The sequence below is a fragment of the Brassica napus genome, chromosome A7 (genome assembly GCF_020379485.1).
Source record: "Brassica napus cultivar Da-Ae chromosome A7, Da-Ae, whole genome shotgun sequence".
Taxonomy (NCBI): domain Eukaryota; kingdom Viridiplantae; phylum Streptophyta; class Magnoliopsida; order Brassicales; family Brassicaceae; genus Brassica; species Brassica napus.
This window is the reverse complement of record NC_063440.1, coordinates 20,979,298-21,201,164: the sequence shown is the minus strand read 5'-3', so window position 1 is coordinate 21,201,164 and position 221,867 is coordinate 20,979,298. Positions and strand designations below refer to the sequence as shown.

The window sequence follows — 221,867 nt, the reverse complement described above, 5'->3', positions numbered from 1 at the left end:
CTTAATTTGGTTTGTGGGCTTCATTTGTTGCTTAATCAACTTAGCCGATCGCGAGAAACCTAAGCCTCTCAATCCGGGTCGCATCAAATTTTAGGGGTTCACTGTATTCTTTCTTCTTCGTTATCTAAACCGCCATTGGAGTACCCAGGAGATTTCTGCGAAATGAATCTTTATGGCGACTCTCTGGATCGAGCAGATTTTGTGACGTTTAGTATGAGTTTCTTCTTCTCTAACCCGTTACGAACTTCAAAAGGGTTAATGGTCCGTAATAAACATTGCTTCATTCGTTTATTTTGTTTGAGGTGGCCTCCTTCACTAACCATCAATCTATAGTTGTAAACCCTATCTTTTCGCCAACTACCTACGGCCTTCGTCTACCTCTAACTTCTCGGTGTTGCTACCGATTCCGATTCTCTTATGCGTCAACTACTTCCCACCTCTAAAGAGTCATAAAGTTTATCTATTTACTGCAACAATCCAACGACATGAATTTATTTCAATGACATCACCTCCACCCTATATATATCAATCATTCATTGTTGCTTCTCACCTTACCGAATCACGCTAAGCAAATTATCAGAGGAAACGATGGAAACCAGATCGGCAAAATCTCCCGGAAATGTACTTAAACCTCTGTTCTTCAGTGATGTTATGCTGGTTTGGGACCGTCTGAGCTACGCTTTTGATTGAAATATGTTCTGGGAAGCAAGGAAAACAACAAAAGGTGGCTTCCTAATAGAACTGGATCTGCTTCTTATTGATGAACAAATATTCGATTTTCTCTGTAACGAGAATTGTGTTCGTTAATATTCAATTTCGCTTAAACTATTCTACTACAGGTTGTGTTGTCCAGCGTTTCATTTCTTCAAACCGTGTAGCCCGTTACGAAGATCACTTAAAGCGTGGAAATACCTACAGTCGTTGCTTCAGGGTGTATCAAGAAAGTTGTCTGGTGATATTTATATGATCGACGGTGAAGAGTTTTGGCTTGGATGATTTCTGCCCAGGTTTGACTCGGAACGAGTTTGATCTCTATATGAAGGAATAAGACAAATTTTATATCAATTTGAGTGGTGTTAATTATCTATAATATTAAAATATATTGGTGGGCTTGAATCAGCTGTTGAGATAACGCACTGAGACGAACTAGACACGAGGCTACGAAGGAGAAGGAGATGGCGGTTAAAAGGTGGGGTGGTGTGAGTTGTTCTACCGAGTCATGAGTCATCCCGATTGGAATTTGAGTTCAAGACTGTAATCTGTAAATGTAAATAAGGAGAAGAACATTTTGTCTGATGAAAAGAAAGATAATGTGAGCTGACTTTTTGACTCAAGAAAAAATGAAATTCATGGAATAATATAACTCATAATATATATATATATATATTTTTTCTATAAATAGTTAAAAATAATAAGCAGAAAAATAGTGATATCTGCTTATGATTTTTTAACGTATAACAAAGTCAACGAAAAAAACAAGGTCAATGAAAACTATGATACGCTTTGTTAAATATATAATTAATTAATCAAATATAAGAAAACTAATGTTAAATATATATATTAACAATCCCTACTATTTAAAATCTTTAATGGGTTATTCGGATAACATGATTATCAATACAATTAAAACAGCAGCCCTTTTTTTGACATCTCCTTGGACTTTGTAAATATTTACAGCAGATTGCCACTACATATTAATTATCAAATATAATAAAGATATTATTATGTTCCACATTTTATGGGTTATATATATAAACTTATTTTGTCCACTTCTAATTATTTCTAATCGGTTATCTAAAATCTATCAACACAATAACAATTCAAAAATTTCTAAGCATATTCTCTCAGACACTGACGCAACATACGTCATTAATTCATTAATTAGTTGGCTTAATATCTTGCATTGTTCTCGCCAATATATCTTCACACAATAACAATCAAGTTAATATTCTCAAAGTATATTCTCAAAAGACAATCCTAAAATATTGGCAGGATCCAAAGATAATATATTTTGAATTTATAAAAAACCCTAATTCCCAAGGCATTCTATATTCCATTCATTTCCTATATATACCTAAATACTCGACATAAGAGTGTACATATAAAATCTTAAATAAACTAATTCATGATTATAATTTTTGTAGGAAAATTGTCAAAAATACAATATTCATCGTATCACTTTCATATTTACACTAACTACTTTTACTCTCACATTTAATGAATGCTAAAAGACATTTATAACCCTAAGGTTAACTAATCTATACTTAGGGTTTAGAGTCGAATGGTGGGGTTTAGAGTTTTTGAAATGTGAAATTTAGGATTCTAATAAATACTTAAAAAATTTTAAAAATAGTTTCAAAAATAATTTTCGATTCTCAAAAAGAAATTTAAAAAAAAAAACAAAATAGCAAAAAAACAATTTTCGAAAAAAAATTCAAACTTTTCTTTATAAGAACTTCAAATTTTAAAAAGTATAATTGAAAAGCATAAAAATTATTTTTTATTTTCTTTTTATTTATTTATTATATATATATAAAATTAAGAGTATAAAAGTTTTTTGCTACTTAATAAAGAATGTATTTTTGAAAATGTTTGTTTTGTGGTGGTAAACATGAATAGTGATACCAAGAAAGTGACAAAACATAAAATTCTCCATTTTTGTATGAAACTTTTTAACGTAATTCATATTTATAACTCAAAGAAACTCGCGCTTTCAAAGCGCGGGTCAAAATCTAGTTTAGTATTAAATGTTATAACATATAAAATATTTAGTGGTGTACGTTTTAAATGATAACAGCAAAAGAAAAGTACCACTCAATATTAGGTTTTTGTGGTGTTTACTTAATTTAGATATTTTTCTATTTCACAAAAACGAATAATAGTACTTTTAGTTTTAAAATAAATTCATTTACACAGTATCTAAACTACTATTTTCGGAAAAATAAACTAGGGCTGTTATATATGGTAAAACCGAACCGTACCGAACCAAACCGAACCGAAATAGATAATATGGTTTGGTTTTGGTATATACCATATAAACCAAATGGATATAATTTTATAACAACCATAGGATTTGGATATGGTTTGGTATATAACCGATTAAACCGAATAAACCGAACTAAACCGATTAAAAGAAGAAACATGTAAATATGTATCTATTTTATAACAATACATGAAAATCTATTTGTTACATAAGTTAAATTTTTTTTTTTTTTTTGGTCTAATACATAAGTTAAATTTGTGTTAATAACTATTACCATAATTTTATAGTAATAAAGAACCTTAATTTGTAAAACACTTGAACTATAATTAAATAACAATACACTGCAATTTAGACATCTTATTTTCGAAGTCTTTTTTGATCTTTTTGCTTTATTTTAGTCTTCACTAAATTAATATGATGATTATAAATTTGATGGACAATAAATAATGGAAAATTTTCACAATTTTTTTCTTATCTGTAAACAAACAGATTTTCGTGTTCAATTGAAAAAGCATAACTTTAATGAACACTAAATATGGAAGAGTAGAAAAACTTTTCTTTGATGTTTCTGTTTTGTTTCATATTTTTATTTTCAAATTTTCAAGTATTCATTTTAGTTATAGATTTGATTATTTTATTTGATGGTAGAAGCATTTTTACTTTTTTGTTCATTTATTTGAACATGTAATATTTTTTTAATAAATGAATGTGTTGACAATATGACTCTAAAATTCATAATATGATCTCAAACTAAATAATTATGTTTTTTGGTATAAAACTGAATAAACCAAAAACCTGAATAAACCAAAAAACGACAGTATATAAACCGAACCGAACCGAAGTAAATATAGATTTAAAATGGTAGTTATATTTTACTAACCGAAATACCAAAAACCGAAAAAACCGAACCGATATCCGGATTGAACACCCCTAAAATAAACAACATAAAAATAAAAGTACTACGAATCTTGAAAACATTCAAGAAATAATATACATGTTTTGCAACTCAATCAACAATAATACATGGTTTGTGTGCTACACCCAATCACCATCAGTCTACCTAATATCATAATCAATATAAAACAAATTTTGAATACATGTAAAACAATTAAACAACTAAATTCACTTGAACAAGATAACTAATTAACTATGAAAGATCTACAAAAAGATTTTTTAGAAGAAAAAAACACAAACCAATCCTTCAAGGCCAAAATCATATAAACAACAAGTAATTCCTCCAATTATGAGTAAAAAATAACTTTTTTTTAAAACGAACATTATAGTATAGATACAACCACCATGAATAAAGTTAATAAGTCATCCTACATACAATCCATCTTCCAATCAAACCATCGATCTCTAGCATACTTCAAAATATAAATCGTTTTCGTAGAGATACCCCTCCTACTCACCATCTTCACACACGCACAACAACAAGATCAAATAACAATTATACAAACCAAAATAACAAAAAAAAACAAAGAAAAAAAATCCCGCCCGTAGGGCGGACCAGCCCTAGTATTTTCATATTTGTAATATATTGATATTGTGATGTGTCAGCCTTACAATTATTTAAACATTAGACTGCTGACGTGATGTTTGCAGAAAACTTTTTTAACCAAGTTTACATTTAATGTAAAAACATTTATTACAGTTTTTACTATCTATCTAACGTGTTATTACCTTGCGATTGAAACTCTAAAATATTTATTATCATCAACATAAACTCGATAAAACAACATCATCGAAAAAGTTTAAACATGAACTCGATAAAACATGATCATCAAAATATTTATATCGAAAGAGCTCCATGAAACATCATCATCAAAAAAGACTTCTACAACTGAAAAGAAGTCGTAAAAACTTCTACTACATTATCACTCACTAAAATATAACTAATTCGTTAATTCATATGTTTGTTATTTTTATAACGTGTGTTGTAATTTATATATATCTATATATAATAATAATAAAATACATTACTGTTGGTAAAATAGTATAAATTAAATTAAAGTATATTTTTATAAGCTAAAAACCGATAATATATAAATAGAACAAAAAAGTAAATATAATTTTAATAAGGTAAAAAGTTTGTATTAACCGAAAAACGGAAAATTGAATCGAAACATTTAATTTACCCAAGTATTTCTTCCTGCCCACATCACGGAATACTACTAGCTAGTGTGGTTGATAAATCTGGTAAACGGTCGTTATCGAAGTTGAGCAACATGAGGCGGCGTTAGAGAAAGAGCATAACGTGTCATGCGTTGGACCATTGCTCTGATCCTTGCTGCTTTAAGGTTCCACCGATACAAATCTGCCCATTTTAAACTTGAGAAGTTGCACGTTTCTTCTATTTTAGAAAAATATTTTACAAATCTTAGAAACCTCGTCTCTGTGGAATAATACTTTATATTATATTATTTCAGAGTACGAAGCAAGAAGTTCGAGGAGAGTTGTACCAAAACTCATCTTTTAGTTGCGCTAGTGATATTTCTGAGATACACGCAACATCTAACATGGTTAAATTGCACTCTCGCGACAGCTTTGCTTTGATTTGTGGCATATACCTAAATACATCTTTGTGTAAGGACTTGGTTATATAAGTGATCAGAATATAACAGAACCTTGTTAATTAAAAACTTAATTAATTTGGGTTAGTCGAATCTAAAATATTTCCGGACAAACACATTAACTAGGAACGGCGGAAGATATACTCTATAAAGATGTTGAATCCTTTGCATCAATAGATACAATCTATAAAGATATCGAATCCTTTGCATCAATATCTTATACTATGAAAAGTACAATCAATTTTCTCATAGTATTGTTAAACTATATGTGTAGGTAAATGGAATAAATATGAAATCAGAATCAAGTGCAGAGAGCATCATATGGGCCATGATCTTGAATGGTGCAGAGCCAAGCTAAATGTTAGAGAGAGCACATGACGGATAGAACCAAAACCAACGAAGCACAGATACAGATGTCGTAAGTTTCAGACAGCTATCAATCTCATCTCCATGCACTATGATCTCTTGATCTATATCACCTCTTATCATCATCATATCTTCCATGTCTTATCCTGAGCCGCTCAGTGTCCCACTAAATTTGTCCGGTAAATTAACATCTTGTATGATTTATCGTGTAGCTATGTGTCCCAATTATAACGTGTTAGTATCCTCGAAATAAAAGAAGTAATTCCTGATCCAGTTCTGAATTCAATGATAGAACCGTATTATATAAACTACGGAGAGCTAAATATTGTAAAGAATAAAATTGATAAAAGTATACCAAAGATTAAGAAAAGGATGATATAACTGCAGAGGCGAGATATTATCTCTTTCCTTAACTCAAAATACGTCCCGTAGTGCGACGGTTTGATAACGTAATGAGTCCCAAGATACAACTGCAAAAATCTTCTGATTTGCGTCACTCTATCAGAAGCCTGGCGAAACTAGTTTTGTGTATACTCTCAGACTCAAAGAAAATATCAAAGAGAAAGAAGAGAGAAAAAAAAATAATGTGAGGGATTTGTTTTTTCTATTCGTGTCAGAATGAGCCTTACACGTTTGATATTTAACTTCAAAAGTTAAAGCTACGTTACATATTATGGAGTCAACCAACGTTTATATTGTAGTGCAGTAATGGAAATTGATTCTCCATGACTCACTTACGTTGACAAAGTAATTATTGCTTTTTTGACCAAATCAATTCAAAGCCAATGAATTACTTTTGTGGGTTTGCATTTTTATGCTTTAATAAAACATAAAAGATTATCACTAATAAATTTGAAAGAATAAGTTAATTGATATATTGTTCAATCAACAAATTCAAATCCAAATTCAAACCCAAATATCCAAAATAAAACATATGCTAAATTTAGCCAAATAAAATGCTTTATAAGCTTTTTATATATTTATTTTTGGACCTCCATTTCTCATTCAAAATAACTTGGATTTTAACAATCAAATACACTAACTCATAGTGTTCATGGTGGCGATTACATCGTGCCCAAATTCCAGTCTTTCCGACAGACGTCTCCGTCGAAAAACCCATCGGAAAATGGTCCACACCACTTTGTCAAAAAACGAGTTCCAACAATCCCCCACATGAATAGAAATGACTCTAATTAATCCACGGTGAAAATACAATCCACGGTTTTATGGGCATATCCGATGAAAATACAATCCACGGTTTTAGGTCCGATTGAAACCTTCTTGGGAGGTGGTACTGCTACTTTTGCAAGGCACCCCCACACTTTCAAGTATTTGTACGAAGGTACAACACCTTTCCAAAGTTCATATGGTGTTTTACCAGTGACTTTGTTTGGTATTTTGTTGAGGATATAATTTGTAGAAAGCAAAGCTTCCCCCCACATGTTCTGGGCTAACCCAGATTCCTGCAACATTGCATTCATCATCTCTTTAAGAGTTCGGTTTTTACGCTCCGCAACTCCGTTAGATTGAGGTGAATAGGGAGCGGTGGTTTGATGAATAATGCCATGCTCTTTACAGAACACATCAAATGGTCCATCATATTCACCTCCTCTATCACTTCGAACTATCTTTATAGTTCTACCGAGTTGGTTTTCAACCTCGAGTTTATATTCCTTGAATTTTTCCAAGGCTTCATCTTTGCTTCTTAGCAAATAGACATAACAATATTTTGTACAATCATCTATGAAAGTCACAAAATATTTTTTTCCATTTCGAGTTTGAACAAATTTTAAATCACACAAATCTGTATGAATTAAACCAAGAGGCTCAGTTGTTCTCTCAACATGAGGGAATGGAGTTTTTGTGAGTTTTGCTTGTACGCATACTTCACATTTCTCTTTGCTCAATTTGCATTTCGGAATTAGGTTTAAATTAATCAATCTTTGAACAGATTTATAATTTACATGCCCCAATCTTTCATGCCAAACTTTGAACGGTTCAACCAAATAAGCATTTGGTTCATCTGCGAATAAGACTGTCTTAATACACATTTTGACCAGTCCATCCTCAACAAATCCTTTGCCCAAGAAAATATCATTTTTCTTTAGGACAAGTTTATCAGACTCGAAAGTTACTACAAATCCAGCTTTGCTTAATAGCGAACCGGAAATAAGATTCTTTCGCATATCTCGGACATATTTCACATTTTTGAGAATTATCTCTTGTCCAAAAGTTAGCGCAAGTTTCACTTCGCCACAACCTTCAATAATAGACGAGTCGGTGTTATTCATTAACAACCGCTCCTCATCATTGCATTTTTGATAAGTACAAAACATGTTCTTATCAATGCATATGTGAGTGGTGGCACCTGTGTCATACCACCAGTCTTTTGAATTATTTTCAAACGTATTGACTTCTGTGACCATAGCACACATGTCATTTTCAATCTGAATACTCTGATTAATTTCAGCAGACATCTCAGTTTTCATAGCAAATGGAATCATAAATGGCAGACCACTCTCAAACTTAATTTGAGGCGTCAACTCATTCAATCCATTGCCGATCACACCATTTGATCTATCAAAGATCGATAAATTTGTGTTATAAGACATACTTGAATTTTGAATCTGCTCACAAAATCCAACAAAAGATTAGTATATTTCAAATACCCAACACAAATAATGATCTAATAAACAAAAATCAGAAAATATAAAATCTGAATCTTTAACGGTGCGACTCTATGAAACGCAATGTCAAAGAATTATACCGGATTAATTTCTAAAGCAAACGTCAGGACAGAAAGTATCAGCTGGTCAAATGATAAAATAATCAATCTTACGTTACCACAAGTAACCAAATGAAATGAAAATATTAATAACCAAAGAAACGATTGATTGCTGGTTGGAAATTAAATTAAACCAGGAACATAAACCAAATAATTGAACCACTACAGAAATCAACCTTTGACAAATAAAAGACGGCAATATATATATTTTTTTTTATCCTTTTACTCTTGACGTTAAAACAAAAGAAAGCGACGAGGTTGAAAACAACGATTTATATATTTTTTAAAGACTTTTAACCAAATCTGAATGAAATCCCGTTTAGAAATATCAATGCAGAAGCGTAAATTGCAGAAATATATAAAAATAATCCAATAGATCCTGTAAAATAAAAAAAAAAAAACGTTAGAGCAAGAATATGACTTTAACGCTGACACCAAGAGCAATCGGAGCCCAATTCCGATTCCAACACTTTTTTAAGAAATATCAATCAACCTGTTCTTAAACAAAAAACTTATACAATAATCAGTCCGGTTAGTGCAAAGCAATAAACGGATATTTTGAGTTAAGACTGATAGAACCGTATTATATAAACTACGGAGAGCTAAATATTGTAAAGAATAAAATTGATAAAAGTATACCAAAGATTAAGAAAAGGATGATACAACTGCAGAGGCGAGATATTATCTCTTTCCTTAACTCAAAATACGTCCCGTAGTGCGACGGTTTGATAACGTAATGAGTCCCAAGATACAACTGCAAAAATCTTCTGATTTGCGTCACTCTATCAGAAGCCTGGCGAAACTAGTTTTGTGTATACTCTCAGACTCAAAGAAAATATCAAAGAGAAAGAAGAGAGAAAAAAAAAATAATGTGAGGGATTTGTTTTTTCTATTCGTGTCAGAATGAGCCTTACACGTTTGATATTTAACTTCAAAAGTTAAAGCTACGTTACATATTATGGAGTCAACCAACGTTTATATTGTAGTGCAGTAATGGAAATTGATTCTCCATGACTCACTTACGTTGACAAAGTAATTATTGCTTTTTTGACCAAATCAATTCAAAGCCAATGAATTACTTTTGTGGGTTTGCATTTTTATGCTTTAATAAAACATAAAAGATTATCACTAATAAATTTGAAAGAATAAGTTAATTGATATATTGTTCAATCAACAAATTCAAATCCAAATTCAAACCCAAATATCCAAAATAAAACATATGCTAAATTTAGCCAAATAAAATGCTTTATAAGCTTTTTATATATTTATTTTTGGACCTCCATTTCTCATTCAAAATAACTTGGATTTTAACAATCAAATACACTAACTCATAGTGTTCATGGTGGCGATTACATCGTGCCCAAATTCCAGTCTTTCCGACAGACGTCTCCGTCGAAAAACCCATCGGAAAATGGTCCACACCACTTTGTCAAAAAACGAGTTCCAACATTCAAGTACCGTCGTGAAAAAGAAGCAAAATCTTGATTACCTCGAGAAAGATATTTTTGATATGTCATATATATATGTGCGTGTGTTGTGTTAGTATATAACCGATAAACAGTTCACAAATTTATTTTGATTTATTTATATATATATATATATATCCATCTTTTTGATTCAGCAGTCTTTGTTGAATTTAATACAGTTTACCATGCCCACAATGAATGATCTTTACTCATATCATTCATATCAAACTCATTTTTGTTATGCTAATATTTATTCTGTAGACAAGATAACATTTTATAAAGACCCTGCTAACTTTTTCTTTTGTAACACAAAGACCCTGCTAACTAAACCGACAATTTAGTGCTTATATTAATGATATATGACGGTAATAAACTCAAGTTTCAAGTGTTTGTTGATTTGATATACTTTTCAAATTTTCTGTTTTTGTTTTCTAGTTTGTCCATTGTAACATTTTTAGTTGATAAAAGTGGTTTTATATATGCATCTAAACTAGCAACTGGATGCAAGATTTATACACTTATAAGTAAATTCATGTTAGTTATATCTTTTGTGGGTTATGAAAATATTTTTGTTTCATTACAATATTATACAATCACTTTCACCAAAAAAAAAAGAAAACAAAAGATCTACATTTAATACATGGTAGGAGTAGATGGCGAAGTAGCTCAAAATCTTCCATGTCATTCCTAATTTACCTGGAGTCCAACCTCCTATATGAAAGCTATGATAGTGGCCTTGTGACCATTATATTAGAGCCTTGATGACCAGAAAAAAAAAACTACATGTAAGTTAAAAATAAATTGTACGTTAATAGATATTTAAACATCATACACGAAGAAACGGCCAACTTTTAGATTTACTTTAAGTCAAAGACAAGGAGTGGGCATATAGTATATTCCTTTATATGACTAAACAGCTGGTCATTTAGAGATTGAAGAGCTAATTCGAAGTTAATATCATCCATAGAAAATAATAATATATAATGTGACAGCTTATGATATTAATTTCAGACGTACGATTAGGAAGAATACAACAAAACGAAATAAAATTGGAAACGGCTTCTCTTTAATTATTGTCCAGCCACTCTGTCTGTTCAATTAGTCACTAGCCAGATTCCCCCAAGTTCATCATGTCCACTGATTTCAATCATACGCCAACCCCAACTCTTCTAGATTCAAAGTTACGTAAGTCCATTCGTTTCAACATGCCACACGTTATTTTTGTCATATTAGACTATATCGTACCATTCCTCTACATAATACTATACAATATCTTATATACAAAAATGTCAGTCGCATATCTAAGATTCGCTTATAGGTATTATCAGTTCACAGAAAAATAATAATAACAATCCTGGGTTTCCAGTCGTTCTCAATTATTTATAATTTGTTTTTAATATATAGTACGATAAAAACACATGAAACACACCAATCTGAAAGTTTATAACAAAGTGACTTGTACTAATTTAGCCACATACAATAACTCATATGTAAATTTGAAATATATAAAGAAGTTGTTGACTAGACCTCAGCATTCGAATATTCCGATTAGGTTAAACATCGGTTATTTCTGGTATTGAATAATTCTAATAGAATTGATATATTATGAATTTATAAGAACCATAAAACTCATTTGGTTTGATTCGAGTAGTTCTTAATTCATTATTTCTTTTTTTTAGTTTGGTTCTTAGCTTTTAGTCAAAATATCGCAAGCAATAGTTTCTGGTTAAAAATGTAAATCAATAGAAAATATAGGGACTAAAACATAAAACAAAAAAAATATGAAGAAGGAAGGATACGTCATGTGTGAGAAATGCGAAGGAAGGAAGAATCCTAAAGAAAGCAAAGGAGCAGCGATGAAATCGGTCATCCGAAAACAACGGATGGATCTGTCGATATTGTTTTTGGAAGTCCTCATCGAATCAACGTCGATGTTTCTTGTAAAACTCTCTTATCTTTCTAGCAACAACGTCCAGTTTTATAAATTATATCAAATCCAGGTTAGGGTTTGTGTCCTTCTTCAATATCTCATGTGGGTCTCGCTTGATTTGAAAAAAAAAAGATTTAAACCTTTTTGTTTGTTTCTGGGTGGAATATGCAGCAATGGAGGATAAACAGCTAGGGGTTATGAGAGTTCATGTGAAAAGAGGGATTAATCTCGCGATTCGTGATTCCACGACCAGTGATCCTTATGTTGTTGTCACATTGGCTAATCAGGTTTGTTTTGTTTTGGGGTTCATTTGTTTTTGGGTTTGATTCTTTACTGAACAAAGCTTATTGCTTTTGTAGTAAATGTGAAACCTTGACATATTTTTTTGCATTGGATAAAATCTCTTAAGCTATCTAAAGATTATAGCAAATTGTGTTAACCTTAGCAAATCTTATTGCTTTAGAGTAAATTTGAAAGAGTTATAGATCATATAGACTTGTTAGACACATGGAGGAGACACAATGTGACGGACTGATTCACCATGTGATGGTTATGGTTCCTGCCATGTGACAAAGATCTCATTTTGATGTTTGTTTTATGTCATCTTTGCTACGCAACAAACTACATTTACTTTTGAGGTACACAATCTGGGTGAAGGGTCAATCTTGTTAGACTAATAACATTAGTTTAAAAAAAAAATTGAAACCGGTACATGTCTAGTCGACTATCTTGTTGAAGGGTCAAATCTCTCAAAACTAATAGCATTGGTTTTCTTGGAAATGGTAGATGTCTACGCTCATGCATAATCTTTTTGAAGGACCATATCATCTCCCAACGCTAAAAAACATTGGTCTTAATTAATTATTGTAAATGGCACATGAACATTTTTATTACATATAATGCTGTTGAAGGGTCATCTCTCCAAGTCATCTGAGAGTTTTAAGATAGTTGAAAACGGACATGATTGACTTCGTTCAGATGATTTTGTCTTTATGTTTTGCTTTTTCTGTCTCCATTTTTACCGTGTAAGTCATTTTATTTAAATCCTTTTTTATGTCATTTCTTCAGAAAGTGAAGACGCGTGTGATCAATAGTAACTGTAATCCAGTGTGGGACGAACAACTGGCCCTTACCATCAAAGATGTGACTGATCCAATTCGTATGGTAAGCTCTCATGTTTTTCTTTTGGAAATCTTTCACCACAAGAGCAGATTGCCCTTGCCTTTCGGCTCATATAATGCTTCTGTTTACGCAGACGGTGTATGATAAAGACAGATTCTCTGGAGATGACAAGATGGGTGATGCGGAAATAGACATGAGGCCGTTCCTAGAAGCGCACCAGATGGAGTTGGACTTCCAAAAGCTCCCCAATGGTTGTGCAATCAAGAGGATCCGTCCAGGGAGGACCAACTGTTTGGCTGAAGAGAGCAGCATCACTTGGAGCAATGGGAAGATCATACAAGACATGATTCTTAGATTAAGGAATGTGGAGTGTGGTGAATTGGAGATAATGCTTGAGTTGGCTGATGGTCCAGGCTGCAAGGGTCTTGGACGAGAAGGTATGTTAATAATAACAATCCTTTGTTTTTTTTAAGTTGTTTTTTCTTTGTGATTTAAATGCGAGCATTTTGTTCTCTTAGGATCGAAGAAGACATCATGGATGCAAACAAAACAATTGGACTAAGATGCAGAAATGATGAACAGAGACATTGAAGATGTGGTTGTTGTTTTTTTTCCTTCTGTTCATGCAAAGACTAGTTCGTCTTTGTCTCATCAGATTTTTTTTTTGGTTTTGTAAAAAGTCTCTGCTTCGGTCTTTAGTTGTACATGTTGAATATAACCATAAACCCTTACTATATATTTGCATATGTTTTTACTATTGAAGAAATAAAGCAAACCCTGAATTTCTAGAACCTCTTCAAGTTTCTTCTTTTGTTCAAGTAACATGAATTTATATTTGTAGTATCTACCCAAATATATATGCAGGGTTGCTTTGTTGAAATGTAATGAAAATGTATAGCGTTTCACCAACACACACCTGCAAGTTCCACCATCTTATGAGAATTCGAGTGAAGGGATCAATCTCGCTAGACGAGACTCGCTTAGCTATGATGTCATTATATTTATAACCATGGAAATGCAAGTCTCATTCTCTCTCTGATTCTCATCCGTTTTGGTCTTTCTTGGTTTCTTGATTTTGATCTGTTGAATGTTCATGTCTATAGTTCTTGATATATATCGCTGTTTATACTCTTCGTATAAGGATCCAAGAATCCCTTAAGAAACATGATCGATATCAATTTATAATCATTTTAAGATATTTAAATTTTAGCCTATAGAGATGAAAAAATAAATAGCTTTAGTATATGAATTCTTTTTTCATTTTAGGGTTTATATCTTGCATGCCTTCTTATCGATGTTTAAATTCGTGAAACTTCACAAGAAGCTGAAGAGTCGTAATGTGGAAAAGACGGTAACCCAGAGTGGAACCAGGAACTGACACTTGCGAGCAGAATCGTCTACTATAATGGAAAGATCGTTCAGTACATGATTCTTGTGTTGAGTAATGTTGAATGCGGTGAAGTCGAGATTCAGCTTGGACGGATTGAGATTCCAGGTGGTGGGAGACTTTGAATAAGCATGTTAATGGTTCTCTATGTAGTATGTGTGCAATAATAGCTTCGTTACGTAAGCCACAAGTTACGATATAATCAAAACAGAATACTCCTCTGCTTTTGTAATGGAAATGTTTATTCTTTTATAGATTTCAACCGATACCGTTTCTTTCCCGCGAGAAAACCAAACCATATAAAATTAGAAAAGATAGCAAAATCATTTAATTATGACATCTATATAAACATGACTTATTCTTGGGTTCACTCCCTAGGGTGAACCTCTAGGTTCACCAACCAATAGGATTGTTTTATTTTATATTAAAAATCTTTTAAAAAAGGAAACAAAATATTTTCTCAAGCTATAGTTATATTATATTTTTAAAATAAAAAGGTTAAAATAAATAAATTAAAAAGTAGTAATTAAAAAAATATATTTTTAACATTCTCAGCAAAATACTAAACCCTAAATCCTAATCCCTAATCCCTAAACCCTAAATCCTAAACCATTGGGTAAACCTTAAATCCTTGGATAAATCCTAAACTTCAAATCAAAAACACTAAACACTCAGGGGTTTAGGGTTTTAAGATTCAGTGTTTTTGATTTAGAGTGTGAATTATCCAAGGGTTTGGAGTTTGCCCAAGGGTTTATAGGGTTTATGATTTAGGGTTTAGGGATTAGGATTTAGGGTATAGTGTTTTGCTGCCAACGGTAAATTTTTTTTTTTAATTCGTTTTTCTCTAACTATTATTTTTTTCTAATTTTTTTAACCTTTTTATTTTAAAAACATAATATATCTTGACAATATTTTGTTTCCTTTTCTAAAAGATATCGAATTTGAAATAATGAAATCCTATTGGTTGGTGAACCTATCTATGGGGTGGACCCAAGAATAACTCTATAAAGATAGATAAATTTAAATTTTGCAAGGAAAATTGCATATACAACTGTAAACATGTTGGTTTGAGAAGCACGAGCCGCTTCCCTTCCATTTCAGCTTACACAGATTGGCACATGCGCCATCATTACAGTTTGATTTCATTCCAAGAGCATGACACATTTGTCCTTGAGTTTCTTGAATCACCATTCCTATAAAAATATTAATCCAAATTTTAAAATTATAAATATAATTAGATAAATAGGTACATAGTGGAAATTATGAGTAGTGATTATTTTCAAAATAAATATATTTTTAATATGCTTAGAAAATGGTAAAGGTAAACAAACCTAAAACGAAGATGATCATGAAGAAAGCAAAAATAGAGACTTTAGTCATTTTTGGCGTTACAGTTTGGAGAGAATTTCTGAAAGAACAAAGCAACGTTTATAATGGTAGTGTACATAAATATTATATTTATAGAGTTAGATGCATACATATATATACATATATATTTACAATAATGGTATATGGTATGCAATAAGGAAATAGATAAAAAAAATCAGTTAGTAGTCAATATATATTATGGATCTTTTTGAAAAAAATCTATTCTATTAAAATAGAGTCACTATTTTTATCTACCATTGAGAAGTCATAATAGGATCATTGAATTAATTACTTAATATGATATATATTTGATTATTTGTATTAATCAATCAAATATATAACATCTCTAGGAAATCTTAATAATCAATAAATATATTAATAATAAATTAATTTTAACAATATATTTGAATGTTATCATTAGTTATAACAAAATCTGTTAAGATAAAATATAAAAAAATCCTACTGAATTTTTTTATATATTTGTATTAAATAATACACTAATTAATTTTGCAATTAGTAATATAGTATTATTATAAATTAATGGTAATTAAAATTTTATTATAAAACTAAAATAAATAAAACTTATATAGTATTTTTTTTATTAATTTATATTTATAGTCTTTATTATTATTTTAAATAGAAATATTATAAGAATCAAATACGAAAAGATTATATTAAATTAATAAATTAACCTATTTTATTTTTGAAAAATACTTTCATTTAAATAATTTTAATTCATTGTTAAAACGGTTTAAACTTTGTAAACTATGTAATATTCTTATACAAAAATAAAATTATTAACATATGATAAACTTTTATATATACAAATATATATTTATCTTTTTATTTATTTGAAACTCACAGCAATATATTATTTTGAAAAATATTTTCTATTTGATTATTTCAGATTATGAATTTATTGTATCGAACTCAAAAATATAATAACAATTAATAAAACAGTAAAATGTATAAAAAATTATTATATTTTAATAATGTCAAATAATAAACATAAACAATAAGATTAAAGAATTACATAATATAGAACCCTGAAATATAAATCATGTTTTTAAAACTGTTATGATAATATCAAAGTTATACATTTATAAAATGAAAAGTACCTATGCGAACGTGCATGTCAAACTCTAGTATATATATTATGGATACTGGAAATAAATCAATTAGTATCAAAATTTAGTCAGAGTTGCAGCTCAAAAATTTGATACTTTGGATAGTTGTAGCAAAAAAATTTAAGGATCACAAGGAACTAATTGGTGTAAATAAAGTTTAACATATGTTAATAACGACAATTAATTTGAAAAATATATTTTGGATAGTTGTAGCACATACAAAGTATAAAAATATAGATCACAAGGAACTTGGTGTCGAATTGGATTTGACGGATAAGCCTACGGCCTGCATGATGATTTTCATTACAAATAAAATGGGATGGCTTATAGAGAAAATTACTCATATTCATCCAAGAGATTATAGGGTAACAAGCTCCTTGTAGATATCATTCATACTTTCATATACAAAACCGTTACCAAAAATAGTTCTGTGAGACTGATTGATTTACCATGTGACAGTTTTGGCGTCCACTAAGTGACAAAGATATCAGTTTGATCTTCGTTTTGATGTCTTCTTTGTTAAATGACAAACTATATTTACTTTTACGGTATACAATCTGGATGTCGGGTCAATCTTGTTAAACTGATCGCATTTGTTTTTTTTTATTACATTGAAATCCGTAACAACGTTTAGTCGACTATCTTGTTGAAGGGTCAGGTCAATCTCCCAAAACTAATACCATTGGTTTTTGGAAATGACTGATGTCTAGGCTCATGCATACTCTTGTTGAAGGGCCATAATCTCCCAAAGCTAATAAACATTAGTCTTATCGTAATTGGTGCATGAGGATTTCTATTACGTAGTCCTGTTGAAGGGTCATCTAGTGGCGAGTGAGCTAGTTAACGGTATCAAATAGATAAATGTCATCTGAGTTTTAAGAAATTTGAAAAGGGGCATGATTGACTTGGCTCAGATGATTGTGTCTTTGTGTTTGCTTCTCTCTATCACCATTTCTACCATGTAATTCATTTGGTTAAATCCATTTTATGTCATTTCTTCAGAAACTGAAGACTCGTGTGATAAATAGTAATGTAATCCAGTGTGGGACGAACAACTGGCCCTTACCATCAAAGATGTGACTGATCCAATCCGTATGGTAATGCTATTACAACGGTTTTATAATTTACAGGCAATATGTTTCTGTGGGTTGACTCCATTGCTAGCCTAAGCTACTAGCGTCACATTGTTGATGCATTTCTTTTAGAATTTTTCCCCACAAAAGGAATGTTCCATGACCTTTGGCTCATATCATGCTTCTGTTTATGCAGACGGTGTATGATAAAGACAGATTCTCGGGAGATGACAAAATGGGTAATGCGGAAATAGACCTGAGGCCGTTCGTGGAAGCGCATCAGATGGAGTTGGACTTGCAGAAGCTCCCCAATGGTTGTGCAATCAAGAGGATCCGTCCAGGGAGGACCAACTGTTTGGCTGAAGAGAGCAGCATCACTTGGAGCAATGGGAAGATCATACAAGACATGATTCTTAGGTCAAGGAATATGGAGTGTGGGGAAATAGAGATCATGCTTAAGTTGACTACTGGTCCACGCTTCAGTGGTCTTGGACGCAAACAAAACAATTGGACTAAGATGCAGACATGATAAAGAGAGACGTTAAAGATGTGGTGGTCTTTTTCTTCTTATGTTTATGGAAAGACGAGTTTGTATTTGTCTCATCAGATTTTTTTTTTTTTTTAAAAGAAGCTGCTTTGGTAGTTGTACACGTTGAATATGACCCTAAATCCTTAATATATATATATATGTATATATATATATATATATATCTTTTTTTACTCTTAAAGAAATAAAACAAATCCTTAATTTAAAGATTTGATTGGCAGAGAGTGTAGCTTCAAATTTTTTACTTTAAACTCTAAACAGTAGATTTTATCGCTGCAACTTTCGATTTTACTGATGTAGAATTATTTCAAAGTTTTAAAATCAATAAATATAGGGTGATTGGAAAGAGCCGTAAAAATTGTGTAAAAATATTTTGTGAAACAGTTATGATTTATTTTTTCTAAAACTTGTATTTAGTGCTTAATGTCTTTGAAAATAAATCACCGCAAAAAACATATAAAGTCACAGTCAAAGTATCTACCGCCTAAATTCTAAAGAAAGAACTAAGACCACGGCACCAACTAATCAAGCCCATAAAGCTATAAAACTTTGATTTCTAGAGCCAATATTTTTTTTAAAAAAAGTTAGGCTATAGCTTTAGATTTTTGTACTAAAACTTGATTGTTTTGCTATTATTGTCGTAGAGAACTCAGACTGTGTAGAACACTCGCAACCATCACATAAAGCTACAGTTTTAGCGCTTTTTAGTTATACTACTTGATTCATTTGATTTTATTTATTGATTTGAATATCTTTGGAAATAAATATCAACAAGAAAAAATTAAAATCACTTCCAAAATCTACAACCGAAACACTAAAGCAAAAAACTTAAAGCTATAACACCAACCAATTAAGTCCTAAGAGTAGGTGTGCCATTTTACTAAGAGCTTAATCAAAACAAAATAACTGAAACCAGAACTGGATTGAAAATTTTAAATATACAAGAGATTCATATGTTTATTTATCCGAAATATCTATACCAAATTGAAACTGAACCATAACCCGAACAAATTTATATCTATATAATTTGAAATCTACTAAATCGAAAAATATTTGAAAGAAAAATTTATCCGAACTATCTAAAATGATTCAAAAGTATCAAGGTAATTTTAATTAAAATAATCTGAATTATCCGATATTTTATCTGAATAATCTGGATTACGCGATATTTTACTCAAAATATCCAATATTATATCCTAATTACCCGAAATAACCGAGCCAGAACCTAAGGATATCTGATTTTTTTCCAGGTATTAGCCGGTTCCTAGTTTTATTATCCGAACTGACGATAATCCAAAAATATCCAAACCGAAATACTCGAAATAACCGACTCTAACTGAAATATTACCCAAAATACCTAAGCCTACATGAGAGTTAGCTCGTGATCCACATCGAATTTCAAAATATATGGATCTTGATAGATGAATTTGTATTTGTATATCTACACAAACTTTTTGCAGGATTGCTTTTTTGAAGTGTAATGAAAATGCATAGCGTTCTTTTTTATTTTGGTAAAAATGTACAGATATTATTATCAATTTTTCAGTTTTGGACAGCAATATAATGGGAACAAGAAACAGAGAAATACAATGGCAACAACAAGAAATGCATAGCGTTGCACCAACAAACGCAAAGATAGGTCAACGATGTTAGCTTTTCTACATTGTCAGAAAAAATAACCAAGATCCATCTCAAGTTCCAAGGTATTATACTGTCTAACAGTGTTTCTAAATGATTTATTATGAGTGCAGATAGTGTATGGTAAAGATACATTTACATCGCACGATAAGATGGGAGATGCGCAGATCATTATCAAGCCGTTCCTAGAGGTTCATAAACTAGAGGTTTGCAAGAACTTCAAGGTGGAACAGAGATCAAGAGAGTCCTGCCCACCAGAGAAACTGCTTGTCTGAAGAGAGCAGAAACTTCCATCATAATGGCAAGATCGTTCAGGACATGATTCTTGTGTTGAGTGAGGAATGTCGAGTGCGGTGAAGTCGAGATTCAGCTTGAATGGATTAAGATTCCAGGTGGTAGGCGACTTTGAATAAGCATCTTAATGGTTCTATGTGGTAGTATGTATGTAATAATAGCTTCGTTATGTAAGCTAAAAGTTATAATATAAGCAAAACAGAGTGCGCTTACTCATGCTTTTGTAATGGAATTATTTGTCTTTTTATTTAATTGATTTCAACAGAAACCCTTTTCGTTCCCGCTAGAAAACGGAACCATATAAAATTAAATAAACGCCAAAATAAAATATTATTACTCTTAACTATAAATTTAAATAGATAAATTATAAATTGCAACATGTAGGTAAAAATAAATAAATTTAAAATTTGCAAATAAAATTGCATAAACAACTGAAAACTTGTTGGTTTTGAAAGCACGAGCCGCTTCCATTCCATTTCAGCTTACACAGATTGGTACATGCGCCATCATTACAGTTCGATTTTATTGCAAGATCGTGACACATTTGCTGTCCTTGAGTTTCCTGCATTGATATTCCTATACAAAGATTATAAACATCAGTTCAAATTTTAGTTATAAATATAATAAGATAAATAAGTAAATGGTTGAAAATATGAATAGTTACTATTTTCAAAATACAGAATTTTTTATATGATTAGAAGATGGTAAATGTAAACAAACCTAGAAGGAAGATGATCATGAAGAAAGCAACAATAGAGGCTTTAGTCATTTTTGACGATACAGTTTGGAGAGAATTTTCTTAAAGAATAAAGCAATATAATGGGTAATGGTAGTGTACACACATATTATATTTATAGAGTTAGGTATATATATATATATATATTTACAAAAATGGTATATGGAATGAAATAAAATAGGGAAACAAATCAGTTAGTAGTTAATATTTTGGATACACGGAAACAAATGAATAAGTAGTAATAGATACTTCGGATTAAGGGAAAGGGTCCCTAAGGGAAACGAATAAACTAGTAGTTAATATATATTTTGGATACATGGAAAGAAATATATTTTGAAATAGGGAAACAGACCAGTTAGTAGTTAATATATATTTAAATACAGGGAAAGAAATATATTTGGAATAAGGGAAACAAATCAATTAGTAGTTAATATAAATAGAGTTTTTTTTGGGATTAAAAAGGATTAAAATCAAATAGAGTTTCTTGCATCACCATTCCTATACAAATATTGAAAACATTAGATCAAAATTTAGCTATAATTTTCAAAAAAAAAACTCCAAATGAAAACTGAAAGGACAGCAGGCTCCAGTCTATATTTACTTTCCAAAATTAATCATTTGTTTAGCATCAGCCAGTTTCCTCGAACGAGAGTATGCAACGTACGTTTATTGTGTTCCAAGTAAACTCATCTTTCTCATGCATTTTATTTAACATTCGAGTGAAGCATCGTTCGATCAGCACAGCTGTGAATGTAATTATGAAACTATGTCAAAGTAAGACTACAGTTTCTGAAATTCAATATGCGCACCAGTCATCACTCTACCCATCCAATTTCAAGTTATACTTGATAACAACAAAAAGAGCTTTCATACTTTTTATTTTAAAACCTCGAATCCAAAATATAAATAAAAAACTGTCAAGCATGAATTAATTACTCGTAAGTTCTTAAAAGGCATTTATTTTTATAAAGTGAATTCAGGGCAACCGCTGAGTTTTAAAGAAAAAGAATACATTCACTATGAACAAGAAAGGGAGAGGTTTTGGAATGATTGGCCTTTGTTGGTATAAAGAGGTCTTGAAAGGTTCGCTTTGTGATTTAGTTTCAGATACATTCACTAATTGAGGCGTATGTTACTTTTATAAGAATCAGCATAAGACATTAATAACGCATTTTCTGGGATTAATGTAGACAAGTAGGAGGAAGACATGTATTTGCTATGCTTAACCAATAATGATGAAAAACTAAAGTGTTTTCCGTAAAAAAGAAAAAGGAACGTCAGGGAAAACCGATTTACCAAACAAAAAAATTACCAGTTACGGTCTGTATGATGATTTTTATTAAAATTTAAAAGGGACTGACTATGGAGAAAATTACTCAGATCCATCCAAAAGACTATAGGGTAGCAAGCTCCTTGTAGATATCATTCATACTTTCAAGCGCAAGACCATTACCAAAAATAGTTCTATGAGAAAATCCATCTCCAAATTGTTTTTGGGACTGATAAGATGTTCCATGGGACTGAGACGATGTCACAATTTCACCACTTACAGTTAGAAAAGGTGAATTATGTTTCTTTGCGTCATTACAAATATTGTTTTCGTAGAATGTGCTTATTACAACTCCATACTGTGCAATACAAATCTAGAGTTCTTAAATCGTAACTCTATATATGAAAACAAAAACCATGATATGTAGCTTAGTTGTTTGTGCTAGTTCATCACGATGTTATTACCAAAATTCAAACCAGGATATTTATTTGTTACTGTTAAAAGATTATATGAAAGTAGAAAAATGAGGCTTATTGATCCAAACATATATCACATGCTTTATAGTTTTATTAAAGACAAAAATAACACACTTAAACAAACAAGAAAGTAGAATACATATATGTATAATACATCACTTCCATTTCATATGTCACTCAATATATTCTACAATCATTATTTATTGAATTTTTAATTACTGAAACCAACATGCTTCAACCATGCACACACACACAAGTACTGATAGGATATACGTCACATGAGGAGTACTCTCCTCTATTCCTCAGACAAGAGATGTTCGTCGATCTCTTTAGAGACTTCAACACAGAACTGGAGGAGAGTCTCGGGATGAGCAACCTCGTCGCTAATCTTCTCATACTCAAGGTGCCAGTGCACAATACTCCCTGGCCCCCCATGCTTAGGGGTCACCTGGATCGTGATCAAGAAGCTTTTGTACTCTTTCATCAGATCACCTTCTATAACCCTGAACGTGATCAAGTTCTTTTCCGGCTCCACTGCCTCGATCCTCTCCTTTGCCACCTTTGCCTCTCCATCTGCATCAAATTATTTAATAATGTATATATTATATAGGTTTAACTTTGAGAATAACTTGAATGTTAGTTAAAAAAATTATTATTAGGACATATATTCAAGTGGTAGTATTAATTATATTGGTCATCGCCGTTTAGGCTAATTAGAGAACTCTTTAATATTGCCACTGAAGGACCTAGACGACGGTGGCATACCTCATATTATTAGACCTAATTAATCTTGGTTGAATTAGAGTCCAATGATTAGAAGAGCAAAAAGTGTATGAATTAAGTATACTTGCCATGAACGTAGTTCCAGTAGACGATAGAACCGACTTTTCCCCAGTCACCTTCATGAAGATCACAAGCTTTAATTTTGCCTGGAGATGCCTTGGAGACATGGTGTGGTCTCCCGGCGAACATGTGATGAAACTTTCCAGCGGAAGCTTTGATCTCCACGTCTGTCTCAAGCTTCCCGACCAAAGTAGACGCCTTGGTTGTTGCCGCCTCAGCCATTTTTTATACCTCTGATATTGCTTATCTTGAGAAAAAAGTTGGGATATGAGAGAGGAGTGAGCTCTCTAGTGACCTCTTTAGTCCATATTTGTAGTGGGATAGTTGAGTAACTGTTGATGAGGAAATCATTAAAATAATCTCATGATTTGTTGTGAACCTCATCCCCATCATTATGATTTTACACCTGCCGTATTGTTTTATATTACTTTTTGTATTGTTTATAAACTGATCTATTCAACAATCACATAATGCACGTCGTTACTTTCATTTTCGCAGTTGTTAAATCTCTGCTCAGATATACTTACTTATTGGCAGCAGGTAGCTCTGATATTCTAACTTTGCTCTCTTTTCTCCTCTGCTTTTTTTTTTCTTGAACTTTCGCTTCCTTTTGGTTTTATAACTAAAATTAATTTTATTTTGATTATTGGTTTTTGAAAATTCTGTAGTTTTAAAATTTTAACTAAAACGAGCATCTTTAGAACAACGTCGTCGAACAACGGATTTGGGCTTTATCGCCCAAAGAACAATTTGATATTTTAAAATCAACTCAAATGGGCTGGATAGCTTAATACACGCAACTTGATTCCGATTGGGAATTTGAAAAGCTAGCCATTTCTGTTCTATCAAACCTGAAATGAAATATTCACAATAGGATCCTTAATATAATATGAGTTATGAACACTTAAATTCTTTTCACTGGCAAAGTATATTAGGTACAGTTATATTACAGTTTCTTTAACGTACTTTTATGAGATCTTACAGTTTCTGGCTGGGAGAACTCAATAAACGAACCACGTACACTGACTCGGGACTGGCTAGACACTAAGATATGTCATTGGCCCATTCCCTATTCTTTCATTTATTTTCTAAAATATATTATATAAAAAAAAATCTTTTTTTTTGTAACTGGTATTCGTTATTATATAAAAGTTTGTATTGAAAGATATATGAAGAAGTTATTCCCACATTTAGAATGGGAGCAAATTTTGAAATAAGAATACGTATGCAATATCCAAAGTTTGTTTTCTGAGACAACTCAGAGTGACTGACAGAGGAATGTGTGTTCGCATTAGGAAGATTGCCCATGTTGAGTCTCGCGTGCTTTCATTATGGACAATGGAATTGACGCCACTTTTACTCTGTTTTCTGACAACGTCCATGTGGACTCGTCTCATTGGTCAGAGATTATACTTGTTGCATTGCTGATGAAGAACAAGAATAACAAAAAAAAGTTAGATGCGTCAAATAGTGTACTGTGTAGTAAGTAGAACTAAAGGACCTCACTGCATTACATAGATGAACGTATCATTTGTTTTGTTTTTAACTTCATTGATTTCTATGAAAATTCATGGAATTAATAATTTGTTTTGTGATTTGTATTTAAATGCTAAATCATTAATTGTGTTTATTTCATACGAATTGCTTATTTGTGTGTCTATTTATGTTTTTGTAAATTGTCTTCGAATTACGTTTTGTTTTTAAGAATTCTCACATTATTAGAATTTCTCTTTTTTTTTCTTTTTTGTTAATACAATATCATCTTCCCAAGAGGACTATATCAATTATCCTCCTTACAGAAGTATAGTTGGTAAAATTCAAAACAAAAAAAAAAAGTTAAGTTGGTATTACTACATTGAACATTTAAAACGAAAATATCTACGAAAAATACTTCTATACCGATTTTTTTATAATACTAAGAAAATAATTATGTTACTTTTTTGCAAAAATGCAAAACACGACTTGCAACTGAAGTAGTCTAATTAAGGAGTTGAACACCGGTAGTAAGCATCAACTAAGCTCGGTTTGGATTGTTTATCATTGCATTCGTTTGATTGTCCAACATTTAGGTCGTCAAGTCCATCATTTAGTCAATACTCCAAACATATCATCAAATCTTAATTTAAATATGATCGCTATATCTCCACCAACACCGTTCTTTTTTCCCCCTAATCTGTGTAGTTGATCGTGTGTCCTTCTTTTTGACCTATAACAGTTGATAAGTACTCAAAGATATTTGGAAGCGTAAAGTCTTATATTAGTTTAAATTTCGTTATCGTTCCCGCAATTCCGTATATCAAGGACGAACACTATGTTAAAGTTTGACTTGTAATTTAACCTGATTGTAGATACACACGTGTGATACATTTCTTTTAGAGTTTTGAGAGAAGTCATAGACGCTATTTTCACCATATCTGGAATCGTTCTTGGACTTACTGAGTTACTCGTGCAGCTCTACTGGTAGCCGAAAAATTGCTTCTAGTAATATATAGTAGGTACTATGCCATTTTCCGTAATTATATATTTGATACTACCGTGTTTCCCGTAGATATTCTTGTACTAACTAGAGAGACTGAATAAATTTCTTGTTAAAGAAAATGGTTACGCTGACCTATGAAGTGCTTCCAAAAGTTCCCTAATCTTATGCCCATATTTAGGATTTATATATTTGGTTTACTGAAGCCATTTACTCTTTATTAATATATGTATTATTTGATTCGCGATGAGAAGAAAAAACTGTAATAATTAACGCAAGGACGACAGATTTTTTATATATCTAATTCGCAATTAATCGTGTTTGGACTTATTCGTGGAAGTTGTGTCCAGTGATGAGTTATGCAGGCAGAAAGATACAGACACACTAAAGTCACAAGAAGGTCACGACATTCTCTGTCTCTCAACCATTTATTCATAAGAAAACTTACTTTGTTCTTAAAACTTAAAAGGTAGTTTTACCCGTACATAAAAAAGTTCACTGGAATAGAAAGTTAACATAATATATTTTCTTCATATAATAGAAAGTAATATAACATGCACGGTAATCTTTATACTAAGTAAATTGAGATTTGAATTTATCTGAACAAATAATTGAGAAGCAACGTATATCATGAAGCCTAGCAAAAGACATTAGCTTAATGATGAGACTAGACTAAAGTATATGCTCCTCTAAGGAGTAATTGATTGTTGCCTACTTCACGGGACAAATGAGTAAACCTAACAATAACATATAGAGACACTCGACGCCATTAGCCAAATTCCATTTGAGCCATCCAACTCCTTGGTGGATCTTCTTTGTCTCCAGCCCATCTTGTCTCCACAAATTTTGAGCGATTACTTTGTTAGCTTTTTCCTTTTTATATGAAAAATTTGGGATCTTATTTTCGATATTGAATTATTATTTTTATTATTGTCTAGGGCACTTATATATATACTGAAATTCGTTATTTAATCATTATATGAAAATGGATTAGTTAGAGAATGTGAAAGAAAGGTGATGTGAAACTTATACCAAAGCAAAGAGGAGGGGACAGAAGAGAAAAAGGTGTCTGCGATGCCACATGTAGACCTTCTTCTAAAGATCTAACTTAGAATGCTATTTTTGCACATGTAAAACTGTTGCAGACTACAACTTCTATTCTACACAAGTGTTCTCCAAATACATTTTCATCGACAAGTTTATTTTGATGCTAAATTATTATTGTATAATAAATTACAAGAATACACTAAAAATATTCCATTTATTTACAAATTAACCATTGGGCAATTTAACCAAATAATTTTGAACACTATAGTTACTTAGCAAATTGACCCAATACACTGTATGGTTATTCTACGAGAGGAACAATTATGTTAAAAACGATAATAAATTTTCAAAAGTAAGAAAATAAATAAGTAAAAAGAAACTTTGGGTTGTCAAGTATTTGCTGTATAAAAAGAGGTGTAAAGTGGCTATCACTCCTTAAATTATATCCTCAGAGCCAAAGTTGCTCACTCCTTCCACACATGCTCCAAGTCCCCACCTTCTTCTTCTTCTTCAGTCTCCTTTCATACCTCCACACCATTGCTTAACGTTTTTCTCTCTAATCAACCAGAAAGAATATGATCTCCTGGCACGACCTCTACACGGTCCTCACGGCCGTGATACCTCTCTACGTCGCTATGATCCTCGCCTACGGCTCTGTAAGGTGGTGGAAAATCTTCTCTCCCGATCAATGCTCCGGAATCAACCGCTTCGTGGCCATATTCGCCGTCCCTCTCCTCTCCTTCCACTTCATCTCCACCAACAATCCATACGCCATGAACCTCCGTTTCATCGCAGCCGATACTCTCCAGAAAATCCTCATGCTCGCCCTCTTAGTCCTCTGGGCTAACTTCACCCGCTCCGGTAGCCTCGAGTGGAGCATCACAATCTTCTCCCTCTCCACACTTCCCAACACACTCGTCATGGGGATCCCTCTCTTGATCGCCATGTACGGCGAATACGCTGGTTCGCTCATGGTCCAAGTCGTCGTCCTCCAGTGTATCATCTGGTACACGCTTCTCCTCTTCCTCTTCGAGTTTCGCGGCGCCAAGATGCTCATCATGGAGCAGTTCCCTGAGACGGCTGCTTCTATCGTTTCGTTCAAGGTTGAATCCGACGTGGTTTCCCTCGACGGCCATGACTTTCTTGAGACGGACGCGGAGATCGGTAACGACGGGAAGCTTCACGTCACCGTGAGGAAATCAAACGCTTCCCGTCGTTCGTTCTGCGGGCCGAACATGACTCCGCGGCCGTCTAATCTCACTGGAGCTGAGATTTACAGCTTAAGCACCACTCCTAGAGGCTCAAACTTCAACCAGTCAGACTTCTATTCGATGATGGGCTTCCCTGGCGGCCGTCTCTCCAACTTCGGTCCGGCGGACATGTACTCCATGCAGTCTTCAAGGGGCCCCACTCCAAGACCTTCAAATTTCGAGGAGAACTGCGCCATGGCATCCTCCCCGAAATTTGGGTATCACCCAGGAGGAGGAGGCGGGTCTTACCCGGCTCCAAATCCTGAGTTCTCTTCAACATCTACAGCCAACAAAGTCGTCAATAAAACTCCTAAAGAGACCAACACAAATCAGCACACGAATCTTCACACGGACGGTAAGTCAAACAATCATGACGCTAGCTCCAAGGAACTACACATGTTCGTGTGGAGCTCCAACGGGTCACCAGTTTCAGACCGAGCGGGTCTTAACGCCCCTGATTCGGGATCAAACAATGAACAGGGTGGAAGATCTGACCAAGGTGCCAAAGAGATCCGGATGTTAGTCCCCGACCAATCTCAGAACAGCGAAAACAAAGGTAAGAAAAATCCTTCTCGACTTTCCGACAAGTTTCACTTTGAAATGTTCTGAAGTTCGTTAACGGTTTTTGTGTGGTGGTGTTTATAGCTCTGGCTCGTCCGGCGAGTGGTGACTTCGGAGGTGAACCACTTAGTATCGCCGGAAGAGAAGAAGGAGAGCGAGCAAAAGACGCTGAGAATGGACTGAACAAACCTATACCTAATGCGCTGCTACAGTCGAAGACAGGACTCGGAGCCGTCCCTGGAGGTGAAGCAAGTCAAGGGAAACATATGCCGCCTGCGAGCGTGATGACGAGGCTGATACTGATCATGGTGTGGAGGAAGCTAATCAGAAACCCAAACACTTACTCTAGCCTCATTGGCCTCATCTGGGCTCTGGTTGCTTTCCGGTTAGTAACTAAATCAAAATTCAAATTATGTATTCTTGAGCTTGAACCGACCGGTTATCGGGAAATTGATTCCGGTTATCAATATGAAGGTGGCATGTGGCAATGCCCAAAATTATACAGCAATCTATCTCCATTCTATCTGATGCTGGTCTTGGAATGGCAATGTTCAGTTTGGGTTAGTCATCTTCATACTCTCTGTTTTATTCCTTCTTTTAATTTTGTTTTTAAAGCTATTTAAAATGATTAAATCAGATTATATCCTAGGACATTCCTTATTTTTGCATATTTTCGTTAACGTATTAACCCGTTTACACGTTTCGTAAAAGAACTAAAATTTTAGTCAATAAATTTATATGAGTTGAAATAAAAAATTAGATTAAAAAATTAGGGATGGACCATCCGACAGGTGGGGCAATGGTGTGAGTGTCGTATTAGATAAATGGTAATGGTGGACGACATGGTCTCGTGTTGTTGATAGTCCTCATGGTCCCCCTTTATATGGGAGTTGATTGGATTTTCTTAAAAATATATACATATATATTTATAGTTTATTGTATGCACAAAAAATATATATTTAATTTATTTATCGACTGATTTTGAAATTATAAACTGTATGTGAAAAAATCGTGAAGGGTTGTTCATGGCGTTGCAACCCAAATTAATCGCTTGTGGGAACTCAGTGGCAACATTTGCGATGGCGGTTAGGTTCCTCACAGGTCCGGCCGTGATGGCAGTTGCCTCTATAGCTATTGGATTGCGTGGTGATTTACTGCGTGTCGCCATTGTTCAGGTAAAATATATCTACGTTTTAATAACGCAATATTGAGAACGTTAAAATGTGATTTGCTACTAAATGTTGTGCGTCGTTACCAAAAGATCATCTAAATGTTTTTGTACGACTTTTTAGGCCGCATTGCCTCAAGGGATTGTACCGTTTGTGTTTGCAAAAGAGTACAATGTTCATCCTGCTATTTTAAGTACAGGGTAAGTCATGGATTATTATGGTTAATATTCATACGATTACTAATGCTATTTGAAAAAAAAATTATTATAATATAACCGAATGATTTTGCAGGGTAATATTCGGAATGCTTATAGCGCTTCCTATCACGCTGGTTTACTATATTCTGCTCGGGTTATAAGCTTTTGATTACGTGAACGCTTAAAATGGATCAATTGTAGCGAGAACGAAGTAAATAACACAAGAGAGTGTTTCAACTTGTGGGTGGAACAAACTAAAAGCTTAGAGCATATAAGTAAAACTAGAGAGTAGCATGATTTAAGGATGATGATGCGTACATCACAAACCAAGAAACCCTTTCTTCTCCATATTTAACATATAGAATATTGGGGAATAGAATAAGAGTGAGACAGTGGGACGCATATAAGGAGGAGCAAAACATGGGGCAACGAGACAACAAAGATGAATAAAAAATCGAGAAAGAAGACAACTTATTATTTTTGTAATTTTTTGTGACGAGCAAAATCCTGTTTTGATGTGTTCTTTGATTAGATTTTGGGTAACTTATGAATTGATTGATTACTGTGAGTTTTTTTTTAATTAGCGAAGAAAAGTGTGGTTTTGAATCTTTCTAGTTCAAGTTTTCAGGTAAGCAAATTAAATAACGCTTTTAAAGCAGTATTTATTCGTCTTAAATTGCTGAGATTTTAATAAGTTTTGTAACAAAGTAAATGGATTTACTGATCCTTGTCTGCTGTGATAATGAGAATGGTAGTGGAAGAAATGAATTGTACGCTTTGGCACTGAAAGCAATTCGTGTTATCATTAGTTTAAGCTGATGGTGATATAATTATTGTCCATGTAGTGTGTAGGGATGATGAAAAATTATTGAAAATGTAAAGCAATTGAAGAAAGATCACTAAAAGTCAAAAGCTTATGCAAAAGTTTAATAAAAGCTGCCTTCTCTTTTCTTTATTTATTTTTGTTCCTTTTTCTTTTGATTTTTTATTTTATTTTAATAACATCGACTATATTTTCTTTTTAATAAAATATGTGTTCTCTAATTTTAAAATATATATGACGTTTGCACTTTGGATTTTGGATGATATATTGAAACACCATCTAAAACCTAAAAAGATTAGTCTACCATCACGATTATAAAGCAACTTACAAACTTGCAACTTGCAATACTTAAGAATGGAAATACAGTTTAAGTACTTTCAGATAAGACAATGGTATATGATTTAAAATAATATCTACAGTGTTAAGATTGACCTTCAAGAAATTTTTTTGCTTGTATTTAGGCTTCATTGGTAACATAATTTACAATTGATTTAGTTTGAGTTATGTGCATTAATCAAAATTGTTACAATTATTTTTAACTTTTTGAATTTGTTTTTTGTTATAATGTGTTAGAAATGAATTATAATTTTGATTTGTCTTCTTTGTGAATTAATAAATCAAATAATAAACCAACATCAAAAAATTGCATGTTAAAATTTGAGTTAACTTGAACTAATATTTTATTGTTTGTACTAGGCAAAGAGCCCGTGCGATATCGCACGGGAACTCATTTTATAAAGAATATATTATAATCTATAATTTTATATGCCTGATAAAAAAATTAAATCATATAAATAATTAAATTTAATTTTGATGATTAAAATATGATTTACAAAGTATTCAAATATATATATATATATATATATATATATATATATATATACATTTTATAAACCTTAATGTTCTCTTTAATTTTTTATCAAAACACATATTGCATACAATTGTGTCTTCATCCTTTTTAAGTTTTTTCATACATTTTTCACATGATAGTTATCTTCAACCACTTTTTGAACAAAATGCAATTTTTTTGCATGATATATAATTTTTTTTCCTATTTAAGACATAATATTAAAATTATTAGTTTATAATTTTAAACAATTATAATTTATATGTTGGTAATTGTTATTTTGTATATTTATCTACCTGCTTTATTTATTGAAAATAAATATTCAGAAAATTGAATATTGTAATAAATATATATTGATTTACGTTAATATGACCGTCTCATTTATAATATTTTTTTTTAATTTTTGGGAGAGTTCTTATAAAATACCAACACTTATTATATAAACTAACACATTACTTAAATAAAACCAATATTTTTTAAAGCAATCCCACTTTGAGATGAAAAACACTTTGTTTAGATGAAAAGTTACAACTTTGACATTATTTTTTTCACCATTTTATTATTAGTAGATTAGTGAAAATTTGATTTGAAAAATGCATGGGAGAGACTATTTATAGATTTTTTAAAGCCTATTTGAAAGTCACAACCCTTCAATATGAATAGTCGCATTCTTCTAATACTCACAACTTCTCATTTTTTAAAAGATACTAGTGAATAGTCACAACTTTTAGACTATTTTTAAAAGGACACAACCTTACAACATATAACTTTTAGAAAAGACACAACCCTCTACACATATTTTTCAAAAGACACAACTTTTCAACATAATTGAAGTTCACAACCTTATGAATTAATTAGAAAAGACACAATCTTACAACATAGAACTTTTAGAAAAGACACAACCCTTTACACTACTTTTTCAAAAGACACAACTCTTTACACTTCTTTTTCAAAAGACACAACCTTTCAACATAAGTGGATTCACAACCTTAGAAATTAATTGGAAAAGACACAACCTTCCAACATAGAACTTTTAGAAAAGACACAACCCTTGACACTTCTTTTTCAAATGACACAACCTTTCAACATAAGTGGACTCACAACCTTTGGAATTAATTGGGATTGCTATTATTAGTAGATTAGTTTTCCACGTTTGCTTTTGTAATTTTTAAACAATTTTTGAAATATGATAGTTGTCAAATGTTTACTTTTGTTAATTAATAAAATATTCTCAGCAATTTTATAGCTGTTAGACAACTTCGAACACTACACATGTTAATTTTTTTTTCAAAAAAAAAAAACACTACATGTTAATTCATCGGCCTTGATTTTTTATTTTTTTTTTAATATGTTTGATAACGAAACTGGCAAAAAATACATCAATTAATATTTTTTTTGAAATGTGTGAAACCACAACCCAATATAAAGCTATATGTTAATAGTAGATTTTTATTATCATTATACATATATATCTTTAAGTATCTTTCAATTCATTAAATTTTAATTTATTAAATTTTAGTTTTTCTCAAATTTGCTTATTATTTTTGTAGGAAATGTTATATTTATTGATATTTACAGTTTATGTTAAATGTTATATATTATAAGTTATAAAAAATTACTAATCAATTATTAAAAAAAAAATCATTTTACAGCAAATTCACTATATAAATTATATTTTCCACATATTTTTTTTACTGCAGACTATATGTCATCAATCGAAATTCTAATCCTACATGCACTAATGGAAATTCTAGTATTATTATATGTCACTAATCGAAACTTCAAATTTAATAATTTTCAACTTGCATTTCATTCAAAAACCTAATACTATAAGTGTTTCATAATCAATGGTGTTCATGCACTTTACACTTAATCCAAACGTGAACACGATGTCAGTAATCACTAGACATGGATTAATATGTGATTAAGTAAATAATTAGTGGGAAAAACGTTGATTGGATTCCGAGTATAGTTAAATGTGTTGTCGCATGGGATGGGAACATAAGGGACGCAAATCGAAAGACGTCTATGAGCAGTTAATCCACCGTCACGGCTTATAAAATTAGTCGGCCAATGTAAACTTAAATTGATTACTATTACCCATTCAATAGTCTAACTAGACAAACATGCGTCGCTCAAAAGCTGTAATGGACTCGGGCACCCCCATTTCAATAAATTTGTACAATATTAAATCCTTCACTTTTAGCCTATAGTATTTCTTGATATTATAGAAAATTTGCCACGGGACTAGAAACATTTATCGGTAAATGCATACAGAATCACTAGAATCCCTTTTTCACATATCACAATTTAAATATGCTAACATTAAATATATAACGAATGGAAAATATGAATAAAATAAAATACCAGGAAACATATAACATTTTTACAACATTCCATAATTATCGTGGTGGTATAATCTCCTCTACAATTATATCTAACGCATCTCCGGCCGGTAAAGCTAACCTTTGATCAGTAACTCTCCTATAATTAATGCGATTATATGGCCATGCCACCATCACAAAATGCGCCCAGCCTACTCAAATATACGTATTTTGTGCATCCACATACGTTCACCTGCAGACAAGTCTCGGAGACTCGGACATGTCAACAACAAATGTCATCAACCATAGTCTACAACGGCCAATTCGATTCAAGGATCTGGAGACCTATCACAGGAACCCACACGTCAAATAATTTCTCCGATCCGAAGACTTTTATGTTACACCCAGGGAAAAGATATATACAAATATATCTGATATATACACACAAGTGCAGGATGCAACCGAAATTAAGTAATGTAGAAAATAAATCGTGAGACTAAACAAGCAAACACCTATGTTTTATTAGAAATCGTTTTAAATATTTATTACAAAATCTACTTAATGATTTTTTACACGTGTTAACATCATAACACACACTACTAAAAAGCTTATAATCTACCCTATCTTGTCTCTATTACGTCACATATTTTAGCGTCTGCTTCAACACGGTCAAAAACACTTTTAAGATATTTTATCTCTCTCTATAAAATCAGCCTATGTGTCTATGTCAAATACATACGACTCATAGCTATTTTATAGCTATCTTTACCTTTCCAAAACCCTTTGTCCAAAGAACCTATCATTATAGACATTTTTCATAGCAATAAATGTAGCTTTTATTTTCTTGTAATTGCATTTATGATTTTTTTCTTAAGACATAAATTTTTTTTCCAAGTTTATTCCTCTTGTTTTTTTTCTCAAAATACACGCCTACTCTCCAAATCTATACTACTCTAATTCAATATTTTGATTTCACATGGTCTTCACCACTTCACACGTTTTCTACGTCAGTGACTACGTCACCGTATACTTTGAAGCATACTATTAACATTTACAAGCTCTTGCTTGCATCTACACACTATATTTAAATAGTATTCTGATTTAAAAAAAAGTATTCTGATCAATTTCTTCACTCTAAACATCTCAAAGGTTTCAAATACTCTTTCTACTTTTGTTCACAGCTTCTTACATTTGAATCACTCCTAGATTTATAGCTAAATGTGAATGTTTTGTTGAATGACTAGGAAATTCTAGATCCGTAGATCTATATATTTCCCTAAGGCGCTTAAACAATTTTAAATTCACTTTTCTTTTTAAAAAAAACCTTCCAACCAGAGTTAATTGAACATATGACCTCTTACACACCTATTAGATAATCTAAGAGTTTTGAAAAATACACCAACGAAAGTAGATCATTTTCATTTTGGTTCAAAGCTTAACCCGTAACATTATGTTTCATTTTCGTATTTTCCAACCAGTCATTAGTTTTAGTTCCGACTTACACATGTTGGAGTATCCTCGTAAAGACAACTTGCCGATTTTTAAAATGTTCTTGATCATCTTCGTTCTTGCGAATGTTCCGGTTTGCTCCCCACTGGCCTTTTAAATGTCAAGGTTGTCTAACAGCCTCGTCGCAGTCTGTAATTGTGCAGAGATTCAAAATTCGCCTAATATAATAATGCTATCTTGTATATCCAAACTTGAACTTAAAATCATATATATATATATATATATATATATATATATATATATTCTTACTTATCTAAATGTAATCAAAGATAAACAAAAATCAATCTGTTTATTTTAATCTATAAATTTATTTTTGGAAAATTTTAAACCAATCATTTATTCTCTTAATTTTGGTAATAAAAAAATATATAACTGTAAATCAATCAAGTTAATAAAATTATGTAGTAAAGCCATATTTGAAGTTAAACATATATCTATATTTGTGTGTTTAACTTATTCTAATTTACCTAAATGTAGTCAAAGGTAGATAAAATTGTATTTGCTTATTATAAATACTTTGTTTATTTTAATATTTATATGTATTTATAAGTTAATCTTTTGTTTGAAATTACAAAATAAATCATCTCTGCTCTTGATTTTTCTCTTCTAAATATATTTCATGCGTTAGATAAAAAAAACTTTATAATGTCTTTTTAAATATATTGTTTTCGATAATGCGCTAATGTGCACACATATGCTCAGTAATCATGGTTAGTGGTTTTAAAATGGAAAAAAATAATTAGTGTACATTTCGACAAAAGTGAATCGATCACTTCTTAAAATATGTATGCTTCTTCCTTGTTTGCTTTCTCTTCTATTCGCCTGGGCTGTCTCTATACTATTATTAACTATGCCCACTCCTCTCATGTGCTCACGAATTCCCCTCATTGGCACCTTCTGTTACGTTTATATCCATTGGAGTTTTCTCGTTATAACATTGCTTTCAATGATTTGATCAAATTATGCCATGTCAAAGGGTTTTGCGGACCATCCGGCCTACAACACGATGGACAAAGCGTAAGGTAGGGACGTGAAACACGAACGCACGACTCGTTCATTGAACGAGCAAACCTTTGAAGATGATTAATGAAACTAGAGTGAAACATGGACGTGGAACAGATAAGGGTCTGTGTACTATCCAATTGAATGCAAAGACATTTGAATTGAAGTAACAAGGGAATGGACCCAATAGAAGAAGGAAAAGAACAACTGTGACTTAGTTGTCCCAGTTATGTTGAAGATAATGGTTCGAGTCACATTATACCTGTCGAAGAAAAATATGTGGATCACAATTTGCGAACGGAGAGCCAAATCGTTTCTCTGTCCCTACACTTTTGGAACTAACCATCCCAACTCCCTTACCATAAATGTGCAGTTTCGTTTTAGATCAAATGTGCATACTAATTATTTATTGTTAGAATAATATGATATATGTTGATGGATCGGAAGGGATAATAAACTGTTAGTCTGGACCCTAGACGCTTGAGTACTAGAGAAAAGATTTGATGTCACTTTTTTGAATCTTTATTTAACAAAATCATCAAAACCTGAATAAAGCCATACACAAAATCTGTTCGTTCGCTGCTTGTTAACGATCGCAACAATAAATCCATTTTTGTTTAACCATCGCTAAACCAGCGACTGAATCCAGCGATCAGTGATTATAATTTATGGTTGCCAAATTTTGAGCGTTTTAAGGCTATGACCAACATTACAAAGGTCACCTGTTATTCTGGAAGAAGAAAAACAGTAGGTTACAAAGAAAAAAACAGTAAAAAGGGTCCACGTTATTTTTTCTTATTAATTTATAATATAATATATATTTTATTTTCCCTTAAAGTATATAAAACGTATAAATAAAAGTATGTGGATTCTGTGATTCTTATATCTTTGTTATTTTATTATAACTCTTGACAAATTTTTATTTTAAAAAATCTAAGTTATTGCTGTAACTTTTATTTTAAATCTAAGTAGAGCTTGATCCGCACGGTCGTGCGGGTATCTATTTTTTACTTTACTATTTAAATTTTTATTGGTTAATATTTTAAAGATTTAGCATATTTTAAAAAGTTTGTAAACATAAAAATTAAATAGTTTACATGGTGTAAAAAAATATTGATCCATGGACACGTACTAAACCTTCGATAAATATTGACGCATTGATATGTTCGAATAATACTTCTTTTAACACGAAATCGTTTCTCAAGTGTAATAATATTGAAAATATTTTGATTAGGTATGATGAGATTTAGATACATCATAAAGGGAATACCCTGGTTTTAAACATTAACTAGATTTTGACCCGCACGCCCGTGCGGATGTATTTTTTTTAAAAAAATATAATGCTATTTGCTTTTTATGTCACTATTTAGGGTTGGACAAAAAACTCGAATTCAAAGAATCAAACCGAACCCAATCCGAATAAGTAGTACTAAATCCAAACCAGAATTGATTAAATATATGAAGTATTCAAAATTTTGGTATTTGAAGAACTGAAACCTAATCCAATCTGAACCGAAGTATTTTGGGTATCCAAAATAGATTTATATATTTATATATATATTAATTATTTTTAGATTTAATATATATAAATTGAAACATCCAGAATATATATGATACTTTAAGTTCGCATAAATGCTTGAAAATAAATACAAATAATTAAACGTAAATATCTTAAATAATTAAAAATACTCAAAACTCCAAAAATACTTAAATAATTAATAATTCTCTATCCAAATATTTAAACCAAACCTATTTAAATTGGTTATCCAAATCCGAACCAAATCCTCAAAGATCTGAACACGAAATCCAAAAAGACTCGAAAACGAACCCGAACTCCCACACCTAATCATTATTTTATATATATCCTATATGTGTCATCATAGGTCACAAGATATGTGTTATCATATAATTAATCATATTTTATACGCACCATCAAATAAGTTTTTTTATAATTAATAATATTTTATACGTACAATCATATAAATAATCACATATATTATATTTTAAAATTTAATGTGAAATATAAAAGCCATAATTTAAGTTGGTGTTTGAAATTGGGCTTTGTATTGTATTTTTATTATATATATTGAAAATATTTTTATAATAGTTATTGGAAAATATGTTAGTAAAAATCAAATTTTGAATATATGTATATTTTTGAATAAATTTTTGATATAAATCAATTTTAAATTATTATTTGGATTTGAATATATATATCAAGTAACATAGACCCATTACTTGTGTAATACAATGTAATGGACTTTTAATTTTTTTAGTAGCATGAACCCATTATTTTTTTTCTAACTTACTGCTATCAATGTTTACAAACAGAACTATTTTTTTAACTACTATCTATATTGCCAAACAATCCCAATTTGTACTTCAATTTTAATAATATAGATATATCATTGAGAATTGTTTTGTTGAAAAGGTGAGGATAAATAAATTATAGTATAAATTTATGTGGTGTCCATTAATTACATTAATCTCTTTACTAATGAAATTATGTATAGTTACCAAAATGTTAGGAAAAAATAAAAGTGAGGATATTATGTTAGTTTTGTTGGCAAACAATTTTTGTCAGTTATAATTATTTTAGGAAATGATGTAAAATTGGAAATGACATGAATTAATTAAAGTTAAGATTATTTATTATTTCAGTGGCATTGCTTTGTAAATAAGTTAGAAATTTTAGGGATATTTCTTATTTGTACTTCTATTTTAATAAGATAAGATAGATACTTGCATTACATGTTCAAAGGACAAAATAATTTGATAGCTATCGCTATTGACAAACGAACAACAATAATAATAAAATATTGTTTGCTATTTCTGGTCTATCACTAATAAACTTATTTGTAAAAAAACTCAAAGCTTAAAACTCTAACATCGTATGAAAATATACATTTTACTTTTCAAAGAGGAAAAACAACTAACAATAGAATAAAAGAATATGAATCTCAACCCTATCATCAAAAGCAAAAAATTACCTATGATATTTATATTAGATTCAAAAAAAATTATTACAAAAGTATTGGATTATATCTTTTACATTTTATTGTGATATGTGGATTTAAGTTTAAATATGAAAATTGATAATTTAATATCAAAAGATGATTTGATTTATGTTTTATAAATTATATTTTTTTAACCAAAATAGAACAAAACTAAAAACTAATTCCATTGACCTGAACACAAATCAAACCAGCCACAAACCAAACCAAACCAATTTTAATTGATTTTGGTTAAAGTATTCTTAGACCAAAATAAACCAAACCGAACCAAATTCAAAATGAACCCAAATTTCAACTGAAATGTTGACCCCTAGTATCTAGGGCAGAATACTCTACGGTCATAAATCTTTATTGTAATTCGTTAACTTTTTCAAAATTTTGGTTAGATTATTAGATTATCTCAAATTTGTGTGATATAATAGTCATATGATGTCAAAAAAGGAAAAATTGGCTAAATGGGTCATATTGAGAAATGATTTGTCTTTTTATACCTTTGAGTTGTTGTTTTTCCCAACATACATTTGCTTTTCTAAATACGAAAGTAACCTATAATTAACAAATAACGTAATTTCATTAAATAACCGGAAATATTAATAATATTTCTGTTCATGGTTTACTCAATTCTAAAGTGAGTAATCTGCCTCGTTTCTCATTATCAAAAATGAATCTCCACTCATTCTTCACATTCCGTCATCAAAAACTTCATATTACATAGATATAAACCATTTGATTTGATGGAAAAGAGATATGGAAGAGGTAAAAGGAAGACGATCGTTAAATAAAATAAATTCAACATGATTCAGTGTAACTCAATGTCAATAACAAGATAAGTTGGATTGCTTCATATATTTTCTCAGATTTAAAAACATAGAATATACGAAAATATAGAACGCATATTATAAAAACAATATAACGTAGATAAAATGTTAGAATATAGTAAATTATACTTTGTTTAGAACACAACATACAGATAAGAACTCATTATTTTATCTACGGTATATAATAGAGTAAAAGATAGAACACAGTTTAATGTTTTCTAAAATTTTGACAATGAATTAAAAAGCGTACAATATATATTGTACTTTATAAATAACAAAAATATTTGGTTTATTATTTTTTAAAACATATAAGATAAGCTAGAATATCTTTTTTATTCTTGTAAAAAAGTTATAATATATACTCTAACAAATTTAGATCAATATACCCAAAATATTTCTGAAATTCAATTTTTGTATATCAAAATATGTAAAATATTCTCATGATGGTATTGTTTTTTCATATTTTCCTGATTTATATTTAATTTTTAATAATTATTTTGGTTATTATAAGGCTAATTATGTCTAAAACTGACCAATTAATACATTCTCAGTATGGCATATTTTGCCAATTTTCCCAAAAAAAGTATTGTACATCTACAGTTTACGGTAGAAAGATATATTACTCCCTCTGTTTCTTAATGTTATATATTCAAGTTTTTTCACACATTTTAATAAAACACATTAAATTTGCATATTTTTTTGTGTTTATCTTTGTTCCATAATTTTAAGCCAATAGAAATTCAGTAAGTGCAATTAAATTTTTTGAAATTTACAATTAGTTAATAAAATATGTCTTGAAAATGTAAAAAATAGATATTTTTAAAACAATTTTTTTTTCTAGAATTGTAATATTAAGGAACAGGGGGAGGATATATTAAGGTTCATACGTCGACATCGTATTTCATTTTGTTTAACTAAATCTTCATACAGATTCGGCGAGTAACTATCAGTTTCTACTTCCGACAAGTGTTTTTACGTGAATAAGGTAAAATGAGAGACTGAAAGATCATCATGATCGGGAAAGTTATGAGAGGATATGGTGGCGTCCTCGTGTGCGTGACTGCGCGCATTCTCGTGGGCATACCACCACATTACTAATAATTGCATTCCAATGTATTTATAAATTATTAAGAAGGCAAAAAGAGAATAAAAAAAGAAAAGAAACGTGAATAGATTGAGAGAGAGAAGGACAGATGAAGATGGGTGTCGGCCGAACCACGGACACCGGTCGGAGTCTAAAGAAAAAAAGTAAGCTTTGCGGCTGGGGACCATTCATACTCTCTCTACACGCCCATGCCAGCTCCAACTCTTATTTTCGTTAACCACAAATAATATAGGAGTTTTAGCTTAAGTGTTTTTTTTTCCTTTTCTTTTGATGATGAAATATAGAGAAAAAGACTAGGATAGCACCAAACCAAGTTTTTGTTCCCAAAGTAGCACTCAAGGTTCAAAGTCACAAAAATATGTTTCATTAAAGAGGTAAATATACATTTATACCCCTTGGGTTAATTAATCCAAACCTTAGGGTTTAGAGTTAAGGGGGTGGGGTTTTGGCATTAGAGTTTAAAATTTTATAAAAAATAAATACTAAAATAAAAAATAAAAATTTTTAAAACAGTTTCAAAAATTATTTTTAAACTATAAAAAGAAAATTTGAAAAAAAAAATAAAAAAAAATTTCAAAAAAAAATTTTTTAAAAAAAATTATAAAAATTTCGAATCTGAAAACATATAATCTGAAACTATAAAAAAAAATTTTTTTTTTATTTTTATTTTTATTTTTATTTTTTATTTTTTTTATTTATTTTTATTTATTTTTGTTTGTTTATTTAATTTTAAACCAAGGGTATTAGGGATATTTTACCCTTTAATGAATGTCATTTTTGTGACTTTCTCCTTCTAGTGCTATTTTTGAGACATAAACTTCAAAATGTGCTATTATTGACAATTGCCCTGAAATATATCTAATTACCTTATGGTTCTTTTAGCATCGGTGATGACTTTTATCGTTTTTTTGGTGTCTCGACACACTTTCAAAAATATCGAAATTCGAAAATACAAGTTGTCATATTGCTCTTGTCACAATAAAATGTATATTTTTTTAGAGAAATTGCACCCAATAACTAAGACAAAAACCAAAATTCACTATCTAACTAAAATCCCATCCTCTCTCCTCTTTTCTCTTCCTATCTCTCTCTTCTCTCTCTCTAAAAATCTAATTTCTCTTTTTTTTTTGGTTATTCCCTAAATAAGCCCTATTTTTTAATGGTCGGCTGTTATATGATTAATTGTTGTCAAAATAAAGGAGTGTACGATTTCTGGTATTTAAAAAGAGAATTAGAAAGGAATAAGAAAGAAGTGGAAAGTTTAAAAGGAAAAATAAAAGGCATGTAAAGGCAAATACAAGTGTATCCCGGCATTGGTTTGGTTTGATGTGCTTTCTTGTTTGATTTCATGTTCTTTGGCTATTTTTTTCCTCGCGTTATCTTTGGTTCCCTTCACTTATTTTCAAGATAGTCATCCATTGGATATCTCTATCATCCATAATATACATTTCGACCAAAAATGAAAATCATCCCTTTGATATCCCTATCATCCATTATTTACATTTCGACCAAAACAAAAAATCATCCATTTGATATAAATATATTTGAGTTGATTTTAGCAATTCACACCAAACACTTAATGTCATTTCGTACGGATGTGAAACTTGCATGGAAGAAACTACGATTGAAGAATTTTATATGCCAGACCATGGTAGACACGTCAACATAAGCTATCAAATATGTGCTTCACGTCATGCAAACCCAACCCGATAAAGTATTTTTTTAATACGTTAGAGCAACCTCAACGGTGTGGATACCTTGAGATTTTGGGTGCTAAGATATCATTATGTTTTATAAATATTTTAAAATTTTAATATATATTTTAAATTTTAAAATTTTACTCAAAATTTATTTAAAAAGAAATATTTTAAATTTTATTTAAATTTTACTTTTTTCCTATATATAAACTGCCCAATCAAAAACATACATCCATGTTCACAGGTTCGGATAGATTTCGTTAAAGTTCTGTTTTTTTTTTTTTTTTTTTTTTTTTGTCATCAAAATACAGACTCATACTGACTCTGTGAACCAAACTGGGTGATCTGCATCCATGTGAACGACGAAAGACGATTGATTTCGAGCACTGCGTGCTAGACTATCCGCCTTTGAATTGTGCGTCCGTGGTACATAGATGAGCTCTGATCGGGTGAAGCTCTCCCTCAGGATCTTGATATCTTCCAAATAATTTGCAAAAGCTGGCCATTCCTCTGGTTCCGAAACCATCTTCACCAGTTGAGAACAATCCGTTGCAAACGTCACTTGAGATTGACGCAAGTTCTTCATACATTCCATTGCCCATAATAATGCTTCCATTTCTGCATGGAGAGGCGAGAGAGTAGCCCTCACATTTCGAGCCCCCAACAAACCATCAAAACCTTCCAGAGTACTGAACCAACCTTGTCCTGAAAAATTAAAACCCTCCTTCCACGAGCCATCCGTAAAACACCATCTTCCTGGGATCGCCGGCAGTACCGTAGCTGCTGATGGTAATGGTATCCTCTGATCATTCTTTACTTGTGCCTCAGCCCACAATGTGGATTCTGTTTCAGCCAATTTTAGCGTGTCCATAGGATCCATGTCCAAATTACTGAAAACCTTATTATTTCTACCTTTCCAAATGTACCAAAGTATCCATGCAAACTGATGATCTTCCATCTGCGGAAAAACTCTCCAGAATAGATGATCGATGTTTGTAAAGAGGGCGCTCGTTGGAAAAACATCTGGATTTGATGGTATTTTCGAAAGGGCCCAAACTTGAACAGCTGGAGGGCATTCAAAAAACACATGGTTTATAGATTCCTCGGGAGCTCCACATCGTACACAACCAATATCCCCTTGCATTCCTCTTGCATGTAAATTTTTCCGAACCGCTATGCACCCTGTCACCAATTGCCATAAGAAATGTTTTAGCTTTGGTGGACACCTTATTTTCCAGCAGTAAGCCTTCAAGACATCAACCGTTGGCCCAATCAGTAAAGGTGGCCTTTCTCTGTCAGGATAAATCCGTTCCACTTGATATCCTGATTTAACCGAATATTTACCATTTTTCGTAAAGTGCCATCCATCTTTATCCACCTGTTGAATCCTACTTAGTGGGATACTTTCTATTAGTTTTGCATCCTGAGGATCCACCAAAGTCCGAATTGCCCCTAAATTCCATGTTCGCGAGGTAGAGTCAATGAGAGACTCTACTGTAAGGTCCGGGTATAAATTGTGTTGATTTTTATTTGCTGGTCTCGGGCGAGTGGTTGGGAGCCATGGATCATTCCATACAGATATGGAAGACCCTGATCCCACCCTTTTGATTAGTCCTTTGCTAACCAGAGATCTAGCAGAAACAATACTCCGCCAGCCGTATGACGGGGCATATGAACGAATCGGTTCCAAGGGTGAAGCATTCCTAAAATACCGACCTTTGAAAACTCGAGAAAATAAGGTATTTGGCTTCTCTATCAGACGCCATAACTGTTTACCAAGCATTGCCGTGTTGAAATCAGTGATATCTTTAAAACCCAACCCTCCTTCTTCCTTATCAAGACATACCTTGTCCCATGATTTCCAGTGCATACCTCTCGTACTTCCCCCTGGACTCCACCAAAATTGTGATACCGCACTTGTCAGCTTTTTCACCGTTGCTTTAGGCAAACGATAACATGACATCGTATGATTTGGTAATGCCGTAACCACCGACTTAATAACCACTTCTTTCCCCCCTTTTGTGAAAAACTTGAAAGTCCACCCATTGACTCTATTATTTAAACGCTCTTGTACAAAACTGAAAACCTGGATCTTGGATCCGCCTAGATTTTCTGGTAAGCCAAGATATGATCCCATTCCTCCAAGATTCTGAATACCCAAGATATCCCTTAACTCCTGTCTAACAGATTCTTCAATCTTATATCCAAATTGGATAGAAGACTTATCAAAATTTATGAGTTGCCCTGAAACTGCCTCATATTCCTTTAGAATCCTAAGAATTGTTTGACACTCTTCTTTTTGGGCTCTACAAAAGAAAAGACTATCATCCGCAAAAAGCAGATGAGAAATCGATGGACAAGCCCGAGCTACCTTCATTCCTGTAATTTGTTGTTCTCTCTCCGCCTTTTTTATATTTGCAATTAAAGCCTCAGTGCAAAGAATAAATAAATAAGGTGATAATGGATCTCCTTGACGTAAGCCCCTATGTGGCACAATAAGGCCACGTGGTTGACCATTGATAAGAACCCTATATTGAACCGAAGAAATACATTCCATCATCAACTTAATCCAGTGAAGGTCAAACCCCATTTTTTCCAATAAAACCTCAATAAAACCCCATTCCACCCTATCATATGCTTTACTCATATCCGTTTTAATTGCCATATACTTTCCTTTACAAGCCTTGTTGGTTCTCAATCCGTGAAACATTTCCTGTGCAATAAGAATATTATCAGATATCAATCTTCCCGCCACAAATGCCGATTGAGTTTCGGAAATAAGTGAAGGAAGACAGCTTTTTAAGCGCTGACACAAGACTTTTGAGATGATTTTATATCCAACATTACAAAGACTGATTGGCCTCAATTCCGTCATCCGTGTAGGTCTCTCCGTTTTTGGTATCATACAAATATTGGTAATATTTAAACGTGCATCCAAAGTCCCCGAAACCAAGAAATGGTTAACCATTTCTACCAAATCATTCTTTATAAGATGCCAAGAATGTTGAAAAAAAAGTGCTGTCATGCCATCCGGCCCTGGTGCCTTTTCTGGATGCATCATAAACAAAGCCTCTTTAACCTCTTCCTCCGTCGCTAACCTCACCAGACGTTGATTCATCTGGGAAGTAATGCTCGGTGTAATCTCTGCCAAAAAACTGTCAAACTCCGCTGGGGAAGTAGTAGTAAATAAATCCTCAAAATAGTCCACGGCCACCTTCTCCACACCATTATCATCTGTAATCCAATTCCCATTAGCATCGTGTAATCCAACAATTCTATTGCGAACTCTCCGCTGCCTAGTTAAAGCATGATAAAATTTCGTATTAAGATCCCCAGATGAATACCACATGTTCCTGCTTTTTTGGTGCCAATAATCTTCTTCATCCTTATATGCTTCTTGTAACTTCCTCGACACTTCCAGAATATCCTCTTGTGACCTAGAGTTATCTGTTTGCACCTCTTCAAGTGCCTGTTGCAGTTCATTTATTTTTTCCTTTCCATAAGGTGGATTATTTTTCCGCCATCTAGCAATTTCATGTCGACAATTACTAATTTTTGCCACTATACCTGCGGCGCCCCCTCCTGCCCGCTCCTCATTAGAATCTATCCAACCCATGGAGATTGATTCTAAGAGACCTTCTTGCCCAATCCACCTTTTATCAAACCGAAACTGTCCTCTCCGTTTGGGAACTTTATCTTCCATATAAGCTACCACAGGACGGTGATCAGAGGCCACCATCCCAAGATACTCTGTAAAAGAACACGGGAATAGGGTATGCCATTCTTCATTTGCTAGCGCACGGTCCAACCGACATCGAACCAACACAGCCCCTTTCCCTTTTCCTCTTCTCCCTTGCCATGACATTTTATTTCCCCTAGCTGGAAATTCTAGCAGACCACTATTTCTTATCATATTATTGAAAGGAATAAAAGAATCTGCACTCCTAATAGCCCCACCATCTTTTTCATGATTACCAGTAATCTCATTAAGATCTCCAATAATAAACCAGGGATCGGATCTCGCCAGTCCATACCTAGTTAACCGTTCCCATACCTGTTCTCGCAATTTTTGAACTGGATCCCCATATACAAAGGTAAGATAGACCGTTTTACCCAGGGCTTCCGCTTCCACATCTATCATTCGATTACTAGAGAATAATACCTTAACTTGATACTCATTATTATAGAAAAGCGCTAATCCTCCACTTCTCCCCACCGGGTCTATAGTAACGATATTATCAAACCCCAAATGAGCTTGCCATTTTTGGACAAACTCTGAATCTTGCTTTGTCTCTGATAAAAACAAAAAATCCGGTTTATGTTTATACCTTATCTCCTTTAAATAGCTTAGCGTCCACTTACTTCCCATTCCTCGACAATTCCAACTTAAAACCCGCATTTAAAAAACATTTTAAATTGCTCTTGAGAGCTGAGTCTATGGGTGTAATGATACCCGATTTCCACACTCCAATTGTTAACCGTTCGTTGTGGTCTGGACCATTCCATAATGATCGGGAAAGAGACCGCTAACATAATCCAAATTCTACCACGTAGCCTCCATAATGATATAACTCTGCTTCCATAAATAAAATAAAAACTATAACTTTTCGATCCACCAAAGACATGCAATATATATGCAAAGCCATCTACCCCCACGTGAAAAATTTTCCTTTCACCAAAAAAACCAAACCCGCTTTCTTCTTGGTTTGAAAAAGAACCATCAATTCGCTTGACATGTGCTTCATAATACGATCCTCTCCATCCAACTTGTACCTGATTCAAAATTTCCAATGCCAAAGAAACGCAATCTAAAATCCCTAACTTCAAGCGCCACCATTGACAAACTAACAACCTCACCAGCCATTTCCGATTATTTGATAGACTTATTAAACACCATTCACCCATAAAACTACTACTTAACTGCTTCCATTCCAACCCAACGAACTCTATTCTAATCCAATATCCATCAAAATAGCCAATACGATTACAAAGCCAATAACAAAAGACTGTTGTATTAAATCGTTGCTTCTCCCCCAAGGAAACCACAAATAAAACCAGTCTCTTACAACACTTCGAAACAGAGAAAACGCACTTGCTCATAGAGCTTATTAAAACCAGAAAACAAAGTAAAACATAAGACAAGCCCAGCCTGCTTGAGAAACCTTTAGAACATCTACTAACCATAAATCAAATCTTCTGTGTCCCAAGTTTCAGGTTTGAAGCACCCTTACTCTCCGCTTGCTTGATGGTATCTCCCGGACGCACTCCTGGCTTCGCTGCAGCTCGCTTGCGTGGGGACGCAAGCGCATTAAATGCTCTCAATTTACTACTACCCGCAGTACCGGTCGATGCCTTGAACAGCCTCTTACGTAGTCCTGGTTTCTTCTCCGCATTTCCAGCAACCGGGCCTTGCTCCTCTTCCACAGTCCCCCCATCTGTAACATGAGCATTGTTATCTTCTGCCTGTTCCTTGATCACTTCCTCAGTTTCTTCCTCTGCTGTCTCTTCTAAAAAATCCTCTGCATCCATATCAATCCCATTCTCAAGTAGATGAGCCTTAATCTCATCCATGTCCATCACATCCTCATCTTCTAAGTCAACTTGATCCTCCTGCATACCATGTACCTCTGCCAATCCACGGTCCACGTCAGTAGGATCCGAGATGACTGTTGTTCCCTCAGCCTGAGTATTGGCCAGTTCCACTTGAAACGCCTGAGAGGGTGGCATTATGCGAGCCTCCGCAACGGACCTAATCTCACCCTCCTCTCGAACTTCCTCACGAACCTCTTGTTGAAACGGTTGCTTAGTCTGTTCTGAAGAGTGTCGAAGATGCCCACTCTGAACACCAGACCTTGAGTCCTCTCGCCTGGCAGGTCTGTATCGAGAAGCCTCCCCATCTCCTCTATAAGTTCCACGGTTGTTGTTGGCTCTCTTATTTCCTCTCTCTGGCACCTTCATCCATTTTGAATCGGTTTCTTCCCCCATTTTGCCTTTACCTTTGCCATAATACTCACGGCCCTCTCTTTCTTTTTGCTGTTGATTCGCATTTCCATTAATGACTACACCTTTATAACTCCTTGCACGATCATCGTACTTCGCTCCATCATGCCAAACCCCATTACCTTCTCTTCCCTCACGTTTCTTTTCTGGACTCTTCTTAGTGTTCTTCACATCTAGGGGACAGACGTCGTCCTTGTGGCAAAGACTCCCGCACACTTGACAATATCCAAACAGCTTCTCATACCGCAGTGATACCGGAGCTTCCTCACCATCATAGAACTCCCCACCATTGAAATCTATCGTGGTTTCAAAGCACAATTCTTTAAACGCATCAACCACCACTTGCACTCGAGAGTGATCCAAATCTACGGTCACCGTTCTTCCTATGGCGTCTCCAATGCTCTCAAAAGTGGCTTCCGTTTTGAACTCCACCGGGACTCCAATGATTCGAACCCAAAAAGGTATTTCCGATGGATAGAGCAGGGACTTTTTTGGTTGCCACCGCGCCAAAGCCAACATCCAGTAATCAAAATGAAAAGGTTGATTCTTGAGAACCCCTTCCATATCTTCCACCGTTTCGAAATCAAACTGGAACTTCCCAAACCCCAAATCCGTACCAACAACCCTCTCTTCCAGTTTCCATATCTTCGGGAGATTCGAAATTAGAGCCGGCATCTCCTGCTTCTCCGGATTCATACATCTCCCGAGAAGGGTCTTGGAAAAGTTCTTGATGAGAGCCGAATTATCAAAGTGGGCCACTGATATCTTCAGACGTTTGCGAACTCCTTCTCCGTTCTTCACCTCCCCCCCATTTCCCAAAAGTTGACTCTGTGACATAGCGAAAAGAAGAAAAATAAAGCTGTGAACTTTATCAATTGCAAGAGAGAAAGTTGCAAGGTCTATGATCCAAGGAAAGAACCCTTTCGTCCATTTATACTGAACCAAAATCCCAATAATTTCCTTAATTTCCCTAATTCTGATTTGATTCGTGATAACAAAATCAAATGCCCATAATAATCCCATTAACCACAAACTTATTCGGTAATCCCGCTTGTCTTGTACAAATATCATCGAACTTTCCATATGAAACCCTTTGCAGAATTTCTCCATATCTCCACATCTCTGAAAAAACCAGCGAAAGGAAAGAAAGGATATACCTCTTCCTTGATTCAATTTCGTCTTAAAGATGATCGAAATAAAAATCAAGGACCCAAACTTCATACTTCCTTGTTTTCGCCAGATCCAAATCTCAATCATTGTTTCACCCTCGATCAAGCCAGCCGTTCTAAAATCAGAAGGAAAATCCAATCTTCCATCTGCAACATTCCGATCATGGAGAATCCCATCTCCAAATCGACTCTCTGAATCCCAATGATCCGATAATACCTCTCCAATCCCCGGATCCCAATCCCTTTGAAGCATCGAAACCCTAGATCACTGAATCGCCTTTTGCATCGCCGTTTTTACTTTCTAGAAGTTAATACTTAACGGGAAATATTTTTTAAATTGTATCATCAATTATAATGTTTTTTTTTTTTTCGTTAAAGTTCTGTTTAAGAAACTCTTATGTTTCTATTTCCTATATTTACAATATTTTTTAAAAAATATGTTACACAGCCCACTAGAAACCCTTGTTGGAAGTGGCCTTATATAGTTTAAACTGGTCGACCCTGTGAAAAATACCCTTAATATTATGGAATGAATTGAATTGGTTACTATATTACTTGATCCGAGTTAGAAATATTTTCTGACTGATATCAAAAGGCAGTCATTCATCTGTTGCCAGACTACTATGTACACAACATAGATAGATGCCCAAATCTAAACATTCCACGTAATTGTCATTTTGCTTTAAAAGAGATTTGGATCTAAAAGAAGTGGTGCATTACATTTTCAAATTTCGACTACCACTTAACCACAACCATGCAAGAGAAATAACTATATGGTATCTTAATTCATATCATAAAAAGTTCTATTAAACCTTCTTAAGTGAGATAACATCTCCGCACAAAAAAAATAAGATGGAACGAGAACATATTTGTTGTGAGTAAACGCAATCAAATTAGAAAAAAGCAAAGCAAGCAAAACATATTGAGGCAAATACCTTTTTGAAATTTGCATATTATTATGTGATGAATAACTTTATAATTTTTTAGATCTATATTTACAACAGTCTCAACATTTGATTTCTTTTTTCCTTTACAAATGAGAAAACAGCCATTAAAACCTTGAACTTTCAAATTAAAGCCAAAAAAACCTTCAACTTATGTTTGAACCAAAAAAATCATCAAGTTTCAAATATTGGTCATTTTAAACTTCATATTTTGTTGACTCGGCCGTTTAAGAAACCCGAATAGTCAACTGTTAAAATCAATTAAAACTAAACGTCTATCATCTATCTAAACAATATTATTTTTATAAAACTGATTAAAACATTGATTAAATGACGTCTTTTTGCTTCTGGAAACACTCAAATCACCTCTTTTGCAAAACTAGAGCCCCAAATCAACTTCATCTTCTTCACTTTGGTCTCGCGAAAGAGATGTTTTAAGTGTTTCAGAAGAAAACAAAACCTCGGTTAATCAATGTTTTAATCGATTTTTAAAATGATGTCGTTTAGAGAGTTAACATGCATTTATTTTTAATCAAATTTAATGGTTGACTATTCGGAGCTCTTAAATGACCGAGTCAACAAAATATAAAGTTTAAAATGACCAATATTTGAAAGTTGGTGATTATTTTGGCTTAAACATGAATTGAAGGTTTTTTTGGCTTTAATTTGAAAGTTCGGGATTTTAATGGCTGTTTTCTCCTTTACAAATACATATTTATTTAGATTTACAGTCCAGCGAATGCTAAAATTTAATTGGTGCACTGAAATTTAAGATACATATCTAGATGTCACAACACTTTACTGCAAATCCTTTTGGTGAACAATAACTTCAACCATGCATCCATTTTTAAGAGTAATACCCACTAGGTTACCAAGGAAAGAACACTTCATTTTTTTATCCAAATTTGACATCAAATTATACGGCCCAGACCCAGAGTAAGTATATTCAAATCAAAACCCTCATAAAATGCATAATCTGGCCCATACTTGGGAATCTGATTTTCGAACGTACTTTATGAACTCGAGAAGATTTTTTTTTTTTTTTCGTCAACGAGAATAATTCTTACTTACTTGGATCTCATAACCATCTCACCAATATTTATATTCCTTTTGCTTTTAGTATAAAACTAGGTGTTTTACCCGCGACGCGAACTTAAACATTTTCATAAAATTTTGAAAAGTTCTTTGTATACTATTCTAGTTATATTGTGTTTTCCAAAAAGAATTCTTGCGATCAATTTAGTATCATCTATGCATTGTCTACTCTCGAATATATAAATATATATATTTCTGAACAATTAAATATTAAAATATTTTAGTGGTATATTTTAAAATTGGGTCTCTAGTCAAAAAACAAAACTTGTTTCCAATTTATGTAAAGAATATTATTTTTTTGAATGAGCAAAGATTTAAGGATGGTTATTGTTTTAAGAACATTAACTTGTTATTTCTGAACAATTAAATATTAAAATATTTTAGTGTTATAATTTAAACTTGGGTCTCTAGTTAAAAAATAAAACTTGTTTCCAATTTATGTAAAGAATATTTTTTTTTTTGTGAATGAGCAAATATTTAAGGATGGCTATTAGCAAATAAAAGTTTGAGAACTTTAATTTTTTTTTTGAGATTCCACTGCTATAATAGTTTAAGGGTTTTTGAAATATTACTAATTAATTGTTATTGATTCGAAGATTTTCAAATTTCATCAAAATTCTTTATTTATTTATGATAATAGTTTTTCATTCTATTTTAACAAAATTTAACGTTATTAAAATATAATTTCCCTTTTTTATTCATAAGATACAACTTTTAAAATATTTTGACAATTAAAATAATGGATGTAAGATTTAAAATCCGCTATGTAATTTGTTATTTGAATATAACAACAACTTACATAGCGGTAGAGTTTAGGTCTTTTTAGCTTTAAGTTTTGAGATTATTTTTTAGTGTTTAGGGTTGGTAGAGTTTTAGCGTTAGATGGGATTTATGGTTAGGTTTATGTAGGGTTTTAGGGTTAGGTTTAGGCAGGGTTTAGGGTTAGCATGGTTTAGGGTTAGGTAGGGTTTAGGGTTAGAACGGGTTTAGGGTTAGGTACGGTTTTAGGGTTAGGCAGGATTTAGGGTTAGGAAGGGTTTAGGGTTAGAAAGAGTTTAGGGTTAGGTAGGGTTTAGGGTTAAAAAGGGTTTAGGATAGGTAGGGTTTAGGGTTAGTAGGGTTTTGGGTTAAGTAGGGTTTAGGGTTGGTAGGGTTTAGGGTTAGGTAGGGTTTAGGGTTCAGTAGGGTTTAGGGTTAGGTAGGTTTTAGGGTTACATGGGGTTTAGGGTTAGGTAGGGTTTAGAATTGGGTAGGTTTTAGGGTTAGTAGGGTTTAGGGTTATGTCGGGTTTAGGGTTAATAGGGTTTAGGGTTAGTAGGGTTTAGAGTTAGTAGGGTTTAGGGTTAGAAAGGGTTTAGGGTTAGAATGGTTTAGGGTTAGAAAGGGTTTAGGGTTAGAATGGTTTTAGGGTTAGGTAGCGTTTCGGTTAGGTAGGGTTTAGGGTTAGTAGGGTTTAGGGTTATGTAGGGTTAGGGTTAGGTAGGGTTTAGAATTAGGTAGGGTTTAGGGTTAGCATGGTTTAGGGTTAGAAGGGTTTAGGGTTAGTAGGAATTAGGGCTAGAAAGGGTTTAGGGTTAGGTAGGGTTTAGGGTTAGAAGAGGTTTAGGGTTAGGTAGGGTTTAGGGTTAGAAAGGGTTTAGGGTAGGTAGGGTTTAGGGTTAGGTAGGGTTTAGGGTTAGTAGGGTTTAAGGTTAGTAGGGTTTAGGGTTAGTAGGGTTTAGGGTTAGAAAGGTTTTAGGTTAGGTAGGGTTTAGGTTATGTAGGGTTAGTAGGGTTTAGAGTTATGTAGGGTTAGGGTTAGGTAGGGTTTAGGGTTAGTAGGGTTTAGGGTTAGGTAGGGTTTTAGGGTTAGGAAGGGTTTTAGGGTTAGGAAGGGTTTAGGGTTAGTAGGGTTTAGGGTTAAATAGGGTTTAGGGTTAGGTAGGGTTTACGTTTAGGGTTAGTTTACGATTTGATAGGTTTAGGGTTTAGGTAGTATGAAGGGTTTAGTGATTATGGTTTTGTTTATGTAGGGTTTAGGGTTAGATAGGGTTAAGGTCTAGGTTTAGGTATGATTTAGGGTCAGGTAGGATTTAGGGTTTATGTAGTAGGAAAGGTTAGTGTTTGGTTTAGATTGGGTTTAAGGTTTGGTTTATAATAATGCTTAGGATTATAGGGTTTAGGGTTTGTTTGTTTTTTTGTTTATGCATTTAGTGTTGAGTTTTTCGAATAAAATTTTATATTAATATTATTGATTCATAATTTTTCTTAAAATGTTAAAATTTTTAAAGTGATTTTTAATGTTCTTAAAACAAAGTATGTATTTTTTATTAAGTTTTTTGTGACAATAAGTTGAATATATCTTAGAGCACAAATCATAAATATTCTTAGTATTATACAATTTGTTCTTTAAGTTATTGTTACTTTTATTTCATTTTATATATTTCTCTTAATATTTATGTATGCATGCATAATATTTTTTTAAAAGGATTTTTCATTAACTAATGTATTTATTGTAGTTTTAAATATATTATAGTTTTCGTGCTCTTGATTAATTTTTTTTTGGCATTGATAGTATTTGAAGTGGTTGAGAACCTGAATGAATATTTACTTTCATTAAGTTTTTGGTGTATGTTTATAAATAAAATTTTTTAAAGGTTTTTAAATCATATGAATATAATATTCAACACATTACTGTTGACTGTTTATATATTTAAAATTCTGAAGTAGGCAATTGCAAATTTGCTGAACTTATAGATTCGTTGCTACTTTATAAATTATCACACGATGAGGTACATATGGTAAAGTTAAACTCAAATCTGTGTTTTTTTTGTTTTATCTACTATGTATTAAGAAATAATTAACACATTCAATAATATTAAAGAGTAAAAAAGTCCTTTCAATTGTTCATAGTATAAGCCTAAAGTTAAACTCAAATCTAGCCAAAGAAATAAAATTCACATACACGTGTCGGTTTGTCAGAGAGTAACTTTCCACATGGATAGCTTAGGATAGAGGCAAACATATATATATATATATATATATATATATATATATATATATATATATATATATATATATATATACATATATATATATTCATTACTAAAATAGATCTTAAAATAACTCAATATTATATTTTTAATTATATAATTAAAAAAATTATTTGATTAATATTTAATTATATAATTTACGTTTTTAAAGTTTTACTAAAATACTTTTTTCATATAATAATACAATATATATATATATATAAATTACCTTTTTTATTATAATTTTTAGATTTTGGATAATTCAATATTCTATTTTTAATTATATAATTAATATTTAGTTATAGAATTTATGTTTTTAACTTTTTACTTAAAGATTTTTTCAGATAACAATACAATATATACAAAAGTTATCTTTTTAAAAAAAATTATATTTTCAGATTTTGGATAATTCTTACTATTCTTAATATTGATCAATTATCTAATCAAAATCAATTAAAATTTCGTTCTTATTTTTTAATTTATTTATACATTTTATTCATTAAGGGTTAAACGATATTAACCACTCTAACTTTCAATGTAAGAACTCTATTGCGAAAATTTACTTCGCAAATAATAGTTTTAAATTATATAATTAAAAAAATTGTTTGATTGATATTTAATTAGATAATTTATGTTTTTAACGTTTTACTAAAATACTTTTTCAGATAACAATACAATATATATATAGAAATTATTTTTTAAAATTATATTTTTAGATTTTGGATAATTCAACATTTCTTTTTTTAATTATATAATTAATAATTTTATTTAATTAATATTTAGTTATAGAATTTATGTTTTTAACTTTTTACTTAAAGACTTTTTTGAGATAACAATACAATATATACATAAGTTATCTCTTTTTTAAATTATATTTTCAGATTTTGGATAATTCTTACTATTCTTCATAATAATCAATTATCTAATCAAAATCAATTAAAATTTCGTTTTTATTTTTTAATTTATTTATACTTTATTCATTCAAGGTATAAACGATATTAACCACTCTAACTTTCAACGTGAGAGCTTCATTGCAAAAGTTTACTTCGCAAATAATAGTATATATAGCTTTTTTAACGTCCAATTAATTATGAAATATTACGATAAGTAAATGATTCTTCAGTTGATTGTTGCCATACCGAGCTGCCCTATGAAATTTATGTTCGAATGGTATGTTCTGCACCATGTCGAAGATTTCTTGTAACTATTTTTTTTTTCCAGAATATGTGTAATTTGCATTTTTGATCCCAAAATTTTTTAGGAGTGTTATTCAATTACTGATTTAAAGTTAATTATTAATGTTTTGTAATATATCAAATTTTAATATTTTGAAATAATTTAAGTTGATGAATTTTAAAATCTATGCAGTATGCATTAGATTTTGAGATCAATCATTTATTCACGAGACTCCATAAAAAATGATTTGCAATCAATCCAAAATACAAAGAATTTTAAAATCTTTAAAAATTGAATAACACTATATTTTAAAAACTGGATTTAAATTATTCATTGAATAATACTAGATTTTAAAATAAAATTTTTAATCATCATTCGAATAACAGTAGATTTTGTTTAGATTTAAACTCTATTAAAATACATGAGTGAATAACACCACGTAAGTGTAGAAATATCAATGAAACTTTAGTCAAATAAGTGAAAATTATTATTATATTTTAATGTAATTTTTTATCTTTATTGAATATTAGTGGCTACTTTTTATAATTTATTGAATTTTAATTAATATCTGTAATATCCGTTGTTCTATAAATCTGTAATATCCGTTTTTAAAAATAAAATAAAAATAATTTTTCGACAAAAACAAAATATATTATGAAAAAGGAGAGGTAGTAAATAAACTTTTGGCAGAAAACATGGAGTGGGGATGACGTGGTTTAACCCTGCCACATTTAAAATGTTCGATCCACATATACTGTACAGTCAGAAGAAACGGTTGAATGATCATCTAGGCACATCCTATGTGTTGAAATATCATCATATGAAAATATTATCAGTTTTTTATATAGTTTGATTTCCATTTATAGTTGGGTCTTATATTCTTCCGGATCTAGTTGGAACAGAGGCCGAGTGGAACATAATGATAGTAGCAGTAGTCTGGAAGTCATAAACTCAAATATGAGAAGTGAGAACCTCTATGCAAAGATGATGGATCAATACATGAAACAGTAGATTCACAAAAAAAAAACGGGACTATTAGAAACTCACCAAGTAAAAAAGTTTTACGGAACTGTAATTATACAGTGCATATGATCAAACAACACTTTTGATTTGTAACCGTGAAATCTTTAGCCTCTTACCATTTCACAAGACCAGTGTGATCTTAGTACACTTAGAATCTCATTAGCACTTGGTCTCTAGAACTACTTACTAGAAAACCTGAAACCCTTTGCTGAAAACTCTCGGTGATAAAATTAGACAGAAACTCAAAACTATGAAGATTTTGAGATCGACCAATGACCATGAACTATAGTCTAGTGGTTTGTATGCTACGTCATTATTAAAGTTCAGTTCACATAATGATTAATGTAAACTTTCCCCTGTTCCTCGAAATTAATATTTTCTAGAATTTTCACGTTTATTAAAAATATAATAAATATTTACAAATCATGTGCTGCTAGTGGTCGGATGGTAGCATGACGTTCCAGCGTCGTTAAATGAGCTGAATTTGAATCCGACTACACTTATATATTCCTAACACGTGGCCACCGGTGATTTAACATTCTTTCACCGGAGAGCGGTTTACCGTCTTTTTAAAATAAATATTTACAATTTATTTTTCAATACACTTTTTAATAGCTATCCACCAATAAAATTTAATCAATCAAATATTTACAAGTAATATTTCTTAAAAGTATATAAAAGTACCTTAAAAATTTAGAAAATCTATTTGTATAAAACAAGAATAAACTCTAGCAAATCTTACTTTCGGAACGGATGGAGTATTTTTCAAAAGATTTTTTTTTCTTTTGTAAACCTACACATGACATAATTGTAAGTTGGGTGTTTCTCAGCCTATCCATCATATCTTCACAGCCGAATCCGCCACTTTATATTCCCGGCCTTCATCGGGTATGGCTTGTTTAAGAGCTAAACATATGAGTGAACTGGTGTTTTGATACCCACATTTAACATCTCGTTGAAAATACTCACAAGCCTTGTCTGGTTTGTCCTCATGGCACAGAACTGGTATCGAACTTGAGAACATGTGGATTCCTTAAAGAACAATTTTTTCGTTTATCTAAACCCAATTTTGATTGCCATATCCAACTCTCTCTTTTTTTTTTCTGAATAACTAAGAAGTTTTAGGCCCGAAGACCCAATTCTATTATTTGATGACACGAACATCCTCACCATGATCACATAAGTTCTAGCATTTGGCCCAGTCCCTTCTAATTTAATCTCTTCCAGGACCTTGAATGCGTCTTCCATTCTCTATGACCAGCAACAAGCTCCTACTAGTACAAGAACAAAAGTTCATCGAATAGTGAAACCGTGGTTCTGTCAGGAATTACAAAATTTGGGAGAAGAGAAAAAAAAAACGATATCTCCTTTTCTCTTCTCCTCGTATAAAAACAGCGCCACTATTGCCCAAAGAATGAACCTTACAGACAGAACACAAATGTAAATCTCGTGTCATGTCCCGTGTATATAATGCTTCCCACCCTTCTACTTCACTTGCATTGATTAGTTTGCGAATTCAAATCATCAAGAAAATTCACTATCGTCTCATCAAGCTTCTTAGCCTGAGGTCCAGCTTTCACCACGTTAACATCACCCCACTCCGAGCAAGGATCGTTCCACCAGCTACCACGGCTCGCGCACCAAGCTCCAGGAGTGACCCTGTACCGCCCCCGTTTCAGAATCTCTCTATCAACCATGTCAAGAACCGGATCATCTTTCTTGAACTGCCTGGCGAAAGCTGCTCCGCTCTGAGCCATCTGTCCGAAGTCGGATACGGTAAGGAAGTGCGGCTCCATCTTCGGCGGACTGTCCCATATCATGTAACGCAAGTCTCCGTTAACCGTCGTGTTACTGAACTCAGGGGCGTTGCAGATCACCGTGTGGAAGTAGCATTCTTCAGAGAGGATGACGTTGTTGAAATACATGAGGAGGATTCTCGGTAAGTTCTCCCAGCCGAAGATGCAGTATTCAAGAAAAGACCTGCTTAGTACTGTCCACGGCGAGCCTGCGTGATTTAACAAAGCAGCAACATTAGGGATGTAGTAGCTACGCATGGGGCCTGTAGACTGTAGACGGTTTAGTAAAAATTTCAATAATTTGAATGGTGAATGTTTCATTCGGCTTTGCCCAGGACCGGCCATGTAGCCACAGAGAGTATTATTTAGGTACTGAATGTTTTAAACCTGTGAAGACTTTGAAAGCATCTGGTGTTGGTCGTTTCTCAGTAGCAGTGAAGAGCTGTGTTCTTCTAGCTAAGTAAAGTGCTGGATCCACAACAATAGGCTTGATTCTCTGAGATCTACAGAGAGATCACATTATTCATAATCTCCACCAAAAATGTAAAAGTAACAGATTCATAAAAACATCTACTTACTCTTTCCAAGCAAGGTCACTGGTGTGGTCAATGAAGTTGAGGCTTCTATTCACCGAGGCAAACACATGAGACAGGTCTGAAAAAAAAAAACAAGAAGACAAACAGAACAACTGAGTAGATGCAATAAATATCAAAAAGCAAATCTTTTGCCAAAACAAAACATACCGTCTTGAGTGATGAGGGGATAATCAAAGGCACTAAGCTCAACGAACCAACTCCAAGAGCCATCAAGCTTCAACAAGATAGACACAGCGTGGAGAGTATTCGCCGTTTTCGAAGCGCCATTCTCAGACAACCGATCAACCTTCCCCAACACATCAACGTTCCCGAAGGCGCTCACAGCGGGAACAGACTTCACGTCGGAGAGAAGAGCCACCCGCTCGGCTTCAGTAGCTTCAGCGCCGCCGAGATGGAGAAGGTACCGGTTCCTAGGGTGGTAAACCGCGAGGAGTAACCGAAAGATCCGGTCTTTGTCTCCACGACCGCCGGTTATGTAGTAAGCGAAAGAGGGCGGGTAGTGGGGGCCGTGGCGGAGAGGGGAAGGGAAAGGGTTGGAGGTGAAGGCGGAGATGGAGTAGAGTAAGAGGAGGAGGAAGACGGAGATGAATACTACGGAGAAGAGAGTGAATAGCCATTTCTTCTCAGCTCCCATCGATCAAAATCAGAAAGCTCATGCGTAGATCGAGCGAGATTGAGATCTTGCCGGAGAGAGAGTTGGAGGGTTTGTATGAAGAAGACAAGGATTCTCTCAGGTACACATCTTCGATCTCCGGTCGGTCGGTTCTCAACTTTTTTTTATATATTTTTAACGCGAATGTTAAGAGTAATGGTACACGTTCTTCCACCAGCGTGTGTGGTCCACGAATCTTCATCTACACATGTACGATGAAGATCTTCGCATGAGATATCTGCGTGGTTTTTACGCGTAGGGTGGAGAGAGTGGGAGTTGAAAGTGGGTTGGGTGGTTAACCTGCTTCGAGGAGGTTTACTTTAATTAAGTAATTAATTGAAGAGTGGATTGCTTTAATTACACATTAGATTCTGGATTTTTTATGTCTCAACTCGGGACATCACCTCCAATGCCCAATCTCCTCCTCAATCAATCTCCTATGCACCATAAAATATACTATACCCATCAAGCATTAATGAATATGTGAAAAGACCAAAAGGACATATTTTAATTGGAACCAAGAATGTCCCAAACCAAAATCGGCATCCAACATAACTCGGGTTTGGTCGGATCTGAATTGGATTGGTCTGTAAAAAAAATTAAAAGTGGTTCTTATGTTTGTTGGTTTGGTCTAAAAAAAAAGAAAAAAGTGAATCCCGATTCTCCCCGAGCTCCCCTCCCCCCAGACCACCCAACCTACAGCTCCTCCTGCAGCTCCTCCTCCACTCTCCCCCTCCTCCACTCCTCCTCCACTCCTCCTCCACTCCTCTCTCTCTCAGCTTCTCGAACGCTGCCGGTAAGTTATGCTCTGTTCGAGCATTATTTCGGAAGTAGGTTTTGGGGGTTTTAATAGATTTGTAATTGTGACAAGTTTTGTTTAGTTTCGGGGTAAATTTCGGTATAATGAATTTCGGTAGGTGAATTGGAGTTGAGGGATAGGGATAAACCCTAGATTATTCAATTGTTCTTGATAAATTGTAGTAAAACTGAATAACTGGGTACAACTGGTAGAATTAGGAAAACAGGAAAAATTCGAATAACTGGTAAAACTGTAGCAGGATAATAGTAGGGGAAATTGTAGTGAGTTTCTTTTGTTTGGTTCCTTTTGGCAGGACACAATGAGCAATCACGTCAGAGATATACCTGGTAGTCCGAAAGAGAGCTACAAGATGTTGTATAGCTATTTGTACATGTTAGAGCAAGTGAATCCGGGGACAAAAACCTGTTTGAAATTGGATGATAGAAGTAAATTTGAGTACCTTTTCATAGCTTTGGGAGCTTGCATTGAAGGGTTTGCAGTTATGAGGAAGGTGATAGCTGTGGAGGGGATACGTCTGAAGAACGGTGGTGTTTTAGTTTTCGCGAAAGCTCAGGATCCTAATGGTCAGAGTTATCCACTTGCGTTTGCAGTAGTAGATGGTGAGAATCTTGCTAGTTGGACTTGGTTTTTCGAGATGCTTAAAAGTGTTATACCAGACTCTTCTGAACTGGTTTTCATTAGTACTCTTCATCAGAGCTTGATTTTCGCCATAGGAAACGTATTTCCACAGGCTCACCATGGTCATTGTTTATGGCATTTGAAGGAAAAGGTGAAATTACATGCTTGTAACGTCAACAAGAATATAGTCGGGCAAAAACTTATGGAGTTGGGCAGATATTACACGGTTGATGACTTCAATTCTGCTTACGACTCATTTAAGATAAGATGTCCAGCTGCGTACAAGTATGTGGAGGAATGTGGTATTGAAAAGGACAAATGGGCAAGGGTTTTTTTCCCACGTGATAGGTACAACTTGGATACAAGCAACACTCTGGGATCAATGAAGAACGTGTTTAAAGAGGCAACAAGGTGGGCCTTAATACCAATGCTGGATTGTATCATAAGGAAATTCTCTGATTGGTTCACTCAACGGAAGGATGTTGTTTCTAGATCAATGAATACAAGACTGGTGCCTCGGGTTGAGAACTACTTGCACGATCTATGGGCTGTTGCACATAAGTTACCTGTGCGGGAACTTGATAGTTACGAGCTTAAGTACGAGATCACTGACACTGCAGGAAAGGTGTTTTGGGCGACCTTGGTTGGAAAAACTTGTACTTGCAAGGTGTGGGACTATGAAAACTTCCCTTGTCTGCATGGACTGGCAGCTTATATCTATTTCGCTAGGAATGTTGATGGCAGGCGCCTTGATATCCATGAGTTGTGCTCAAAATACTACTGGACGGAAATGTGGCATTTGGCGTATTCCAGAACACTTAATGTTGTGCCCGACATGGCTTCTTGGAATGTACCAGATCAGATCAAGGAGGTGAAGATCATACCTCCATATCGCATCAAGCGGCAAGGAAGGAAAAGAGTTTAAATTTGGATGAATTTGGAGTAATGCATATTTCGAGTAATGCATTTGGGTACTTGATTTTGTGGCTCTTGAACTTTGTTTCATTTCGTGTTGTATCGTGTTGTATGACTTGGAAAACTGCGTAAACTTGAAATCTACTTTGTTTTGTAATGACATTAGTATTATCTATATCAAAACTCGAATCTCATAGTTTTTTCTCTATCAAAACCTGAATATCATTGTTTTATATTTGTTTTCGCAACTCTAACATATATTTATAATAAAACTCGGTTATCAATTTCTGAAATTTAGGAAAAAAACTCTCATGTATCCCTTACGAGACCTTGTAATTCCAATAACACTTTGTTGGCCAAAGACATCTTACAAACGAAACTTTCGAGTTATATCTATTCGCTAAATATAATTGCACGGAACTATATATATAACAATTTAAACTAGTAATATTGAAGGTAAAACTAGATAACCAATTTTAATAGATTAGTAACACTAAATAAATTAGAAACCGACAAAAATATAACTATGACCAAAGTTGGGAATACTAGTATCTTGGGTATAACTATGAACAAATTTTTTTTGGGCAATTATCTCAACCACACAAATTTACTCCCCTCCCAAAGCCTTTCAAGTACTTTCAGTTTGACTTTTTATCCCTTTTTCATCTCTCCCTCTCTCTTTCTCTCTATTTCTCCCCCCATTTCCTCTTCCCCCCCTCTCTCCCGTGTCTCTCTCCCTCTCTCGTCTCTCTTCTCTATTTTGAGAATCGAATTCTCTTCCCCCCTCGCCGAGCAAGTGAGATGGAAAAAGTGAAGATGGAAGTGGGTTCGGGTTCGGGTTCGTCTTTATCGCAAAGGAGCCGCCGCCGATTTTCTTGTCTGAGGTTGTGTCACTGTGGCTTGCCGGCGAAAATAAGGCAAGCTTGGACTGAGAAAAATCCTGGTCGACACTTTTATGGCTGTCCGCGTTTTAAGGTATGAATATATGATGGAATCTGGATATAATGGAATCTGAATTTGAATTGGGTTTGAATTTTGACCTTATTGCAGCTTGGAAATGAATGCAATTACTTCTCTTGGTTCGATGAAGAGGTTGGTACAGAATGGCAAAGGAGAGCATTGCTTCAAGCCCGTGATGAAATCCAGGAGAAGGATAAAGTGATTGAGCAATTACAGAAGACCATTTCTGAAATGAAAAGTCACTTGGAGAAGAAGAAGACAGGGAAGGGCGGGGGCGGGAATGACGAAAATGAAGAAGATGACATTGTTAGGAAGTTTGAAGAATTGTATGCTTAGTTTAAGTGTGGTGTTGAAGAATTAGTTTTCCTAGTATTTCTAGTTTTCCTAGTTTTCATTAAGTTCTACAAGTTCTCCTAGTTGTCCTAGTTTTCATTAAGTTATCCTACTTTTCTTAGTTTTCCTTAAGAGGCACATTCAAAAAATAATCATAACTTCCATGATAACAAGATTGCAACATCCATGATAACAAGAACAAGTTCCATCCAACATACCTAATAAGTCAATAGGTTTCCAACATCCACACAACAACAAAATAATGGGTCCAACTTCCCACAAAATACATAACCGAGTTTACAAAATACATAACCGAGTTCTTCACTCCCTGCTTCCTTGCCCTTCATCCATAGCTTTCTTCATAAACGCCTCAAACGGAACCACCATCCTTTCCTCAAACTTGTCCATTGTCTTCTTAACTCTCTTTAGCTGAGTGCCAAACATTTTCACTTGTTTGATCAACTCCTCCATCATCTTCTTCTGGCTTGCGCCTCCTTCCTCTCCACCTTCTTCGTCATCCTGATCTTCGTCGACAGCCTCTTGTGCATTTGGATCACGCGCAGCAACGTCTACATCATACATCTCTTCAAAAAAGACTGAATGTCCTTCCGCAAGACGCTTTATCCAACTGTCAACAGAAATATCATCGACATCAACGTCGTCCTCCTCTTCAGTCATCTCTTCCAAAAGAGCTACTTCTTCTTCTGTCTTGGTAGGAAGGATGCTGTGGATATCCCGTGACTGATACCAAAAAATTAAAACCAAAAAATAATCTTATGTTAGTATAATGCTACAACATTTTCAAAGTTTGTAGGGGAAGAAACATACCGTTATTTTGTCCAGTTTGTCCAGTTCCCGATTCAATTTTGAAAGTGAAAACCCTTTCATCCCTGCTGATTTAAAGACTGATCTGCACATCCTAGGACAGTCTACATCGACGTCTTCAACCTCTTTTCTGAACTTCAATCCCAACTTGGGAATTGCCTCAAAAGCAAGCAACTACATACCAATCATGTACAAACACTTAACACAATAAAATTAACAAATGATAAGGTGATTATCTTCAATTGCTTACCTCCAGTGGCAGACAGAAACCTGGAAGTGGCCATAAAGTCTTCTCTCTAACCCGGCCTCCAAAATGATCTATGGTGTGCGATATCTCCTTAACCATGTAATCAAACGAGTACCTCCCCCATGGAAAGTTTTCGCAGAACTCGAGATCGTCCACAGCTCTTTGGAAGAATTCCAAAACATCTCTGGCGCCTTTTCCTACTTTCGTTTGCGCACAGATAACACTTCCTAAAAAGAACAAAACCATCATCTTCAGCCGGTCTCTGTGTTCTCCCATAGCCAACAGCTTCGCTTTGACATCCTCAAGCCTTATTGATTCTCCCTTCTTGAAATGGCGCTTCACGAACTTTCTATCACCAAACTCCTTATACCCAAGTGGATAGTTGCGGCAGCTAAGACCTGAGATCAAAGCGTGTTCTCTCAGGCCATAGCGGATGGGAACACCATTCACAATGAACCACACTTCCTTCCTCTTCGAGCTATCCACTGTCCGCAATAGCAACATCCACATTCCTTGGACCATGTGGTTTGAGTCTTTCTCCAGGTGGAACACGTGACAGAATTGTGGATGCTTCTCAAACCACTTCCTCTCAGTATCACTCATCGGCGGTTCCAGATTGTCAAATGTAACCATAACGTCTTTGACGAAACATTTGGTCGCTAGCTTTATTTGTTTCTTGTACTCCGACTCATAGAAGTACATCCTCAACGGTTTGATTGCCTCGGTTGCCTCTAATTCCTGCAAGTAACATTGTGTTCTACATCAGTTATGCAAGTACTAAAACATAGTTCTCCTAAGTTATCCGAGCCTTTCCTAGTATATCTAGTTAAACCCTATTCAAGTTCCACACTTATTACCTCTTCTCCTTGCCCGAGAACCCCTTCACCATCACCATCAACATTTCCTAATTCCGCTTCCAATGGGGGTTCTCCTTGTTCTTGATTTTCATTTTCATTTTGACCTCTGTTCTCTTCGGGAGTCCCGTTCTCTTCTTCTCCGGTGTCTTCCTCCTCTTGGATTTTTTCTTCATCTTTGTTCTCTACTTCTTCATCGCTATTTCCTTCTTCCTCTTCATCTTTGTCTCCATTTTCGTCTTTCTCTTCTTGAGATTCATCGCTATTTCCTTCTTCCTCTTCATCTTTGTCTCCATTTTCGTCTTTCTCTTCTTGAGATTCATCGCTATTTTCTTCTTCCTCTTCATCTTCGTCTCCATTTTCTTCTTCCCTTTCTTTCTCCTTCTCCGATTCTTCTTTCTCTTTCTCCCGATCTTCTACATCCTTAGCCGGTTCTTCTACTTCATTCTCCTCCGCAACTCCCACGGTTCCAACAAAATCAACCGCCGGTGATTCCTCATCCGTCGTTTTTCTCTTCTTGGAACTCTTCTTCGGTTTGTTCTTCTTCGAGTTCTTCGAGGTCCCGCTCTTTTGCGGAGGAGGAGCCGTTGGAGGAGGCCTATCCTTTCTCTTACCCAGCCTAGTTTCAACCATGATTCACACGTTTTCGGTGAATAATCGAAGGGAAATCGAAGGAATCGAAGGGGAGTGGGATGTTCTAGGGTTACGTTTTCGAATTTGGGGGAAACCGTTGAGAGAGAGGGGATCCCGAGAGAGAGGGGAAATGGAAATAAAGGGGAGACTTGGTTTAAATCGAAATTGAGTGGTTATTTGGATTCGGGTTCGAGATGGTTAAAATCGAGATTGGATCGGAGGGTTTAAGTTGGATTGGGAACGGTTAAGTCTAATTTATGATCTTTGGTTCGTATTTCAATTCGATTCGGTTTTCTCTCCGGTTAAACTTGGTAAAACCCGTAAATAGTTTACCTTCCTTAGGGTTAACTGTAAATTCCAGCAATTTGCCATTTTATATTTTTTCCTTTTTGTTTCATGTCCTTCAAAGATTGACCGATAAGGAGGGTGGGCATTGGAGGTGATGTCCCTCTCAACTCTCCTGAATTAGTGGTTGGACGATATCATTTGTAATGTGCTAGTTCATTCTTAGCAAGTAAAGTTTACCATTTTTGATCTTCAAAGCAAATTTTGTTCAGACACAACAGCTTAAGTTTTTTTTTTGTGTGTGTCTGTTCTGGTAAGTTTTTTTTTTCATTCTATAATCTGAAATGCTAAATTATGTGAGAATATCGCTGGAGCAAGCTGCTAACCTGAGTTTTCTAGCTTCCCATTTTCGTTTCTTTCCACTTCAACCTGGAGATATTACAAAATTTGAGAGCTTAAACCAGTAGAAGTCATACATTATACCATCAAAAAATTAACCAAATGGATAACCGCCTGTTCAAAATCAAGTTTGTCCATTCATGGGAAGTAACTAATATTTGAGAAAAAAAAAAAGACTATTCAAAAGATAATTGGAAGACTCATATGCACATCTGGAAGCAAACTTGTGGTCACTTTTGGGGATTTGGGAAGTCGATCAACATGAAATCATTGAGCATATTTAGGTGTTGCGGTTGCTTGACATCCGATGCAATCTCTTCAAACAAAATCTCATTTCCTTAGATCCAATGTTCAAGTTTGTGCTTCTTTTACAGTATGCGACTCCAATTGCCACTTTACTTGGATTCATCACGAGTCTAAGAGGTTATGCGGTCAGAAAAGCTTGATCAGCACTTCTGTTTTAGTAGCACGTTTTCGCTTTTGTCTCTTACGCACTACGCTGTCATCTTCTTCAAGTTCACTGTCGACAATGTTCAAAGGATGCCATAAATCTTAGGAAAAAGGTAAATCTTTCTTGTAAACAATTGATGGATCTTAATTTGTTTGTTGGTGAACTAGGTGACCCGCTTGAAAACTCCTACTAACAATGTAATGTAAGCATTTGTACCAAAAGTGGCATGAACCGTGCACTTGCAAATTACATGACATCTTACTTCCTGGTTTAAACTATTTTAGATCGAGTGTTGGAGACGGATTTCACCACACTTTATATCCAGTATGAAGATCCGATATCACTAAAACCAAAAAGGATAATGAACCCACGAATGTCTAAAATCCATCCCGAAGTATTTTAGATATACTTTGGTATAGTTCTTTAGATATAATTTGGTATAATTCTTTAGATATAGTAATTTAGAATGCATTTAATATTAATTTGTGTTGTGTCCAGTTCAGTTTGGCATTTAATATAGTAATTTGAGTCGGTTTCCATTTGATCATTTGGTCTGTAGTTTTTTCTACGCTAATATCCATGCCACCTAGCTTGTTAATTAATGGTATTATTTTATATCATACTGTAATTAAACAAACCATAGTCTATGGTTCCTCTATGGTGTCTTTTCGCTTATCAGAATTTGTCTATGATGTGGGTTTGCCTGACCTTTGTGGTTCTTGTCTATTATTCAATGTGAAGCATCCGTGTTGTGAAGTTGCGCCATTCCTTGGTTTTTAACTGACGGATATTTCGGAATTTTTTGGTAAGAGACTATATAGAGTTTTAACTCAAATCACATTTAGTTTTTGAATAGTTTGATTATCAACTGTCTTCTTCATCGACTGCTAGGGTGAAAATCCTTGTTTTCGTGACTTTCCTCTGTTAAAGCTTGTTTTTGAGTTACTGGTGATGGTTCCTTTGATGGAATATCTTTTAGAGCTATTCTATCACCCCAATAATCAAGACTTTCAACGCATTCTCGCTCAATCCGCCTTTCCTTGTCGAATTCTCAGCTTCTGAAGTACTTTGTGGTATTTGTTCATTTCTTTTGTTAGGTTTGTTATATGTTTTTTTTTTGTTTTTCTTCTTTGAATCCGGATAGTAATGTGTATTATGCTGGATGTTGGTTCCGGAAAGGTGTTTAACCTTTTGCTGGGTTGGTCTAATTCTCGGTTAAGTTTGAATATTAATCCAATAGATGGCAGAAAAAACTAAGCTATAGTAATCATAAGTAAACAAACCAAATAATACTATTTTTCTGTTGGAAAAGAAAAACAAACAAGTATTAATCTCAAAATTTTAAATGGACCGTATGGGCCTGGCAAACTACAAGTATCGATTTTATGACAAAACTATTACTTCCCATGTCGTCATTCATCTCCCGAAAAAAATCTGCAGATGATTGGTTATAAAATAAATAAAAAATTCAAATGTATGAAAGAAGCATCAGGAAAAGGAGATTCTCATAGGATAAAAACATATTCTGAAGCATCAAAAGCCTCTCCCTTCTTTTTAGGGTGTCACCCAACCCCAATTTTCAAAATTCGCAATCCAAACCTCACTCTCACTCTCAGATGAAGCGTATTGTCAGAATTTCATTCACCGACGCCGAAGCCACCGATTCTTCTAGCAGCGAAGAAGAGGCGGAGCAGCTTTCTGAACCATCCCAGGCTCGCCGCCGTGGGAAACGCCTCGTCAAAGAGATCGTAATCGACTCTTCCGATTCCGACAACAAACTAGATGTCTGCAAGACGCGGTTCAAGATCAGGATTCCACCGGAGTTTCTCAAGGCGGCGACGGCGGAGAAGAAGAACAAGAAGAAGTTCCGTGGAGTGAGGCAGAGACCGTGGGGGAAATGGGCGGCTGAGATCAGGTGCGGTCGAGCTCTCAAGGCACGACGTGACCGTCTTTGGCTCGGAACTTTCGACACCGCCGAAGAAGCCGCTCTCGCTTATGATAACGCCGCGGTTCAGATGATTGGTCCTCACGCGCCTACCAATTTCAGTTTCCCGGCGGAGAATCATGAGGTCAAGATGGTGGACGGAGCATCCGCCGTTGCTCGTGGCGCGTGAAGCGCGTTGGTTTCGTGTTAAATTAGTAAGAAGGGTCTCTCTCTTCTGTCGTAGTGTAAATTAATCTTGTACTTGTTAAATTTCCTGATCTCATCATGTCCCTTGTCTGAAACTTTGTTGTCGTCACTGTATATATTTGTCCCATTGACGAAATTTGAAGCCCTTGAAAAAGATAGATACGTTAAGTGGTTTTATAATTCGGGTTTAGACGTTACCAAAACCAACCAACCAAGCCAAATCCAAAATGATTTTGGGTGAAGTGAGTATACCAAATGTTACTAATCAAACACTATAAAAAGAACTACTGGAGCAACAATAAAATTAAAATATCGTTTCTAATGTAAAAAGCTAATCAAATTAGATCCATCACTATACTTCTAGTCTAGTTCTTATAAATGTAGTTGTATATAGTTACTCTTATTTGTAAATGAACTTTGAGAAAACCGAACTTCTTGAAACGAGTAAATTGTCTACTCGAAACATATCGGCTTTGACTGAGTGTATTTGTTAGAGTAAAACTTTACTCTGAATTTAAATTTTACTCTCAAAAGCAAAAAGAATAATACTGTGACAACCACATAATTTTGGACAACTGTATACACTTAAAAATTTGGAAAATATTTATATACTTAATATAGAATATAGAAAAACGGTCGTGCTCGATTGAACCAGATTTTTTTTTTTTTTTGTAAAACAAAATAATAAGTTGTGTACCACATCGGCACCATAAACTCCCATACATTAAATTTATGTATTGATAGCAGGACTGATTGATAGCTTCCCTAAACTATACACGTTCATACCTCGTGATTAGATAAGAAATACATAAAAGCTGTCATTAGTGATTATTTTATCATATTTTCTACTAACCTGCGAAGACTTCAGGCGGCCCTAGTCAACGCCTTGTTTTCAGGAGAAGTATACGGCAATGCACGCCGCTTAAGTTCCCCAAAAAACAAACCCCTTAAAGTGATGCACACTTAAGAGACTAAACAGCTCTCCACATATCTGAAGAATAGTTACTAGATAAGGAGTGATGAAACACGTAGAAAGGTTAAACAAGAAGTGATGAAACATAACTTAACAAAAACAAAAGGTGATGAAACACATGTTAAGTTTAAAATACAAAACAAAATCTTCCTTTTGATTTAGTCCATGATTATGAAAGTCAAAGTAACAAACAAATCTTCTTATACATGATTGGTTCACATTTCACATGACAAACATGCACATTATTAAATTATATTTCTGACAATGCATTGGAGACGACGATTCCCCAAAAAAAAATACATTACATTATAAAAGTAGAAAGATTTTTATTAAAAGGTTCCAACAAATTAGTCTCGAAATCTCCGGAGAAACAAGAAATGGATTCTGCGGAGCAGGGTTTGCTCGTCCGCGGAGAAGAAGAAGAAGTCAGCACGAAGGATGTGTTACTCCAGGAGATGGGTAGGCTCAGCTACATCGCAGGTCCAATGGTCGCGGTGAACTCGTCCATGTACTTTCTCCAAGTGATATCGATAATGATGGTTGGTCATCTCGGTGAGCTTTACCTCTCAAGCACAGCCATCGCCGTTTCTTTCTGCAGCGTCACTGGCTTCAGCCTCGTCGTATGTTCTCTTTCTCTTTATCCTCCGTTCTTGAAGGTTCTTTGTCTTTCTTTAAATGTGATCTTTCTTTCACAGTTTGGTTTGGCTAGTGCGTTGGAGACTTTGTGTGGTCAAGCTTATGGAGCTAAGCAGTTCGAGAAGCTTGGAGAACATACTTACACAGGGATGTTAGCTCTGTTCTTAGTTTGCATCCCTTTGTCTGTTCTGTGGAGCTTCATGGGTGAGATACTCTCTTTCATTGGACAAGATCCTCAGGTTTCTCAAGAAGCGGGGAAGTTTGCGACGTGGCTCATACCAGCTCTCTTTGGCTACGCGACGATGCAGCCGCTTGTTAAGTTTTTCCAAGCGCAGAGTTTGATTCTGCCTTTGATGATAAGCTCTGTCTCTGCTGTGTGTTGCCATGTTGTTCTCTGCTGGAGTTTGGTTTTCAAGTTCGGGCTTGGAAGCATCGGTGCAGCTATTGCTATTAGTGTTTCTTACTGGTTGAACGTGGTTGTGCTCGGATTGTACATGGCGTTTTCTTCCACGTGTAGCAAGAGCCGTGGGAAGATCTCCATGAGTGTGTTTGAAGGGATGAGAGAGTTTTTCCAGTTTGGTGTCCCATCTGCATCCATGATTTGGTATGATTATGAACATTCTATTTGCCTCCTTTTGGTTTTGGTTAAACAAGTAGTTTAGTTACATTTGCTTCTTGGTTGTTGAATCAGCCTAGAGTGGTGGTCATTTGAGTTTCTTGTCATGCTCTCTGGGATCTTACCGAACCCGAAGCTAGAAGCTTCTGTTCTCTCAGTGTGGTATGTTCCCTTATCTTCTAACAGATTATCTTCTAACAGACTTGGAATGAAATGTCATTTATATAATCTCACTTACTTGCTTCCTTGTTGAACAGTCTATCAACAATCTTCACCTTATACCAAATACCAGAGAGTCTAGGCGCAGCAGCAAGGTTCTTTCTCCTTATATACTCTTCGATTTTCGCAAAAAAGAAAGATATCTAAAAGCCTAAGTCTCACTCTCTTTGTTTCTTGGTTGGTTGTAGTACAAGAGTTGCAAATGAGTTAGGAGCTGGAAACCCGAAAAAAGCTCGAATGGCGGTGTACACAGTGATGGTTATGACAGGAGTAGAATCAGTAATGGTGGGTGCAATAGTCTTTGCTGCAAGAAACGTATTTGGTTACCTCTTCAGCTCTGAAACCGAAGTTGTGGATTACGTAAGATCAATAGCGCCTCTGGTTTCTTTATCAGTCATATTCGACGCCCTTCACGCAGTTCTTTCAGGTTAGATTCTGATCCTTAAAGTCATTTAGTGAGTACTAAACATGTGCTGATAGGTGAGGCGTTGAAACAGGTGTGGCAAGAGGATCAGGGAGGCAAGATATTGGAGCATATGTAAACCTAGCTGCCTACTATCTCTTTGGGATACCAACTGCTGTTATATTAGCTTTTAAGTTTGACATGAGAGGAAGAGGACTCTGGATTGGTATTACAGTTGGGTCATTTGTACAAACCGTTCTTCTCGGTCTTATAGTCAGCCTCACCAACTGGAAACAACAGGTGAATGTCATTTCCTTCTTCATATCTTGTTTTCATTCTTTAAAGTAAGTGAAAGTGATTGTCTATGTTAACATCCAATGAATCATATGAACAGGCCAAAAAGGCGAGAGAGAGAGTGATGGGTGAGGAGTTTGAAGAGGAGAAAGATAATGAAGAAGAACGTGTAGAGCTGATCAGCTAATATCAAAAACGTTGAATCATTTAATGTTGTGTTGTTATTAGGTTTGAATGTGCACAATGAGTTTTGGTATCTTCTTTTTTGTGACAAATGATAAAATAAGAGGTTAATGATCATTAATCAAATGACATTTGTGTAAAGTTGACTAAAACAAGAGAGTTGTTCTAACCTGATGCATCTCCACAAACAGGATACAAATGGATTCTATCAGACCATGCATTCTTGTCTCTTGAATCAATCTTTGTAATGCATTTCCAAACAGCACTATTAGCCTTAAACCCACTTCCAAACCCAATCTGCCATACTCTATCTCCTTTCTTCATTCTACCTTTAGCTTCCAAGTACTGCATCTCATACCACAAAGAAGACGAAGATGTGTTCCCATAACGGTACAACGTTGTCCTTGACGCTTCTCCATCTTCTTTCCCCAGCTTCAGATGCTTCTCTACACCCTCTATTATCGCTCTTCCTCCAGCATGTATACAGAAATGCTCAAAAGCTTTCTTGAAGTTTGGTGTGTACATCTCATTCTGCTTTCCCCATTTTCTTTTGATGAATGAGATTATGTACTTGAGCTGCTCCGAGTAAGGTAACACCCTAGGGCCTAACTCCACCACGTTGATCTTCAAGGCCTTTGATGCTACCTTCACAAGCTGCTTAGACAAAGCTACTCCCACTAGTCCTTCCTCATCAACCTCCTGCATCACACTCTCATATGATTCATCGTCTGATCCGAGATGAGTTCTGATGAGATGCTGGAGTTTATACTTGGCCTTGTCCTTGTCTTGATCTCTGTTGGAGAGGAGAATCGCTGCTCCACCCATTCTGAAGATTGTGTTAGCGATGAGCATTGACTTGCACTTCCCTTTGTAACCATTTGGACTCACTGCTTCCATGCTCAACACTAACGCCAAAGAGCCACCATGAATCTTCATAAGATCTTTGACCAGGTTTATCGATAGAAGTCCCGCGCTGCAGCCCATTCCGCTCAAGCTGAAGCTCTTTACGTTGCTCCTCATGCCGAACCGGTTTATGATGATGGAGGTTATGGATGGAGAAGGACAAAACAGGCTGCAGTTAGAGACGAGGATGTCAATACTCTTTGGATCTATCTTGTGCTTTGAGAAAAGGTCTTGGACAACAGTGAAGAGGATGTCATGAGTTTCTTCTCTAGCTGCTGAGAGAGAAGAGTGTGGTGGAATCTCATGGACTGTTACGGGGACGCACGCGTCATCTCCGATTCCTGACCGTTCTAGAATCTTCTGCTGGAGATCAAGGCATTCTCTGTCGAATATACCTGATAGGTTTAGATGCTCAATGAAATTGGCGATTGGAGATCGTAAGAAGTCTGGAGGTTGGTAACATGAGAAGTCAATGAGGTATATATGTGTTGGTTTGAAGGAATGGTAAGAAAAGACTGCTATGAGGAGGCAGGCTGATATTACCAGGAGGTGTGGAAAGCTCAGTAAGGTCTGGGAGATAAGGAGAACTTGATCGATGAAACGAAAACTCAGTCCCATGTCGCCAGGTTGGTCTAAACTGGGAAAGAGAGAAGAGAGATGGTGAAAACAGAAACTTGTTTTTGTGGCAAATGTGGATTATAGGAACAAGGCACCTAAGTTTGTTGCATCACAGGGTAAGCATGTGAAGAGGGACTAAAACAAGGATGAAACTGAGTTCTCGTGACCAAACATTACGGGAAATGAACATTACGTGTCTGTTGAGAAGACTGTCTCTGTTGCTAAGCTCAATCACTGTCTCTTTCTCTCTCACCAAAGGCACTGGGTGTTTCATATTAAATTATAGAAAACTGGGGAGATTGTTTCTTACTTTCAACGTTTCTCCTTCTCAAAGCAGTGCATAAGACTTGACTCTTAAGAAGTGAGAATCTTGAGGAGAGGAGAGGCGATGCCATGGACTGCTCTGAGCAACAGTTGTTCACTGGAATGGAGATTGGAAGTTAGGGGTATTCAAGGTGTTTATTGGGAGACTTACCGGTACTTCCTCCTGATAATAAACACTACTTGACACTTCTGTAAGTGTTGATGATTTCATTAGGCAAACTTGCATTCCAATTTTAGTTGAAGTTTGGTATCATAATAACATCAAAGTGTTGTTAGCACTATAAAACTGAATTACAAAGCTTATGAGTTTCAAACTGAATTATCAACCTTCACCCCCCTCCTATACTCGGCTATAACTAGTTCCATTTGGCAATGATCTTAAACACAAACAGATGGATCTTACATTAACCACCAACATAACCTACCGAGCCTCTTCGACTGCTACGTTGGTGTAGGTACACTCGAAGCTCTCTTCCTCTGTTCCTTTCCCTCTACTCCTCGTCCATGATATCTTCCATGTCTTATACAAGCTAATCCTGCGTTCAGCAAAAAAGGGGTTAAAGCATGACGTCCAAAATACAGGTCTGGTCATTTCATATGTATACCTCTCGGTTTGAACGCTTCTTTTAGCGAGCATGAGGGTAAGGAAGACGGGGACCATAGCAGCGCACACATGTTTTATAGAATGACCACTAAGAATATGATGCGTCCAGCTATATATCGGCTTATCTGCAGCCTCTTCCACCTTGGCTAAGAGATAGAATCCTGAAACCCAATCGAATCTATAATAAGAACAGCTTTCAATCTGAAGAAGATATCAGCCTCAACAACACTGAGAGAGCACAAACCTGCAGCCCAGAGCCAATACGTGGAATGTGTGTACATTGGAGGCAAGAGAATAGCCATAAGTGGAATGACAATGCAGGGAACAAACTGGACCAAAGCATATGGACGTAGATCATCGAAAAACCTGCAAATTACAGCCTCACAAGTTAGTAACCAATCTAAAGACTGTTGCTTTTGAACTGTCTCACTGGAAAAGCACTCAAAAGTTTAGGACTTGCCTCCAATAGAGAATGCTAACAAGGCCAACGAGAAGCAAAGGGACGATGGAGTAAGTGCCCTTGTGCTCATCAATCCTCTCGATCACAAATATAGCCATGATGGATGTGAATGCGATAGTCATCTACTCCAAAAACCAAAGCAAACACCAGTGAGAGAGAGAGAGAGAGAGAGCGATAAAGAGAGACATAGAAGAGGAAAGAGCCATCATACAGGAAGGCGATCCCAGACGAGGCGAGCATCATCAGGGTGGAGATGGTAGTAAGAAGAACCGAAAGCAACAGCAGCCACACCAACGAAAAAGCAAGTCCATCCCAACTTCTCACCTCGCAAACTGTCTCCATACAAACAAAGATTCAATTTTTTTTTTTAAATCTGTTTGTTCACTAATCTGTTTACTCGCCTGAATCTGAAGTAATCATCTGGGTAAAAGCAGAGGACGAGACCGATGAGGCCGATGATGAGGAAAGGGAAGTTGGAGATGACGTTGAGAGCATTCGGGATCCCTGAGATTGACGGATCGTAAGATAAAACCCTAGAAGAAGATGATGATGATGAGAGAAAGAGGGGAGAAGTTACCAAAGAAGGTTCGTTGATCGGCGAAATCGTGATAGGCCTGAGACTGAGGGATGGTGGGAGTGACGATCATCAGAACGAGGAAGATTACAGTCGCTGCTCCCCATGAGTATATCGTCCTCTTCTTCATCGTCTTCCTTCTTCTGATGATGAGAGATTCAGAGCGTTTGACTCTTCCTAAATTTGGTTCACTGACTTTTCTTTTGGGCTCGTCGTTATCATAAAAAGCCGTTTTGAGGTGAATTGCGATTGCTCTCAGGATTACAACAAAGGGTAAAATGGTAAATTACTAGTGGATTTTGATATGATTTTACGAAAGTGACCCGTCTTATTCTCCGTCAACGCTCAGCAGAATCAAAGACCCAAGAACGTTCAAGTAGCGGCTAAGGCTAAGTGGCAGGCACGGTCGAAACCAATGTCTGATTTTTTCATAACACAGTTTCGAAATGGGTCTTGTATCTAAGCACTTGACTTCTATTTTCAAACTTGTTGATAGGCATGGCATTATCTTGTTTCAGGATCTTCCTAATTACACTCAACACACTGTTCCTATATTTTCACTTCCTCAAGAGTGGCTGTGGTGTGAATCCTGGTGTGGAAACGCCACAAAATCCATGGCCAGAACTATCGATCTTTGCAATAATCCCATGACAAAGGAATCAAAGCTTCAGGTAACGGATGGCTTGCACTAATCTAGATGCTCCATATCGACTAGAAGGATTAAGCGTTTCTTAAATGTTGTGTGTTCTTCTGCAGGGTGCTAGAAGAATAGTAACTGAATGTCCCGATCTTGATCTCGGGGTACAAAAATTCACAGAAAAGATCTTGGGTGAAGATATGGAACTCAACGAGCCTGTAGCTGCTGCTGCGACAGAAAATCCTAACCCTTCTCCTTCAAGCGACGTCTCTGAAGATTCAGAACAAGACCTGGAATCTAAGGCAGAACTGTAAATGCGGAGAGGAGAAGTACCAGTTTCAAAAACACCTCTCAGCAAAACTATCCTGGGAGAGTGAAGAATCAACTGTAGTTTGCATTTTTGCAATGTTCTAAACTAGATAGGCTCTACATTGTGTGAAGTAGATCAACCTTGTGCAAAAGAATAATCTCAGTATAGTTATGATTAAGTTTCACTACTTTTGCAATTTGCAAATGATAATAAAATTCGACACTGTTATGATTTAATAAACATTTTTTTGCTTGAAAACATACATATAACATTTGGCATTGTTATACAGTCTAAATAACCTCAACTGGAAAATATTTTGGGAAACATCATCAATACACAGAAAATGTTTATGTAGACAGATAATTATTAGGCAACCCATTTAATATAATCTCATTTATTATTTCGATCCGCGGACAATCCATTCGATCACAAATTCAAATATCACAAAAAATATTTACATAAACATTATAATACAATAATTTAATCAAAAAATACAATTCAAAAAAACAATATTTAGAAGAATAGTTATATACTTAATATTTGAAAATCAAAGATATTTTTGCTAAAATTGTACTTACCTGGCCAAGGAGATCGACCATTTTTTTACGGATCGATCGATTGTTGAGCATGTGGTCGATCCGAAAATACTCTGCAGTTATATCTAAAACATTTATTCCAACACTCAACATATAGTTTTGCTAAATATGATAACTAGATAGCCAGCAAAATTACAAAAAAATATTTAAATAGTAAAAAATATGTTAATTTAACGTGTTAAAATTTAAAAATAAATTTTAATTATGGCATGCATCTTAACATTTATATAAATATATATCATAACCTAAATATAAATAATTTAACAACTTAAATTAGAAAAAAATAAAAATCCTGGGCGTAACCCGGGTTAATCCTTAGTACATATAACATTTCTGTTTTGGCAATGTTACAGAGTCTAGAAAACTTCAACTTGAAAATATTTTGGAAAAAAATCATCAATATATACACAGAAAATGTTTGTGGACAGATTATAATCTAATTTATTATTTGGATCCGCGAACAATCCATTCGATCACAATTTTATTTGGGATTAGGTGATATTATGACATAATTTTTGAAAAAAGGAAAAGAAAAGGAAACTAGTCAAACGGGTTGACACCCCTAGTCAAGATCCACTGATTGATATATTGTAATAAATCAAAAGTAAATCGCCTCGGACCGGTTAACAACCCCATTCACTTTTACATCCTACTCGCACAAACTAGCGCGTGCAATCACCCAGCTATCTCATGCGATGATCATTTTAAACGAAGCATCCTGTAATCACACGCGCTAAAAGAATCGAGTGGTGGAAGAACGTGGGGGGGATGCTATCACTGTTCCAAACCGGAGATCAAAAAGATGTGTCGCTGAGAATCGTTGACTGGAGGATACGTCTCTCTTCTCCTCTTCTACGTCTCTATTTCCGATACGTCTCCCTAACCCTAATCTCTCTTTCAAAAAAAAAGAAGATGAAGCGACTAAGATCCAGCAGCGATCTCGACTCCTACAACGATAATCACACCAACGTGGAAGGAGATCCTCCGTTCAACTCCTCCTCGGACCGACCTCTCTCCGCCTCCTCCCACCGCTGGGGTCGCAGGGGGCCGTTATCCCCTTCTCGATACGACCGCGACCGCGGCGACGATCCCGCCGCTGGATTCTCGAGGTCGTTATCCCGGAGGCGATCCAATCTCGAGTTCGACGGTGGTAGTAGCAATCGGAGGATTAAGGATCCGGATGCGCGATTCGGCAGAGACGACAGGCTTCTCCATCGATCTGAGAGCGCTTCTTCGAGGAGGGCGTTTCCGAAGGGGTTTCGCTCGGAGAGAGAGAGGCCTAACAGGGAAGCTAGCGTGTCGTCTTCGTGGAGGAGGTTTGGTGGTCCTGGGAATGATTTTGGGAGAGATAGGCGAGGTCATTGGGATGGTGAGAGGGAGAGGGAGAGGAGTGTTGTTAAGTCTCCTTCTTGGTCGAGAGACGAGAGTAACGAGCAGGTGAGAGTGAAGGTGGATTCGAGGAATTCGAGGTCTAGATCTAAGTCTTTAGCTTCTCCGACTTGGTCTAAAGACTCTGGGAGTGAGCAGTCTAAGAGTGTTGGCAAGAAAAGCGAGGAGGTGTATGGGGGTAAGAGTGGTAGCGAGATGGAGGAAGGAGAGCTGGAGCCTGAGCCTGAGCCACAGTCTCAACCAGAGACTGTATCTGGTGATCAGAACAATGAAAGGATTGATAGTAGCTTCCAGGAGATGAAGAAAAACGCTGACTTTGATGATAATGATAGGGAAATGAAAACAGCTGAGAGTGTTGAGAAAGAGGAAAATGTAGCTGAGCATGCGACAGAGAGCATGCATACTTCTCAAAACAATGTGAATGATAGTTCTACAGCTTTGGCTAGTGAACATGAGGTTAGCGATGACAGAAACACTGCTGTTGTCAATGAGGTTACAGATGTGGTCGATGATAAAGAAGAGGAATACCAGGAGGAGCATGAAGTGAAGTTGGAAGAAAGTCTTTATCCTGCTGTTGTTCCTGAACAGTCTCAGGCAGAGGAGCTTAATCGAGTGAATGGTAGTGATGGTAACGCCAACGCAGCAGAAGTTGAATCCCCAAAACGTGTTGAGGAAAATGCTCTAGGGAATACACCGTTTGTATCAGATAGCTCCGTCCACAAAAGCGAGGATAAAGGAAAAAATTTGGATGTACCGTTCGATGATTTACATGAAAATGCTGTCTTTTCTGAAAGAAAGCCTGAGGATCTTACTGACAGGGATAGAGATGAAGATGACAACTTCGGTGGACCAAGTACCAGAGGGTTTGAACTGTTTTCTAGGTCTCCGGTCAGAAAAACTGAGCAGTCAGGTGTCAGTAAGCCGAAGGATGAGAAGTTATTGGAGCCACTGGATCTTTCACTTAGTCTACCAGATGTGTTGTTGCCGATTGGTGGTCAGGATACCAATCAGCCTATTGGTTCACCAGTCCGTTCTGGAAGTGTTCGTTCTATGACAGACACGTTTCGTACTGATTCCGAGGGCTTCACCATGTCTATGTCCTTTTCAGGTTCACGTTCGTTTAATCACAACCCAAGCTGTTCGTTGAATCACAATATTGGAGATAATGAGCAGTCAGTTCATAGCCGACCTATATTTCAAGGTATAGATTGGCAGGCACTGTCTCATAATGATCCAAGGTACAACGAGAATACAGTCTATCAGAAACTGATGGAAAATGGAAATGGTTCAGCTCCTCCTCAGTCAATGAAAGGAATTTTAATTCCGGGTCAAGCTGATGAAGAGCATCTTAGATTGACCGATGGGAGCTCTAAGGCAGTAGATAGGCTTGAGAAACAGTTGAGTTTCCAGAAAAGTGTTGATCTTAGATCAGCTGGCTCTCTCGAAAACGGTTCTAAGCACCATGCTGAGAAGAAAAAAGCCATGGACTTTTTTGGTGGCAGTATCTCCGGAATAAGTGGCATTAACGCTGGTGGGGATGAATCTTTTGAGATTGTAATGAGATACATTCTCTCCGATTCGATGCATGTGATGACCAAGAGGTTTCAAGAGATGACCACGCGATACATAGCTAGCTTGAAGGAATACATCCGGCAGATGATGATGAACAAGGATAAGAATGCACGGCTTGGTGTTTTTCAAGATGCTCTGCGGAACAGGACTGATATTACACTGGAAATGCTTACAAAATCACATCGTGCTCAGTTGGAGATCTTGGTCTCTCTGAAAACAGAACGTTCTGATTTCCTTGAGCTGGACGAGAGTATCTCCTCTACACACTTAGCTGAGATCTACATGAACATGAGATGTAAAAACCTTTCATGCAGGGTTTTGGTGCCTGTGGATGAATGTGATTGCAAGGTTTGTTCAAGTAAGGATGGGTTCTGTAGTGCTTGCATGTGTCTTTTGTGCTCAAACTTTGATATGGCATCCAACACCTGTAGCTGGGTTGGGTGTGACGTGTGTCTTCACTGGTGTCACACGGAATGTGGGATACGAGAATCTTACATCCGGAATGGGATCAGTGCTTCTGCTGCTCGAGGAACGACCGAGATGCAGTTCCACTGCGTCGCATGTAACCATCCCTCGGAGATGTTTGGCTTTGTCAAAGAAGTGTTTCTGAATTTTGCAAGGGAATGGAAATCTGAGAGGTTTTGCAAGGAACTGGAATATGTCAGTAAGATATTCTCATCAAGCAAAGACTTTAGAGGGAAACAGCTTAGACAAGCGGTTGACGCGATGCTGGCAAGTTTGACAAGTAAATTGATAGACCTTCCTGAAGCATGCAATAAGATATTGGGTTTCATTTCAGGTGTGCCTAACTGTCTTTATCTGTTTTTTTTTTCAAATTACTTATAAAAATTGTCATTGCTGATCATCATCACTTTGCTTGGTAATGGCAGACTTTGATTCCTCCACACCCGGCGAAGCTTGTGCGCCGTTGAGATACGAGCAGCCAAAACCAAGGCACGAGAGGGGAAGCCCTAGTCAGGACACGGCATGGCTGAGATCGGTGTGTTCAGAGAAACCGCATCACCAGCCGAAAAGATCAGCAGGCGTAGTTGATGGATTCCACATAGAGAGACAAGGCGAAATATTTGGAGTCGAGACAGGTTCGAAAAGGGAAACTCAAACGGAACCTCGTTTTGAAGAGCTAGAGAGCATAGTGAGAATGAAGCAAGCAGAGGCGGCGATGTTCCAAGGGCGAGCGGATGATGCAAGAAGAGAAGCAGAGGGTCTGAAACGAATAGCTATAGCGAAAAAGGAGAAGATTGAGGAAGAGTACAAGAGGAGAATGGGGAAGCTGAGTGTGGAGGAGGTAGAGGAGAGGAAGAGGAGGAAGCTGGAGGAGTTGGTGGCAATGGAGAGAGGGCAGAGAGAGTTTTATGAGATGAAGATGAGAATGGAGGAAGAGATGAGAGGGCTTCTCACCAAAATGGAAGTGACGAAGCGTACTCTGGCCCTGTAATATTTATAGTTTATTTGTAGCAGTAGTAAGCATATTATGTAATCTACACTCAAAAGTGGCACAGCTTAATGTATATTCTGTTTTTAAGGGTCACTGTTTCTTATTGTAGAAAAAGATTAACACAAACAGGTACGTACTCGTATCAGTATATTTTTTTTGTTCTCCGTCAGGAGGATAAGATTGAAGATTTGATGCAAAAGGTGATGACTGGCCTTTCGAGACAGCCAGCTGTTGTAAGTTATTAAAACGCAATCCAGATCTCTGTGTATGTTCACCTCCATTGAGGTGAGAACCTCTTTGTAGGTTGAGAACTTGAGATGGAGCAGAAGGCTAAGGCTCTCCATGAGGATATATAACAAAGCATGGTGCTGCATCTCATATTTCTTGTGTGAATACTTTAAAAGAACAGTGTATGGCAAGGCAGCTTATCATTCTGCAGAAACACATCAACTGTGCTATTGAAAAAGGATGAGAAACAGAATATCCTTTAGATTCTATTATCTTAGCGCATTTATCATTTCATTGAACTATTCTTTTGCTGTAGAAATGTCCACCACATTCCCACTGAATACTTCTTTTGGTGTCAAAATGTATTTTCATTTTCAGCCAGTTGTGTTTCTTTTGCAACACTTTCTTCTCGCTGCTATCTAGTGATTTAGGAATAGGGGAAAGAATCATGTGATTTGTTTGCCATTGATAGTGGTCTTGACATGTATCTAGCATGTGTTGTTATATAACTTGGTTACACGACTTGAAATCTCATGTCAGGTAACTACTGAAGTAGCACTGATTTTTCTCTCTATTGCAACCGTTCAAGTGATTGTCCCTTGCATGTATTAGATACAGGAGTTGCTCAAGAAATGCAATCCTAGGAAGTACAAATATCAAATGTAGTTAAAAATGATTTTCTTGTTTGGTAAATGTATATGATAAGTACAGAGCCCTATAGATGTTAGTTTATCAAAATCTCTCTGTATCTCATGAATAACTAAATTTCCAGTTAAGCCCTTTAACAGTTAAGCCCTTCATTCTTTAAGATAATCTTAAGCTCATTATTTTCTTGATCTTTATCTGAAGAAGGCGTCATGGTCTTGTCTCTTGCATATGCAATTCTAGCTTCATCTTATGAATTTTCAAACATGATGCAACCTTATTTACTCGTTTACATGCAAGCAGCCGAAATGAAAAGAGAGCCGTTACAAAAATTGAAACAGAGAATCCGGAAGATAACTCCTATGTGTCACATGCTCCATGTGTTTCCTTAGAACCTTTATATAACAACCTTCCATAAACACATTCTAAATTCAAACAAACACCAACGAGAAAAAAAAAATGATGAGAGGATATGCGTTTATTATAGTTGCAGTGGTGGCGTATGTTGCAATACAGCAGCCTGAGTTGGTGGCCGGACAAGCTAGAGTTCCTGCCATGTTTGTGCTCGGAGACTCACTGGTCGATGTTGGGAACAACAACTTTCTAGCAACCATAGCTAGAGCCAATTACTTGCCTTATGGTATAGACTTGAACCTCCGTCCTACTGGCAGGTTTAGCAACGGCATGAACTTCATTGATCTGCTTGGTAAGGCTTTATACACTTTTTTAACAAAAGTCTCGGTCAAAAATCAGTTTTGTCTTAACTGAAAAAACTGTTCTGTAAAAACAGCTCAGTTGTTAGGAATCTCCTCGCCTCCTCCCTTTGCGGATCCAACCACATCAGGCAATAGAATCCTCGGTGGAGTTAACTTTGCATCTGCAGCTGCTGGCATCCTTGATGAATCAGGCCAAAACTATGTAACCTCTAAGCTTTTTGTGTCATACACTTTTAGTTTCTAGATAAGAGGGTGGTGATACTGATGGATGTAATGTGCAGGGAGATAGATTTACCATGAACCGGCAAGTGGTGAACCTAGGGACGACGCTGAGCCAGTTAAGAACAATGATGAGTCCCCAAAACTTCACAGATTACTTGGCAAGATCGCTTGTGATACTTGTTTTTGGAAGCAATGACTATATCAACAACTACCTTATGCCTAGTCTCTACTCCTCCAGCCTCAGATACAGACCGCCTGAGTTCGCCAACTTACTTCTCAGTCAATACGCTAGACAACTTCTTGTATGATAACATTTGATAATAGTATTATTATCCTTGAATGAATCTTCTAATAACCATTTTGAATCCATGTGTGCAGACTCTATACAGCCTAGGTCTAAGGAAAATATACATAACTGGAGTAGCACCACTAGGCTGCGTACCATACCAAAGAGCTAGGAGCGTTGGACCACCAGAGAGATGCGTTGACGCAGTGAACCAGATACTAGGCACGTTTAACCAAGGGATAAAATCAATTGTTGACCAGCTGAACCAAAGGTTACCTGGAGCTATCTATGTGTACGGAAACACATATGGCGCCTTTGGTGACATGTTAAACAACCCAGCTGCTTTTGGTATAGTCTTAGATTACATGGCTGCTAAAATGAGTTACTTCCATGCTTGATCAAACGAGGTTTATATATATATATATGAATGGTACAGGAATCAGCGTAGTGGACAGGGCTTGTTGTGGGGTTGGGAGGAACCAAGGACAAATCACATGTTTGCCGATGCAGAACCCTTGTCCTAACAGGTCACAGTATCTGTTTTGGGATGCGTTTCATCCTACTCAGACTGCTCTCTCTGTTCTGGCTAGAAGAGCTTTCTATGGACCACCTATCGACGCATATCCTGTCAATATCCAACAGATGACTCTCCTTCACTAGTTTTTTTAATGTGTGATTTTCGGTTTTTAAAGTTTGTATGTTATGATAACTTGTGTATAAAGCTGAAACCAAAATGTTTAAAACCGCACAATAACATATGTGAAAATGTTTTTATCTTTCCAAAACGTTTTCTACTACCGGTTAGCCATTTTAGTCATGGTTTTTGCTTGACCTGAGTGTGTTGGATCCTACAATTCAGTAGCCATTGCTGCAAAGTGAAATCAATACCGGGGTTTTAAGCTGCAACCTTAAAAATATGCGCAACAAGAGCTGCTTAATATAAGCAAAAGTCATCCAAGGCTCATAGCATTAACCGATTTCAAATCCTAAGGGCAACAATCAATAGATACAAAACTTTGACTTCCTTACGTTCTACCGACTACTGCTACCAAAGCAGTGGTAACACCCAGAATATAGTTTGTTCACATGGTTAAAAAAAAGCGAGATTTTACAGAGCATCCTCGTGATAGAGATGAAGCCCCAATCCAAGTCTGGCACAGGCACGTCGAAACGCCATTGCTTCAGCCTTTTGCACAGGATCGCCATAGCCTTTGTCATTTACAGAAGTGGTCCCCGTTGATTCCCTGTAAATCTTCACAACACAAAAAACAATTGTCAACTTTAGCAACAAATGATTCCAGCTAAAAATGCAATACAATAAACACGTAATGCGCTCAAGACAGTGAGTAAGAAACCAAACTCCCTAAACCCAGAGTTGGTGTTTCCCAACAATCAACATACTCTCACTGAGCTGTGTTTGTCTTAACGGGTCTCATACATTGGACAAAACATCAAACGTACAGACATTATCAAGTTAAAGGATATAAGCTAAAAAAAGACTGGCCATACCTCAGCATCAGTGCCGTAGAGAGTGACACGATAAGCAACAGTGACGGTGTTACCATCAGGAGAGTAAGTAACACTCCGAACTTCACCTGACCATTCTGGAGCATGCAGGTTCATAATCCGATTCACAGTATGCCAAGGAATGTATTTCATGGAGAAGCCATCTTCGACGCGGGTCTTGATGGCGGAATCTGGAACCTTTTTGTTGAGCTCCTTGAGTATCTTCGCCAGAGGTCTCCCGATTCCTGATGTTGGAACATCGTTCTCTGCTTCTGAGCACAATCCGCGACACGACCAAGTCCTTGGAAGAAGAGTAGCAGCTGCTCCGCTCCTCAACGTCGATGTAGCCGCCCTGAGACGTAACCCTAGACTCGCCGCCATTTCTTTCGCCGGAGAAAGTGCTCTGCTTTAGGGTTTTAGATGTCTTGTTGTAAAACGGCGTCGTTGCAAACGGTTTAGATGTCTTGTGATTAGAATTTATTTCCACGTATTAATCGTTTAATTAATTTTAAATTATTAGGCTTAATTAATGCAAGGGAGCAAACGTCGTCGTTGCAAGTGTTCTTCTCCGTTCTCGTCTCTCTCTCTAGGTCACGCGTCTGTGTCCCGTGCTGTCCTCTAAGCTCCAGCGTGAGGTAATCTAATTCTCTCTAATGATTACTAACCCCTTCTTCTTGTTATTATGGTTACATCTGTTATAAAGTTAGAACCTTTAAGTTCTCTAAACCAATTCTTTGTGCTATGAACCTATCTGCAGATAAGGCTGAGGTTAAGGAATGGATTCAGGTGCATGGGAAATCATACATATACCTGATAAGCCTGCATTCTCACCTGAGCATCAGCCCACTTGTATGCTTTCATTCTCTTAAGAGTGGTTTCTTTCTCATTTTGGAATTTGGATTGATCTCTCAGACTTTCTGCTTTTGTGTTCTTTGTTCACAGTGAAGGTGTATGCCAGTGTAATCAAACCCAAGTTTGCCAATACCATTGTGAGGTTTGTTATGTTGTTTCCACTCTGATTCATTGCTGTAATCTCATGCTCAGTTTCTTACGACTCTGAGCTATAACTAGAGAGTTTTTGACTTTGCTATATAATAGGCAGTTATGTAAGATTGCTCCTCTGGAAGATCTTCGTCATGTTAAAAGGGTGCGGAGGAAGATTCTTCCGGATAATGGTATCCTCCTTTGTTTGCTTTTTTTTTTTGGTTCGCTGAGGTCGTGATTGCAAGCTTCTTGTACAGGGGAACCTCAGTTGACTGTTATCTTATGTCTAGCACCTGAGCACAACGATCATTTGAACGATATGCCACCCGATGTACAGAAACTCATCGGTCCCTATGAGTTGAGTCCTTTTATTACCGAAGTGGGTGCTTGCTTTTTCTTTCGTCTCACAACACTTTTCTTCAAGGCTTTCTGTACATTTAGAATCCGTGTCCAAATATTTTTTTGCTCATTGATTTATATTTCTGCTATAACTATGATAGGTATGCAAATATGCTGCCGTGTCGAAAGAGGAGTGGGAAGAACAATGTAAGATATGGCCAACCTCATTTCATCCTCCAACCTAGTAAGCTCCATGCCTTTTTTTTTTTTTTTTCAGATTATGATTTCTTGAATCATATTGTAACCAAAAGGTTTATCTTACCCTTCGTCCTTTTAGAATAATCCAACTTTTTTATGGTTTGTATTTGTGCTCTTGTCTTCGTCTGTGTTTTAAAAGGCGAGCGCCTTTTGCGCCAAGGCGCAAGGCGCACTCAGGCGACAGCCCCATCGCCATGCACCTCCCAGGCGAGGGTATGGTCCCTAAGGCGTGCGCCATGGTGCGCTTTTAGCTAAAATCTAACGCATCTAAGGCACTAAAAGCGCTTGAAAGGCGCGCCTTGTAGATTCCTATCAAAACATAATGTTTTGACCTAACTTTATTCATGTCCTATGTTCTAATCGTGACATGGCTGCCGTTCTGTTACATGCTCTAAGTGAAGAAGACGACTAACTGTAACCTAATTAACTCTAATAATAACTCAGCCCGGTTTAATTCACTAAACCATGTGCATTTTCAAGTTATTTTAATGAACCAACTCAATTAATAAACTAACCAACGAAGAAAAAGGTTTATTGAACCAAGTATGAAAGTTTTTTAAACCAATTTAGAACCAATTGAAACAACTTTCTGGAACTGAGAAACGTCCCAAAGGCGAGCGATTTAATGCGCCATGGCGCAAGGCGCAAAGCTAGGAGCATATCGCCTTAGTGCGCCTAGCGCTTTTTAAAACACAGGTCTTCGTTATGATAGCAATAACATGTCTTTGTTTATAATGCTGCTCTCACTGACTGTTTTCTTTTGCATTTTGGCAATGATAGCAATATAGATGGCATAGGTGGATTCAGTGAAGAGGACAAACAATCAATCTGCAAGTTCATGAGTGTTGCCATTAACTTGGCAGTTTCTAGTCATAAGCCAGTAAGTATTTTTCTTCTTCCCTTTATCTACATAATGTTGATTATGAAGTTTTGGACAACAGACCAGGCTCTCTCCTATTAATCTATTTTCATTTTTCTCATATCATTCCCTTTTTCTCGCCTTGATCCGTTTTCTCTTAGTATTAAGACTTACCATGATCTTAATTGATCAAATTGCTAAGCTTTTAATGTGTTTTTTCAGCTTGTAAATGCTGCAGTGATAGTTGATCCTTCAGTTAGGCGGGTAATAGCTAGTGAAACTGATCAAGTATATCCATCATCTGCTCCTTGCGACATGACTACCTCAGAGACCATTCCCTTCAATGAAACAGGGGAATCTACTCACTGTCAGAGTGTCAACAGAGAGGCTAACGCTAGTTCGGAGATATGCTTAAACGGCCTACTTGAAAAACTGAAAGGTTCATCGTCTGCTGTTGCTTGTCTGAATCCTTGGCAGTGGAGTTTGCAGCCACATGATGGTGACAAGTGTAGCCAATGGCACCCTCTAAGGCATGCTTCCATAGTTGCCATTGAATCTTCTGCTGCAAGAGATAGGTATCTGTTTCCCAATTCATCCGAGAGTTTTGGTATGGATCATTCGCAACCTTCAAGTGCTGATTCTCCAGCTAAGAAGCAGAAAACAAGCATTAACAGTCCAGGCGTAAGTGTATTCCAAACCAACATTTTTAAATGTTCTTCAAGTGCTTTGACTAGAAGTAAAGCTTTCTCTCTTACATCCTTGTGTCTCACCAACAATAGGTCCAAAATGACAGCAGGGAAGCAGCTCTTAGAGATCCTTCAATGGAAAAGCCCTACCTCTGCACTGGTTATGACATTTTCTTGCTTTGGGAGCCTTGTACAATGTGAGTTTCTCCATACATATATGCATTTACTCTTGTATCAACAGCAAATTTTTGAGAATCTGATGAAGTTTTGAATTATGTTCATGTGTATATAAGGTGTGCTATGGCGCTTGTGCATCAAAGAATAAAACGAATATTCTATGCTTTTCCAAACCCCACGGCAGGCGGTCTCGGGAGTGTTTATAGGCTTCAAGGAGAAAAGAGTTTAAATCACCATTATGCAGTGTTCAGAGTTTTGCTTCCTGGTCATGGTCATGCCCATAATGCACTAGATCTAGATCAAGGTCTGAAACATGTTACAGCCGAGTCATAATTGTATTACAATTTACAAGTTCTAAACTAGGAAACTGATTCTCTTTCCAAGAACTCCAAGAATCGGAAGTCTTTACTGATTTATTTATATAAACCAAAATAAATCTTAATCACAAACTTCTTATTGGTTAAGTGTGTTTACCATACAAGAATGCATGAGTTCTGTGAATCGTATTAAAACTGCATGTTCATCTCAATACCCTTTTATTCTCAACACAAAATGAAAAAGAAGAAAAGGAGATAGCACATGATTCTGTGTCTTATCAGAACGTGTGAATGTAACTCTCTTTGGGAACACTTGAAATATGAAACTACTCTTTGTATCTCATCGTCTCTTTCTCGAACCCAATGGTTGGGAACTGTTTAGCATATTCTTCAACCATCTCACGCAGCTTTGCCATCTCTGACTGTAACTTCTCATTTGATTGCATTGTTGCTACAAAGTCCTTCAGCTTCGTTCCTGCATTACACCATTATAGATCCCCCAAATTTTCAGAGAGCTGCACATAAAATAAATAAAACCGAAGAACTTTTATATACCTTGAGATTCTGCCTTGATCTTTAAGGCTATTTTGACGGCTAAATCGAAGTATTCAGCTACTTTCGCAAAATCTTCCTCAATGAATCCTCTTGATGTGAGAGCTGGTGTTCCTGTAAGAAGAACAGATGGGGACATATACGTATTATTTCAGTGATCACAAGGACTCTATGATGGAACTTCAAAACTAGTAAGTGCTTGCATGAACATGTACTACTTTTTTGACATACTAACACATGTACTTCTTTCAGTGTTCTTTTAAGAGCCTTACCCATACGGATGCCACCAGGAACCATAGCAGAAACATCACCGGGAACAGTGTTCTTGTTTGCTGCAATATGTACTGATTCTAATACTTTTTCCACTCTTGATCCATCTATTCCCTGCACAATTCAAGTAGCAGAGAAAATTAGCGACACCTAGGCACTGTTTAATGAGGTTCACAGTACAGAAATAAAACATTGAGACTTGATTTGCTACATGTGGTCAGTAAAAAAACGAAATCACACAATAAATATGAGAAGCAAGAAACCATACTTGTTTCAGTTTCTCATACTAAAACCAAGTTATGAGTTTAAGTTATGTTCACTAAAACCGATGCGATTAACCAACTTCTTACGCAAACATATAAGTCTAAAGCAAGCATTTCCATCTAGACATTAAAGGGTCTTCATACAACAAAGGATAAAATGAGAAGTACCTTGTTTTTCAAATTCACCAAAACTAAATGATTCTCAGTGCCTCCAGACACTAAGTCATATCCTTTTGATAGCAAAGTCTGTAATTACAAGCCATTTCACAAACAAAAAAAAATGAGATGATTACAATAAGCTTATACTCGGGTGTTCTCAAACATTAGAGGCATATCAACTAAGAATATGACAATCAGCAAACACGTCTCACCTCTGCAAACTTTGAACAATTACGGAGAACTTGATCCTGGTAGGCCTTATACTCAGGTGTTTTCACCTGTAAGTAAATCAACAAGTCAAAAATATCATGAAAGAAGATAACAAGAAAATCCTATATTAGACCTTATTTAGAAAGTGAAATGAGTTCATATTAGACAAAGAGAACATATTTTCAGTTAAAAGAGTTTAATGATCAAACCTGCTTCAAAGCAACTGCAAGACCTGTGATTGTGTGATTATGCGGACCACCTTGCAGTCCAGGAAAAACAGCTGCGTTAATTCTGTCCTCATAGTCATACATGACCTGCCATTTACACAAACACAACGAAAATTAGTCAGCAGGGTTATTAACCAATTTATTTAATACAATATGAACTTGAAATGCACCTCTTTTCCTTGTTTGTTAACCTCTTTCAACCCCTTCCTAAAGAATATCATAGCCCCTCTGGGACCTCGAAGCGATTTGTGAGTTGTAGTGGTAACAACATCTGCATACTCGAAAGGAGAAGGTATCACACCAGCAGCAACCAACCCACTAATATGAGCCATGTCAGCAAGCATAACCGCCTTTTGCTTGTCACAGACCTGCAATTGTGTAATAAATAATCTTGAAATGTACAATCCACATTAATTTAACATGTAACATTGGTGCTTATATTTCACACTCAAATATTTTACCTTACGAATACGTGCATAGTCGTATAGACGAGCATAAGCACTTGCACCTGCAACGATAAGTTTGGGTCTGAAAAGCACGGCACTCTTTTCTAGCTGCAGAATATATGATACCAACATGTCTCAGTGGTATATTTGGTAACGATTATACCATTAAGCATTAAGCTAAGATGGTTATTAACAATCAAACCTGATCATAATCAATGTAACCAGTGTTCTCATCCAATCTGTATGGCATTGTCTCAAAAAAGATGGACACAGCAGATATTTTCTTCGTGTCAGTCTGCACAATGAAAAAGAGAGGGAAAAAGGATACAATATCAATTTCCACATGGAGATGAGAAAGGAAGCCTAAAACTGACACTATGCTAAAGAGATTATGTTCCAAGTACCTGATAACCATGAGAAAGATGGCCACCATGAGGCAAGTCAAGTGCCATGATTCTTTCGTGAGGCTTCAGCAATGCAGTGTAAACTTGGAAGTTAGCTGGTGATCCTGATAAAGACTGCACATTGACTACAAAAAAAAAAAGAGAGTAGCTCATGTCACAAGCGTCGCCATTAGTATAGCTTGCTTTCTAATAGGATATGTTTAAGTATGTCAACTGCAGAAACTAGTAATACCTCCCCATTTGGAAGGATCTAAGTGAAAAGCTTCAAGTGCGCGTTTTTGACATAAAGACTCAGCCATGTCAATGTACCTATTTTGACAAGATGAAAAAACAATCTTGATGATCACAGAGACTAAGTTTTCAAGAAACAAAGCAAAACAAAGACGAATGTTGTACATACTCATTGCCTCCATAGTATCTAGCACCAGGGTAACCTTCACTATACTTGTTAGTCATAACAGAGCCCACAGCTTCCATCACCGAGGCAGAGGTGAAGTTCTCTGACGGTATAAGCTCAAATCCCTGAAAACCAAATCAGTATAATAAAGCTTCCACCTTTCAACACCCTTCAACGTGAATAATGAATATAATAACCTTCCATTGCCTAGCCTTCTCGAGCTCGATGATATCTGCGATTTCAGGATCGATTTCTTCAAGAGGTGCATTGAGTTGTCTTATCCACTGATCAAAGAAAAAGATAAATGTTGATCATTTTATAAAGCATCTGATTCAATGTGATATAAAAAGTAAAAAGATGAGATCTTTACAGTGGAACGAGATCTCTCCGAGGCTGGCGTAGACGACTGAGAAGCTAAAGGGATCAGAATCTAACAAAGGAGGATACAAAAGATAAAAGCCTGAAAAATCAGAAATATAACCATAGAACGGAAGGAACCGCCATTGGAGAAGATGGGCTTCTTGAGGGAAGAGGAGAGTCTGCGAAGAGCCAGCGCCATCGTTTCTCTCTCTATCCTCTGTGTCTCTGTGCTGTGTTGTTGTGTGTGCTCAGGACACTGATTTGTGGTTGGTGAGAGCAAGTTTCCTTTATTTTATTGGGTTCGGTGGAATGCAACGTCACTTTGACGTAACGAATCACCCACTCGGATCTCCAACTTCCCCGACACTTGACCTTGCCTGTGTGATCAGGGCGATGAAGAACATTGATAGATCCGGGGACATGGGAACTCTCTCGTTGGGCTTGGTCAGAATCAAACCCATATCCATTACACTACCTAAACCCACTATGTTTAGGAGCTCAAGTCAAAGAGGTAGCTCTAAGCATTTCAGTTTTGTTCGGTTAACTCGCTTTTGCTTCGGTTCTAGAGATATATGATCTATTTGGATATTTATGAAATTCAATTTGTTTTTGGTCTGATTAGTTCGGTTTTCAGTTTGTTTTGGATATTCGACTAATATCCGAAAATTATGGATCCAGTTTGGTTCTAGTCCAGTTCCAATTTTCGGTTAATTTGAGTCAATTTTATGTCTAGATAATTCAGTTTTTTCAGATAAAATATAAAACAATTCAGATGATTTTAAATTTTAATATTCCAGACAAATAACAATCGGATAATTCAGTTTTTTTTGGCTAATTGGGTTTATAGATAGTATTTTTTAGAATATTTTGTTATTTCAAAACTAAATAATTAATATTTTTAGATATTTAGATTATATTTTAAATATTCGGATATCCATTATTTTCCCACTCAAAAGATATAGGATCCATATATATTTATGAAATCCGATTTGATTTCAGTTTCGATCCGATATGGTTAGGTTCCAGATAAATGTATTCAAGACTATAAAAATTGGTTATCAAGACACATACATTAGGAGCTAATAAACATAATTGCTATGTCTTTTGATAAACTAATTCTTTGTAACAATATTTTTATTATCTGTAAGTACTACCACACAAACTTTGTATACTTGGTTTATAGACCAACTGATGTAAATATTGCACTGTTGTGTCTACTTGGTTTATAGACCTCTATGATTTTAAGCATTTTCTCTGACTGAGCTTGTGCTGTGAACCGCTCTCGAGAAGACTCAGCGGACTTGACCAAAAAAAAAAAAAAAGACTCAGCGGACTGAGCGTAATAAAACAACCCAATCCTAAAAAGTAAGTAACTCAAGTATCTGAATGGTGTTCTTACCATAGAGTGCTTCCACGGAAGGGAGGACCCTTCTCCTTTAGTGTTGTATGTAATGCTTGCAAAAGACTTTGGTCAAGAAGGGCATCTACATCTTTAGGGGTGAGATTATTCTGCTTCTCAGTATTAGCTTCATTAGAAGAAACTTCATCCGCTAAGTTCAGCTATGGGGTAAGATTATTCTGCTTCTTCTCTATAATACTGAAGGTGGTTAAAATTGATCTTCATTTCAACTAGAATGTTTATTATGTATAAAAGACTCAACTGCCTCTACAGTTCAAAAAAAAAAATAAAGGCAGGCCAAAACTGAGGTTCTTGTCAATCAAAGAGACAAAACGAACATAACAAATATAGAGCTTATCAACAACAGAAGCCAAGCCAAGTCAGCTGGCTTCTCTGCTAAACCTATCAACTTCCCAAGAATCACAGCTACAACCGCCAAAGCTCCAAACCCAACACAGATGGTGAACACAGCCACACCTTTCTTCTCCATCCACTCCATCTTTTCCACTACTTGCTCCAACCTTTCCATCACTTTCTCCTTCTCATAACAAGTCCTCTCAAGCTCTGTCTCTACTCTTCTCCGCCACTCTCTCATCTCCATGGCCTCCTCCTTCATCTTCTCCTGACTCTCTTTCATTCCATCTAACTCTATTCTCATCGCCACCACTTCCTTGTCTCTTTTGATCGCCTCAAGATCCATCTCCTTGAATATCATCATGTATCTTGAACTCAGTTCCTCCAAGTAACTCTCCAGCACTGATAAACTCAAGTCCAACGACCTTATCTTCTGCATCAGTATCTTCAGCACTGTGTCCCCTGGCATCCTGCTTCCCGGTTGATAATGTTTTACCTCTTCCACTGTATCCATCAGCTTCTTTCTCTCAATTGATACTTCAGCTTTCACAACCACACTCTCTGGTGATGTCTCTTGTTCCTTCTCTTTCTGTTTACTCCGTTCCTCTATCACTTGTACTGGCTTCTCACTGTCTCCTTCTTGAAGTCTCACTATGTTTTTGTCTTGGATAGATATCAAGTCCTCTAGCATACGTTCCACAGCGTCCACTCCGTAAACTTCTAGTAAACTCAAAGTGCAATAAAACTCTGAACCGTAATGACTTAGGAAGTTTAGCTTTAGATATCTCACCCATTGAGGATCCACTAATGTAAAGTTCTGCTCATTCTTCATGTTTAAAGCTGTGAAGTTCCCAAGATGAACCCATGTATCACTAGGATAAACTAAGCTTCCAAGAATCTCAAACTCCTTCAGATTAGAAGAGTAATGCTCAAAGTTTGCAATCTTGATTGTGTTCACCAGTGTTTCTTCTGAAAGTTCTATGACAACGAACTTCTCTTCAGTGGAACATGGGTTTCGAAGGTACTTGTCATTGTCCGAGCTTATGATGCTTGTGGCTCCTTTTGCTTCCTTGTTAGAAGATAAGACCTTTGCTCCTTTTGAAGTGGCTGCGTAGTTGTACTCTTTCCCACCAGGCTCTATCCTGTGAATCACACTGCTGACTTGGTTTGCTAAAGATTCGTCTTTAGTGGTTGGCACTCTGCTCTTGAACTCATCGAAGCCAAGTGGAACATCACGAGATAGCTGGTCAAGCTTTGAAGCATTGGTCTCTGTATCATTGTCTAGACCTGTGTTGCTATTAACCATCTCACTTTGCTTCACAAGCCTAATGTCTTCTTTGCTTTCTGTAACATTCCCATCAACTGTGTTTTTGATTTCTTCTGCTGTAGGTATATGAACAGAAGTAGACTTTAGCGATGGTGCATCAACAGGTTCATATGTATCATCTGCACTAACATCATCTTGATCACCATTTTGTACCGAACCGGCTAGAGAATTCCCTGAAAATACCCAAAAGTAAGCTTTTAATAAGCTTAAGACAAAGATGAAAAGAACAATAGTAAGTGTATATACAAATTCATGATTATTGTTTTTCTAAAAGCATATGTTAACCCCGGTCCATAGCATAGGCAAAAGAACTGGTCGCTCAGGGCATCACAATTTTATGAAGAAAAAGGACACAAACTTTTATTTATAGCGTGGGCCATTATGAAAATTTTAAAATGTCAGACCCAAACTACAATTACCATTAAGTCAATGAGCTTAAAGTTTACCTTTGTGATCATTTCCATGACTGATCCACAAAGTAGATAACAAGAGAAGCCCCCATACGAGAAAAACGAGAGACAACGAAACTTTGTAGAGACGGTTCCTTCCTTTAGAAGCATCCTCAGAAACACTTCTTCTAAGCAGAAGAGCTCTCCGTGATCTTTGCATTTCACATCCACTCGAGAATTATCAGATCACTAAACGAAATACTAAATGAATAGTGCCCACCTGTGATTAGAGATGTGTATCAGCAACACAAATAAAGTGAGTTATATAAGTACCACAGCCAAGTAAAGATTTACAGACATGGCCTGTTTATATGACTTGTAACAATTACTAAATAATCAAAACATATATTTTTCTTAATCAATTAAGGGACCCCATGCAAATGTTTCATGCCATGACCGGCTCTGTTTCAGATTCAAGCAAGATGAAAAAAGCACGAAGGAAACTAGCATATCATGTACATATCCCCCAAGTGATTTCAAGAAGCTAAACAAAACCGAGAAGAAGAAGACAACGACATACGAAGTTTACTGGGAAGTAGTCGAGTGAGACATTACCTAAGAGAGAATGAAACTCTGTTTCTACGCTGATTGAAAAAGACAAACCAAAAGGAGGGAGACTCGGAAAGCTTCTTCTTCTTTAACAAACCTTGTCAAGCACTGATCAGCGAGGAAAACTGACAGAAGAGAGAAAGATAGGTATATAGAAAAGACTTAGGAGCGGTCTAATTGAGTGTATGTAAAATGGTACCGGGTCAACACTTTTTGAATCTTGCAATTTATTAGTTTCTTTTTAGTTATAAGTTTTCTTTAATATTTTGTTTACCTTACCTTCTAATCACATTATGTGCTAGGCTGTACACAATTAAAAAGAAAAAAGAAATATAAATAAGTCGATAACAATTGACAGAAGAGAAAATGAGTATAGAAATGACTTAGGAACAATGTATTTAGTTTATACTTTACCTTTTTAATCAAATGATGTGCTTAGCTGTAACCAGAATTTTTTTTTTAAAAGAAAAATTTAAACAGAAATAGCGTCCTTATCTGTACGTTTTCTTTAGGAGAATATTTTCATTTGGATTTTTTCATATTTCAAATCTTTGAATAAATCCGCCCATGCATGAATATTTGAAATTCAGATTTCATTTCTTGAATGAATAGATATCATTTCGGTAGTCAAATCTCACAATACTGTTAAACCCTTTTTGGGATTTTAATAAACAAACAACAACAACAACAAAATATTATGGTTAATTAAAATTTGGATATCCAAAAAAGAAAACCATATATTATTATTAAATTTTAACTTTTCACGGATATCTAAAATTTCAAATCCAACCGTATATAAAAAAATTCCAGATATATGATCCAATTGTACATACCAAAGAAAAGTACATTACTATAATAAAATGCCTGGTCTAGTAAAATTCTAATGAAATAAATGTATTCAAATTAGAAAACTATTAAACGGTAGATATTGTACATGGATTACATTCCTTACAAAATATCTATTAAATAAATTGAACTTATAAGAGTTTGACTGATTTTCTTGCTATTATCCGAAAACACTAGTTTACGAGTGATAGTGATTTGTGGTGTTGTACAATAATCACAATAGATGTTATAAACAGTTTTACACCACTCCAAACTATTCTGAATCAAAAGTTAGTTCCAGTTATGATTTGCGGTTACAAAAAACTAAATCAAAATAAAATATTTTTTAAACTATATAAATATAGATATAAAATATTTTATTGTCAAATAGTAAACGGTTCAATTTAAAACTGGTTCTAACTATCAATTGATAGTGTTTTGGGTGAGTTAGTCAAATGGTAAGCGGTTCGATCTCATCTTAGCAAATTTTTAATCAACGAATACAGTCAAACGGACGTAGTATTCGGCATCGGTTAAAATTATACACAAAGATATATACATATACACCGTCGAGAGTTATATTACAGGTTGACCAACAGTTGATGTTTGATCGGTGAGTTTTTGAAATTACGAATAAAGTTGCAAAAAAAATTCTACACTGAGGTTTTTAAGAAACCCCTATATATTAATATCGGTGTATTTTATAATCTTAAATTTAAAAAGTAATTATATTTTATATTTTATATATATATTTAGTTTAAAAATATATTTTATTTTATTTATTCTCTTATAATCATCCGCAACCGCAAATGCTAACTGAAATCAGATTTTGATTTTGAAATGTTTGAAACGTTGTAAATCGGTTTACAAAATATTTTGTGACTTTGTAAAACACCAAAAACTGCTCATCCACAAACACAATATCATTTGGGGTGGCAAAATACGATAATCATTTTAAAATTATAAATATTAAAAAATATCTACAACAAATTATTTATTTTATGTATTATTCAAATCTAAATGTTTTTATATATTGTATTTATTGGTTAATCTTTACCTTTTTGTTTTTTTTTTTGCTAAGAATGCTAATATCATATTAATGATGTTCAGATTTACAATAAGTTAATCTAAGAGCTACTTTACCTTGGCAAAAAGAAGGAAAAAACAAGATAGAGCAATGTTTATGAACCTAATAGATTAGATAATCCAACTTGACAACAGAGAATGAAAGCTTAAATACACTTATTATTTTTGGCTAACAATCTCTTCGGCAGTTCGATTCCTCAATGTCTAAGGAGTTCCATTGGTGATCTTAAAGAGCTGGTTCTGCTTTAACAATAGTTTCAGTGGAGTTATTCCAGATATATTTGCCAATGCTACCAAGTTACGGTCATTGGACATTAGTAACAACCAGCTGGAGGGAAAGTTTCCAAAGTCCTTGATCAATTGCAAACATCTGCAGACAAACTCAAAGACAGGTTTTCATCATGGTTAGGGTCGCTGCCATCATTACATGTTCTCATCCTGAGATCAAATGAGTCCTATGGACCGTTGTATCATCGCCACATGTCCATTGGTTTTCAGAGTTTAAGAGTCATTGATACATCCCACAATGATTTTATTGGAAACCTTCCATCTAAGTATTTTTCCAATTGGCGGGAAATGAACACACTAACCAAAGAAAAAGACGAGTAAAACATGGTGGATTCTCTCATTATGTTGTCTATTATAACTCAGTGGAAATGGTGCATAAAGGAGTTGTGACAAGGTTTGCTCATATCCGAAAAGACTTCAGAGCCATAGATTTTTCTGGAAACAAAATTTATGGTAAACTCCCTGATTCCATTGGTATTTTGAAGGAATTACCCCACTATCCTTGGCAAATTTGATAAATCTTGAGACGTTAGACCTCTCGTGTAACAAGCTGTCTGGTCAAATCCCACAAGATCTTGGTGATCTCTCCTTTTTGTCATGCATGAACTTCTCTCATAACCTTCTCCAATGTCCAGTACCACGTAGCACACAGTTTCAAAGGCAGAAATGTTCTTCATTCCTAGACAACCCTGGACTCTACGGTTTCGAAGATATCTGTGGAAGAAGCCATGTCCCAAATCCTACACCAAAACAACCAGAGGAAGTGTCAGAGTCAGAGGAACAAATGTTCAACTGGATAGCAGCTGGAATAGCGTATGGACCTGATTTGTTATGTGGATTGGTGATTGGATGCATCTTCACTTCACACAATCAAGAATGGTTCGCAGAAAATTTTGGTCGAAGAAATCTCAAAGTCACCACAATTGCTCGTTAATCCCATCTCTTGCAGTCTCTCCAATAAGCATTTTAAGCATATGTTGTTCAAAGTCTTGTTCATGTTTTGTACAGAATTTGCCGTGTGTGTTGTGTTCTTCAAAAGACCCGTTTGGGCTTGTTTGTATTTTCTTTGTAACTTTCTATATGATGTTTTTCAATATCTTGGCCTGAGAGTGCACACGGAAACATCCTCCCCACTCATCATATCTTCAACTTGTGGTAATCTAGTGAAAAGTCTTGCTTTAATTTACTGTCCACTTGTGTTTCATACTTAGTAAATTGAATTATTGGGTTTTTCTTCTTCTCCCACACAAACAAAAGGAGAGGTACCAAAATTATAAAGATGAGGCAAACATATATGAAGGATCACAAAAAAAACGTATACATGAAAACAGCGTAACAGCCATAAAAAAAAAAACATAATATGACCAATGAAGCAACGTTGAGAGCAAGAAAGAAAACATTACAAAATTTACACAATTCTTCTTCCTCTTGCTTTCATTTAATTAGTTTGTTATGTTGGTGTTTGGTGGGGAGCCTATTTTCTGTGTGATTTAATAAACTCACTATCTTTGTTGTTCTTCCTCTCTCAAACCTTTTCCTATATTATATATAATGAAAGCTTAGTTGATTAAATATTTTCTAAGGATGGATCATAACGTGAAAGACATTTGAGACAAGAGTCTAGATTCAGTGCTATTTTCTTTTGAAAGGGAAATCAAGTGTATGCCCTTCAGCCATTCAATGAAATCTCTTCCATCTCAATTCTCCGACCAACCATACACTCTACCAATTCACTGAGCTGTCACTTTGGACAAAGATATATATACAACAGATTCAACAAAAGTGTGAAGGCATGTTTTGCCTACTTTCAAGCTACTTGTTTGCTTAACCGACATTTCTAATCAAGCCATTTTGTCGATCATAAAATAAGCAGAGACTCGGCATAAGTATAAAGCACCAAGCGTTTTATTTACCATTAATACACAATAATACTATGAAATGGATAAGACAAGACATTCATACGAGTAAGTGTCCTAACAACTCAAATAAACAAAAGAAAAGCTGGTTTACCAGATAAATTTTGATAATGATTCAATTTACTCTCAATCATCCTGTCAAACAAAAGTATCCTTCTCTCGTGAATCACTTACAACTCAAACTCGTCTTCAAGCTTCAGGGCCTCAGCTGCCGCCTCTTCCTCATCATCATCAACAACAAAGTAAGGGTTATGCACCTCTGGCCTAAACTTGTACCCAGTAAACAGATAGAACGCCAAAGTAGCCAACTCGCTAGCCACAACACTAGTCCACATATACTTGTAAGAGGTAATGGTCTCCAACGCATACACGACAACACGCGTAAAGTAGATATAGCAGATAACCACAATGTAGTAATGCCTAAACAGAGTCAACTTAACCAAATTCACAGCAGCTTTCCCGTCAGTCTTCGCCGCCTCACGCAAGTTCTTGATCGACCAAACAATGGGAAACAAAACAGCGCAACAACAAACCACATCAACGAGCAAAAAGATCTGTTTCCACGTGACCCAGTCTTGCCCGTAAGGCCCCGTCTCGTCGATAACCACCTGCGCGAAGTTAGCAACAACCTGGAGTGGTATGACTATCATCAACACTTTCTTTTCCTTGTCCTGCAAGTAAGGCTTCAAGAAAGACCATCCCGTCCCTATCAAGACGATCAATGTGAAGAGAGTGATTCCTTTAAGGAAACTGAAGATGTAGAACAACACATCCCATCCATGACCGGATCCGGTTTTCTTAATGTAGGACTTATCCTCAGCCTCACACAATAAGTTCAAAGCTTTCAAAACGACGACGCCGAGCATGAAGAAGTGGATCGCGAAGACGGTGCGTCGTTTCTTGAATAAAACGTAGATCCACGTGGCGGCTAGGGAGAAGTAGATGACGGAGAAGAGGAAATAGACTTTCGGAAGGACGGTTCTTCCCGCGGAGAGGTAATCGCGGCCTCCGCTCTTCCCTTCGAGGTTGTACATGGCGGATCTGACGTCCATGGAGACTTTCACCTGCTGGAGGCAGTTGGCGAAGACGAGGGAGTACTGATCGGCGTCGTTCTCGGTGAACACGGTGGAGAAGGAGCTGTTCTTGTTGAGTTTGTTGAAGGTGAACACGTGCTTGACGAGATCTGATTGGAGAGCGCACGTGATCTCCTCTTCCTCGAGCTGTTGGATCACGTGCACCCAGGCGTCGCGCGTGCAGAGGAAGAAGCCGACCTTGGAGAGATCGAGGTCGGGGTTGGTGTTGGAGAGGGAGATCTTGGAGGCGTCGAGCTCGAGGCGGCCTGTGTGTGTGAATCCGAACTCGTCCAAGGGGATGATGGGCCGGTCATCGGATCGGATCTCGGATTTGCGGATCTCGGCGAAGGATGTGGTGATGGTGAGGAAGATGACGAGGATCGATGTGAAGCGAGAGGAGAGATCCATCATTGGAGGTTAGCGGTTTCGTCGATTGATTCGAGTTACGGAGAGGAGAGAGCTCAGATTCAATTGTGTTCTTCTTCTTCGCGAGCAACTCTTGTGATCCAGGCCGTTAGTTTATAGATGTGATTCATGAGAGCGAACGAGAACCGTACGATCTCTAGATCCTGTATTGATGATAGGCTGATAGCTAGTTGACTATAAATTAATGTAATGGTTCGGTTCGGTTCTAAATTCTGATCGGTTTAACCTATTAGTGTGATTAAACCATTCCTCTCAAGTAACTATCCTCTTTTGCCTCGATTTTTCTGGTCCAAGATATACGAGCAGATCACTGGAGTGGAAAGACATTAAGACAGCAGATTACTGTAAGAGCAGTGATTGCTATTTTTGGAAGGGTGCTAAGTGAGATGATATATATGGCCAGGTGATATCACTCGATCTTCATTACACCGTTCTCAACACCTCTTTCAAAGCTACTAAGGTAGCACTAGCCTTTTTAGACTCCAATATCTCTCACCTAAAAGCTTAGCCTTGGAGATATTGGTTGGAAATATTTGTCGTCTCTCACTTGTTTAGTTTACCTTTCTTATAATAAATTGGTAGGTACTTGGTAATATTTCGTGTTCAGTAGGCCATCAAAATCATCTAATCGGATTCGAATTTGGATTTAACTGATCCGTTCCAGTCAGGATTTCAGATCCAAATTTTATGCTCAGTCCTATTAACATTCGGTAACATTCCGAGTTGTGACATATAGAAAAACTTAAAATGTTTGGTTTGGTTATCTATGTCATCAAAGTTGACTTATATTTTTCGTCATATATCCGTTTAAAACTTCAAAGTTAAGTATGCTTGAACTGGAGTACTAGAAAGATAGGTAAACTATCCGGAAGTGATTCGCAATACCGTGCGAGTGGGACCAAAACACGGAGTGATTACAAGATCAGTAAACAATGATTTCATTGAAAAATTAACGGATTGACCGTTAGAACGGAATGGAGCCCACGGACCGAGTGAGTGGCGTGGGTGACCATTAGCCGTGGCGGACGGTTCATTACTATTAGTGATGGGCCTAACTCACACCCAAAAGCTAACTCAAGAGTGGAGGATTGCCCACACACTTATATAATGCCCAAGGACCCAACACCCACACGATGTGGGATGTTAATAGCCCCTCTCGAGATGTGGATGGGAAACGGTCCAATCGGAAACAGCCTAAGTCCAACATCTCGGAAATACCACAGCAAGATGGACCATTTTTATAGGCTACATAGGTAGACAACTATTTATATGGGAAATCATCTGCTGGGCTTAACCATTGGCTCTGATACCATATTAGTGATGGGCCTAACTCACACCCAAAAACTAGCTCAAGAGTGGAGGATTGCCCACACACTTATATAATGCCCAAGGACCCAACACCCACACGATGTGGGATGTTAATAGTTACATATTTGTGTATTCGTTTTTTCTGTCCTTTGCAAACTTCTTCCCATTTGGAGACACGTCTCTGAAGATTTGGATTTTGCTGAAATTATATGTTTGTAACTCTTGAGGTTTCATTACGGATTAATCCTGTTTTGTATTATATAATAACAAATCTAAAAATTTCAGTGAACCTAAAAGGTACGGCAAAAAACTAAGAACTTAATAAAACGTTGAAGAAATCTTGTGGAAAAGATTGAATGAGCTCACGGGTTTTGTGGAATTTTTTTTAGCAAGTGGCACAGTTGATTGACGAAGATTTAAGTGTACCAAAACCGACGCATTGACGCAAGTCTTGCTAAGTCACAGCCCCAATAAGGGAGTTTTTCTCCTTCTTCCTATAAAGAACCAGTGAACGAAACATACAACAATAACCCATTACTTACGACACAAACTTAAAAAGAGATATGATGACTCGTAGCCATTGCTATTGCTTTTATGGTATTTTTACCATCTATTTCTCACTCTTAATCCACACTCTTGCTTCTGCTCCGCTCAATCTTTGCCAGCACGACCAGAGGGATGCTCTTTTGGAATTCAGGGATGAGTTTGTGATTGATGAGTTTGACCCAAGTCGGTGGAATAAAAGCAGCGATTGCTGTTTGTGGAAACATGTCAAGTGCGATGATAAATATGGTCAGGTGATATCACTCGACCTTCATGACACTTTTCTTAACAGCTCGTTGAAAATTAACAGTAGTCTTTTTAGACTCCAATATCTTCGTCACCTAAACCTTAGCAGTTGCAACCTCCAAGGAAAAATTCCTTCTTCACTAGGAAACCTTTCTCATCTTACTGTTGTCGACCTTTCTTTTAATGAACTGGTAGGTGAAATCTCAGCTTCAATAGAAAATCTTGACCATCTAAGATACTTTAGCGTTGAGTATAACCATCTCACAGAAATGATTCCTTCTTCACTAGGAAACCTTTCCAGTCTCACATTTCTTGATCTTTCTTCTAATGAATTGGTTGGTGAGATTCCAACTTCAATAGGTTATATAAAAAATCTAAGAGAGCTTCACCTTGGGGGTAACCATCTCATAGGAGAGATTCCCTCTTCACTAGGAAACCTTTCTCGTCTCTTAGAACTTGAACTTGGGCATAATCATTTGGTGGGTGAAGTTCCCCCGTCCATAGGAAACCTGAACGAGCTAAGAGTCATGCAGCTCTACCAAAACACCCTGAGTGGCAACATTCCTATTTTATTAGCCAATTTAACCAAGCTTTCTGATATTAGTCTCTACTATAATAACTTCTCATCTACCCTTCCATCTGACATGAGTGGATTTCACTACTTGGAGTATTTCCTAGTTAGTGAAAACTCACTTCACGGACCTTTCCCTAAATCCTTGTTCTCGAGTCCTTCGTTGCAATTGGTTGATTTGGAAGGAAACCACTTCACAGGACCTATAGAGTTTGCAAATACATCTTCATCTGAGCTTCAGTATCTAGGTCTTTCCCGTAATGGATTCGATGGCCCGATCCCAGAATCTATATCTGTGTTTCTCAACCTTGTTGAGTTAGATCTTACCTACAACAACTTCACTGGGTCACTCCCTAAATCAATATCAAAGTTAACCAGCCTCACAGATTTAAAACTTTCCAACAACAAGTTGAAAGGTGAAGTACCAAGTTTTGTCTGGAGATTCTCGACAATGATTCTTTCTCACAACTTATTCAGCAGTTTTGAAAACTCTTCTCAAGAGACTCTGATCCAAATGTTGGATCTGAGTTCAAATTCATTCGAAGGTCCATTTCCCCAGTGGATCTGCAAGCTTAAGAGGTTAAGCCTATTAGATTTGTCCAACAATCTTTTCAACGGGTCAATCCCTCCATGTTTAAGGAATTCTATTGTTTCTCTTACGGAGCTGAATCTGAGTAACAATAGTTTCAGTGGAACTGTTCCACATATATTTGGCGATGCTACCAAGTTAGAGTCATTGGATGTTAGCCACAACCAGCTGCATGGAAAGTTTCCAAAGTCCTTGATTAATTGCACAGCTCTGCAATTTGTGAATATGGAAAGCAATAAAATCAAGGACAAGTTTCCATCATGGTTAGGGTCTCTACCATTTTTACATGTTCTCATCCTCAAGTCAAACGAGTTCTATGGGCCGCTGTATCATCGCCACATGACCATGGGGTTTCAGAGTTTAAGAGTTATCGATGTTTCACATAACGACTTCACTGGAACTCTCGCACCTCACTATTTTTCTACCTGGCGTGAAATGTCCATATTCACCGAAGGAGCCTACATGGCAAACTTACTGCGTTATTATTCAAGCGACCTGTTAAACTATCGGTCAATGGAAATGGTGAATAAAGGAGTAGATACAAGGTTTCAGCGAATCCGAAGAGACTTCAGAGCTATTGATTTTTCTGGAAACAGAATATATGGCAAAATCCCTGAATCTTTGTGCTTATTGAAGGAATTGCGTCTTCTCAACTTGTCAGGTAACGCCTTCTCAAACAATATCCCGCGATTTTTGGCAAATTTGACAAAGTTAGAGGCACTAGACCTCTCGAGTAATAAACTGTCAGGTGAAATCCCACAAGATCTTGGTGAACTCTCGTTTTTGTCATACATGAACTTCTCTCACAACCTTCTCCAAGGTCCATTGCCTCGTGGCACTCAGTTTCAAAGGCAGGAATGTTCTTCATTCTTGGGAAACCCTGGACTCTATGGTCTCGAAGATATATGTCAAGAAAGCCATAGCTCGAATCCTACATCACGGCAACGCAAGGAATCGTCAGAATCAGAAGAACGGATGTTCAGCTGGGTAGCAGCTGCAATAGCCTATGGACCTGGTGTGTTCTGTGGATTGGTGGTCGGACATATCTTCTTCACTTCACACAGTCAAGAGTGGTTCATTGCAAAGTTTGGTCTAAGAAAATTCAGAGTCACTGTAGGTGGTGGCTAGGCTCATCTCGTGCAGTCTCCGTATTAATACCGCATATGTGAAGCATATACTTTTGTTCGTGTTGTACTGAATTTTCCAAGTGTCTTCTCCAAAAGACTCATTTGTGTTTGTTTCTAATTTTCTATTGCATGGTTTTCTTCTTCTTTTCACACTTTCTACAACACGCTTTCTTCTCCCACACGTCAATCATACTATTCATCCTTGCCCGTAACGATTTAGATTTCTAAAACAGTAGAGAGATTCCCACATATCAACACCCGTAAAAAGATAATAATGATGTATGACCAGGTAAGCAACTGTGAGAAAAAAAACATAACAAAATTCACAGATCAGAGAGACTGGAAATCTTTAAAGTTTATCTCTCAATAACTCTTTTTTTTTTTGAAAGAATGTTAAATTTATCTCTCAATAACTTTAAATTTATCTTTAAAGAATGTTTCAAACTATCTCTCAATAACTCTATCATTAATATTCTTGTTCATGTTCAGTTTAGAGTGCGGTTTAGCGTTCAGAAACTTTTAAAATTGGTTATCGATTAAGTTCAGCACTCGGTTAGTTCGTTTAAAAAAAAAAAATCAAACAATACCAAATTTTAAACCAAACTAATCGAAATTTCAACTAAACTAACAAAAATCCAAAAATATTTGAGTTTAAATCAAACTAAACCAAATATGTAACGGAAACCAATAATTTCGGTTAAATTAGGCAATGTAGAACCAAATTTGTTGAATGTTCAATTTGGCACAATTTTAAGTGAACAAAACTAATTGAAACCGAATGCCTAGATGCATAATGCAAAGCTGAAAATGTGATTCTTTTTTTTTTCATTTTCTTTTGAATAATTACGTTACATTACATGAATGCAAACTGCGTGAACGCAAACATCAATCCATAATTGTTCGTCACAGTTAGACAAGGTACATCAATATCATTTGTAACAAGTTTGTTAGGTTCTACCTAGATGTTATCAAGCTTATTTTCCTTCTTTAAGAGCGATCAGACTCTATACCTTATATCTTATGAAGAATCCACACTTGCTTAAAATATATATTGTACGGGAAAAATTAGCGTAGCAGTCGCAAGAAAATATAAACTGGATCCAAAAAAGAACGAAGAGCAGCGAATCTAAATTTGTAATAAGCTTTTACAAGCAGCAGTATAAGGTATCTTCTGAAGTGTAATGAGCTCAAAGTCATTCTTCTCCAGCATATGTAATTTAACGTTTGAACTTTCAACTATTTAGTCAACTGTTGCTAAAAAACTCGGTTTCTATAGCCGAGATGTTCCCTTACAGGTTATGCTAAGTAATAGCTAATTTCATAAAAATAATTTGATTTTCCAAATAATGTTTTTTTTTTCTGATGGAGATAACATATTTTGCTTTTTGGAATAAAAGTTGACTATGGTCCATGCATTTTTACTCTAAAAGTCTCAAAACATTTTGTGGATGCATGTATTTCAAATCGAATGGTCCATTGGAATTTATGTGGAAAGTGTTAAGGACAAATAGTACAATTCATTTATGCGAAACCAACCGAATTCAAGTCATAGCGCCCCCACGGCCCCACCTTTAGTGTTTCCTCTTCTTAAAGAGAGGCAGTGAATCATACAACATAACACATTACTTACAACACAAACTGAAAAAAAAGGAGAGATATCATGACTCGAAGCCACTGTTATTGCTTTTCTGGTATTATAATCTCCCTCCTAATCCACACTCTTGCTTCTCCTCCACTCCACTTTTGCCTACCAGACCAGAGAGATGCTCTTTTGGAATTCAAAGACGAGTTTCCTACTGATGAGTCTGACCCAATTCCATGGAACAAGAGCAGTAGTACTGATTGCTGTTTTTGGAAGGGTGTCACGTGCGATGATAGATCTGGCCAGGTTATATCACTTAACCTCTTTGATACCTTGCTCAACGGATCTCTGAAAACCAACAGTAGCCTTTTTAGACTCCAATACCTTCGACACTTAAACTTTAGTTATTCCTACCTCCAAGGAGAGATTCCTTCTTCACTAGGAAACCTATCTCGTCTCACACTAGTTGACCTTTCTCACAATGATCTGGTAGGTGATATTCCTGTTTCAATAGGCAATCTAAAGAGGCTAAGACACGTTAACCTTGGGGGTAACACTCTTAGTGGAACAATCCCAAGTTCAATAGGCAATCTAAACGAGCTCAGATACCTTAGCCTTGGGATCAACCAGCTCATAGGAGAGATTCCTTCCTCAATAGGAAACCTTTCTTATCTCTTCTACCTTCAACTTTCCACTAATAGTTTGGTAGGTCAAGTTCCGGCTTCCATCGGAAACCTTAACAAACTACAAGTCATGTCACTTGGCCAAAACAACTTAAACGGCACTATTCCTATTTCATTCACCAACTTAACCAAGCTTTATCATATCAGCCTCCGCTCTAATAACTTCACATCCACGCTTCCATCTGACATGAGTGGATTTCACAGCTTGGAGCATTTTGATGTTAGTAATAACTCATTTTTTGGACCTTTCCCTAAATCCTTATTCTCTATTTCTTCCTTACAAACTGTTTCTTTGGAAACTAACCATTTCACAGGACCTATAGAGTTTCCTAATACATCTTTTTCTCCATCTTTGGCTAAGCTAGAGGATTTATTCCTTGCTAGTAACAAATTTGATGGCCTAATCCCACAATCCATATCTAAGTTTCTCAACCTCCAAACATTATATCTTCAAAACAACAATTTCACTGGGACAATCCCTAGGTCTATATCAAAGCTAGCCAACCTCTATGTACTTGATCTTTCTAACAACATGTTGGAAGGTGAAGTACCCTCTTGCTTATGGAGATTGACAACAGTGACGCTTTCTCGCAATTTTTTCAGCAGCTTTGAAAACCCTTTACAAGAAACACTCATCCAAGCGTTGGATCTGAACTCAAACTCATTTCGCGGACCATTCCCTTCTTGGATCTGCAAGACTAGAGGGTTGAGCTTCTTGGATTTGTCCAACAATCTCTTCAACGGCTCGTTTCCTCCATGTTTAAGGAACTCCATTGATTCTCTTACGGACTTGATTCTGCGTAACAACAGTTTCAGTGGAACTCTTCCAGATATGTTTGCTAATGCTACCGAGTTACGATCATTCGACGTGAGTCGAAACCAGCTTGAGGGCATTCTTCCAAAGTCGTTGATCAACTGCAAAGCTATTCAACTTGTAAACGTGGAAAGCAAAGACGTGTTTCCGTCATGGTTGGGATCACTGCCATCATTACACGTTCTCATCCTAAGATCAAACGAGTTCTACGGGCCGTTGTATCATCTCAACGTTTCCGTTGGGTTTCAGAGTTTAAGAGTCATCGATATTTCACACAATGGCTTCACAGGAACTCTGCCACCTCACTGGTTCTCCAACTGGCGTGAGATGACCAAAATGAGGGAGGAAGATGACCCTTACATGGCTGATATCATTAACGATTCTGTCTTTTACCGTAATACGATGGTTATGGTGATTAAAGGAGTAGAGACGAGCTTTGAGCGGATCCAACAAGACTTCAGAGCCATTGATTTTTCCGGAAACATGATTTACGGCGAGATCCCTGAATCTTTGTGTTATTTGAAGGAGTTGCATCTTCTCAACTTGTCAGGTAACGGTTTCACAAGGGATATCCCACGATCCTTGGCGAATCTGACAAAGCTCGAGACGTTGGACCTGTCGTGTAATAAGTTGTCAGGTCAAATCCCTCAAACTCTTGGCGAGCTCTCTTCTCTGTCATACATGAACTTCTCTAGTAACTTTCTTGAAGGTCCAGTGCCACGAGGCACACAGTTTCAAAGACAAAGCTGTTCTTCATTCTCCGACAACTCTAGACTCTTTGGTCTCGAAGAAATCTGTGGAAAAAATCATGGCTCGCTTCCTGCAACACAGCAACCAGAGGAAGTGTTGGATTCAGAGGAACAATTGTTTAACTGGGTAGCAGCTGCAATAGCCTACGGACCTGGTCTGTTTTGTGGATTGGTGATCGGACATATCTTTACTTCATGCTATCATAAAAGTTGGTCGAAGAAAACTCAGAGTCACCATAAGTGATTGATATCTTCATCTTTGTTGCAGTAGCTCTAAGCATTTGTTCTAATTTTTTATGTGTTTTGTATTTTGATGGGATTTGTAATAGTAGAAAGACCTCTTTCGTGTCTTTGGTTAAAAATGTATGCGAGAACTTCTTCCTACTCAAATCTTCAACTTATTGTATGATCCTCGGATTCTTGGTATTGTCATGACATATTATTAATTTTTAGGGTCACATAAGTTACTCATCCGAATCCTAAAAGAAAATTGGAGAGATTCCAACATTTAACAAATAACTCAGCTTTATATTTATGAAGGATTCAGCAACCGTTAAGAGAAAAAAAAACGTATATATGAAAATAGCATAACAGCTGTCAAAATAATATAATATGGTGGAAGTAAGAAAACAGAACAAAATTTACACAATTTGAGAAAGAGAGAAACAACTTGAAGGGAAGAAGCTAATCCAGGAGATGTTTATTCTCATGTGTATATGTCAATATTCACTACACGACCAAACACCAAGTAGTCACAATTAGAGCCTTGGTCACATTAAGTCCAGTTGAGATGGCTGTGAACCAAACACCAAGAATATTTGGACACTGTCTTTCACACGAGATGTAATGATCGGCTTCCCACGAAGGTGAGCGGAAACTTATTGAGCTTATTAAATCCTTCATAACAGTAAAATAAGAAATTTAGCCACTTAACGGTTGGGAAGAGGCCCATATAACAAAGGAGTCAACGATCCTCACGCCGACATTACGTATAGTCGTCAACTTAAAGGATCTCAAGAAGTCGTACTATGTTGCCTCCTTCGGACAAAAGGAATGTACTTATGTTTTTCAGTTTTTTGTATTAAACTAATAATTAAGACTAATTATGTACATCCAAAAACAGGAATCCAGCTGCAACTCACCACCCTTTGTATTAATAAGTCCCCAAAATAGGAATCCAGCTGCAATTCACCACTACTTCTTTCGCATTCAAGCACATATTCATCTCTCTTTCTCTCGATGTTCATCATCAATACTATATGAGACCCAATGAACATCTTCCATTGTTGGAAACCACACTTTTCTATTAAATTATTTAATTAAGCTCCTGAATAAGCTCTTTAAACACTAGTCTTGTGAGTGTTTAATGTATTTTATATATAATGAATCAGCGCATTGTTATATCCATACATCATTGTATCTTTTACTGGGAAATGAGTTATATGGGGTTCGATTCATTGTTTTCCTTGACGCGTTAGACCCATTTCAGTGCTTACACTGAGGAAACCCAAAAGTACAATACAAATAACAAAATGGAAAGAAGAAGTATTCACAAGGATTTTTTGTTTTTTTGTTGATATACCATAAATCTAATATGATTTGACAATGGTAGTTAGCCGGAAATTTTACTGTCAGTGGCTTTTGAATTTGATAGTTTTATATACTCACTATGTTTTACAAAAAGAACATACACATTTTTATCTTATTACTCAAACCATGTCATTTTATAATTATAATTATAATGCAATTTATATCTACTTCAAACTTAATATTATTCGCAAAATGCATTGATTTTAAAAATAATTTCATTTATCTAAATATTTTTGGTTAAATATGCGTAATTACTAAAAACATAAATAAATTTCAATCATTTCTTACTATGTGTGAAAATGTCAAAACAACATTCTTCTTTCTTTGAATGAATTTTAAATTTATTCACCTCAAAAAACTTTTTTACAATGAATGCAACTATTGTTTCTGAAAGAGATTATAGTATCAAATTGACATTCTTTGTAAAACAGAGAAAATATATTTTGTGTTTTTATTATTTTAATGAATCTAAAAATAAAGCTTCAGTCTCTATTCAAATATGTAATAACACATTTCATTGTTATTTACAAGTAGGAATCATTTTACCAAATCAAATATATATTTCTTCCTATTTAAAATTTCTAAAACATCATTTTAGTATACAGGGAATATAAGATAAAAAATTAAGTCGGTGGTATAAATAAACTTTTCGTGTGCTTCTGATTCTAACTTTCTAAACTCTCTGTCACAGATTTTTACTAAAATTGAATAGTTTTTTGTTTGATAAAGGTAACAGTCACACATGTTTCAGCTACAGTAGTTCTTTTTCTCCTCTTGTTATTGAAATCCCTTTGTTTCTGTCTCCTTTCACCTGAACTTTTATCTGCTGTCTTTCCCGACAAAGAAAACAACAACGTTTCTTCTTTTCAGACCAAGACAATTCTTGTAAAGCAAAGATTGCGACTTGAATATATCCCGTTTCGCATAACTAAACTACACACATATAAAAATATATCATTTGTGACTAAAACTTAAACATCAAAAGAAACAAAATCTTCTAGGAGCCAAAAAAAAAAATCTAACATTTTTTTCAGAGCATTGGGGGTAAGAAACCCCAATTCAGTACAAAATAAAACATAAAATAAGTGTCCAATTGTTAGTCGCTATAGATTTAGAACGTCGAGAGTTTGATTATTGATTATAGATAGTTCGGCAATATGTTTTTTTTTACTGAAGTGTCCAAATGCCTAGAAACACTTACAATCTAACCTATACTAAAAGGGTTATATGAGCATCAGAGAAGCTGTCCACGTAGGACAATTAAATCAGCCAATCAAGAGATTTCTTTTTGACATGTCATCAAGCCCAGCTCCGTGCTTTGGTTCTTCTTCACGCCTTTTGCGATCCAAGAGGTTCGACGTTTCCCTTTTTCATTTTTCCAGATTCTGTTTTGCTAGATCGAATCGTGAAACCCTTTGCTTTTCCTCTCTTAATCCACGTTATCCGGTGATCCTAAAAGAAGTGTTATTCTATCTCGAAGGATTCCGAGGAGATCTAAACGCAGCGATGGAGGCTTGCCGCAGAAAACCTTGCCGTCGCCGGCTCAACCTCCGTCTGAGAACCAGAGAACCTCGGCGGAGGAACAAAGGAGAAACGAGAAGATCGTGAGATTCACAGAACTGAGCCGTGGTATCTGCACGAGTTCTAAGGGAATGAAGGATCGGCCGATACGATGCATGACGTCTTCAGGAACGTCAGAAGGAAGAGGAGATCAGAAGGAATCTGGTTGTCTGGTTCTCAGACAGAGGTTGTGATGAATCACTTGGAGCTCTTGGTGGCGTTTGGTTCACTGAAGGATTTTCTTTTTGATGGTTGTGAACAGGTCAGCTATGGGAGAGAAGAAGCTTGCAGATAGAGTCAGCGAAGAGCAAGTAAAGAGAATTGAATTGATGGTTTCTGATGTTGATGCGAGGGATACCGAAGATGAGGTCTTTGAGGAAGCTATCGACAGTTCGAAGCCTGAATCTTTCCAAGCCGATGATGGGTTACACGAGGATTTGCCTTCAGAGGAAGTGAAAGTGCCAGAGGTTAATGGAGAGAGCCATGGTGAGGCAAACCTGCAACATATAACTACGGGAGAGGCTGTACCAGGTTTTGTGACTTCCCAAATGAATGGTGATGAAGGGGAAGCAGGTGCAGGGAATGTCAGCGAGACAGCTACACTTTATTTTTCTGAAAATGGAATCGTCTCCCCTGAGAAGAAAGCTGTTCTCCTCTCTTTCGGGTAAGCTTTTATGGTTTCATTTTCAATGAATTCTTCTTCTATGTATATCTTTGAAAATAGACGAGTACTCTATAGTTTGTGGTGATAATCCTGAGCTATTGTTTTGTTTCTACTCTATTTTATTGTTAGGGTTGTTGGAATTTATATCAAACCTTAAGTCTTTTTGTTTGATTGGTGCAATGATTGGTGATTTCGTTTTGGTTATGCTTCTGAGCAGGTCAGAGAAGGAAGAGAAGAAGCTTGGAGACAATAGAATCATCCATGACCAAGTAGAGAACAATATATTACTGGTTTCTGATGTTGTCTTTGTGGAAGCTATTGACGGTTTCCAAGCCGATGATGGGTTGCACGAGGATTTACCTTCAAAGTCAACTCCTGAACATTCCACGGATGATCTGGAAGAAGAGAATAGCAATGACAAGGAAGTGAAAGATTCCAAGGTTAGTGGAGAGACCCATGGTGAGGCAAACCTGCAACATATAACTGAGGGAGAGGCTGCACCAGGTTTTGTGACTTCCAAAATGAATGGTGACGAAGGGGAATCAGGTGCAGAGAATGCGAACGAGAAAGTTACATGTTCTTTTCCTGAAAATGGAATCATCTCTCCTGAGAAGAAACAGCTGGTGGCTGAAGTGATCGAGGAAACAAGGAATGATGGTACTGAAGAGGAAAACAAGGAGGAAAATGTTGATGTATCAGCTGGTATGGAAACAGAACAAGAGGCTGGGAAACGTGAAGGAGCGGATAAGGATTGCTTTGAGAATGAGTCTGGGGCACAAAGAAATGGTGAGACTGTTGCCGAATACACCACTGTTAAATATGCTTCAGGTGATAGCATTCAAGTAGCTTCGGGTGAGAAATCCTTGAATGATAGTATTGAAGTAGCTTGCGCTGGGACTTCATCTCCATTGGAGGTGGAATAAGCTGTAAGGATGTCACAGAGATTGGTAATCCCCATCTCCCTTAAAGAGTTTGGTAGCAACAAGTTATAGTTTTAATCTTTGTTTATTCTCTGCAGGTGGAGACCTGGTATTGGCAAGACTCAGATTGGGTAAGATATGCTTCACTTCACGTTAGTGCAATCACTATATAATCTACCTCTTCACATCCAATTTTGCCGAGGAGAAGAAGAACTACGACGTAGAATCTATATTTCCCCGGTCATGCCAATGTCATCAACTCTGGATCAAGGTGGCTCTCATCTCTCCCCCTCATAAGAATATTGATTCTGTGTGTGTAAATTTGAATATTTTTTCTTGATTGGATGCAGTGGAGTAGTATTTAGAGTTGTAATATATTAGTTTGAGCTAAACCTTTTTTTTTGGTTTTAACTTTTAAGCTTTCCTGCTGAATTCTTCCTGACCTTATGTATACTTTGTTTTTCTGTAGTATGAACTTCTTTGAAACTTATGAATTCTCACCTCAGTTAATGACGAGGTCGTCAAAAAAACCTATAAGTAGTCCAAGAAGGTAAATTTAATAGTCCTAAACTGTTTTTTGTGTTTTCAACTGCAGAAGGGTAAGTGACAATCACTTCTAGGAACCATCTCAGAGTGTATTGGCAACTGGTCTCATCTTAAAAATCTGTAAGGCCAGCATTCATCAAAAAAAAATTATTTATCTTTTACTTTGTATCTCTGCATCATCTAAACTGTTTCAGTTAACCATATAATAAACAATTGCAGTTGATTAGCAAATGGAAACTAAAGCAGGACTCATGTTTAAAGCGATTTTTTTTTTTGATAAGACTGGTATAAGCATCATCCCAAATCTTATCCAGAAACGGCAACAATGCCCTGTATTTTTTGATGTTTCAGTGACCATTTCTAAAAGCCATGTGTCAGTGACTTTCACCGATTGTAACGACTTGGTGTAACTGTGTGCAGGCACAATAGAACACAAACTGTGTGTGATCTGGCGTGTAGAAAAGGACTTGACGTCCTCGACCTTCCACCTGATATCCAACCACACTTGAGAAGGAGTAGTTCAAGAACCATCATTGTCTCTAAAATCGTACATAGGAAAACTCTCCATAAGTTTGGGGCATGTAACTGTTACACTGATACGTACTCCTGCAGGATATGTACATTCTTATAGGTTCATTTTCTTTATCTTATTTAGATTAAAGGGGCAGTAACCTTGAATAAGATGATAGGGATGGGTTTTCCTTTGTTAGACGTGATATACCCATAACCCGCCACTAGCGCTGAAAAGCCTTCTGGCTAAGATTGTGAAGTTGTTCAGCCGTCTACTAAGCTTCTGCCAGTTGCTCCGATGGGAGTTGTTGGTCGGAGGTGAATGTATCTTTCACATAATTGGAATCGCACATGACAAATCAAGTTGGCTTCTCGATGACTTCCTGCAGTCATTTATGAAAGCTCATGGACCTCTGAAGATATCAGCAATTGGGAATTGGTCAGTTCTCTTACAGTGTCGGATGAATTTCTGTGCTGCTATTGTGCCAAATACCAAACGTATCAGTGTTAAACTTAGTAAAGCTAATACAATCCAAATTTTCTTCTTTGTATGTGTTCTTTACATTAAAAGAACAAGATTCTCCGGTGAGATCGAGTTGAGATACCTCATCGGCAAAACCTTGATGGAACCATTTTTATATGCTTCTTCTGAGTAATCTCTGGCTACAAGATTCTGAAATCGTAACTCGAAGCTCCATGGTATAGACCCAAAACAATGTGTACGTCAAAAGCTAATGTGCCACATAATTTTTTTTGTTATGTTTGGTGTAAAACCACACTTTTTTCTTACGTCTATTATCTTCAAATTGTCTGGTTGATACAAACATAACAAAACATAACAAAACTATGTGCTTACATAGTTTCTCAAATTTTGGCATTCTTTTTACTACTTAGATGAATGATATGTAACTCGCTAAAAACATATATTATTACGACAAAAAAAAAACACATATTCATATATGTTTATTCCACATAGAATATGTTATAGGTCAAAAAGTTTGTAGGTGTTGTGTCAACCTCCTACTAAGCTAATCGTGCATGCAAATAATCACCATAATCCTCAATGCTCACCATTACTGATCATCTTGCTTAGCCCCTGCCTTCCTCATCTTAACGAGTAAAAACAATTTAATTTTTGTTAAATATAACAACATAATCATTTTATCATATAAAGAATCTAAACATAAGAGCATGACCATCTGCCAGTATCTGAATTTGAGTATTTGGCTCATTTATTATTATTATTTTATTATGATTATATTAAGTAATTAAGTTTTAATTAGAAAAGAAAAATGAAATCAATAAAAAAAAGACATGTAGGCAGTAGAGGTTCAGTATAGATTCTAAAAACTGTGGTTTAAGATACTCTTTTTTTTTTATATTTTTAATTATTTAATAATATATTTGTGGATAGACATTCTTTTTCATCCTCCTTCCATTTCCAGGCCTTGTGGATGCTCTAAAAAGGAAAAAAAAAATACACTAAAAGAGATGAACCTTAATAGAGAGTGTTGTGACCAAAACTCATCTCTGTTTTTTTTTTGTTGCTAAATTGTAAATGTCATTGCAAGGTTTGGTTACATGTTAATGCTACCCAATTTGCTTTTTAGCAATTCTGAAAGTTTAGGGGTAAATATTGCTTTTCAGCCATTGTAAAACTCATCTCTGTTGGTTTGATTGAGGTAAATATCTATGTGTCTTATGTATAGTTATGATGGAATGAGGAAGTTATCAAGTTATCTCCTAAGAATCATGTAGATGTTTCTCATACTTGGGCTACATGGCTTCATGTATCGGCAGTCGGAATCGGGAGAGTATCGTCAAAGCTATCTATGAATGTTATTTAGCACTTATATAATTCCTGATCATACTTGAATAAGAAAAATATAGTGGGAGATCATATTCCAAGATTGAAAATTTTAACAATTTGACTTAACAAATCTAGAAACTATAAAACCAAAAGTTGTTGTTAAACGAGACTTTCTAAAAAGAAAAAAAAAATATTCATTTCGGTTTAACTAAAAAAAATAATTTCCAGTCAAGTAAATTCAGCTATTATATTATAAAATTTATTTATTTAAAATTAATTTGAATACAATGTAAAACGATAAAAAAATACATAGAAGTAAAAAATAAAAAATTTAACAAATTCAAAATATATAAAATTTTATACAAAATTATAAAATGTTTTTTCCCCTGAAAATAACCGAATAGCAATGTATCTTAAACAAGTTCAGATATTCGTACTAAAAGTAGCCATATTACCCAATTTAATTCAATTATTTTGTATCCAAACTATCCAAATGTATCAATAATAACCAAAAAAATTCATTATATACACTTTTTGAGCATTTTTATTCACGCTATCCTATTTTAACCGAAAACACACAAAATATTGAAATTACCTAATATAATTAACTTGTGATTTTAAATTATATTATTAAAATACTTATATGTACAATTGTAACTAATATTTTTAGATATATATAAAAAATTTGGATATCTTCGGTTACTCATTTGATTCTTGGTTTAGACCATATTGGGTTCCGGATCTTCGGATACATCAATTTAGGACCCATTCGGTTATTTACCACATATCTGATCGAGTTCGGAAGCCTGATTTCTGGGTTGATTTAGGTCGGATCTTCGAGTCTGGATATTTTATGTAGCCCTAATTTTACTATTAAAATAGTTGAGTTATGAATTCATATATTTCATTATCTTTCAAATGTTAAAAATTTGAATTATTTTGTTTAATAATTCATTATTTTTCAAATAATTATATTTTTGTACATAACTATAAAAATCTTGGACTTGATTCTAAATATTTTATTAGTTAATTATGTTACATATAATAGAAATAATTACTTCAAACCAAAAATATATAAAAAATTAAATTTAAAAATTAGTTATATATAATTTAATATACAAAAATTCACATACAAATAAAAATAATAAATGTAGCAAATTTAAATATATTATCCGCGCGTAGCGCGGAGAAAGGATCTAGTTCTTATAATCTTATCGGAGGAAATACTACAATTTCTATATTTTGTTGGAATATTAATTCCAATCTTATATTAGGAATTTAGACAAATATTATATCAGATAAATAGTATTCAACTATAATTAGCATACGAGATTTTGAAAAGAACCCGAAAACAAATTTTTGCGAATTTTATGAAATCGACCAAAGCGAGCAATATCATAATAATGTATAGAGTTGAACATGAATTTAAAAGCCTACAAATGGTATTAGAATCACAAGGGTAAAAATCTGTAAGATAATTAAAAAGTCTCTCAAGTTCGGTAATCCTGTGCAAAGACTATGTATGTTCTCTTGTGAAGGGAGTGGCCTTCAAGATAACTTTGCAAATAAAGATGACAGTGACATATGTCGAATGTTGTTGTAAGGGTTAGGTGAAGAATTTCTCATAGTGCAACAATGGTTAGATAAGAAGTTCTTAGGTTGAATATGTCAGTACAGGATGGATTACATGTGTTGCTAGAAGTTGAAGAATCCCATAATTTGTGTGATCATTTGAAGAGAGACGTATTGTGATATCAATGTAAATACTACATCAAATTTTTTAGATAAGATGAAAATATATTAGTGATGTGTATAAAACTGATTAATAGAAGATTTTTCAAAAAATATTTCAAAAAGAAATTCATGTGAATTTTATCAGTTCTGTGTAAAATGTACCATACCTTATTAATAAATAAATTGGCTATGAATTTTTAAAACCAATATTCTGACATGAAATATGAAATATACTCTGCTACAATACAAAAAAGGATTATAATTGATATTTCAAGTTTCTTAGTTGACTCCGGAAAGTGTTTGGGAATTTATTTGTTACAAAAGAGAAATGAATTGCCAATTAATTTTTTATTCTATTTGAATTGACTCCCAAAGAGTACATGATCCAATGATCTTTGACATTCGTTTGAGGAAAATTCACTTTCTCCATCAAGCTTTAGCAATTACAAAGTTATGGAATGGATCACAAATGGGTCCACAGATAATAGCTCTGTTCTTTTACAAGACGCGGACGCAGCGGCTTGCGGCCAAAAACTGAGCATCAAAATAAACAAAAAAATGGTGGAAAATCAATGAAGCTGACGCTGCGATTATTTTTGCGAAGGTTTCCGGTGTCGTTTGTGACGCTGTTAAAAGTAGCGGCAGTTAGATAGTCGCTGCGATTATTTTTGATAGGCAAAAGCACCGCCACCGGTGTTGCTCTCCAGATGCGTGAACAAAAAAAAGGTTATACATTTGGCCGCAAACCGCTGACGCAGCGTCTTGTAAAAGAACAGAGCTAATGCAACAAAACCGCGTCTTCAACATCAGAATCCAAACCCATCCACTCTCTCTGCTTCCTTCTACTACTTCCATTTCTTCACTACACTTCTTTTCAGTTTTAAAACAAAATCCAGATTCGGCCTCCTTCCTTTATATTCTCAATTCTCATTATTATAATCACAATAATAAGTGAATCTACAGTTCTCCATCTGAGATATAACACTTGTTAAACCCACAACCCACCTTTGAAGTTTCCTGGAAGCTACACTTTTGAAGCTTTTGACATTATTATTAAACGTCTACATGCTTTTATCTGCTGTTTAAGACACTAATACACACCTATAAATAACTGCAAGCCATTGTTAACATTCCAACATCAGAATCCAAAGCAGACAAAACACTAAAACAGCAAACATTTTAAGAAAAACCTTGTGTAGGTTTGCGTTTGCTCATGTCTGGTCGTAGTAACAATGCGCGAAATGATGGTCAAGGTGGTATACCATCTGCCTACAGAGGAGTTCGGAAGAGAAAATGGGGCAAATGGGTGTCTGAAATCCGCGAACCGGGGACCACGAACCGTATCTGGTTAGGAAGCTTCGAGACTCCTGAAATGGCTGCAACCGCCTATGACGTTGCAGCATTCCATTTCAGGGGACAAGGGGCTCGTCTCAACTTCCCCGAGCTCGTCAACAGCCTGCCACGTCCTGCAGACTCTAGCGCAGACAGCGTTCGCATGGCAGCTCATCAGGCAGCACTCTACCTCAGAACAGAGCCAGCAGAGTCAGCCATGCAAGTGGACACCTCAAGCTCCTCCAACGTAGGTACAACGATGGTGAGACTCTCGCCCAGAGAAATTCAAGCGATCAACGAGTCAACTTTGGGATCTCCTACCATGTTGATGCATTCATCATATGATGACCCAATGGGGTTTGACAATGATGTGTGGGATGCATACCAGACTGACTCTCTTTGGGACCCCTAATGCCAAAGTCATAATATAATACCAGTTAAGTCAATGGCCTAGAATGCTTAATTACTAGGGTTTGTTGGATGAGTTTCTCGTCGGAGGACGATGGAAGCTATCCGGAGTAAAGGTTGTTGCTTGAGCGAAGCCTCCTTCTGGGTCCTCGTATTGAACTATGGCGGATGAGATCTCTGTCACGATTAATCCTCTCCGAGATTAGGTGGTCCTGGGAGGTTTGGCGGTCGCGGTGAAGAAGGCGAGGAGTCTAAGAGCTCCGGTGTGGCGCGGTGAATCGGTGGGTGATTCTCCGGTGGTAGTTGAGATGGAGACGATGGTGCGGATCGCGAGAAGGCGGCCGACATCAGTCTTTCTCTCTTGGGCTTTCGGGTTGCGGTGTTTGGATTTTGGGCCTTCGAGCCCGTTTAATGTATTTGGGCTTCGGCCTTTTCGTTTGGAGCCCAATGTTTTTTGTGGCTGGTTGTTGTTGGGTATTTGGGCTTTGGGCCCCAATCTTAATATAACAAAATTTGGTGAAAAAAAAAAAGACACACAGCTTCTATTTTAGGCTTCCTCTATTTTACAAGCTGTGTAAGAAATTGCGAGGTGTGACTTATTTTTTATTTTTTTTCCTATTGTTTGTAACCTCATCTGCTTATGTAATTCCATATGAAAACTATAAGATTTTTTTAAAAATTTTAACAAGCCTTTTGCCTTCTCTTGACTTTCTTTCCTAAACAAACCATTGACTAATATTTAGGTAAATCTACATTTTATAGAGCAAGATTCTTTACAAGTTGATCGAGTTCAATGTAGATCTTCCATTTTTCAGGAACCAAAACCAGTATATCCTATAAATGCAAGCTATTGCAGACAAGAAAACAGAATATACTTTTAAGCATTCTTCAAGCAACTTACTTGATGCTTTTGACATATAATGGCGGTCCATGTCAGAGAGCCCAACAACAGTACCGAAAGAGAGATTAACACTTCTGAGATCTCCACATTGTCCATACATATTTGATGATTCTTGAAGAAACAAAAGGGATCGACTCGAAATCCTTTTACAGAATGCGCACATGAATCTCATTCCCCAGCTTCAAAGCTTTAAATCACTGCAGATAGTCAAAACCCTACCCATTGTAACAGAATCTGGCCTGTTTGTTTTCCACATAGCAGTCAATCATGGCGGTTCATGCTTTAACATTACTCCGCTCCAACCAACCTGTCAAACAGTCTGACAGGATACTCCGGAACACCGCACTTTGAGTACATCACCATCAAGGAAGTGACTAATCATACATTTGGCAAGAAAAGATTCCTTAAAGCATAACAATTAATCTCTTTTCCCTGCTTTATATCCCTCAGCTCTGAACAAACAGGAAGAACTGTTGTAAACATTTCAGTTAGTAGTTTCGTCGAACACCTTCTGTGCGTCTTATCAAACCGCGCGAAGTGTACAAAAGAACGAGTTTTGACCCAAAGAAGTCGTTTTTCTCTAACCCATTGATGCGGATATGAACATGTACGGGAGACAAGCGGAAGAGAAGAAGGGAAAAGCATCTCTCTCCCTGAAAGGTTTGGGCTTTTTGGCTGGAAAAGGTGAAGGGCGTCTACTTCTGCTAGGTTTAGCCGGAGATTTCGCCGGAGCTCTGCTTTGAGGGGAGATGAGGACGGTGGTTGGAGCTCGACGTCACTGGAAGAGACGTAGGAATCGAGACGACACTGCTTACATGGTGACTGACACTCACCAGTCACCACTTGATTAAGCTAAGGTCGTTACTCGTTAGCAGTTACCCTGGTACTGGCTGCACTGACTTCCAAAAAAAAAAACAATTTATCACAAAATAATTGAAAATCAACAAAATCACATTTATAATTTGATAAGATATACATACAAAATTACCTCTAACAAAAAATTTAATATAAATAAATATTATATAGATTAAGGACGTGATTGTTCAGTTGAATTATAGTAAAATTAATAGAGTAAAAGTGTTTTCCTTCCATTCAGTTAATTTTTGGACATGAAACAGAAAAAATAATGTCTCTGTTTTATTTTATTTTATTTTTTTTTTTTTGACATCGAAAGCTCCATATTTTATTAAGAAACTGCCAAGAGGGTGGCCTCTGGAGCCATCCAGCTTGGGAGTTGAGAGTTTACATGGGAGAAGCAAAAGCCTCGAGACCGAGCTCCCTTAGCAAGGTGGTCGGCTCGGAAGTTCATAGTACGAGGAATAAAAGATATAGAGCAAAAAGTAAACACAGAACGAATAAGATGGAAGTCATCAAATTCAGCCAACAAAGATGGCCAGTTGTCTTCTTCATCTTCTTCGAGTAGATTGACCAGTCGAAGGCAGTCCGTCTCGAAGGTCATTGAGCTATGGTCTAACTGGATAGAGGATTTCATGGCCCACAGCAGAGCTTGGAACTCCGCGTGCAGGGGGATTAAGACTTGGTTACTAGCAAATGAACCAGAAGTCGTCATCCCATCCTCGGTCGTCAGGACCATTCCTCCACCAAAACATTTGTCTTCTTTGTGCCAGGAGGCGTCAATGGAACATACAGGGCGAGCGTGTGTGGTCGTGATGGTGCTGGCCGGGGTGATTCCATCATCATCTTCATCGTGGATTTCTTCTATGGCTTGTGCTACACGCCAGCTTTCAGCCTCGGCTTTGGCGGTCTGGATAGTCTCCAGCGGAGAGATATCTTTGCCATTGAAGGCTTTGTCGTTCCGAGCTTTCCATAGCACTCTGGTTTGGGCAGACCCTTGGATTCCCACAAAACCGGCGCGCCCAGCCATTCCTTGCGGCCCTTCTTTCAACCCCGCACTCCGAGTTGTCGACTTGCTGGAGCCAAACTCGGGAGCTTGGAAGCTAGACCTCCTGCGCGAACTAGTGGCCCCCGAGGATATCCCCCTCATCCAGAGTCTTAAACCTACGTGATCCTCTCGTGGAACAAGGTACTGCTGGAGCCACACCAAGTCAGGAGTCTACTCTGTAAAAACTGGGTATGCTCTGGCCATGGAAACAATGGATGCTTCCGAACCTGCTCCTGTCCTGGAACCAAGCGCCATGGCCCTGCAGGCCCGAGTTTGGACACTCAAAACCTCGAAAAAAATAAAACAATTCATTTGGCAGGCGCTATCCAATTGTATACCAGTCTGCAGTTCACTCGCAGATCGGCACTGCAGAAATGAGCGTTCATGCCCGAGATGCGGAGCGGAGGAAGAAACGCGCAACCACCTGCTCTTCGAATGCCCGCCTACGGTGCAAGCGTGGGCTCTGGCCGACATACCCCACTTTCCGGGCTTATTCCCGTGCACATCGATACTTATTAACCTGGATCATGTCTTGTGGCGAGCGAAAGACTATGGTTTGCAGGATACAATTATCAACAACGTGCCATGGGTCTCTGTTTTATTTCAAGTCTTCTTTTTTTTTATTGATTGGGGGGAGTAAATTTTTTTATACTCTTAGTTAAAATTAAACTCAGAGTAAAAATATATAAATAAGTGAATATTTTATATATTTTCATTTTATTTATTTATTCTAGTTTCAATTTTTTCCTCTTTTATTCTTTATAATTTTCGTCTAATTACTTTAGTGTGATTCCAATTACACTTTGAATCCAAAACCTCAAACTATAAACACTAAAATCTAAACCTTAAATTTCATTAATAGTTAAAATTTCTATAAAAAAATAGTATTGATTACTAAAACTTCAACGTAACAAATCAAAATTGTTATAAGAAAATTCAACATCTCTCTATAACTTCGTAGAAACTTTTTATTATACACATTATTCAAAATTATTATAAAAAAATTCAACAATTAATTCTCCAAAGATATGAATAGACATAAAGAACTAGTAGTAGAAAATTACTAAAAAAAAAGGGCCATTTCGCTGAAAATACAAGGAACGAAAGATATTTAGGTTTCATAGCTGTTAACTTTTTATTTGGATATGGTGATAAAGGCGTGGTGGGAAACTTACCATTTTGTCCCCGACGTCGAATATCAATCAAATCACGTTGTGTCAGGGAACTCTGATGAAAGCGACGTTTTGGACATACATATAGGGTTAGTTTTGGGCATACGTCTATTATAAACAGGAGCAGATATCAACTTTTCCAATTACCTAAATTATCTTTCTAACGTGTATAGAGGATGCAATTACTCAAAAAAATATATGTACAACTATTTTCCCGTGTGTACGAATACAATTCAATTTTGTTATAGGAAAATTCCACGATTCTCCATAATTTAAGCCGCCTTATGTTGATTTTTAGATGCATTGAAATGAATAAGCAAATACTGAATATCACTGAGCTCTTAATATATATATATATATATATGATGAGAATGACCACCAAAACGAAGACATCAAGTAAACAACGATGAGCGTCACTACTTCTCTCATCTCTTCTTTGAGGTCTTCCTCTCTCCTCGGAACCAAAGTGGTCACACCAAGAAGCGTTGTTCTTTCACGGCGGCTATTGTCCACATCCTATGTTCCTGCTACCAAAGCTGCATTGCCGTCGCGGGCCAACAACGTTGTTCCCAAAACGCCTGCGTATGAGATCGTCTCCAGCTTCTACACCGCCATTAACAGCAATGATTTATCCTCTGCTAGGGACCTCATTGCCCAGGACTGCGTCTACGAAGATCTCATTTTCTCATCTCCCTTCGTTGGCCGAACGGTTTGTATATTCTTTTTACTTTTTGTCTTTCTTTCGAAAACGTTACTTAAAGCTAATGTTGTTCTTGATCAAACCATTACAGGCAATTCTAGAGTTTTTCGGAAAGTTCATAGATGCAACTAGTACGGACATGCAGTTTGTGATAGATGACATTTCGAAAGAAGACTCCTCAGCTGTTGGAGTTTCGTGGCATCTTGGTGAGCTTCCAAAACTCACCCGTAAAAAGTTCATCATAGGCTACAAGGCTTAATTTGAAATTCAGTTGTAGGAAAAAGTATATTTAAAACTAATTAACACGTCAATATGTTATCGTTGAACCTTGGGCGACAAAATCTCATTTTTAGGATCCAGAAATGACAAAAACTTGCAACTTTAGACTGTTAATGTAATCCCCATTAAGTCCAATTATTTATGTTGATTTCGTGGTTGTTTCCTTTAAGGCGTTGTTTCTAGGGAAATTTTGTTTTACATCAAATTTTTTAGGATACCCACGGTCTTTAAAATGGTGACCAAATAAATGAATAGAAATAGTAAATTCTACTTCATTCCTTATAAAATTTTAAACTATTTATGGCTTTAAATGATGATCAAATGTGATTTAAAAGATCATACTATTCTTACAATCATAAGATGCAATTTTTTGACAGAATGGAAGGGAAAAAATTTTCCATTTAGCAAAAGTTGCAGCTTTTACCGGTTAGAGGTTATTGATGGCAAGAAACAAATTGTGTAAGCACACTCTTTTTTAACATAACTTTGCTACTACATCACAACCAAATGACAGTAGTTATGTCATTTTTTTCTTGTGGGGTTGTGTGTTGCAGATATGTAAGGGACTGCGTCGAGCCTGCAATTAAACCCGGAGAAAGTGTTATTGTAATATGAGCTACTACTATTAATTTCAAATTGCTTGATGCATTTGAAAATGAGTTGATATAGATTCAAACATCTTTTGCTTTTTGTGTGTTAGGCTGCTGTCAAAGGAGTTGCCTGGCTGCTCAGGAAATTTCCTCAAATTGCTGATCGTTTCTGATGGAATTATGATGCGGCTTGCTTAATAAATTCTTACAAAATAAATATTACGAACGACTATAATCTTGCTTGATCTTCATCTACAATTTTCTTTTACATACCATTAAGTTGGTACGTAGTACTTGTGCCATGCACAAATTTAAATGTAACTGTAAACGAAAACAACTTAAATAAATTAGAAGAGTGAACCGGGGCTTCTAGCTCTAGTGGTAAAGGACTTACAGCTGTGAGTACCGCCACCTGAGTTTGAATCCCGGCCACTGGGGAATTAACATTTCGGCATCGTCAGGAACAGAGGACCGACACGTGGGACCAGGATACCTCTGTATAATTCAAAAAAAAAAAAAAATAATAAATAAATAAATTAGAAGAGTGAGCAACATTGATGGTCGATTTAGCTTACTACGAAAGTTATCAACATGTAAAACTAGTGTTCGTGTAGAGTTTTGGTCATAACATTCTATGCTTGCTCAAAGTGTTAGTGTTGAGAGAACAGAAAACACACAAAATCAAACCCAAATGAGCCACAAAAACGAAGACAAACCATGTTAAGCTTCACTGCTTCTATCATCTCTTCTTTGGTGTCTCCGTTACTCGTCCCGCCCACGATCTTCCTCCTCCCCGGAAACAAAGTCTTCAAGCCAACAACAGTCACTCGTTCACGGTGGCAACTGTTCCCATCTTGTACGTAAATCGTCTGCAAAGGCAGCTGGTGCGTTGGAGACGGCCAAGGAGATTGTGTCCAAAACGGCTCTGACATTAGCGTCTGAAGCAGTCTCCAACTCAACGCCACCATTAATGTCCATGATTTATCCTCCATCATTTTCATCCTACTTCTTGAAGAAGTTCTTCATCTGAACTCTGCTCGTCATTGATGGCACAACCAGCAACGTCTTTCATCAGCTGATTCAGACCATCTAACAGAGGATATGTCTCACACGCTCGAGGGCTTGATGCGTCCCCCCACTGAGAACAGTATAAACCCAGAACCTGTGTCAATCCAAGCACTCCCAGGAGCCTTTTTCACACCCAAGTCCCTCATAAAAATCCTCACTTCAGCAAGCTTGCTCCAAGAGCCAGCAGCTGCGTACATATTCGCAAGCAACACATAGTACCCCGGATTCTCAGGCTTCATCTCCAGGAGCTTTTCCGCCGCCCATTCACCAATCTCTGTGTTCCCGTGGATGTGGCAAGCGTTTAGCAAAGTAGCCCACATAGCACTGGGCGGCTCACACGGCATTCTTTGAATCACATCCCTGGCTTCTCCCAGGAGACCCGCTCTACCATAGAGATCAACCATACAAGAAAAGTGTTGAAGACAAGGACGTATGCCATACTCACGCTGCATCTTCGTAAACAGCCTCTGGCCTTCATGGACCAACTTGGAATGACTGCATGCAGACAGAACAGCAACCATGGTTACATGGTCAGGTTTAATACCGGATGTGGTCATCTCGTTGAACAGGGCCAATGCAACTCTCCCTTCACCTTGATTTCCATATCCATCTATCAAGGAAGTGTATGTTACCTCGTCTCTTTCCTTCATCGAATCAGATACTCGCTGTGCAGCTACAATTTCTCCTGATTTTGCATAAACATCTACGAGAGAGTTCCATAGCATTGTGTAGTCCTTGAAGCACTCGCGCCTCAGGATGTAGCAGTGGAACTCTCTCCCGTGTTGCAGGTTTGCAACCCGAGCAGAAAGAGGGAGAATGCTTGCAAGCGTAACGGAATTTGGATGCAGGCCGTGGAGCATCATCTCCCTGAAAAGGTAAGAAGCTTCTTCTGATCTATTCGCTTGCGCATAGCCGGCAATGATAGAGTTCCAAGTACTCAAACTCTTGTCCTCACTCTGTTGAAACACTATAAAGGCGTGCCTTAGATCGTCGCATTTCGAGTACATTGTGATCAACGTGTTACGAACGTTGTCAATCCCATCGTAAGAACAGCGAATTGCAAGACAGTGAATCTCTTTCCCCAACTGTCTTGCTCCTAAAAGCGAGCAAGCCTTCAAGCCAATAATCACAGCCACGTGATCTAACCCCGTGGGGAAACTTCTCATCCTAGAGACCAAACCCAAAGCTCCTTGATAGTTTCCTGTTTGCAAACAGCCTCCAGAAACAATATTCCAAGTTATGACACTGACTTCTACGCCTGAAAACCACATCTGATCGAAAAGCTCAAACGCTTCACTCCACATGCCTTCCGAGGCATAACAGCTTATCACTGCGTTCCACGAGACAGCATCTCTTTCATACATCATATCAAACAACCTCCTAGCAACACCCACGTTTCCAAACCTTTTATACATAGAGATCAACGCATTGCAGACATACACGCTACCCTTGTGAGAGCTAACCTCGATAGATCCATGAACCACCCTTCCAGATTCAAAATCTAGCGTCTCACCACATGCCTTAAGAACAGAGGGATAAGTGAAGGCATCGGGTCGGATTCCCTTTCTCATCATTCTCTTGTAAGCGGCAATAGCCTCCTCGAAAAGCTCGTTCTTGGCATACGAAACGATAAGTACATTCCAAGGCAAGGGAAGCAAAATGCCTGAGTTCTCGTTAATTGACTGAGCTTCACTGTGGAGGTTAAAGGAAGAGTAAAAAGCAACCAGCTTTGGGACTAAAGCAGAGTCATATTCAACACCAGAGGAGACACAGTGAGCGTGAATCTGCAGCCCTGAGGAAAATGAACGAACATCGACGCAGGCGGATAAAAGAGAAGCTGCGGATTGCAAAAGGAGATCACTTGAAGAAGACTGAAGACGAATGAGAGAAAATGCCTTGAAGGCGTCATGTAAACGACCGTGGCTGACGTAATGTCCGAGAGATTTGAAAAGACTCTCAATCAGCATTGATAAATATGACAGTATCACAGTGTCAGTATGTAGGGAAGGAAAAGAAAATATCAGTATGTCGTAACATCATACGTGGCATATAATCACAACTGATCCGAACACTAGAATGAAAATATTCAAAGAATCTTGAAATCAAATCAGAAGGATCAGGCTTGAGGAAAGTTCAGTGAGGCATAGCATCGAACACGTGGTGTGCTAAACATACCATACACACACTTGAAGGACCTGGGTTATATCCATAGCAAAATCTAGAGATAATGATTTGAGATTTATCATGGAATAGAGATAGAGGTTTGAAAGGGATAAGCAAACTAGAAGAAGCCGCGCGAGAAACGCAGTGGGTGACGAAAGGACTCCATAGAAAACTTGCTTGTTAGCATTCATTACTACTGGCTTAAAAGTGATGGGCTTTTCAGCAAAAGGTCCATGTCGGCCCAAAATGCTTTAAAGCCTATTGAGGTTAGTAAATTCGCCAATCATTTCACAGCTTCAGTCACGTGTCAAACCAAAACCAAATAATTCGGTTCGGTTTACTTCGGTTGCAGCACTAGAAGGAGCTGAGTGCCGTGATCGGCGATTCCGAAACGGTGAAGGTCGATGTTGCTGCTTTTGGTATAAGAACGATGTGTTTGCTGTTGAGAATCGTTCTCCGGCGGAAAGAGCTTACAACGAGAGACTTCTTAATTAACCCTAAGCTTAAACAAGTCTCTCCACATTCGTCTATAAGGTGTTTGTGAAAATGCTTGACCGAGTAATCGTCAAGCATGGTTTGAGTTACTTCCAAAGGTATAGGCTTTGGTTCCTGTCTGATTTAGCTTCAGGTGTTGTTTGATTATACATGAATGTCGACACAATGATTGTCGGGCTTTGCAGATGAAAATGGGCCTATTGACCGAAACCCATGAGACATAGTTACGACCGGAGGAAAGAAAAACAAAGCTGTTGTTGAGTTGACAAAAAGACATTGAGTGGCACGCACGTTCCACTTTTTTTTTATCCAAACAAAGAAAATAAGAGTTTTCTGATCGCCGACCATATCTCCAGAGTAGACAAGTAGATAAACTCAAGCTTCTTGCTTCATTTAGGACCTTATTGAATGGTCTTTTAGTTTTGTAATGGGATGCATTTGCGCCACCGCCCGTACTCCAACCGCCGCCGTAGCCAACAACGAGCTCTTAGACTCCAGCAAGTCCACCCTTCATCTCATCTCTCATCCTCCATCGTCTTCCTCTTCTTTATCCAAAAAGGAAGGTTCTTTCTCACGTCCCAGCTCTGCAGCTTCCATCACCGTCGTGGCCAATGGCTATCCAGTGGCGCGTCGTCCCTCCACGTCATCCGATCGAAACGGTAACAAGCCAGTGGTCATTGTGGGAGCTCGGAGCAGGAACCACTCCAGAAGAGTCACGGCTATGCCCGTGGTGCAACAGTCAGGGCGTTTGACTCCAGAATGGCCATCTTGGCTAGCTTCTGTTGCTGGAGAAGCCATTAAGGGATGGGTTCCTCGCTACGCAGACTCATATGAGAAGTTAGACAAAGTTAGGTTATCTTTGAATCTCTCTTTGTGACCTTAAACTGCAACTTATGTTTTGTGTATTGTTATTAGATTGGACAGGGGACTTACAGCAGCGTGTACAAAGCAAGAGACCTTGAAACGGGAAAGGTTGTGGCGATGAAGAAAGTTCGGTTTGTGAATATGGATCCAGAGAGTGTTAAGTTTATGGCCAGGGAGATTCTCATTCTTCGCAAGCTTGATCACCCTAACGTTATGAAGCTTGAAGGTCTAGTCACCTCTAGACTCTCGGGTAGTCTCTACCTTGTTTTTGAGTACATGGAACATGACCTCGCGGGTCTAGCCGCAACTCCTGGAATCAAATTCTCTGAAACTCAGGTAGGTATTACATCTTTTGTTTCCCTATGGACTTTAAAATTTTGGAACATTCAAGTCTTACAATGTTTTCAGATCAAGTGCTACATGCAACAGCTGTTCCGTGGTCTGGAACATTGCCACAGACGAGGCATCCTCCACCGTGACATCAAGGGATCAAACCTCTTGATTAACAACGAAGGTGTTTTGAAGATTGGTGATTTCGGTTTGGCGAATTTTTACCGAGGTGATGGAGACTTGCAGCTGACTAGCCGCGTTGTAACCTTATGGTACAGAGCGCCTGAGCTGTTACTCGGTGCTACTGAGTATGGACCAGCCATAGACCTTTGGAGCGCAGGCTGTATTCTCACTGAGCTCTTCGCCGGAAAGCCTATTATGCCAGGACGCACAGAAGTAATGAAACTCTCAAGTAACTTTATGTAGTTTCTTGTATCGCACTGCTGGCGAGATTATAATCACTTTTTTTTTGCTTCTCAGGTTGAGCAGATGCACAAGATCTTTAAGCTATGTGGTTCACCCTCGGAAGATTACTGGAAGAGAGCAACTCTGCCACTTGCAACAAGCTTTAAACCTAGTCACCCTTACAAGCCTGTTCTTGCGGAAACCTTCAGTCACTTCCCTGCGTCAGCTCTGACCCTCATCAATAAGTTACTTGCAATAGAACCTGAGAAACGTGGCTCAGCTGCTTCTGCCTTGAGGAGCGAAGTAATATTCCTTTAAAAAGCACTAAACTTTCTAATGATCATTTACTAACCTTCTTCTATGCAGTTCTTCACCACGGAGCCGCTCCCTGCTGATCCTTCAAACTTACCTAGATACCAACCAAGCAAGGAACTTGACGCTAAGCTTCGCAACGAAGAAGCAAGAAAGTAAGGCATCATCACTTAACTTCACTACTCCTCTCTTGTGGAGCTTTTCTTATTAATTTTTTTTTTTGGTTGCAGACTAAGGGCGGAGGATAAGAAGAGAAGAAGGGGAGAGACTGTGACAAGAGGACAACCAAAAGATGTTAAAACTGCTCAGACACCTGAGCTTATGGCCGCAGGGCAGTCCAAGGTCACGTGCATAAGCCATAAGTTCAAAACAGACGAAGAAGGTGGCACCGGGTTTAGGATTGAACCACCTAGAAGAGGGGGGTCCCAGCAGAATGGCTACGCTCAGGCTTCTTCAGTGGTTCACCCAAGTGTTGCTGATACAGAATGGAACAGAGGAGGAAGCATTAAGAGGCAAACTAATGCAGATATGAAGTCTAGGATAGTACAGACAGGAAACTTGTCTGGTGGTTCCAATAGAGATTACTCAACCGTAAGCCTCTCTTTTTCCTTTATATGTACCGCATAACGTTTTGGTATGTAACTGTTGAGTTGGTTTGTGCTGTGGTCAGGGAAACGCGCCAATGAAAAACAGAATCATTTACTCAGGACCACTGATGCCTCCTGGTGGGAATCTTGAAGAAATGCTCAAAGAGCACGAGAAGCAGATCCAACAAGCTGTCCGTAAAGCCCGTGTCGAAAAGTATGGATAAAAGAAGAACCAAGCATTAGCAAGGTAGCGGCAGCAGCAGGAGCGTTACACCGAAGAAATGATCGGTAACTAAAAGAGAGAGAGAGAAATGAACAGGAAGAAGAAATTTAAACAACAATAACACAAGTTTTGAGGATTCATCAAGCCATAGAAACTCATAAGCGTTTTTGTTCTTTGCCCCTTCTGTGCATGAAGCCAGGGATTGATGCAATGTATAGTTCATTTTGTTTCTTAGGCCAACAAGATTGCCACACTATATTGTTGTACAGACACACAAGGTCTATATTGAGCTGAGTCAAGCAAACATGTGTGTAGCAACCTATGTCCTCATCACAACCCAACCAGTGTATTCATTTTGTAGAACTATCCATCTCGGTTTAGTTACTAGCTAGGGTATGTGATGTCTCTTTCAGAGACCTACAACAACTAATCCGAAACATATGGGTTGGATAGACCGGGTATTCGGATTGAATATAACTATACATTAATGTTGAAAAATGCACATTTAGTTTGCACAATCTCTTATTTATTTCTCTTTCTACAAAGTACAAAATCAATTTATGAAAATTAAAAAGTATAAATTTATAAATTCAATGCATATTTTTTTTTTTGCAAGTTTTCTCATAACATAAGATTTATAGACTTTTCCCTGCTAAAACCGGTGGCTCTGAACTTGCAGACTTTTAGTATTTTGCTCTTTTGCTGTGAAGTCTATAGATATTTTGCTGCACTTAAAAGCCTAAATGGCTGTGTAGAATGCAAAGCTTTTTGTTTTGGATTGTAATAAAACATCTGAATAATGAGATTTAGCTTTTCTTTTTCGCTGTTGAGTTTATATCAAATGTGTATTCACCAACCTTAAAAACGTAACAGGACACAGTGCTAATGTTCTCATATATGTTTCACAATGCACTGAAAGAGGCAAAAGGATGTGGCTCAAGTTTTTTTATATGAAACAAACTCAAAACGTTACAAGAACAAACTACAAGGACAGAACACGAAGTTCTTTAACCTTTTTTCTTGAATAAGAAGATGGTCTCTAATTGAGACTAGCCAGTTCCTGAATGTTGATAGGAAACGCGACAGTGCGGTCACCAGCAAACGCTTTCTTGGCCATTATGAGATTAACTTTCTCCGTGGGATGAAAAGCATCCCAAAACAGGTACTGTTCTCTGTTAGGACAAGGAGTTTCAAAGGGAAGACAAGTGATCTGCCCTCTGTTCCGTCCTATCCCACAACATCCCTTGTCCAAAGTAGTAAACCCTACAAAATCAAAACACCATTATATTAGCCATCGAGACTAAGAAGTTGGTCTAACAATTGTTAATTACCATAGACGGCTGGGTTAGTGGTGATGTCTTGGACCATATTAGCGGTATCGAGGTAAATGAATTTAGCATCAGGAAGATTCTGGTTGAGATTAGTGATCATTGTCTTGACGTTTGTGTTGAAAGGAAGAACAAGTTGGTTAACTTCTTCCGAGCATTTACCGTCGCTTCCTTGAGCTAGAATACTAGGAATGCACCCCATTCTTCCAAGTCCGGACACTATAAATTTCCTACCACCTAGATTATACAATCTCTGTATTACCAAAAAAACAAGAACACGTTTATGATTATATTTTAGCTTCTTGTTTAATTAGTACTATTAATTTGTTTTTTCTCATGTATTACGGTGAGTTGATTGGTATATTGCTGAACCAAGAGGTCACCGAATTGTTGAGCGTTGTATTGGTTACGGGTAGGGAAGTTGGGCATCAAGTAATTGTTGAGATAGTCGTTGCTTCCCATTCCAATGAAGAACAAGCTTCGAGCCACCGAGTCTGCAATTGTCACTGCACCACCGGACTTACTAGCCACCTGATTTAACGTTGTCTCAAAGTTATGAATCTGCTGGTCGAACGGTATTCGCCCCACCTGACCATCGGATCATATATACATTTTTTCAATATTTATTAAGAAATATACTCATGTGACCACCATGCTAGCGCTTAGAAACTATATTTTTTGAGATTTTCATTTCATATTTTAAATGAACTATAAAATTACAATGATTATTTCTAAAACTATGTTATCATTTTACTTCATGATTTACATATAAACTAACATTTGGTGTATACAAGTACTTTTTAGAAAAATACATGGTACATGAGAATTAACAAATCCTTCAAGAAACACAGCGAATAAATTTGAGGCAATATAGTGTTTTTTTTTACAAAGGCAATATATTGGTTTTCCAACGTTCTTTTTGTTCAACTGTTTTCAAAAGCTCTTATATTTGAAAATTTTGCAAGTAAAAATTATATGTACTTGTTCTAAAATATAAATACAAAACCATTTCTAAGAATCGTTGTGTACTACTACTAAATAAATACTGGTTATTAGGTAAACGTAATATGTATATATGTTTGGATAACTTACATATTTACTTTTTTTAGTTCTTACAACATAAATTAAATTACATGCTACTTACAAAGTTTCCTCCGGTGTCAGGAAGAATCCCCGCTGCTGCGGAAGCGTAGTTGACACCACGTAGCACTTGATCTCCGGTAGCTTCCGAGTACGCCGGAATCAACGGCAACCCCAATAGTTGGGCTATATGATAAGTGCATGCATGCATCAAATTACTTCATCCATCAGCCCATCTATACTTTATTTATTTTTTAAACCTTTTATAGTTGGAAAATACATGCTTTGTAGAGAAAATAAATAAGATTTAAACCAGCACATACTTACTAGGCCCTACTTGAAACATGCAGAAAAACTTTTTTTTTTTGAAACTTTTTTTTATGCAGAAAACTTACCAATACCATCGACCATGGTCAAGCCATTGCAGAACCTACCGGTAGGACCTCCATTGAAATCGATGCCATAAGGAAAGTAATTAGCTTTAGCAAAGGAAGGGATGTTATTGTTGTTCCCATTGTCTATGAGAGAGTCACCAAACACAAACAGTGCGGGCACAATGCCATCACTGCCGTCTTGTTCGACCAATGGTGGCGGAGAAGCAGAAACAGGGTCCTCAACCACAACAAGTTGGCCGGATACGCCATGCAGGATTTGGAGAACTACCACCAGAAGAGCAGAGGACATGCAAAGTCGCCGGAAGTGGAAAGCCATAGTGTAAAGTTGTTTGAGCTTGAAAGTTAAGTTTGTAGGGTTGATTCTTTGGTGAGGAAAATGGAATTTTAGATATTTATAGAGGGAGAGAGAGGGGTTTGGTGAAGGGAAGTAAATGCGTGTATCCGTAATCTACCACACAGTAATAACAGCCACTCACGATAATTACAATATGTGAGTTATGTAGCATACATGTATTGTTTCTTCATGCATGTCTATAAAATCATTTTTATTATCTGTATATACATGAAATTGTTTCTTAATGCATGTCTATATAGTATACCCATGGCCACTCAGTTCTCGGTTCGATTTCGATTCAGTTCGGTTCTGGTTTTTCGGTTAATTCGAGTTAAAAAACATATCGAGTTTTCGGATTAAATATCAGATTTTTTAGATTTTCAGATAAAAATTTGGATAACTCAGATAATTTTAAATATTTTTAGATAGAAAGTATTCTAGTAATTTGATTTTTTGGGTATTTCGACTTATAGATAATATTTTTGAATTATTTAACTATTTTAAATTGAATATAGTTAATATCTATAAATAGATAAACTATACATTATATAGAAATTCGGATATCCATTCGTTCTCGATTCGATTATGGTTCAGTTTTGGTTCTGGAGATATATGATCCACTAATATAATTGATAGTATGTTCTGGACCCGACATGAACCTAACTTTTCAGTTCGGTTCTTCGATAAATGTGCCTTGACATAATATAGTATATACCCAAGAAGAAGCATTTTATTCCATTTTTCGCTATTTCATAATAAGTGTCATTGTAACATTTTTTTCTTGTTATACAAAAAATGTTACTTTACAATTTCAATACAAATTATATTCCCTCCGTTCTTAAAAGATGTATATTCTGGAGAAAAAAATAGTTTCAAAAAGATACATTTTTACTTCTTTTTTTTTGACAGCGATACATTTTTACTTTTTCAATGTATGATTTTATGAAAAATTGTAAGTTTCAAAAAAAAATTAATGGTGTTTATTGAATTTCTATTGGCTAAAAATTATGAAAAATTGTTATTCACAAAAAACAATGCATATTTAATTAGTTTTCTTAATATATATGAAAACTCTAGAATATGCATCTTTTAAAAACATAAGGAGTAGTTACTTTCAGTTGAAAATTAATTGCAACTTGCATTGATTTTATAAATAATTTTATTTATCTAAAATATTATTAGTCAGAGATGTGTAATTAATAACAACTTATATATATTTCTGCCACTTTTTTAATATGTGTGAAAAATATCAAAATGACATTTATTAAGAAACTCATGTAGTAGAAAACAAATAAAAAGGGCAAATAAGAAGAGGAGAGTTGCATTTACAATCGTCGATATTCTCAACGACATTTACGCTTTCAAGGTCAGACAATCGTGAAGACCAATTATGTCGAAGAAGAGAGCAGAAAAAGCATCAAATAAGTCTGCTATTTCAAAATGGTGTAATGGTGGTTGTAGGTTTTAGCGTCTATTTACTTTAGGGTTGACTTTTAGTGTTTTGACTTCTAAGATTGTGTATCTCTTCTTTGCCATAAATGGTAGTCCAATCGATCCTATGCTAGACACTTAAAAAGTTTCCTCATCTGATTTGTTTCAAATTTCATGACAGTGATGACACTATCAGCTTTGAAAAAGGTCAAATAATTTTCTATTTTCTATTTTCCTTGGACTATCATTTTCCGAGGTTAGACTTTTCGTCATGGATAATAATGTAATACACTGAAACAAAAGAGGCTAGGTATCCTCAACGCAACGATAGTCCACAAATTCAATCATACATAGAATTAGAAAGACTTTAAGTACACACCATACTTGTAGTCATTATATTGCTCACACCAGCAAAGTAGAAATAAGAGGGAAAAAACACACAGAAATTTCAACAGCATAGCATGTTCCACATGCTTTATTATAATTATGTGTGATTTAACAACACTGATTATACTTACCAAGATCATTTGATATCGCAAGACTAGTCTTCAAATACCGTATGATCTAGAACTCAAATATTTCACTTGGCATTGTTAGCGGATAAGAATAGTTAGTCTCCACAGTTGCGAAGTTAGCATCTAATACGCTATTGTTGTTCTCCTCAATCTGCATTAATTCACCAACAAAACAACAAAACAATTCATTAGGGCAAAACAGTGTAAATATTGTCGGAACAGTGTTACTAAGTACATTTAGATATACTTCCGCTATATATCATTTTCAGAAAATGTTTGCGGCAAAGTTTAGCAAAAGAAAATATTTCATAGATTGTATGATAAGAATGTAGTCATTTTGTTTTACCTTTTCGAGGAGGTACTTATTGGCATTTTTGAGGACCCCTTCCTTCATAATACCAAAAACAAAACCGTTAGAAAATAGTATTAGATTTTGTATTCTTTTTTAGTAAACCAAACCTTAGCTCATATTAATTGTTATAAAGCTAAATATACAATGATGTTTATGTGCTTACCGTGTTCCTTAAGGACTGAATTTCTTGAAGCATAATGTCCATCTACAAATTTTACATATTAATTAGTTTTGATATTTAGAGATAGAAACATATAAACTTTTCTAGTCATCAGTATTTTACTTTGACTTTCCAACCTATGCCTGAATATTATTATATATATATATATATGAACGCATGTATACCTTAGCAGAGCGAATATGGGAAATCCAATACTCAAGATGCTTCTCAAGCAAAAGAAGTTCTTGAAGATTCATCGTCCCATCTCCTCCTCCAAACATATACCTGAAAATCCATTTTGTTATATTTACATGTGTATGAATTCATCGCCCCTTATAAACAACTTAGTAAGGAAATAGCTAGTGTGTGTGTGTATATACCTTATTCCTTTCTGAAGCATATCAATCTCTTGCTTAAGCTCATTGACCTGATCTTTTGGATCCTAGAAAATCAACTTCCGTTTCAATGTTTATATTATTTGTAAATAATATTGTAAACCGAATAGAACTTTTAACTAGCTGTAGAGTTCCATTTGGTGACACTAAAATTAAAATGTCCGTACATAAAATACATATAAGCATAAAGCATCAACTAAATAATTAATACTAGTTCAGAGCGGTGACAATAGTTTATAGTGCTAGGGTAACCTTTTTAAAGTGCTCAGGACAACTTTATCAAAAGGTTGCTGAGACCAATAATCCTAACTTTGTTCGAAATACAAAAGTGATGAAATGGCTAAGGATACAATATTTAAAATCGTAATATGGGTGTTGTTGTCGCAAGCATCTTTTACTTTAACAGTAAGTCTAAGTAACTATTGACCTGTATTTTTTACTATTTACACTTAAGTTCAACGTTCTAATAACCTACGTGAGTTTCCCACACTAGTCGACAAATTAAAAGGGAGGGCTAGGTGCATTGAATGTAGTATACTTTAATAACTGTTGTAATTTCACGTAGAATCGGAATCAGGTGCCTTACCTAACTTACTGAGTATTTTACTTTCAAATCAATCGAGACAACGCTGCCCAAAAGAGTTGCGATTTGCATGTCAACACGTGTAACCAATTTGCATTATAAATGTTAGTAATATTTTACGGAAAAAAAAAAATATAAGGAATTGATTAACATGTCCAAATATATGCTACACTTTGAGCATCGACTAGTTTTAATTAACCCCAAAATGTCACTAACTGACACATTCCACAGTCAATCTAAGAAGTCAAAGAAACAAATTGGATACTGAAATGAAAAAAGATTGAGAAAATAGACGTACAAGAGTTGGAGGTTGAAGTTGTTCTTGAGCAGTAAAAGTAGCAGAAGAAGAACCACGACCACCACCACCAGTACACTTCATGTACTTATCAATCATTCCTTCCATTGTTCTAATTTTTAATCACATTCCCATACATAGTAGGCACTCTTTAATCACTTCTAAGTACAAGTATAAATATGCACGCTATGAAAAATATATATATATGATAGTACCCTTTAGTAGCGAGCTCAAATAGCTTGCCCTGGGGAGAGAAAATCATAACGCCGACCTCAGCGTCGCAGAGCACAGAGAGCTCCTTAGCCTTCTTGAGGAGACCGGTTCTCCTCTTGCAAAACGTCACTTGTCTGTGAACCGGGTTCTCGATCCTCTTCAGCTGAATCTTTCCACGAGCCATTGTGTAATGATCAAACGTTTGAATTTGTGTTTAAATTTTTTTTTTTTTTTTTGGTAAAATGTTAAGTATTATACCAATTTTCAATTTGTGACAGAATTTACAAAGAAACTAGTAGCAGAATGCATAATCGAAACTAAACAGACGGACTAAAAGCAACATTGAAATGCAACCGAAGAAGAGTGAACAAACCTATTAACTAGCTAAACAACGAGACAGGCTAAGACCAAGCGGAGCCGGAAGGTCGAAAACAAGAAGCTGGTTGCCACGAGCTACCGAGAGATAGGCGCCCTCAAACCTAGAAGCTACGGCTCCTGCAGCTTCCAACCAACCATCCCAACACAAACCAACTCGAAGAATCAAAGCACGAACTTACTACCAAACCAGACAGACGCACCACCGACGGCACGAGAGAGAGCCTTCACGCGACGATGCCGTCGTTCGAAAAGCAGGCCTGAAAATTGCCGTCTCCAAACCCGACCTTTCGTGACCGTATACACCCCTTGAACCGAAATCTCATATAGAGAGAGCGGACCGCACAATAGCTAACCCTCCGGAAGTGAACCTACAAGAGAAGCAGCAAACCCGAGTGCCCAACTGCCGCATAGAGACTAGAGAATAATCACCACAACCACAGGAAAACAAGACAAAGTCACCCACATAAATAGGCAGAACGAGGAAGACGAATGGCCTCACCGCCGAGAGCCCCAAGGTAGAGGCGAGGAAACCGGGTACACCGGAATACTGCTCACAGACTGAGCAAATGAAGCAAAAACAGCAACACGCGCCACCACCACGTGTCGCCGGACCTTAACGCGCCGCCACCACGCGCCGCCTCTAGAACCACACGCTGTCACCGGAGAACACTGGAAGATCGAGCAGAACGCGACCTCCATAGAACTCCACGTGCCTCCACTACAGATCACCAGTGGAGCAAAAGGGGAAAGACCCTAAACTCGCGAAATCGTAGATCTGAACCAACACCGAAGCTTTACGCACCGCCGCCGTACAATCACGCCGGAAAAGGAACGCAAGCACCAGGAAAGCCTCATCGACGCCACATTCGTCTCCACTCGCACAGAAACTCGACCTCAGCAGATGAAAATCTCCGGACAGAAAACCCTAGAACAAACCAGTCGCCGGAGACGAGAAGGAGCAACCGTCGTCCTCAAGCGGTGCCACCTCCTGACACACGGCTAAAGAAGCTCCAGAGCAGACAGATCTGAAAAACCGGATCTACGCCGAGAAAGAGTTATACCCGCCGCAGAGAAACACAGAGAGAAGACAGAGAAGAGAGAGACAACAACGGAAAGGAGAGGGCTCCGGCGGCCGCGCTAAGGACGCGGCAGCGACCACCGGAGAAGAGAACCGCCGGAACCTTGACTAGTAGAGAGATGGAGGAGAAAGTTTTTGAGGAGAGAGAAGACTTACTTTTTTTTTTATAAAATTCTGTAAAAAGAAAAGTGATTAATCGTTCATTTGTGTTTAAATTTGGATTTGAAGTTCGAACGTGGATCAACCTCCCACTAGTTTGAACTAGCTTCGAGGTTCCCCACTTACTGTTTGGTTTCTGTTTTTCTTGGGAGAAAACTGTGAAAGTTATGACCAAACTCATGCCACCTTCTTCTCTTTATATATAATCTTCATTATCAGATTCTCCCACTCCCTTCTCTGCTTCGAATTTCTAAAGCACCTTTTCTCCACACAAGCCTCCTTTTCTCTTATATATAATATATGTATGTGCTTTTATACGTTATATGTTAAGTATTCATCTAGCATTCATACAAAGCACATAGCTTTACATACGAAAGCCACTAAAGCATTGTTTGTTGTTTTTGGGGTTTGTATTAATGTACTAGCCATTTCTTCTCTAACTTGTACAAAATTAAATCCTAGATTATACTTGATTTATTAAGCCTACGTATGATGTGACTTATGACCTGACATGCACTAGTTGTAACAAAATCCAACTCTATTTTACAATTTTTATTAGGTATAATACTGTATCAAAATATATTCCTATTTCAATAGGTAATTTTTAAGTATGTTGAATAAAGTAAACTGAGAAGACAGAAAAGAGACATTCAAAGCTTGTGAGATGGAAAGAAAAATCAATATGCAATTTTGTCTTTCTGTGCACCAGAACTACTTTGACACAAGATATAGGATATTGAACGTATGATATGGGGACATAAAGTAACAAAATTTGAATTCCCAAATGGCTTTATAGCTAAGCGTGGGCACAAAGCAAATACTACGAGAATTTTCAGTATTTGTGATTTGCTTCATATTTTATAGATATTTAATTTTTCGATTTGTTTTGTTTCAAAAAATATAGATATCCAAAAAATATATGGATATTTGCGAATACTTACTGCTATCAAATATTTTTTTACTTAATACATAGAATTTAGAAAATTTGATATAAATTTGTTCTTTAAATTATTTATTTTACATGATATATAGAATAAAAATTAAAAAATAGTGAAAGTACATGTTTTGTAAATTTTTAAACTTAGTTAACAATAATAATAAGATAAAACTTAAGAAAATCTTATAATAGTCATACAAGGTTTTCTGATTTAATACTTTCATAAGTAATAATGTGAATAGAAATTATTAAACTATATGTTAGAATGATAATTATAAATAATTTATACGCTTAAAACTCTAAATTTATTCAAGATATACATGTATTTATACATATTCTGGATCAGAGCAGATATTTGCTTTTCAAAATTTTAGTATAGTATATGTGATTTGTTTAAAATTTAACCGATATCTATTTCTACTATTTGCTTTGCTTCAAAGTTTGCTGATATTCAATTTTTTTTAGATCGGATGAAAACAAATAACAAATCAAATCAAATTTGACGGATCAAATGTCCAGTCTTAACTACCCTTTCCACCAAATGATAACTAGAATGTTCCAGATGACTTTATTCAAACATTACTCTTAGTTTTTAGTAGTCAGTCAATTAATTTATATTGACATCTAAAGTCTGCATGCATGTAATTAAAATTTAAAATTTATCCAAATTAATTAGTCTTTTTATAGGTAAGTCATTTATGGAATAGGAAAACCATTTATCTTAACGTGTGTGTATATTTAGCATCCTATTAGACGAAGGGAGCTCTCCAATTTAACAGATTAAGTCCTTTTATCAGCCAAATAAACTTTTAATTAATTATTGGAGTACCAAAAATGAACACAGAGCCCGTACATATTTGTAGATCGGGAAATGGCTGTTTGATAATATAGCAAAACCCAATGTTAATTAACGATTGAACACAACTAGTCAATATTTAAAGAAGTATCATGTGCAAATTACCGTGGTGGAGAACCAACGACCGGACCATGTTAGGTTCCAGTAGTAGCTTTTGTTAACTGTATTTATTTATTGATTAAGTTAATTATTTTCCCATTATCTATATATTTTTTGGCCATCTTTAGTTTTCCCTTCGTCTACGTGACAAACTCCTGAATCTTTTTCTTCTTCAGCAGTACGCGGTTTTCAAGTTTCAACTCACTTTTTCTTCTTGGAATATGAGAAAAATCTTTTCCAGGAAGACTATTTCTCAAAACTCTGCAATTAACGTTCGAAAGAAATATGCATTAGATGTTTTATTTTATCTTTACATAGTATACCAGAATAATTTGAATGATGGAGCTTTTGTTAAGCTCAATTATCTTTCGACCAATGTTGTATGCCCTTATGCTTTTTATGCATATTATGTTGAAAAAGAGGTTAGATTTAATCAATGGAATGTAGAATCGTCTTCTATGGACTAAATGGCTTTAGCCACTTAAATCTTTTTATTTTTATTTAGCTAATATAAGATTATATTCTCTTTAATTAATTTTTTTTCATCTTTAGACAGTCGGTAATTAAGTATATAATAGTTAATTTGGTGGTGATGTATCCAATTAACATATTTTTGTCAGTCAGTGTTAATATTAAAAGTATTAATAGAATGAGGCTACAAAATGATATAAATTTGCCATTACCACATAAAATGGTGTGCAAAGCAACGTTCTAAATAGGTCGTGATCTTGTTAAACTATTTCATGGTCAGAATAATGTATTTACAACACTACATAATTATTTCAATACTCGAAACTTTAATCTCGGATTTTTAAAATCTGAAACAATTTATTTCTACGGCCAACTTCAATGAACCCCAAAATACCAGATTTTTTGTAACTTAATTCTAACGGAACTCCAAAAGTAACTTCATTTCATTCAATTTGGTGTTTTGTAAATAGTATTACTCCAATTTTGTAACATTATACATCACACAAAACATTTAGATAATAGATTTGTATTTAATAATAATATAGTTAAAAGCTTGTGCAAAAAAAAGTTGAATTAGTGCTATTAATTAGGTTAAATCTTATAATAATAAATATATTACACCATTTATATTTTATTTTCACGATAGTTAATATTCAAGTATGATGGATTTTTCATTTAATAATATAGGTAAATTTTATATTTATAACTAAAAATAATTTTTTTTTTAATAATATAATATGCTAAAATCATTTTTAGGATATAAAAATTTTAAATAATCATTTCCTTTCTAAAATTTTCAATTTTCTTTTTATTTGTAAATGATAATTGATTAATTACAAATAACTATTAATTAATAAACTAAAATCAATAATATATTAATAGAAATATTATTTTAAGTGTAAAATTTGGTGTTCAAAATTAAAATAAAATAGAACGTAAAAATTAATTTTGTCTTATTTCAACATTAAACTTTCCATTATGGTTAGAATTATTCTTAAAAGAATGATAAAGACGGGACATGTCTCTCTTTAAGGAGATGATGGATTGATAGAGCAGGTTAAGTAAGCAAGAAGGAAGCAAAGTAAAGAATCTTTGTCAAATAAAAATGCATCAAACTTAGTTTACAAAGAAAAATGCATCAAACTGCAAAACCAAGAAAGTGTGTGTTCGATCTGTTGCTTCTTTTGCCTCGCATCTTTGCGCTCATTGGCTCTCAAGATCGTATCTATGATTGACACATGGATTGTTTTTCTTGTCTTGTAGGAGCATAAAGCTTATTTTGATTCTCCACTCCTAAATTTATGAATTTATTTGTAATAACTTATCCCAATGCATGCTTTCAGTTTTAGTATGAGCTTATATGTACAATGCGATCTGCGATAGTGGCTTTCTTCAGGTAACTTTAATATATGCATTAACACAATATGGGATAGATTAAGTAGTATTATTAGACATTCGAACCAATTATGTCTTCGAACACGATCCAAAGTAATTTTAAATCATACAAAACCTAAGAGAAACGAATCTCGTTTTAGACCTGCAAATCAGTGACCCTAAAACATATCAGAACATTTTACGTCTACGATGCTAGAATCGATATGAGTGCTTGTTAGGGCATCTCCAACCCCACTCCATATTTTACTCTAAATTTGAGAAAATGGAGTGGGAAATGGAGTAATGAACAAAAAAATAAAAGGATTACTCCATTTATAGAGTAATGCTTTTATTTTTTTGTTCATCACTCCATTTCCCACTCCATTTTTTCCATTTTGGAGTAAAATATGGAGTGGGGTTGGAGATGCTCTTAGACGCTCGAACAAATCATTATACACTTGAGTCAATGATATCGTAATTAAATCTGAAAGTTAATACATATGTTATGCATATTTGATGGGTGTGTCATGTGTGGGCGGGATAATAATTTAAACTATCAAGGAAGCCAAAGAAGGCAGATAAAAACAACTCAGATATTATAAATATCCAAATCTGCAAGAAGCACTAAACTTATGTTCCTTCGATCGACATTGAATCTTGAAAGAAAGGACTAGATGCCTTAGGATAATTAAGGTTGCCCTTTATACTCTTACTTATCCTTAATTAATTATGCACTAGTTGTTAAAATAAATCTATTTTGGTGGAATCATTGTAATGTTGATATCAAAAATGCTATTGTTGCAATTTAAAAGTTATACCAAAGATAAAACGTTGATAAACTGTTAGGTGTAAATATCAAAGATTGTAATCAACATAAAAATTAACAAGGATTTATTAATTCTTTTTAAATGAAGATTTGTAAGGGTGTTGATATAATTATTTACTAAGAAATATAATTATATTAAATAACTAAGAAATCAATTACTATTATGTAATAAATTACCATGCGTATATAAATTAAACAACTGCTCTTGTTTATTCTCAATTATTTTAAGGTAAATAAATCAAAACAATCAATCTTATTTATCATATATGATATATAATTAAATTTAAATGATATTACCATAGAAATATAATATACTTTTAATATGAATATTTATTAAAAATGAGATTTATACTCATATGATTTGATGATTATTTGCATATTTGTGTAATAAAAAATTTTCACCAATGATTTTTTTTAATGTGAAATGTTTAGTGGTTTTAATAATTTATAATCATTTAAAAAATGAAGATTTAAAAATAAAAATATTAATTTTTCAATATATGTTCAACGTAGGTATCAAAATATAAGTATGTATTTTCATACGATGTATAGTTTAATTTAAACAATATATATTAACATAAACACCTATTAAAATAAAATTACTTATTCATATGATTTTATAATCATTGTATCTTATTATAGAAAAAAATTTAAACCTTGATCACAAAAGTTTATGTGAGACTTTTAATAATTTTAGTAATTTATACTCGTTTTGAAAAATTCAAAATACAACATATACAAAAAAAATCTAAATTTTTATTATATGATTAATGTAATTGTGTAATTTATTTTAATAATAAATAATTAACCAAAAATAATAGAAAGTATGCATATTGTTAGCAAATCTTTATTATTTAAACTCATTAGTTCTCATATATATTTTAATCATATTAGATAATTCCGTAGGTTTTATTTAAAGAAAGAATATATAATAATTTCAATTTGATAAATGAATGGTCCATAATGGACATGCTATATAATATATCATTTTCTAGCAATTTAATTTTGGATTAACAAAATTATCAATTTATTCTCAAACCGCCACGTAAGCAAAATTAGCATTCCAATTACGTGACAACTCAGCATGACTCTTTTTTAATTAGTACAAATTACAAGTTATAACTTTTTAAATGTTTCTCTATATTTATTAATATATAGAGTATGTATATTAACATTAACAAGTGTTTCAAAAAAAAAGTATATCATTTTCACACATACTTAACATTTATACAATTTTTTTAAAACGTGTGTTCTAATCTTGCTTTTATTTATGTTAGTTAATTTTTATCTTTGAGTAATAAATATTATATGGATAAATCAATAAGATGGCAATAATTACTTCTAGAGTTAAAAGCATCTAGCTATTTGGAACATAGACAATCTAAAACATGTAAGATTTTCATTAATGTTATAATAATTGTTAATGATGCGAAATGGGATGCAGTGGAGCAACCAGCCATCCACACTATGGTTTCACAGCTAATAGAATAACACGTACATCAAGTTGATGTTTAAAAACCTCCAAGTTGATTTAGTTAAATGAGATATATGCACGCAATTGATTTTCTTGTTCCACTCTATTTTATTAACAATGTTCTATGATTCTACACTGTTATTTTGGGACATATGCCATATTTGGGAAAAACTAAAATTCAAACAAAAAAAATACTTTCTTTTCCCACAAAATAATCGTGACATATACTTTATACAATTAGCTTTGAAGGGCAATGCGAATAACTACCTCCAAAGTAATTTTATTATACCGGAAGTATATTATTACTGTGCATCTGTTATGTTTACTATTGATGTTTTATTTCATTAATATTATTTTGATAAATTGTTAAAAAAAAAAAATTTAAAAGAACAGATGATTTTTAGGCTACGTTCCTACCGAAATGTCAATTTTTAGGCTGCGTTCCTACCCTAAAGTGAAAGTCCGAAGCAACGAACCACACGTGTGGTTGTCCACCCCAATTAATTAGTTGATACCCTAATGCTAATAGACTTATAATAGTCAATCATGTGATTAACCTAAGGATTTTAAACATGTGATTAACCTTGATTAATAACCTAAGATAAAACCAATTTATATATATTCATATAAATTAAATTAAATAAACCAGTCTAGTTTTAAAAGTGAAATAGTTAGATTTTGTTAAACATAGCACATGCATATGATTTGAATTTAGGTTAAATGGTGCTGAAATCAGTGGCGGATCCAATAAAGAATGAGAGGTGTAATATGACACCCCATAAATGTTAAGAAAACTTTATTTGGGCTTATATGTCTGATGGTTGATCTAGCCTATTGACACCCCAAAAATCTGTGTTTGATCCCTCCTTGACACCAGTACACATTATATTTTTTTCTAGGTAATATATTGAACTCTCTTAAATCTGATGCTGGGCCACTGGCTGAAACAGGACCCTTCTAACCGATTAGGTGCACATACATTATTATTTATAACATTTTCACGTGACTGAGTAATATTATATAATTAAAAGATTTATATATCCATTTTCAATAGTTTTTTGTAATAATTTCATTGTCAATAGTGAACTTGATATATTAGGAAACTTCTATTATAGATAGGTGGACAGTGTCACGAACTTGAACGCCATTTGAAGAAAATAAATACGGTTTTCACCAATGTTTAAAAACTGAACTTGATACCGACTCGGGGTACTCACTGGTTGACTGGTCGGACCGATTTAACGAATAAGGTTTTTATTTATTATAAATATATATATAATTCCCTATATATTAAAAGAGAAGCATTACAATATATTTTTGTAGCCACATGTCATCACACAAATCATTCTTAGAATCTTTAGAAAAATATATTGGTCCATATAAATATATAATAAGTTTTTTATTAAACTAACAATAAATTAATCATAAAATGTTCTTCATTGTTTCCTTAAATAAAAATTACGTAATTACCTAATGTGACTACAGTATATATGACAATTAATGATTTTGAATAATAAATATTTGATAAAATCAGTATATTCTCTATCATTTTTAATTCATTTTAAAATAAATTAAACAACCAAATTAACTATATAATAAAAATTTAGATTTTTCGTATATATTATATTTTGCATTTTAAAAAACGAATATAAATGACTAAAGTTGTTAAAAATCTCACATTGAAATTTTTGTGATCCATAGTTTAAAATTTATGTTATAACAAGATACAAATGATTACGAAATTACATAAGAAGGAAGTCTCATTTAATAAATATTATATATATGAAAATTAATATTTTTTTTAAAATAAATTATACCATATAAAATACATAGTATTTTAATTTCGAATTTGCTTTGAAATTTTTTTATAAACATTTTGAACAATTATTGACAACTTAATATTTAGATTTTAAACTTTGCATTGAATGTTTTTAAAATTATAAATTACTAAAACTATTAAACATCCCACAAATTTTTTATTGTTATCATTGATTTAAAATTTTTGTTATAAAGAAATACAAACGATCAAAAATAATATGAGTATAAAATATTTTTTAACAGATATCAATATTAAAAATGTACTATATATCTATGTTAATATCATTTAAACTTAATTTTATAACATATAAAATAGAAAACAAGTGTTTGTCTGGATAAATGAAATTTATTTAAGTATTTATACCAATTTAATTATATACGTAATAGTTACTAAATTTTTAATTATTCAATATATATATATTATTTCATAATATGTAAAAAATATATAATATTTAAAAATAATTTATATATAATATTCATCCCGTCATATCTATAACTAGAAATAGTATCATAAAATAAAAAATAATAACTGAATCTTGAATACATATTAATGAACTAAATGAAAATAGTATCATTCTGTTAATGCATCCACCTCTGCTCTCTTTCCAACAAAAGTCACGAATCAAAGTTTTCTTCCCATTCTGCTCAGTGCGTTCTACTACATATCTCCAAACTATGTCACTTTTACGACGAACTGAACGTATGCCCAGGGGCGGAGTCAGCATATGAGGAAGGGGGTCAGCTGACCCCACTACTTTTAAAAAAATATTGTTTTGTTTTAAGCAAAATTTGTGTTGACCCCACTAAAAAAATAATTTTGACCCCACAAAAATAATTACTAAACACTGAAGCTAAAATTTAATTATACAATTAAAAAATTATACTTTATATCATTGAAACTTTGGAGTTATATTAGTTTTAACCTCATTTTTTTGATAATTATCCAAAAATATAAAATCCCTAAACATGTTTTGTTATTCTAATCTTTAGTAATATGTTAGTTTAATCCCAAATTGTGTTAGGTCCAACTAATTTACAATGTAGAAATATTATAAAACAAGTAAACATAAAAAAGAAAATAAAATATGTTCCTCTTTCTAGGGAACAGAAGATGACGGCGGACTCCTAACTCGTGCTCTATAATTATTTTTTAGTTAAATTTTAGGTTGGTTTTTTTTAGCCAAGAAAACTGCCATAAAAAAGTTTCAAGCTATGAGTGTACGTAGAGTAAAACTGCAATAATCATGTATATTTTAGAGATAGAGATAGAGCTTTATTTTTTATTCATTGTTGCTATTTTTTTCTTAAAAACTTTAAAAATACAGAACACTCTAAACAAAGAAGCGGTCATTGTACAAACGTTTTTTTGTTTGAATAAATTTTTACATTCGACAGACAATGGAGTGTGCCTAAAGTATATGTAGTTTTTTGTGGTATATAAATTATATTTTTTGATTTTTTTCCGACCCCTGTACAAAAAATTTCTGGCTCCGCCACTGCGTATGCCTTAATTTGGTTCATTCACTGAACCGTTCCTCTCCATTAGCTAAAAATAAATCGTAGGCAAGAGCAAAAGAATAATATATTAATATTGTTTATCAAATCTTGTGGTTAAAGAGAATCAGTAAATCACGATATTTACTTTTTCTTACAGTTGTGCAGTCCCAAATCTTGTGGCAATGGAAAATTCAGATGATGAGGATGGTGTACGAGAGACAAAGAGAAGACGTTTGGGTTCTTTTTTGGAGAATTTATTAACAAACAATGGTTGTTAAGTATTATTATCGATATCAAGGATTAGCCTAATATAAAAACTCTAATTAAAATTTAAAATGTACCAGAATCTGAATTATTTCATTATCTTGTTATCGATATTTTAAAAATATTTCATTTATATATATATATATATATATATATATAGCCACACTTATTATCAAAGTATTTAAGGAGTTTCTTACAAAATGTACCTTATTTTTCTCTTTCATTTTATTATTTTTAGATAAGATAGCCATTGAACTAGTAATATAGTTTTAAGCAAAACGAAAGAAAACTAGTAATATCGTTGCTTTAAGATTTCTCTTCTAAATAAAAAAAAATCATTCTTTAAAAAGAAATTCCATTAAACAAACAAAATAAGTAAAATTCTTTAGTATTTTATTTTCCTTATTAAAATATCTACTTAAAAGTTAAAACAACACAAGGACCACATTTGGCTATAAAATGAATTCCTCCTCCAAAGAACAACAAGAAGAGATAGAGAAGAAAAAAAGCTTCGGTCAAGAAAAAAAAAAGAGAGAGAAAAAATGGCTAAGGGTTTATCTAAACGTATCTTCACGTTTCTGATGTTGATCTCGTTAGTAGCGCTGGCACTGAACCTTCTAGCCAACGTAGAGGCTCAGAATAAGAAGAAGCCAAGGAGAGATGTTCCTATAGTGAAAGGTCTCTCATGGAGCTTTTACCAGAAAGCATGTCCGAAAGTGGAAAAAATCATCAGGAAAGAGCTCAAGAAAGTATTCAAGAGAGACATTGGTTTAGCCGCAGCCATCCTTCGTATACATTTCCATGACTGCTTCGTTCAGGTCTATCTTTATTCATCTTTTCTCATTTTTTTGTTGGTTTTAAGCAACATAGTATGTTAGATAGCTAAGGAACCATATGAATCAATACCCACGCACAAAAATAGGAATATCGTTGTGTTTTCTAAATATATGAAAATGAAAATTTTAAGAAATAAACAGGTTTGAGTATTCTTAAAAAAATGCTGTCACGTGTTAAAGTAAATCAGACCAAAATAACCTTAAGAAAGACATTAAACCGTCTCGAAATTCTCATGAATAAGAACAAATTTTCTTCGTGTAAAGTGTTAACACTGATTTGTTTTTAAATTGAAAGTAACACTAATTAAATGTCGAAGATATTATCGAGTTGTGTTGTCGCATTAATACTTTCACCCGCTTTTCTAGGGTTAGTTGAGTCTCTTTTAATGAACGTCAATAATATCTTAATTAAGAAATAAATATTGAACCAATGGCACAGCTACAAATAGGGAGATGCTACAAGAATCAATAATTTTTATATATATACTGATGTATTTAACTGATTTATAAAATATATTAATTCATCTAGACAATCCGGATATTTGTGGTGTTACTTGCAACACACATATATTGAAGTGTGGAGTACTTTGATCAGACAAATAATTTCATAAGAAAATCTTGAATGTAATTTGTCATTTATGGCTTTCCTTACGAGAATTAATAATTTAAAAAAAAAACGAAAACAGGGATGTGAAGGTTCAGTGCTGCTAGATGGATCAGCGAGTGGACCAGGAGAACAATCATCGATCCCTAATCTGACACTGCGTCAAGCCGCCTTTGTAGTCATCAATAACCTTCGTGCCCTCGTACACAAGCAGTGCGGCCAAGTCGTCTCTTGCTCTGACATCCTCGCTCTAGCCGCACGTGACTCTGTCGTCCTAGTAACCAACTCTCTCTTCAATCAGAACTCTCAAACTACATATTGGTGTAGTTACTAACTACTTAACTGATAATTACATTTTTTGTATAAATTAATGTAGTCAGGAGGACCAGACTATGATGTGCCACTTGGCCGACGCGACTCACTAGCGTTCGCGAGCCAGAACACGACGTTAAATAACCTGCCGCCACCATTCGCCAAAGCGAGCCAGCTCATAACCGACTTCGCCAATAGAAACCTCAACATCACCGACTTAGTTGCACTTTCAGGTGGCCACACCATCGGAATTGCGCATTGTCCCTCGTTCACAGGCCGGCTCTACCCGAACCAAGACCCAACCATGAACAAGTTCTTCGCCAACAGCCTCAAACGAACGTGTCCCACCGCTAACTCGAGCAACACACAAGTGAATGACATAAGAAGTCCCGATGTTTTCGACAACAAGTACTACGTTGATCTCATGAACCGACAAGGGTTGTTCACTTCTGACCAGGATCTGTTCGTGGACAAGAGGACACGTGGTATTGTGGAGAGCTTTGCGATTGATCAAAGGCTGTTTTTTGATCATTTCGCAGTGGCTATGATCAAGATGGGTCAGATGAGTGTCTTGACGGGGTCACAAGGAGAGATTCGTTCAAACTGTTCCGCGAGAAACACGGGAAGTTTCATGTCTGTTTTGGAAGAAGGCATACTCGAGGAAGCTCTTTCCATGATCTAAATAAAACCATAAGATCTCGACTCTTCTTTTCTTTAACTTTGTTTTAGTGTTCACACACTTGTGGTTTGTGGGATGCTTAAGACTGTGATAAATAAGAACGTTGGTTCATATAAAACTTCGTTTTTAGCTCATGCACGTGATTGGTTGGTGTGGACCGTTTGGTTAAGGATTCAAATCTCATGGTCTGTTTCGGTTTAGTTTTGACCCATTGATCAAAGTTACTCACTGTACACGATTAGATTCTTAAGACAAACGTTCATCACACTATTTAACACAAGGCACATTTACTCGGAGAACTATAGAATGACACTTTAATGTGGCTATCAACTCGAACCATAAGTATAACTGATCAAATAAAAACTAGCCATCGATGGTAAATAGTAGAAAACAAGCAAGAAGAAGAATCTACAGTCTTGAGATCGGTTCAGTTTGAGACGGTTTCGTAGCTGTGTAGGATTATTCTTCACACAATAGACCACCACCATCTCCTCCAGAGATGGAAAATACTCCAAAAAAATGCTGTATCGTTGCCACCTCTTTCATTGTTCCTTGAAACCCATGAATCTTCACCACTTTTACTGGACAACGTGTGAGTGAAAATCCTTTGTCCTCCCGAGAGATGCAGTCACAAACATCCCCACACTTATCTGTCACATGGTGCACGAGACCCTAGAGGCAGGCACAAAAAAAGACTATTAATAATTCAAATATTAAGTGTACATGTTAGTTGTGGACAGAGTTTCAAATCTTTAATACCTTAACGACTAGAGTTTGTAAATGTGGACAGTTCCTTAGAAGAGCTGGAATTGCTGGCCATCCTCTATCCTTGTCACTCTTAACAGCTAATGATTTGAGGTTGTTGAACACTGGCACCGATTCAGACCACACAGAAGGAACCTGACAAAACAAAAACAAAAGCATTTTGGTATTACATGTTAAACCGGTTTAAACGGCTTAATTAGATAAACGGAAAAGAAGAACTGATGAATGATTCTGGAGAGAGAGATAGAAGAAACAAAAACCTTCTTTGTATTCTATCTCGTAAGGGTAACTACAAGAGGGTTATACCGCGTGGTCGCAGATGAACCTAGGAGTTGAATGTTGAAGATCCCAGATTACAAGCTTCTTGTCCATTCCACGGGTTGCAGCCATAAGGATAGTTGCGGAGCTTGGTGAAAACTTCACGCATTCAACTGACTCTGTATGAGAAGTCAGAGAGCTCACAACTGTTTGGTATGGTTATGCAAAAGGTTAAAAGCACAACATTTGGCAATTTAGATGATACAGATCATAAACCAATAAAACAAACCTTTCCAGTGACTATATTCTCAATGTGGACAGAACCGTCTTTTGAGCCACTGATGGCGAGACTGGAGTTGGAGTTAATGTCAGAGTGCAACCAAAAATTATAAGTTGAGGCTAGAAAGAATATGAACAAAACTACATATATATCTCAAGAACAGAGTATACCACGACCAGTTCAAAGAAATAAGTGCAACATTTTTTTTTTTTGTCCTTAAAAAGAAACTGCAAGATATATTATTAACATGGTACCATCAGACAATTAGTTAATAATTAGATCAATAGAGATGCTCAAGATTGATTAGCTTGATACCGAAAAACAGTTTGAGAAAAATGTATATATAAAATAGAATAAACAAAAAACTTGGAAATTTCAGCAATAGACAGGAGCAGAAAACAAGACGTTAAGGCTATATGAGTGTGAGAGAGGATCATCTCTCAATATAACACCAGACCACTCAATCTTGCCCCAAATCTCGCTTTCCTGGTGCCTTTCCAAGGAAATCTCAGCAGACTTAAGCTCCAAACCCTCAGGATATTCAAGTTGGGTGTTCCAAAAGATGACAATGTTCCCGGAAGAGTTGCAGCTGAGTTTGCTAATATCATATTTGACCTTTCTCTCGGTTGGTTTACAGGGTTCATAAACTTTTTTACCATAATCCATGACGTGTCTCAAGCCACAGAAGAAAGACTCTTGCAGCTCTTCCAAGCCCTTCACTTCCTTCCAATCCAATTCATCTGGCTCACACCACAGTATTCTCCCTCGAGTTCCACGACAAAATAATAAATCCCCAATGGCACACCAGTCATTTCTGTTTCCGTGCTATCTTCATCGACGGGACTGGGTGCCACGTGTGAGAATAACAATCAAGGAACCAGACATCCCGAGTCGGGTTGCCGTTTACGATTCCACCAATTACATAAATGCCCCAATCCACCACTAGGAAAGAAGATGACGATGATCTTAGAGGCTGGTAAGGGTTCGATGGGATTTGCCTCAGCTGCCGATTACGTGTCAGGACGAACCAGCTTGGGTTTGGGTCAGGCATGATGTTCAGGCATACGTAGAGAGATGCCTCCGTGCAACCTATCAGCGACCGTGCGCGGCAGAGCTCAGGGGAAGCTACTAGAGAGCGGTGTCTCTTGGAGACTAGAGATAAGGCCGCGTGGTCTAATCTCGTGAGCCGAGCCACGATGCTCAGAGCCACCGCGTCTGGCAACGACCACCACCACCTCGGAGATGCCTTCTCATTCCTTCTTTTCTTCTGCGGTGGTGACTCTTCCGACCCGTAATTGGACATCCTCGACTCAACACAACTCATCTTTAGATCTGATTGATTGTAACCGAGGTCGCTATTATTTTATATATACAACTTTATGGTTATTTTTCCAAAACAAATAAGGATTATTATTAACTTCCTTTTCTCTTTCTTTTTTACTCCTTCACTTTTTGTCGGCAGCGTTTCTAATATCTTTGGAAAATTGGAAAATTTTAAAACCTTGATAAACTCAAACGTTGACCGAACTACAAGCTTTTGTTTGTTTGTTTTTGCCTTCAACTAAATGATAATTATTAAAACTCAAAACTATATTTAAAAAAAGTGGATTACAAAACTTAAGAAATCTTATACTACTACTTCATTTATGAATGCTTTTAAACTCATGAAAAATAATATCTGAAATGAACTAAGCTTCCAATAATTAAAAACAAACAAAATTAATAAAAATCTATAAAGAAATATATATATATATTAAAGTAATGTTTATTTAATTTTAGATATGTTCAGATTAATTTTAGATAAGATTTTATTCGACTCGCTACGAATTTCCTCAAACATAATATATATATATATATATATATTCAAATATTTTTATAGATTGCATTGGATTAAGATTCACATTTTTTAATAAGGTTTGCTTTCGGATTTTGGGTCAAAAAATTGGCGGATTCTCCTTGAAATATATATCATAGAACAAGTACGAGCAAACAACAATTAGAGTTGGATAAGCTGAAACTCAAAGTCAAAAACTAGTTCGCGGAAACTATCTCGAAGCAGATTCTAAAGTAATAACAGTTCCAAAGAATTATCGAACTCTATCGATTCTTATTCAGAAAAGACACGAATGCGAATGACTAATTTCAAGATAGAAGTATAACACTAGGAACGTTTTCCAGTGTGATGCATCAGTAACGACATAAGATTAAAACTATCCGTAGAAAGAGAATGTCTCTTTCGCCAATACTTCATATGCAAGATCAAACAAACAATAAGCATCAAATCTTAATCTCTTCTTTTCTTCTTATTCTCTTAAACGACTACGGCCACAAGTCCCTCGTCTTCAATCTCTGCATCTGTAAATGTCAAAGCTCGCTGAAGCTTCCTCGCGGAAAACACCTCGACTTCAGCCATGTATATTGCTACAACCGGACGATGATCTGAGAATTTATTTTCGGTACGCCGGTATTGAACCAGCCTCATTCCTTTGCCGTAAGATAATATTCTGTCACACCAAGCTGGTGTTCTCCTCGTTGCTTTTCCATCGCTCCCGGTGTACTCATCCAAATGCGCTTGGTACTTGTAGGTCGGTGCAAATTGTAGAGTTCCTTCTGACCATCCGTCAAACGCTCGACCTTTCTTGTATTCTTTTACCAGCTGCAATATAAATATTCATTCTTAGGAAAGAAAACAAAATAAGTAAAGTTGAGCTTAACCTTTATGAAAGATCAATAGTTAAGCTTACCTGATCATATTCAAGTAACTTAGACCAGTCTTTCTTGGAAATAAGGTCTTTGGTTTTCTCATACGATAGATTAAGCCGATAGTTAAGATCTCCTAACCAGATTATTCTTCTGCAAAGATGTCAAAAGAGAGTTAATTTGTAGAAATAAAAACTAGTAAAAAGTAACTAGAAGAGAGTACAAAATGACAGACTCGTGATCATATATAAGCTTGGGAAGTCCAAGAGCTGAGACAGAGTGAAACACTGTTCTTTTATGTATCTCGTGAACATCAGCGTTCCTCTTGATCTGATCAACTTCTCTTTCTCCTGCCGTCAAATGAGTGCATATGAAACAGAAGAACGTCTGGTATATCGACATACTCACAGACACAGCTCCCTGCATACCACATATCACTTTATAAAACGATTCTGAAACAATATAACATAAAAATTAATGAGTTAGAAATCATTTCTGACTCGGGTCAGGCAGTGGATGGTCTCCGGAGAAATGTCCACACACTGTAGCACTAATTACGTTCCTACCAGGCTGACTGATCAGCTATAAATTAAAATAAAATTCTTGAAATATATAATCTTTATATACCTTGTTACCAATATAACCCATGATGCCAACTCCAACGGTAGAGACTCGTACGTTTTGAATGTGTTTCCGCATGCTTCGTTTAACCCAAATGGTTAAAAGAATCCCAACCATTTGTTTACTCACTAGCCTCACATAAGCCGGTCTTCGTTTCCTCTCCATCAGCGACGTCAGGTCCATGGACGCTAGAGCCAATACCTCCGGCGCAACCCCAATGTTGCTTCCGGCTACATACTTAAACGAATTGTAAGCCTTGAAAGACTTTGTTGTTTTTAAGGACGCTGTTGACTTCATGGAAGGCTGTCTATCTAGAACGCAAGAAGGTCCTAACATGCTCAAAGGAGGCTCAGGCCAGCTTAAACCGATCCTTTCTTTCCCACTTAACATCCGGTTTAGCGTTTTCATACCGGTTCCAGGGGAATCCTCATCCTTCTTCCTCTTGTCAAAGCTATCAACACGTAAACAGATTTGTCTGTCTAGCTTCTTAGGAGAAGAGAACTGTCTTTTAATCTCAACAACCGGCACACCGGAGTTAGGATCAACGAGAGTGTTGACTTCACCTACAACTCCACCGTCATGCTTTAGCTCCCCGAGGCTTTCTTCTTCTTCCTCGTTGATGGGGTGAATCTCGACGCCAGCGTCGCTATCGCTCTCGTAATCTACCTCTTCCTCTATAACATCGTGTGTTTCGTCAAATGGTTTGAATATCCCCGGAGTTGGTGGATCACTGTAACTCTTAACCCCAGAGTTTTTCGGTCGGACTCGGTTCAATGCTTCTCTGATCACTTCTTCCCATTTCGCAACGGGCCGGTTATCTTCAGCTCCAAGTATGTTTCCAGCATTCAAAGGTACAACCTCTTGCAAACTTCAGACAAAACAAGAACATGAACATATTGAACAGAGTTAGTTTTGTCTATGTCGTTGAGGAAAAATAAATAATATTTTTATTTTTGGTTTACCCAAGAACGTAGATATCAGCAGAATGATTAATGTCGATCCAGTCATCGATGTCAAGATCAGAAGGTGGTGATACTCCTCCTACGTTCCACGTACCAACACATACTCTGCACACGACAAGTTTTCGCTATTATAATTCCGACATGGTAGGTCTCCTTATCAGTTATCACCCAACAAACTTCGGAATCTATATAGTACGACTACGATCAAAATTAATATATATATAAAAAAAAAAGCGAAAGAAACATGAAATGTTTTAAAAAAAAAAACATCAAATGTTTAAAAAAAAAATAAACATCAAATGTTATACCTTATTTCTTTGTTGTTAATGTACTGTGCCCTCAATGTTTCTGAATTCCTTCTCCTTAACTTCAACGGAGCATCTGATTTCATCAAAAATAGTTTAAAATATATCCAAAAAAAAATTGTTTCTCCAGTTTAATTTTGTTAACTACATAGGAATCTTGGATCTTAAGTCTATAATCTCCTAAGTATCTGAAGTCAGTTTTTTTTTTCTTAATTTAAAGAATTAAGTATCAAAGATAGTTTGAATCCGAACTACTAAAATACCACCAGACCACCAATATTTTAATATGGTTTTTATTTTTAATAAAATTTCTGAATTCCAGCAAAGAGAATGAACTGAAAAACTTAGAAACCACAGCACAGTGAATCTCATAAACAACCTATGCAATTCGGCATTACCATTGCTAGTAAACTCCGCGGCTGCTTCAGCGACGGTTATAGGATCCTCCGAGATCTCACTAACCCACGATTGAGTAGATCCTCTCCTTCGCGTGCTCGATTCTTCATTATCTGTTAAACCGGTTTAAACGGCTTAGATAAACGGAAAAGAAGAACTGATGAATGATTCTGGAGAGAGAGAGAGAAAGAAGAAACAAGAACCTTCGTCGGAGCTAGAGTCTTGGTTTTCCTCTACAACGTCCTCGTTTTCGGATTCGTCTTCAGTATCAGCACCATACTCAAGATCTCTAGCACTTATGTTCAACCACTTCCTCATAACAACCTTCGCCCATAATCTCTGTGTAAATCATACAACATTTTTGTTTAGAACCAATCATTTTTATTTAAGACATCGTGATCTGTAAGGACACACAACAAATATTACCTGAGATTTCTGACGACGGAAGCTCTTCCTCATCATCCCGGCAGGTTCAGCAACTGAAGACATCAAAATTGAATTTTCACAAAAGTGATATTCTTTAATAAATAAAGGAAAGTGCTGACACATTTGTAAATCTTTATTTTTTCTTTTCGTGTCAGACCATAAAATCCATAAGAGAGTTCGAGACGCGTGAGTCCGTCCTCGTTTTTTTATTTCATTTTATGCAATTTTCTTCTACATTTATGTAAGGTTAATAAAATTGATAATGACATAAATATATTTTTTTCCCTAAGTAATAGGTAATTTATTACTAAAATCACTATTAGTGTCACGAGTCACTTATAGAAAAAGGCCCACACTATATAAGATTAAAATTACGATATAGTAGTAACTTGAATAATTGTCTCTAGCTAAACTTATAAGGTGAACCTTTCAAAAATTGGCCCAGAGTATATCAAATTGTTACTTTATTTATGGCTATTCATAGATTTTGTATGAATGTATTTTTCATCAACCAATTAAAAGTAAGTTTACAAATATAAAATGAATTAGTACTGTATGAATATGCACACGCGGTACATATTGGTAGGGACTTTGGTCTTACAGCTCCCATTGGATCTACTTTTTAACCTGAGTGGTCCCAGTTGGACTTTAACTTTTGGACCGTAACTCAACTGTTTCTATAACTAATAATACACCGCTTATCCTCACAAATCACAATATTGACGTGGTAAGTCACGAAAAGCAAAGATTAATTCTGGAATACCAGAAAAATGAGACATGAAACGCAAAGTACATGGCGCCGCCAAATTAGTCGATGGGGTGAACAAAAAAAAAGCAATCTATAGGAGATCGGGTCTCGATTTCCGGTTAGAGCCCGGTTGTGGATAAGGTGTTCGGGTCGTGAGGTGCGGTATGGGACCCACGACATACACGGACCACAGAAAGCAGCATACACAGAGTTCTAATCCTTTGGGTCCACCTACCTTTAACTAGAGTTAGTCTCCGATTCAACCAGTGTGTTGTACACTTGTACTGTTGCATCAACCTTTGTGGTAAATAAATAGGATATGAACGGTTATAAATTTATAATACTTGATATATTTCTGTATAATTTGAGGCCATAAGTTTGTTTTTCAATTAATTTTGTAAAGATATTAGGTCGATCCATCCAAATTTCGATACATCAACATCATTTTTCTTTTTGCTTTTACATATTTTTTCAAACTTAATATATTAAATTTTAAAAATTGTTATTCACTCATAACTTTAGTGATATTTGAATCCAGAAATATTTCATTTTTTTGACGTGTATATATAAATTTGTTATTCTAGGCATGTTTTACTGTATTTGGAGGTCGTAATGTTTCTAAAGATGTACCGTTTGGTAATATTTGACCAATATATATTATATAAAAATTAGGTTCAGTCGAATATTGAAGTATTTGTAAAATTATTTGTGTCATGAAATGAATTACAGTGTACTTTTAAAAATTATATAAGACATCCAATTTGCATCCCACCAAAATAAATTGCAGACACAAAAATTAATATATTTTCTACAAATACTTAAATTGATTGATATTTTTTGTCATAAATTCTAAAAATCGTTAACTCAATGTTAAAAAATTATATTGTTAAGCCTTTTCTCAAAAAAAAAAAAATATTATACTGCTATATAGAATAATGACTTTATATGTGGAAATAGATCAATGTCTTCAATGGGTAAAAAACAAACTAAGGAGGGGAAGTCACCTTTTAGCATCTAGCTAGTAGTATCCTGATTGTATCACCGTCAGCTGAGATAAAATGAAGTTAAAAGAGAAAAATCAGTAATACATTTTTATAACTGGGTGCACAAAATTTCCTGAATGTCTTCTGTACCACCATAAAAGTGGTTCGAATGATGATATGATTTGTTGAAACCAGATTACAGACGTCCAAAAATATCACATGCCTAATTGTTAGAGTCTTGGAGATATAAGGGTGCAAGCCACATAAAATTTCATTTTGTTTTAGAAAACATCACCGATGATGAACTGAATAAAGTATGGAGATTCATGTGATATGCCTTTGATTCAAAGACAAGTCACATGAAGCTCCATGCTTGATTCACTTCATAATCGGTGATTTTTTTCTAAAACAAAATGAAGTTGTTATTGATATATATTAATTGTCTTTCTTTCTTGTTTTTTATGGCCGGTGACATTCGAAACTGTGTTATAGTGATTTACTTGTAATCCAAGTTTATATTAATTTAAAACCCCCAAAAATTGCCACCGAAACTGTTTTTTTTTGTTTGTTTTGTTTGTTGAAACCCAGAATAAAGCCAGAAATAAACAATATATATATATATGTATATATTCTAAACTATGTGCATTCAAAATCCTATCGACGAGGATGATCAGCTGAAATAAACAACGAAGGAATTAAAAGAGTCTAAAAAAAGAAGATAAGGAAAAACAGATGAGAAAATGGAGATAAACAGATAATGAGAAAACGAAAGCATGTTTGGTCCCTTTGGGATCACAGCAGTCCTGACCACACATCCACGATATAGACAATATTGGTCGACAGCCAACTTTTAGGGCAGACATTTGGCTATTTCTGTTCATATTAATTTTTAATTGTATATCCGATAGGTATTTGTGGTCAGATATAAAACTTTATTTATATATATCTGATAGGTATTTGTAGTCAAATACTCCTTTTGTTTCATTAAGATAATTTTTTTAAAAACTATTTGTTTCACAAAAATAATTTATTTATGTTTTTTATACAAAAATTGCAAATTTCAATAATATTAATTGAATTTATTGAAAGATTATTATTTAAAAAGTATTGGAATTTGATAATTTCAAAAAACGATGCATAACTAATGTGTTTTTTCTAATATGTAAAAATATCAAAATATCTATTTTTAAAGAACAGATGTAGTATAAACAGAATAAAAAAAGAGAAAACTGAAAGAGTATAATTAAATTCAGAAAAAGAGGAAAATAAAGGAGTGGAAAAGAGGAAAGAAAAATAATGTAAATAATAATATCATAATAAAAATCTATAGTCTATATATGAAAAAGTAATATTTTACCTGACTGATTAGTTCTCGTAGAAATAATTTAGATTCAAAGTAATATGTATTATATAGTGGCCAACCAATCCAACCAATTTATGTTAATCAATTATTTTATTTTTTTTCAAACCAGCAAACCAAACTGAAGTCAACCTAAAAAGAAAACTTAAAATTTCAGACTTTTTATTAGATATATTTTGTTCTCTTATAGAATATTTCCTACATATATAATCTGCACCAAATTAAATTTTAGAAACACCATTTTTATTTATTTATTTATTTTACTGACTTTTTAAGTTTAATAAACATAATACCGCCACAAATAAAATAAAAAATGAATATTTTAATTGTTTTTTTAATATCACGACATATTTGTCTTTTCAGTCCTAGTGGGAGCGGATATACCACTTCAAACGCAGCTTTCGGTGAACTCGAACCCAGCCATGTTGAAAATGACATGAAAGATTAGCTACTGTCCTCGTAGTGACTTCCAAAATTTAACTGGATATATATTTTTAAAGGTTTTAACTCCATATCTGCTTAAGAAAGATGTTTTGAAACATATAAACTCGCTTAAACATGTCATGAACAATTGAAAGGCTTCAGATTTGTTATATATGATAATGGACAAAGACGAAAAAACATCTTTAGGAATTAAATGACATAAAAGCTAGCAAATAGCGATGACACAGAAATCTCATCTACCAAGTTATATTCTAGTATTAGATATTGTGTAGACAACTAAACAGAACAAACAAGTGCCTAGGAACTCTTCCATTGATAGAGAATAGATATCTCATCAACAACAGAAAAATATAAAATAGAGAAAAGGAATTTCTCAAAAGACAAGCTTATAAATACTCTAAAAACATTTTTATCATATGTTGTTATGTGAGTGGTTTTTTAATATTAATTTTTAATCAAATAATTAGTTTTTATTAAAATACTAATACTATATATTAAACTATCAAGTAGAGAATTTTTTTGAATAATGGTATACCATTATTTGTGAATATAATAAGAGCATCTGCCCATGTGAATATAATAAGAGATGTCAGCCCAACCCGTGACCCGCGGGTTCGGCCCATGTAAACCCATCACGGGGCGGGCTTGGACAAGTCGTTTGATGTCCAGGAATTTGCGGGTTTAGCGGGTCTAACCCAAGCGGGTTTGCGGGTGGCCGGGTCATAACCCGTCACGGGTTAGCGGGTTCGCGGGTTGTCCGCAAATTAATGGGTCAGTTCTTCGTCTTCTCTTACTAGATGCATCAAACCGATTCCAACTTTGATCGCCTTCAACAGATTTCATGTTTGAGCTATTGCATGCAAGAGATTCGATAAGATCAGTGATTGCAAGCCTTCGATGGAGATTACGTCCGTCTCCTGCAGAGATTAGAGAGTTAGTGTTTCCTCTGCCTTATTCTTCCCTCACAAGCTTTAAATTGTCAAGCCTTCGATGGAGACTATGTCTTCTTCAACGCTCGCTCATAGCAGGTTCATCTTTCTTAGACAATAATTCCTTAAGTTTGAGTTATTTTTCCTTGATCATTAATTTTTTTTCTTTTATTTTTCAGACTTTTTGCTCAACAAATACCACCGGATGAGCTTTATTCTGCTATTGTTGTTCTGTTACTGAATACAATATCAAGGTAATAAGTTCTGATACAAGCGATTCATATTTGGGCAATTCTTATTCAAAACACTTTGATAACCTGCGATGGTTACTCTTGCCTTAACTGTGGGTGTTTGTGGTGCAAGAGCTGCTACTCTGAATATGACACAGAGGATAGTCAGGAAGGCATTAAGAAGCTTTGAAGAGAATGTGATGGTGAGGTTTATGAGTTGAGATGTCTCATAAAGTCTAGAATTTTCTTGCATAGAGTCTGTGCATCTTCATGAGATTACAGAGTGTTGGCAATTCATTGAAAAGAAAAACTGTAGCTCCAGTTTCAGAACTTACTCGGGTACATACACTTTCTTTCTTGAAACTTTGTTCAATAGTTCAAGATTTTGATTATGGTTATGGTTGGAGCTAGTTAAACTGTTGCAAAGTGAAAGATTATCTTTGTTTTCTTCTATTGAGTTAGAGATCTTTTATTTATTTTCTTTTTTTTTTGGGTTCTGCAGCTCTTATTGACCGAGACTGGAGACGATCTGGTTGTTTTATTTAGAAAAATGAAATGGATATAGGTGATGCCCTTCTTGTCAGTGAGCTTGTTGAGCATTTGTTTAAGGTCAACCATCCATACTTCTACCTCACGTACCAGGTTACAACTTTGATTTTACTCACAGTGATGATTCTTAGTTATTGGCTTGTATAGATTTTGGTGATCATGTTAGAATAAGTTTGCTTTGGCTTGGTTCTTAGTAAGAATTTTTTCTGAATGTAAAGTTTTTGTAATAATTTATATACGATGTCTAGCTATTATAAATATGAATTCAATACTTCTAGTCTTGATTCTCTTGAAACTTGAAAGCTTCTGTAGTTCTGTCGTAACTAGAGGTTGGACTGATTAGTATTTACTAATGTCTAATGATTAATAAATTAATGAATCATTAATTCATTAATTAACTAAAAACCTAAATGTCTGCAGCCTTTTTTTTAACCTAATAGTTACGTAACCACTAACCACGTTTCCTGAAGTCTAAAAGCAAAAAACTGCCCTTGAGTTTTGACTGCAAGGCGATCTCAAAGGCTGATTCAGAAGGGAGCTATGGATTCTGGGGGTTTCTCAAACTTGATGTCAATAGATTTTGAGACACAGGGAGTTCTTGACGCTGCAAACGCTGAAGCAGAACGTACCAGATATGATGGATCTCAGCCATCTCAATCTCGTAGAAGGAGAATCATTGATGTTGAAGATGAATCAGATGATGATGCCATGGAAGATGATTATGAACCGGTAAAAGAGAGGGTTTCTGCCAATGCTGATGGATATCTAAATAAGAGAAAGAAACAGCAGGTTCAGGCTGAGGGTGATAATGACAAAGGGATGTCATCTAAGGCGCAACAGAGAAAGATGCATAAGGGAAAGGGTGATCATGGTGGCAAAGGGAAACCGCAAAAGAAGAAACAAAAGACTGCTGATTCTGAAGACGAGTCAGGTGATCATGATAACGGAAAGTCACCGGCTCAGAAACAGAGGAGACAATACTCACCTGTGTGGCAAGATTTTGTAGTGGTTACTAAGAAAGATGGCTCTGAAAAAGCACAATGCAAGCACTGCAAAATTGAATACGCACATGACTCTCACAACAATGGGACTAATGTTATGAGACGACATCTACTGAAGTGTAATCTTAAGGCTACGACTGGTGATGTTCGTCAGATGGTGCTCAATGCAGAAGCGAAACTGCAAGCAAAGAAGTATGATCACACTGTTTTTCGTCAGATGGTAGCAAAGTGTATCATTCTGCATGATTTACCATTTTCATACGTTGAATATGAGAGGGTCAGATCTGTTTGGACATACTTGAATGCAGATGTAAAGTTTATCAGTCGCAACACAGCTGCAAAAGATGTTTACAAGTTCTATCAGAGTGAGACAGATATTCTGAAAAAAGAATTGGCTACTCTTCCTGGAAGGATTAGCTTTACTTCTGATCTGTGGACGGCAATCACACATGAAGGTTATATGTGTTTGACAGCACACTACGTAGACAGAGACTGGAAATTGAAGAACAAGATTCTTTCGTTTTGTGCTCTACCGCCTCCACATACAGGTTTTCAGCTAGCTATGAAGATTCTTAACGAACTGGAAGAATGGGGTATTGATAAAAAAGTGTTTTCAGTCACACTTGACAATGCTACAAACAATGATTCTATGCAAGATATCTTGAAATCTCAGCTTGTGCTGCAAAATGATTTGGTCTGTGATGGAGAATTCTTTCATGTTAGATGTTCTGCGCATATCCTCAACCTTATTGTTCAAGATGGACTCAAAGTAATCGGCAATTCCTTGCATAAGATCAGAGAGAGTATCAAGTTTGTCAAAGCATCTGAATCTCGTGAGCTGCTCTTTGCTAAATGTGTTGAATCTGTACGTAATAAAGAGAAGGCTGGGTTGCTTTTGGATGTTACCACAAGATGGAATTCAACATATAAAATGATTGATATGGCCCTGAAGTATCAAGCAGCGTTTGGTCATCTCAAACTTATTGAGAGGAGTTACAAGTTTCACCCAAGCGAGGATGAGTGGAGAAGATTGAAGGAGATGTGTGATTTCCTGAAGCCCTTTGATGAGATTACTCGCCTCATGTCAGGATCGACATATCCTACTTCCAACTTGTATTTCATGCAAGTGTGGAGAATTCAAAACTGGCTGACACAGAATGAAACAAGTAGAGATGATGTTGTCCGAAGAATGGTTATACCGATGAAGGAGAAGTTTCAAAAATATTGGGAAGAAGTCAGCGACATCTTTGCTATGGCTACAGTTTTAGATCCACGTCTGAAACTAAAACTTGCAGAGTTTTGTTTTGGTAAAGTTGACAAGAACTCTCTGGAAAGAAAGATGAAACATTTGCGTGAAAAACTGCAGACCTTGCTTAGCGCCTATGAGAAGAAGGAAACATCGAATTCTCCTTCTGCAGAAACACATGAAGCTGGTCCAGACCAAGTTGCAGGGGATGAAGAAAGTGGAAATTTCAGCAATTATGATGTGAGTTTGCTTTTGACTCCTATTTTTTTAACTCTCTCTTAAATAGTGATTTAAACAACACCTTAAGAACATATAATACTTGATTTTCAGGACTTCTTTTCATTCTGCAAAGCAAATGTTGTTGTTAGTGGAAAATCACCACTGGAGATATACCTCGAAGAACCACCTATAGACGGAAAGGTGTTTGCGAGTTTGGATATCCTGGACTATTGGAAAGATAACTCGAAACGTTTTGGTGCATTGGCTTTAGTGGCGCGTGACCTTCTTAGCATACCTATCACAACCGTAGCTTCTGAATCGTCTTTCAGCATTGGGTCCCGAGTTTTGAACAAATACAGAAGTCGTCTGCTACCAAAACATGTTCAAGCACTGATATGTAGTCGAAATTGGTTAAAGGGATTTGAAGCTTACGAAAATGGTAATATTTTTTTTATTATAACAGCTAATTATGTCTACTATAATGCTTCTTGGTCTTCATTATAGTTAGCTAACTCATTTTGGTTCAAATATGTAGAGGAAGATGAAGAATATGTTGATGATGAGACATTACCATCCTTTGAATCCATTATCGATGAAGAAGATGACGCTTGAGGAGAATCGTTTTATTAGTGTTTCAGTTTAGCTTGTTGGTTTTCATATTTCCATTTAAAATTTTAAGTTTGTTCACTGGAATTTATTTGGTGTTGCTTTTGAACTACTACAGTTTGTTGCTTTCATGTTCTTTACGTTGATTTATTGGATTTATGTTTAGAGAACTAACATGTTTTTTAACCTGCAAATCAAATGTTATAAGGAGAATAAACAGGTGCGCTTCTTTCTTACGAGTTGACAAAATTTAGACTTTGTCTTCTGAAATAAGCATGTGCGTTAGGTGGACTGAGTCCACGTGAGAATATGTGTAGTTTTTTTCTGAGTTTGAATTTTTCCTACCTCACGTAGGAAACACAAAAGCACAATTATAAATTAACCAAGATAGATATGAGCAAAGGTCAAAACAGAGACCCTATTAGTATTAGTATTATTAGACATTGAACAAAGGTCATAACACGTTTTCTTTTGTAGGTAACCCGCGGGTCGACCCGCAAAAAAAGTAAACTAAGCTGGACGGGCTTGGACAAGACATTTCTGGCCGCAACCCGCCACGGGCCAACCCGCACGGGCTGATGAACTGACTGAACCGCTGCGGGTCTGTCCATATGGACGCGGGTCAACCCGTTTGACAACTCTATGCAACAACAAAGCTCTTAAATAAAATTTCTCATCATTAAATACCAATATAATTTTTCATAATAGTTAAGTTTTAGTTAATTATAAAATAAAATCCGTAATAATATGACACCTTGCAAAATACTAGTTTTTTGCCAAAAGCTTTTAATCTCTGGGAGAAGAGACTTCTCTTTCCTCAATTTTACTATTTATCTGTCTTTCTTTTTCTTTCTAATTATTTTTTATTATTATATGTGTGAAAACCTTGCTGAGAACCTTTCACCAATGATATTCTAAAATTATGATTAATGAAAGTTTTTAGGAGTGTGATTCTTAGCGTAATTTAAGAATTGGTTTTTAATTTTAACAAAGAAAATTTATTTAAGAACCAGTTCTTAATCTTTTTTTTTATTAAAATTAAAAACTAATTTTTAAATTATGCTAAGAACTCCATTCCTAAGAACTTTTATTAATCATGCTCTAATGGTAAGTAACACAATAACTCACTGATCTTCTGTTTGCTCGGTACTTACTCTTTTTGTTTTGCAATGAATATCACTTTATCTTTTTTTACACAGATTGTAAAAAATGATTAAAATGTATATATGTTCTTATTAATTATTCATATTTAACTAAAAATATTTAAGATAAATAAAATTATTTATAAAATTAATACATTCTGTAATTATTATCGAGTTTAAAATAAGAATAAATTGTATTGAAATTTTAAAATTACTTTCTCTTTATAAAAAAGGGAGTTATGAAGATATAACCAGATTGGTAATGTTTATTGGATACGGAGAAGACAGTGTGAGAAGAAATTGGATGTCAAATGGAACAATTCTTCTCATGATCATTCTTGTTAATTAATTTTGTGTTCAGATTAAACCTATCCAAACGAGAACATTGTTTGACAACTAAATAGTAAATAAACAAAAGAAAGTCTAAAATATAAAACGCATCAGATCAAAGTACACTTATTTGTTGCCCAAGTTGATTAAAGTACCTTGGTCTGTGAGGAGGTAATGGCTTGAAGACGAAGAAGAAGAAGAAAAAGGGCAGATGAAATTAGTTTTTCTTTGGGTCTTTTCGAGGTGTGAAGTGAGCTTTTTACGTTTGGGAAGGTCGAAACAAACTTTTAATTTCTTCCCCTACTTTTGCTTCTCCATTTATATTTGTGTCCGTGTATATCAAGCACATATTATATCATTTTTGTACTATATATTATAGATTTCTTTCAGTTTACACCTTTCCGCCACGTCTACTCCGATCCTCATGAGATTAATCTTAAACTAGCGAGGGAAACGAAAAACCAATGTAAACCGGTTCGACATTATAAGTTTCTGTAACCCCAGCTGTATTAGTACATCTTGGCACATGTCATTTGACTTCGAAATCAGAGTACACTTTTGATCCGTTGTTAAGTTTTGTCGTCTTTACCGTACGTGTCATATGTATATATGATCTGTGATTAGTATAAACTGCAAAACCTAAACTCCTTACGTAATTTTGCAACAAAAAGAAAATATTATAAGAAGAGAAGGATCGGCAAAAGCAGAGACTTGTCTTACATCAGATCTCATTTTCTAACTTATCTGTACAGCGATAATAACGCCTCGTTATTATTTTATTTTGTAGATCATTATTACATGCATCTATCACGGGTGACGAGACAAGTGTAAATATTTGTCAAAACTGATGGAACGTCCAAAATAATTAAATTTGTACCTACTAAATTAAAACTCGAATCTGAGTGTGATGTATTTGTTATGATATTACGTTTAGAAATAAAACTTAACATCATGCAAGCCTACCTTAATACCCATTTTGTCCTGTCTATAACCACTAATCTCAATCGAATACAGACTAAATACTCTCTTGGTCCTGTCTATAACCACTGATCTCAATCTAGGAATGTATTTAACAACATTATACTACGAGGGAGTACTAATAAATATTTTCTGATGCTAATCAGTGATCATTTTCGACAAACTGAAAATCAGTGAGCATTGAAATATAAAAGTTGTTTTTAAATGATTGGCTATGACTCATTGATTAATTAAAACATTCAATTCGGATAGGTGGCAAAGCGATGATTAATCATAATGGATCGGTGAGTTCAATGTATAATTTTTAATGATCATGACAATTATGTAAATTAAACTGAGTTATTATTTTGCGTGATGTTGGGTTGTTGTCAGGCCAGAACTTGATCATCATATGAGCGAGTATCATCTCATCTTCATCTTTGTACTAATAATTTACGATTGGAAATCATGAAGTTTTTCTAATCAATTGTCTGTATGTGTTACTTTAACTAATCGTTCATTTATTAAAAAATGAAACTCCATTTAAAAAATAAAAAATGTAGTGTGAACTTTATTGGCCGTCGCAAACGATTTTTTAAGCCACAAATTAGTATGTTCATTCAGGTTCAGAATAAGTTTATTTACTTATCAAAATGATCTCTGGGTTTTAAGGAAAATTAAAATAAGGTTCAAGTAAAGGTAGATGCTAAACAGGTAGTGACAAAACGTTTAGCGATCAAATTACGCAATCCAAATTTGCATGATTCAAGCAATATAAACTTTACTAGATTAACTATATATAATAATAATATAAAAAAACTATATATAATATAAACATGAAAGCGAAAAGTATTTTAATCATAGTAGATCATCTGAAACATTGGGGGTGATTGGTTGAGTTGTAACTTTAGAAATTTACTTTAGAATTTTGTCTGTAGGATTTTTTGATTTAGCTTTAAGAGCTGTACCTTTAAAATTTCCTACAGCCAAAAAGATGGAGCTTTAGAAAATAAGACTTTTATAGCTAGTTTTTTTTGTTTTTTGGCTGTAGCTTTAATTTTTTGGTTGTAGCTTTAAAAAGTAATGTAAAGCATGATTGGTGATTTTAAAGCTGTAGATAAAAATTAAAGCTAAAGTCACTTGCTAAATCCCAACCAATCACCCCCAATTATTCAAAGTTGATAAATATCAAAATTCATTTGTAAACATACTGATTATATTTAAAATACCAGAAAGTGACATAGACCATGAATTTCAAATATTAAATCATGAAAATTTTAAACTACATATCCCCCTATATATATTAAATGAGAAGTCACTTTAGTGATTTATGGTGACTTGTCGCTCATAGAAGAAGTTTCAACAAAATTGTTCTAATTTGATTGGCCGATTGTTTTTAATTTTTATTTATTTAATTTAGATCTAAAAATTTAAAGTAAGTCTAAAATCATTTAACATCACTTGCCATATAATCTAAAGAATATTACAAATAACAATTCATGGAAACTAATTCTCGAAATTATAGAAATATTACCAATGTTTTATTTATTTCTTTTAATATTTATAAACTATAAAATAAAATGAACAAAATTTTATATAAGATAATTACAATAGTTTTATACTCTACTTGATGAATTGTATTCGAATACAATTATATAATTACTATTTTCAATATTACAAAATCCAAACATGTTTATTAATATTATTTTTAAATTATTTATCATTGTTTAAAGAATAAATTTATCAGAATTTTAAAATAATTTATAAACTATTATAAATTACTTATATAAAAATATAAACCTACTAAATATTGATTGAGAAGTCATATAAATTATTTTTTATTACGTGTCGATCATAAATGAACTCTTCAAATTGTTATAATTTGATTGGCCGATGATTTTTAATTTTATTTATTATAATTACATCTAAAAGGAAAGGATAATTCAATTACCACTTTCCAAATAATCTACATAATTTTAGAAATAATTATTTATGGTAACTAATTGTTGAAACTATGAAAGAGTAATAATGTGTTGGGAAAATTACATGTTTACCACTTTCATGATACCACTTTTTATTTTTACCACCACTAATGAGACATTTTCAAAAATACATTCTTCATTAAGTGGCAAAAGACTCTTATACCCTTGTTATTTATATATATAATAAATCTTTATTTAAATAAAAAATAAAAAATAAAAAAAAAATAAAAAAAACGTAATTTTTTTTTATGTTTTCGAATTATACGTTTTCAAATCAAATTACTAGATTTAGACCCGCTCTTTAAAAGTGCAGAATCAATTCATTTATATAATCCACCCGTATAGATAATTAAATTTAAATTTACATGAATATAATTTTATGAAATAAGATAATTCATTTATATAATCCACCTGTATTAAAGTTTACTAATATTTTAAAGCTTTCAATTATAGTACAATATTTTTTAATTTCTTATATTGGTCAAAATTTATTTTATTATTATATAAATTAAATATATCTCATTTAAATTATTTATTAAATAACATATATTAAAGTATGAAATTATTTATTAGTTAATATATCTTACTTTAATATTTTATTTTAATTGGTTGAAGTATGTTGTAAATTCATGAATATATGTTATTCTTTAATTTTATTATTTATAAAATAATTAAGACTTAAGACATGAATTAAGTTACTTTATATTTGTTAATTGGTGTAGTAATTTAATTATGAATATAAATATTACAGGATTGTTATTTCTTACTCTATAAACCAAGAATGAATTAGAAATTTTTTATAATTATAGTTGATATTAATTATGTATTTTATTATTGAAATTAAATATTAAAAATAAATAAATATATATATATATATTTTTTAAAGAAAAACCCATTAAAACATATTATTACAATGGAATCTTAGAAAAAGATACTTAAGAATATTAATTAGATATCTTATTTTGAAAATATTAATATAATAAGTTAGATATGATACATATTTAATTATAATTATGTTAGTTAAAGAGAAAAAATAGAAAGTTTAAATAAATGTTACAGTCCAACATAGACTATTTGTAAATAGATAAAAAAATAATTATATTTTAATAGTATTGATTTTAATAGTATTGATTAGGGCTGGGCAAATAAACCAAACCCAAAAATCCGAACCAAACCCGATCTGATAAAAATGAATCTGAACCGATCTGAACCCGGCATAAATACCGAATACATCTTGTTTTATGGTATTTCGGGTTATGGGTATTATTCGAACTGAACCCGAACCTAAATGTATATTCGATAAACCCCGAATATTCAAAATTGTCAAAAAGAACTTGTACCAAACATGATCTCAATTCCTAATATATATTCAAAATATATTGAACATCTAAAATAATTATCTATTATATGAAGATTGATGGTTGAAGGTGGCGGTTAAAAGTTGAAGTTTTTAGATTTTGGTTTTGTTTTCATTGAATAATATTTTGCATTTCAAGAGAACTTAGTTTTCGTTTTATGTTTTCGTTTATTTGGTTTTCTTTCGATCAATAACTATGTTTACCTTTCACTTGGTTCCTTTCTTTCTTTTGAACCGATTTTATTTATGTTTTGGCTACAAAATAGGTACAAATCATGTATTTTAAAACCGAAGAACCAATTTTACTTATTTTTTTGGTTACAAAGTAGATATAAATCATGTACATTTAAACCGAAAAACCGATTGGGACCTGACTCCGAAAGTACATCAGGTTGTACCGGTTCTTTGAAGATTTACGAATCCCAACCCGAACCCGATAGAACCCGAACCGGTCTCGAACAGAATTTTCATATAATCCAAATGGGGTTGATTTTGATAAATCTGAAAACTCGAAATCTGATTGGAATAAACTGAAACTCGATTGGGACCCCGAATGTGCATGCCTAGTAATGATGATATAATCATTTTTGGGCCAAGATAATTATTATTCATCATCAACTTGCTAATGGGCTTCCCCCAGATCCACTAATAAAGCTTCAGAGATTTAATTTATTGTTAAATTTTTTAAGATTGAGTGGCATAAACTGATACTTATTGAAAAAAGTTCAGGGTCAAGTGAGTTTAGATTGATCGTAATGAACTCCACGTAAATTACGTAAAATTATATAAATTAGATCCACTAATAAAGCTTCAGAGATTTAATTTATTGTTAAAATTGTTAAGATTGAGTGGCACAAACTGAATGACATGAGCATGATGGTAATGAACAATGGTGATGTTTATGAGACATACAATGGAGACCCGAGCATGCATGCTGATGAGTGGCCCACCTGGAAGTAGCAAAGGAAAGAAAGACTATATATAGTTCCTTAAGAATGGATAAACCTTATAGTCCGAGGGCACAATTTGTTTGTTTGTGCTGATTTCTTTGAATATACTGTATTGTGTGAAGTTCTTCAGAAACACACGTCACAATGCATTAGCTTTTGCATCAAAATCACCTACGAAGTGTAGTATAGCTTTACCTTTTCGAACAATCAGTGCCGTGCGAAAGGTTTTATGGGCCTAAAGCAAGTTTAAAAAAAAAAATTATATACAACTATAAAAAAAAAAATTTCTAATACGATATATCACCTTCACGAAATACATAAGTTTAACACTTACAAAAATAAGTTTATTACGTAAATATGCTATGTTATGTCCTATAAGAAAAAAGTATATGGATTTAAAAATTGAGTTATTCGATTCTCATGGAAAGTTTTTTTTAGAAATAAATTTAACCAACTAAACTAGAAATTATTTTAAATTTTGGGGCCCTAAAAACGTAATATTATTCGGGGGCCTAAGGCGAATGCCTTTTTCAATACACTGTAGGCACGCCTCTGCGAACAATAGAATGAGCTGACTTCACTTCATGTTATATAGTAACATAAATATTGAGACTTCATACGCCATTGTAAGATAGGTTGCGGTACTTTTCTGAAAAGTTCATGCCATAGCCCACGACAGTCATATGGGCGCTGAACAAATATAGAAGGTGCAACACATGTTCATCACATGCAGTATACCTCGGTTAACAATGGATTAGACAAGCATAGGCATAACATCACACAAACTGAACAAAGAGGAACAAGCTAGGAACTCACCTATTCTCTAAAGAAAATCATATAATACTGAACCATTTACTCCATTTAGCCCTAAGACAAACGCATAACGATATACAAATTTGAAAGGGGAGCGAGAAGTAATAGCTTACTTAAAAACCCCTGTACAATATTCTTCTTCCACTCACCTTAAAATGAACATGTCGTCTCGATGGCTTGTCGTGTTGGGTACACACTGAAAGAGATATATTTTTTTTTTAATTTTCAGATGCTTAATTTGGCAGTTGTGTGTATTGTCTGTATGGCGCGGTATCAACAGTGTATGTTCGCATTTGGATAAACCAGTAGATAAAATTTAGTTTCAGAACTAAGGATTGTGACTGAGATGTCAAATAACATGTTCAAAAGCACTAAGCTGAACAAATATTCTAATGCTGCTGGATCATCACCAGTCAGTTAGAGGAGACAGATGGAAGATAGACGGTAGCTTTACTTCTCCAGATGCAGCATCAAAGAGGCCGATTTTCTTGCATGTAACATGATTTATGCTTACATTATTACTACTTCTCTGATTTTAATTCATTTTTTTTTTAGCTACATAGCTAGGCCAGAAACTTGCCGAATGTAGTTTGCATATATAGCCGCTTTAACTATTGTTTAACGACGATAGGGGTTCCTTACGTCGTTTGAATGTGCAGATGCAGTAACGACGAGAAAGAAGGATACAAAACATATAACTCTAGTGACAGTAAGAGCTCCTACGCCTACTCACAAATATGTCGTTTACTTGGTAGATGAACATGTCAACAGTAAGCAGCAGCACGAGTTGATTGAAAACATGCTTTCAAGCATAATGATATCAAAAATGTGTCAATGGAGATGTAGATGATGAGGCACATTCGGTTTTCAATTAATCATAGTTAGCAGATGCCCATTTCCATCCACGTGTGATGAATTAGAGATATTTTGTCACTCATAATATGCAGTCTAATATATAACATAATACTAAAGAACAAAGATTGCAAAAGAAATTAGAGGAGGTCCAAAGAGTTATATCATTAGATAGACTCAAAACAAAAACTAGTCTTAAAAGAAAAGAAAACCAAATGTAAACTAAAGTTGCAAACGGGAAGATTCAAGACGTCCTAAAAGTTTTCAAAGCGCATTTTGTCTAATAAAGCCAGAAGAAACATTAGTCTTTTTTATGGGTAAATACTCATTTCACTCCGTTGAGGAGGGAGCAAACTGGTCATCAACGGATGACACAGCTGACGGATTAGCAGAGAGTCTGAGGACATCCAAAGCCATAGACACTTTGGCCTTAAGAGCTTCAGGTGACTCAAGAAGGTGCAAGATCTCCGCTTGGTCCATCTCTAGCAACATTCCTGTAACCTTGGCTACATGGACTGGCTCCTGCTTTTCCACAAGTGGGTATAGCTGCTCCCCAAGAATCTATCATCATTAAAACAAGTTATTCAACAAATATTATCTAGTACATGGCTCATATGTGGTACGAGAATTACACAAGAGAGACCAACCTGTGAGTGATTGGCAGGGCTAGCCAATGCCAAGGCAGAAGTGAGCTTAGAAATGGGGAGGAGAGGTGGCCTCTGTGGGTTTTGAGAAGCATTGTGAGAGATTGCAGATGCATCCATGATGCCTTGTGGGGCAGCTGCTTCCACTACGTTCATCCTGTTACCCGGACCTCCCATGTATCTCATTCCAGAGTTTGCATTGTGCTGCATCATCTGTTAGTTCAAAATAAAAACATCCCACACAAAGTTGAAGATAATAAACAACCTTGCTAATAGTCATAGAGATGATAAGGATAAAGATTTACATACTTGTGGTTGTTGCTGGAAGTGCTGCTGCATGTTAGGAGCACCACGCCTGAACCCAAAACGAGGACCAGGTTGATTTGGCCTCTGAAGAGGGTAAGGCATCATGAAGTTGGCCGGGCCAGCACCCGGACGCACACCAGGCATGAACTGAAGTTGGTACCCATACCCCATAGGCTGTGACGGCACCATACCTTGACCGTTCTGGCCCATGTACATTTGATGGTGTGGCCCTGCAGCTGGCCCTCCTGTTGGGTACCCAGCCAATGGTGCATTTGGTCTCATAGAAAACATAGTCTGAATAAAACATAAATAAGATGTGAGAACAAGTTTCAAAACGCAAGTAATACAGTTCACAGAGACAGAGGGATAAGAAACCTGAAGACGAGTCTTCCTCTCTTCCTTGCGTTGAGCAAAAGAAACGTAAAGAGGTTTCCTTCCTATCATCTTCCCATTCATTTCATTCATCTGAATATAAAAATAATCATCTCAAATTTACATGAGTACAATTTAAAAATATATAAATAAATAAATATATAATCAGATTGTGAATATGGTTGCAAGCTTACAGCTTTTAAAGCTTCTTCAGGACTAGAGTACGCAACAAAACCAAACCCTCTGCTCAAACCTTCTGGATTCGTCATAACCTAACAATGATTACAAACAAAACATTTTAGCTCCAACCTATGCAGTAACCTTTAAGACATGTGTTTTTAAATCAAGAACCAAACCTTGCTTGAGGTCACATCACCATACTCAGCAAACATCTCCTTAAGCTTCTCATCATTCACACCATCATCAAAATTCTTCACATACAAATTGGTTCCGTACGACTTCTCCAACCTCTCTTGCTCATACTTCCTCCTCAGCTCCTCACCCCTCTCAGCCTTCTTCTGCGCCCTCCCAACGTACAACACATCCTCCCCAAGACTAATCCCATTCATCTTCTCAACCGCAACCGCCGCCGCCTCAGGGCTCTCGAAGTTCACAAACCCGAAACACCTCGAGTTCCCACTCTCGTCTTTCACCACAACCGCACTAGAGATCTCTCCGTACTTCCCAAACGTCTTCTTAAGCTCATCATCAGTAATCTCCTTAGGCAGATTCTTCACGTAGACATTGGTGAAACGCGGGACCGCACCGCTCTCACGAGTCCTGTCCTGACGACGGACAAAGGGTCCCACATAGACTTGCTTGTCGTTGAGAAGCATCCCGTTAAGCTTGTCGATAGCGGCTTGAGCGGTTTCTTCCTTCTCGTACTGAACGAAGCCGTGACCCCTTGACTTTCCCGTACTGTCCATGGCTACCTTGCATGAGAGGATGGTCCCGAAACTCGAGAAGGTGTCGTACAGTGCTTTGTTATCGATGGTTAAGTCCAGGTTTTTGATGAAAACATTGCCTTTTCCGCTGAGTCTAGTGCTCGGGTCACGGTTCGAACGCATGATCCTTATGGGTCTGTCTTTGATCGGAGTGTAGTTGAGGATGTCCATTGCTCGCATGGCTGTTACAATTAAATAACAATTTTTAATAATCCATAATAATCAATGTTCTAAAATTTGGTCTATCCTTGCTTAACAAAAGATTATTCTAAACAAATTCCGTATAGGCACTAATCCTCTGTTAAACCTACTTTATTCATAACCATTTTTTCAACATTGATTATAATAATAATTAATTCGAAGATGATTTTAAAGTACCATCATCGGGATTCGCGAAGTTGACGTAAGCGTATCCAAGTGAGCGACGAGTCAAGTCGCGACAAACCCTAACTGTTTGGACAGGAGCCACTTGGTTGAAGAGATCCAACAGATGTGCTTCGTTGACAGTTTGGTCCAAATCTCCCACATAGAGAGACGAGTTAGGGTGCGTTACAAACGCCTCGGCCGCCGCAGCCGCAACGGCAGCTACCTGAGTCGCGTGAGGAGGAGAAGCAACTGTAACCGCTGGTTGATTGGGGATGACTTGATCAACCATCGCTGTTGTCGGGGAAATTCCAGATGCAACCGCCGCCGCTATACTGCTCTGATATTTAGGGTTTTTGTTTAGACAGCGAGAGAGATTAAGTTTGTGTGTTTTGCGATCTTTTAAATCTTTTGGAGAATATTTTGCGAGATTTTTATTTATTTGATATTTTGATTTTGATTTTTTTCCTTTTTTGATAACTTCGGAGAAACGATAAGAGTGTGGTAGATGTGCTGTTGTGTATTTATACATTCGCTAACTAACGAATCGGTCCGTACGGATCTCAGTTCGAACTGATGTGTCTTTTCATTGACCGAGTTTTGTGGGCCCATAACTTAACAAATAATGTATAACATCTGCCACGTGTCCGTCTTTATTTTGTTTTTTTGTCGCCTTTTATTGTGCATCTGCAAGAGTAACGTGGATATTCAATTTAACCATATATCTTCTACTTCTGCGTTTCTTATGATTTGACCTGACCACTTTACATGCGGGAAAGTACAGATAGAAGAGGATAGTACATAGGAAAAATTAGGTCAAAATTATATCGTATAATATTGTGTTCAATTGTTTATGTTTTAAAATCGAAGATGCTCTCTGTGATGAGTTCTTCAACGTGAGTTAATAACTTCTTCTAACATCCAATGTGGATATGGCTCCTAAATATGTGAAAACTGAAAAGTAGCAGGCAACTATCTCATAAATTCAAGTCAAATTGTGTTTTACATTTTTTTGCTATTTCAGTTTGTACATCCATACCTACTTTCGTAGATGAATTCATTCAATAGTTTCTTGATAACTTTTTTTCTGGGAAAGATTATTTGGTTAAAAACGTGTTGACCAATATACTCTATCAATTTGTTCAAAAGGTTAATAAACATTCAAAATACAAAGTTCGTGCAAAAAAATTCATACATAAAGTCAAATAATTTTAGATATTTCCCAATCATTGTCTACCATTTTTTTAAAAAAAATTGTGCATAACATAAACTAGTGACCGGTTGTAGATTTTTATTTTTTCTGACTGTAAGATTTTCAGCAGGAATAATACAAAAGAAAATATAACATGAACATGCTTGTTACTTTTACCAAACTTTTGGGTTTCCAGAAGATTAAATTATCTATTTCCACATCGCATACACAAGAAAATGCATAAAACTATAAAGTTCAACAAATGCAAATGGAGAAAATGATTGCCCTCTTGGTTCTGAAAGCAAGCAATTTGGCGCCTCAAGGCTTAACAAAGACAACAAGTAGGAAGGGAACTTGTTGGGTTTAAGATTAGAGAATCTCTATATTACATGATCGATGAAGGATTACAATTTCCACCACATTTCCAAAGACAAAGAGACAAGATGTTAGGGACTGTGATATCACCAGCCAAACTTCTTGAAGAAGTCTCTGGTCCTCTTCCTCGCTCGGGTGAATACTATTACTATGCAAGCGAGCACCCACGGAGGAAAGTTCCCCATGGAGATATTGTTCTTGATCCACGCTGGAGGGTCTTTCAATAGAAACGTTATTAGCAGCATAACAATCGCGACCCCAAGCACGATTCTTGTAATGGGTTTGAGCAGAGAATCCTGAAAAAGACAATGGATATTGCAACTTTTAAACGTTTTTCTTCTTATTACAATAGTATCCAATAATCCAAAGATATTGAGAGTACTGTGGCTTCCTTTCTAGTTTCTACATTTGTCTTTTGTTTACCTTTGAGATTCTTTGGTGTGATTTTACTTGACCAAAATAACTAGGACCGGGATTTTGACCCAAACCAAAAAATTGGTTTCTGGTCCAGGTTCGGTTATAAATTCGATTCAATTCGGCAAGTATTAAAAATAATTCGGTTCAATTCGGTAAGTCTTTTAAAAAATCGGTTATCGGTTCATTTTAGAAAAAAGTTAACCAAATTCCGAACCGAACTAGTTAAACTAACCAAATTTGACCGAAAGTAACCGAGACCATCGTAATTTAAACCAAAATAACTCGAAACAAATCGATTCCAACAGTCAAGAGGACTCCATCGGAAGGATATAAATTATTACCTGAGGCTCACCGTCGATAAAAACGACGGCACCATCCCTGTAAGTCAGCACAGACCGGCCATTCCTAGGGTTAAATCGGATCGGGACGGCACGGCCTTTCTCGGCGTTGAAAGCGAAGATGGATTTCAATCCGTATTTCTCAAGGATATATCGAACTTCGAGCTGATCCTGCTCCCAGCCGCCGAGGTTCGACTTGAACACGTCGACCGGACCTTTTCCACACCGGTACAGATGGATCTCCACCTCCGGGACCTTTGCCGTCGCGTTCCTTGACCTCGATTCACCGTCGGGTTGTTGAGAGTCGTCGAGCAGCGGTGTAGTCTCTTCAATCTCTTGTTGTGGATCTCTCTCCTCCGCGTTCTCCGGCATCGTTTCTATCGACATGGCTAACGATTCGCTGTTCCGATTAAAAGGTTTTCTTCTGTTTATCAAAAGAAAAAAAGTTACTCTCTGTAACGACGCCGTTTCGTATCAGGGAAGTAGTAGTTGGGCTTTATTATGGGCCTATAAGGCAGAAACAAATATTATGTGCCCATATAAATTTCCATTTCTGAATAAAGTTTCCATTTTTGTTTAGTTGACATAAATATCCTTGAATCTAATTCGCTTCACATTAATTTCGTTCGTCTTTCCTTAATACTGAGAGCAAAAACACAAAAGACACATCCCTCATTGACGAATTCGAAAAGAATTCGAATTGAACTGGCTCGAGTTCGAATTCGAATTCTTGGAGGAAGAAGATGAAGCCGAGCTTCACCTTCTTCTGTTTCTGTTGATTCAATATGGCTTCATCTTCCCAACGACGCTGCGTTTTCGGTACACACTCTCCCCTTCCACCTCCTTTTCGATTTTCATTCTTCTGGTTTTCAATTGTCAATCTTCACCGTCTGTTTTTAGTTGGGAACATTCCTTACGACGTTACCGAGGAACAACTCAGAGACATTTGTGGAGAGGTTGGACCCGTTGTCTCCTTTAGGTCAGTAGTATCGTCATTCTTCAATTAGGCTTAATTGCGTTTTAGGGTTTTGATAAAGAACGCACCTTTTTTCTTCATGATTCAGATTAGTTACCGATAGAGAAACGGGTAAACCTAAAGGCTATGGCTTTTGCGAGTATAAGGACGAAGAGACCGCGTTGAGTGCTCGTCGTAATCTTCAGAGTTATGAGATTAATGGCCGTCAATTAAGAGTTGATTTCGCTGAGAATGACAAAGGAACCGACAAAACCCGAGATCAGGTTCTACTCCTCTCTAATGGTCTTAAAATGTTGGACGGTCTTAACTAAATAAGTTATATAACTAAAGTAGTTTTGTAATTTTGGGTTTTAGGGTCAAGGAGGTCCTGCTTTGCCTACTGCTACTGGTATGTTTTGTTTCAGTTACTGACCACGATTGTCTTTAGAGAAACATAACTTATCCTTGTTGTTTTTCTCTCTTTGTGTCAGAATCTCAAAAGCAGGTTGGAGGGTCTGTAGATACGAATATGCATCAGCCGGTTGGTCTCAACCTTGCTATATCAGCTGCATCTGTTATGGCCGGTGCACTTGGTGGTCCTCAAGTTGGTACACAAAGTACACTGCAGGCTCCAGCTAGTGATCCCCTGACTCTTCATCTTGCTAAGATGTCTAGGAGTCAGCTCTCCGAAATTATATCGTCCGTTAAGGTGTGAATCTATCAACATGGATTGTTTCCTTGCTTATCTTCTGACGCATTGTTGAATAACTGTAACCGAGTGGTGTGATTGTGGTTGTCTCAGTTAATGGCTACGCAGAACAAGGAACAAGCTCGACAGTTGCTGGTTTCGAGACCTCAGTTGCTAAAAGCTGTTTTCCTGGTACTTACCCATCCTTATTGACCAAATAGTTGTTATTACACCTTTTTGTGAACCTATACCCTGTTTACTGTTGTAGGCACAGATAATGCTTGGGATTGTGAGTCCACAAGTCGTAAGTTTCCATCTCACTGAGTATTTATTTTGTGCGTTTTCCTTCTGTATATATATGGTTCTGTCTTAAGAGGGCTATTTCCATTCTTGAATTGTGCAGTTGCAGACGCCAAATATTGTTCAGGCCCCAAATCATATGTCAGGGTCGTCCATTCAGGACACACAACTATCTGGTCAAGTATCTACTCAGAACCTATTACCGCCACTGGCACAAAGGTCACAGCAGCTAAGTCGACCTACCCACAGTCAGTTTCCCATTCAACAGTCTTCTAAACAACCATTTAGTCAGATTCCACAACTAGTAGCCCAACCAGGCCCTTCTTCTATGAATGCCCAAGTTCAAGGTCTGAGTGAAACCGCTCCATTCCAACGCCAAAAACAATTGGTTCCAAGTTCCATCAGCATGGGTTATAGTGTTCAGACTTCAGTTCCGAATAGTGCTATCCAGCCATCTCAAGTACCTCGGCCACAACTAACAAACTCTGTTATGCAGGTGAGTTTCCACAATATCTTATCTTTTCAGAGAATTAAACTATTGAGATATAAATTTAGCTCAAAATTATTAACATAGTTTAGCACTATAGTTTTCAAATGTCAACATTCGGTGTTACACCAAAGGACTGCTCTGTTCTAGTTACCATATCTGACAGGGAGAGTTTATTGATAGTTGAATATGAGTTGCAAAGGGAAAGAGATTCACGTTTGTTTTTTACTTTTCAAGTTAATAGTCGAAGTTCAAATGTATATCTAGTGAGTATGAAGAACGTTTAGTGGACTATATGATCCTTTTCATTACTTTCTTTCTCTTATTTGTTTTTTAGATTTTCTATGAAGTTAACGTTTGTATTTACATACTTTACAGCAAGGTGGACATATGGTATCACTAAACTATGGCAAAAGAATAAACGAGGGACCTCATGAATCAATTAACAGACCATCGAAGATGATGAGAGTGGATGAAAGGAGAACTGCTTCATTCAGTGAAGGTCATGCGTCTAACTCAATGCTTCCAAATCCTGTACAAGTACAAGAGAGAGCGCATCAGGTATAATCAGTTCACATCATTTGGAAAGTTAATTGGATAAGCAAAATCTTTCACAAACTCCCCCAATGATTGATTGATTATCTTTCTTTACAGACACAGATCTCCCCGGATGTCCAGGCAACGTTGCTCCAGCAAGTAATGAACCTGACACCGGAACAGCTGAGGTTGCTGACTCCAGAGCAACAGCAAGAAGTCAGAAAGCTGCAACAAGCGCTCAAGCAAGACAACATGACGCAGCATTCATAGCATTGAGGTTGTTGTCTTATATGCCATGAATCTCGTTTTTCTTTCAGAGCAGCCTTGTTTTTTCTCGGTGATATTTGATCTAATTCTCATTCGGTTCCTCTTTTTTCTGTCCCACAGGTTGGTTGGTTGGTTTGATTTGATTGAAACTAAACTTGCAGAGATGAAAAGGTTTTTGGCACACAGATTACCATAGAAAGAAGAAGGATTCTCTTTTACCTGAACTGGTGGGTGATTGTACTATTAGTGTAGCATTTATTTGTGCTGAGTTTGTCTTTATAGTCATAGAAGAAAATATCGAGCCATCAATAATATAAAAGAGAAAGTTACAAGTCAAAAAGTCTCAGAACAACTGTGTCCTCTCTCTCTTATCTCCTTTTTTTGTTGCTTTAAGTAAACCATCCTTCATTATCATGTAGCCACTGGTCAGAACTTCAGTGATTAAACATTTTATTTCACCAAAGCTTACCAGTAAGGGAAATAAAAAAAGATACAAGTTGATTTCTCGTTGAAGCATTGATCAAACGTGTCTACCTTTGAAGGTACTTATTTGGGAGTGTAGGTAGAGCTCTTTCTAATATCCTTCAGCCAATAAAATTGTATAGCACGAGTGTTCTGTTAGTACATAGTGTTTCCTCTGTCACCAAGCAGATCATGGAAGTTTATATTGCGAAATTTCTCTGGAAATTGCACCTTGGAAAACACATGCAGAGGTAGGAGGCAATTGTTTCAAACATTATCATCATATGCCCCTCTACTCTGACAGTCAAGCCGAAATACATGATCTAGTTTAGATTTTAGATGGACGTCTGAAAAAAAAAACTAAAAAGGATATCCTACGTAATTTCTCTAAAATATTCTGTAATTGCTTGGTTTATTCATCCTCACATGTTTAACATAATACAACTACGACATTTCTTTTTCTCATTAGGGTAGATCTAAACTAGAATATTAACATTTAACTAGACCCTGACCCGCGCGCCAGCGCGGATTTGAATTTTGGGTTTTTGGTTATTTATTTAACTAAATAATGTGTTTGTAATATTTGATATATTATATTCACCAAGTAAATAATTTTTTTGGCATCTTAAACCATCTATTTACGATGAATATTCAATATCATATAAAAAAGTGAACAAATAGACGTAATTAGAGAATTGTAGACGATATATAAAAACAATGTTATTAATGTAAAATATGAAGAAGTATTATATTATGACTTAGTATGGCATAAAAGATTATAAATTAGTTATACATGTTTAAAAAAAATAAAATGATTTTTAAACTTCTATGAAAAATTTAACATATAAAAAAGGCGATGAATTAGTCATCAAATTGTAAATAATTTCATAAGTTTATTAATAATAAATTATTTATAGTCTTTGTTTTTCATCAAGATAATTATTAAATGTCCATAACATTAATATGTTAAAATGCCATATTATGAAAGCCCATGTTGTAACCGTTTTTTTCCGGGAAGTGTAACTAAAAAAAATTACATTTAACTCTTCGTTTTGTTTAAGTTTGTGTCGGTAAAAGATTAAAAACAATTTCTCTATCTTTTTCAATGTTCAATTTGAAGCTTATTATGCGGAAATCATACGCAAATATATGCAATTGGTTGAAATTTCTATATCTTTATATTCTTATAAATTTTAAATTTATTGTTTCCTCTTCTGCAAGCAAATCAATTACCGAAGTAATAGATCAATTGGTTGGAATCAAATCTATTCTTATAATTAGTGTAATTATGGTTACAGTTTCTATATTTAATAGGTACATTAAAGATACAACATTGAAGATATTATGTTTTGATTAATAGAAGATATTGGATTTTGAGTTTGTATTTATTGATTTGTTTTTTTATAAAGCTTAGAAAATCAATGGGATGATTGGTTGGTTGATACATCCTATAAAGAAAACGAAAACTATAGATGGTTTGAATATTGTACATCGATCGATGCATGATGTAAGTTGACTATATAAAACTTGAACATGATCATTTCAAACTAAAGTATAGGTAGGTTATATGCATTTGTTATATTGTAGTTAATATATTTTAAATATTACATAAGTCAAGTGATTCACGTTTTCGTAAAAATAAAATTCAAGTTCATTATTGGACCGTACTCGTACGTAATAAGCTACGTTAAATATGATGTATTTTTAGGTTCATTTAATGACATTAAGTTTAAATTTGATTAAGGAAAACTTATTAATTTAACTGGAAAAGACAAGCATTAAAATATGTAGGTTTATTTAATGACAATAAGTTTAAATTTGATTAAAAAAACTCATTAATTTAACTGAAAAAAACAAGCATTAAAATATGTAGTTTAATTAAATTCTCTGTGGCATGGAAGTGTAAATAAGTTAGAAAATTTAGGGGTATTTTTTAATGGGTACTTCTCTTTTAATAATAGAGAAATATACGATATATAGAATAAACATCGTATCCTGGCATAAAAAAAAAAAGGATAAATAAGAAGCGGTCAAGGTGAGGATTTCGGCGTTTCGGAAAGTTCCATTAGACCCGCGCGAGTGGAGAGACTCGTTCAAAATCGTTTGCAGTTGCTCTCCTCTTCCACCTCATCTCTCTTCAAACGATCTTTCACAAACCAGCTTCAAACGATACAGAGCTGACGAAGTAAATAACTCTCCGAATTTTCTTAACTAACTCCTCCCTTACGTTCTCCTCTTTCAGATCTCTCTTGATTCTCCTCTGCGTCATTACTGATTATTTTGTTTTGCAGAGAAGAGAAGAGACGATCTTCAAAATTAGGATCGGAGTTGTTAGATAAGCTAATCTAGCGAAGATGATGGTCGAGGATCTCGGTGTGGAGGCCAAGGAGGCTGCTGTACGTGAGGTCGCCAAGCTCTTACCCTTACCCGAGCTTCTGCAATCGATTTCTTCAATCAAAGCCGATTACATCGCTCGTCAACAGGTTTGAGCTGAATTGGCTTAGATTCCACCGAGTATCAGTTATCGTTAGATTCCTAATCATCATGATATTTTATTTTGAATTCCTCAGGCGAATGATGCACAGCTTAGTACCATGGTTGCTGAGCAGGTGAAGCTTTTTTTATCGAATATTCCTTATTCTCTTGTTGTATAATTGTTGTTTGACGAACTGTAGGTTGAGCAAGCTGAGGCTGGGCTTGAGGCGCTTTCCGCATCTGAGAAAACCATCAATGAGCTGCGGGATAACTTCATCTCTATAGACAAGTATGTTTATATGCTAGAGATTTTGAGAAACGGAGTTTTCAATTGTCCCCCTCTAACCTCACTGTCGTTTGTGCCACAGGCTTTGTCAGGAATGCCAAACTTTGATTGACAATCATGACCAGATAAAGCTTCTGAGTAACGCCAGGAATAATCTTAACAAGACTCTAAAGGTAAGTTACGCCAACGAGCTCTGCTTCTATTGCTGGAAAAGCCTATAGCTCTGCATGGTCGTCACTGTTATTTAAATGCTTTCTAGTTTATGTCGACTTATTTTTCTATACCACATTGTTGTTTTCTAGGATGTAGAAGGTATGATGTCTATTTCTGTTGAAGCTGCTGCCGCAAGGGACTCTCTGAGTGATGATAAGGAGATTGTTAACACTTACGAGGTAGCATGAGTTCTTTTCCTGTGGATTCCACGCATTTCTGACTGCGTCCCATTTTTTGGTGTAAGATATTATAACATTCCTTTTGTCCTCCATAGAGACTAACCGCACTTGATGGTAAACGGAGATTTGCCTTAGCAGCTGCTGGAGAAGAGGTTGGGAGGCTAAGGTTTGTATTTACTCCACACCCTTTTCCTTACTTTTCTTTTTCGTACTTAGGTGAAGCGGGCCTGAAAGATTCAATTCCAGTAACTGATTACGACTGGAAATGAAGGAAACTAGGTCTGAATGCTTAAGTAGATGAAGCAGTATATGGAACTGTTGTTTTCTTTATGGTGCCTATGATGATTTGGTCCCGCCTCTAGAGTCTGGACTATCTTTTCCTTATACAGTATCACGCCCCACCAATTTCTGAAGAGTTGTTTTGATGGGTTCAGGGAGTATTTTGAAGACGTTGATAGAACATGGGAAACATTCGAGAAGACACTCTGGGGCCATGTTTCCAACTTCCACAAACTTTCTAAAGAAAGGTATTTTGTATAAATGTATACTTATGCTAAAGACCTCTCTGTTTAACTTAAATTTTTCTAAGCCTACTGCCTCATTTTAGTATATGATCCTTGCTGGTCTTTCATAAGAATGAGGCTAATAACAAGTGATCAAGGAAGAAAGCAATGTCAATAGATGAGGAAGACATAGTTGGACTGTACCAATTTTTCGATGGCTAGATATGGGCATATGTATCTGTGAAAACACAGTTTATGTAATGACATGTTCTCTTTGTTATATTGCCAGCCAGATCTTAGGGCTTAAATACCCATTTGGTAGTTCATAACTCTGCTAAGATATCAAATGTTACATATTTTTAGATTTATTTCAAACGTAATGATTAACTACTTTACTCTTGTTACCGATGTATCTCTTTGTTCTACAGTCCACAAACGCTGGTTCGTGCTTTGAGGTATGATTCCCCACAACGACGTTCTTCTTATTTGTCTATAGTATATATATACCAATAATTTTACTTTTCAGTAAGTCTGTTGCAACTTGCAAGAAAATCTATTTTAATAAGCAATGAAGATTGTGTATAAAGTTTTCCGGTGATAGTATTAAGATCAGTTCAAATTGGTAAAGTAGTTCATTAAAGCTATTGTGTTACCGTAACAACCATTTTTGGACAAGCAAATTGTCTCTTTCGAAAATCATTCAACACACATTGCAATTGTGAATTTTATGCTGGCATTTGAAGTCCTCTAAATATCGGATGATGTCTCCGATGCTGGTATTAACTTACAGTGGTCCTTCTTTCAAAGGGTTGTTGAAATGCAAGAAATTCTTGACGAACAACTTGCTGAAGAAGCAGCAGAGGCTGAGGGAGAAGGTGCGATGGCATCTGTAGCAAATCCTCGGAGGCCTGGCAAGTGAGTCTAATAAGTTTTTATTTATTTTCTTCTTGATATGTTGTCTCAGAGTCTCCTTCGCTTGTGCACTGTGCATATAACTAAGATAAGTTATGAACTTATCTAGTCACCCGAAAAGTAATGGTATTTTGTTGAAGATCCCATAATCACTCGTGTCATGTCTTATATTTGTTGTGTTTAATCCAGGAAATCTACTACAATGTCAGCTTCGTCGAAGGGTCTTGCACAACAGAAGTTAAAAGTCCAAGGCAAAGGCTACAAGGACAAATGTTACGAACAGATTCGAAAGTCAGTGGAAGATCGATTCGATAGGCTTTTGACGGTGGGACTATCTTTTTGAGATTTTTCATCTGGTGGCATAGCTAAAAAGTATATTTTTTGTGAAGTCGTTCTAACCCTGAATTATTGACCAGCTTGTATTTGAAGATCTAAAATCAGCTTTGGAGGAAGCTAGAATGGTGAGACTGATTCCCTTGCTTGCATACTCTTCTTCATCATTGTCTCCTTTTCTTTTCCTTTCTGAAGTTTACTAACTTGTTACTCAACTAATTTTGGTTATACTAGGCTTTTCAGCAGATCTCCTTTAGTTGACTGAATTAGTTAGAAGTCTTATTCTTATGGTTTTTAATGAATATAGTCGATGGTCTAGCATGTTTTGTATTGTTTCAAAGGTTCCAAATAGACCTCACCATCTATACTGATGTTTCTGTTCCATAGACGTCAATCCCCAGTTTAATTGTATTATCTTCCACTTATAATGATTGATGCCAATCTCGTTTTCTTCTATTATCTTTTTTTCTAAAGTTAACTGCGGTTTTAACTTTCTTGCTATTGTGTTTGACAACTAGATTGGAGAGGAACTTGGCGATATTTATGACTATGTGGCTCCTTGTTTTCCTCCGAGGTTTTTTCCTACATCAACGTCCTTTTTTTCTTCTAGAACAATGGCTACAGCTTAAAATCTAATTCAATTTCTCCAAAGTAAAAACTACCATCTTGGCAATTCTTTTCTGTTGGCAGATACGAGATATTTCAGCTTATGGTGAATCTGTATACCGAGAGATTCATTCACATGCTCAGATCGCTCAGTGATAGGGCAACCGATCTGACAAATATAGAGATATTAAAGGTGTGTAAAGCTTGATTCTTTGTAGTGTTCTTGCATTGTTGTATCGTAACTCAGACTTTTTGTTTCGGTGTGTTTACTCTGTATTTCATGGCCGAGTATGAAGGACATTTTTAACCAACCATGCATGATATTCAAGGACTTGTCAAGCTAGTGCGAGTTATTTAACAGGGAACACCATTATTTGACATAAGTAGTTGTTCACGTTTGTATTCATGCCTTAACACAATGCGTTCATCAATATGCCATATTCGTTTTACCTTGTCTCTGTGCATCCAGTATCCTATAGAGAGTGATGTATATTCTCTTTCTCTTATGGATTTTGCTAGGTTACTGGTTGGGTGGTAGAGTACCAAGAAAACTTGATTGCGCTTGGTGTTGATGATTCACTAGCTCAAGTGTGTTCAGAGAGTGGTTCAATGGATCCTCTAATGAATGCATATGTTGAACGAATGCAAGCTACGACGAAGGTAATGCCATGCACGTTCCCTTCTGGTTTTTGTGGCTTACAGTTATAGTATCTTTAGCGGTCAATCCTCTTTGATTGCAGAAATGGTACATGAATATCCTTGAGGCGGATAAGGTGCAACCACCTAAGAAAACAGAGGAAGGAAAATTATACACACCGGCTGCTGTAGATTTATTCAGAATACTTGGAGAGCAAGTGCAAATTGTCAGAGATAATAGCACCGACGTTATGCTATACAGGATTGCGTTAGCTATCATTCAGGTAAGTCAGAGGAGTTGGAAATACATATTTTGGTTTTCCCCAATTTCTTTGTTTGGTTATGAACTGAAATGGGTTACAATTGGAGATCATTCATTTTCCTACTCAGGTTTTGTAGCATACGTATGTGATGCAGCTCATATTCAAGATAAATATGATGTATCTATATTTTAACTATTATCTTTATTATGTAATTATCTTAGTTATTTAATATTAAGATAATTATGTCTTAGATAGGTTTTATCTGGTTTTCAAGTTTATATCTTATTATTTGGTGTTTATCTAGTCGTTGCTTCTATAAGTGATTTCTAAACAAGTTTTATAGTTTATATAGCACGGATAAAAAAGAATATTTCCAAATTCTAAAGAGATTTTTATAAAGCAATGAGAAGAGTATTCTCAAACCCTAGAATGCTTCAGCTCCATCAGTATGCATGTTCTATGTTTTGATTAAGATTGTTGATTATTTCAGGTTATGATCGATTTCCAAGCAGCTGAAAAGCAGAGAGTTGGAGAACCTGCTTCTGACATTGGTCTGGAACCTCTTTGCGCTATGGTATGTCAAGCCATATGACTCTTTAAATGGCACTACTATCATTCTCTCGTTTTCGATAAAGAATTATATTTGTTAATACTTCCTTCAGATAAACAACAACCTTCGCTGCTATGACCTTGCCATGGAATTGAGTAATAGCACTTTAGAAGCTCTTCCACAGAACTATGCGGAGCAGGTATCCTACTGCCATTTCTGATCTTAGTTTCTTTGCAATATTCCTCACTGCATCATCTCACTCTTAGCCCCTCTAATACTCCACGTCTAAATACTCCTGCACCTTGTTTGCATACTAAGAAAATGCCTTTCAACTGTGATGTTTCTGTCAGGTGAATTTTGAAGACACTTGCAAAGGTTTCTTGGAGGTGGCTAAGGTACGTCAAAGATTTTTATATATCCAAGTGTAGTTCTTACCTTTGTATCGTCTGGCCTTGTAGTTTCCCAGATGGCTGTTGAGATGAAAAAGATTAACCTGATCTGTACAATCTTCAAAGATAAAACATTTGTTTTGGATTTTTACGTTAGTTGCCATCTGGTCTTTTGATCGCAGGAAGCAGTGCATCAAACAGTTCGCGTTATCTTTGAGGATCCAGGAGTTCAGGAATTACTTGTTAAGCTTTACCAGAAAGGTATCTTCCTTTCTGCAGGACTAATCTTTGTGGATTTGTTAATGTGTGAATAGACAAGAGGCAGCTAAGGCTTAGTTTTCTCATTGTCACTTTTGTTTCTGGTTTCGACTTATTTCTATATGTTAATCAATGTTATAAATCTGTTATTTATAACACAAATCATTTAAGAATCAAATGACTCTCTTTCATCCTCCGAAAACAACAATATGGACATCTTATTTCTCAGCGAGATGACATACACACTTGATACGTGTTCTTGGCTTTTGGTCCATGTGGTTTTGTTCTTAACCTTGGCTGTTTACTTTACAGACTGGGCCGAGGGACAGGTTACCGAGTTTCTCGTGGCAACTTTTAGTGATTATTTCACAGATGTGAAAATGTAAGTTTGTCGTGTTCCCTTTTGTGTAATATAACTTGTAACACTACAACTCTGATGAGGTCTTGTTGGTGAATGGTGATGCAGGTATGTGGAAGAAAGATCGTTCAGAAGATTTGTGGAAGCTTGTCTAGAAGAAACAGTCGTTGTTTATGTTGATCATCTCCTAACACAGGTTCCCCCTATCTATTCTCCTGTATTTACCATTCATGTATCATCAGTATGCATACGTACTGAACCTTGGTGTTGACGTGCCGTAATTCCAGAAAAACTACATCAAAGAGGAAACTATTGAACGGATGAGGCTGGACGAGGAGGTTCTCATGGATTTCTTTAGGGAGTATATAAGTGCATCTGTAAGTTGGTTAAGCATGTAATAATCTTATTTCATTTAGTACTACTTCATAACCTGCGATATCTACTGGGATTGTGTTACAGAAAGTGGAGAGCAGAATCAGAATAATGAGTGATCTGAGAGAACTTGCATCTGCGGAGAGTCTAGATGCATTTACACTCGTGTACTCGAACATTCTTGAGCACCAGCCTGACTGCCCGGTAAATTAAAAATCAAATTAACAAAGTCTACTCATTTAATTTTTTTATGTATCACAGTCTACTCATTGATTTTGAAAGATTATTTCTCCTCGATGTATACATAAATGATAAAACTCTTATAATAAATCAAAATCGTCAGGCCGAGGTAGTGGAGAAGCTTGTTGGACTTCGTGAAGGCATACCAAAGAAGGACACCAAAGAGGTAAACACCAAACTCTATTTTCAGGAACATGTTATGTTTAGCAGTCTAAGAAAACATTATATATGTCACAGTGCTGAGATTTGAGTAGGAAAGAGAGAATAACAGTGTGAATTGAAATTGGTTATCTGTAAATTGATGCAGGTGGTACAAGAATGCAAAGAAATATATGAGAACACTCTGGTAGATGGTAATCCTCCGAAGACAGGCTTTGTATTCCCAAGAGTCAAGTGCTTAGCTGCTTCCAAAGGATCTCTCTGGCGTAAACGCATTTAGAATAACGTTTGCGTCCGTCTCCTTTTATTTTCTTGCATGATATCTTTTCAATTTGCTAATTCTATGTTCTTTGGTTCTCTCTCAATTCTTTTTACCTCTTCTGGCCTGGAACGTTTGTTGGCAACGCAAACTCTAGATCATTATCATCGTAAATTTGAATTCTTTTTCTTGGTTGGGTTTAGATTTCTTTGCATTTTTTGTTACATTTAAAATGTATTCTTTATTCGAATTTGATTGTTCGTTAATAACGACTGATGCACTCAAACAGAGTTTTCCTTTTTTGATATTAAATGATATCATGGCTGTTAAATGAATTGTTAAGTTACAGTTAATAAAACGCAAGCATTATCTTGAAAAAGTTTCTAAAATGACTGATTCTTTTTTTTTTTACTTTAATTTTTGTTCTAGAAACCTTTTCATCATAATGAGAATAAAGAGTCCACCACATGGGACAAGCACAATGTGTGATATTTACAGGGTAACAAATATATTTACTTTATGCACTACTCATTGTGTTCATTGAATGTAAAACACAAACTCAATAAGAAGACAAATTTATGTAAATGTATTGTGGAATAGTCTTCAAGATCATATGCCATACTCTACTGCACAGTGGAACCTGGCCAAATTTGTATATGCCGTCTCTATAGTTTTTTCCACCAAAATGTTGACAAACCTCAAATATAAGGCCTCTTTCAATTTCTCCTATGGGAAAGTTACGTCTGAAAAGACAAAATAGCTAATACTACGTGTTTGGACAACCCGAAATTTTGGAACCCCTCTAATCTACTAGGGCAGATGATTAACACATGTCTTATATTTTTGAATTGTGTCGCCTGTTGTTGATTAAGACAATGATAGGGTTAAAAGAAGCTAAAAACATTAGTGTTAAATATCATTGCTCCTTCAGGGTTCAAAAATACCATACAAAATAGTTTACAAAAAATGTTTGAACAAAAATGGTTTTAATGCCACGGATTTAAATAGATGAAAACTAACCTTATAAAATTTATAACTAAATATAAGGTTGGGTTTGTTCTTTTTGGTGCTGACCAGTTCGGGTTGTTTTCTTCAGGCCCGGCCCTGAGCATGTGGCCCTGAGCATGTGCTGGAGGCACATTTGCACAGGGCCCATCACAATATTTGGACTTTTTAAGTTTAGATCAGGACCTTTCTAAAAAAAAAAAAATTGTTTTAAGAAAAAGGCCCCAAATTTGTCTCAGCTCAGGGCCCATAATATTATTGAGACGGGCCTGGTTTTCCTCAGTTTAGTATTGAGCGTTCAAATCAGATGGTATTGTCTTCCCTAGCTGCGTCTTTTTGGTTCAGCTTCTGGTGTCTCATGTGATTTAATGTATGCATGAATGAAGTATAGGTTTCGCGTTTTTATTTGCTTCGGTTATGCAGAAGAATGCTGTTTGTTATCTTATTATCGTACTTCCGTTCATCGATAGATTGACGAAAATTTGACTCTTCTTCAGATGAGCCATTGAGATAATTTGTAGTTTGAAGTCTAATGAACTACAATTTTATCTCCGTTCAAATGATTTATATGGATGGTGAAACGAACATGACCTTAAACATATTTTCTATTTCATTTTTACATATTAGTGTTAAGTCGTTCTAAGTGCATCTTTTTTTGCTTATGTATCCCTTTTAGTAAGAATCAGTTTTTTTTTTTTAATTTTTCCGTGTTTGAGATTTTAGTTTCCTTCTATTTTAATTTGTCTATGATGATTTGGAACTTAACGGTTTATGTATTTCATCATTGTATTTCATTTTGTATATCAACCATTTTTGACTACAAATGAAAATTTTAGTATTAAAAACTTAATTTTAAAGTAGTTATAGTCATCATAAGTTATATTTTACCGTTGCCTAAAGTACTTTTTTTTTCCAACACATAAACACAACTTTGAATATAACAATTAGTATTGTAGAAATGAAGGTATGAGATTCTACACATAATTGAGAACTCTTTCCAATCTAAAAGGTTTAAAATGAAGGTATGAGATTCTACGCATTTTATACCTGCATAAAACCCCTCACTTTTGTTAAAAACATTAATTTAGAAACCTCTAACCTATTTGAAGGGGTAATAAAACACTCAAACTTTTGAGAAAAAGTAAAAGTAAAAGAAATACATACGCTAATGCTAACAAAACCTAAAATGAAATGATGATTTTTATATAAGAAACATTTAATTTTTTTTTTTTTTTCTAAAATTAAGTTACGTCTAAACCTATTAAGCAATCTGGGTCTTCCAATTCAAAATTATTATTTGTCAGTTTTGTGAAATTAGGATACTAACATTTACAGAAAATTCTAGAAATTTTAGAAAATATGTTTTTTTACACTTCTATGAATTCTTACAGTGCTATTCTATTCACAAACTAAAATAAAATCAGATCTCTCAAATTTTGAATTTTCATATTGATTTTCGGGGTCAATATAAGTTATATATATAACAAAATTCAAAAAAAAATTAAGAAAAATATATTATTTACAAATAAAATATAAAAAGATTGTAAACGTTCTCTGTATGTTTTATGCATATAATTCTTAAATTTGATTTTTTTATTCACCATTAACTCATTAGCAATGGTTTGTTTGATCTTTTTCCAAAATTCAAGGTTTTAAATCCCAAAAAGAAGCTTTAGGGGCTTAAAAATATGAGTATATATTTATTTTTTTAATTAAGTGGTAAGAATTGATTTGGGATAATGCTTTAAATTTCTCAATTCTAATTTATTTTTCACTAAAAACAAAATTATTGGTATGTTGTCAAACAAAGCTGAGTTCTGTCTTAGACTCTGTTAGAAATCTAGAGTTGAATTAGTTGTTATTAAGCTGAGATATAGTATTTAAAAAAAACTCATTTCATCATTAACAAGGCTTTCAAGTTTTTCTTTTAAGTTAATGGTTTAAAATTAAGAAAAAAAAGAAAAAAGAAAAAATGGCCCACAGAGGTTTGACCAGGACAGGAGCAACGGGTGAGGAGCTGAGTAGAACTAGAGCTGAGCTTCAACTACTGCCCAAAATCCAAGTGACGTCGTTTTCAACGATCACTCGCATACACATTTTTTTGACTAGCCAAATAGGGCAGAACGGGCAGCACCGTTCCGGGCAGCTATATTCCTCGTCTTCCTCACACTGCATGCCTCCATAAATAAAGCCCGTTGAGATCAAAACTCAAATAAAAACAAATGAATTTATTTATTAAAAATTAAAAAAAATTATTTTAATCGAAAAAGAAGATAGATTGAAAAGGAGAGGACGAAGAACACTAATGATAGTTTCTTTGGCAGGCTTGTGTTAACAACATTTCTAGCAAAAAGGCTCTTTTTATTATTACTTCACGTTTTATTTCTCCAAAAGCTCAAATCTTTTTCTTTGGAACTTTATCTTAAAAAAACAAAACTTTCGTTTCGAAGTGATAAAGAGAGAGAGAGAGAGATAGAGTGCGAGTGTGGAGACGACAAGAACGCCGGAAAGTTTAGGACTTTTGGTTTATGCTCAGTGTTTCAGCTAATGGGTTGATTAGAGATTTGATTTTGAGTTGAGGTTTTAGGGTTGATGCTAGATCTGAAGAGATAAATGGAGACGATTCATGTGGCTTTTATCTTGCTTTCTCTCATCTTACTACCAAATCATGCCTCTGCTAATCTTGAAGGTTTGTTGTAGCTACTGGTTATGTTGGAGTCAATCTCTTATCATAGGGTCTGCATTTTGATTTTTGAAAATGGTTTTAATTGTTGTAGTTTTGTGGATTACATGAGGAGTTTGTGGATTAGTTTTTGTGTGCTCGGAAAGTTTTGTTCATTGTTTTTTTCTAATTGTGAAATGATGTTGTTCTTTGTATGTTTAGAGTTAGTGGGGTTTAACAGTGAATCCACTATTGCTTTTCTTGTTCACATCAACTATACCAAGTTTGTAACTGAAAGCCTGAGTGAGCTTTGTTCATGTGCTGCAAAAGTTCGGTGAAACTTGGCTTTTAGCGACTACTTTGATTAGCTTTAGGCTTTGTATCGTTCCCTGGTGGTTGGATTTTGAAACTATGAACAGTCTATGATTTAGACTTCCTTTGTTTTTGATTTTATATCAAAATTTGTGTAGTGATTATTAGTGTTTAACACTCTCAAAGAGACCTGTTCGGTTAGTTCTCTTGATGCTAATCTTGTAGATTTTTGTGGTTCTTGTTACAGGTGATGCCTTGCATACTTTGAGGGTCACTTTAGTTGATCCCAACAATGTCTTGCAGAGCTGGGATCCTACCCTTGTCAATCCTTGCACTTGGTTCCATGTAACTTGCAACAACGAGAACAGCGTCATTAGAGTGTAAAAAAGCTTCCTACTTACTAACCCTCTCTCTTTTCCCTTTGAATCTTCTCAATTTGCTTTCTCACACTGTTATTTCTTTTTACAGAGATTTGGGGAATGCAGAGCTGTCTGGCCATTTAGTTCCAGAGCTTGGTGTGCTCAAGAACCTGCAGTACTTGTAAGTCACACTTAGGCATCTTGTTTTCATCAAGTCAGACTTAACTAGTCTCTCACTTTCTTGCAGGGAGCTTTACAGTAACAACATAACTGGCCCTATTCCTAGTAATCTTGGCAACCTGACGAACTTGGTGAGCTTGGATCTCTACTTAAACAGCTTCACCGGTCCCATTCCAGAGTCATTGGGGAAACTTTCAAAGCTTAGGTTTCTGTGAGTACACTTGCTTCACCTGCTTAGTCACAGTATTGTTTAATCTTTGCGTAGTCACAGTTTCTAACTCTTTTCTGATAATTTTTATGCGAGAATAGGCGGCTTAACAACAACACTCTCACTGGCTCCATTCCCATGTCACTGACCAATATCACTACCCTTCAAGTCTTGTGAGTTTTTCTCATTTATGCCTCTGCCCTAATTGTTTTGTATGGAGTTAAATGCTTATAACTTTGATGTATAATACAACGGCAGGGATCTATCTAATAACCAACTCTCTGGTTCGGTTCCTGACAATGGCTCCTTTTCACTCTTCACACCCATAAGGTTATATTCCCTATCTTTTACTGGTTTTATTTGTTGAACGTAGTATTGGCAATTGAAACTCTCATTTCGCTTATGCAGTTTTGCTAATAACTTAGACCTCTGTGGACCTGTTACAAGTCACCCATGTCCTGGATCTCCCCCGTTCTCTCCTCCGCCGCCTTTTATTCCACCTCCTCCAGTTTCCACACCCAGTAAGTTGTCTCTTCTTGAGTTTACATCATAGGAAACAGAAGATGAGATCTTTGCCTCTATTATTAACCATCTTTGATTTTACAGGTGGGTACGGTATAACAGGAGCAATAGCAGGTGGAGTTGCTGCAGGTGCTGCTTTGCTATTCGCTGCTCCTGCAATAGCCTTTGCTTGGTGGCGTCGAAGAAAGCCACACGATATCTTCTTCGACGTGCCTGGTGAGTTTAATAGAGAACTCATTGTCTTGTGATCTCCAAACTCTTTCTAAAACTGTAAACTCTCTGTGTATGTAGCTGAAGAGGATCCAGAGGTTCATCTAGGACAGCTCAAGAGATTTTCTCTGCGGGAGCTACAAGTAGCAAGCGACGGGTTCAGCAACAAGAACATACTAGGAAGAGGAGGCTTCGGGAAAGTCTACAAGGGCCGTTTAGCAGACGGAACTCTCGTTGCCGTCAAAAGACTAAAGGAAGAGCGAACTCCAGGAGGGGAGCTTCAGTTTCAAACAGAAGTAGAGATGATAAGCATGGCTGTTCATCGAAACCTCTTGAGACTACGAGGTTTCTGCATGACACCAACAGAGAGATTGCTCGTCTATCCTTACATGGCCAATGGAAGCGTTGCTTCATGTCTCAGAGAGAGGCCACCGTCACAGCCTCCACTAGACTGGCCAACGCGTAAGAGAATAGCGCTAGGCTCAGCTCGCGGTTTATCTTACTTACACGACCACTGCGACCCTAAGATCATCCACCGCGACGTTAAAGCAGCGAACATTCTACTAGACAAGGACTTCGAAGCTGTTGTTGGCGACTTCGGGCTAGCGAAGCTGATGGACTACAAAGACACTCACGTGACAACAGCTGTCCGTGGGACGATAGGTCACATCGCTCCTGAGTATCTCTCAACCGGAAAGTCCTCGGAGAAAACAGACGTGTTCGGTTACGGTATCATGCTTCTGGAGCTCATCACAGGACAAAGAGCCTTTGATCTCGCTAGGCTGGCTAACGATGATGACGTCATGTTGCTTGACTGGGTAAAAGTTTTGTAATTTTAAGTTCATTTATTGTTGAAGGTGTTAACTTTATGTTTTGTGTGTTTAAGGTGAAAGGGTTGTTGAAGGAGAAGAAGCTAGAGATGTTGGTGGATCCTGATCTTCAGACGAACTACGAGGAGAGGGAGCTGGAACAGGTGATACAAGTGGCGTTGCTTTGCACGCAAGGGTCACCGATGGAGAGACCAAAGATGTCTGAAGTTGTGAGGATGCTGGAAGGAGATGGGCTTGCGGAGAGGTGGGATGAGTGGCAGAAGGTTGAGATATTGAGGGAAGATGTTGATTTGAGTACTAATCTTCACTCTGATTGGATCGTTGATTCTACTTATAATCTGCATGCTGTTGAGTTGTCTGGTCCCAGGTAACCCATACAAACAACAAAATGATATTTTATCTAAGGGTAGGTAGCTTTTTTTCACCGTAAGTTTTTTTTTGTTTTTTTGAATGAAACTGAGTAACTGACATTGAAAGATATGTGATTTTGTGTAAGTTGTGCTACGGTTCTATAAAAAGAAAGAAAAAAAGAAGCATAAGCTGAAGATTTGTAAGATTGTGTCATGTTTTTTTTTTAATCATCTGGAACTGTGTTAAAGTTTCAGAACCTTATAAGGAAATTTTCAGCATAAAAAGAACCTTGCAAAAACCAAAACTCTCTAACAAACTGACAAACTTGTGAAACAAAAGATATCAACAACTGAAACGAAAAAGAAAAGACTAATATTAGATGGAGAGACCAAAACATTGGGATTCAAACTGAACTGTTGCACCAGTGCCATTTCGAAAGGCGTTAGAACAAGGCTGAGAAGCAAAAAAGCTCGTGCAGACCCAACACTGCTACAAAGCAAAGAGTGATCAAAAAACGAATCAAACGAACCACAGTTTCGACTAAGATAGTCACAAGAAAGACGAGGAACGAAAAACGAGAAAAAGCTGAAGACCCATACACTTCCCAAATTATGACGTCATTTCACATTTATATTCTCCTTGGGCTCTGTTGATTTATGATCTCATCAATGAAACTGAAACGACGTAGTTTGTTCTCTTATAAAGAAAAAAAAAGGTTTATAAAGGGTTTTGTAAGAAAAAAAGAGGCCAAAATAAGGGTTTTGTTTTGTACTCTCTGTCTCCGCCCTCCTCTAACGTCGTGACACGTCACGCCTCCCTCTCCGTCCACCGCCGCCTCGTCGCGTCTGTCTTCTTCTTCGCTGCTGCTTCTTTGTCGTGCTAGTTGTAAAAAGATTCTGTGATAACAGAGGAGAAGATGAGTAACAGGGATATGAATAATCCAGCAATGGAAGAAGAAGATGAGGGAGACGTCTTCCTCGGTGAATCCGATGTCCTCCATGAAATCGACGTCGACGGAGAAGGTTCCCCCTCTTGTTTCTTCATATTCATCTCTCTCCTTCTTAAAGTCTTAACCTTTTAATCTTATACATGTGTGTATGACTCTTGTTGTGTGAATTCAGATCTTCCTGACGCATTTGATGAGGATGATAATGACAACGACAATGAGGATGAAGTGTTTGGTACTAACTCAATCACCACCTCTTGTGTTTTACTTTGTGTTTCTGAGCTTTATGGTTCCTTCTTTTTCTTTTTCTTCGTAGATGAAAACGACGACTCAGTTCACACATTCACCGGTCACAAAGGTAAACCACTTTTTATCATCCCATCATTACTCAAACATTTGCTAAGAACGTTTTTCTTCACACAGGCGAGCTTTATGCATTGGCATGTAGCCCTCTAGACCCCACCCTTGTAGCAACCGGAGGTGGAGATGACAAAGCCTTCCTCTGGAAAATCGGCAACGGAGACTGGGCCGCTGAGCTCCCTGCCCACAAAGACTCTGTCTCTTCTCTAGCTTTTAGCTATGACGGACAGTTACTTGCCTCTGGAGGGTTGGACGGTGTCGTTCAGATCGTTGACGCATCCTCAGGGACTTTGAAATGCGTTTTAGACGGTCCTGGTAGTGGCATCGAGGTATTAAACAAACTTGTGACTTGATAACAATTAAGTCAAGAAGATTGTACTTAACCGTGTGATTTGATTTTTTAATCAGTGGGTGAAGTGGCATCCGAGAGGACACATTGTGTTGGCTGGATCAGAAGATTGTTCTATGTGGATGTGGAATGCTGATAAAGAGGCTTATCTCAATATGTTTTCTGGTCACAATCAGAGTGTAACTTGCGGTGACTTTACTCCTGACGGTAAACTAATCTGTACTGGCTCTGATGATGCTAGTTTGATTGTGTGGAACCCGAAGACTTGTGAAAGCATTCATGTGGTTAAAGGCAAGTTAAACTCACTCCCTCTATTGGCTTTTACATGTTGCTGTAGAATGCTAACCTTTGGTTTTCATGTAGGTCATCCTTATCATACGGAAGGGCTGATATGCTTGGATATTAACTCCAACTCCAGTCTTGCTATCAGTGGCTCTAAAGACGGTTCTGTTCACATTGTCAATATAGTCACTGGAAAGGTTTGTTTCATTGCTTCATCTCAATTATCAAATGCTCTGCGTATGTCAGTGTGCTTCTAACTTCATAACAACAGGTTGTGAGCTCTCTGAGTTCTCATACAGAGTCAGTTGAATGCGTGAAGTTTTCACCAAGCTCCGCAACTATCCCTATGGCTGCAACTGGTGGGATGGACAAGAAGCTTGTAATCTGGGATCTTCAACACTCAACTCCTAGGTTCATCTGCGAACACGCGGTATAATCCTTACTCTTGTTGTTTTCTCTTATGAGATAGAATATAAAACAGAGATTAGAATGTAAACTCTAAGCCCTGCCCTTCTTCTCTTGTTTTGTTACAGGAAGGTGTGACATGCGTGACTTGGATAGGAACCTCAAAGTACTTAGCCACCGGCTGCGCCGATGGTACAGTGAGCGTTTGGGACAGCTTGTTAGGAAACTGCGTCCACACCTACCATGGCCACCAAGATGCTGTCCAGTCCATCTCAGTCTCCGCCAACACCGAGTTCATTGTATCGGTCTCTGTTGATCACACTGCTCGTGTCTATGACACATCTGAGTTCCAAAATAAAATGGAATAGGCAAGTGATAGAACACTTAACATAAGTGTTATTTGTTACCTCTTGTGATTTGTTCGGACATGTGATTTATCTGATAAAGATGTAAAACATTCTACTTTTCAATTATATTTGATAGTTTTGTTCTCCTCTACCAGATAAGCAAATACTTCATAACTAGGTGATTTTCCCGTGCTCATGCACGGATATAAATATTTCTAAAGTAAATAAATTATAATAATTGATTGCTACTTACTTTTAATTTTAAATTAATTTATAATTTATATGCATCATTTATATTAATACTACTATATTATTTTAATTATACATATAATTTTATATATGTTATATCTAATCAGTTTTGTTGTTTTTCAGCCGATTTAGTTATCATTTGGGTAAATTAGATTACATATATGAATTCAACTGTAATATTTTTTTATTCTATATATTAAAATTTTGATTAATTTCTTATTTGCATTTAGGTGGTTGTTATTTTAGATATGTAAATATATTTTATGAAGATTATGTATAACTTAAGATATATTGTGCTTAGAATGAAATAAAAAAATAAACTAAAGTGTTTGATTCCAAATTACATAAATTAATATAACGAAACGATAATATTCTGAATTCTCATGCATATATATAAATTTTACAAAAAAAACTAAATTGTAACAGTTGGTTAATATTATATTTTCATTTTTAATATGTTTTGAGTTGAGTTACATATATTCTTTCAAATTAAAAATGAAGTATAATTATTATTTTTATTATATTTAAGTTAAATGTGCATGTATTTTCATAATATTTATCAAATTATATGTTGATGTTTTTAAAAAACTTATTAGTAAATAAAACGATGATCAATATGAAGTTACATGCGTAAGTAGCTGATGCATTTTTGATAGCTCATGTGCACATATCAATATTTACAATAATTAAAATATTTTAAAAATTCTAAATAACTTTATGCCTTTGATTTATTGAATGGAAACTAAAATTTATTTTAAATAATCTTAAAAATGAGAATTCAGATTTGTTTTGGTATTTTGATTATTGTTCTATTAAGTTCCACAAACATAAAATTTAAAAGAATATTTAATATTAAGAAAAAATAACTTTAATAATGATAAAATATAATATATCTGTCTCATTAAACTATTTTGTAACTATTTGATCTAAGGATGTTTATTTTTTTTAAAAAAATTTAGTTTTTTTTTTTATATCTCTTAAAAATAAGCAGTAAAAAATATAATTTGTCGATATTTGTATGCTGTAATTGAAAGATATTACAGTCAACTAAATTATGAAACTCTTAAAAATAAACAGTAAAAAATTGTGATTGTATTTAAAAATAATATTATATAAGTAAAATATAATTTATCAATATTTTTTTGCTGTAATTGAAAGATATTATAGTCAACTAAATTTATAAAACTCTTAAAAATAAGTAGTATTTTGATCTAAGAAAATACATTATATAGAAATTTTTGAAACTCTTACATTATATAGAAATTTATATTTTGATCTAAGAAAATATAGATATAAAGAAAGTATTTTATTAGTTCAAAATTATATTTTATGTTATTTAAAAATATTTTTTAAATGTAATATTACTATTTTGTGAACTTTCCTTTTTTATGAAATCATATTATATATACATATATTTTCGTTTTTCAATTATTTTTTTTAACTTTATAAAAAATTTCCTTTTTATTATATGTGTATATTTTAGAGAATTTTTTTAAAAGAAAACTAAATAAAATAATAAATAATAGTATTTTAAATGTAAGTTAATTCATTAAGGGTATCAGTGTAATTAACCATCGTGAGAGTTAACGTGAGAGCGACACATAGGAAACTGACTTCTCAAATAATATTATAGAGATTGTAAGATCATAATAAATCAGCGTTAAGAAAAAAAAAGATGTTTTGGCTAAAATCACAAGAATTAGTAAATTTACTTTTTTTAAAAAAACATATCATTAATAATATAAATTTAAGATGAATTAATCAATCATAAATATTGATTGACCAATTTTTAATAAAATTAAAATTGTTTTGAAAGTAGCAAAAGATCTTCTATAAGACATCTTATATTATGGAACTGAAGAAGTATCAATTAGCACATAGCAGTTTAGGTTTAGTTATGCATCACTATTTTTTTTTTTTTTTTTGACATCAGTTATGCATCACTATTTATTTAAACCGGCTTAAAGCACGATATAGGATTTGATAACTCTTTGGCTCATAAAGCCTCACAGAGGCTGAAGCATTACTGGTAAGCCATACTGAGGAGTTAAAGTGAGGTGATCCACCGGCGCGTGTTTATACTCGCCTGAGAGGCTAAGCCTGAACCTTTGAAGGATCATGGTGAGCACGACCTTGGCTTCGATCATTGCAAAGTTTTGGCCAATGCAAGCTCTTGGTCCCATTGAGAACGCGAGGAGAGCATTTGGGTGTTTAGCGGCTCTGGAAACGCCGTTTTCAAATCGCAGCGGGTTGAACTTATCAGCGTCTGATCCCCAAACGGCCTTGTCGCTATGCATCTTCATAAGGATCTTTAGGTGCCCTAGCGTCAGATCTTTTGTTGCGTCTCTGGAGAAATATGATACTGGACCGTAGAGGCGAAGCGACTCCAAGAACACCATGTTCATCTGCAAGAGATAAATAAGTTTCTTCAACTAAAAGAAAACTTTTTCTTGAGTCCCAAGTAAACGTTTTATTACCAGTTTGAGTTTGGAGAAAGTATCTGAATCTGGCGTTTTGTCTTTACCGCATTCTTGGAAGATTTCGTCTCTTAGCTTCTCCTGCCAGTCTTGGTGCAAGCTCAGCAACATCGTTGTCCATGTCAATAGATTCGAGTTAGTTTCGTATCCCCCGAAGAAAAACGTCTTGCATTCATCTATGATCTCTTCAATGCTCAGCTTCGTTTCCTTCTTTTCTGACTCGCAAGATTTCAACATGATTCCAAGAAGATCGTCTCCATAATCTTGTTTTGATGCTAGTCTAGAATCCACAACCTTCTTCACTGAGTTCTTCATCTTCCTATCCAGCTTCCATATCCTAATATTCGAAGGCGTAGGAAGGTACCTTGGAGAACAAGAAACAAGAGCTTGAGAATCTTGTCTGACCAGAACAAAAAAAAAACAAGAAGTGAGAGGTTTACTTACCGTGTTCCAGGGATGTAGACGTTAGTAAGACAGCGAACACAACACTTCTTAAGCTCTTCTTGTGTCCTAAACACTTCGATTCCTTCGTTGTAACTGCTTCCAAAGGCAGCGGTTGCTATAATATCAGCCGTTAATCTCCGAAACTCTCTGTTCATCTCCATTTTCTGCTCTCTTTTAACATCACTCCACTCTTCTAGAATCCTCAGAGTGCACTCCACCATCACTTTCGTCATGATCTGATCAAAGATTAGGTTATTACATATTACTACATATGTCACTATCATAATCTTGTTGAGAAAGAAGGATGAAAAGACCTTGAGCCTATCGATGGAGAAAGCAGGGTTCAAGATTCTCCTATGGCGAACCCAATCAACACCTTCGACAAAGACAAGTCCCTTCATGCCGACAAGTTTAAATAACTCTGGTCTTATCTTTGATTTAACAAAGAGACCTGACTTGTTTGACAAGATTTGCTTGACGAGTTCAAGATCTGAGATGCATAGCATTGGCTCTGTTCCGTTCCAGTAAAGAAACGTCTCTCCTAGTAACATAAACAAACGTGTGTGTCACGCATAGTAAAAAACATGAGTAGAAAGATTAAGACGGAGAAAACGGCACCGTATAGAGTCATCCATTGTTGGTAATGAGGGAAAGTACGAGGAAAGATGTCATTGGAGTTTGGATCAAGAACTGAAACGTGAGATTCTCTCTTTATCTTGTTTATCTCGTCGATGTTTCCGTACAAGAATCTGTACTTTGGTCCTGAGATTCCTTGTTTCTTGAATCTTCTGGTCAAGACAAATGGCTGCCATACAAGGATGATAAGAGCGTTGTACATCTTGGGAACAACAAAGAGCAAAACAAGCAGTGCTAAGATAGGATTCATCAGGGTTATGAGCTCCATTGAAAGAACAACACAAGTGTTTTCTTCTTTTTTTGGGTGTGTATAATTGTTGGTTTAGTAGTGGTTTTAAGTTTTACATTATGCAATGAGATGAATATATAGATACACTTCATTGTAAAATAAGTGTGAGGCTAATGGCTAGTTAATTCAGTGATTTCTATTTTAAACATGAAGTAAGCACGAACACGTATTCTTCATTTGAGAAAAAAAAAGCAATTAGTTAAATATAAAATGTGCTTTATATGTGGTAAGATGATAGAGTGGATTCTAAATTTGTACATGGCATATATTGTTACGTAATCATAATATTAGTAAAAGGTATGAAGATGAATAAGTCTTCTTTTTTTTTTCTTTTTTTTGTCATCAGATGAATAAGTCTTCTAGATTCATAAAATTATTCATGAAAGTAAAATTATTCACATTTTGATGTATATATAGTAAATCAATAAACAAAATCGTTTTTTTCTTTTCTTTATTATTCACGTTTAATTATTCACACGTAGATGTTATTTTTATATAGTAAGTTAATTTGTTAAGACTTAACTGTCGACTTTATTTAACTTTAATATCTAGGTTACTTTCTTAAAAGAAAGAGCTTTCACATGATTTCTTCCGCACATCCGAGTAGATGGTCTTGAAAATGATTTGTTGCTAATATATCCAGATCATATGATATTTCCAGAAATTCTTTTGTTACAAAAAATAGTGTAAAATGTAAGTATTGAAGTTTGCTTTTGTGATTATATGATAAGATGAAAAGTGAAGACATACTAGTTATCAACTATCAATAGTTTTGTTTCTCGTTTAGCTGCTATGCAAAATATCATTATATCAATATACAAATATCAAGTAGCACATTTAACCATGATTAATCCTTTCTTGCAAATATTGTAATCTTAAGATATTAGTGTGTGTTACCTCTCTTATTCCTCTGTATTGTTTCATTTACATACATTTTAAAAAGGATGAAGTAACTTTTATATTATAGGCGATTTTGGTAAGACTTAACTATCCACTTTCTTTATCTTTAGTATCTTCATCTTGGTTACTTTTGAACAATAATCAAAAATTTGAAAGAAAGAAACATTCACATTCATTCTTTCACAAATCCGAATAGATGGTCTTGACAGATGACATGTTGTTAACATGTCCAGCTCAGGCTCATATGATTTGGACCAAACTAAACGGTCGGAAACATGAAGGATAATTTTATAGATTTATTGGTTTATGAAGAAGTAGTGAGAAGAGTACAAAATTTGACAAGTGATGAATGTAAGATCGTTTGAACAGAACTCAGAAGATACACTGCTAAGATCACCCGAAGGATGAACAAACTAACACTAGTCTATAGAGAAGAGAGTCGGATTTAAACTTTTAAAGCTCTGCCTCGATTTCGTTGAAGTTCCAGTCTCTTCTCCCTGCACGGCTTCGCACTAACCGTGGCGAGGCTCCTTGTGTTATCATCAGATCACCTGCCTGGAAATTCGGTTGTGGGGTTACCTTTGAGGATGATGCAGGGAAAGTGCTGGACCTTGCAGCTTGAATAAGTGACTTCCTAGTGAGGCAGCTAGCAATCACAGAGCATCTTCCTTCATTGTCTGAGCTAGACACGGAGTAGCTTCTAAAGGAGTGGGACGGGCTCTCTACACTATGACACACAAGGCACGCAAAGCTCATTCTTCTTCTTGTGTGAGGCTTTGATTCAAAAGAAAGAGCACTTGTTTTTTTTAGGACTCCTGCATCTTGACAAAAAGCCAAATAGATTCAGAAAACACCACTTCTATGGAACAAGAAATTTCAAAAGTAGCTTTCACAGAAAAGAACAAGAACTAAGCTAGCCGGTCAGCAAAAAAAAAAACAAAACTCCTCAAGACCCACCCATGACAAGCAGCACTCTAACATCAACAAGGTGATGGCAACTTCGAAACAGACAGCAAATTTAACCTCGTAGATATACAACAACATTCCGCTCATCAACTGGTGAGGAATTTTGAATAATAAATGGAAAGATCCATAAGAATTCAATTCAAATTTCATGTTAGAGAGAGAAAGACGGATGATTCGGGAAGCATGAGATAGAGAGAGAGACTTGAGATCTGGAGACCCGAAGCTTACCCTGGAGAGATTCTCGAAGACGAAGGCCTCGTGGCGATGAGAACCTTACTTGATGCGAAGACCCAGAAAAGCTCAAAGTCGCGGCCCGGTTGTTTATTATTATAGCTAATAATAAGTTTACTGCGACACGCGCCGCTACAAGCGAGTTTTCCCGCGTCACTAGGGACGATAACTCGTCATTTTTTTTACTCCAGTTTTAACCCCGCTTCCGTTTATTATTTACCCGACAAACTCGATTAAATCTTATCGATCTTACTGGTCTAAAGACTCTAAACGCAACGGTTACGGTCGGAAATTTATAAATGTTATTAAACGATTTATACCACTAATACAGTTAGTGTTTTTTTTTTCTAACCGTTAGTAACTGTTCGTTTCTCCATTCAGATGAACCATCTGACCGAAGATGAAAGTTTTGTTCGATTAGACATTAAAAGTAGAAATCATTTGGATGATTCATCTGAATGAGTTTTAAAATTTTAGGCTTAATTTTGAAAATCTGGTGGTTAATCCAAATTAGATCATCTGGATAGAGATGAGTATGTCAAAATGGTATAATGTCTATTATATCCTCATGTACAAATTACAAATCCAAACCTAATATCATTTTGTCATTCATGAAAAATAACAAAACCACAAAAAAAAATTTATACCAAAACTACAAAACGCATTTTTTCGCAAAATCACAAAACACAAATTTTCCCAAAATCGCAATTTTCTCGTAAAATGTACTTGCCCGCCAAAATAAATTTTCTCTTCAAAACCATAAAAATGCACTTTCACATCAAAACACGTTTTCTCGCAAAAACTACAAACACTGCAAAAACAATTTTTTCCACAAAACCGCAAAATGCGTTCTCCCGCCAAAACCGCAAAAACACGTTTTCCGCTAAAACCGTAAAAACGCTTTTTTTTTCAAAACCGCAAAACGTGTTTTCCCACCAAAATCGTAAAATTGCGCTTTCCGGCCAAAACCGTAAAATTGTGCTTTCCAGCCAAAACCGTAAAAACGTGTTTTCCGCTAAAACCGTAAAAACGCTTTTTTTTCAAAACCGCAAAACGTGTTTTCCCACCAAAATCATAAAATTGTGCTTTCCGGCCAAAACCGTAAAATTGTGCTTTCCAGCCAAAACCGTAAAAACGTGTTTTCCGCTAAAACCGTAAATTTTTTTTTTTTTTCAAAACCGAAAACGTGTTTTCCCGCCAAAACCGCAAAAATGCGTTTTTCCGGCAAAACTGCAAAAATGTGTTTTCCGCCAAAACCACAAAACGCGATTTCTCGCCGAAACCACATTTTCCACCAAAATCGCAATAGCGCGTTTTCCCGCCAAAACCGTAAAACGCGGTTTCTCGCCAAAATTGCAAAAAAGTATTTTACTGCCAAAATCGCAAAAGGTGTTTTCTCACCAAAACTGCAAAAATGCATTTTCCCGCCAAAACTACGAAAACATATTTGAGTACATGATGCTCTTACCATTGCTTTCATCTTTTAAATTTTAGTTTCTATTTTGAGTTTTATTAAAAGTTATAGTTGTAGTTAAATTTTAATGCAAGTTTAAATAAAAATAAATAAATTTATATGAAATAAAAATTTATAAATGTGAAATGCTAATTTTAAAATAATTTCAGTATAAATATATTTTAGAGAAAAAGACTATGATAGCACCAAACCAAATTTTTGTTCCCAACTAGCCCTCAAAGCTCAAAGTCACAAAAATAGGTTTCATTAAAGAGGTAAATATACACTTATACCCCTTGGGTTAATTAATCCAAACCTTAGGGTTTAAAGTCAAGGGGGGGGGTGGGGTTTTAGAATTAGGGTTTAAAATTTTATAAAATAAAAAATAAATACTAAAAATTTAAAAATAAAAATTTTAAAAAAAGTTTTAAAAAGTATTTTTAAATTATAAGAAGAAAATCAAAAAAAAAATTTCGAAAAAGAAAAATTTCAAAAAAAAATTATAAAAAATTTCGAATCTGAAAACATATAATCTGAAACTAAAAAAAAATTTCTTTTTTTCATTTTTATTTATTTTTATTTTTATTTATTTTTGTTTGTTTATTTAATTTTAAACCAAGGGTATTAGGGATATTTTATCCATTAATGAATGTCATTTTTGTGACTTTCTCCTTCTAGTGCTATTTTTGAGACAAAAACTCAAAAGGTGCTATTATTGACAATTGCCCTATATTTTATACTGAATAATAAAAATTAATATAGTTAAAATTAATATCAAACATATGATTAAATCAAAACATGAGTATATTTGTAATTTGTTTATTAAATTCATAAAGAAACAAACATAAAATCCATCCAAATGACTCATCTAGATGGTTCATATGGATGGAGAAACAAACAGCTACTAAAATCTGGATGGATCATTTGGATGGATCACATAGATGGAGCAGCTACATGGAAATGGTAGACGAAGAAACGAACAGCCTCGTAGTGTGTTTACAAGACTATCAAATGCAACAACACTTAAATAATAAATTATAAATTAAATAGTATGATTTTATAACTATAATTTTTATATTTATTATAATAATATGATTTAATATTTTATATAATTATAAAATACTAAATCATACTATTAAATTTTAAAAAACTATTTGTGGATATAAATATGTGTATATATGTATATTAGTGTCTAAATATTATAGCAATATTTTTTATTTGAAGTCTTATAACATATAAATTATATCATTTCAATTTTAAAAATTATACATATCTTTATTTTTATATACATTTTTTAAGAAAATATTTATCCTTGTGTAACTGCATGCAACCACGTTAACTAGAATCAATTTTTAGTGATGAGAAATTTGAAGCGGTTTATAACATATTTGTGATTAATAAAATGCCAAAAACTTCTACCAATCGTAAATGCACCTTGTGCGGATGGTAACGGCAAAATCAGTCAAACCCTAAAAGCTTGGTTTAAAAACACCGGTTACACTGTATAGATCTAGAAATTTACAAATGTAGATCGTTATAGTTTTACGCATTATTAAACATTTCTTATGACAAACATAATGATTAAAAAATGTAAAATAGTTATTATTGGTTGACAAACAAACTTATGCAACAATAATTTAACAATAAATTAATAATATCAACATATTGTATATTTATAAAAATATAAACTGCTAGTATTATAATAAAAATATTGTTATCAATATAATTAATAATAATATAACATTTTTATTTTTTTTATTTTTAGATAAAATTTCTAATTTGAGTAAAAAATATTTTTAATAAAGACTAATATGATCTAGAAAAGTATTCGCTTTGAATTTTTATATATGTAGATATATAGTAGTGGTTAATGAAAATTTTATTGAGAATATTTTGTTTTAAAGTTCTTTTAAATATAAATTATGATACTGGTTAGTAGACACAAATTAGAATTTTTTTTTTTTGCATATATCTATAATTATAATATTTAATTATTATTTCTAAATTTATTAATTATAGATAATAATATAAAATTATTCTAATTTAAATTAAGTTCAGAAAAGAATTTAGAATTGCATACATCAATTTACAATGTTTTATTATGTGATGGTTGTAAAACATTAACAATCATTACTATCCGCAAAACGGCAAAATTAATCAAACCTTTATTTTATTTATAAGTAATCTGAATTCAAATCCAGTTGTTTCATTTGTTTCTTTTACTCAGCATCTTCACAGCAAAAGCTATTAAAAAGAACCTTAATCGCATGTGGAAATTTACAGGAATCAAGTCTTGAAGACTCTTTACACAGTAAACACTACAAGATATCACGACAGTGGTTTCTCCACAATCTGGTTACCAGACGATAGTTTTTTTAAAAAGCTACAAAATGAGATGATAGTTACATTTGCGTTAATTAAAGCATTTTCCTCTTTACCCCTTCAATGCAGAAGACCAGACGACAATTTAGACATTCAGGCAAAAGATGGACAAGACAAGAGTCATTCATACACGAAGCCCACTCATCTTTGCTTGTCTAAAAGAGCATTGAACAATAGCCTTGTAGCAAAAGGAAATATTAGTCCTTACAAGAAAACAAAAGAGTAATTTTAAACATCATATATATATATTATACCAAAAGTACAGAGGGAATAAATTTTACTATCGATCTTTTCTTTTTGGCAAATATATACCATTGACTGCCTCTTGGGTTTGGATTTTACACTATGGGGCTTTTACGTATCCCGTTTTAACGGTGGGGCTTAATTAATGTTATCGACAGACTAATAGAGGCCCGTTGGAAACTGTTATCAATATGATGAGCTACACTCCAGTTCATTCTTTTTACAAGCAGATGTATCTGGTATATATTATAGTCTAAGTACTTTTTTTCTTTCAAGTAGTAGAAGCTTTTTCCTCTCCCTAGTTTAGTTCCTCTGATATTTTTTTCAGCTGATTAGTACTAGTGAATTTTGATAATCTAGTTTTTTTTTTTAGTTTTAAAAGATATAGAACTGAGTTTTACACTCAGAATGAGCACAAAAGCACTAAGGTTATGTTATAATGAAAATGATGACGATCGAGCTTTCAATTTCAACACAGAGGAGACGAATACTTCAGGAATTTTCGGTGAATGGCCGTAAGAGAACAGCCACAAGGCATGTTCACATTAATGTATTATGTAAGTAGTCTTGTTTGGGTTTGTATCTCTTGGAAGAATCTGATGGAAAGATAGGTACTTAGACGATTGTAACATTTTCTTATTTTATGGAAATGAACAAAAATAAAATCTGAGACGATTAAAAATTGTATCCCATTATCGTAGTATGCTTCCATTGGAATTTTGGAACCTATTTTTTAACTTTGCAAATGTGAGAATTCACTGTACCAGTTTAAAATTTATCATCGGATTTACAGTTGAATAAATGCAGAACAGACGTCACTAACAGCCAATTACATATAAGAAGAGAAGAATAAACATATTAGGATTTTTACAAATTACATTTTATTACTTTTAGCTTTGATATTCTTATAAAAAACGAAAAATCGTTGGAAAGAGACCATTGAAGAAAAAGAAGGAAAGAATACACATATAAGTTGTCAACTAGGATTTTGGGTTGTGACAACATATATTTCACAATTATGGTTCTTCAACATGTGCGGAGACTTTTGTTATTATATATTTTTTAAAAATTCAGAAAGGATATAATAGGTAGGTGTCGATAGAATTAGAACCACATCAGTTTAGTGGATTTCACGCATGCGACTACTAAAAACAGTCGACTCTTGGATTCCTTGAAACACATATTTTATTTGATTTCAAATGAAAGATAGAAAAAGAGTAGATTTTCGGTTTATACATATTTTAGATTTGATAGATAATGTTTGTGTGATTTAATATGACGCTGTAGAAACTAGTCTCCACGTACGCTAATCGTGACCGTCAGTTTTCCTCCATCTCTTCTAAAAGTTACGCCATTCATCTCTTTTAAAAATGACATCACTTTGAATTTTAATGTAACATCCCCATTTATAATATATAGTGGTATATATTGAAAAATTTTAAAATTGATTTGGCTATACTTATTTCGGTATATATCCAGAAAAATCTAGATTTAAGTGTGATTAAACTGAAATAATCAAATGATAAGTGATCTTTCAGAAATTGATTCAAGATATTGAATGAGTAAGATCTAAGCGAAAAATGTCTATCAACACAAGATTAATAAACATTTTTCTAAAAACCTCTATATATTAACGCACTAAACCGAGTGAGCAAGTGTGGAAGATCCATTAATTATGAGCAGTCCAAGCATTATAAGTTGCATCTGAACCGAACATGGATGAATATAGAATCCTGTGTGGATTCAAAATAACATGGATGACGATCTTGAGATGTAATGAGAATGCTGTGTTAGGTGAGAGAGTGTGATTGTAACATTCCAATTTGTTTTATATGGTAGTGTAGGTTGAAAGGCTTTAAAATTATTTGGCTACTTATTTATACCCACGAAATGTATTTATTGTTTTGAATGTAAGCGTGGTTAAATTAGAGTAGTAAGATGATGGACGATATATCGTGATTAAACGCACAGAAAAATCAAATGATAATTATAAAGACAATAAACAAATCTTTCAGACTTAAACAAAATGATTGCATCGTCAGTTGTACGAGTGAGCCCACATACCAAATGAACAGATGTGGAAGGTTTATTAGCTATATACGGCCAAAGCATTACATTTAGGGTCATTTTTGTTTAATATTCATAACAGCTCCATTTATTAAGAATATAACCATGTATTGATATCTGTGTTAATTTGGTATAAATGTAAACACCGTTTCTCTTTCTCCGTGCATGAAAATTTGTTAATACAATTTGTACTATGCTATATTTGTTAAATATATAGTGTAAATCAATTAATTTATACCAACAACACATCGTGAAGAGGATGAAAAAATAAGAATGAGAAAGATGAAGAGTTGGCGAAAAAGTACACAAAGGAACAAGCATAGAAGAAAGAAGAAGTGGTGGCCACCGCCGGTAGAGGAGGAGGGAGGAGAAAAAAGGAGGGATGGATGGAGGAAGAGAGAGAGAGAGAGAGAGAGAGAGAGAGATTGTACTCTTGTATGTTTCTAAATAGAATGGAACACAACAGTATTGTGTCTCATTTTGGATATCTAATCTAACTACACTATATATATGTGTAAAATAGTATAGATTTTAAATCGTAATTATGAATATTATATAAAATTTACAAATATACATATTTGTTTTGAAAGTTTCAAAACATATTATGTGTAAAAAATTATGTTTTATTATGTAAACTACAAAGTTTAATAACTGTTTTTACAGAAACTGAAAGCAATTAAAATAGAAGAGGAGAACTATTTGTAAGAAAAGAAAAAAAATCATTCAAACGTAAATATGTGCATGTCAAGGACAATATGACAATTATTTCACAAATATCATAGCATTTTTTTTGCTATGTATATATACTTCATTTAAGTCTTACCGTCAATATAATCTCAAATTTCTAATACATCTACAGTTAAACACTGTTTTGTTTCAAAATATATTTATTTTAGAAATATTTTCTTTAATGAATAAGTGTTATTTCATGATAGGTGTAAACTTTTTATATGAATACATAATTATTTTCAAGTTTACATTAATGAAAAATATATAAGAGACCAGGCGATGTTCCACTTGTCCCGTATGTTCTTATTTACGAGGGTGAACGATCTATTTCCCCACGAGAACTATCATATAGAATCAGATGTCCACCAAACTATGACCTCGTTCTAGTTCTCCATGAATTTAAAGTTCTACACTTATTTCTCCCCGAATCATAAATTGTAAACTTATTTCTCTCCGAACCGATTATTCAAAACTTAATAACCCATAGGCCATTGTTTTTTATCGGTTTACTATTAACCAACCAATTTAACCAGTCAAAACTCTAATTTTTATTTAAAATGATTTATCAAAAAAATTAATAAACTATTTTTGATTCCCAGAAAATAAAATTGAATCATCATGTGTGTATCGCGATCTCTAACGCCTACTCTCTCCATCCTCCCTCCGCAGTCACCAATGAGGCAATGAGAAAAATCTCAACCTAGTCGTAATCGCTACTCCTACACCGCCTTCAACCTCAACTCTTCCCACATATCTCCTTTCCGCTGCCAGACCCAACCGAGTTCGTAACAGTCTGTGAGAGAGACGGAATTGGCAGAGATTAGGGATGTGAGAGAGGAGTCGAATTCGGAATTGAGATTTGAGAGAGAGGTAAAACCGGTATAAAACTCGTCGAGTTTTGTTCGTATGCCATTTAACATTGAAGAATTTGATTGAATGTGATAGTAAAATCAATAAGGATATTGCTTTGATTGCTCTCTTGGTGCTGGATATCTGTTAATGCCTTAATGGGTTTGACGAGAATGAAAACAAATTTGTCTGAAAATTATATTTGATCAATTAATTATATGGCTTACGTAAAGTTATTGAGATGTCTGTTTGGGATAGAACGAAGGAGTGGATGTTCATGAATCAATTCTTTTCTGAGAATCTTTTTTTTTGCTTATTAATTTTTTTTTGATAAAACAAAAACTTAAAATAAAAATTAGAGTTTTTATTGATTTAACTGGTTTACAATTGGTTGGTTAATAGTAAACCAATAAAAACCATGGTCTATGGGTTATTAAGTTTTGAATAATCGGTTCGGAGAGAAATAAGTTTACAACTTATGATTCGGAGAGAAATAAGTTTAGAACTTTACATTCATGGAAAACTAGAACGAGGTCATAGTTTGGTGGATATCTGATGCTATATGATAGTTCTCGTGGGGAAATAGATCGTTCACCCTATTTACGAGGAAGGGTAAGGAAGAGTATGTATACCAGCTACTTCAAGTCCAACACAAACAAAAGAAATGGTCCACCAATGATCTTCATTTCAGCTCGTGCAGTTTCGTACTGCAACTTCAAAACCACTCGGATGAGTGCCTTGCTCACATTTATTTCTCCTCTTTTTGGAGTATCATTTTAGGATTGGATTCTCCGTGGAAAGGTCGACGACTTGTGTCCATTAAGTAAACAGAGTAAATTGATGACTTTACTTAATATTTATTAAGTTTGGATAAGTTTTGTCAAAAAAAAAGTTTGGATAAGTTTTTCAACTATTGTTGACTATTTGTACACCCATATTAGCACATAACTTTAGTGATTCTATCTCATTTGTCTAATTTTCTTTCTGACTGAATTTTGTTTTAATTTATTTATCGTTTTAAATTTACGCACACAGATTAAAAAAACATTTAATTTTGTAAAAACATAATTCCCTATACACTTAACAATGAGAATATTATTAATAAATTTTGCATTGAAAACATAAAACGACACTTAAAATAAAACAAAGTTTTAATTCTAAAACAGTAACTAATATGAAACGGAGAGAGTACTCAAAAAAGGCTTTTTAGATTTTCATCTCTAGTTAATTACCTCACACATTAATTTAAAGAAAGATTTACATTTTAAGTCACATTTCATCTTTTATATTACACTCTAAGACATTTTTCACTCTTGAGACACTTTTCTTAACTTTACCTTCCTTCCTAACTAATTTGGTTACATTTTTTAAAAATCACCTAACTAAATAAATTAAATTTATATTTTTTTGTTTTCACTTTCCTAATTCCTTCTAACTAAGCCGTATTCACCATCATATCCACCATCCATACATATGAACAACCTACCACACTCACCACGACCACCACGACCACCAATACCACCTCACCGATGTCTTTAACTTGGTGATTACACGAGTAACAGTGATGAATCATGGGGATTTTACCCAAATAAAAAAACACACGGAAAAGAAAAAAAATCTCAGATTTGTTGTTTTTGGGGTCAAAAACGTGTATCTATAACCTGATTTAGAGTTCTATAAAAAAAATCGAGTTAATTTTATAAAGAAATCGGTAGATTGTGTGAGAAATGAGTGAAAATTTTCGTGGTAGCAATGCAGGGGAAAAAAATTAGGTCAAGGAAGAAGAAGATCACATAATTACGATTATACCCTTTACTTTATAAAATAA

The 221,867-nt window shown here is 35.2% G+C and overlaps 42 protein-coding genes, 1 long non-coding RNA gene and 2 pseudogenes across 66 annotated transcripts; 23 read left to right on the top strand and 22 right to left on the bottom strand.

Annotated features, from left to right (window-relative positions):
• The first annotated feature begins 11,998 nt into the window (after positions 1 to 11,998).
• LOC106355850 (protein C2-DOMAIN ABA-RELATED 9) lies at positions 11,999 to 14,938 on the top strand. 3 transcript variants are annotated; one of them, XM_013795727.3, is made up of 5 exons: positions 11,999 to 12,113; positions 12,275 to 12,390; positions 13,172 to 13,267; positions 13,359 to 13,662; positions 13,744 to 14,938. In XM_013795727.3, the coding sequence occupies exons 2-5, from the start codon at positions 12,277 to 12,279 to the stop codon at positions 13,785 to 13,787; spliced, it is 558 nt and encodes a 185-aa protein (XP_013651181.3). In that variant the 5' UTR covers positions 11,999 to 12,113; positions 12,275 to 12,276; the 3' UTR covers positions 13,788 to 14,938. The 3 variants fall into 3 exon arrangements, with proteins under 3 accessions (XP_013651181.3, XP_022545306.2, XP_022545307.2); XM_022689585.2 differs by having other exon boundaries at positions 12,012 to 12,173; XM_022689586.2 differs by lacking the exon at positions 11,999 to 12,113 and having other exon boundaries at positions 12,182 to 12,390.
• Positions 14,939 to 15,264: 326 nt separating this feature from the next.
• LOC125576263 (putative defensin-like protein 119) lies at positions 15,265 to 16,390 on the bottom strand. The gene is made up of 2 exons (XM_048735864.1): positions 15,944 to 16,390; positions 15,265 to 15,805 (listed from the first exon to the last, which is right to left on the bottom strand). Exons 1-2 carry the CDS (start codon positions 15,990 to 15,992, stop codon positions 15,633 to 15,635), a joined length of 222 nt encoding a protein of 73 aa, XP_048591821.1. The 5' UTR covers positions 15,993 to 16,390; the 3' UTR covers positions 15,265 to 15,632.
• Positions 16,391 to 17,041: 651 nt separating this feature from the next.
• Positions 17,042 to 18,709, top strand: LOC106355851 (annotated as a pseudogene).
• Positions 18,710 to 18,881: 172 nt separating this feature from the next.
• LOC111199386 (putative defensin-like protein 121) lies at positions 18,882 to 21,585 on the bottom strand. Its single transcript, XM_022689416.2, has 2 exons — positions 21,380 to 21,585; positions 18,882 to 21,235 (listed from the first exon to the last, which is right to left on the bottom strand). Exons 1-2 carry the CDS (start codon positions 21,426 to 21,428, stop codon positions 21,060 to 21,062), a joined length of 225 nt encoding a protein of 74 aa, XP_022545137.1. The 5' UTR covers positions 21,429 to 21,585; the 3' UTR covers positions 18,882 to 21,059.
• Positions 21,586 to 23,195: 1,610 nt separating this feature from the next.
• On the bottom strand, positions 23,196 to 24,285 carry LOC106357067 (MLP-like protein 31). Its single transcript, XM_013796756.3, has 2 exons — positions 23,993 to 24,285; positions 23,196 to 23,714 (listed from the first exon to the last, which is right to left on the bottom strand). Exons 1-2 carry the CDS (start codon positions 24,204 to 24,206, stop codon positions 23,437 to 23,439), a joined length of 492 nt encoding a protein of 163 aa, XP_013652210.1. The 5' UTR covers positions 24,207 to 24,285; the 3' UTR covers positions 23,196 to 23,436.
• Positions 24,286 to 27,916: 3,631 nt separating this feature from the next.
• LOC106353804 (auxin efflux carrier component 3-like) lies at positions 27,917 to 31,292 on the top strand. Its single transcript, XM_013793606.3, has 6 exons — positions 27,917 to 29,313; positions 29,403 to 29,703; positions 29,793 to 29,878; positions 30,336 to 30,493; positions 30,611 to 30,687; positions 30,779 to 31,292. The coding sequence occupies exons 1-6, from the start codon at positions 28,083 to 28,085 to the stop codon at positions 30,843 to 30,845; spliced, it is 1,920 nt and encodes a 639-aa protein (XP_013649060.1). The 5' UTR covers positions 27,917 to 28,082; the 3' UTR covers positions 30,846 to 31,292.
• Positions 31,293 to 48,775: 17,483 nt separating this feature from the next.
• LOC106426329 lies at positions 48,776 to 51,322 on the bottom strand. The gene is made up of 2 exons (XM_048735863.1): positions 50,981 to 51,322; positions 48,776 to 50,651 (listed from the first exon to the last, which is right to left on the bottom strand). The coding sequence occupies exon 2, from the start codon at positions 50,517 to 50,519 to the stop codon at positions 49,011 to 49,013; it is 1,509 nt and encodes a 502-aa protein (XP_048591820.1). The 5' UTR covers positions 50,520 to 50,651; positions 50,981 to 51,322; the 3' UTR covers positions 48,776 to 49,010.
• Positions 51,323 to 59,516: 8,194 nt separating this feature from the next.
• Positions 59,517 to 61,402, bottom strand: LOC106353722 (beta-glucuronosyltransferase GlcAT14A-like). Its single transcript, XM_013793513.3, has 4 exons — positions 60,781 to 61,402; positions 60,616 to 60,691; positions 60,425 to 60,540; positions 59,517 to 60,246 (listed from the first exon to the last, which is right to left on the bottom strand). Exons 1-4 carry the CDS (start codon positions 61,265 to 61,267, stop codon positions 59,732 to 59,734), a joined length of 1,194 nt encoding a protein of 397 aa, XP_013648967.1. The 5' UTR covers positions 61,268 to 61,402; the 3' UTR covers positions 59,517 to 59,731.
• Positions 61,403 to 61,899: 497 nt separating this feature from the next.
• Positions 61,900 to 63,837, top strand: LOC106355831. The gene is made up of 2 exons (XM_022689028.2): positions 61,900 to 62,081; positions 62,398 to 63,837. The coding sequence occupies exon 2, from the start codon at positions 62,404 to 62,406 to the stop codon at positions 63,646 to 63,648; it is 1,245 nt and encodes a 414-aa protein (XP_022544749.2). The 5' UTR covers positions 61,900 to 62,081; positions 62,398 to 62,403; the 3' UTR covers positions 63,649 to 63,837.
• A 6,114-nt stretch (positions 63,838 to 69,951) lies between these two features.
• On the top strand, positions 69,952 to 70,870 carry LOC106357029 (ethylene-responsive transcription factor ERF070-like). The gene has a single exon (XM_022689027.2). It carries the CDS (start codon positions 70,242 to 70,244, stop codon positions 70,737 to 70,739), a length of 498 nt encoding a protein of 165 aa, XP_022544748.2. The 5' UTR covers positions 69,952 to 70,241; the 3' UTR covers positions 70,740 to 70,870.
• A 1,095-nt stretch (positions 70,871 to 71,965) lies between these two features.
• LOC106357030 (protein DETOXIFICATION 14) lies at positions 71,966 to 74,232 on the top strand. The gene is made up of 7 exons (XM_013796720.3): positions 71,966 to 72,349; positions 72,425 to 72,969; positions 73,057 to 73,143; positions 73,239 to 73,295; positions 73,389 to 73,627; positions 73,698 to 73,903; positions 73,998 to 74,232. Exons 1-7 carry the CDS (start codon positions 72,107 to 72,109, stop codon positions 74,082 to 74,084), a joined length of 1,464 nt encoding a protein of 487 aa, XP_013652174.1. The 5' UTR covers positions 71,966 to 72,106; the 3' UTR covers positions 74,085 to 74,232.
• On the bottom strand, positions 74,178 to 75,712 carry LOC106357031 (3-ketoacyl-CoA synthase 7). Its single transcript, XM_013796722.3, has one exon. The coding sequence runs from the start codon at positions 75,599 to 75,601 to the stop codon at positions 74,246 to 74,248; it is 1,356 nt and encodes a 451-aa protein (XP_013652176.1). The 5' UTR covers positions 75,602 to 75,712; the 3' UTR covers positions 74,178 to 74,245.
• Positions 75,713 to 76,181: 469 nt separating this feature from the next.
• On the bottom strand, positions 76,182 to 77,828 carry LOC106353724. The gene is made up of 7 exons (XM_013793515.3): positions 77,567 to 77,828; positions 77,391 to 77,493; positions 77,201 to 77,321; positions 76,990 to 77,111; positions 76,774 to 76,895; positions 76,531 to 76,690; positions 76,182 to 76,461 (listed from the first exon to the last, which is right to left on the bottom strand). Exons 1-7 carry the CDS (start codon positions 77,691 to 77,693, stop codon positions 76,347 to 76,349), a joined length of 870 nt encoding a protein of 289 aa, XP_013648969.1. The 5' UTR covers positions 77,694 to 77,828; the 3' UTR covers positions 76,182 to 76,346.
• On the top strand, positions 77,701 to 78,673 carry LOC111199278 (UDP-glucose:glycoprotein glucosyltransferase). 9 transcript variants are annotated; one of them, XR_002653214.1, is made up of 4 exons: positions 77,701 to 77,836; positions 77,916 to 77,980; positions 78,082 to 78,234; positions 78,320 to 78,673. XR_002653214.1 is itself a non-coding variant. In XM_022689026.2 (4 exons), the coding sequence occupies exons 1-4, from the start codon at positions 77,842 to 77,844 to the stop codon at positions 78,512 to 78,514; spliced, it is 399 nt and encodes a 132-aa protein (XP_022544747.1). In that variant the 5' UTR covers positions 77,704 to 77,841; the 3' UTR covers positions 78,515 to 78,673. The 9 variants fall into 9 exon arrangements, 6 of the variants coding, with proteins under 6 accessions (XP_048591816.1, XP_022544747.1, XP_048591817.1 ...); XM_022689026.2 differs by having other exon boundaries at positions 77,704 to 77,844; positions 77,916 to 77,963; XR_002653213.1 differs by having other exon boundaries at positions 77,708 to 77,844; positions 77,913 to 77,980.
• A 1,173-nt stretch (positions 78,674 to 79,846) lies between these two features.
• Positions 79,847 to 83,610, top strand: LOC106353726 (protein OBERON 4-like). The gene is made up of 2 exons (XM_013793516.3): positions 79,847 to 82,866; positions 82,958 to 83,610. Exons 1-2 carry the CDS (start codon positions 79,875 to 79,877, stop codon positions 83,521 to 83,523), a joined length of 3,558 nt encoding a protein of 1,185 aa, XP_013648970.2. The 5' UTR covers positions 79,847 to 79,874; the 3' UTR covers positions 83,524 to 83,610.
• Positions 83,611 to 84,823: 1,213 nt separating this feature from the next.
• LOC106381702 (GDSL esterase/lipase At1g71250-like) lies at positions 84,824 to 86,398 on the top strand. The gene is made up of 5 exons (XM_013821630.3): positions 84,824 to 85,102; positions 85,187 to 85,314; positions 85,394 to 85,636; positions 85,713 to 85,968; positions 86,057 to 86,398. The coding sequence occupies exons 1-5, from the start codon at positions 84,856 to 84,858 to the stop codon at positions 86,278 to 86,280; spliced, it is 1,098 nt and encodes a 365-aa protein (XP_013677084.2). The 5' UTR covers positions 84,824 to 84,855; the 3' UTR covers positions 86,281 to 86,398.
• Positions 86,399 to 86,535: 137 nt separating this feature from the next.
• LOC106352261 (DNA repair RAD52-like protein 1, mitochondrial) lies at positions 86,536 to 87,507 on the bottom strand. Its single transcript, XM_048735857.1, has 2 exons — positions 87,130 to 87,507; positions 86,536 to 86,872 (listed from the first exon to the last, which is right to left on the bottom strand). Exons 1-2 carry the CDS (start codon positions 87,505 to 87,507, stop codon positions 86,729 to 86,731), a joined length of 522 nt encoding a protein of 173 aa, XP_048591814.1. The 3' UTR covers positions 86,536 to 86,728.
• A 23-nt stretch (positions 87,508 to 87,530) lies between these two features.
• LOC106352242 (tRNA-specific adenosine deaminase TAD3-like) lies at positions 87,531 to 90,893 on the top strand. The gene is made up of 10 exons (XM_013791906.3): positions 87,531 to 87,761; positions 87,884 to 87,975; positions 88,069 to 88,120; positions 88,225 to 88,301; positions 88,368 to 88,489; positions 88,611 to 88,693; positions 89,488 to 89,587; positions 89,789 to 90,247; positions 90,346 to 90,449; positions 90,546 to 90,893. Exons 2-10 carry the CDS (start codon positions 87,903 to 87,905, stop codon positions 90,760 to 90,762), a joined length of 1,287 nt encoding a protein of 428 aa, XP_013647360.2. The 5' UTR covers positions 87,531 to 87,761; positions 87,884 to 87,902; the 3' UTR covers positions 90,763 to 90,893.
• On the bottom strand, positions 90,862 to 94,414 carry LOC125576261 (serine hydroxymethyltransferase 2, mitochondrial-like). Its single transcript, XM_048735856.1, has 15 exons — positions 94,156 to 94,414; positions 94,045 to 94,080; positions 93,872 to 93,958; positions 93,678 to 93,799; positions 93,510 to 93,586; positions 93,278 to 93,402; positions 93,076 to 93,168; positions 92,889 to 92,981; positions 92,598 to 92,795; positions 92,410 to 92,514; positions 92,203 to 92,268; positions 92,000 to 92,077; positions 91,571 to 91,682; positions 91,302 to 91,412; positions 90,862 to 91,221 (listed from the first exon to the last, which is right to left on the bottom strand). The coding sequence occupies exons 1-15, from the start codon at positions 94,231 to 94,233 to the stop codon at positions 91,073 to 91,075; spliced, it is 1,530 nt and encodes a 509-aa protein (XP_048591813.1). The 5' UTR covers positions 94,234 to 94,414; the 3' UTR covers positions 90,862 to 91,072.
• A 1,224-nt stretch (positions 94,415 to 95,638) lies between these two features.
• LOC106355833 (SUN domain-containing protein 4-like) lies at positions 95,639 to 101,966 on the bottom strand. The gene is made up of 2 exons (XM_048735855.1): positions 97,561 to 101,966; positions 95,639 to 97,287 (listed from the first exon to the last, which is right to left on the bottom strand). The coding sequence occupies exons 1-2, from the start codon at positions 97,721 to 97,723 to the stop codon at positions 95,753 to 95,755; spliced, it is 1,698 nt and encodes a 565-aa protein (XP_048591812.1). The 5' UTR covers positions 97,724 to 101,966; the 3' UTR covers positions 95,639 to 95,752.
• Positions 101,967 to 102,196: 230 nt separating this feature from the next.
• LOC106353733 (protein CANDIDATE G-PROTEIN COUPLED RECEPTOR 7) lies at positions 102,197 to 103,871 on the bottom strand. Its single transcript, XM_013793524.3, has one exon. The coding sequence runs from the start codon at positions 103,709 to 103,711 to the stop codon at positions 102,398 to 102,400; it is 1,314 nt and encodes a 437-aa protein (XP_013648978.2). The 5' UTR covers positions 103,712 to 103,871; the 3' UTR covers positions 102,197 to 102,397.
• Positions 103,872 to 105,155: 1,284 nt separating this feature from the next.
• Positions 105,156 to 108,255, top strand: LOC106353734 (receptor-like protein 12). Its single transcript, XM_022689023.2, has one exon. It carries the CDS (start codon positions 105,598 to 105,600, stop codon positions 108,109 to 108,111), a length of 2,514 nt encoding a protein of 837 aa, XP_022544744.2. The 5' UTR covers positions 105,156 to 105,597; the 3' UTR covers positions 108,112 to 108,255.
• A 408-nt stretch (positions 108,256 to 108,663) lies between these two features.
• LOC106353738 (receptor-like protein 11) lies at positions 108,664 to 112,357 on the top strand. Its single transcript, XM_048735840.1, has one exon. It carries the CDS (start codon positions 109,771 to 109,773, stop codon positions 112,180 to 112,182), a length of 2,412 nt encoding a protein of 803 aa, XP_048591797.1. The 5' UTR covers positions 108,664 to 109,770; the 3' UTR covers positions 112,183 to 112,357.
• Positions 112,358 to 113,615: 1,258 nt separating this feature from the next.
• On the top strand, positions 113,616 to 117,283 carry LOC125576259 (translocase of chloroplast 120, chloroplastic-like). Its single transcript, XM_048735847.1, has 3 exons — positions 113,616 to 116,699; positions 116,771 to 116,943; positions 117,142 to 117,283. Exon 1 carries the CDS (start codon positions 115,932 to 115,934, stop codon positions 116,673 to 116,675), a length of 744 nt encoding a protein of 247 aa, XP_048591804.1. The 5' UTR covers positions 113,616 to 115,931; the 3' UTR covers positions 116,676 to 116,699; positions 116,771 to 116,943; positions 117,142 to 117,283.
• A 61-nt stretch (positions 117,284 to 117,344) lies between these two features.
• LOC125576260 lies at positions 117,345 to 118,550 on the top strand. Its single transcript, XR_007314689.1, has 2 exons — positions 117,345 to 117,503; positions 117,639 to 118,550. It is a non-coding gene; the product is annotated as an uncharacterized LOC125576260 (long non-coding RNA).
• Positions 118,551 to 121,048: 2,498 nt separating this feature from the next.
• Positions 121,049 to 123,025, top strand: LOC106357034 (ethylene-responsive transcription factor ERF021). The gene has a single exon (XM_048735850.1). It carries the CDS (start codon positions 122,486 to 122,488, stop codon positions 123,014 to 123,016), a length of 531 nt encoding a protein of 176 aa, XP_048591807.1. The 5' UTR covers positions 121,049 to 122,485; the 3' UTR covers positions 123,017 to 123,025.
• A 3,961-nt stretch (positions 123,026 to 126,986) lies between these two features.
• Positions 126,987 to 128,845, top strand: LOC106391778. Its single transcript, XM_013832482.3, has 5 exons — positions 126,987 to 127,697; positions 127,780 to 127,894; positions 128,345 to 128,426; positions 128,522 to 128,573; positions 128,668 to 128,845. The coding sequence occupies exons 1-5, from the start codon at positions 127,395 to 127,397 to the stop codon at positions 128,728 to 128,730; spliced, it is 615 nt and encodes a 204-aa protein (XP_013687936.1). The 5' UTR covers positions 126,987 to 127,394; the 3' UTR covers positions 128,731 to 128,845.
• Positions 128,846 to 128,884: 39 nt separating this feature from the next.
• Positions 128,885 to 129,552, bottom strand: LOC106357037. The gene is made up of 2 exons (XM_013796726.3): positions 129,274 to 129,552; positions 128,885 to 129,052 (listed from the first exon to the last, which is right to left on the bottom strand). The coding sequence occupies exons 1-2, from the start codon at positions 129,550 to 129,552 to the stop codon at positions 128,948 to 128,950; spliced, it is 384 nt and encodes a 127-aa protein (XP_013652180.3). The 3' UTR covers positions 128,885 to 128,947.
• Positions 129,058 to 131,963, bottom strand: LOC106391779 (annotated as a pseudogene).
• A 335-nt stretch (positions 131,964 to 132,298) lies between these two features.
• Positions 132,299 to 135,367, top strand: LOC106391771 (probable serine/threonine-protein kinase At1g09600). Its single transcript, XM_013832472.3, has 7 exons — positions 132,299 to 133,130; positions 133,199 to 133,483; positions 133,556 to 133,873; positions 133,958 to 134,185; positions 134,249 to 134,349; positions 134,425 to 134,785; positions 134,865 to 135,367. Exons 1-7 carry the CDS (start codon positions 132,711 to 132,713, stop codon positions 135,003 to 135,005), a joined length of 1,854 nt encoding a protein of 617 aa, XP_013687926.2. The 5' UTR covers positions 132,299 to 132,710; the 3' UTR covers positions 135,006 to 135,367.
• Positions 135,368 to 135,936: 569 nt separating this feature from the next.
• On the bottom strand, positions 135,937 to 138,184 carry LOC106357039 (GDSL esterase/lipase At1g71691). The gene is made up of 5 exons (XM_048735846.1): positions 137,808 to 138,184; positions 137,477 to 137,598; positions 136,678 to 136,920; positions 136,336 to 136,585; positions 135,937 to 136,267 (listed from the first exon to the last, which is right to left on the bottom strand). The coding sequence occupies exons 1-5, from the start codon at positions 138,121 to 138,123 to the stop codon at positions 136,044 to 136,046; spliced, it is 1,155 nt and encodes a 384-aa protein (XP_048591803.1). The 5' UTR covers positions 138,124 to 138,184; the 3' UTR covers positions 135,937 to 136,043.
• A 1,660-nt stretch (positions 138,185 to 139,844) lies between these two features.
• On the bottom strand, positions 139,845 to 144,119 carry LOC106357040 (agamous-like MADS-box protein AGL12). The gene is made up of 7 exons (XM_048735849.1): positions 142,088 to 144,119; positions 141,876 to 141,984; positions 140,980 to 141,041; positions 140,785 to 140,884; positions 140,603 to 140,644; positions 140,434 to 140,475; positions 139,845 to 140,238 (listed from the first exon to the last, which is right to left on the bottom strand). The coding sequence occupies exons 1-7, from the start codon at positions 142,267 to 142,269 to the stop codon at positions 140,137 to 140,139; spliced, it is 639 nt and encodes a 212-aa protein (XP_048591806.1). The 5' UTR covers positions 142,270 to 144,119; the 3' UTR covers positions 139,845 to 140,136.
• Positions 144,120 to 153,782: 9,663 nt separating this feature from the next.
• Positions 153,783 to 155,881, top strand: LOC106353745 (peroxidase 12). The gene is made up of 3 exons (XM_013793534.3): positions 153,783 to 154,134; positions 154,839 to 155,033; positions 155,133 to 155,881. Exons 1-3 carry the CDS (start codon positions 153,859 to 153,861, stop codon positions 155,748 to 155,750), a joined length of 1,089 nt encoding a protein of 362 aa, XP_013648988.1. The 5' UTR covers positions 153,783 to 153,858; the 3' UTR covers positions 155,751 to 155,881.
• A 166-nt stretch (positions 155,882 to 156,047) lies between these two features.
• Positions 156,048 to 157,455, bottom strand: LOC125575249 (putative F-box protein At3g58820). 5 transcript variants are annotated; one of them, XM_048735852.1, is made up of 5 exons: positions 157,221 to 157,455; positions 157,060 to 157,120; positions 156,819 to 156,976; positions 156,507 to 156,647; positions 156,048 to 156,419 (listed from the first exon to the last, which is right to left on the bottom strand). In XM_048735852.1, the coding sequence occupies exons 3-5, from the start codon at positions 156,900 to 156,902 to the stop codon at positions 156,207 to 156,209; spliced, it is 438 nt and encodes a 145-aa protein (XP_048591809.1). In that variant the 5' UTR covers positions 156,903 to 156,976; positions 157,060 to 157,120; positions 157,221 to 157,455; the 3' UTR covers positions 156,048 to 156,206. The 5 variants fall into 5 exon arrangements, 4 of the variants coding, with proteins under 4 accessions (XP_048591809.1, XP_048591810.1, XP_048591808.1 ...); XM_048735853.1 differs by having other exon boundaries at positions 156,819 to 156,949; XM_048735851.1 differs by having other exon boundaries at positions 156,819 to 156,949; positions 157,060 to 157,289.
• Positions 157,341 to 158,374, bottom strand: LOC106353744 (F-box/kelch-repeat protein At4g39560). The gene is given in 2 exon segments (XM_048735854.1): positions 157,341 to 157,875; positions 157,877 to 158,374. Coding segments are annotated over 2 exon segments (948 nt in total). The 3' UTR covers positions 157,341 to 157,425.
• Positions 158,375 to 159,135: 761 nt separating this feature from the next.
• On the bottom strand, positions 159,136 to 172,562 carry LOC111213628 (type IV inositol polyphosphate 5-phosphatase 3). 4 transcript variants are annotated; one of them, XM_022715421.2, is made up of 11 exons: positions 172,403 to 172,562; positions 164,213 to 164,256; positions 162,461 to 162,513; positions 162,238 to 162,373; positions 162,037 to 162,147; positions 161,642 to 161,714; positions 161,334 to 161,438; positions 160,378 to 161,239; positions 159,986 to 160,170; positions 159,795 to 159,903; positions 159,136 to 159,706 (listed from the first exon to the last, which is right to left on the bottom strand). In XM_022715421.2, exons 2-11 carry the CDS (start codon positions 164,220 to 164,222, stop codon positions 159,362 to 159,364), a joined length of 1,989 nt encoding a protein of 662 aa, XP_022571142.2. In that variant the 5' UTR covers positions 164,223 to 164,256; positions 172,403 to 172,562; the 3' UTR covers positions 159,136 to 159,361. The 4 variants fall into 4 exon arrangements, with proteins under 4 accessions (XP_022571142.2, XP_048591800.1, XP_048591799.1 ...); XM_048735843.1 differs by lacking the exon at positions 164,213 to 164,256 and having other exon boundaries at positions 172,403 to 172,523; XM_048735842.1 differs by lacking the exons at positions 164,213 to 164,256; positions 172,403 to 172,562 and having other exon boundaries at positions 162,461 to 162,713.
• Positions 168,244 to 170,781, top strand: LOC125576178 (zinc finger BED domain-containing protein RICESLEEPER 2-like). Its single transcript, XM_048735588.1, has 3 exons — positions 168,244 to 170,190; positions 170,281 to 170,608; positions 170,705 to 170,781. Exons 1-3 carry the CDS (start codon positions 168,244 to 168,246, stop codon positions 170,779 to 170,781), a joined length of 2,352 nt encoding a protein of 783 aa, XP_048591545.1.
• Positions 172,563 to 179,304: 6,742 nt separating the features above from the next.
• Positions 179,305 to 182,294, bottom strand: LOC106357041 (polyadenylate-binding protein 5). The gene is made up of 7 exons (XM_013796729.3): positions 181,803 to 182,294; positions 180,837 to 181,606; positions 180,675 to 180,752; positions 180,484 to 180,573; positions 180,112 to 180,402; positions 179,806 to 180,015; positions 179,305 to 179,719 (listed from the first exon to the last, which is right to left on the bottom strand). Exons 1-7 carry the CDS (start codon positions 182,077 to 182,079, stop codon positions 179,489 to 179,491), a joined length of 1,947 nt encoding a protein of 648 aa, XP_013652183.2. The 5' UTR covers positions 182,080 to 182,294; the 3' UTR covers positions 179,305 to 179,488.
• A 922-nt stretch (positions 182,295 to 183,216) lies between these two features.
• On the bottom strand, positions 183,217 to 184,497 carry BNAA07G23420D. Its single transcript, XM_013793540.3, has 2 exons — positions 184,113 to 184,497; positions 183,217 to 183,650 (listed from the first exon to the last, which is right to left on the bottom strand). The coding sequence occupies exons 1-2, from the start codon at positions 184,494 to 184,496 to the stop codon at positions 183,441 to 183,443; spliced, it is 594 nt and encodes a 197-aa protein (XP_013648994.1). The 5' UTR covers position 184,497; the 3' UTR covers positions 183,217 to 183,440.
• Positions 184,498 to 184,536: 39 nt separating this feature from the next.
• LOC106353747 (cleavage stimulating factor 64) lies at positions 184,537 to 187,847 on the top strand. Its single transcript, XM_013793537.3, has 11 exons — positions 184,537 to 184,928; positions 185,010 to 185,088; positions 185,174 to 185,348; positions 185,440 to 185,473; positions 185,556 to 185,773; positions 185,867 to 185,944; positions 186,021 to 186,056; positions 186,156 to 186,548; positions 186,918 to 187,100; positions 187,194 to 187,353; positions 187,464 to 187,847. Exons 1-10 carry the CDS (start codon positions 184,895 to 184,897, stop codon positions 187,344 to 187,346), a joined length of 1,383 nt encoding a protein of 460 aa, XP_013648991.2. The 5' UTR covers positions 184,537 to 184,894; the 3' UTR covers positions 187,347 to 187,353; positions 187,464 to 187,847.
• Positions 187,848 to 189,787: 1,940 nt separating this feature from the next.
• On the top strand, positions 189,788 to 197,131 carry LOC106353750 (exocyst complex component SEC6-like). The gene is made up of 26 exons (XM_048735841.1): positions 189,788 to 189,990; positions 190,097 to 190,288; positions 190,376 to 190,414; positions 190,481 to 190,569; positions 190,649 to 190,739; positions 190,869 to 190,958; positions 191,054 to 191,124; positions 191,393 to 191,485; positions 191,890 to 191,916; positions 192,269 to 192,376; positions 192,563 to 192,698; positions 192,790 to 192,834; positions 193,225 to 193,280; positions 193,397 to 193,505; positions 193,832 to 193,972; positions 194,053 to 194,232; positions 194,702 to 194,785; positions 194,874 to 194,960; positions 195,112 to 195,156; positions 195,333 to 195,411; positions 195,721 to 195,790; positions 195,875 to 195,962; positions 196,054 to 196,143; positions 196,226 to 196,342; positions 196,482 to 196,544; positions 196,686 to 197,131. The coding sequence occupies exons 2-26, from the start codon at positions 190,160 to 190,162 to the stop codon at positions 196,815 to 196,817; spliced, it is 2,259 nt and encodes a 752-aa protein (XP_048591798.1). The 5' UTR covers positions 189,788 to 189,990; positions 190,097 to 190,159; the 3' UTR covers positions 196,818 to 197,131.
• A 2,958-nt stretch (positions 197,132 to 200,089) lies between these two features.
• LOC106353752 (somatic embryogenesis receptor kinase 1) lies at positions 200,090 to 203,640 on the top strand. Its single transcript, XM_013793542.3, has 10 exons — positions 200,090 to 200,490; positions 201,023 to 201,155; positions 201,244 to 201,315; positions 201,382 to 201,525; positions 201,624 to 201,695; positions 201,781 to 201,852; positions 201,931 to 202,043; positions 202,129 to 202,260; positions 202,336 to 203,072; positions 203,141 to 203,640. Exons 1-10 carry the CDS (start codon positions 200,415 to 200,417, stop codon positions 203,453 to 203,455), a joined length of 1,866 nt encoding a protein of 621 aa, XP_013648996.2. The 5' UTR covers positions 200,090 to 200,414; the 3' UTR covers positions 203,456 to 203,640.
• A 540-nt stretch (positions 203,641 to 204,180) lies between these two features.
• LOC106353753 (angio-associated migratory cell protein-like) lies at positions 204,181 to 206,270 on the top strand. Of its 3 annotated transcripts, XM_013793544.3 has the most exons (8): positions 204,183 to 204,457; positions 204,557 to 204,616; positions 204,698 to 204,739; positions 204,805 to 205,070; positions 205,150 to 205,381; positions 205,454 to 205,569; positions 205,644 to 205,802; positions 205,906 to 206,270. In XM_013793544.3, the coding sequence occupies exons 1-8, from the start codon at positions 204,352 to 204,354 to the stop codon at positions 206,143 to 206,145; spliced, it is 1,221 nt and encodes a 406-aa protein (XP_013648998.2). In that variant the 5' UTR covers positions 204,183 to 204,351; the 3' UTR covers positions 206,146 to 206,270. The 3 variants fall into 3 exon arrangements, with proteins under 3 accessions (XP_022544742.2, XP_048591796.1, XP_013648998.2); XM_022689021.2 differs by having other exon boundaries at positions 204,181 to 204,457; positions 205,150 to 205,569; XM_048735839.1 differs by having other exon boundaries at positions 204,181 to 204,457; positions 204,557 to 204,739.
• A 1,931-nt stretch (positions 206,271 to 208,201) lies between these two features.
• On the bottom strand, positions 208,202 to 210,281 carry LOC106357042 (cytochrome P450 709B1-like). The gene is made up of 5 exons (XM_048735838.1): positions 209,913 to 210,281; positions 209,609 to 209,835; positions 209,295 to 209,530; positions 208,851 to 209,214; positions 208,202 to 208,778 (listed from the first exon to the last, which is right to left on the bottom strand). The coding sequence occupies exons 1-5, from the start codon at positions 210,196 to 210,198 to the stop codon at positions 208,380 to 208,382; spliced, it is 1,512 nt and encodes a 503-aa protein (XP_048591795.1). The 5' UTR covers positions 210,199 to 210,281; the 3' UTR covers positions 208,202 to 208,379.
• Positions 210,282 to 211,391: 1,110 nt separating this feature from the next.
• LOC106357043 lies at positions 211,392 to 212,448 on the bottom strand. Of its 5 annotated transcripts, none has more exons than XM_013796730.3 (2): positions 212,314 to 212,448; positions 211,392 to 211,940 (listed from the first exon to the last, which is right to left on the bottom strand). In XM_013796730.3, the coding sequence occupies exon 2, from the start codon at positions 211,873 to 211,875 to the stop codon at positions 211,573 to 211,575; it is 303 nt and encodes a 100-aa protein (XP_013652184.2). In that variant the 5' UTR covers positions 211,876 to 211,940; positions 212,314 to 212,448; the 3' UTR covers positions 211,392 to 211,572. The 5 variants fall into 5 exon arrangements, with proteins under 5 accessions (XP_013652184.2, XP_013652185.2, XP_048591794.1 ...); XM_013796731.3 differs by having other exon boundaries at positions 211,392 to 211,934; positions 212,314 to 212,395; XM_048735837.1 differs by lacking the exon at positions 212,314 to 212,448 and adding an exon at positions 212,077 to 212,307 and having other exon boundaries at positions 211,392 to 211,934.
• Between the last annotated feature and the right edge of the window lie 9,419 nt (positions 212,449 to 221,867).

Excerpts from the sequence above, each read along its gene's own strand:
- LOC106353726 (XM_013793516.3), top strand. The coding sequence starts at position 79,875 with ATGCTATCACTGTTCCAAACCGGAGATCAAAAAGATGTGTCGCTGAGA. Across the intron at positions 82,867-82,957 it reads GATATTGGGTTTCATTTCAG|ACTTTGATTCCTCCACACCC; the intron begins GTGTGCCTAACT and ends TGGTAATGGCAG.
- LOC106352242 (XM_013791906.3), top strand. The coding sequence starts at position 87,903 with ATGGATTCAGGTGCATGGGAAATCATACATATACCTGATAAGCCTGCA. Across the intron at positions 89,588-89,788 it reads CAGTTTCTAGTCATAAGCCA|CTTGTAAATGCTGCAGTGAT; the intron begins GTAAGTATTTTT and ends GTGTTTTTTCAG. Across the intron at positions 90,450-90,545 it reads CTTTGGGAGCCTTGTACAAT|GTGTGCTATGGCGCTTGTGC; the intron begins GTGAGTTTCTCC and ends TGTGTATATAAG.
- LOC106357040 (XM_048735849.1), bottom strand. The coding sequence starts at position 142,269 with ATGGCTCGTGGAAAGATTCAGCTGAAGAGGATCGAGAACCCGGTTCAC. Across the intron at positions 141,042-141,875 it reads AACTTCAACCTCCAACTCTT|GATCCAAAAGATCAGGTCAA; the intron begins GTACGTCTATTT and ends TTGATTTTCTAG. Across the intron at positions 140,476-140,602 it reads TTCAGTCCTTAAGGAACACG|GAAGGGGTCCTCAAAAATGC; the intron begins GTAAGCACATAA and ends GGTATTATGAAG.
- BNAA07G23420D (XM_013793540.3), bottom strand. The coding sequence starts at position 184,496 with ATGTCGATAGAAACGATGCCGGAGAACGCGGAGGAGAGAGATCCACAA. Across the intron at positions 183,651-184,112 it reads TTATCGACGGTGAGCCTCAG|GATTCTCTGCTCAAACCCAT; the intron begins GTAATAATTTAT and ends TGTCTTTTTCAG.
- LOC106355833 (XM_048735855.1), bottom strand. The coding sequence starts at position 97,723 with ATGCAAAGATCACGGAGAGCTCTTCTGCTTAGAAGAAGTGTTTCTGAG. Across the intron at positions 97,288-97,560 it reads TCATGGAAATGATCACAAAG|GGAATTCTCTAGCCGGTTCG; the intron begins GTAAACTTTAAG and ends GGGTATTTTCAG.
- LOC106381702 (XM_013821630.3), top strand. The coding sequence starts at position 84,856 with ATGATGAGAGGATATGCGTTTATTATAGTTGCAGTGGTGGCGTATGTT. Across the intron at positions 85,103-85,186 it reads GAACTTCATTGATCTGCTTG|CTCAGTTGTTAGGAATCTCC; the intron begins GTAAGGCTTTAT and ends CTGTAAAAACAG. Across the intron at positions 85,637-85,712 it reads AATACGCTAGACAACTTCTT|ACTCTATACAGCCTAGGTCT; the intron begins GTATGATAACAT and ends CCATGTGTGCAG.
- LOC106357039 (XM_048735846.1), bottom strand. The coding sequence starts at position 138,123 with ATGGCTTTCCACTTCCGGCGACTTTGCATGTCCTCTGCTCTTCTGGTG. Across the intron at positions 137,599-137,807 it reads GACCATGGTCGATGGTATTG|CCCAACTATTGGGGTTGCCG; the intron begins GTAAGTTTTCTG and ends CTTATCATATAG. Across the intron at positions 136,268-136,335 it reads CACTAACCCAGCCGTCTATG|GGTTTACTACTTTGGACAAG; the intron begins GTAATTAACAAT and ends TTGATTTTGTAG.
- LOC106353733 (XM_013793524.3), bottom strand. The coding sequence starts at position 103,711 with ATGATGGATCTCTCCTCTCGCTTCACATCGATCCTCGTCATCTTCCTC.
- LOC125576261 (XM_048735856.1), bottom strand. The coding sequence starts at position 94,233 with ATGGCGCTGGCTCTTCGCAGACTCTCCTCTTCCCTCAAGAAGCCCATC. Across the intron at positions 92,515-92,597 it reads TTAACAAACAAGGAAAAGAG|GTCATGTATGACTATGAGGA; the intron begins GTGCATTTCAAG and ends TGTAAATGGCAG. Across the intron at positions 91,413-91,570 it reads TCCTGGTGGCATCCGTATGG|GAACACCAGCTCTCACATCA; the intron begins GTAAGGCTCTTA and ends TTCTTCTTACAG.
- LOC111199386 (XM_022689416.2), bottom strand. The coding sequence starts at position 21,428 with ATGACTAAAGCCTCTATTGTTGCTTTCTTCATGATCATCTTCCTTCTA. Across the intron at positions 21,236-21,379 it reads CATGATCATCTTCCTTCTAG|GAATATCAATGCAGGAAACT; the intron begins GTTTGTTTACAT and ends ATCTTTGTATAG.
- LOC125576178 (XM_048735588.1), top strand. The coding sequence starts at position 168,244 with ATGGATTCTGGGGGTTTCTCAAACTTGATGTCAATAGATTTTGAGACA. Across the intron at positions 170,191-170,280 it reads GAAATTTCAGCAATTATGAT|GACTTCTTTTCATTCTGCAA; the intron begins GTGAGTTTGCTT and ends CTTGATTTTCAG. Across the intron at positions 170,609-170,704 it reads ATTTGAAGCTTACGAAAATG|AGGAAGATGAAGAATATGTT; the intron begins GTAATATTTTTT and ends TCAAATATGTAG.
- LOC106353738 (XM_048735840.1), top strand. The coding sequence starts at position 109,771 with ATGACTCGAAGCCACTGTTATTGCTTTTCTGGTATTATAATCTCCCTC.
- LOC106357041 (XM_013796729.3), bottom strand. The coding sequence starts at position 182,079 with ATGGTTGATCAAGTCATCCCCAATCAACCAGCGGTTACAGTTGCTTCT. Across the intron at positions 180,574-180,674 it reads CTGAAGAAGCTTTAAAAGCT|ATGAATGAAATGAATGGGAA; the intron begins GTAAGCTTGCAA and ends TTTTATATTCAG. Across the intron at positions 180,016-180,111 it reads ACTTCCAGCAACAACCACAA|ATGATGCAGCACAATGCAAA; the intron begins GTATGTAAATCT and ends TTGAACTAACAG.
- LOC106353747 (XM_013793537.3), top strand. The coding sequence starts at position 184,895 with ATGGCTTCATCTTCCCAACGACGCTGCGTTTTCG. Across the intron at positions 184,929-185,009 it reads CCAACGACGCTGCGTTTTCG|TTGGGAACATTCCTTACGAC; the intron begins GTACACACTCTC and ends GTCTGTTTTTAG. Across the intron at positions 187,101-187,193 it reads TACAAGAGAGAGCGCATCAG|ACACAGATCTCCCCGGATGT; the intron begins GTATAATCAGTT and ends CTTTCTTTACAG.
- LOC125575249 (XM_048735852.1), bottom strand. The coding sequence starts at position 156,902 with ATGGCTGCAACCCGTGGAATGGACAAGAAGCTTGTAATCTGGGATCTT. Across the intron at positions 156,648-156,818 it reads GGTTCATCTGCGACCACGCG|GTTCCTTCTGTGTGGTCTGA; the intron begins GTATAACCCTCT and ends TTGTTTTGTCAG. Across the intron at positions 156,420-156,506 it reads TACAAACTCTAGTCGTTAAG|GGTCTCGTGCACCATGTGAC; the intron begins GTATTAAAGATT and ends GCCTGCCTCTAG.
- LOC106357067 (XM_013796756.3), bottom strand. The coding sequence starts at position 24,206 with ATGGCTGAGGCGGCAACAACCAAGGCGTCTACTTTGGTCGGGAAGCTT. Across the intron at positions 23,715-23,992 it reads CTACTGGAACTACGTTCATG|ATGGAGAGGCAAAGGTGGCA; the intron begins GCAAGTATACTT and ends AATTTGATGCAG.
- LOC106353745 (XM_013793534.3), top strand. The coding sequence starts at position 153,859 with ATGGCTAAGGGTTTATCTAAACGTATCTTCACGTTTCTGATGTTGATC. Across the intron at positions 154,135-154,838 it reads TCCATGACTGCTTCGTTCAG|GGATGTGAAGGTTCAGTGCT; the intron begins GTCTATCTTTAT and ends AAACGAAAACAG. Across the intron at positions 155,034-155,132 it reads CACGTGACTCTGTCGTCCTA|TCAGGAGGACCAGACTATGA; the intron begins GTAACCAACTCT and ends AAATTAATGTAG.
- LOC106357031 (XM_013796722.3), bottom strand. The coding sequence starts at position 75,601 with ATGGGACTGAGTTTTCGTTTCATCGATCAAGTTCTCCTTATCTCCCAG.
- LOC106353804 (XM_013793606.3), top strand. The coding sequence starts at position 28,083 with ATGATCTCCTGGCACGACCTCTACACGGTCCTCACGGCCGTGATACCT. Across the intron at positions 29,879-30,335 it reads AATGGCAATGTTCAGTTTGG|GGTTGTTCATGGCGTTGCAA; the intron begins GTTAGTCATCTT and ends AAAATCGTGAAG. Across the intron at positions 30,494-30,610 it reads TGCGTGTCGCCATTGTTCAG|GCCGCATTGCCTCAAGGGAT; the intron begins GTAAAATATATC and ends ACGACTTTTTAG.
- LOC106391778 (XM_013832482.3), top strand. The coding sequence starts at position 127,395 with ATGAGCGTCACTACTTCTCTCATCTCTTCTTTGAGGTCTTCCTCTCTC. Across the intron at positions 127,895-128,344 it reads TGGAGTTTCGTGGCATCTTG|AATGGAAGGGAAAAAATTTT; the intron begins GTGAGCTTCCAA and ends ATTTTTTGACAG. Across the intron at positions 128,427-128,521 it reads GATGGCAAGAAACAAATTGT|ATATGTAAGGGACTGCGTCG; the intron begins GTAAGCACACTC and ends TGTGTGTTGCAG.
- LOC106357042 (XM_048735838.1), bottom strand. The coding sequence starts at position 210,198 with ATGGAGCTCATAACCCTGATGAATCCTATCTTAGCACTGCTTGTTTTG. Across the intron at positions 209,836-209,912 it reads ACAATGGATGACTCTATACG|GAGAGACGTTTCTTTACTGG; the intron begins GTGCCGTTTTCT and ends TTATGTTACTAG. Across the intron at positions 209,215-209,294 it reads GTCTACATCCCTGGAACACG|GTACCTTCCTACGCCTTCGA; the intron begins GTAAGTAAACCT and ends TTGTTCTCCAAG.
- LOC106353724 (XM_013793515.3), bottom strand. The coding sequence starts at position 77,693 with ATGAAGAAGAGGACGATATACTCATGGGGAGCAGCGACTGTAATCTTC. Across the intron at positions 77,112-77,200 it reads TCGTCTGGGATCGCCTTCCT|ATGACTATCGCATTCACATC; the intron begins GTATGATGGCTC and ends TTTTTGGAGTAG. Across the intron at positions 76,691-76,773 it reads GTATTGGCTCTGGGCTGCAG|GATTCTATCTCTTAGCCAAG; the intron begins GTTTGTGCTCTC and ends ATTGGGTTTCAG.
- LOC111213628 (XM_048735842.1), bottom strand. The coding sequence starts at position 162,583 with ATGTGTCAGCACTTTCCTTTATTTATTAAAGAATATCACTTTTGTGAA. Across the intron at positions 162,148-162,237 it reads AGACTCTAGCTCCGACGAAG|ATAATGAAGAATCGAGCACG; the intron begins GTTCTTGTTTCT and ends CCGGTTTAACAG. Across the intron at positions 159,707-159,794 it reads AGTTACTTGAATATGATCAG|CTGGTAAAAGAATACAAGAA; the intron begins GTAAGCTTAACT and ends TTTATATTGCAG.
- LOC106353750 (XM_048735841.1), top strand. The coding sequence starts at position 190,160 with ATGATGGTCGAGGATCTCGGTGTGGAGGCCAAGGAGGCTGCTGTACGT. Across the intron at positions 190,415-190,480 it reads GTACCATGGTTGCTGAGCAG|GTTGAGCAAGCTGAGGCTGG; the intron begins GTGAAGCTTTTT and ends GACGAACTGTAG. Across the intron at positions 195,963-196,053 it reads TTGATCATCTCCTAACACAG|AAAAACTACATCAAAGAGGA; the intron begins GTTCCCCCTATC and ends CCGTAATTCCAG.
- LOC106352261 (XM_048735857.1), bottom strand. The coding sequence starts at position 87,507 with ATGGCGGCGAGTCTAGGGTTACGTCTCAGGGCGGCTACATCGACGTTG. Across the intron at positions 86,873-87,129 it reads TCTACGGCACTGATGCTGAG|ATTTACAGGGAATCAACGGG; the intron begins GTATGGCCAGTC and ends TGTGTTGTGAAG.
- LOC111199278 (XM_048735859.1), top strand. The coding sequence starts at position 78,010 with ATGGGTCTTGTATCTAAGCACTTGACTTCTATTTTCAAACTTGTTGAT. Across the intron at positions 78,235-78,319 it reads CAAAGGAATCAAAGCTTCAG|GGTGCTAGAAGAATAGTAAC; the intron begins GTAACGGATGGC and ends GTTCTTCTGCAG.
- LOC106355850 (XM_013795727.3), top strand. The coding sequence starts at position 12,277 with ATGGAGGATAAACAGCTAGGGGTTATGAGAGTTCATGTGAAAAGAGGG. Across the intron at positions 12,391-13,171 it reads TTGTCACATTGGCTAATCAG|AAAGTGAAGACGCGTGTGAT; the intron begins GTTTGTTTTGTT and ends TCATTTCTTCAG. Across the intron at positions 13,663-13,743 it reads CAAGGGTCTTGGACGAGAAG|GATCGAAGAAGACATCATGG; the intron begins GTATGTTAATAA and ends TTGTTCTCTTAG.
- LOC106426329 (XM_048735863.1), bottom strand. The coding sequence starts at position 50,519 with ATGAATCCGGAGAAGCAGGAGATGCCGGCTCTAATTTCGAATCTCCCG.
- LOC106357037 (XM_013796726.3), bottom strand. The coding sequence starts at position 129,552 with ATGATGGAGGATAAATCATGGACATTAATGGTGGCGTTGAGTTGGAGA. Across the intron at positions 129,053-129,273 it reads AAGCAGTGAAGCTTAACATG|AGGTATCCTGGTCCCACGTG; the intron begins GTTTGTCTTCGT and ends TGAATTATACAG.
- LOC106357034 (XM_048735850.1), top strand. The coding sequence starts at position 122,486 with ATGTCTGGTCGTAGTAACAATGCGCGAAATGATGGTCAAGGTGGTATA.
- LOC125576263 (XM_048735864.1), bottom strand. The coding sequence starts at position 15,992 with ATGACTAAAGTCTCTATTTTTGCTTTCTTCATGATCATCTTCGTTTTA. Across the intron at positions 15,806-15,943 it reads CATGATCATCTTCGTTTTAG|GAATGGTGATTCAAGAAACT; the intron begins GTTTGTTTACCT and ends ATATTTTTATAG.
- LOC106353734 (XM_022689023.2), top strand. The coding sequence starts at position 105,598 with ATGATGACTCGTAGCCATTGCTATTGCTTTTATGGTATTTTTACCATC.
- LOC125576259 (XM_048735847.1), top strand. The coding sequence starts at position 115,932 with ATGATTGGTGATTTCGTTTTGGTTATGCTTCTGAGCAGGTCAGAGAAG.
- LOC106353753 (XM_048735839.1), top strand. The coding sequence starts at position 204,352 with ATGAGTAACAGGGATATGAATAATCCAGCAATGGAAGAAGAAGATGAG. Across the intron at positions 204,458-204,556 it reads AATCGACGTCGACGGAGAAG|ATCTTCCTGACGCATTTGAT; the intron begins GTTCCCCCTCTT and ends GTGTGAATTCAG. Across the intron at positions 205,570-205,643 it reads TCAATATAGTCACTGGAAAG|GTTGTGAGCTCTCTGAGTTC; the intron begins GTTTGTTTCATT and ends TCATAACAACAG.
- LOC106357029 (XM_022689027.2), top strand. The coding sequence starts at position 70,242 with ATGAAGCGTATTGTCAGAATTTCATTCACCGACGCCGAAGCCACCGAT.
- LOC106391771 (XM_013832472.3), top strand. The coding sequence starts at position 132,711 with ATGGGATGCATTTGCGCCACCGCCCGTACTCCAACCGCCGCCGTAGCC. Across the intron at positions 133,484-133,555 it reads TCAAATTCTCTGAAACTCAG|ATCAAGTGCTACATGCAACA; the intron begins GTAGGTATTACA and ends CAATGTTTTCAG. Across the intron at positions 134,786-134,864 it reads CCAATAGAGATTACTCAACC|GGAAACGCGCCAATGAAAAA; the intron begins GTAAGCCTCTCT and ends TGCTGTGGTCAG.
- LOC106353752 (XM_013793542.3), top strand. The coding sequence starts at position 200,415 with ATGGAGACGATTCATGTGGCTTTTATCTTGCTTTCTCTCATCTTACTA. Across the intron at positions 201,696-201,780 it reads ATCACTACCCTTCAAGTCTT|GGATCTATCTAATAACCAAC; the intron begins GTGAGTTTTTCT and ends ATACAACGGCAG. Across the intron at positions 202,044-202,128 it reads TCCTCCAGTTTCCACACCCA|GTGGGTACGGTATAACAGGA; the intron begins GTAAGTTGTCTC and ends TTGATTTTACAG.
- LOC106353722 (XM_013793513.3), bottom strand. The coding sequence starts at position 61,267 with ATGGGAGCTGAGAAGAAATGGCTATTCACTCTCTTCTCCGTAGTATTC. Across the intron at positions 60,692-60,780 it reads TCCCCTCATCACTCAAGACG|ACCTGTCTCATGTGTTTGCC; the intron begins GTATGTTTTGTT and ends TTTTTTTTTCAG. Across the intron at positions 60,541-60,615 it reads AGTGACCTTGCTTGGAAAGA|ATCTCAGAGAATCAAGCCTA; the intron begins GTAAGTAGATGT and ends ATCTCTCTGTAG.
- LOC106355831 (XM_022689028.2), top strand. The coding sequence starts at position 62,404 with ATGAGCAATCACGTCAGAGATATACCTGGTAGTCCGAAAGAGAGCTAC.
- LOC106357030 (XM_013796720.3), top strand. The coding sequence starts at position 72,107 with ATGGATTCTGCGGAGCAGGGTTTGCTCGTCCGCGGAGAAGAAGAAGAA. Across the intron at positions 72,350-72,424 it reads TCACTGGCTTCAGCCTCGTC|TTTGGTTTGGCTAGTGCGTT; the intron begins GTATGTTCTCTT and ends TTTCTTTCACAG. Across the intron at positions 73,296-73,388 it reads AGTCTAGGCGCAGCAGCAAG|TACAAGAGTTGCAAATGAGT; the intron begins GTTCTTTCTCCT and ends GGTTGGTTGTAG.